Below are 264,541 nucleotides of genomic sequence, written 5' to 3'. Positions count from 1 at the left end.
ACGCGATTTGAGGCTTCAAAAAGCAGCAGTAATTGACATTCTGGAGCAATAATGGAGGAGACGGATAGCAGAGGTACGTCGAGATCACTTGACCTCCATGGACAAGTGGCAGAAAGTATGGCAGGCCGGAAGTATCACGATCTGGCGATCCGCGCGGTCTGCGTTTACCTCAAAGCCGACGGCAAGAGCTCTTCTGCGACTTCTGCGATCACTGGCATCCCGACGAAAACCGTGACAAACCTTTACCGCCGTGCCTGCGACCGCGGCTTCGATCTGACGGCGAGGCCGCTGGTGATGAAGGATGAGTTCGTCGCCGATGTACCGAAGGCTGGGAGGCCCAAAAAGCAGACTTCCGAACTTACCTAGCGTATTGTCGATAAAGTACGACTTGACCGTTACGGCCGAGAGAAGACAGTACGATTTATATCTGATGAACTCCGAGCAGAGGGCTTCAACGTAAGCCCGTAGACGGTTCTGCGGATTCTGCACAAGTCGAATTTTCGAAAAACGAAGCCGACGAGGAAGCCGGGGCTGTCGCCGGCGATGCGGAAGGCGCGGCTTGAGTTCTGCTAGCAGCACGCAGATTGGACTCTTGACGACTGGAAGAATGTGATATTTAGCGACGAAACGGCGGTAGTTCTAGGTTATCGACGAGGAGGCTATCGTATATGGAGGCAACCGTTAGAAAGAATGACTCGTTTATGTATCAGGGAACGCTGGAATGGCTACTTAGAGTTTATGTTCTGGGGGTGTTTTTCTTACGATAAGAAGGGGCCCTGCCACGTCTGGCAGGCAGAAACGAAGGCTCAGAAGAAGGCCGCCGAGGCGGAGATCGCGGCCTGGAATTAGCAGCTTGAGCCTCTCCTGAAGCAGGAGTGGGAGTTAACGACTGGGATGCGACGTTTAGGTGTTCGGAATCGTGCTGGGAAGAAGCTAGAATGGCAGTTCACTATCAAGAATGGTAAGCTGTCACGTCGCCAGGGTTCTGGGATCGACTGGTGGCGATACAATAAGGAGATTATACTACCGAAGTTGATCCCATTCGCGAAGGAATGTATGGCCGACAGACCTGGTACTTTGGTTCAAGAAGACGGCGCTCCAGCACATCGTTATTATGCGCAGGGAAGGACTTACAGTCTTTAAGGGATTGCCTAGTTGATGTGGCCAGGTAACTCGCCGGATCTTAATCCTATAGAGCCCTGTTGGTTCCATATGAAGCGCCAGACGACGAAGTCGGGCGCGCCGACGTCAAAGAGTGAAGCGACGAGGGCGTGGAATCAATGCTGGAAGGACTTACCGCAGGCTAAAATACAGGCTTGGATTGAACGAATCCCGTTCCATATTCAAGAGGTAATAAGGCTTGAAGGCGGTAACGAGTACCGCGAAGGACGACGGATTCGACCTGAGAGTAATGGTGATTTTTGGGATGTGGTTTTACAGCGGCAACGGCAACGACAGCGACCTTCACCCACGCCGCAGTTTGACCCTAAAGGCTGGGAAAACGTTAGTGACGATAGCTTCACTTCTAATAGTGCCCTCGCCGGCGACGAGATGCTGTACCTACTAACAGGGCGCCGTTAAGGTCGTTTTGAAGGTACTGGTAATAGTGGTTGAGAGCAATGTGAGGTGGGGGTGAGCTGCCAGCTGGCGACTACGACCTGCAGGGACCCCTGTACTAGTGCCTGGACCAAGACTTTTTAGACGCACCTCCGTACAGGATCACCACCAAGGGGAGATAACGGCGGAGCCAGTGAGCCAGCAAAAAAAACGCCTGGGGCCCTGCATCAGGGCCCACACGCTTGAACCCCTTGGCGGACAATTGCCGCAATCCTTGCCGGTAGCTCAATAGCACCGCGACGGTATACCATAGTAGGTCCCATCGTGGCCGCCATGACTCGTACGAGACCAGGCCAGTATCGTAAAAGAGTAAAAGATAGGCCGCTAATTTCCCTCGGGCCCCTCCCGGGTCCTGTCCGGGACGCCCTTTTCGCACAGACTCAGTGATATATAATAGTGCTGCGACGTTCAGTACCTAGCACGAAGCCTCAGCTCCTTGCCCAGGCAGACAGACACCCACAGTCGCTCACAACATGGCCTCAACCTCATCCAAGCCGACTATCGTGTTCGCGCCGGGCGCGTGGCACACCCCGGATTGCTTCGACATCGTCCGACATGCACTGCAGCAGCGTGGCTGGGCCACCGAGTCCGTGAACTACCCAACTGTGGGCGCCGAGCCCCCGACCAAGGGCCTTGCGGACGACGCCGCCGCTGTCCGCAGTGCTGTCGAAGCGCTGGCTGACCAGGGCAAGGAGGTCGTGCTCGTCGTGCACTCATATGGCGGCCTCGTCGGCGCAAATGCTGTAGAGGGTCTGGGTTATAGGCAGCGCGCGAAGCAGGGAAAGATGGGCGGCGTCATTATGTTTGTATACCTGGCCGCTTTCGTGACGCCAAATGGCAAGACGATCAAGGAGATGTTGGGTGGCCAGTTCCTCCCCTGGATGAGATTTGAAGTGAGCAGCGGAATTGTTCCCCCGACTATGACTCTTGCATCTGAACAAGACACTGACACGGACTTTTGTGTCTTTAGGGCAACTATGTCTACCCAGACACTCCTGAGGTCGTCTTCTATCATGATGTCGAGCCTGAGTTGCAGAAGCAGGCAATCGCCAAGCTCAAGCACCAATCGGCCCCTGTTTTCACGGATCCTGTCACATACGAGCCGTGGCACGAGATAGATTGCATGTACTTCTTCTGTGACGGCGACAAGGCCCTGCCGCTACCGGTACAGCAGCAGATGGCGACGTTGTTAGGCCCTGTTGCAGCCTCATTCCATACCAAGGGCTCTCACTCACCGTTCCTATCTGAGGTCCAGGAAGTTGTCGAGGGATTGGAGCATGCCGCAAGGGTCGGCCAAGAGAAGAGCAAGGCATAGAAGTCAAGAAACCTGGCCTAGGCTTCTAGGTTGATGGATTGTCGGCCTAGGTTCATGGATTGTCGGCCTAGGTTCATGGATTGTCGGTCACGAGATCCATCGGGTTGGTCTCGACGCTGGAAACAGTGGGCGTCGGACCAGGTCCTTTTGTGGGAATCCACCATCTCGCCGGAACAGACTCCCTTCCTCTGTACCGAACAATAGAGCGTAGCTAGAGACTTAGACAAGCCGAAAAACAGACAACAAGACCAAGATCCTCGAACCATGCATCCCTCGTCTGCAGCTCCATAATTGGTGACCGATTGGAAAATGTTGGGAGGTTGGTGGCGCAGCGGCGGTGCCGTGGCTCGCCCTGCAATGGATGGGGTTTGCGTCCCTAATGACCCGGGCTTGCTGTGGCTCACCTCCCGCAGGACCGGCAGGCTGCTTGCTCAGCGGGAGCCGAGGCATGAAGATGACCCGGAATTAGCTCTCGGAGAAAAGCACGGAGATGCTTGAAGCTATCTTCGTGGGGGATTTCTCCGATCTGAGGATCTCGACCTGTCTATGAGGTTTTGGGTACTCGAACGGCACTTTGGGCAGCCGAGGAGGGGTTGTGCCCAGCAACCCAGCCTCAGGCAATAACATGCACGTGCTGGTGGTTGCCTGGTGGGTGCTAGCGTTTGGTGGGTGCTGGAATTGGTGGGTCGGGCGCCGGAGCGGTAGCGGGGCATAGGGATGCGGGGGACAAGGGCGAGATTACGGGCACGCCATGTCCCAGAACACCGTTGTTAGAAAGCAGCATCCAGCAACATCGAACCAACACTATTATTTCAGAAATGTAGCAGACACCCTGTTCGTAGAAACAGGTCCTAGCCATCATTTCAGCAGACATCTATGGGACTGTATTAATACTATACAATATCCTTTAAACAGCTCGGTCTAACAAAAGAAAAGAAAACTATTCTGCAATGAATGCTCGTTCATATAAATTAATTATCAATAACCCTAGACTAACAACGAAGCTAGAGCAGATGGCTTTACCTCTCGCCCCCTTAGTCGAGGTACAACATGGCACTGTCCACCCCGCATTCCCGAGGACCGTACTACTGTTCTGGCTTCTCACGAATGAGCAGCTCGAGTCTCTGGCCGAATCGGGTGCAAGTCACATGTCTTTTCAGCAAGACATAAAAAGGCCCGGGCTCTGGAAGTCGGGAGCATTCAAATCATCCCATTTTATTCATTCAGGCTGCCCTTCTGATTCAGTTTCAGCTTGACCATGACACCCACGACCATTCTTATCATGCTCGTAGATCACACTGCTCGAAGCATCCTCGCCCTTGTTGGGATGGCTGTGCTTCTGGCTATCTTCATCAGAATACCTGGTGCCTCAGGCTACTTTGCCTGGTTCACACACAGATGCCTGCGATCCACAACCAACAAGGCTGGGCTGGAAGCCGTTCCTCATCTCTCACCTCATCCATCTTATCGTATCTCATCTCGCGAGCATCGTGCTGGTCGATCTGTCGCAATTACGATCGGTACCGCCCATGCATGGTACCATGAGGTGGGCATACCGCCGGCCAACCAGTCCCATCTGCGGCGACGAGAGCATCGCCGCCTGCAAAGCCATTGGGCGTCAAGAACGACTTCGAGTTCTATCCGTCGACGATGTACGGACCCGTTGGAACTGAGCCTTTGCCACGGCCGGATCCTCTATAACCGGAGCGTGGGCTTTGCTGAGGCGGACAAAACGGCGGGGCCGTGTGCAGGCGACCGTTAACACGCGGAGTGCACCCATCATCCCAGCATATACCCTCGGTTTACCCATCCACAACTTGGATCATGGCATTGGTAGCACGTCACCAGCCATGGGACAACGAGGGGTGCAGCACGAGCTGCCCAAGCCGGAGACGAGCACCTTGAACGGCCTCAACTTCAGCCCCCGGCCTGCGGACAGCGCTGCCGATGGCTGCCTTCAACGCCAAATTCCAGTTTGAGGGCCTCCCCTTCGGGCCGGGCTCGACGATAGACCCCAATGCCCTCCATTACAATGATTCGCCGCAATGCATGGCCTTGGAGTAGGCCTCGCCATTTGCCCTGTCCATGAATGGGATGCCCTCAAGCCAAACCTTCGACGATAGATTTGAATGGTTGACTGGTCTCGAGCATCAGATGTCCTTTCACACAAACGAAAACGTGGTGGAATCTAGTCCGTCCGCCATCGGCACGACGAACCCGAGCGGGATAAGCGATGTTCTGTTGCATGGTCCCGCCGGAACGAGTATCATCAGCAACCCTCGGTGATGGGCACTCCACAGGTGCCGAACCCGTTTGCGATGGATCGAGATGGATCGGTCATCCCGGATCCCTTGAATGGGATCTCTTTGTCCTCAGCCAACTTCTCAAAAGATCAATGATCACTTCTCTACACCTCCATCTTCGTTGAAGCCACGATCGAACCCTCCCTTTATGCTGTCCCTTGCCTCCCTCTAAGCCCACCCTCTCATATCGGTCAAGAAACGTCAGAACTATCGACGAGCGTAGCGAAAGTTTCTTTACTTTGTATTGCTTTCGAGAGGTGATGTTGACAGGAATTACAACAGATAGGCACAGATTCCACTGTCTAGTGCAGCCAAGCATCGACGCAGCCCCCTTCTTGGGCAGTTACTTTTAGAGCTGGCGGTACAAACCTAGCAGTACTATATGGTGATATGTCTCTACGAAAGGCAGGACGTGAAACGGGATGTTGCCAATTCTACAGGAAACGCTTTACGAAGGGGGATAGGCACATGCTCGCTCGGCTGAATTTCTGTGACTTCAGGGTAAGTCAGCCGGTACCGCTGCGATACATGGGGTTCCTGCACAAATTGCGGGCAATCAAAGACAGTGAAAGATAGTTATCTTTTCTTATTTCTTTCACGTACAACAGTTCCAGTTAAAGCTTCAGATATAGCTCCAGAACCTCCCAAGTAGCACTTACACAAGCAGCCGCATTTGCAAGAGAATGGTGTATCGGTTTGCGTGGCGACCATGTAGAACGCCTGGCTCATATCTGTATAGGCCAGGAATACGCAGTTTGCCAGTCTGGCTGGGTTAGGTTGATCAGAATATTGGGTAAAGTGAATTGCCAGAATCTCACCGAGCAGGACCTTATCCTCCCCTCCCCCATGACCAAAAAAGCCATCGCGAACGTCGGCTTCTTCGACGGCTTGTCCGTCAAACCCGGCAGCACAGTTGACTTCATCGCCAGCCCAGGCGACATCGTCGACATAGAAACGTCAGAGGCGGCGGACCCCGATTGCGACTCGACCATAGATGGGACAGGCTGCACGCTGAACCCCCCCCCCCAATCGACGCCAACATCGACGCCGGGACCCCCGGGTCGGCCTTTGACGCCTTTGCCAGGTTCGGTATCGGGACTGTAGTCGACTTTAGCAGCATGCCCGACGAGGTGCGAGCGATGCGCGCCGCTGCGGAATCGGAAATGAGCATGCCAGCATATTCCGCTTCCAGCACTGTGGCAGTCACTCCGCACAGCGAAAGCACGGCCCTCTTCCTGGCGCTGAGGAAGCGGCTTATCCTATCTGCTGAGGATGCCGAAGCGTTTGTCAACGAGCAGATAGGCGGACCCGATCAGGCAGACTACATTAAAGCCGTAGCAGAGTCTTCGGGGTCGCAGGACGGGCACCAGTGTGTCCAACAACCAAGTAAAGCAAAAATTGGACCCCTTACTTTGCTTGGTTGACAGTACCCCCTTGCTTGACTTGGTTTACTCGACAATAGTGCCTTACTTTACTTGGTTGGTTGACATTACTCGACTGATTACCGACTACATTCATTTTCCTCGTTCTACTCCTGGTGATAGATCTACGTTAACATGCCGCTTCGAAGCAAGTGCTTCTGGCATTCAATCGCTGCTACAGTGTCTGAACTGAGCCGGTTCCGTTCATCCGTAATCACCTTCTTCGTCTGTGAAAAGACACGCTCACACTCAGCGCTCATTGCTGGACAACTGAACAAGTCAAAGGCCATCCTGGACAGGACAGGGTAGTCAGATGCGTGACGAACCCACCATTCCAGAGGGTCCTCAACGTCCAAGTCTGCCTTATTTGTCCTGGCCATGAACTCATCCGGTCCAGACGTCAATCTTGCCCGCTTCTTTGTTCGTGCGGCTGACCCCACAGCGACAGCGAGCCTCTGACGCCGCTTACGAGCTTGCTGGAGTGGATCAAGTACCGTATTGCAGTTCACAAGCACCTCTTCATCCAACTCCTCCAGCTCCTTCTCCTGTCGTGCTCCGTCTATTGGATCAGCTTCCGCTGCTGCTGCCTCATACTGTGCGAAAACCTCCTGTACTACTCTCTTTGCCGCACTTATCCATTGCTTGTTGTGACTCCATTCAAGCTCAAAGTATGTAAACTTATTCGCTGGATGCAAGGCAACTGCACATCGGTACGCAGGAGTCGCATCTGTGAGGCCAAAATTGCTGAAATGAGGCAGTTGCGTAATGTACTCTACCTAGCATGACAGGCTCAAAAAGCATAAGTAGACCAGTTCCCCCCAACGTTTGAGGGTAAGGACAATTAATCAAGGCTTAACTCTTAACCATTTCAACAAAAATACTCTTCAAGCTTGATGCGAGCAGCATCAATAGCATGGGAATAGTATTTTGACACCACGTCAGGGTGATCATCTGCGAATCTCCCAGCCCCCTGAAGCTTCTTGAGTACATCCAGCGACTCGATGGTCTCGTGCAGTGAGCCATGTGATCCTTCCGAACCAGCCTTGTTCGCTCGGCCCTCCATACGTTTTGTTAGATCTTTGAAAGGCTTGAGGATATTGAGGAAGTGTTCCAGATCGATCCAATCCTGTGGAGTCAGGAGATCCTGCGAAATGTCATATCCTTCAGCACCGACGTGGCTATAGTTGAGAAAGAACAGATCAATGGCGTGGCGGAGTTTCAAAGCTCTTTCAATCATGGAATGTACAGAATTCCAGCGGATACCACCATCAACCAGGACCCTTGTGTAGAGGTGTTCATGCCGCCTTCCTCGTAAGCCTGCAGGATGTACTGTTTCAGCCGCTCCCGTCGCTGGTCGCTTCTGTTAATCCATACGCAGAAGTTATGGAGCTTGCCAATACAGCTGTGCTTCCTCCATATCTCAAACCGCTCGTCATCAGAGGCAACGCGCAGCTGTTGTTCCAGCTTGCTAACACCCTGCCCAAAGAGCAGAGCTTTGACGATGATGTTCAGCATATGACCCACGCAACGGAGGCGACTCTCACGTTTGATCGTCGGGTACTGTTTCGCCAGCTCCTGACCGTCATTGCGCGCGGAGCAAGAGGACGCGGTGTGCTGCTCCGGGCGGGGATTGGGTGCAGCGGGGGGGAATTGCGGGGCGGGACCGGGGGCGGTCTCTTGCTCCGCGAACCCCAACGGTCTCTTGCTCCCGCAGCGAAAAGGCCGTGGGTTAAGGACCGCGCGGACCCACTTATGGACCCCAACCCCAGGCTTAACCTACAGGGGTGTTATAGGAGAAAGTCAAAAGCGACGCCAAAGGAACGCGTAAGACGGGGGGGGGGGGGGGAGAGGAAAAGGGGTATAGAGAAGAGAGGCGTGGGAGATAGGTAGGTATAGCCAGTTTAGTAGTAAGGACAGTAGCAAGACAGCAGTACAGTACACGCGGAGAGAAAGGACGACGACAGCTATGCCAGGCAGAGCAGCAGACGGTACGAAGGACGAAGCCGATAAGGGCGCAGCGGCGATCTGGCTGTACGAGCCGGCGCGCGTTCTTATATGCGCCGACTGTAAGGCCGCGATCCGACCCGGGCCGAACATCGCTCAGCACTTTAGGAAGACGCACGAGATTAAAGGGGACGAGCTACAGGGGATTCTAGAGCTAGCTCGGGCTCTCGCGGAGACAGTAGCCGGCACTAGCGGGCTGCAAGACCCGTACGCAGCAGAGCTCCCGGCGGACGGCAGCGAGCCGATCCAGCAGCTCACGATCCAGGCCGGGCTACGCTGTACGGCGTGCCGCTATCTAACGACGAACGGGAAGCGGATGCTACAGCACTGGGGCGCAGAACGGGCCAGGCTAGACGAGGCACACGACAGCCGGAGCAGCTGGCTAGAGGTCGCACTACAGTCGTTCTCGTCGTCTAGAAAGCTAATACGGTACTGGGTCGTAGACGCGCCGGTTCCAGGGCAACCCGGCCGACAGAGGAGGCTCGAGCTTAGACCGGCAGCTCCGTCCCCGGCCCCAGCCCCGGATATGAACCCGAGCCCGGACTGGAAGGCCCACATAGAGACGTACGAAGCCAAGGTCGCAGCCGACGAGGCCGAGAGAGCACGGATTATCGACCACGAGGCCGGCGTCGACTTCGAGTCGCCGTGGGTCCGCCAGATGGGCTGGGCGGCGCATCTGGCCGGTAAGGATATGGCTGAGCTACGCCGCGCCGCCGAGCCAGGTCTATCGACGAAGGAGCTAGCTAAGCTAAGCTGGTCGGTCCGGAAGGAGAGGGAGGATTCGGAAGCGGCGCTCGTACGTCTAGGGCAGAGCTTCGATAGGGAAATCGAGCGGTGCAGCCGACGGATCAGCCAGGTACCCGTCGAGACGCTCTGCTGGCTGGCGAGCCGCGACCCGAATCGACCGTCGCCACGGCCGTTTAGTGTAAAGCAGGAGGCCCAGACGATGGAGAAGTACCGGAGCCACTGGCGGCGCTATCTCTACTACTGCGTTTCGGGTCTTCCGGCTCGGTCGTACGGAGGCGAGGAGGAAGCACCAGGTCCAGTTCACCAACGAGCAGTGGGCAGCTCTCGAGGCCGTCGCAGAAGCGCTCGACAGCACGAAGGACAGCAGCTCCCGGGTAGGCGGCGAGAACGAGAATAACGATAACGACGAGGGAAACGATTATCTAGACGAAGCCGTCTTCACGTTCTGCACTACGTCACTGACGCAGCAGGTGCTGGTCCGGCCGTACGTAAACCCGTAACTACACTTTACGACGGTACTTGCAATCGACCCCGTCCGAGCACGATTCCGGCCGCCAGCCGAATTCACAACACTACTAGCAGGCCTGGCGTGGTGCAGCCGTGTACTGCTACTAGAGTACTTCTTCGAGCACGTCCCGATCCAGGAAGAAGACGCCGGGGATATAGAGGGGGAGGACCAGGAGCCCAGGCAGCTACAGTCGAAGGATATCGACGTTTTTATGGACGGCTACCGGCAGTGGATCGCAGACGGCTCGTACAGCCCGTTTAGTACAATTACACGGTTTATGACGATCGGAAAGGGCTATCGTCAGAAGGAAGGGGGCGCTCCCCGGATTATCTGGGAGGATGGGAAGAAGGCGGTCCGGCTACACGGCTTCCGGATCGAGATCCAGGACTTCCGAGAGATGGCCCAGAAGCTCGTTTCGACGGCGGAATCGGTACTCGACGGGCTTTTGTACGGACAGTCGGTAGCGTTACTAGAACAGGTCAGGCTCGACAAGATCAGCGACAGCGTTATTTACGAGGGCGACGGGAGGTCGTTTATCTCGAACCCGCAGAACAGCTGGCTTCGAGCCGGGCCACACATCGTTGGAGAGCTCGTCTCGGAAAAGCTCTGGTCGTCCCAGCGCCAGCAGTACCACCGGGAGAGGTTACAGAGTGGCTGAACGGCATCGAGACGCTGAAACGCCAGCTGCTCATACTAACGCACGTCTGGGGAGGCCAGCCAGGCCGAGGGCCCGAGATCACGAGCGTGCGGTATCTAGATACGAAGCAGCTAAGCCGGAGCGTGTACGTCTACGACGGGCAGGTAATGCTCGTGACGGACCGGGACAAGGCCAAGTCGATCCGCGGCTACGGCCGAAAGGTGACGCGCTTTCTGCCGGAACGAATCGGACGGCTGCTCGTTATCTATCTCGTCTGGCTAGTCCCGTTCGAGGAGATGCTGCTCGATGCGGTCCGGGCCCGGAAGCCGTCCGACTCGCTGCGGCACAGGCTATGGAAGGACGGCCGTAATGGCCGCTGGGGGACGGACGTGCTTACGAAGGAGCTTAGGGCAGCTACGGCGGGCTATCTCGGTGTCGAGCTAGGTACTTCGGCGTACCGGCATCTGGCGATCGAGCTGGGCCGGACGATCCAGGGGCTCGTCGTACAGCAGAAGGAGCTGGAGGTCGGTGCCAGAGACGACGGCTTCGGGCTCGAGGACGAGGAATTCGACGAGGCTACGGGCGAGCAGCGCCCGAGAGACCGAACCGAGCTGATCTGGGATCTGCAGGCGACACACAGCAGTGCTATGGCGCGATCGCACTACGCGATTAACATCCAGTTCCCAGGGCAGCTACAGCCGCAGATGATTGCCAACTACCGGGAGATCAGCCGGCTCTGGCACCAGTATCTGAGCTGGGATGGCCGGGGCAGCAAGGGTCAGTCGCCGGACAAGGCCCAGGAGCGGACGAGGAAGCGGAAGCGAGAGGCTACGGACGTCGAATCGTCCGGCGACGAGGGCGCACTACCGCCGGGCAGCAAGGGGACGACGGAACCGAGCTCAGAACCGCCGAAGCAGAGGAAGCTACTCCCGGAAGCTGTTGGAGAGATAAGGCGCCGGATCCAGCAAGGGCTCGAGTCGATTATCGGGGCCGGTGCGCGCTGGAGGACGGCAGAGCAGGAGCAGGGCATGGTTCAGATCATGCAGATGCGAGGCGGCTCCGTACTAATCGTTATACTCCCGACAGGCGGTGGCAAGAGTCTGCTATTTATGGTCCCGGCGGTACGAGGGGTAAACGGCGGCGTTAGTATCGTCGTTGTTCCGTTCGTAGCGCTGATCGACGATCTCGTAGCGAGGGCACGTTCGTTCGGGATCGACTGCGTTCGCTGGAGGTCGGCTGAGGAAGAGGGCCGGGAAGCTAACTCGCTCGTGCGCGTGGCTAGTCTGGTTGTGGTCAGCGCCGACCAGGCAAGTAACTACGAGTTCTGCAACTACGTAGATACGCTACGGAGCCGGAGGTTACTACGGCGGATCTTTATCGACGAGTGCCACACGATCATTATGGACGTCAGCTCCCGGAAGCGACTCGCGGCGCTCAAGGGGCTATACCGGTACGACTGCCCAGTAATCTTACTTACAGCTACGCTCCCGGTAAAGCTGGAGGGCTGGTTCCGGCAGCAGATGATTGCGGAAGACGCCGAGATCATACGGGCACGAACGACGAAGAGGAACATCCGGTACGCAGTTACTACAGTCCCGGGTAAGGCCGGAGGAAGAGGTCGGAAGCAGGGAAACGCGGTCCAGGAGGAGGTTGTACGACTGGTCGAGGAGAGGAACCGCTCTGGGGCGCTCGACGGCGATAGGAAGGGGGTAGTGTACTGCCGGTCGAAGAAGGACAGCGAGAAGCTGGCGGAGCGGATCGGGTGCGGGCATTACCACAGCGGGATGGAGATCCAGGCGCGAGAGGAGGTACTGACCATCATTCACAAGCAGTTTGTGTCCAGTTGGCGCGTTTCTGCCATAGAACAGGGGGTGGACGCTCGGGCCATTGGACTCATTCTGAACCCCAAGTGCGCCATATTGAGATTGGCATGCATAGTGAGGTCATGGACTTCACGCCAATGCACCAGAACGACATTGTTGAGTTCTCTCCGTCCCTCGACTTGGCGCTGACGCTCCACGAGACACTCCCGGAGCTCTCATTCCTGCGCAATTCGGATCCAAACGCCCAGTCGGAGAATCGAGAATACCACTTCATCCACCTGACCTTCCAGGAATATTTTGCGGCACGGTATTTCGTCCAACGGTGGAAAGACGACAAACCACTCGAATATGTCTTCAGGTCTCGGAAGCACAACGCAGTGACCGACCCCGTCAGTTTCCTCCGAACACACAAGTACGAAGCTCGATACGATGTCATGTGGCGTTTTGTTGCCGGCCTGCTCGACGCCGAAAAGGAACATGAAATGCTCCGGTTTTTCACGAAACTAGAGGAACCACCACTCGACCTTTTGGGCCCTGTGCACCAACGACTCGTTATGCATTGCCTAGCTGAGGTGAGCGGCGGTTTGAAAATGAGAGGGGATTTGGAAGACCGACTGTCACAGTGGCTGTTGTTCGAATGCCGATTTACAACGCAATCAGAGCTGGCCACCGAGACGGAATTCCCTGAGGAGGCTTTAAGCATCGCGTTTCGTGAAGGAAAAGATGTGATGGCCACAATTCTGATGTCATTAGCAAGTCGAGTTCATGTTCCGCCGAGAATCCTGCTAGCTATTACTGCACGACTTGAGGACGAGGATGGGGATGTCCGCCGGGCAGCGATCGAAGCATTCCAAGGGCAGTCATCTCTACCGATAGAGATGGTCACGGCTATCGCAGCGCGGCTTGAGCACGAGGATGGGGATGTCCGCCTGGCAGCGATCGAAGCACTCGAAGGGCAGTCATCTCTACCGATAGAGACGACCACGGCAATCGCAGCGGGGCTTGAGCACGAGGATAGGGATGTCCGCGAGGCAGCGATTGAAGTGCTCCAAGGGCAGCCATCTCTACCGGCAGAGACGGTCACGGCTATCGCAGCGCGGCTTGAGGACGAGGATTGGCGTGTCCGCCAGACAGCCTATAGCGTGGTGCGGTTACATAAAACGCTCTACTCCCAGCTTCTTCATGGCCCTTCCGCACGCTCCTTATATCATATGGCCCTTAGCGAAAGCTTCCGAGAACATCAAAGTTGGTATATCAATGACCAACAGTTCTACATCAGCACGTCCGAGCAATTAACGCACATACCGATTCATCTAACGTACTCCACAAGCGACCCGCCCACACAAGCGACCCGCCCACTTTCTGGGTACTTACAAGACAATGTATAAGTGCACTCAACTACAACGCCTCAAATCAATTTAAACTATCAAGAATCCTCTTCTTCAGAGGTAGGCTCAACTTTCTGACACGTCCGCGCATTATGGCCCGGCTCCCCGCAGACGCCACAGCGTCGCGCGCGCGTCTCTGTCCTCCTCGTACGACCACCATGTTGACTCGTTTCTGCCTGTAACTGCTGCGTCGCATTGATTTGATCCTTCAAGTCCTTTGCCTGTTCAATCGTAAGGGACCCTCCTTTCTGTAACTGCTTTCTCTTCGTACGGCGACGGCGGCTAAGGCGGTCATTTGCATCTCGAAGTTCGGCGAGTTCGTGGCGTACAAGGGTCTGCTCGTGCACCATTATCGCGATTCCTTTATTTAGCTGCCGTAAGCTTGCAATTATTGATGTTGGAGAGCTGCCCTGGTGTCGTACAATGCGATTCTTAATGTATTCGGTCTGTGATTCCGCCTCGATCGGGTTGTTTGGCGTCCTCGAGACCCAGGGTGGCGGTAAGCCGGTAGAGGACCCAGGCGGTGTTGGCGTCCGAAGCTTTAAATCTAGCTGCGAAATAACGTATTCCGGCTCATACGGTACTAGGCCAGTTGCTCTAAAGCCTGCCTGGATGTTTGAAGAAGTCATTACAGCGTTGTGCGCCTTAAAAAAGGCTGGGAGGAAGTCTTCCTTCGCGATGTGGGTAATATGCGCCCGCATTAGACCCTCGATTTCTTTACCGTACGCCTGTTTGAGAGGTCCAAAGCACCCGACATCAAGAGGCTGGAGCTTATACGAAGAGTGAGCAGGCATACAGAGCGTTATAATACTCTGCTCCTTGCAGAATAGCTCGAAATCGGTTGAATGGTGGCTCTCGTGGCCGTCGAGGATCAGGAGCCGGAAAGCACCCTTCGTACGACTCTTTGTATGCAAATCGAAGTGTTTCGCCCATTCTAGACCTCGCTCGTTCGTCGTCCAGCCGTTTTCAGTAAGCGCAATCACCCAGTTCGGCGGTAGAGGGCTTTCGGAGGTCCAGGAGTCGAGGTGGACCTTGCCTGCAAAGATGATGTACGGCGGGATCGAATTGCCGGAGGCCCCGACGCCCTGAATTACTGTAACCCATTCTTGGTTACCTTGCTGTACTGCTCTTGGCTTGCCGCGTCGATCGGAGGTCGTAACGACGGTTTCGGCGGAGATCTTGCCCATCGCGAAGCCGGTCTCGTCGAAGTTGTAGATGTCGTCATCGTGGATCCCGTATTTCGCGATTGTATTTCGTACGAGGAAAAACCACGCGCGATACGCGTCTGGATCTTCGCAGAGGACTCTCTGATAGTCGATTCCTCGATTAAAACGCGTTCGGAGCTCAGGTCGTCGTCGTACGAAGTTCGCAGCCCAGTTCGTTCCAACGCATGGCGCGTCGCGTGCGCGGAGCAGTCGATCCGCCATTTCTCGAACACCACCTAGCCGCGGTGGAAATGATCGCGAATCTAGGTCGATTACGTATCGTACGATGCTATCTTCTTCGTACGGGGTCAATTTCTGGTTATGTGGTCGGGTATCACGTTTGCGCTCTACGCCACGTCGTCGGTCTCGGAGGGTTGTACGTGGGACATTATAGATTGATGCAGCCTTTCGAACACTTAATTTGGGATTTGATTGAAGCGCATTTAGCGCTAGGACAAGGTCGTCTTCTTTGGATTGCGTCATAAGAGGCAATGGTGGGAGAACGAAGGAAAAGATTGAGGAATTGTCTGAAGGGAAGAAAGTGGGCGGGTCGCTTGTGTGGGCGGGTCGCTTGTGGAGTACGTTAGCTCAAGCCAGTCCGATCAAACCGCCATCGTTTCACCAAATTGGACGCACTGCATGCTCTCGTCTGACAAAAGACAAAGTCCTTGATTTCGCGAACTTGGCGATTGCAGCCGAGCACCACAGTGAATTCGAGTAGCGCACGCAGTCTTCGAGATCTGTTTGAGCTTGTTGTAGAGTCGTAGGAACACTGTACAGTGTAGCCAGCGTGGGTCCAGTGGCTCGAAAAGACCCCGCAACCAACGTGCCAATGCTCAAAGCGTCATCTGTGACAGCTGCGATAGAGAATATGGTTCTGGTCAGGAAGTGAGCTCACACGCGTGTCAGACAGGATAGCAAGCCGAGTCCTCGCGCGGAAACTAGCGAGCCACACGGGAGACGCCTGACTAGAACAGTGCTATTGTGATAGCGCAAGAAGTTATGTCGAAGAAAAGCAAACAATACCATAGTCCTCAAACTGGAGTTCCCAAGGGCATTTGCATGTAGTTCAGCCGCACATGACGACGAACTACTTCGGAACTGAAAGGCGTGACGTTAAGTGAGACAGCAAAGTCACAGAGGACGCGTTACGTTTGATAGATTGCACTCTCAACGGATGCGGACACCCACGCCCCAGAGGAGAGAGTAGAGGTCGGTGTAGAGGGGAGCACCGTCACAGGTGAAAGGGATTCTGATTGGTGAATTTGTATTATCTTCACACCTGATGTGCGTGAGGTCAGAAGCAAGCCACTGTCGTCGAATCAAGAAACGGGCATACGCCGAATCGCCGGGAGTAGTTACACTAAAGGTGTGCTACTGCAAGCAAGGTGGGGTAGGCCCCAAACGCTGCGTCTGATTAGCCTACTTCAAGGGACAGGTACGTGACGTTACGCTCTACAAAATGCCTGGCAAGTGCTGTATGGAGGCGAGTGCGTACTCGCCGTGCAGGGGTGCGAGGCTTCGGGGCCCAGCCGTGGACGCTTCCTCTGATTCCGGTTGAGGGACCGAGATAGGATCTTCAGCTGGCTTTCTACCAGCCGTCTACAACCGGTGAACAGACCACTGGCACGGTTGTAATATATGACAAGGCGTCTCTTGGTTCAACTACGTCTGTCCCCGATTGCTACGCCTTGCGGCGTGCTCTACGCAGATTGGGTACATGGTTGAAGTTGCGTATGCTAGGGCTTGAAAAGATATGTTGCCTCGATAACGGAAGACCATGATAACACTAACAACAACCTGAGGCGTGTCGTGCTAAAAACTATATAATCTCCCAACATTGCAACGCTGAATCCAGTATCGCCTGCTCCACGTCGGCCGGTGATATATAGGCAGTTCCTCCCTTTCACATCCATCCTCACACATCGTCTGATGACATGCTTCGTTTCATCGATTCTGCGGGCTTTTTGGTTGTGGGAGGATGAAGTCTGTCTACCTCACCAAAACTACACTGAGTGATAATGCCATCCAAGACTTGACGACAAGACAAGACCCCAACGAGTGGACTTCATCAGCATGGCCTTCAAGTGCTCAATCACGGCTTCAGAGCCTGCAGATTGACCTTGCTTTGACCCAAATGTGCGGAAAAGCATGGCGTACTAAGGGTCATCGTGCTACAAGTACTGTTCGGGACGCAAGTGTATTGTGTAGACACGAGTCGTTACAACAAGAAGAGCTGGAGAGTGGGATTCTGTGCTAAGTGACTTTAACGGTCTACGTTGGCACCGCATCTGACTGACGTTGGACCAGGCAGCAGCTCTTGCAAAGTTTCAAAGCTGAGCTTTTGGCCAGGAGATCGCCATCAGCGGATTGACCGTGTCGAGATCCTTCATCGGGTCCCAACTTGGACTCCCAAGACTTCTTGTGCAGTCGAATTATGCTATTCCAAGCCGAACTTGACACGTATTTTCGCGAATCTTGACAAATGCCCCAGTGGTGTGGTGACGCTGGTTGGCGGAAGCAGAGCACAATCTATGGGCTAAAGTGAATAGCTAGATGTATTACAGAAAATCTGTTCCTGATAACAACTGTACCTAACTAGTATTCCTTCATGAGTAAACGAAATTCTAAGTACTCTCCTGAGCATTTGACGCCGAGATATCGCATGAAATCCCTGCCGTCAAGCTCAACTAAGTAGTCTTCCTCAGGCGAGACCCAGGTAAAGCGTATGAGAACGAGGAATGAGTCTTCATATCTCCTCTCAATGGCTAGTTCAGCCACCAGGGTCCAGAAAAGTGGCTGTATGCTTAAAGACTTCGCGAGATTCGAGAGATCCTGAGCAGGAACCCACTCATCTAGGGTTTCTTCTCTTGAAACAAAGAGAACCTTAAGTTCGGGCCTGTCAGACATAAGCTGCAGTAGTGGTAGCAGCTGATGAGTTTCTCCGAGCGAGTCGAAGTTCGTAATCTGAAGCTGTAGCTCGCTGGAGAATTCACAGCGCTGGTACGCGGGAACGGCGCTTATCTCGATCTGGTGGTTTGTGTGTCTGAATAAAGGAAGGAACTCCGCACGGTAGAATTTGGAAACCTTCAGTAAGGCAAAAATCCCTTTCCACTGATCTCTAATGCTCTCGCCAACCCATTTCAGACAAATGGCTGTTCCACTACTCTGTATTAAACAGTCGTAGATCATATATCGAACCTCTATGTATTTTTCAGTGAGTGAGAAATGTTACATAGATCTGGTTTCTTACCAGGAGGAAGAGCACGCAACAGAGTTCGTTGCTGAACCGTAGTTTCCCGATCGATTGTGGGTTTTGCCATCATGAGCGTAGAGGTTGAGACTATGAAACTCAAGAATAGCAAAAGACTCGGAAGGAAGATGCTGCAGTGCCGATAATTTGCAAGCATATGCTTTGTATCGCAGTGGAAGGGAAGGAATCTTTCTCTTTTTATACTTAGACAGAGACTGTGACAACTCAGTCAAGGGTGGTTATCATCTTCCTGCCTGCATTGTGTATGTTGGCTAGGACCTTCCTTGATTTGCATTTAGCACCTGTCTGGGAGACTTCGTGACCTGGGAGATCTCGGCAACACATGCCAGGTTATCAGATGCGACTGACCTGTCCGAACGGCACACCTCAGCCGACTGCCTGCTGCACATCACCGCCCACCGTGAAATGGAGGCGTGCCTCTTGGAAAGCGCCAGGCTAAGGAGGGTTACGACGCTGGTTCGAGATCCGATCCTCGACTCCGATTCGCTACTGGTATCTCCCGATGATGCCTTGCTCCAGGGAGGCACGAGTCGGTAGTGTGGGCCGTCTCTGCAGGGCAATGACAAAACTGCACAGGGACATCGACCATAGTACCCTTGTGACGGAGGCAAGCAGCACTGGCAGCCACATGACGTTGCACCTTATCGAAATCACCATGAGCATTGCAACCAGGGCAAGGCGAGCTCGCGCCGGGGTAGATGTGGCCTGCGGCAATCATTGATGTTCTGACAACCAGCGACAACTGGGTCTAGGCAAGTTGTGTAGTCTCTGCGAACACGTGTTTATTGCTTTCTAGATCTTATCACGCTGGTCGCACCCACTGGCGCCTTGCCTGCTGACAGCGAACCGCTCTGCCCTCTCTTCTGGGGCTGTTCCACATCCTCCGCATCGGAACTTGCCGTCTCCAGCTCGTACGCCGTGGGCTGATCTCCGAGGACCGTCTCTTAGTCTGATTCCTCAGCTTCCTCCTCCTCCTCATCCTCAGCTACTTGCTCCTGGGCACCATCCACAACCGAGTCTGGGGAGCTGGCGCGACACGGCGATGGCGGCTCGTCCGTGTCCGGAATCGAGAAAGGCGACGATTCACGAGACTGTGGCATGTACTCGAGCTGCCGACCTGGCGGACCAAGCTGCTGCGAGGCAGGCCGCTTCTTGGGCCTGGGCGGATAGTTCGCAAGCCACTCCCGGCATTGTGAAAAAGTCCACCGTTGGTCTGCCTGCTTCTCAGTCGCGCCCAGCAGCCCTTCTTGAAGAAGTGCGGGCGCTTGTTGGACTTGGTCCCGCAGAATGTCGAACCAGTAGTCGAAGTCGTCCGACGTTCGCAGTTTCTTTTTGTCGCTTTGGAGGATTGTGCCGCCATCCCAATAGGTCAACAGCTGAATCATAATGACCCCCAATGAAAAGACATCGACCCTCTCGGTGTACCTGCGATCCTTCACCCAAAACGCCGGCGCCATGTATAAGGGAGTGCCAAGGTATGTCGACATGTCCGTACTCTTAGACTTCGAAATGCCAAAATCAATAATAATTGCATGCAGAAACCTTCCGTCAGGCTTGTCCGACTCCATCTGCACAAGAATGTTTCTTGGACTCAAATCTCGATGAGCAAGGCCTGCCTTGTGGATGTATTCAAGACCACTGGCGACGTCTAGCAGTGCCCTTGGCCTGTCCTCGTCTGAAAGCCCAACTCTTGAGAGATCAAACTCGACATATGGCATAATGAGCCAAGCGGGCTCCTTCCCGTGGCCTGGGATGAGAGCTACGACTTCGATGACATTTGGCTGGGGTCTTATTAGCAATAGCCTGTGATGGTAGACCTGAGTGAGCTCACATGTTTCAGACTTTTTCATTTTTCGAAACTCCTCTGCAGCACTTTTGTATCGAGCCAGAACCTTGGAGTCGTTATCAGCTGCGTGGTAGTGGGTAATCTTGGCAGCGTAGATTGTCTTCGTGTTGACTTTGCGCACTTTGTACACAGAGCCAGATGCGCCACTGCAATGAGCTCGTCTTGCATGTACATATCCCCATTTGTGCGCATCGCATGTTGGGCGTCAGATTCCCAGTCTTTGGGTTTCGAGGCAAGGCCGCGAGGACACCCTTGTTGAAATCGTCTGTGTGCTTGCGGAATTTGTTTATGTCCTCCCTTGCTACCAATTTCGGCCTCCGAAAGGAGAAAGTGACTGGTCCAAAATCGAGTGTGCTCGAACCGGGCAGTAACTCGTGTTCTCCCTTCTCGAGCGTGATGTACCTCGTAACGCCTTCCTCGGTATGACCCGTGATGCGAATCGCGTTGCTGGAACGATTGGTGACCCTGGGCCGTAGCTCATCCGGATCGACGTCGATGAGGATGTGTTTACGGCTCACACCCGACGAATTATCAGCTATGATCTGAAAGTCGCTCTCAGTTGTGTCGTCTGAGGAGCCAAAGAACCAGCCATCCGGATTGTATATGTTCTGTTCAAAACGCAAGACGAAAGTTGGATCTGGCAAGGGATCTATACGATCCCCTACCAGGGCTTGTTGTTGAGCTTTGCTGAGCTGAGAGGGGTCGAGGATGAAGCTTGCGTTGGAGCTAAGTGCCTTTGGGTGAGCAGCATCCTGGGCAGCATCCTCATCAGCATCCTTGTCTTGCTGAATGTCGCCGAAGCACAGGAAGATGTCAGCGACAGACATCGTGTTGTTGTGCTGCCGTTTCAAGGTTGGCTGCAATGCTCTGTGCGGTTATGGATGAAGGTGGCTGTAGATAAAGAGATTGGTCGCCGTGCTTGATGTGATCGCGGATGAAGGTGGCTTCAAATAGAGAAATCAACCGACCAGCGTTGTCGGCCCTGGGAGCGCAGGCCTGATAACAGGCCGTCATGTTCGTGTTTGAGGCTTCTGACCATGTTTCACCCGCAGGCGGCTCGAGTGGCGCGTGCCTTGTGCGGGGTTGCGTATCCGCTCCAGACGGGCTTTCCGCTTCAGACGGGCTTCCCGCTTCAGATGGGCTTTCCGCTTCTGATGCTCTCTCTCGCATTTCTAGTAGCTTTGATCCTTGATTGTAGACCTTGCGTGTAGGGGCCGGCGCCTTGATCCGCAAGGTTCTTGAGCAGGTGTGCTACTTTGCGCGGATTCCAGCGGACGAGCCTCGAGAAACGCCATTCGGCTTCTGTGGCCCAGTATTGTGGGTCTTCGATGGTGCTGCGAAAGTCATCGATTTCCTCCTCACTGAGGCCATGGTAGAAGATTTGACACCGCCAGTCCACAGAGTCTGGCCGCGGACTTCGTGAAAGGGAAGGCGTGCGCTCTGCACGCTGGCGCACAACCTGTGCTAGTGCTTCGCTCAGCGCCTTTTCCTCAACGGGGTAGCTCTCGGGTGACATGCTGGCCGATTGTGAGTAGGAAGCGCCTGGTGCAGCTCTCGATTAAAAGGGGGTGGTGGAACTGGTCGACAGCTCGCGTGCTGATAGGGATCGCGACGACGGATCGATGGGTGATGTTTTGGCGACGCACCAGCCATGACAGCTTACCCGTCAGCCACAGCTCCTCCACGACTCGAGCCCCTATTCGTCATATCCCGGACCCCGTGCGCCACGTCAATGCAAAACGCGCAGCCAGCCAAGGGCCAATCGCATCACAGGCCCTGCACCATGGCACTACTTCAGGGGCTTGTGCTATTGGCTTCGCATCGAGTTGCGCCCACGAGGCGCCCGGATTGTGGGACAGTCTCAGCACTGTACACGATTGAGAGTATGCCAATAGAGTTTCTCTCACTCCACGTCATCAGTGCGCCGCAACGCGCTCATGTCCTGTCAAGGGGCGGCTTTCACGCGGCCCACCCGTATGCCTGTGCCGGTAGGGCCTTGTTTGCCGCGCGCGAGCAGGTTTTGGCGCCTGGGGTTGTGAATGCCCGGTCCGAGGGGTCACAACCGGTCCGGCGTTATCGGCACTTGCAATGGAGCACCAAGGGTCGAAGACCTCTTGTTTTGCGCATCGTCGCGAGCGTCCAAGGACCAAAGACTGACCCCCCATCAGCTCTCGTGTCGTAGGGGACTTTGTAGCGCGTGCGGGGTATCTTGTACCCGTCCTGAGAGCTCCGTTCGACCATCCGTGATGATCGACACAGGAGGCGTCCAGCACGCACGCAGGCCGTTGAACGTTTCTCATATTGTCGAGCTATCTACCATGAATTACTAAGCGATGCCATGCCCGAGTAGTACGTAGCATACTGGGCATTGCGCGATGCATATGGGGTTTGTGGCAGGAGTACCATCAGCCCTGCGCGCCGCGTAGACTAGCCGCGCTGCATCTGGCTCCAGTCCCGGTACATAGTTGCTAGCTTACAGGGTCTGGGATCAGCGCTACAGAATGAAACAAGTTGGACAGGCTTGGACAGAATTAGGCAAGATTGGACAAATTGGATAGGTTGGACAAGAATGGATAGACTGGACAGGCTGGACTTGAGGGCTCATCCCCATGCAGGACTTCGATCGCATGTAAGTGCCGTTGCGTGATCGTCTTTGCACCAGCGGGGCCCTGCTTTCTTGGCTACGATCCTGATCAGAGGCCACAAGTGCTTCACGCTCTCCCAGGACGATGATGCTGAGGCAGCCCTGCATCTCAAAAGGCGAATGGCACATGCCAGCTCGAAACTTGTATAAGAAGCCGTCGAGACCGGTCCTCACGTACAGGATTTCTTCCTCAAAAACACCTGAGGACCATGTCACAACGAATGATCCGTGGCTCCTCAACCAAGAAGCATCACTACGCCAGCTTACAATGAAGAGCAAGCCATTTTACCAAGTCCAGCAAGAAATCACGGGTTCTCGAGCCATACATTATCACGGAACTCAATATCAGTGTTTACGAAGACCTAAACACCACCGAAGAGCATGCAAAACATCTGTCAATGCCACAGCCAAGAGAAAGATTCGGTGTATCGCGTGCGGGGCGAAGCAAGTCAAGTTTAGGACAGAGTGCGGTCGGTACCCGGATCAATAACTTGATACAGGCTTAGCATTCATTTACTGATGATCCAAAGGCCACTACATTTGCCAGCCTTGCTTCTCGATTATGACTGACGAAGATGAGGATTGCCTCGCGTGTGGAGGAGAATGGGTATTCTACAGTAAAGGACCTCATTGGGGGTATGCGGATTTCGGAAGGCCTAACGCGGAGGAGCATGCGACAAGAATCTTCGATCGTTTCTAAACTACGACGAGAGGGTAGCTGCACGAGCTATCCAACCATGTCAACTCTTGCACGACGCCATTCTCGGCGCCAGCCTCGGTGCCAGCATCACGCAGTCCGTGGTAACAGCAGCTCGAAACTAGGTCTGTCGGAAGTTTTGTGGATCCAGGCATCACAGAGACGGTTCGGGACGAACCAATCTATCTAATAATCCTTCGTCGATGTAAAATGCCGTTTATGGGTTTAGATTCTTGTCACGGCCTTTGCACAGGGGGATCGCAGCAACCCTGGTGTCACAACACGATCAAATCCAAGAACCCCTGCTGGGACTGTGCATCGCCCCGCTATGGTAAAAGCCAACAAGATTTCAACGTTGCTACATTTGTATGATGACTGTGCCCCTACCTGTGCGGCAGAAAGTTTGGCCAGACCACCTCTTGAACTGTCCTATATGATCTGCATGCAGGCTCCATCCTTGACGGAATCCTCCTCGTCGGTGCATACCGTCACCGCCAAATCATCTTGGAGTTTTTGTAGTGCTGCAAGGATGGGACGCCTCCCACATTAGTGGAAGATTCCAATGTTGTTACGCCTTAAGCGGAGTTGACGCATGGTAAATTCTCCACTGCAGCCTGGACCACGACATCGACAACCCACACAATAGCATCGAAGACGATTCGGCGAACTTGGCAAGCTAGATTACCGGTTGTCAATCGAACACCACCGCTTGTGGTACTGCAGGCATTTTCACCACTACTGCCCGTGCAGCGGATGTCGACAATCAAGACATCGACGACGATGGCAGCACTAGACTTAGACTCACCGTCGCCGAGTATGATCACACCGGCGTAGATGACCAGCATGATCGTGGGTCTTATGAGAGCTAGGGGAGCTTCTAGAATGGTCCCGACTCTAGTCCGGAAGTTCCATCGGCGGTATCCCCGACGACACGCCATACCTCGGGAAACCCGCGAAATGGGCGCAGAAAGCTCTGCAGACGGCTCAGTAGTCGTAGACGTTCGACCGGACAAGTCGCCACAGGCTGTGTCGCCGAAGGAGAGTGTACACGGTCCAACAGGAAGCGGAAAGATATCGCACAAGAGTCTCTCGAACCACCCGCAGGCAGCAGCGCCGTGGATGGAAGCAGCCTGCAGAAGAAGGCCAAAACGACAACCTCAAGCCGCACTTAGCGAGGCAGTGCAAATATTGGGAGGGAACACTTCACTCGTTTAGCCAAGTGTCGTGTTCCCAATCACACGCAAACAACCATGGCCCAACAAGCCGCTCAGATCGACCAGATGTCAGCGCAAGCCCTTGCGAGGAAAACGAAAAAGATTCCCAATGATGTCAGTTCTACAAATCTTCAGGACCTCTGTGATTCTTCGCGAAACCAGCTCTACTCTGAGATGAGAAACATTTGGCAGAATGAAATTCAGTCATCGCGCTTCAAGAACTGGTCAAACCGTTCACTCGCGCTTTTAACTGTTATCACGAAGGATATCAAGGAGATGCAGATCGAGATAGAGAAGCGCGCTCGATGCTTATCCACTCTGGATCTCATCAAGTTCTACATCGTCGCCCTGTGTGGTGTGATACCCTCCCAAGGCAAAATGCAGGGCATACTGCTCCTCGAAATTTTCTCCGAGCAGATTCAGACCTTCGCGGCCGCCACAAAGACAGTAGTGCTCGTGGGTGCAGACTGCCCCCCTGGACTCTCAGAGCCGAGGTGCAAATACGAGTCAGCTGATGAGGCTGCAATGCGCCTGGGATCTATATGGACGCAACACAACAACCTTTCCAAGATGGAATTTGGGTGGAATATCGTGCAATCCCATGTCTGCAGTAATCTGGCACGCGAATGGTAAAGCACTAAAGACTCGCTTAAGAACTAACAAGCCTTTAAGAGGAGGGTACTAACACTGCTCCGACGTGGGATCGAACTCGAAACGACGTGCTCGCGAGGGGTTTCTCGGCCGACGCATGCCGGCCGATGCGCGTTGGCTCCGACTTCGAACGCGTAAGCATCGTGGACGAGATAATCTTGCCGTGCTATGAAGACCGGAGGACCGGTCAGTTTGCTTGTTGGATCGGCGCGAAAAGTTGACAACGGACGGTGGAAACCTATACTCACATTGAGAGACTAGGCGAGATTCTCCATGTATGAATCAGATGCGGTGCTTGCGCGACGTCGGCCACTTGTAGATGAGTGCAATTGTCACGGAGGATGAGAGGCGTAGGCACTCGCGTGGAATTGGGCATTCGTTGTTTCCTTCGCGTCTTGTCTACCTTACGCTGCGCTTGAGCTCATTGGGGCCCCTGCATCGTTTTGGCCAAAATAACGTGGTAGAATTTCCATATCCTACTCCATGGTGATCAGCCGACCTGCGAAGTTACAGCCACTGCCAGGCCAGGCTACACTGAAGCATTGGCTCAGAATCGTGCCCTGCTAGTCTTTTGCAGGAAAAGAAAACTTGCTGTGCGCAGGAAGGCTTCGATGCGTCTACCGTGTTTCTCGACGACCTGCGGGTTCCCTCACAGTCTCCAAGCTATGCAGCATTGTATTATGCTCAGCTATGCATAGCATCCCCGTAATGCATGCAAACGAGTCTCGCGGGTCATGCCATCGGATCAGCATGCACTCTCCACGGTACCTGTTGCGAGTACGCGTGTACCAACGAACTGTGCCGGCGAAAAGCACGTTCCAGGTCGCATCCTTTGCATGGTTCTTGAGTATTACAGGGATCGACGGTCCTGCGAGGTGGCTGTGAATGACAGGGGTGGAAAGGCTGCCGATGAGTAATACTGTCGAGCAGACGTGAACACTTGGCCGCTGGCCTCGAGTATTGATGCATCTTCTGTTGATGCCGGGAGATGAGGCACAACTGCTGCCAGAACAGCCCCTGGTTGGCAAAGGCCAGCATAGGAAGCTTCTCAGCACTTCAGTTCTCTCGCCAGTCGGGGCTTTGATATCGTGCTCGCGTCCGTTGACCTGGCCCGCCGTTGATCCAAGCGAGGGTAACTTATGTCACGTCCGCGGGAAATATTGCAACAATTCACTGTTCTCGTTTTCAAAAGCAACCTGTCTCGTGCGAGCCTCAAGTATAATATTTGATATAACATGCGACTCATACTGACTATGGCTTGATTCCAGCGCGCTTTGCTTCCGACAACCATACTTGACTCCCGTAATCTCTGGTGATCTGCTTTTTCGCGTTCCTTCGCGCCTTTTTATCGAGAAATGATAAAGGTTCCTCGCTATCAGCCCAAGACACCATCATCACCGGCTCATCATTTAATCATTCCCACCTGCAAGTGTGAGGCCATGAATTCTCCCATATCGTTCACATCGACCCACGTCCCGGTAACGGCAGTCCGCAGAAGCAGCTCGAGACAGTCTCTTGGCACATGGTTCTCGAGCTCCTGCCACGTCTTACTGATGAAAAAGGCCGATAGGGGGACCACAGACTCCTCCCAGGTGACCATGACCTTTATATGGCCAGTCGTATCGTCCAATTGACAGCGGAGCTCCTTGAGAGTATAGCTATGATCCCAGGGCACCATGACTGGGAACTTGAAAGCAATTCGCCGTGCTTTGCGTCGTCGGGCATCTGGAAGGTGTTCAGAGTCTTCCCGACGCCGCTTGTAGCGTTCCTTAGTGGTGCCGTGCAAACAAGTTGCCGAGGGGACCAAGGAAGGGATGCCCAACAAAGGACTCATGCTCGGATGTCCTGATGCTGGTTCGATTTTGGGAGTCTTGATCACTGCAAGTCCTGCGTCGACAGGCAAACTTCGGTCTCGCTTGATGTCGATAGATGTCTCTAACGGCCGCAGACTCGAAGGTGTTCGTGTCCGTTCTTTCGTTTGTCGCGGATCACCACTTTGCTGCCTGCCCTTCGTCATCAAAGATGAAGGAGCAAGGGTGCTCTGGGGGGGTTGATCCGTTCCGAGACCATCGCGCTGAAGTCTCGCACTTGGATGGTCCTGATTGAGCTGATCGGTTGCAAAACGAGATCGATGAATGTGGGCCGCCTGGACATGTGAGTCTGGGTTGCTGCATTGCTGCCCATTGTCATACACCATGTTTTCCGCCATGCTGATGTGGTTGTTGGAATTCCGAGTAAGAGTTCACAGGCACTTTCAAACTGTGCTGTGACCTTGCTATAGGATGCGAGGATCAGAGACTGCTTGGATGAAGGATTGTGCAATGGTATGGACCGATGGAAGTGGGAGACTGCAGAGGAGTGTAGCAATTGCCGAGAGTCTTCGGGGGGTTTTATAGACCAAGATTCCTTGTGAAATCCTTCCACGCCGGCATCCCTCTGCCGAACCTCGCAGGTGCAGTGCGGTGCTGGAATCACTGCTTCCTACCTAGGCGTTGCAAAATATGGGCTGAGTCACGTGCAACTGCCAGTACTTTGATGCTGGAGTTCAAGCTTGTTTGATCGGCACCGGGGCCCATGGAGGGCGAGCCAGTCCAATGGAAACCATTTCTCCTCATCTTGGAACGACGACGACAAAGGGACTCCACGCTGAAGTCATGGCCTGCTGAAGGACCTTGACTATTACATCTAAATTCTGCTCATATGCGCCGATGACGCGCTAGGAGACATCATGGATGGGTGTTGTAGAACAGTGTTAATTTTGCAAGGATACCTCCGGACTGACATTCAAAACACACCACCTCACATAGTGATGCTCCTTCTCCTCGCAAGAGTTCACTCGCCGCCGTGTAAAGCGAGACTACACTCACCTCCGGGTAATATGCTTTATCCAAGTTATTAACGAGCAGGCTTGTTTGCCATCGTAGTTGCAAGAATCACATTGAAGCGTCACATATGGGGGTGCATATGAAGTTATTGGTGATAGCAGAAGTGTTTCAAATGAAGGAACGCGCCGAAGGCGCCGGCGGTGCGGTGCTCAGATGTGGTTCACCGGCGCACCGACCACCTGGGCTATCTGCTTATCTTATCGTATGAGGTGGCCCTGTCATCCCTTTGGATGGCTAGATAACTACCCGTACTAATTAAGTCGAAGCAGCGATCACCTCATCGTACTTGGCGAAGAGACCCGCGTTGGCCGCAGAATGGCTCTCCTCGATAGCCTCCCGTCTGTCCTCAGATCGAACCTTCAGATCGACCGGGAAATCTTTGATGGACAAAACCAACCCTTCGACGTAGCCGGTCATTATGTCAGTGTCTATTCCAATGGGTTTGCCAGTCGCTGGATCGGTTGGAAGCGTCATGTCAAACGCCCACAGCATCTTTGATGCGGCGTGCATGAGGTTGCGTTCCGCAAGATGTATGCCAGGGCACAGTCGTCGACCATTCCCTACGGCTGGAGTCAATTATCAAGAAATATGTTTCCGGCGAACGAGCAAGCTTACCATAAGCATAATGATCGCGCTTCTCTGGGTCCGCAACATTGGCATACTCGGACGCGAAACCGGTGAAACCTTGAAATCGATCGGGGTCGAACTTCTCAGGGTTTGGATACCGCCTCTCGTCTCGACATAATGTCCAATTGTTGAGAAACACCGTTGATCCTTTTGGAAGCAGCTTGTTGTCAAGCCAGACATCTGTCGCTGTTAGTTTCCACAGCTGAAAAGACATCCGTGAAGATGCTCACCTTCAGACAGTTCATGCGGAGGGCCAAGGCCCAACAACGGCCGCCACCTCTGGACCTCCTTGATGATGGCCATCACATACGGCAAGCGACCGAAATCCGACAGATCAGGTATGCGATCAGACGGGACCTCACGATCAATCTCGGCCTGTGCTTTCTTTTGTATCTCGGGGTGCAAAACCATTGCGGTGACAAAGTTGGCCAGGGTGGTTGCCGAAGTATCGGATCCACCCTTAATCGTCACCCCAGCAAGGTTGGCAATCTGATGGCGCGTCAAAGTCTTCTCCCCAGATTGGTCCAGCATTCGATCGATGATGCTGCCGGTGGAACCAATGCGCTGTCTCCGACGAACGACTGTGTCGTGAAGTCCATCATACAAGTCGCGCATTTCATCATGCACAGCACGTGCTCGGGACTTCCAGTTGTTGAAGAATCGTTCTGGTACCCAATTCAGGGCCGGGATGATGTCGACGGGCGGAGTGGCTCCCGGTCTGTTGATCACCGTCCACTGACGCATTAGTTCTTCGAATCGCAGGATATACGGATCCTCAATACGTGGCTGCCGAATACCGTAAACTAAGAATATGTTAGTGGTAGTCAGGCGAGCATTCTGATAGGGAGAGACTTGCCGAGGCACATGATTAGGCTGTTCGTGAAGCGCTCGATATGTCTTCTCCATTCGGACTGGTCCTGCATCATATCGTACAGCATTTGCACAGATTCGGCATGCTGGAGTGGCGCATGCGTGCTATTGCACATGCTTTGCGTCAAATCGGTGTGGATCAGCTTGCGCAAGTCGCGCCATTGCGTTGTTGCATTCATCCACAGCAAGTGTTCTCCCCCTGTCAGAAGCTGTTGCCGAAGCATACTGACTGGCCGATTACTTGAGACAGCGCTCTGCTTGTCAAGAACTTGCTTCACAGCGTTTCGGCCGCTGAGAACGATGGTGTAGCTCGGCCCAACGGTCAACGCAAAGCAGTCCCCGTATTCTTTCGCCCATTGGTCCAGTCTGTAGGTGGGTCAGCTCAGGTTCGACAAGATGCACTCGCAGCATCATTCGTACTTAAGGAACAATTTGGACGTGGGCATCTGCAGCAGGTTGCCCAAGAACGGCGTTGTGGGAGGGCCTAATCACAGTCAGCCGTTTCGTGTTTCAATCATCGACAATTTGAATGTTCTGGAAATACCATTTGGCATATGTCGGCGCCGATGGCCGATGGTCGAGCAGGCATGGATGAACAACGCCAATGGCAGACAGAATGCAATGAAGTAGACCAACATGATTGTGACTTTACTCCAACGAGTATTGTTCGGATTGATAGATTGGAGTCGTGCACAAGATAATGGATGAACAGGAATGGTTCAACAGTCAGTGCAAGCAGCCACTTTATCTATTGCTGCCGTCATGGCTGTCGTTTTGGTTACCCCACGGGAAGAGGCAAAAGAGAACTCGTCCTCTGCACACCTGCGCTATGAGCTGGCAGCCTGTCAAGCCCCGATGGTCCGCCTACTCCACATTCCCCAGCTTCTCCTCAACGCCACGATCGACAGCCCCAGCGCCACCGGCAGCGAGACACGGCACCCCGTGGTCACCCATGCTCTTGGTCCTCTTCAACAACGCGAGATCCCTCGGCCTCCGATTGGATCACAAGAAGACTGAGGCCCTGTACGTTCCACGCGTAGTCCCGTTCTGGCTACTTCGTAATAGTGCGTTCATTTCCGGGCGAGCTGTGGGGCCGCCCCCTCGCCCGAGTCACCCAAGCAAGCGCTCGACTCCACTCTCTCGCGAACATCTAGACGCCGCTGGTTGTTCCCGGACCAAGGACCAGCCCCCAGACGACCCGGCCAAGTTTCGGTACTCCCGGACTTCGTCAAGCCACGAAATGAATGGTGGAACGAACACAAGCCCGAGCACCGCCCGTTGGCCTCCCTCCCCCGCGTCGACCTGGCGCGTGTGGTCGGACAAGTCCCCGGACACTGGGATTTCCAAGAATACCACCACCGGTTCGACCACCCAGTCGAAAGTTTCACGGACTGCCTCTGCGGCGATCCCAACGAACAAGGACACTACAAGTCGTGCCCCATCACCAAGGCACTCCTCGTCCAAAACAAGAACCGGGTGGCTCCCGGCGCCTGGGGCCCGATCAGGTATGCTGCACTCCACCACGAGTCCGGAAGTTCAGAGATATCATCTGTGCAGGGACATAACCCAAGCAAGAATCGAGCACTGCTGCCTTAGCCTCTTTATACTTCATCAGCTAGCAAATATGCACGTTGTCCCGCACAAAATCGTCATCTTTCGCAATGCTCTCGTGAATTGGGATCACGTCGTAATTTCAGCCCGATCTTCTCCGTGGGCACACCTCAGGGGCGCGCGTGTCGTGAGACCACCTATACTGACACGTAACGAAGTTCGAGTTTTTACTTGCGACCTCATTGCTTGATATGTAGATCACCAATCTCGCGCACTACTCGAGCTAGCGATTTTGCTATCTGTGCTCGAAGGAGGGACAATATCCTTTCGCCTCTCAAGATTGGTACTCGGACCTGCGAGGGTGAAGGCTCCGAATCACCAAACGCAGCCTTGACATACAAAACTAGTGTTGCGTAGTAGATCGCGTACGGTATGTGAGGTGCTTCGTGTTGGGCGTGTTGCGGGTCTCCAGGTGCCTCAATCTGTTGTTGTCTCGAGTCCACTTGTCTGGATGGCAGGAGATTCTCCGCGGCGGCCAATAACCTCTCCGCATGCCAGCAGGCAATCTGGTGTTCACGACTTTTCAGCCAAGTGTTGATGCTTTTCGGTGCAGCAGCAGCGGTCCGGCTATCGGCTTGAGCGGAGCTGCGGTTGATGTGTACCAAGGTCTGCAGAACGACGAGGCCCGTGTGGAGCATGATGCACATTGCGTGGTACAGAGAGAGGTCAGACAGGCTCTTGCAATGTTCCAAATGTTGCACTTGCGCACATTTGTCAAGAGCCAGCTCCACGAAATCCGGTCTGTCGAGACGACTCGCAAGCGTAGGCAGCACGCCGCGACCGTCAGAATCCCGGGATGGTCCAAGTCCTGACCATAAATGAGGTGCTAGTGAAGCTAATGTAGTCAGGGTCGAAGGGAGCCCATGGGCATGGACGTTTCCATCGACAATGCTGGCAGTAGCTAGAACAGTTTGCTTCAATTTGCTGTCTGGTGTTGCGCAGCGTGCTATGTCGTGCCACATCATCGAAGGCGGTCTCAGCATAATGACAACACGGTAGGAGTCCAGAACGTAGAGTGCTTCGAGTAGTCTGTGGTACAGCTGGTCAGCCAAGTCACTGGACTCATATCAGCACGAGTTCGTCATTACTTCGTTGCGGACGTGTCTTCCGATTCAGTAAGATCGCTGCTCAAGGTTTGAGCGTATTCTGTAACTGCCTGAGAGGGATGAGTTCGTCGGAGAGCCTCAAATCAGGCACAGCGGGTGACGCACGGTAGTGAGACTGCCTTGGAAGGCCTCGCCTATCTCGTAACTCCTTTCCTGCCCGCTGCACAACCCATACACTTCCAATAGGATGAACTACGAGTTGCGTTAACCTCGGATATCAATGTTATGAGAAGTCCTTTTAATACCGTTGCCGCGACCTCAAGGGCGGATGAATTGCTTCTGGGTGTGTACTCCAAAGAATGGTACTGCGCGACGTTAACAAATGATTTTCATGCCGGAAGCCGTACTCACCTCAGCCAGCAGCAGTCGACGAGCATCATTATACATGGCGTTGGCAACGTCGATCGATCCGGACACTACACTAAACAAGCCACCGACTGCTGCCAGTGCATATATGTATTTGATTGAGTGCTTTATCGTCTCGGGCGCGGCTTCACGGTACAGATCAAACACCTGCGGAGCGTGCCGTTTGAAAAGTTCCCGAAAGATCCGGACAGTATCGCTGTCATGGCTGCGAAGATCGGGCGGTGCAGAGTACCACATCTTTCGGCGTGTGCTGCCTGAAGGCGAGACTTGTTGCGAGCGCGAGTCGAAGTAGTCAGCCATATAGGTTGTCAGTCGCAATGTCGGACTCGCAAGTACGGGTTGCTGTTCGGTTTTCTCAAACAGTCCCGGACAATACAAGTCTATCTCTTCCAGCCAGTTGTACTCTATAGGCTGAGGATTTAGTTCGTGCATATCAAGGAGATCGTCCCAGCCTGTGGGAGTGGTGTTGTCTTGAAGAGGAAAGAAGTCCAGTCCTTGGCCGTTCACATCTGGAAGGCGGGATCCGTGGGAATGTTCAGGTCCTGAGATTGGCAGTCCAGAGTCTGCTGTTTGCTGTGGGAGCGCTTGATTCAACCCATTGCCCTCTCTCGCCAACGCGGGCGACGATGTGACTGGCACAGGCTCTGGACTGATGACGATCTGGTCCGCATAGCCTTCGTTACAGCATTGCTGAGACCTCGTCCGGCAAGGGTCACAGGGTTGCTGTCCGTCGCATGCAATTTTTCGTTCACGGCATCCTAGGCAAGCATGTCGCACACGTTTGCGACCACGTTGGTTCCCTTCTGCGGTAGATCCGAGATCCAGGGTCGCCGAGCAAGACTTTTCGTGCGCTGCTCGGACATCTGCCCTTTGGAAGGATTTGCGGCACACCTCACACCGATATGGCGCTTCTCCGGTATCTAAGGATTGGGTCAGCCCCCAAGTCACTGGGGTAGGACACAGAAGTACCCACGGGTTCGGCGATGCCTAGCAAGATGCTCTGCTCGAGCGAACACCCGGGAGCAGTATTCGCACTGCAGTGGACACTCCAGAGTCAGCGGCCGGCATCGATCGGCCTCGGGATGGTTGCTTACCTTCTTCTCCGCTCGGCCCATATTATTCACCCTCGACGACGGAGTAAGGAATGGGGTTGGGGAAGCAAATCTCCCTAGGTAGAAGTGATGAAGAAATGGATGGGGTTGTGCTGACCCCACCAGCCGAGGTGTTCCCTATAGAAGTAATAAAGGAATGGATGGCCGGGGGGTTGGGCTGACCCCATTAGCCGATGTGTTCCCCCGGCTTCTCCCCGTACGCCACCTACCCCAACCCCACCTTAATAAAGGAATGGATGGGGTTGTGCTGACCCCATCAGCCGAGGTGTTCCCCCGGCTCTCCCCGTACGCCACGTAGCCCAACCCAATCAGCCGAGGTGTTCCCCCTGCTTCTGCCCACACGCCACGTACCCCAGCCATCCGCGCCATCCGATCGTGGCGGGCGCATCTTCGGACTTCGATGACCTGCCGTCCGTCCGTCCAGATCTGGCGGTCATTGGGGTCGGACACATCATCTCCAATCTCCATTCAGCAAGGTCAAACGATGGAAACTCCAACAGCCAGTGTATGGCCCGCTAGGCGACACCCGACCCGCTGGGAGTCGGTCGACGCCCACCAGGGACCCCCAATCTCGGTCAAGGAACGTTTCCGTACCGTTCTGGTGCACGGCGAGGGTGACGCAGTCCGTCACAATGCTTCCTCCTTGGATCTCAGTTCTTGTCTTGCCACGCCTGCAGCTGAAGCTGAAACTCGGCCACACACGTACCCGTTGACACTTTTCCATGGCCTACAAGCTCTCCCGACCGATAATGAGCTTGCAGCCTTGCGTCGTGTATACGGCGACACCTTTGGAACACACGTCTACGTTAGCGAGTTCGGCGCCGAGGGAATCGCAGCTCAGTCCAACCCGCCATATCTGCAGCTGACGTTGGCTTTGGCTTGCCTTGCCTCGATTTTCTCCGAATCGCCAACAAAGACGCAGGATGCATCATACGCCGTGTCTGCGCATCTTTTTCAAGCTGGCTACCACATTTGGCTAGCGATGCTGGAAGTCGATGGTCGCGAAACCCGTAGCGCGAGGGCAGTAATTGCAGTAAGTTTGAACAGAGCCTGTTCAGATGCCGTTCATATCTCAGCGTTCAGTAGGCAGGCCTCTTTTCAACATACGGTATACTTGCATCAGGGAGCGTGATCAAGCGAAAGACAGCGGGGCTTCTTAGTAACGTGACGAATGTAGGTACGGACCAGTGTTGTTGCAAGATCCGGAGCTGATCTTGAGTAGGTCATCAGACGAATGCGAATGACCGATGATTCTGCGTCTGCACATACTGCATCGAGTGCGTCTGAAAGACATCTGGTCGGAAAGAGGCGAGTAGAACCAAAGAGATCTCGAGTCCGGTTTGAATTCAAACTGACTGGTTGCAATAGCGCACTGCTATGGTACATGTTGCTGATTGATATCATTCACGGCCTGAAAAGCAACACCGCGCCAATCTACTCAATCAGCGAGCTATCAATTCGCCTGCCACAAAAGGGCTACCCATTTCAGATGATCAATGACGCACTACTTCATGGTCAAGCTCTTCCAAATGATCTAGGCCATCGCGAAGACGCTCTGGCATTGTCCATTGCGCTTCTCTCGAACATCATACGAACTCACAAGACGTGCTTTGGGCCGTTGAGCGTACTCATTCGTCCAGATCCGTGGAATCCTTACCGGCCGCTCACCTGGAGATCAGAGCTCGCGAGTGCTGTCGCAGTGTTCAACACCGCGCTCGCTCGGTGGGAAAGTCACTTCCTTCAACACGCGGACCATGATGTACTCGCCTTACACTACTTTACAAAGCTCTATCTCATAGTTCCGAGCATCGCGGAACTTCCAAGCCTGGCTCGTAGCGGTTCGATCCGTCCAGTGCAGTTGGCCGAACAAATGACCATCCCTGATGAAGCATTGGAAATCGCGTGGGACGTCTTCGAGCACGTTGACTCTGCCATCACGGTGAAGAATCACAGAATGTCGATCTGGCTACCCGAAATTACCTTCTTGTCAGCTCTGACTGTCTGGCACAGCCATTCGAACAACGGCCATCGGGGGAGATATGGTGGTATTCGGTCACTCGCCATGTACCAGAAACTCTTGCTACAGCTACCATGGCCATGCTGTACGGAGATGGCGGCAGTCCTGGATAAGGCTGCACGGCAAGAGTGACTTGCTCTTGAACCAGAAGAGATTACGTTCATAGATATGCACTTCTTAATCTTAGCGACGAAGAGCAATCGCTGCTCTTAGACCCCCGATCCCGCTGCCGGCAACGAGCACCTTCAGCGGGTGGGCATTGCCATCTTGGCCACTGTGTTCTTGTTTATGCGAGTGCGACCATTTTTAGCGAATGTTAAGGCGCAGCTGTGGAATCTCGCAGCTATAGCAAACGCTGTGCCTAACCGGTGGTCTGAGATCCGTGAGAAGATTCCGAGCCCATGGACGACGTGATACATACAACAACCTACGCATCGCGTATCCGATCAGTGTTCAATGCCTGGTCATCGTGTGACAGCGTCACATGCTGCGCTTTCGGACTGCAACTCATTGCGCATACCTATGGCCACGGTGTAATTGTGCGCATATCCTTCTCGGATCGCAAAGAAAAATCTCTCGTCGTCGCAGCATCCGCGCTTTCCATCAAATCGCCGCGATACCGATCTGGAAGGTAAGGCCCGAACCTCCATCGGAAGCAGCGCTACCCTGACCACAGCAACGATATTGCCCGCCCGGAACCCTCGACTCGTGCCAGCTACAGTACCCCTTCTTCACATTATAATGTGGGTGGCTCGTGAACTCGGGATTGGTTCGCACAGACAAGAGCCCGCTCTTATCCTTAACGAATACCTTTACGCCTTCTCTTCGTGATCGATTTGGTCGAGCTTCTTCAACTTGCAGCACAGCAAGGAACGCGGTGAGTCACTGCTCATATAATACTGCGCCATGAGTTCAACCATGTTATGATACTGTACTGTTGGATTGATCGAGCATTCTTGTAGCATGCTCCTCGCCGTTAGGCCTTGGGACGTCCGCATAGACCCAATGAGGCTTTCGACCGTATAACAACCACTCTCTTCCACACAAGTGGCAAAGTCATCCTCCTCAGTCATAAGATTGAAGCAAGGTTGGCAAAAGTAGTGGTCTTTGGATCATCAGTAACTGAATGCGGAGCTTGAATAGAGTGGGTTCATTTGGGTACTGACCGCACTCTGTCCTACAGCTGGCTGGCTTCTCTTCGTACGCGGTACATAGAGTATCGCTCTCGCGGTTGGTCGAAGACTGCTGACCGTCGCCTTGAGAACCTGCGCTGCCCTGGCAGTCTTTCATGGCCTGATCTATATGCTGTCCCGTCGGTATGTTGGAGAAAGTCCGAGGCCCTGGCTGATGATCCCGAGTCGTTTTGTGATGAGCAGAATTCTTCGCTATAGATTTGTCAGATCTTTTGCAAGCTCTTGGGCGGTGTTTGGGTCTTCGTGAACATTGAGATCGAGTTCCGTGATATTGCGTAGCTCTAGATCCCGAAACTTCTTGCTAGATTTGGTGGAATGGCTTGCTCTTCATTGTAGGCTAGCGTAGTGATGCTTCTCTGGAGCTTTGCGAATTCTTGGATGAGAAACTTAGAATCTCTCGTTACGACATCGTGGTCCTCGTAGGTGATACTGAGGAAGCAATCCGGTACGCGAGGACTGGCCTTAGCGATTTTTCATATAGGTGTCGAGCTGGGATGCGCCGTTCGAATCTTGAGGTGTAGGGCTGCCTCCGTGCTGTTATCCTGGGAGAGCGCGAACCACTTAGGGCCAAGGGCCATGTTCAGAGCAATGGGACCTGATAGAGATGACGATTGCGACCCGGTCTACTTGCGATCAGGCGAGGTTGCCGAGTACAGAGTGGTGCTGCACACTGTGAATCGAAATAGCAATACCGACACACCCAACCACGTCCGGCTGCAGCGCACGTGCGTGTACAGCTTTATACTAGGTAGATGTGCTCGGTGTTTGTATAACTGGGCGACAGTCCAGGAGGAGCTCGGCGTCGGTAAAGGAGACGGGCCTGCGGGAACGGCGAGGGACTGTCGGACGACCTCGCGGCCGAGAAAGCCCGTCGCGCCGGAGACGATGAGCTTCATTACGTTTAGAGAGCTGGCTTTCGAGGTAGGTAGCGGGCTAATTGAAGAGGGAAGTGGGTAGGAGATCGGGAAGAGGTATTGAGAGGCCAAGATATACCGCGGTTGGTGGCGAGGACGATATTGCCCGTGGAATGTATTTCTGGAGATTGCTCCGGCCGGGAGGAAGCAGAATCCTGTTATACCAGGGGGTCTAGGCGATGAAGAGGCTCATGAGATGGTTGTCAAGGTGGTGTATTTACAGGCTTTCGAGACTTGGGGGCTCAGGAGCATCGGCATCAGATCCGCGAGGCAGTCGCTGAGGTACGTCTACTATCGGCACCTCAGGTTCCTTCTGGGCATTTGCAGAGCCCCGAAAAGTGAAAGACATGATTCAGCCACGGTCGCGGCCTGATTGTTCGTCCGCGGTCTCAGAGCTTGTCCTGTCCTCCGAGCGGAGCGGGCCCCACCAAGCGCCGGGCCGCATCCGGAAGTCCAGAGTCGGAGGGAGTTGGTCGCCAGAAACGGCGGGCGTGTGGTCTTGAGCGGGAATTGATCCATCGTATGTGTCATGTATCGCTGCTTGCCTTGTCCTTTCTGCGCCATAGGGTCAACTGGAGCTCTTCTGGTTGGTAGTGAAAGCATGGGTTGTGCGAGGTGCCGGTGTGGTGGTCGTCAGCGCCAGCGATCCTTAGCCGAGTCTGACACCTCAGGCAAGCCTGCACCAGACCAAGGTCCCTGAGATTGCGAGGCAGACAGCGGCTTTTCCAGCGTGCATGGTCGAGCGGAGCAGATTGGGCCCCGAAGTCGTGTAGCCATCCATACAGACCTGCAGGACGGCCACCCACCTTCTCCTTGTCGGCAAGGGTTATTGATCATTCATCTCGTAAGGGCGAGTAGCCCGCGAGGCTCTCAGGTCGCTACTGCGCCAGCCTGAAGTGAGGGGTATCATGCACACAAGGACGAATCACAGGGCGTTTCTGAGGTCGCAGCCCAGAGTCCCGGCACTCAGCCCCGGTCGCAGTCCGCGGGCGTGTGCGTGGCATACACGAGGCGCCTGCAGAGAAGCCAAGGCCCGGACGGGCTGTAGTTATGGCCAAAGCCTGCTGAGACAGCAACCCACACGCCGCCGTCTCGAGTCTTTATCGCTGACTCTGGACCAATGATCCTCTCTTCTCTCTTCCTTGCGCGGTGTCCGCCGGACAGAGCATCCTCGATCGATATCCTTCCCCTGACCTTACATTCGGTCCTTCGCGGCGGCCACTAGGTTCCGTTGACGACGATCAGCTGCGGGGAAGTCCTGTCAGCTCCACCTTTGTGTAACCTGGTGAGAGCCTGATCTGGTGCTCACCAGGGTCAGCGAGCATCCGGTCCTTTCCATGCTCCTCCCCGACTTTGCTTAGATCTTTTGCTACTTAGTGCATCTTCACTCTGGCATTCTCTATATTACGAGCGATTGCGTACCAGTGACACCCGCACCTTCCCCTCCGCTCGAGATCGAACGCCAGCCATGTCAGACCCCCAGAAATACACGGTCGGTTGGATCTGCGCCATCACCACCGAGTCCGTAGCAGCCCGGGCCTTCCTCGACGAAGAACACGACGGCCCTTGCTAAGTCTCACAGCACGACAACAATAACTATGTCCTGGGCAAGGTCGGCGGCCACAATGTAGTCATCGCCGTCCTGCCTGATGCAGAATATGGCATAGCGCCCGCGGCGGCAGTAGCCCGAGACATGCTCCACAGCTTTCCGAACGTGCGCATCGGATTGATGGTCGGCATTGGAGGCGGTGCGCCTAGCCGGAAGCGTGATGTCCGACTCGGTGATGTAGTAGTCAGCAGTCGCGATGGCGGCAAAGGCGGCGTGTTCCACTACGACTTTGGCAAGACTATCCAGAATCAGTCATTTCAAGAGACTGCATTCTTAGACCAACCACCCACGGTGCTGCGGACGACTGTGAGCACGCTCAGAGGCACATACGAGATGAATGGCCACCAGCTTGTGGACGATGTGGACAAGGCATTGACGAAGATCAAGAAGCGAAAAAAATACACACGGCCTCCTCCAGCAAGCGACAGACTATACAAACCCGACTTTATACATCCTTCACAATCGTCTGACGGCTGCGACGTCGCGTGCGGCAATGACGAAACCCACCTGGTGGTCCGGAAGGAACGAGACGAAGAAGAGGAAGACGATCCCGTGATTCACTACGGCTTGATTGCCAGCGGAAGCCAACTGATGAAGGATGCGCGTATCCGGGACAAGCTGGCGGATGAAAAGGGCGTCCTTTGTTTCGAGACGGAGGCGGCCGGCCTGATGAACCACTTCCCATGCCTAGTGATCCGCGGGATATGCGACTACTCCGACTCGCACAAGAACAAGGAGTGGCAGGGCTTGGCGGCAATGATGGCGGCGGCGTATGCGAACGATCTTCTGCGTCAGATCCCGCCCAACAAAGTCGAAGAGGAGAGGCGGATCAGTGAAGTACTCAGTTCGGGTTAGTAGCGCAGTTCTAGTCCATGGAATTTTAGCTAACTATAAGTAGTTCAAAAAGATCTAGAACGTTTACACCTGATGGCGAATGAGACCAAAACTGCAGTTGTGACTATGGAACAAAACGATCGCCTCGCTCAACTCGATCGATGGCTTCGCCCACCCGACACATCAACGAACTTCAATCATGCGAGAAAACAATGGCACGAGGGATCCGGGCTATGGTTCCTGAAGAGCGCTGCCTTCAACGAGTGGAAGCGTGGATCACATCGCCATCTGTGGCTTCACGGCTTAGCAGGATGTGGCAAAACCGTCCTCAGTGCGACAATAGTGGATCATCTCCGGAAGATGGACGATTGCGTCACCCTTGAATTCTATTTCGACTTCAACGACACCGCGAAACAGAAGATGGACGGGGTGTTACGCTCCCTCCTCTTTCAGCTCTACAAGTTAGGGTCTCGCTCTAAAGACCTCGACAGCTTATACCAATCCCACCTCGACGGCCAGCGGCAGCCAGACACACCGACTTTAACAAACTGTCTCCGCGCGATGATCAAGGGCTCGAAAACTACTTATGTTATTCTGGATGCCTTAGACGAGTGTCTGGAGAGAAAGGAACTGCTTGGGTGGATGAAGGAATTCTTCACAATACCCGACCTGAGCCACGTTCATCTGATTGCCACTGGCCGGCCAGAAGAAGAGTTTTTGAGCTTCATTCCCGGCTGGCTCGGCAACGAGCACTGTTTGCCACTGGACAAGAACGCTGTTAACGCCGACATACGCTCCTATGTCGCAGCGAGGCTTGAACAGAGTTCCGATTTCGTGGACAAGGGCCTATCTCAGGATCTCCTCGAACAGATACGCAATAAAGTCGGAGACCGGGCTGATGGCATGTGAGTTTCCCTCTATCATCTATAAACCCAAGCGAATATCTGACATCCAGTATAGGTTCAGATGGGCCGCATGTCAACTGGCCAGTCTTGCAACATGTATGAGTCCCAGAGCTATCGAAATAGCTCTTGAGACTTTGCCCCGGGATCTCGATGAGACGTACCGTCGCATGCTTCGAAGCATCCCGGCAGATATTGAGAAGGATGCCATGCGCCTCCTGCAGTTTCTCGTCCACACCAAGCGGCCGTTGACACTATTAGAGGCCGTAGAGGTAATAGCCACACAGACGGATGAGGAGCGACGAGGCTTCGACCCGAAGCGCAGACTGTTTCGTGAAGCCGATATTCTACGGCACTGTCCCAGCTTGGTGTCAGTCACGGACAATGGAAGGACTAGGAAGGAGCTCCATCTTGCCCACTTCTCTGTCAAAGAGTATCTTCTTAAACAAGACCAGTTTGACCTCAGCAGTGCTAGCATTGTCATCACAAGAACCTGTTTGAGTTACCTTACGGATATCGAGGGTAGCTCCTGGAAAATCAAGCAGGATTTTCCGATGGCAAGATATGCGGCGGAGTACTGGATGGGCTATGCAACTTCGGCAGAGACTTCTGAAGCCGTTGTTCGGACAGCAGTCAGGTTTTTACAGGACGAGTCAACTTTTCAGCGGTGGAGTCGGTTGTATCAGGCTGACCGGGAATGGGACAGCGATCCGGGCCCTCCTCGAGCATCCAGACTCTATTATACTTGCCTAGGTGGACTCGTAGCAGCTGCAATAGGCCTGCTGGGCGAGGGCGCCGACGTCAACGCGCAGGGCGGCGACTACGGCAACGCTCTCCAAGCTGCCTCAGACGGGGGCCACAGAGAAGTTGTGCAACTCCTACTAGACAAGGGCGCTGACGTCAATGCGCGGGGCGGCGTCTAGTACGTCCCTAGAGCCCGCCAGAGATATCACACCCATCTACGTTGCGACCTCTCGGTACATCCGGTCATCGTAGACCAAGAATATAGGACTATGTTAATAGCTATCTAATGACCCTAATTTCAAGTTACCTCTTAACATCGTTTGTGCTGATTGCCAAACAAGGCTTGACTGCGACCTAACAGCGCGCATACAGCAACCTCGCTCTCGTATTGTAATTCCCCGTCTGCACTGTTTAAGGCCGTTCCTCTGTTCCACGTGCCTTAGGTAAGCAAGCAAACCAGTACTATCCGGGACATTTGACTGTGGGAACAAGCACGGTGTAAGCGCCAAGTGGCCCCAAAAAGGGCATTAGAGATTAAACCAAAAGAGTGAACAGCGGAAGCCGATTTCGCTAGTGACTGTACCTCTCGTGGATCCAATCCGGCACTCCAGGAGGATGTGCCGCACCGTCTGCGGCCCGTAGTCGCATCGACACTGGTCGATATCGGCCTTGTCAATGGAGTGGAGGTAGGCACGGAGGCTAATCTTCCCCGTGCGCATCCGTGTGATCACCGAACTGATTGCTCTGTGTGCTCCGCGATGTGTACTTAATGTCGCTTTGCCCGGCCGCGTTGAGCCGGAAGAGGGCAATTTCCCAGGCTTTCTCCCATTCGCCTCGCAGCTTCTGGCGAACGGCGAGCTTCGTGGTTGCCATAAGGATCCCGGGATCGTTGTTGGAGGCGCCTCGGCATGGGGTCCTGCGGCCTGTTGGCGGCTTGGTCCGCCATTTCGTTGCCTGATACGCCGACATGGGCCGGGACCCAGCGGAACTGTACCTCCCAACCTCGGCTTTGGAGCTCATCGAGCGTTCAAGTGGCCTCAACCAGGAGGTACTGTCCCGACGGGCATTTGGGGTTCCGCATCGCTTGGAAACCGGCTCGGTTGTCGGTGAAATTGTCGCACTTGCCGGGGCGGTGAGCAGGCCTCCGGGGAAGGGAAACCCGGCCGAAGTGGGGCCTCTCGGTGCGGTCTAAATTGCGCCGCACGTCGGACCGACCTGTCGGCTCAAAACGGCACTCTTTAGATTCGCCACTAACATTGCTTTGACAACCGTCACTCCCCTTCCTCGCTCATCGGCCCACGCCGAGGCCGCTTGTCCTCTTATGCGACGTTCGCTTCGTGAAATGCGGGCTGAGCGCACCGTTCTTTCCGATAGGGTACGTGGCGAATATAGACTATCAATAGTATAGCTGCTATCCTCGTCCAGAAGATGTACCTTACCTCTAACATAAAGTTCAGCAAGCGTTATCCTTCCCTATCGTCACTATCCCCATCGTCACTATCCCCATCGTCACTATCCCCATCGTCACTATCCCCATCGTCACTGTCCCCATCGTCACTGTCCCCTTCATCACTGGATTTCCCCTCCACATCAGAGCAGTGCTTTTTATATGTGTCATCACCCGCGTCGTCCAACACGTCGTCCTCCACATCACAACCAGCAGACGGAAAAAGTCTGAGGTACACCGGTTCGTCGAGCTGTTGGCGAAGGAGCTTCTCATTGATCCCTACGTCGGAGAGCTTGCGACGTGATGAAATGAATTTCCGGCTCGGCACAACACTGATCATTCCATTCTTGCAGTCGACCTTCTCGATATCTCCTTTCTTCCAGCCCCTCTTGAATAATCGATGCTGCGGGTCCCGGAGTCCACGCCAATCGCTGTCGCACTTCCCTGTTGGGTGTTCCGGTGCCGGGATCAACTGGAGGTACGCCGCGCCGTCAACACTCCCGCGCAGAGCCAAGAGCTCATCCCTTAGATTCATGACGTCAGGACACGACGTAATACGTCCCTCCACAGGTACCATGTAGATGTTGCCGCTCCGGTCCACGGACATTCTCGTCATCTCTCGAAGACGCTTCATCCAAGTCTCGTTTCGAAACCGGAAGAGACTGATGAGATTTTTCCAAGACTTGTTTATATGGTGTCCTATAAGGTCCGGCAGGAACTCAACAAACCCCAGGAAAGGATGGAGTGGAACAGGCGGTGTTCCTGGCATTCCGCTAAGGTATACAAAAACTGAGCGGCATCGTAGTTGCAGCTCGACGAAGGGACTCGTCATATAAAACTCGAGTTCGTAGGCGCAAACCAGGTGCGCAGTCGCTGTCATATACTGCGGGCGAGCGCATGCTCATAGATAGCGAGACGTCTGCATCAAATCCCACAGTATGGACTCCTGCTCGTTGGTAGGGATGGGGAGAGGTTCATCGCAGTCACAATATTCCGCCCCGCTGGGGAGTGCTGTGTCGTCCTTAAGGAAGAGGGAAACCGGTCGAGTATCATCCCCAGCGATAAAGCTCAAGACCATCAGGAGGACTTCTTCATATAGCGTGAGTAGAGGCATGCTAATATAGTCAGGGAAGGAGGTTCTTACCAGCTGGCATACGGTGGAGGATCGAAGCTGGTCGATCGGGTTGAGAGAGGATGGAGGCCATTGAACCCCTACACTTGGATAGCAACAAATACGGAATGGTCTGCGGAGCAGTTCGAAGGCCGTGAGCTCGTTGTCAATGAGGGCTTGAAAGCGATCTAACCAGATTGAGGAGTGAGCAAATTGGACGCCCCGTCTATCACTCTCGACACGTAGAAACGCGCCTTAACACACGACAAACACGCGGATGTGGGGTAACCTTTACGGCCAATCATATAAGGAGATGGGACTGATTCAAGTTGAATCAGTCTCGGCAAAGTGGACTGTGTAATTATCGAGTATTAGCTAGTAGCGGGGCTACATAGCGCTGCACAGCCAATGGGAAGAAACCAAACCAACCAAACCCGTCTCGGAATATCACCGGGAGTAGCACTCCGGTGCCCACTGATCTCTATGCTGGGGCACGGGTAGTGGCTTGCAGTCGAACTGTGACGCGGGACTCCTTATCTAATCTATAGCGGGGCACCCCGGCTCCGAGGTATCACAGTTCCACGCCAACCTCGGGTTTCTGGTGACTCGACTCAACAGCTCCTACCAAGTCCAGTACCGGCTGCAGGTCTGCTGATTACTTCCACTACGCCGCGGTTGTCGCGCTGTCCCGTCCTTGTCGTAGATCTATCTTTGACCTCTTTACCGATATCCCTTACCTTTGGAGCTCGTCTCCGCGGCCCTTGGGTCAATGGTACCGAGGGATTGACTTTGCTCTGCATCTCCTTAAACCGCCTCTCAGTCCAGTCGAAGACGTGGTCATATTTGAGCCCCTTCGCTTGAAACAGGCAACAAAAAAGCTGGCGAAGGTACGAGTAGTCCGGCTCGTCATCGAATGCCAGGCCCCGGGTGTATTTGATGTACGTGGCGAATTCTCCGGGAAGAAAGCCATCGCAGAGCGCCTCGGCCGACAGGCTCTTCTTCATCTCCTTGATCCTTGCGTCCTTTTCCTTGTCCGTGGCGACCTTCGGACCCTGCCATGGCAACGAGCCCCGGGTAAGGTACACGATGACGTACCAAGGGACTCGAGATCATCCCCCAAAGACTGTTCTTCGTGCGCGTTAGCGAGCGGACGATCATATCGGGGTGGGGCACCTCCCACGGCCGTTGTGATTGTTGATGCTGGCGTACGACTTGTGCCGCCTAGCGCGAGACCTTAGACGTGCTTGTTGCGCTCGGCAATTTAGCTTCACGTGCGGAGGATGTTTCCGTCTCCTCGGGCTGCTAGCACTGCAAAGCACTAAACTCTCGCGATGCCCTTGTGGTAGTAGGCATCGGGCGTCGCGCGCTTGTTTCGGCGCCGACACGAGCCGGCTCCAAATTCACGTTCAAGGAGGTCTCGGTACATCCTCCGGAATAGCGCGGCTCGGGTTTTCGCTAACAGGTTGATCGTGCCGCCCCGCCCCAAAGCTAAGCACGGAAATCCGCGAAGCCGGACAACTGGTTGAGGACACGGTCACCACGTCAAGAAGAGCCACACGCGATGGCGCGAACGACCGTGCCGAGAGGCACACCAGTATCACAGATGTGAATGTAGCCAACCGGCAAGTCGAGGCGAGAAAAATGTTCCTGGAGGTCCTAAGTACATTGTCTGGCTTTGGCGCTGCCGCTAACTAGATCGCGGTCCGCGGCCCTCTCCTGCAGGGCTCTCTCCAGACCCCTGAGCGAGTCACGCAGTCGAATGCGAAACCGCAACGAAAGACTCCGCCCTCGCCATCTTCGACCTTTCCGCCCTGGTTCTGTCCATCCATTCCTGCACCTTCTCCACCGCCACACGGGCCGAGCCTCTGTGTTCCACCAGGAAGGATTGAATCTCGGCCGGGGAGAACTCCCCTTCCGGTATTTCCCTCGCGAATTCGCCCGCACATCGCTTCACCGTCTCGTCATCTTCAAAAGGTTGCTTGGGATCGAGGATGTCGCCTTCCGATTGCTTGAAGATCATGTAGAAGAGTCGGAACATCACGTCCTTGTCGGCATTCGGAAGCTCGATTTTCTTGTCTACACGGCTAGCCCGGATGAGTGCCTGATCTAGATGGTCCAAGTGATTCGTCGTCATTATGAGCAGCCGACGCTCATGTGACGATACGCCATCGAGAGCGTTGAGAAGCTCCGATAGCGACAGCTTCCCTTGAGATCGGGGCCGGTCCCGGGCGGCATCTTCCTTGGCTTGGCTGATGTCCGTTTCGCTTTGCCGAGGCTGCGCTATACCAACAGCGTCCACGTCTTCCAGCAGGAGGACACAACGAGGCGGGAGTTCCGCAAGCAGAGAGTTTAGGGAGTGGCTTCCGACGGCAGAGATGTTGAGGATGTAGACGTCCAAGTCAAAGCGCCCCGCCAAAGACAAGCACAAACTGGACTTCCCGGTCCCAGGCGGCCCGTAAAGCAAGTATCCCTTTCGGTAAGGGATGCCACGGCTGAGATGCCATGCGGGAGCTTCCTGATGCAAGAAGCCTTCGATGTCCTGTATGAGTGCCGCCTTCACCTCCTCATTCATGACAACAGTGGAGATTGGCCTGATGCTCTTCACGTGCGTCCAAGATGGACAAGGAGGGGTATGTATCAATCGAAGCGGTATGTGCATGTGGCATATTGAGTACGCCGCATCTTCACAAGATAGAGTTATCATAAGAAGGAAAACAGCTACAACAAGCCAATGAATAGTCCGCGTCCTGTCCAAAGCCCCCCGAGCCACAAAGCCGATGTGATCGTCTATCCCATATTGTCCCGGCTCCAGCAGCATCATGCCCGGGGTCCCATGATTGACCTCCGCGCGTGAGTGGCCCGCCGTACAACGAAGAGCATTCCTACCGAGCCCGGCCAAAAGGAAGACTCTGATTGTTGCACAAGTAAGCCATGTTCCCGAGTTTCAAGACGAGCCACCTGTTGAGATCGAGACGTGTTGGCGCTTGCCCACAGGTTGCATTGCCGCTCGGACCCTAGCGCCGTGTCGTGTAAGAAACCGTGCGAGTCTGAACGACGACTCTTCGGACCTCACATCTTGTCCTTGCAGGGGCCATATTGCAGACTGCAGCCCAGGCCGTGACTACAAGTGAAAGACTTTCGCACGCCAAAGTGCTTTAGTGACTGGGCTTTGTCGATCACGTAGATTGCAAAAGCGTCCGAGGAGAACTCTATATCACTAGAGAACATACAGTAAGTGTCGGGTCATCGTCACATCTGACAGATGTCTCGCCATATTTGTAACTAGGGTGAAGTATATTTGCTACAACTCCGGGCCTTGTCCTTAAGCAAATAAACTTATGCGGGCGGCGGCCCGGGGATCGCAATAGCCCCAATCTGAGCAAGCATGCCAAAGATATCCGGAAGCCCGCGCTCCTCGACAATCTTGCCGTCGGCAAACCTGTAGATGTTGAAGGCCTGCGAGCTGATTTGCTTGCCCGTCGCCGGGGTGCCGAGGAAGTTGCCCTGGTGCGTGCCCGAGATGGCGAACCGCGCAACGACCTTGTCGCCCTCGACAATGGCCTCCTGCAGGGACCACTGGATGTCCGGGTAGGCGCCGCGCATCATGCCGAGGATCTGCATGTAGGCGCCGAGGCCCTTGAGCGGGGGGCCGCCAAAGGGGACGTGGAACTCGGCCGACTCGGAGACGACCTCCTTGCCGATGGTCTCGTCGCCCGAGTTGATAAACTCGAGGAACCGGTCCATGCGAGCGCACAAGTGCTGGGACGTAGTCAGCATTGTAGATTCCAGACTTCGGACCGTGGAGAGGGAGAACGAACCTCGCGGTTGCTGCCGGCGGAATCGGAGCTAGTACAATGTTAGCAAGTGAGGCTGTAGTGGATTTGACGTCTGGGTGTGGTAGGGAACTCACTTGGACATGGTTGTGGCGGGTAGTGGAAGAACAGGTGTCAAGATGGGTGGTTTGTTTGGTGGTTTTCGACAGGCTGGGAAGACGAGGAAATTCAGAGTTGCAGACGGGGGAGCTGAGAGGAATCTTTATAGTTCATGTGGTCACAACTCGATCGCTCCAGCCCTCAAGTGTCTGCCAGACTTTAAGCCCGAGTCGCGGCGCAGACGCGGTTGTATCCTCGTTTTACACCCCGCCCATCCCACATCCCGCCACCAGGTGGGATGACGCCTCGCCAACTATGGACGCAGACGTGCATGAGCCCCAGTCACGACCCATGTGAAATCCCACCCTGCTCCGAGGGGTGGGCTGGTGGGATCGTGTCGGCTGTGGTCCACGGCCGCCTGTCACGAGTCATGTCATCCCACTCTCCTCCGAGTTGTGGGACGAAGGGCGGCTAGATCTGGACTAGGTTTCTGCAGTGTCACGGAGGAGCCTGCGAAGTGCGGAGCACTGACGTACGGGGCAGCACAACTGCCGGCCTGTCTTCGGCAACGTCCAGCATGACTGCCACGTAAAGCACATAAGTGGAATCTTTGAACAGATGGGCAAGGGCACGCAAGCACGCTGGGAACGCATCAAAGCCAACTAGGCCGCAGTAGACCTGTTCTTCAAACACATACTAGATTCGTAGTTTCTGGGAATACACTGCGAGCTCGTCCTGGGGCTCCTTACCTTAAGGTAGGCGCGTTCAAATCAGGGGGTCACATGCCGCCGGAGGGCTACAACTGTCAGATCATGTCTTGGCCGGAGCCCACCTGAGTCGGCAGGCACAAGATGTGCCATCGCAGTTTGGTGCTTGAGGCACCTGGTGATTCTGCAAGCAGAAGAAATTTGCTTCTGATGTTGGCTGCGTTGAGCTCAAGAGACCGACAGCGTCACAAGCCTTCGTGAGGACTACATGCAAGCGGTATTCGTCTAGGACAAGGGATTTCTAATGCCGTGAAAGAGATCAATAATAGTGTAGCCCGCTGCAGAGTATTACAGTGAGGAGACATATCATTTATAGCAAAGATCCACCCTGAGCAAAAGTCGGAATCCTCTTAAGCGAAAGGCCAGCTGTTTAAGAACTTTTACTTGGTGCTTATCTGGACTTTTACGCACACTGACTTGGTGTCGAAACAGTACATAAGCCCCTTCATCCTGTCGGTGGGTCAATGTGCAAGGAAGAGTAGGGGACCGAGGAGCTTCGCAAATCTGAATAGACAGGGATTTGCTTTTAGTCGTCGTCAATGTCGAGTAACAGGTTGGGAGATTCAGACGGCTTGGTCAAAAGTATACCTTCGTTTAGGGTGTGCTGCTTGCTGCAGTTCTGTGGACCTCTGATCCTCTGAACCTCTGGATGTCCTCCATGGCTCTTCCACATGGCTGTCGGATCAAGTAAGCGTTTGGACAAATTGTCCACTGCTTGCATGACATTGAAGATCTGATGGCTGAATGTAAGGTGAGCGGAGAGAGTAGCACGATGTCCTACTGTATTATTCCACGGGGGATTTAGTCTAAATCCCCGGGTTCCACACGCCCCACATGTCCGACAGCATCCCTGCATATCGTGAAGTCTCTCTCATTCTCTTCATAGACATGTCATGTCCTACGAAACGTCTGTGCGCATTAGAGGTACGCGTCATTCCAACCCCTTTTTCCGCGGATTTAGTCTTAGTTCGTTACCCCAGATTTCCCTTCTCTTCCCAGTAACCCACGATCCACCGACAATCCACAATACTAATAGCAGTAGAACAGCCTGTAGTATTACGATGCGATGCGGAACCACGTACCGACCAACTCAGCAACGACGCCGGAAGGCCACAAGGATCCCGACCCCGTTTTCACATACCTTCAGCTTTACGCCGATCCAACATACAATGTCCTGATCTGCCGCAGACCCGATTGTCGACACGCGATTTCCCCACATGGAGCCCAGGTCACCGCACACCTGTGGAATAAGCACAGTATCCCTCTAGCCGAGCGCTTAGGACTTCCAGAGCATATACGCGATCACTACTCTTCAGGCTTCCGCAATCCTACAGAGGCAGCTCTGCCGCCGTCTAGTTCCAGGCCCCATCCGCATCTCCAGACCTACGATGGCTTCAGCTGCCGCGAATGCGTCTTCTTGACAATAAGCTTCCATGAGCTTACGAGGCATATCTCGCAGAGCCACCTCGACGGGCAAACCGCGACCCGACCGCGGATTGGCCTACTCTACGACGATGTCTACCTACAGTCTTGGGGAGGCGGCCCGAATCGACGATATTGGACTGTAACCGATGCAGATGGGAAAACAGGTCGTCTAGCCCCTGGCCGCGTAGCAAAACAACCCCCCCCCCCCGAGACGCCCGAACGACCTGTTTTCTCGGAGTACGATTCGACAAGGAAAGACCTAAACGATAGACGGACTGCTATCTCTCAGAGCAAGCCATGGCTAGACCGGACGGGATGGCAGCAGATCTTCGAGGGCGCCAACTGTGCAGTGCTGAAGGCCCTCACAGCTATACCCTGCAATCCACCCACAAGACTCCTTCACCTTGGAAGAGGACTATATCCTACAACCACTCCCTACATTAGTATTCGAGCAGACGAGATAAAGATATCCGGGCTCGTTACTATGGTCGACTGGGTACTTTTTCGCTGTGAGCAGACAGCCCGCGAAACTTCTCGTGCAGTCCTCTGCTGGTTCCGAAGCCTCCACCCAGACAAGATCTATCCCAAGCCATTTACACTAGTATCGGCAAGATCGAGCCGACAGAAGTATCTCAAGACCTTCCAGCGTTTCATCGCCTTCATCTTCCGTACCTACCGCCTACCAAGCTTCCAACGACAAGACCTTCTCCCCGTCCGATTTAATTCGGAGCAGCAGCAGCTACTTGGTACTATCTGGCCCCACGAAGCTTGGAACGAGGAACAGCTCCTTCGGTGGATCCTAGCTGGAAAGCCCGCTCGTCAGCTGCGGCCGACAGCTAAGGAAGAACGGCCTACTCCAACACCGAGTAATAGGGAACAGAAACAGTCCGTCTCAAAACCCTTAGCCAAACGTCTGTCGAGAAAACGCTCGTTTAACTCCTATCGGCAAGACACCAAGTCGGACTCCCAACGAGATACCACTAAGATACGTAGGGACGACGAAGACGACGAGAACGACGAAGACGACGAGGACGATAATAAGAGCGGCCACTCCGACGAAGATGTCAGCGACTCGGAGCTCAGCGACGGACAAAGCGAGACAACAGACAAGGTCCAAGACGCAAGTACACTGCAGAATCAAGTGATCGTCCTCAGCCCAGCACTGAGCCAGCTTCTCGAATTGCTATTCAAGCTGTGTATTACATTCTGTACCGAAGACTTCGCCGACGGCTATCCCAGCTCAACCCATCTCGTGTACTTCAGTGGTATTCTTAGCATCAACCCAGACGGCAGAGGCTTTCGCACAGCAAAGCTTTATACACCATTCCTTTCAGCCTTGATCTACAACCAGCGACTTCTCTTCCTAGAATATGCCCTACCTCTTCGAGCATATGAGCATATTGGGATTCCCCGGCGACCGCGACATCGGCAATTCGAGCGGCTCGATACAGTACGGCATAGGTATATGCTTACTAAGTCGATGACGCCCCTGACCGAGATGCTAAGCCTTCGTGACTACGGAAGAGTGATCGCTAGGACAGACACCCCGTCATTCTTTCTCCACTGGAGCGACGATCTCCAAACGGTATCATACGGGGACTCATTTACCATCACTATGGACACCTTCCGACAGTTATCAGAGCACTTCATCGGGCACGCAGAGGAGCTCTGCGAGCAGCTCATGCTTGGTCTCCAGGTGGACGTTCATCTTGAGAGAGTCAAAGACGACCTCGTCAATGCGAAAGATGGGTTCAGTTTCATCAGCCACCCGCATAACAAACTGTCCCACGCCTATGCCCAGCTACTTAAACAGGCCTGCACTCCGTATTCCGGACTGTTCGACGAGAGCCACGGGACATGGAAAGCTACCGCAGTCGCCCGCTACCAGAAGACAGCAGAGAGGCTGCTCGAGTTCCTTGCAGGTTGTTTCCATACGACAAGCGGCCAGACTGGTCGGTCATCGGAGCTCTTCAGCCTTACATACCAGAACAGCGCTTTCGGCGAACGCGGACTATACATCCACAATGGCTCAGTCATGACGCTCACACGGCATCACAAAGCAAAGCGTTCAACCAATTGAGAATTCAACGTTGTACGCTTCCTTCCTCTCCGAGTCGGCCGGGTTATATTTCGATACCTTGTCTACATCCGTCCTTTCCTTACAACGCTTGGTAAAGAGCCGGTCTCCAGCCAGAGATCGTTATCAGGGCATATTGTCTCGCCGCCCCTACTCTTCAGCTCGGGAGTAGACAGATCAAAGCCTTGGGACGCGTCAAAGCTCGCGGCTATCTTTATGAAGGCGACATCCGTCTGCTGGGATACCTGTGTTAATCCTCAGATATACCGGCAAATCGCTATTGGTATTACCGAGAAGCACGTCATCGAGATTGCTACGCCATTCAACCGGTATGACGACCTTGGCCCGAATGCGAGCATCAATGCCGTCTTTGCCTGGCAGAGCAGCCATCGCCCTATTCAGCGCGCAACTACATACGGACTCGACGGAGCTTTCCCTTCGCAACTTCAGCCAGCCCTTATCCGCATCTATGAGTGGGCGTCCTTTCGCTGGCACGAGTTCTTACATCAACCGAGTCGACGAATGCCTCCAAACACCCGCTCGTCGTATGACGAGCTACGACCGCTTGTTAGTAAGCAGCAGGACTGCCCTCAGCTGGAGGGTTTGCAAGACCAAGACCTAGGAACAAACGAAGACAATATTGAGACTGAAGCGACAGTACGAGCGATGATCCGTCCACCAACCCGTCCACCAATTCAACCGGTTGATAAACTGGTTTATATCGACACGACCCGCAACGTTACTATCTGTCTCCTCTGCCGGCTGGGAATTAAACCAGGTAACGGTACTGTTGTACATTTCCGGGGCAGACACAGTATGAAGGGAGATGAGCTACAGGACATTCGCAGAATTTGTTTCCAACCTACGCTTGTCGATCCGTTTAGCATTCCGGTCCCGGACGACAATACTTCACCATTGGACTATTTACCGATCTTGAGAGGGTTTAGCTGTACAGGTTGCCGCTTCCTAACAATCTCTAATAAGAACATACGTAAGCACTGGAGAGCGACGCATTGGAAGGGGATACAGTTTGACGTGGTACCCGACGATATATATAGCACTGTACAGTTACAGAGCTTCGGGGTACACTCGCGTGCTCAGTACTGGATAGTTGAGAGCGATATTGAGGGAGAAGATACTATAGAGTAAGAGTAGTTTAGAAGGATAGTAGAGATAGTAGAATCAAAGTTTCATTACGCTATTTGTATAAGTTATCTCCTGCTCTATAGTAGTGTTACAGGCGACCTCTTTCTACCGTTGCGCCTACCAGGCGAATATAAGCCTTCCCAAGCTATTTATGGCTTAGCCGCTGCTTGGCCAGCCCTGTCATCTGAGTACAGTTCTACTGCCTCTGCCGTCTCTGCTGTCTCTGCCGAACCCTACGAAGCGCTTGTTTTTAGGTTATAATTCTGCAACTGATTAAATTACTATTTAAATTCAGCTCGCTCATATTATCTCTCCTACCTCCGTACATACTGTAACCTCTGCCTCCTGTGTTAGCTACTCTGGACAGCTTATCTTAAGTAAGTATTACACGACTCGGGCAATTACCCCTCGTTTCCAGCCCGCCTCCGTGGCGTCGGGTCAAATCTGCTTTTCCTACTTCATATCCCTGCCCATGCCTGTCTCGGTTATCGTCTGCTAGTGCTCTCGGCCCCTCCTGTCTTCTGTAACTTACCCGGCCCGCTTACATTCTACTGGCTGACTGTAGGTATATAACCCTGCCTATGCACCTCGTACAGCTTATACCATATCCGCTAAGTTGCATGTGGCTTCGCCGCAGCCTTGATAGTCCTGTCTCGAAGCCTCTTGCTTCTTCCTATGTATTCCCTAACCATTATTGCCGGGCGGGAAGCCCTGACCATCATTCCCGGCCGGGTTGGCCTCACTTTCGGCGATTCCTGGTGGGACAGGGGGCCGGGGGCACGGGCCATTGAGTCCATTCCGGTACCCCAACTAACCCCAGATTGAGTTCATTCCGGCCAGCGAAAAATGGGCTAACCCACAGCTAACCCAACCCCAAGCCCAACCCCAACTAGCAGGGGTCCGAACCTGTGGGGCCCAGTCGCGCCCTCATATGCGTACATGCACAGGCCGCACGACGACGAGGGAGGCGCGTCGACTGCCAGAGCAAGCAGGCAGGCAGAGGCGCGCGCAAAAGAGAGAGGCAGAGAGAGGAGGGCCAAAAAAATGCCACGCCTAGGAGTCGAACCTAGCTCTTCAACTGTGACTAGCTCGAGCGTCCGGGTCGGATGGCTCCACAAGCTCAGGTCAGGGACCCTTATTCCTGCGGCCGACGTGGGAATGGAGAGCTATATAGCAGTGACGTCATGACCGCTAGACCAGCGAGGCTCTCTGGCTGTTTGTTGAATAGTCAGTCGCTTATTTGGATATATAAGGCTCAGGCAGGCAGGCAGGTCGGCAGGCAGGTCGGCAGGCTGGTCGGCAGGCAGGCCGGCAGGCAGGTCAGCAGGTAGTTCGGCGGCAGCGGTAGCAGGTCGGCGGAGTAGTGGCAGTTCGTCGGAGCCGGTAGCAGGTCGGCAGGTAGTTAACATAGCGAAAATACCTCCGAAGCGGAGGAAGGGGTGCCGGCAAAAAGAGCTACCCACTTGAGAATCTCTACGAGACGAAGAGATTCTCAAGTAGGCGCAGTAATCCGGCCCGGAGTTGAACCAGGGATTCCGCTTAGCAATTGCTAGCGACGTCTTACCGCTTGACCACCGGGCCTGTTTGTTCTTAAGAGACTGGCTGCTTATTTGGATATATAGGGTCTGGCCGTGGCAGGCTGGCAGAGGTCGGCAGGTAGGTCGGCGGCGGCGGCGGTAGCAGTTCGGCGGCGGTAGTAGTTCGGCAGAGGTATAGTAGTTTAGCGGCGGTAGTAGTTCGGCGGCGGAGGTAGGTCATTCCCGGCCCGGAAGGGTACGGGCTATTAAGTTCATTCCGGTACCCTGAGTTCATTCCGGCCAGCGTAAATGTGCTAACCCCTGACCATCATTCCCGGCCGGGAAGCCCTCACTTTCGCGCATTCCTGGTGGGACAGGGGGGCGCGGGCACGGGCCATTGAGTGCATTCCGGTACCCCAAGTTGAGTTCATTCCGGCGCGCCAAAATGGGCTAACCCCCAGCTAACCTAACCCCAACTCCAAACGTAACCCAAACCCCAAGTGGCAGGGGTCGAACCTTAACCCCCAGCTTAGCCACGCGTGTGCGGCCAGGTGCTGCTACAAGAAAGGGAGAAGGTAAGTAATAGGTAATAAAATGAGATGAGCGCGTACGCGTAATAGGACTAGCCCGGGAGTCTAAAGGAGGGAACGCGCGTGAGAGGAGAGGCAGGACGAGGATGAAACGGACACGCGTACGCATTCCGATTGAACTGTGATGCTAGCTTAGGGTCTCTTCCCAATAATATACGCGAGAGTCAAAGATCAGAAGCAGCACCGAGAATCACATACACAGGTAGCAAACACGATGGACCGCAGCAGCCAGGGAGGCGACTACGAGAGCGATCACGGCAGCGCCGCGCAGCAGCAGCAGCAGGACGCGAGAGCTGCAGCAACGACCGAGCCAGCAGCGACACTAGAGCTCTATCTATACCGGGCGAGCCGCGTACTAATCTGCACGCTATGTAGGGCAGGAATCGCAGCGGCCATAGGCGGTATAGTTACCCACTACCGACAGAGGCACCAGCTCAAGGGCGGCCAGCTACGGGCAGTCAAATCGGCCGCGGCAGCGGCAGCAGTAGCAGTTAAAGGCCGTGGAGGGCTCGCAGAGCCACACGAAGCAGAGGTACCGGCAGACGGTAGTCCAGCCATCCCGCAGCTTCAGGTCCACTCCGGATTCTGCTGCAGGGCATGCCGATTCGTAACGAGGAGCCGGGACGAGGTCCAGAAGCACCAGGCGAGAGAAACAGCTGGCGGCGATGCTAGGCACGGCGAGGGTTCGCCAGGCACGGGCCACGCGCTAGCGGCAGGGCGGCAGGCGACCCCAGAGGCGACAGCGGGGCCGGACGGCGGCGGTGGAGGTGCAGTCTGGGAGGCCCACATAGCGGCGTACGAGGCTAAAGCGGCCGCCGAAGAGGCGGAGCGGGGCCGGATTATCGACTACGAGGCCGGCGTCGACTTCGAGTCGCCGTGGGTGGGCCAGATGGGCTGGGCGGCGCATCTAGCCGGCAAGGATATGGCGGAACTACGGCGCGCCGCCGAGCCAGGCCTATCGACGAAGGAGCTAGCTAAGCTAAGCCAGGCGGTACGGAAGGAGAGAGAGGCTTTAGAGGCGGCGCTCGTACGGCTAGGCCAGAGCTTCAACCGGGTAATCGAGCGGTGTAGCCGGCGGATCAGCCAGGTGCCCGTGGAGACGCTCTGCTGGCTAGCAAGCCGCGACCCGAACCGGCCGTCGCCGCAGCCGTTCCGCGTAAAACAGGAAGCGCACACGATGGAGAAGTACCGGAGCCACTGGCGGCGCTATCTCTGCTACTGCGTCCGGGTCTTCCGGCTCGGCCGTACGGAGGCGAGGAGGAAGTACCAGGTCCAGTTTACCGACAAGCAATGGGCCGCTCTCGAGGCCGTTACGGAGGCTCTCGATAATGCGGAGGAGGAGAGCTCCCGGGTAGGAGGCGGCGGCGAGGAGGAGGAGGAGAAGAGCGAGAACGACGGATATCTAGACGAAGCCGTCTTTACGTTTTGTATTCTGTCGCTTACGCAGCAGGTACTAGTACGACCGTAGGTAAACCCGCTACTCCACTTCACTACAGTACTCGCGATCGACCCCGTCCGAGCACGATTTCGGCCGCCAGCCGAGTTTACAACACTACTAGCAGGTCTAGCATGGTGTAGCCGCGTACTACTACTAGAGTACTTCTTCGAGCACGTCCCGATCCAGGAAGAGGACAGTACTGCGGACTCCGGCGAAGGGGAGGACGAAGGGCGTAGCCAGCTCCAGGCCAGGGATATTGACGTATTTATGGACGGTTACCGGCAGTGGATCGCAGACGGCTCGTACAGCCCGTTTAGTACGCTAACCCGATTCTTAACGATCGGAAAGGGCTACCGCCAGAAGGAAGGGGGGGGCAGCACGGATCATCTGGGAGGACGGGAGGCAGGCGCTCCGGCTACACGGCTTCCGGATCGAGGTCCAGAACTTCCGGCGGATGGCCCAGGGGCTCGTCTCAACAGCCGAATCGGCGCTCGACGGGCTTCTGTACGGCCAGTCGGCGGTACTACTAGAACGGATCGAGCTCGGTAAAATCAGCGATAGCGTAATGTACGAAGGGGGTGGGAAATCGTTTATCTCGAACCCGCAGAACAGCTGGCTTCAAGCCGGGCCCCGCGTCGTTGCCGAGCTCGTTTCGGAGAGGCTCTGGTCGTCCCAGCGGCAGCAGTACCACCGGGAGCGGTCGCAGAAGTGGCTAAACCAGATCGGAACGCTAAAGAGCCAGCTACTCGTACTAACGCACGTCTGGGGAGGCCAGCCAGGCCGAGGACCCGAGATCACGAGCGTGCGGTATCTAGATACGAAGCAGCTGAGCCGGAGCGTCTATATCTTCGACGGGGAGGTAATGCTCGTAACGGACCGAGATAAGGCCAAGTCGATCCGGGGCTACGGCCGAAAGGTCGCACGCTTTCTCCCCGAACGGGTCGGGCAGCTACTGACCATCATTCACAGGCAGTTTGTGTCCAGTTGGCGCGTCTCTGCCATAGAACAGGGGCCAAACGCTCGGGCCATTGCATTCATTCTGAACCCCAAGTGCGCCATACTAGAATTGGCACTTGGACACAAACTTACAGTGGGCAGGGACTCGATGCAAACTGGGGCAGAGCGACGTCGGGCTCGGGAACCGGAAGGAAGACGCCAGGCATGTGAAGAGGTTATGTGAAGTGTTCCTCCAACAGAGCCTATGGTCCAGGGAAGCCTCCCGCGACTGGCGCCTTGCGCTAAATCAGGGCCTGATTCAAGGGCGCTCGGGCCCCGCCGGGCGTGCATGGTTGGCAAGGGTTCGCGATCGTGATTCGAAAGACAATTGGTACAGTTGGCTAACTAGCCACAGCTTCGAACAGGCCCTCGCGCTCTTCGGACGCCCCAAGTCGGTGACCGGCTTCTTCCGGGCCCAGCGGCCCATCGAGAGCGAGGTCGAGCACTCGTTCACCATCAGCCTGCAGTATGACGGGGCCCTTCTGGGCCTGCTCGTCACGGTCAAGACGGCCGTCACGAGCCCTATGGCGCAGCAGCTCAAGCAGCTCGTGCGCGGGACCAAGGGCTCGTTTGTCAAGGTAAGGATTGAACCCTTGTAGAAAGCAGAAGGAACCGCGTGCTGACTTGCCAGTACTTCCAGCAGCGAAGCACCTGTCCCCAGGAGGAGGGAGCAGATCGGCGCTGGTGCTAAGCCCCTCGATGAAGGATTCGGGGTCGAGTCGGAGGCCCTGCACGGCATCTTGACGACGTACAAGGAGTTCGACCCAAGCGTGCAGAAGCATGACCCTGAGACGAAGAAGTACACCGGGGGGTACCCGACCGTCACGGGACGGTGGATGGGGCTGTAGGAGAACGTGGCGGATGCTATTAACGGCAAGGCCAAGCTGGAGGCGTGGAGGTAAGGAACTCATTTGTGCATCAAGCCGTTGGATCATGGTCTATAGATCATCATCGCGTCATTAGACTTCATGAGCCTGGATCTGCAGCGTCGCCCTGCGCCGTCTTTCCTTCCGCCTCCCACCAGCTCTTCATGCCCTCAACGTCGCACCAGTCAAACTGGCGCGGCTCCTCGTACCACCACCTCTCCCCCGGCCTCCTGGGCCTGTCGCTGACGTACTTCCTGAGGCTCCCGCCGTCCGCCAGGTGGTTCTTGACGCCGACGAGCAGGATCACGGCGCCAACCCGCGGAGCGAACTCGTCGGGGTCAAGGAACACGGTCAGCAGGACGCGCTTGCCGGTGGAGGGGTCCGCGACGCGCGCCGTGCGCATGGCGTAGGGGGGCACCGGGCACGGCTGGACGTTGTCGAGGGCGCTGACGACCACCAGTGTGTTGATGGACCAGTTCTGCTTGTAGGGCAGGTCGGGGATGGACCGGAGGCGGGTGAGCTTGAGCGGGATGGAGGGATGGGTCTAGTCGCGCGGCAGTGCGGCGGGGCCACGGTGCGCGTAGGCGACAGCTTCTTCCCTGCGTCGAGAGGTTTTGGAGGGCGAGACGACCATGTTCTCGACATCGTCCGCGTCGAGGCCGTCGTCGTCATCGTAGTCGTTGCTTTGTTGCTGGCGAGGCCGATGCTTCGTCGGTGTTGCTTGGCGCGATTGGCGTTCCGCCTGCGCCAGTGCTTCATTGATGCCCTTGAACTCGAGCTGGCTGCTGGGTATCAGGTCGACCTCGTCCTCGACCCCGGCCCGGTCGTCGTGTTGCCCTGCTTGTTCGCCGACTTGCCTGGCAGCCGGGCTCACTTGCGCAAGTTCTGAATGCCACCCGACGGTGACCAGGTCGCCAATGACGAGGTACACCATCTGCAACGGGGCCCCAGATTCGTCGTTGCCGAGTTCCCTGTGCCGGATGTGGAAGGTGTCGAGGCGCACGAAGCAGCCGACATGGACGGCGCCCACGTCGATGAAGCGGTGCATCTCAGGGCGCAGCAGGGCCTGGATGCACAGGTCGCCGTCGCCGAGGACGAGGCGGACGGCTCGCCATCGCGTCGACCGCGGGAGGGGGGCGATCGTGACGTCCTCGACGAGGAAGATAGAGCCGGGGATGCAGTAATTAGCTGGTGCGGAGGAGCTCGACGATGAGCAGTTTCGGGGTGAAGGGGTCGGACGGGTCGGCGAAGACTATCGGGAGTTCGGGCGGCGCGGGGCCAGGGTCCTTCTGGGCATCTTGGTCGTGGTCGTCGGGAGACACCGGGAGAGGCATGTGGAGGGATACTGTACATGCTTCGGTCAGTCGTCGGAGGGACGGCGGTGTTGAGTTGAGGCTACCCTGACGAATACAGTATACCTCGAGGCTTTACAATGCCTTCACCAGATATTCACACCGCCAACATAAGCCGCCGCAGAAGTCCAATTACCCCGAACGATGCCTCTGGCCGAGCACAATCACGACCTTCGTCGGGCCACTCAGACCAGTCGTCAGGCGATTCAACCGCCTGCCTCGAAATATGTCAATATGATACGGACGGAGTAGGCGACGTGCCTGCAGGATGGCTCCATCATAATTTTACCTCGCTTCCCGGACTTCACGATTCGATCGGCAAGGATGTTCCTGGTGTTCAGTGGCGAAAATCAGACATATACCTCCGAAACGATTACCACACCCCTCAGTATAGACCGAGTCAACCGGTCCAACACGTCGACACACTGATACCAGACCCGGCCGGGACCAGACGGAAAAGGCAGCACTATGGTCAACTAAGTCGGGACGAGTCTATAACGCGAGCCGTAACGAGGATGACGACCCTCCCAACTGCCTTGGGATTAGCTCGCCAGCTCAGAGAAACAGACCGTCACCTCGCCTCGGCGCTTGCCTTGGCCCATGAAAGGGATCTTGCCTGGGCCGAACAAAGGCGCCAAACGCAACGAGGCAGAGCCACGCTTTCGCCGCCGGCCGCAAGCCCTGCCCAGGTCTCATTGCTTCCGGATGTGCCCGCCCAGGGCGAGGAGCAGCGTGAGCAGCATGGCTTGTCCGATGCCAGCTCAAGATCCAACGCCGTTGGAATAATTCAAAGGCAATTGATAGGGGGGCATGACGAATTGATACGCGGGCATGACCCTTAGGGGGCATGACTTTTCGGGCCTCTGATTCGTCAATTTCTTTTTTGTTAGTGTTGGCAGAATTCTGCCGTAGCCTGTTAAGTACCTCAAGGCTATCTCCCCTAATCTCGGAGCTGACACGACGCGACGCGATCAGATCAAGCCCACCAACAGCAAGCAAATCCACCATGGTCAACCTTCGATAATTGGGAACTTCGTCATGTTCCAATCCGAGTCTCCTTCCAACTCGAGACGACGAACCCGTAGTTCTAGTCCCCACGCTCAAGATCAAGTACGGCCTCGAAAACGACAGCGGCAGAGCCGACAGGGCAAGTTCAGCCCGCCGATATTTGCGAATCGGCCATCCTCAGCGAGCAGCATAGCAACAAGTATCGGCCAATACTACGGAGTCGGCGACGAAGATGTACTCGGAAATCTCTTTGCATCTTACCCAGAAACCTTCACGACAGCTCCACAGCCGCACGGATGGCGTGGACTTCACGAGCCACCATGGGAGCTCCGTTTCGATCACGAGGTGCACCTCTCAAACGATTTCCCGTCCGGTGGAAGGCAGTCCTTACGAGTGAGGATTCCTGTCCCAGGACCAGAAACCGACCCACTGTCTTCCTTGCCACTTCAATCAGCACAACAGCAGCAATCGTCACCCACACGGGCCGAGTTTCAATCTGCCCTGAAGCTAGTACGAAAAGTGATTGGGACGGAGCGGAGGCTTACGCTCGAGCTCGCTCGGTCATACGAACGAGTACGTCAATGGCGCGAGAGATGGGGCTACTCACCACTCAGCTCAGATGCGATTGAATCGCCTCCTCCCTACTCACCGCCCCGAGAGCCGTCCGCCCAAGCTTCATCTCCTCAAGAGATGCGATCTTCTCCTCGGATGTCTTCGTCCCCCGACCCAGACCCGATCCCGAATCCGCCGATCCCAGGCGACCCAAAGCCGTCAGCCGAAGCTTTGTTCGACGTGGTGAACACCTTTGCGAAAGAGAATGGCTTTGGCATCGTCCGACGACATGCCTATTCCTACAATGGTCGGAGGATGAGGTACTCTTTCCAATGTGACCGATACGGAGAACCACGGCCGAGTAGAGGTACAGGGCTTCGGCTACGCAAGTCTCGGAAGTGTGGATGCAAGTGGATGGTCATTGCTGAAGCTCTAGAAGAGGGCAAGTGGCTCCTAAGACAACACCCAAACCCCGAACACAATCAACACAATCATGGACGTAGCATTAGGCCGTCTGCGCACCCTTCCCACCGACGACTCACTACACCCATCAGGGCTACCATCGAGTCGACGAGCCGTCGGGTCGGTATCCGGGCCCGTGACGTACGGGCTGTGGTCCAAGACCAACATCCCGAGTCAATCTTGACGCAGAGGGACATCTACAACGCCCGAGCTCTCATCAACCGAGACAAGCTGAATGGCTATACTCCCACCGCCGCGTTAATCAAGCTGTTTGACGAGATGGAGATTCCCTATCTCGTGAAGTGGGCGGACGATGAGCCAAACCGTCTCGTTGGCCTTGTCTGGACTTTTCCCTACTGCCTCCAGATGTGGAAGCGGTTTCCCGAGGTGATCAGCTTCGACAACACATACAACACCAATCGCTTCAAGCTTCCATTATTTCAGGCAACAGGACAGACCTGCCTTGGCTCTGTCTTCAATGCTGCTTTCGGCCTGATTGACAACGAGAGACGGGAGGGGTTTCAGTTCCTCTCCGAGAGTATTCGACAGCTCTCAGAGCAACACTCTATTCGCCAACCGGACGTTATCATTACCGACTTCGACGATCAGATGAAGGCAGCCCTGAATGATCAGTTCCCTGATGCACAGCAGCAGCTGTGCATCCACCATATCAATTCTAACGTCTTGCTCAAGTCAAAGCAGAAGTGGGCCAAGGGCCACAGCAGCAGCAGTTCCGACAGCAGCGACGGAGAAGACTCTGCTCCACAGGCACAGGCTGAGCTGAGCCCCAAAGACCGACAGTTGGTCCACGCCCCGACGGCGGCGGTCATCCCTCATAGCTATCGAGGGGTCCTCATGATGTGGAAGCTCGTCATGTTTGCGGAGACTGAGGAGGCTCATGAGAAGGCGTGGAGAAATCTCTGCAATGAGTTTGATGACCAGCGAGCTATCCTGCGGTATCTCCATGGAACTTATATGCCTGTACGGGCGCAGTGGGCGCGCTGTTTCATTCGCAAGTATCGCAACTTCGGCGTCCGCGTCACCTCTGGTACAGAAGCAAGCAACAACAACATCAAGAGCTATCTCCTGAATGGTATGAGCCATCTCTATCGGCTCATGGAGGCTATGCAGGACATGATGAGGGACCAGGAGCGAGATTTCAACGACGCTTGCGCAGCGGACGAGGTACTTACCGCGCGAGAGTACATTGGGCCTAGCGCGGAGTATCTCGGCGAACTCCGGACGGCGCTCTCTTCCAAGGGCCTTGGACTGATCAACAAACAATATCGGCTTGCAAGGAAAGCAATGCCGACCGGGAAGAATCCGTTCCCTGAATCCCTCGGGGATTGCGGCGAGGACTGCTCGTTGTCGATCGAGCTTGGAATTCCCTGCTGCCACAGGATCTACTCAAAGCTGAATAATGGCACGCCTTTCACGAAATGGGACGTCCATCCTCGGTGGCACCTACGAGAAGCATCCTCTCGAGATCCATACCGACGAATCCTCGACCCTAAGATCGCCACTGCTCTCCGTGGCAGACCTAAGAACGCCAAGCAGGCCGTTCCATCAGGGCTAGCCATCGAGACTAGTAGTCAGCCGATTGGTCAACCGGTCGACCAGGGGCCCCCGAGCCGTAGGCGAGGTCGTCCACAGGGCAGCTTGAACAAGTCGACTCAGGCCAGAATGGAACTTGGGACGAGCCGACAGGCCAGTGGCCAAGCTGATGTCTCGAATCAGCGCCAGTTACGCAGCCAGTCGACCCTTCTAGGGACGGGAAGAACCACAGGAGTTCGTGCCAGCGGGCGGAGAACGCAGCCCAGCATTCGGAGACGGAGGAATCAATGGGAGCTGGCTGATGGCGAAGAGGAGATTCTTCCTTCCATAGTAGTAAGGGGAGACGTAGACAGCTTTGGTTATGAAACAGCCCTTGAATACCCTGTACCTGTGAGGGGGGCCGCACCCACTCAATTAGGAAGCACTCGCTGAGTCAGCGAGCGCCCGTCTCTTACCTGTCGCTCGCCTGGCGCTCGCCAATCGAGCGACGGTAAAGCAATAGTCTTGTACGACAGCGACCTTTTGGAATACAGAGAACTTCCCATCGCGTGCCTATTCCGGATCAGTACCTTCTCCTTAACAGTACCGAAAGCAATACTTCTCTTTGACGCCTGTTCTAAAGGGTTAGTGTTGGTCGGGTGCATTTGCGGTCACGAAATCTGGGCTTGTTAAGAGGGCTGGCTTCACCGCCTTTGCTCGGAAGTATTTATGGATCTAGAAAATTTGGCCCAATCAAGTGTTACAAAAAGTCATGCCCCCCTAAGGGTCATGCCCGCGTATCAATTCGTCATGCCCCCCTATCAATTGCCATTTCAATTGCTACCGTCTTGTGGGTGAGGGGCCTTGAGGGTGAATAGCTGTGGCAAGGGCACCGCCACTAATTTGGCATGGTTGGCTGATGGCCGGATGCAGTTATGAAATAGCTCGGTTGGCAACCTTTCGCTGCTCTTCTTGTGCCTTCCTATTCTCCCACTGTTTCTTGATCTTTTCGTACTCTGTGTCTCTCTTTAGTCAGATTTCCTGCTAGCCAAATCAACTCCTTGTTGGACGTCATACCTGCGGATGTCTTCTTCTCCCCATGTTTTTTAATGGTCATGTGGGTGTTGAGATGGTGCAACGTCCCGTAAGACTTATCACAGCCATCCCAGACGCAGACGAACCTGCGCTCAACATCTTCTGGCCGACGACGCCGTCGTTTGTACAGCTTTTCACCAGAGTGTTGGGCAACCGGATAGATCTGCTCGGTATAATTCTTGAAATTACCCAAGTAATTAGCGATTGTAATGTCTCAAAAAGCGGATTGGCGAGCAACCACGTGAAGAGATGCCGTGGCTGCTTCCTATATAAGACAAGGTGACGATTGGACTGAAACAGAACCAAAACCCACCTGGCTGAGACGTTCATGGAGAGTTGATGGCGCTGTATAGGGGTGGAGGTGACCATATATCTCCCTCTCGGTGAGATCTCCAGGACGCACAAAGTTGGCCACTGGGTATTGAAGGTGAACAGGCTGGCCCACTGTCCCGTGGGTGAAAGATACACTGCCATGAGAGAACTGGCGGCTCTGATAAGAACCCTGCCCATCTTGCATCAGCTTCAATGGTTCCACTAGACTTCCGCTGTTACCGCTCGTATCACTCATTGTGGACAGGTCCTGTAGATAACCGAGTGTTGGGAGAGGACGAAGAGACATCGCAGGCTGAGTATATACGTCAATTGGCCGCAGGGACACTGGCTTGGCGTCATTGCTTGATTGCGTAGAGCAGGTTGTAGACGCGCCACTGCTGCGGCTGACTGGCAGAGGCCCTGTTTGCCAATATCGAAATTCCATCAGAGTATTCTTGGAATCGGTCGTTCGTTCGGCGATGGAGTGCGATCCACTGACGGAGCAGCAGCCAGATGGCGATTTTTGTGTGTGAAGAGAGCAACGACGTAAGATGGACAGACAACTGTAGTCGCTTGGCATTATACCTGAGACCAAATAGTTGATCAATAACGGTAGGCGGCGGAAGACTACTTAAGGGAGAAGACAAAGGGGGAGGGAGAGGAGCATACCTATGCAAGACTGGAAGTATTCAGGATCCTGGTTTTGGCAAAGCATAATCTGCCTTGGCTGAGCTGAACTGCAAGGCATAAATGAGAAGTGGCTAAGACAAGGTAAAACAGATTGCAGAAGTGGCGGAGGCGACTGGGGTCAGGAGTGCATTGCTACTGGTATACAAGGGCCGATGCCTAAAGGGGGATGTATGTAACCGATAGAGTTCTCCGAAGGAAATGAACCGGGAGATATTGGAATTAAGAAGATCGAAGCCACTCAGTGGCAAATGAAAGAACTCGCCAAAGATTCGTAGCCTTTCCTAGGGGGCTTATAACACAGGTTCCACGTATGAGTGGTATATATATACTACGAGAGGTGTTTATCAGTTATACCTGCTGAAAGCTAGATAGGATTAGCTGTAAAACGTACGGATCACGAGGATAGATTGAGACAGGCAATGTCGCGGATCGCCACTATCGTAGGCAATGTCGAAAGAAAATAGCCTCAAAACCAGCACGTACAGATACTCTGGTACGTCTGATAGCATTGGAAGCACCAGAATCAGGGATCCGCTCCTCTCATAGTATCTAGCTCGTCGAATCCTCCCTTGCTTCCTCGAAAGATGACGGCGCAGAGGTAATCCCGACTGCAGTCATTATGACGAGCCGCGTTCACCATCTGCTTACAACTGCCAGTAGTTTATTATTCTGGTGTACGAGATAATAAGTACAATGAATGCTCCTTGTGAGCTGTACTGCTTGCCTTTTCGCTGCTGGTCTGACAGCGTCGTTATGTCATTACGACAGATGTCGGTCGAGCAGCCCTTACAAGGTACAAATGCATCGACTTCTCCGACTCCATACTGCGAATTTATTGCCATATGGCGCCATCGAAATCTGAGCTCGGACAGCAGAGACGAATGTGGATCAGGCAAAAGACGTTCCGGCAGAGAAATATGACCCGGGGCCAAAAGTGGCTCGATTCAGTCCTTGAAGACAGCCGCTTCAAGCCGAAACGTCACTCGGTCATCCCGACAGCCCAAGAAGATGTGCTCGGTACTCTTATAGACGATATTTTCCACAGAGTGCCCTATGAGGTGCTTCCCTACAAATCAAGGAACAGCAAGCCTATCACAATAGTCACGGAAAAACTTTGCTACTTCGAATCCCTTTACCGGAAGACAAATCAGGAGGCTCACGCTTATTTTACAAACAGGTTGGATGAAGCTTCATTTACCAATTTCCAGAAACAGCACGGACCCCAGCTGGTGGAGATTCTCAGAAAGAACCATCTCAGAGGCAAAGACGGATGGCTTTGTGAGAGCGAGGTCTTCACGTGTCTGCAGCTTCTTCTCGAGACTGTTCCAAAGGAGTGCATCATGGCCCCAGATGAGGCCGTCATTCCAGCCATTGAAGGGGAGCCCTTACAGCTATTCGACCACAAATTTCTGGCGCAGGTCCAGCAGGAAAAGCCTAGGTGTATACTCCTCCCCTGGAACGCTGGACATCACTGGGTTCTTTTTCTGATTCACCTGAGCGGGAAGGGTCTTTTCATAATTGACACGGTTCCTCGAAGTAATAGCGAAAAGTTTGCGGTCGAGTGGGCTACGCACTTCATGCCTGTCTGGAACACGACTGGTTTAGGCGACATAAACTCATGGGCACTCTGCAAAATTGGGAAGCAAGATGACGACTGGAGCTGTGGCTACTGGATGCTGGAGGTTGTGCGCCGGATCTGTTTTCAAAAAGGCCTACTCGAGCAGAGCTGCGAGGCCCCTACGGCGCTAATCAGTGCTGGAGGCCCCAAGGGTGTCGATCCACTCCTCGATTTCATTCGTTCGGCTATCAATATCAACATCACGGAGGACCATCTCGACAAAAGCATTCTGCCTGAAGGCCATCGATCACAGAATACTGACAACATAGATTACAAGCACAGATGAGGGTCTGGACCTCTTACATCAGAGCGTGGTCTTGTGATTGATGATAACTTCAAAGGCCTCTGATGCACTCTACAAACGCGATAAGGGCAGAGATAATTGGAACAGGAGTAGGGATACCGCTAGCGATGTACAGCAATTTCGCACAGGTATGGATCTATGCTGTCGAACTCGACGTGCAGACACTTGCATCTTCTCTCTTCGCAATACACGCCTCATAGAACGAGGCTCATAACTCTAGGAGTGTGTGCGATAGGTTTGAACCGGCTTGGGCCGGAGGTCGCTGGCCTGAGGTCAACCGCGTTCCACTGTGGCGATAGTTCTCTGGTCAGCAATTCCCACTCTGTTATCGTTAGCTTTAAACACGAGCTAGGAAACTCGATTCCAGTATTGACAAGGCTCCGGTCATATGCTAGGGTGTATTCCTTGGTCGTGCATCTGTGCAGAAGCTTGGTAAACTTACAACATGCTTCAGATGCTCTTGTCCACGCAGAATGGTGCTCTTTCTGGTATGAGGTGGATATTCAAGAATAACGGTGCATTGCAACTTGTGTATACGGAGCCCAGAGCCCTCGGGGCACTATAATGCAGCTGGCATGCCTGGTCGAACTCACATATATCCCCACGGAGACCGGTGTGTTATCAGATCACATTTGCCCAGCCTAGCAGGCACGGGGCTCGAGGGTGGAATGCAAAGAATCTACCTCGTGCTGAGACGCAACACGAATAGCAGGGTTAATTTCATTTACTGAACGTTCTTCTAGAATACGAGCCTAAATAGTTGGTAAAACATGCGGGTAAGACAGTGCGACTCGACGCGCGGCTCAGAGCTCTTTTGCTTTGTCACACAGTCCCGCAGAAAACTAACTGTGTGATCATGCTGAGCTATTTACTAAGGTTGAAATACGTAAATAGACTTTGGTCAGTCTGTGAGGGTTGTGGTCTGATGTAGCTGAGCATGCCGACTATGGCCTCAAAGGCTCTCTTGAGTTGTGGAAACGTTGATTGTGATGTTTAATCAGGGGCAGGATATGCCGAGCTATGTATCTAATATGCGGCACCCCCTCCCGTAACTGTTGCATAATCCTTATCGTTACTTGGTACGAGGATCATCTTAAATGAGCTCTCGCGCTCATCAATCGTTTCAGCGAAATCTATGGACTTCGACGAGTATGCAGAAGACTACCTGCATTACTTACACGATCTCGAATCTGACCCAGAACTATCTATCGACCTCAGCGGCCTCGAAAGGCACTTTCAGGGAGTTTGGGCGGAAAGAAGTTTCCTAATCGACCAAATGCTTAATTCGCAAAAGAAACTAGATTCCGATTTGTCGTTTAGAACAGCAGCACTATCGGTCCGGATAATCGATCGATATCTGGGGAACCTGGAAAAGGTGCCGCAAGGTAACGCCCCCAAAATTGAAGATTATCAATTAGTATACACCTCAACTTTTATTGCTATCAAAATAATAGAAGGTTGGCCGGACTATCTCAGGTGTGCCAGCGCTATACAACACGGTGTACTAACGGATAACCACGCCGGTGCGGAAAGGAGAATACTCACAAGCCTCGGGTACCGTCTCGAGTATCCATGCATATCAGATTACAAACACCCCCCTGAGAACTCGAAGACTCGTTTCTGGAGAACGTTTGAATACTTGAGAGAAGTTCCTCTAATCAGCCATCGATTTATCTCGTATACAGCCGAAGAACTCGCGGGTGCTATATATAATGCTGCAAACGAGGTTTGTAATCTATTCGAGGAGTCATTAAAGATATGCTATACGGATATAGAAGGCCAGATCAGGGATCACCTAGTCAAGTTTCATCAGGAATTATCTTTTGTGGAACTTGACGGACTCCGAAGTCGATGGAAAACAGGTGAGCTATGAACGACCCTTACTGACGCTATAATAGAGGAGCTAACAAGCAGCGCATCAAGAACTGAACATCACTTATGTCTGGGCTTCGCTTTCAAATAATCGCCACGGTGTTGTAGACCGTCTTCGGGGAGTCATGCAGCGCATGCGAGCTCTTCAAATGCGCCTTGAAAAGGATCGTCCTCCACGTGCATGATGTCTATTAACCTGAGCTATCTAGCTAGAAGAGTCATGTTTCGTAATGCGCAACATGCCCTATTGTTCATTCGTGGTTTTCTAGCCCAAGTAGGGTCTACAGTAGTATCAAGTGCTCGAGCGGTCGTATCTCGAGTCCAACAGGACTTTTCAGCCAATTCCAGGACGCTCCCTTCTGTCCTGGAGCGAGAGGGATGGTCTGATCGTCAAAAACAAAGCCAAACCAGACAGACGTACAACCCAGTTTTCACGGGTTTTGCCAGGGGTATTACCTGAGCAGTGGGCTGCTGACGGGGATCTTGGGATGGCCGCCTCAAAGGGCGGCCTTCCAGATACTTACGTGATTTGCTTACTCGTGAATGAAATTAGTTATAAACCTCTTAGTCATAAAATAATGGTTAAGCTGTGTATATATTATATGGACATGTAGCCAACAATGGATCATCGGCTACCTAGTAGTCAGTGCGCCGAATGCCACGCACACGGAGCCATATTCCAGCGCAAACTGTGAAAGATGTTGATGCGATGTGGACTCAACTACTAACTAAAGATCAAGCTAGGGATGTGAAAAAGGAAATCGTAGAATCCCTGGAGAATGAAACTCATGCACAATCATTTATGAGTCTTGCTATCGATGACTTCCTCAGGGCATTCGATGCTATAAAAGAACGAAAAGAACATTGGCTTTCCGCGATTGCGGACATTATAGAGTTTTTTGTCGAATGCTTGTACGATCGCCCTCCATGTAAGGATTTCATTCCTGACGAAAAAGCAGCCTATCAATTCCACATAGAAGAAGCCAGGCAAGAGAGCAATTCCCTTTCCCGCGTGTGCCGTTCTTCGTCCGATCAAACTGTAGAACAAACAAATGCGGCCCAAAGCTTCGACGACATGAAGCCCGTGGGACTGATTTTGAGAGACATATCTCAAAAATGCGTCATGGATTATTGGTCAGCTCTGGCCGTGCTTTGGAGTCGACGCCGAATCGATAGCGTTGAATCAACTCGGCGAGCTAAGGATAAGCGGTTCAAGAAAGATGTCAAAGATAATCTGGCTTATCATCGTGCTACTTTCTTAAAGAAGGTCAACTGCTTACAGAAACGCGAGTTGCTGGCTCTATTAATTCAATGGGAAGATTTCTCGGAAGCAAAAAATTCTGAGATCGGTATGGTGGTACGTGCTAAAGCTGTAGATATTTGCATAGCGGTCTTAAAGCAGTGTCAAAAGAATGACCTGGCTAAGCTGGGGGTGTCCCTGCAGCAAAATGCAGAAATGGATGCGGAAAAAATTGTAAAAGACTACTGGCCAAAAGAGCTCATGTAATGTCATCATTTATTCCATCTTCAGGGGGTCATGTATCGTGGACCAAACTCTAGGCCGTATTTTCAGGAAAGCTACCATTTATTTATAATACGTCGTTACGCTTTATGTGCCGCTAGTCTAGTCGTTTCATTCATGAATTGAAAGTTACTTCAACAGAAACCACGGAAGCTTGAGGGAACACATCTTTTGACTGAAGTATGCCAAGATAGTTTCGATTTAGCTTTCAGACCACGCCATTATGTTGTGCAGCCCGCTTGGGATATATCACCATTCAGCATGGTAGTGGTAAGCCTACATAAAGCAGGACAATAGGACTCCCATGGCGGGTAAAGCAAGAGCGTCCCCGGGCCCTCTTTGTGTATTGCCCCGTCTCCAAACGCGAAGCGACGACGGAGCGAGCTTGCGACACGCCCACTGCATTCGCGAGAAAATGCCGCAATTCGCGTCCGCAAGTCTGGTCGCAGTGGCACATCCGATGCTGCACTGAGAGAGTGACTTCTCTCCGTGATTCCCTACCGCTACAGCAGAAGCTGCCCTGCCAGAGCCTTCCGACTTCACCACCGACTTCATCACTTCATCCCAAGGCCTTCGACCGCGGGCCCGCTGCGCCCGATCCGGTTACACAAGACCTTCTCCTTACACAAGACCTTCTCCTTGCCGACCGACTATCCACAGCAGTTCTGTCATGGCCTTGGCATACACTTGTGTTCTACCCGCGTTCACCCGGCAGACTCTTTCCTGCATACCCCGCCACTGGGCCCAGCTTGAGTTCGAGTCGTCCATCACCAAACGTATGAACGGAACGAATGGGCCTCAGAGCCTCCCTGTATAGAACAGCAGCATTAGCGGTGATATCGCCGCGATGGCGATATGAGGAGACGAGACCTTCGAACACGTTGTCATATCCTGTGAAGCGCTTCGTATTAGCCGAGAAGGAATCTGGCAGAAACTGGAGACACCTGCACCGAGAACCCGCGACGAATTAGCCGCGATGCCGTAAAGCAGTATCAAATCCCTGACCACGCATCTACTACCGCATCAAAGGCAGTGCGCACCCAGAAGGACAGAAACGAGGGCCCAGCAAATAAAGGAGGAGTTGACACAAGCACGAGCAGTCGCAAGAGCCCAGCAACAACGCAGCAGGAGAGGACAGGGCGCGGCGCGGCGACGGCGCCCCACTCTCTCTAGCCTCCCCCGCCGCGGTACGGCAACACCCGCACTGACAAAACCCGTGACAAACACCAAGAACCAAGACGAGAAACCCCGCCCTCTACTCCTTGCCCTTTTCATCCACGACCCGGCGCGCAAACAGAGGATGAACTTACAACACCACCAGCTAGGCTCTCAAGAGCCGCCATGTGACGCTCCCGAAGCGAGCGATCAAGAGACTCCGCGAACTCACTGCCGCCGGCGTGGCCTTCGGCACGACCCTTCCCGAGCCCGGAGGTGAAGCAGAGATATATGGATCCTCCGGGGAAGCCACGCGGTCGGTTACCTCAATGAGGCGGTTGGCGGATGCGCCTACCACAGGATTGAGCGACAACCACATACATGCGCACCATTAGCGATGCGAGACCGAAGCGTGTGGTAATGTACTTAGTCATGTGGGTGAACATTTCTGGCGCACGTAGCTAAGGGGGCCGTATCATTTCCTGATGTACACAATATATCAGCGACGTCCTAGTGCGGCGCGTTGACCCAGCGGTATCGTGGCTTACGGGCGTCTCGGGCGGAGCCGGGCCTGGGCTGGGAGGAAGGAGGGTTGCTTGCTGCTGCTGCTGTTGCTTTTCTCGCTTCCGACGCAGCTTGATGGCCTCGGGGGCTAGGATGGCGGCGGCGGATTTGCGGCCGGAATGGGAGCCCTTATACGAAGGTGTCAGTAAGGGCTCGGTAAAGCTGGAATCGGCGACTTACCTATGGTGATTGTTGCTGCTGCCGGGTGGAGGTTAGCCAGACGAAGCAAGCGCGGAGCGTCTATGCATCCATGACGACGACGGCGACGTCGTCATCGTCGTCAAAAGAGCACTTAGGAGGTTGATGGGCTTGGCAGAAGGAAGAAACAGAACGAACGAAACGTGCGGCAATGAGGCTGACCTATACCCAGGCACTGCACCGATGGCCATCTTGCCCCAGATACCGAAGTGAGGCATCACGCACATTGGGCATTCGGCGCAGCGCTAGAGGGGCTTTCGCGCACCGCCCGCCCTGCGCACACGGCCGGTCTGTGGACGGTCTCCCTGTGCAAACAGTGGTTACTAAGGCCCTCCATTTCAGTTTTCGGCAACGTTTGGGTGGCTTGCATGCGACGAGAACGTGGAGCGTACGCGTGGAGGAGACGCCAAGGAGATAGATCAAGCGTGCTGTCGTACCTCGATTGCACTTCGCTTTGCTATCCGCCCGACATAATTGAATCAGAGCAGTTAATCTTGTTGGCCAATTCGTAATACTTCCAGTCGCAACAAAACTTCATACTGACTGCATCGAGCCATCAATCTGCACACACACCATGGCGCTGCTGTCATCATTGTCCACAATTCCCACAGCCAAGACGTCTGAAGTAATTTGCTCGCAGGTGCAATAATACAACAACTCCATATGGTTCAAGACAGAGACACGCTCCACGTACGGCTATTCTTCAAAGACGAGAGTTATGATACTGCAGATAAACTACGTCTAATGGCCACTGAAGACGAATACCGCCACAATCCCTTTCATGGTTTATGCTGGCTTTAATCCGCTATCGCTAGGTCCGTTATACTGCTACTCAAGCAAGTTCTCTGCTCATTTCGTAGTTCCATGCCCCTTCTCTCCTCATGTCTTCGCGAACAGCGATATCTCGCTGCACTTCCTCCTCGGTTAGTCTGTCTGTGCCGCTCCAGTCGGCACTCGATGTTCTTCGTCGAAACATGTGGAAGCGATCCTTATTCTCCGGGAATACTTCCTCCATATTAAGAGGCCCGGGTTTTCCGAACACCAGGAATGGGTTCACATTCTCCTGGTGGATCAGTGCCTTCATCAGAGGCGATGCATGGGCCCATGAGGCAGTTTCGACCCTTTTGACGTCTTCGTAATCGCTGTCTTCAGTGTCCGTGTCAATTTCAGGCAATTCAATAATGTCTCCGTTGTCGGAGCGAGGAGGTAGTTCTGGGGATGGGTCGCCTGTACGCTGGGTGGCTGTAGATGCCGGACCACGGGAAGAAGAGTGAAGGGCTGGGCCTGAAGAATTGAGCCTCAAGACCGGGGGAATCGTACATTTTGACCCCGGAGTCGAGTCCCGTGGTTGGATGGCCTTGCTCTGTTTACGTGGAACGGCATCCAAGCTGCTTGATGCGAATGTCTCCTTGATTGTATTTCTTCGGGCCACAGGCGAGATCTCGTGCTTGTGCTCGTGGAAGTTGGTGACGGGAAATTCATTCATTGAACTTGGCGTCGCAGAGCTTGCTAGAGCCATCTCCGCCAGCCGTGAGCAGCTGCTTCCCGCTGACCTCGAAGGGAGCGAGGTCGTCTTCAGCGTAAGCCGTGTCAAGCTTCTGCTGGATGCCTTGAGAACCTACTTCAAGGCGGAGCAGAAGATCGTTTCCTACGATGCCAGAATCGGCGGTCGAGGCAACGGCGTTGCATGAGTTGTCGCACGGCAAGTATTTTGTTGAGCCAATGGGCTTTCCAAGTTTCTCCGCAACACCTGCCCTTTGTTGCGCAGCACAAGATTTGGGGTTCAAGTCTCCGTTGTTCGCGTACTGAAGCTCACAGCATCTGGAGGTTGGTCCGCACGGAGACAGATCGAGTAAGAGTGCGCGGGTATGTTTCATACTTCTCCTAAGAACAGCCGCGAGTTGCGGATTTTGGGACTTTAAAGCCCAAACATAACCTAGATTGAGTTCTGAAGTATAGCAGGGATCAGCCTCCGAGCCACTATCAATTGCGTATAGTCATCGGTCGCTTACCTCTCCGCCGGTTACTTTTCAAGCTGGGCATACTCTCGAATGGAAACAAATCTAGATGAAACTCTACAAAGCACCGCCTAATCTCACTTTCTTCAGGGAGGTATTGTGGCAATATAGATTCTTCGAACAAATCTTCAATCTCAAATGCGATTTTGTGTATTACGTTCGCAAGATCCTCGGATGTATACAAAATGAACTTGCGGCTGAAAAGGCTTGCTTCTCCCAAGTACCAAAATGTTTCCAGAACGTGCGTGTTCCAGTCATGGGAAGTATAGTCAGAAATGGAAGAGTACTCGAGTGGGTTGGATAACGCCTTGTAAATCTTTTTTTCTAGGATAGCGTGATCCCTCATAACCTTTCGTTTCGCGACGGCGGAATGGTCCTTCAAGGCGTCATCGCAAAACCCTTTAGATACCGTTTCGCCTTCTAGCTGTTTCGTAGCAAGAAACGTAGATGTAAACACTAATTTATCGTTCTCTATTCTGCATACGTTGCCTTTTTGCCCGAAGTTGAGGCTGCTAAGATAGCGATCTACTATTCGAACTGATAGTGCTATTGTTTTGAACGAAAACTTGTATATCTCTCGGTACGTGATAATTTTATCAACTAGCCTACTCCTTTCTAGCCACGCCCCTTCGAAAGAGGCCTCGAGACTCGTAAGGTAAATAGAAAGGGCTAGATCAGTTTCGAGTGTAGATAAGTCGTTAAGGTATTCCTTTCCATCTTCGTTGAATCTTTTCGCCATCAGGCATATAAGAAACAGGGTCTACGGGCTTTAAGATCTCCTCAACATGTAGAAGTGGTCCCATTCACGTAATTCATACAGCATGATGTACGTGTGCCTCTCTTGTCACAAGCTTGTTGCACTTGAATGAGCGTTGCCAGGCTGCTAGCCCAAAGTGTTGCGAAGGTCCAATCTCTGAGCTTAAACGGATGATAGGTATGAGTGAAGCTATTCAATGAAGTAAGCAAAGCTCGAGAAATATCGAAGCTGGTCGATTCTCGCTCCTCCCATGAGGTTGTTGTTCTTGGAGGGAGCTGTCAATCCTGCGCAAGCTGTAGATAGCTTGATCGCTGACGTAAATAGTAATGAATCTTTGTCTAGAAAATCCTGAAGACTATAGAGACCGTTACAATCGAATTCGAAATCGGTGTCCGCTTTCGCTCAACACAACTCTTTCTGCGCACGGTCCGCCTCGTCTTGGCGATACCAAGTGTGGAGCCATAAACAGAGCTTCTTGCAGGTGAGTGGGGCAGCGGTCACGACAGCAAGTCCTGGCTGCAGGTTTCCGCATCCTTCACTTATTGCATAAACAGGAGGATACTCCACAGTGTCAAATGGCTTCATAGAAGCCGGTGGACTGGAGTGTGCACTGCGGAGATGTGATCACCAGATCAAGACGGGCTCGCCGTTGATCAGCCTAGTAAATCCCGCTTCCGGGTGCTGCCGAAGCTCGACCATCTCTTTGCCAACCTCTAACCAACATTCTCAATGAAGTTGTAATTTCAAAGACAAGCTGTGGTGCAGAATGAGCACTGCACGGGTGCGGCAGACGGTCCACCGGAAACAGAAGGCCTCATTCCAGGGGTGAGACTACACATTCTGGGCTCGGGCTGCACGCGGACGAGCGATTAACCGATGCCAGCAACGAGCACCGTGTACTGACATTTATAAGTAGCGATCGTTCGCATTATAGTATGTAGGAAAACCTCGTTTGTAGTATGTCTAGTCAGTTCACTTTCTATGCACCGCTGATTGGGCACCACACAAACACTGTACTGCCCATTTATGTTCGTTACTCCTGCCTCGAAACGAACACCTCTTTTCTCGTCGCCTTGCTCCTTCTACTCATGCGTCCACGCTCGTGGCCTTTCGCCGACCCACGAGTGACAGTATCGCAGCCAAGCGCAACGATCGACCGCGAGCCATCCGCGTGATGCTAGTCGAAAGCTCGGGACGATGAATCTCCTTGCGGTCAACCCTGGTATCAACAATTGAACCAGACTCTACAACAACTACGTTTGACATGGGCCGGCAGCCCGAGCAGTACGAAGAGATATGTGGCAGCGGCGATGTCATTCTCCTTATTGGTCCTCACCAAGCGCCATTGAAGGTGCAGTCAAGATGTCTTCGAACCGCATCAAAGGTGTTCGACGCCATGTTTGGACCAAATTGGAACGAAGGCCAAAACCTGTCTGAAGACATGCCCAAGCCGGTCGAACTTGGCGATGACGATTTCGGCGCAATGCACACTGTCTGCTATGTGATCCATCATCGAAACGACCTATTGACGCAAACTCTCGATCCTGCAGATGTTCTCGGAGTCGCCATCGTGGTTGACAAGTACGATCTCAGTGTGGCTATGAAGTTTGCCCTCGCGCCATGGCTTAAGCTCCGAGACGACATGAATATGATACAGCTCGGCTACATGATGGCCGCTACACATCGACTTCGTGATGAAGAGCGCTTCGTGGAAACCACGTTAGCCCTGATCCTACGTTGTGACGCTTCATATTGGTGTCTCTCTGAGCATGAAATGATCAGCGAAGTGCTTTGCGCAAAGACGTCGGGAAAAGTAGCGTGTAAGTTTTGTCTGACAGTTTTCGAGATCAAATACTGATTTCACAGACTTGCTTGAGGAGAGACGGAACCATATGCGAGCAAGTATTCTGAGCATTCTTGGATCACGGGGTCCAGATTGTTCTTGTGGCTGGGGCAACGAGCATGCACAGGGTCGTGAAGAGCTCAAGGGTGCATATGGGCCGCTTGATTTACTGAAAACACCATTGAGTCAGATTATTAAAAGACTTGAAAGCATACCCCTTGGCAACTTGTCCAGGTTAAGGAAGTGTAAAGAATTGAGTCGAAAGCATCAGCCGCGAGAAAACGAGGCCCCAAAAGGGGAGATAGCCCTCATGAAGAGGTCTGCAGCGATATCTTTCGAAGATCTATAGAAGAGGACTTGGCAAGCTGATACTTCAAGCGCGAAGGGAATAAAGCATCGATCACCATCATTCTCCTCGCACATTGCTTACTTCGGAAAATAATGACTTATGTTAATGTAAACAGGTCAGCTGTGCGACCCATGGCCGTCCAGGATCAGCGCCCGCCATCGCTTCGGATCCTGGGGCCTGTACGCGGAACAAAGAGCTCTTGAAGCCATCTCAATGCAATGTCATTGCTGGTCTACCCATTAGGTGATGTAACAAATCTCCAGTCACGCCACTTGTCGAGGCTCGTGTCAGGAAACCACTGTTGTTGCACCGACTGGCCCTTGAAGATAACCAGCGGTGGAATTCCCTTTGATGGTGAACGCCATCAGTGCCTAAGCTGAAATGCTCGCGTGCAATAATAATAGATCTGCTCGCAGCTATGCGTCGACCCAGGGTTGAAGCGGCGCTGCGCCTACCCAATAGTATCTGTGAATTTTGGCAAATGTACAGGGAGTGGCAGGAAGAATCTCGTGCTGATAGGGGAGGCCTCATGGCTGCTGGCCAGCGGCGGCAGGCATGGCAGGACGTAAGACTCCGAGATCGTGATCCTCGCCGAAGCCGGGCCAGATGTACAGGTCGTAACAACTAGATCCCGCTGCTTAGTGGCTGAGAGATCTGGAAAGAGAAACGGTCCAGCGCGTAAGCCAGCGTGGGTGAAGACCTGACATGATATGCATGCTGGAATAACACGCGGTGGCGAGGGCAAAGAAAGTCAGTGCAGATCAGGATCCTTTAGCCGAAGGCAAACATGTCATCGAGATCGTGGGCGGTGCGGCCACTGACAGCACTGGGGCGCCGGGAGCTGTACTGCCGCCTGGCCAATGGCCAAGTGTACCCGTGGTGGGGTGGTGGGGTGGGGAAGCTCGCCACCGGAGCTCTTGCTCCTGGCTACCCGCTGCTTGCTGTGGCTGCGAGTTAACTTGCTCGTTCGCGCCTTTCCGCGGATTTTACTCTTAAAATCCGGCAAATGCCGACATTGACTAGTTGGGGGTCGGTCTGCTTCTAAAGCAGGGCACGGCTATCGTACAAAACTGCACCACAAGTCTACAAGCTGACTGTGAAGTGCACAAGACCGCAATTGCACCCGTAGTTTGTAGCACTCTGACAGTGGCCGCACTGGTGAACTGTTCAGACCTCTGTGTCCTGCAAACCACTTGACGTAGTAACAGACTGGACGAATGGCGTCGATGGCGCGGGCGTCAAGCGCTGGCTGTGCAGCGTAATCATGGTGGATGGGCAGCAATACTGTCTCCATATCTAAGGCCAGCTTCTGCGACGTGAGCCAACAATGGCTTTTGATGCGCGAGCTATGACATGTGCATCTGGTCGTCGCGGTGCACGGTGCATGCATCGGCACACGCGAGCATAGAATTCGTGCGAGAAGAGGAGCTTCTCGGATAGACGGCGTGTCATTCTGGGGAGTACTTGCCTCTAGCGGAAGCGCGGTATTGTCTCGAGGCGCTGAGTATCTTCTCGGGGAGCTCGCCCGCCGCTTTGACTCAGGGGCAGCAGACGCGACGGTCTGGCACAGCTGGGGCCCGTGGTTGTCGCGTGCAAGGGTGTACCTTTTGGGGGCTCACGCTCCCCGTCGCGGTCTCTGGTCAATACTCTAGCACGTCGACTTGGTCAGCCGTTCTGCGAGCATGTCTTTCAGTAGCTTTCCTGCAGCGACGAGCGCACAGCAAGAAAGGGTTGCCGTAGTCGGGAGATCAGATGCTCGTACGCCTCCTGTCGTACTATCCCAGACTCTGAAGCTTTACATTACCTCACCCAGACCTAACACCAGCCAAGGAGCTGATCGCGCACAGTACTGTGTGCTCAGCACCGGCACCACTTCTCGACCGTTGGTTGCATATCACAGTTCAGCGGATGGAGGGATGAGCCGTTCGGATTGAGAAACACGGGCCTTCACGAGAGTCTTCAACCACCAAATAGCGTGCGGTCTGCTCAGGTCGCGAACTGATTGTCCTTCTTGACCCATAGCCAGTAGCTCCAAAAGTGGATTGCACCGTCACGTGCAGCGGCTGGCACTAACGAAAGATTGTTTGTTCGTCGTGCGGCTTGTACTGAATCTGTAGTGGTGGCTCTGGCCGATTGTCGAGCAATCTTCGCCTTGCCTATCGCAGAACGACGGCAGAGTATGACGCTTTCGACATAATGCAAAGAACAAAGACCTCTTCGCATCTGGCTCACTGTACGTGGGACAACTTCAATGCGATCATATATTCTACATGCACATACACTACCGCTTTCATGTTGTGGCGCACGACCAAAACTTCGTATCATGGCCAGCCTCTCCTTATGCGGGGAAGCCAAACCTTTGCAATCAGGAGAAGCCGCATGTACGTTTGACGCACTGACTCTGAGCTCCTACGTTGTACAAGCGAGTAACGAGTCTGCCTTGCCATGTAAATGTCATATCGAAACCCTTCCTTACCCCGCACTTTCAGCCTTACGCAAGAGCTGAGGCCGCCCAACATCCTACTGTGATAATGTTGAGTTCTGCATCCCATTTGACTTTCACGCGTGATGTTCGGCGTCCGGGTCCTTCACCCTGAACAGGAACCCTTAATCCTATCGGTTAATACTCTACAATGCGGCTCCTGCAACGAGACAACGCCAGCAACTACACCGTCACCGCCGATCTGCGCGCTGACGGTATCCCCCCCTATGCAATTCTTTCCCATACCTGGGGCACCGACGAGGTCATCTACAACGATGTCAAAACGACTCCAAACGACTGGCACAAGAAAGACGGCTACGCGAAGATCAAGTTCTGCGCCGACCAGGCCCAGCGACATGGCCTGCAGCATTTCTGGGTAGGCTCTTGTTGTATCGACAAATCAGACGCCATCGAACGCCAAACTGCAATCAATAGCATGTTCAAGTGGTACCGTGGCGCGCAGCGATGCTACGTATTCCTCTCTGACGTGTCTTGTCTATCAACCTCCTGTTCTGCGACGTCCAGTCAGCAGCCAGGTGTGGCATTGTGGGATGCCGCTTTCCGAGGTAGTCGGTGGTTTACGCGCGGTTGGACACTTCAAGAGCTTATCGCCCCGCAGATTATCGAGTTCTACTCGAGGAAAGGGGTCTTCTTCGGCGATAAGAGGTCTTTAGAGGCAGTTATACGCGACGTGACGGGTATTCCTGCTAGGGCCCTACGGAATATACCATTATTCCACTTTACAACTTTAGAACGCGAGGCGTGGTGTGACGGCCCAGGGACTAACAGGGGATTGTTTGGGCTACGAGGCAGGACAAACAAGGCCGCGGTACCGGGCCATGGACAAGGGCAGGGCTGCGAAGGGTCACGGGGCGGTTACATAAGCAAAGGACCTTAGTCATCAAGAAAGGGAGCCGATCCTTGGCGGTCGGCCCCGCGACGAAGAATTGTCAACTAGCCGACAATGTCCCGTCGCGCGACCGACGGCTCGCCGTCGGCGCCATGACTGAACGATGAAGGATGAAGGGGTATATGATCCAGATAGTTTCCCTTGACCAGACAGTCCTTACCTTCATACTTCAGCGATCAATCTAAGTACCATTCTCACCCACACTTGAACTAGTCACTCAATTGCCGAGACTGGTATCTCTTCCAAGAGACACGACAACCCCAGAGAGAGAACGACATTCGACCAGTTGTGATATTGCTTGAGCTTTACCTACTTCGCAGAACAGCAACCCCGAAGCCCGACCGGACGGTTGACCCCGGAGGTCGGATCGTGACACGTAGCGCACTCGCTGGAGAGATTAGATGAGGTTAAGGTGTTGTGGGGAAAGATGGTAACGCCACGTTTAATGCCCGCGCCGTATTGCCGTTAACTGTTTAGACGATCTTGATCGAGGTCTTGTCGTCGAGCGATGACCATATGGCCTCATCATTCCTGACGACTCCAATCCTTTCATAAGTTGAACCTTCCTCCCCAATCCGTCTCAAAACAAGCCAATACTTGGTCTCCCTCGAATCCATGATCCTCGCACACCAAATTTCGTCCTCATCCTTCCAAATCCACTCGCCGCGCTCGTCACACAGTCGAACGTCCGGGACAAACATCGCCGGCTCGTGCTTGTGCACTTGGACTATGAATGACCCTCGCCCGAGCTTGCCCAAGGCAGCCTGAGGGCCCTTGATGCCCTTGGCCACTGCATTTCGGATGGACATCCACGGCTTATCGGGGAGGAGGTACGGATCATCCGAGAAGCACAGCGACGCTCTCACTAGCTCCGCCGAGAGTATCAAGAACGACTCGCTCCGCTTCACCTGTCCCCGCTTATCCGTCCCAGATGGAACACTCCGCACCTCCAAGACCTTGGCGTGGACAACAGGCTTGTCCCATTCCGGCGGCCCAGCCAAGGGAACCGGAAACGTCACCGGAGTATCGGGCGACGCCCAAGACCACGACGGTGCCGGACGGACGTCGTTGATGGCCAGCCTCGCCATGTCAGTGGCGTTGGTTCGCTCGAACAGTAGCGCTTGAGGTAGGGTCTCTTCCCACTGACCAGCGAGGTACCTCATCCCGAGCGCATCCACCATCTCGGCGGCGACCCCGGAAAAAGCTGGCAGGCGATCCGTCGAGAACGTCAAGGACCGGTTCGTGTACTCCTCCACCATCTCCTGCCAGCGCGCGAGCAACTTCTCCCTGCGCTTCGCCTGATTGATCGTACTCTTCGTGCTTGTGCCCACATGCAGCGCGGCGTAGTGCGACACCTTGGGAGGCAGCTGGCCGGTGGTGTCGCGGCTCGCGTACACGCCCATGTGCTGGGTCAGCGACGCGTCCTTGATGCCGCCGCAGTCGCAGTCCAAGATCTGCATGCACTCCCAGAACACCTCCTGCGGGCCGAAATGCAGCACACGCGGCGCGAGGAGGCGCTCCTGGTAGCCCCACGCGCGAGCTAGTAACGGGAAGGAGTCCTTTTGTTTGGCGGGTTCTGCGTACCGGCGGAAGTCGGGGTGGACGATGGCAAAGCGGAGGGAAAGGCGGAGGTTCTGGCGCAGCTTGGCGGCGTCCGGGAACAGGATGTCGAGCGTCTCGTCCTCGGGGTCGTCAGCGGCAATCCAGACGGCTTGGTTGCTGCGGACGATGCCGCTGCTTGGGGAGGACGACGCGGTCGCGTACACGGTCAGCCACGAGTTGCGGTAGATGCTCGCCATGCGGCTGGCTTCCAGCTCCCAGTCCGCCGTGCTGTCCTGGATGATGCACAGTGAGTCGATCCACAGATAGCGAATGCCCAGCCGGCGCGCGATGTGGCAGGCATCCCGGAAGGTGGCGGGCAGACTGCCAAGCGGTATCCCCGCCTTGTGCTGGTCGATAGTGGCTGTCGTGGTGGTCAGGGGTTGCTCGCCTCCCCAGCTGTGGGACAGCGAGATGTACCGCCCGGTCTGGCCGGAGGACTCTATCAGTCGGATTTCCAGCTCCTTGTCCCCCTCTCCGCCAGCGCCCTCACCAACATCGAGAATCCGTGTGGGGAGTGCAGTGGGCTCATCATTCCCGCAGAGCTTGTGGTTGGACAGACACTCTTGAATCCAGGTATTCGCCACGTCGAAGCTGCTTTCCGCCGCTGTGTCCCCACATGGCTCATACGGCTGTTGCTCGTCTATCATGTACCAGCTGTACTGCAGCTTGATCTTCTCATTTGGACGCGCATGCTTGAGTGAGCCGTTTGGGTCGGCATACACAGTCATCTCGCGGAGGTTTTCGAACCGGAATGCTGCATCCTCACCGAAGCGAGTCGCCACGTCGGGAATAAGGAAGAGGAGTCCCTCCAGCATGTTGGCGCAGTAAGGGCAGCCATCCTCTGCGTGCTCTCGGGTTACGTCCAGAGAGGACCATCGCTCCCGAATGTGTGCGGTACACAAGTTGCAGTTGGGGTCGCCCCAGAACCCGGATTGGCGGTATCGAACCATGTTGATATGTCGGTCAGAGAGTTGAGTAAAGGATTCGAGGTTCGGGGTTGGGCTCCCCACCCTTTTTAAACGCCACCTGGGTGTTGCAGGGTTCGGCGGATAGACACGCCGACTGACACGGACGATGTCGCTGTGCCTTGCAAACACCAAGACAGCCCCACTTTTCCCGTTGCGTAACACCCTTTCGTAATGCCACAAAAGTTGGACATGCTTGCTTGATCTGGTGATTTTGTTCATATCCGGGACTGACAACGCCTGCTACTTGCAGTTAACGGTGCACTCTTCGCCTTCTCACCTGCACAAGGCATTCATTTCAGCAGTGGAAATAAAGAGCGCCTCTTTACAGCTTCTCTGGTAGCCAACATGGCTTGCCGGGGATCGCATACCTGCACTCTGGTCCTTCCCCTCTCCAGCGAGAAGCCGTATTCGGGAAGGCTCTTGGAGTTCGCAGGCTGACACGTAATCCTCTAGGGGAGTGCCGTAGCTAAGACGAATCACGACTCCTCCTCGACGGCAAAACCAGCTAATGACTTGAGAAAGCAGGCGCACTTCGGCTTCTTTGATCAACCAACAAAGGCGCCGCGCATGATGAGCGCTTCCTAAATTTAGATTTGCTTATACTTGATCCGTGATTGCTCGGGACAACGGACGGGCTGTGTGGAACGGACGGGCTGTGTGGAGTTAATCACCAGGCTGTGGTGGATCCAATACCCGGGCTCTAGTGGGGTCAATCGCCGGGTTGTGTTAGAGCTGGAGGCCGGGTTGTGGTTGAACACGGCTCGGGAGCTCGAACCAGCTCCAGGCTCGCAGAGCCAATGACCAACACTCCTTGGTCCGCGTGGATGCATGATTGTCGCCGATGGCTTTGCCGACGACATCGAGGCTTTGAACCTCGTCAATGATTTTCAGCCGCGTTGCATGGCCGCTCGTCAACGTGATATTTGTCTATTTATTGTTACTCTGACTTTCCAGGTCACTCGTTCTGAATACTTGAAGGCCGATATCAATGCGCTGGCGCGGCCTTGTTATCATCCATTCCCAGGATGGAGGAGTTTGAGGACGACAGTCCGCTGTTTTGTCTCTCTTCAGTATGATTCGAGCTCATCCTGGGCGCTGGTGCAACTCACGACAAACCTCGTCACCCCTCGAAGAAAGTCAGCAGATTATTCCCAAGGGCGTACGAAGCAACTGACCTCCATTCGGCACAGGTGACGTTCGGCTGGCACTTCTTGTGCGTTCGTTCGTAGACATGGCACCATCGTTGGACAGGAAACCGGAAATGGCCACAGTGGTATTGGATCTGCTAACAATCAGCTTCTGACGATCTCGATGAGCTTGAATTCGCGGTTGGCACCTGTATGTAATTGCACATGTTGACTTGGAAGGACACACGGTCGAGAGGGCTGTTGCAGATGAAAGGCAGTGAAGGAACCCTGGGCGCGCACCCCGGACTCTTGTACTCCCATGGCATCGACAGACATGTGCCGGGTTCATGCGGGCTCGGGATTACTTGCGAACGCTCGTCGTGTACAAAGTCCGTGAGCAGCAGTCACATCACGGCTGATCCTGACGAACAAGCCGTGCCTGGTGCACTCATCAAACTTGCACCCCGCTTTCCCCCAGCTCCAAGGACAATTACCCAGTCAGGGGGGGTACCGAGCGCACGATGACCCCGGCAGCTGTCGTGTACCAACTTCGATAGCGCGTCCACCACCAAAATGGTATGCTCGTCTGCGCAGTGAAGTGGCCTTGTGAGCGCGTTGCGTTGAACACTGAGCCTAGTACGATCATGTCTTAGGTTAGCCCACCGGAATGTGATGCCACTGTGTGGCATCGGTCTAGCCTCATCTCCGGACGTCACGTACCGGGCCGTTCACACCTATGCTGACGACCAACATAACCAAGCTCGATCCGTCCAGGGACGAAGATGAGATCGGGCAGTTCCCTCAAGGAGGAAGGTTTGTACCAGGCGGAAGCGTCGAAGTATCACTCCCAGCTCGCAGTGGTATCGGCGCAGCGAGTCCTTGCTCTTTCCAGGGATCTGCGTGTCGGGGCTTCAACGCTGAGCATGTGCTAGCCGGAGAGTTCAGGGACAAACGATGGTCAGGCCACGAGTACCAAGGTTGATCCCAGGCGACCGGGGTGGGGGGGTTTCAGTGTTTGTGGGGCGTGCGGCTTGTCACACCTGACAGAGCTGCGTCGCGCTGGAACCAAGACCACAAGCTGAGATCCTCCCAGCCAGACACGGGCTGAGCGCATTATGACGGAGGCGGAGTCCCGCTGCCATGAGCACCATCGACCACCACGGCACGGGACATCGGGACAGCACTGCACCCTCTCCTACCACTTTGGCACGCATCCAGCTCATATCCCAGACTACAACAAGACGTCCGAGCTCGATCGGCAACCATGTCCATGATGGACGACCTGAACGCGAGCGGCTGCTTGCAGCAGCATTTGCAGATAAAGGTCTGCGTGGCGCTATGCGACCATGTCTCGGCATGTAGTTGTTGTCCTCTGGCGCTGCTTGGCAGGGAAATGCTGTACACCTGTAGAGATTGGACCAGCAACTGTCGAGCTCGGTTGGCAAATCGTCTCAGGCGGGATCGGCCTCTCGCGCGCAGTAGTTGCGCGTTAAGTGGCCTTTTAGGGGAGCCACTTCTCGAGAAGCACTCGAGGAGAGGGTCCGATGCAAGCACCGCCTCTGGCTGGAGCTCTATTGTCAAGAAAACTATATGAAGAGGTCGCCACAACGACGCAATTGACAGATTCATTGCTCACAGGATCGAGCTTCACTGAGTCCACTGCGCTCTGTGCCTTGGCGGCAGGTGACAATCCAGCGACCGAAACATGCGTTGCCACTGTGCCATGTTCCGTGTGCTCGCAGCGTCCAGAGTGTTCCTCCCGACTCCACTGTGGCCCGGTGAAGCTGCGCGTCAGCCCAGAAAGCCGGGGGTGATCCCAAGATAGCGAGGGGCGTCGACCAGGGGGTCGTGCTGTGTTCCGAGCGAATCGGAACGTCTGACTGCATGGTGTTTGACATGGCAACGACGCCAAGCCTCACCCATGGCTCTGGAAAGAGCATGCGCCGATGGTCACAAAGCGCTCCATCGCACCCCGTCGTGGCTGCGACGTTTATCATGGCTGGGCTCTGAGGCCTCTTCTTTTAATCCAGCTCTACTTGGAGAAAGCAAGACATGATCCGAGGCTCCGAGCACTCATGCCTCGAGCTCGTGTCAAACGCGGACATATCAACGCAACCGAGCGATCGCATGGAAGTCCGAACATGCTTTCCTGCCCTGCGAGTCGTGCTGGACGTGACAATCCTCGCTGTCGCTTCAGCACGCAGGGGCCGCCGGCGCCTGCCGCGGATCGACAGAGTGACAGAGCTGGGCACCGTCAACCAGTTTGCTGGATCAGGACCGGGCTGGGGTCCCTTGTCCGCCGCAGGGATCTCTGCACAGCTGTCTGGGAGGGCATGCTGTCCACAACGTGTGCTGCATGCAGCCTGCAGCGCCGCACCGCAAGCGGGCCTTCGAGGTCCAGCTCGTCAAATTAAACCCCTCATTGTCGTACAACACGGCCATCCCGATGACCCGGGTTTTGGTGCTTACATGGTGTGACGCACGCATACTGCAGCTGGAAAAAGTTCCTGGTGATACTCCTGGACTGCGGGCTTTGCTGCACCAGCTCGCGGGTGCCCATGACAAGAGCCTGTCGACGACAACGATTTTCGAGCCTTGATGCGGCCGACCAGATCGAAGAAGCTCAGGCCCATGGGACGCGAGTTTTTCCCCCTGCCCGGCTCTGGGTTGCGCTGCTCGACTCTTGTTCTGATGTGGTGTTGCCTTGTAAGTGGACCGACGTCCTGGTCTAGTAAACTTTCGTGTCGACAATAAGCACGAGCTAACTGGAGCTTCCCGCGTCGCGGGAAGATCGAAGCCTTCAGGGGATCTATGAACCGAGACCGAAACTTTCGTGCCTTGCGCTATTCTTGCACCGTCAATCCAATAGTCAGCTAGAATCACGACTTGACATCCTGGCTCTTTCCGATGTTGTAATTGCAGGAAGAAAGTTCGCTCAACTGGTCTGTGTTGCTTTCCGCGAGCAGAGCCTCTGAGGATGTCTGGAAAGTGGCGGCGATGACTTTGTGTCTGCACTGGATAGGAGAATGTCGTCTTAAATTCAGCCCAGACCATCGAAGTCAAGCTGAATCCATCAATCATGCCGGTCGGACGCACATCTCTCGCTCGTCTGACGAAGCACAGCGAGTTTGGCATAGCCGTTTTGACGACACCGTACAAGACCCAGAGTGGTGTCGCATACCGAACACAATTGCGAACAGTCCTTCCTTTTTGGACTGGAGTCGTGTACAGGACAGGGATCAAGAGGACTTTTTGGGGCCTCCTGACTCTCTTCCCAGCCTCCGCGATGATGGCATAGGCTTTGTGGTTATCAAAGGGATCTGGCCAGACCTTCCGCGTTGCCAGCAGGCCCCCTGGCGTCATCTGAAGATCTAGTTGTATGATGCATACCTTATTCCGGGTTCCTCGTGGGCGAGACTCCCCAACCAGGCCAGTGTAGGTTCGAAAGTGTGAGGGAGACGGGGCGAGACCGCTCGGTGCGAATGTTGTGTCTTCTTCCTGGTAGCTCCACACCAATATTGAGGCATCCTCGTTACATTTGAGGATCTCCTCTTGTAAACGTGCGAATGCACGGTCGCCCTCGCCATAAAGCATGGTCAAACTGATGTCAAAGATGCCGAGCAGGGAGTATGCTCGATCCTCCGTTCTTTCGGTCATTCTGTTGGAGGCCCAAAACATGCGTCTGCCGATTCTTTGTATAACGATATAGCAAGACGGACGTCCATTCACAACATTTGAGATCCGGCGTAGGTCAGGGGTATGCAGGCTGACTAAAGCTCCCAACCCTCGAATTGAGGGGAATAAGTAGCCATCGTGACCGCGCAGAGCAGCAGGTCAAAGTCTGCCCTCCTTTTGACACATCCCCGACCATTTCCTTCAGAACCTCTGCGCGTCTTGCTTGTGGGTGAAACCTCGCCTCAGCTATCGCAGAAACTCCCTCCAGCCATGGTGCGCACGAAACAGACAGCTCGCAAATCCACGGGTAGAAGAGTCCCCCAACAAGATAAGGTATGCACTTCGCGCTCTACAAGGTTGTGGTTAGCTGTTAACAAGTTTTGCTATGGTAGGACATCTTTCTGTCCGATGTCCAGCGCCTGCTCGAGCACGAACCGAAAGTGCTGGCCCTTATACTCATGAAGAACATTTCTGAAGACAAGGGAAATGGCCTGTGTAAGCTGCCAAACGGTCTCGCGTCTCTGCGTCCTTGAGCCCTCTTTGTTTACTGAAACTGACCAACTGCAACGTCCCCCTAGGCGGAGAAATGTTACGACGATACGGTCGACCAAAGGTCGGAGATTTACTCAAGCAAGGTATAGTCCATCATGCCGTACTCTATATTCATGCTGATGCGTGATCATAGTTTTGGAGGATCCTGAATCCGCAAAGAGTGCGACTCTCGGCAGCGCGACTCTGAAAGCTGCTAGCACAGAGAGGAGCGACGGTAACGACAAGTTTGACCAGAACAACGCGAGTAACAGGAGCGACAGTCACTCCGGAGACACGGGTGAAAGCAGCGATGAGGACGTGGTGTTTGTCAGTGCCAAGCGCGTTAGTGAAAGTAGAAGTGATGAAAGGCCATACAAAAGATCGCGTGGGAACAGCTAGATCTCGCGGCTCAGACTGGCTAGATTGATTACCTTTACTTTTCTGCAACATGGAAAAGTCGACTAAGAACCCCACAGCCCATGTTATGCCTCCTCTCTCCTTTTCTCGCAGCGGTTATTCACGAAGGTCAGCACAATTGATCAGACAGCGCCACCGTGGAGAATGAGGGTGCACCTCTAATTACTGAGCGGCGTAACCGACCGCGGATCACTCCATTGCGCAAGTCTTGGGGGCATTGACTGCTCCACGCCGAGCAGGCTAAAGGCGACCGCTAGCGAATACTGGGACGGCTTTGGGCCTAGACCTTCGTCAATGTGGTGAAGCACGTTCAATACTTCTATTCCCACAGAAGACAACGCGGGCATTCCTGATCGGCGTTAACGTGGGGTGAAATATGTTGGGCAGCGGTGTAAATTGTTGGGTGGTAGTCATGTCGCAGCACTCCATGGTGACTCTTGGTGTCGCGAATCCGAGTGGCGATCCGGACTCTGACCTGCGCAAAGTCGTCTCCTCTTGCAGGCATGCCAACCAGGGCAGCCAGCTATGTGAGCGACGAGATGTCATTTTCTTCATTGGAACACATCAGACGCCATTGGAAACCCATTTCAGATGTCTTTGAGCCGCGTCGAAGGTCTTTCACAGAATCTCTCGCCCGAAACGTGTTGAAGGTCAAGATCTCTTCGATGACAGGCCGAAGCTCGTAGAGCGTTGCGATGATGATTTCTGCATTATGTACATCGTCTCCTGTCGTGTACATCATCGAGATGACCTGTTGGCTGCGGCTCTCGCACCCTACACGGGTGCTTGACCACCCACATGGAAGTTAGGTCTGGTTCCCGTAACGCCTACACACGCGCGTGAATGAGCGCCTGGATTCTCGCCCTTGGCAGGCTGAATCTGTCAGGGGCAGGTGCCCATAGTGGGTCGTGAACGCTGAGAAATTGTTAGCGGGCACTTCGGCTAGACAGAGCGGGTCTCCACCCATTTCACAGAAAAGCCAGTCCTCTCCAGTCGAAGAGGTACGTACTGTAATCTGTAGTTGAAGTCGAATTTGATCGGGCCTTATGAGGTGTTTCTATCCTTAGTGTCTTTCCTCTCATTTTTGTCCCGGTTTCGGAGGAAGCCGTGATGATAAGACATCACATCACTTTCTCGCACGTGGCTCCTGCTTCCCGGAGGGTTCCTGAGCTCACTTCACAACTTCCAACGGCGCGTTCACAGTACTCTAACTGTGCAGTTCTCAACTCGCAATCTAATTTGTACGGAGTATTAAGCAGTACAGACATGTTCTCATTGATTACAGTTGGTTTGCAATACTCATGTCGTATAAGACGTGCGGTATTATTTGGGGCCACCACTAAGTGAAGCCTGTTCAATGTTCACTTCATGGTCAGAATGATAAATATAAGCAAGCCATCCTATATGTTCGCGGGTATCCAGCTACGATACACATCGGAAAGCAATTGAAGACCACCTCTAATCAAGGCAATTAGGGGGAAGGTAAGTCGAAAGGCGCCACTTATGATCCACGTGTCTCTAGATAGAGGTGAAACACAGGAGGAAAACACGGCCAGACGAGCATCCAATAACAAGTTTCGTGCCTGCATCCACGGCAGTCCAGTCAACAACTGGCGGTCGGAGCTCTGGGTGAAGCCGGAGGACCCGCTGTGAGTCTCTCAGAATACATGCACCATTCGAACTGATCCTAAAGCGTTGGCGACCGGCTATGACGGGGATGTTTGGATGCGGGTCCAAGATGTATCTCACGGCACTCTCGACACGGAATACTCGGACATCACTTGAACCAGTCACTCAATTGACGAGAGTGGTATCTCTTCCAAGAGACACGGCAACACCCAGAGAGAGAACGACATTCGACAGGAAGTGATATTGCGACGGCTCTACCTACCCGGAGGACAGCAACCACCCGAAGCCCGACCAGACGGTTGACCCCGGAGGTCGGATCGTGACAGTAATCCACAAGTGACCCGGCCATTTCTTATCGCCGCATATAAATGGATTATTAACCCTTTCTAACTCCCTTATTTCCAAATATATAAAGACGTAGAAAAGTGCAGTCGTAAACGGTAAGGATAAATACCACAGCGAGAATTTAAAATGACTGCTAAATTGCCTTTTTAGCAGTGAAAAAGGAAAAGTGGAGAATGAGCTACGCAAAGTTTCTGAATAGGAATGAAGGCGTTATTATGTAACTTGAAGAAGCACGTTAGACGTAGATTACGCTTATCGTTTACGAACTGTCCTCACTAATGTGAAGACCCAACCAGCAGGTCGCATTGTACTTGTGGCCGTCTGTTGTCGTCCTCGCTGCTGGTTTTGTGTATATCTGTGAGGAAGACGTAACAATGCTTGGTATTTCTGTACTAATAAAACACGGGGTTGATTGCTTCTCAAAGCTCCTTGCCGTTAGACTTGTCTATACAGCAGGTATCGATCCAGAAATGTTTCAGGCCATTCGACGCAGCCCGTCGGCCACAAAACGCGAGCTTCTAATATCCGTCCCTGTGGTGTCCTGTGTGTTGATGAACGTCTCAAAAGGTAGTCTCCTGGTCATCGGCTCCCCAGGTGTACGAGAGGATCGCATATGGCGGCACGTCCTCTAGGGGATGCTCTTGAAGGCTATGACTGCCATCCTATTTGATTTTAAAGAGGCGCATCCTGCAAGCGTATCTTGGGCCGATAGTCTCGGCCGATTGATGGTTTCAGCTTCCGGCGACGTGATGCGTCTTTGGACATGAGAGACCAAGTCTTGTCGAGCATCAGGATCCTGGTGGGGCACAAACTGTGGGTGTCTAACAGCAGCGGGGCAATTACGGAAATACGGGGTTGACTACATGGACACAGTCCCACTACAGTATCCCGCTGGGACCAGAAACGAGGCTGACGCTGCAACCCAAGCCCTATAAGCAGACCTGTTTTAGGGAGCCCAGATACGACCCAATTTGCGGAGGATAAGGCGTCAGCCTCACAAGGCATCTACGGTACAGTACATCCGGGCAACCATCTTTCCGGCCGTACTGGTACAGCACGGATGCATGAATAAGCACTGTATCTTCTCTCCTGGACACATCTGTGCAAGATGAAGTGGATACTCAAAGTTGGCGCTAACGTCCACCCTATCTTGTCCAAGGGTGAGCCAGTAGACAGGGTCACCCTCAGTAACCAAGCCACGGGAACGTGGGACCACCAAAGCATTCAGGGCTGTTAACAATTATTTCCTTTTCCCCGTCAATTTGCCTACAAAAGTGGAGATTCCTTCAACTTGATTCGTCAATAAGCAATGCGTTCGCCGTCTGCAGCCAAAACCTGACGATGTCGGTGCGGCACAAAGTAGAGGTCTGAATTGATCGTCTCCTGCCCGATTTCCCGCCATCCTACCTCGATTATGGGCTTCAGCTCAGTAGTCGTCAAATGTGGGTGTGTTCTTTACGTGCCACCTAACGCGACGGATGTGGCTTTCTATCCAATTTAGATCAGGGGACATTCCGCGACGTTGCTTTCGGCTGCGACGTCCTTGGAGTGGTGGGAGCTATCGCTCTCAAACTGTAGGCGGACATCGCGGTGCCCAGCGTGCTGCTCAACCTCGTTAAATAGCTCGTTAAGTAGCGGGACCAACACCTTTGACGTCATCTTGCCGTCCTAATTACTTGGGATCGTGTACCAATAGAGTCGCGAGCGGAAGTTAGAGCCAACTGCGTAGACGGCGTGGAGGAGGGTTTGCTCATTCTCGTCCTCCAATTCAAGAGCACCGGCCTGGTCTTCTTCTTCTTTTTTAGTTGTATCTTTGGCGGTTTGGAGCTTCTTTCTCTTCTCACGAGGGTTCTCTGCCTGTACAACCCAGTGCTCGTGCTTCTGCCTAGGCCTCCGGAGGACCCTCGTCGTCAACGCAGGTTGGAAGCCGAAGTGCACTTCGTCCATGGAAAAGCATTATTACGCCACCGTGGGTCCTCCCACCGACCGTCAGCTTGTTTTTGCTTTTACCCATTGCATCCGCTGCCTCTTTTGGGGTTCCATCGATCCCATCTTCACCGTCGACTTGCACCTGTGGAAGTGGAATCGTTGTGTCATCAGTTCGCGGGTGGTTCTCTCGCAAGGCAGCTCTTCGAGCCGGGCCTTTGCGGCGGCGGCGGGCCACGGAAGCCGATGGGCTTGATTTCGTCGCGCCACCGGAATCCAGCGTCGAGTCTTTGAGGGGGTTCGTCACGAGTATGTGGTAAGCGCGTGTCGCGGAGACGACAGAGAAGTCGAAAACCTCGCGCTTAGTTACCAATTTATCGTCAGAGTCGCTTGGGAATAGCTTCCTTTTGGTATTGTCGAAAAGCTCTCCGCGCGATGAGAGCCACTGTATGACCCCACGGACTTGGGCGCGGCGGGGAGTATCGTGCTCAACTCTTGGCATCGTCAAAATGGTCCTAGTATGAGATAAAGGCAATCAGTGGTATCATGAGATGCGTAAAGGCGCGTTCAATTGATATAGCTATCTGGCGCTCACAAAATATAACGTCGTCGTTGCTGACGGCGGAAATGAGGACATCAGCGCCGTCTCTGTTGGGGTTGTTAATTGGTCAAAAGCGGTGATTGGCGGCTTGGCGGTATTCCCGTGACTTCATTCCTAAGGTGACAGGGCTTGCCTGTCTCGGAGCCCGCCAACCACGGATCAGAGTATTGATGCACTTCCGATGCAGGGACAGGGTCTGTTTCTCGCACTCCCGACACCTCGCCATCATCCTTTTCGACTTGCAGATGAGACTTAATGGGGCCAAGCTCGGAAACAAAACTGCAGCTGCACACGCCTGCTGGACATGTTGATCAAAGCTCGCTTGGCTGCGCTAGCTCGGCACGGGCACACATTCGGTGCATATTTGCCCCGTGGCGAGCCTTCTGTCATATACTGGTACGAGATGGGCGATACCACCATCACTTGTAGAGCGAGCACTAGCAGTGAATCGGGCTCAACCATTCGGCTCGATACTGGCAAATTCACATGATGAGGAAGATGTCCTGAGTTGTGGCGACAGTAATACTAAGTAAGCAGTCATCGATTGCCGCGAACCGGATGAACCGATTAACGTCGTCTCGCACCGTGAAGAACAGCGACTTTGGAATCGCGACGCATAGGTGGGGCGTGGCACGGTTAGTGTTCGTTGGTCTTGGAAGTCGTGCTGGGCCGCAAGGGATGTCCGATTTAGAGTTCAGCTAGATCGCCTGGCATAGGAGATCCCTTATTCTGGGTACTGCTCAGCGGGGCCCCTCGCCCCTGTTGATGGTATTAATCTTTGAGAGCGAGCCGCGGACAATAGCCTGGGTGCCTTTGCCTTTTCTCTGCAGCCTGCATGCGTGCCATGTACATTCAGTACCACGCGGGCAGTCATGAACAGCCACAAGTCAAGAAGCTTTGACAGGGCCTGGTCTGGTCTTTGCGTTGCGGCGCCTCCGGAAAGATGGGCGTCGTCTCCCCAGAACCGTGCGGCTGATGTACTCGGTCCAGGCTTGAACAAGGCCCTCTTTAGCCTGCCGCCAGAGCGAGGGGATGGCATGCATCTTGACTTAGTGTATGTACGATTTAGGCTGTTCCTTCTGTGCCTCTGTGCCACCCCTTGCCTTACACATTTCCTTCCTTCTTATATGATGGTCGGTTGCTGCTGCCGGGCCTAGCAAACTGTGTTCTCCCCAGGTATGCTGCTGACGGGCCACGTTCTGAACCCTTCGCTGCGACGGGCCCTCACATCACATCCCCAGATCGGGACCCTTCCAGCGTCAAGCAAAACCACCACCGTTGAGCCTCGCGGGGCTCTTTCTCGCCATGGTCTCCCCCGGCGCCGTCATTGTGAGCGAGCCCGCCCGCACATCAGCGCTCCAGCACCTTGTTCTTGTGCTAATCAAACACATTGTTAGGCCTCGGAATGGACCGTCACAATCTTGGCCTTCATCTTCCTCGGACTTCGCCTCTACGTCAGAATAACCCAGCGGCAGATCAACCTCGTCTGGTCGGAAGTATGGCTGATGCTGGGGTTCTCGTGGCTCCTCGGCCTAGTCATATCCGACACCATAACTTTCCAAAAGGGTGCCATGTCGGAATTCTTTGATGAGCCCAACGTATCCATTAAGCAGGTGAGTCAGTCTTGAGGATGTTTGCCAGTCGGGTGGTGGGAAAGAAAGGCCGTGGGGTTCGAACTTTTCTGACACAGTGTTGTCTCCAGATTCGTTTCGCGTCCAACTACCTCTTCGACGCTGGTCTGTACTTTCCGAAGCTCAGCATGGTCACGATCTACTTTCAGCTGCTCCCACGACACAACCGCGTTCTACGATGGGCTCTTTACTTTACTGCGGCCTTCACCATCGTCGCCTTCTTGGTTGCCATCTTTGTGGATACGTTTTGGTGTGGTGTCAACGTGCCAATCAACTGGTACGCCCGACGCGGACTTCGTGCAGTATGCCTCGACAATATTGTGCAGGGTCGCTAATAGAGAAGCGGTTTATAGGTCCATCGAGCCTGGCGCTTGCGCATCTTACAGTTCAGCTGTGGTATTTAAGCTCAACTGGTCGTTGTGTTTCGTCTCGGAAGTGCTGCGTAAGTCTTCCTCCATGATCACACAATGCTTCTCATCTTCGCAGTCTATGTGCGGGAATCAGACACTGACCAATGGAACAACAGTCTTGCTTCTCCCATTCCCGCTGCTCCAGAACCTGCGCACCGCCAGTCGTCACGAGTTTGCTAGTTTAAATATTCTCTTCGCGCTCGGCATCATCACAATCGCGGTCTCCGCCGGCCGCTTCGCAACCATGTTGGTACTTATCAACGACATCAGCGTTTGTAAGTGTTTTGAAACACCCTCCCCACTGGATCAGCAATCTTCTCAAAGCTCGCGATGGCTGACAATATTCTCTGCTCCCTCTCACAGACGTCTGGGCCACCACCGAATTCGCCGTCAGCCAAATCATCGTCTCATCCATGGCCCTCCGCCCTCTACTCAAACGCATCTGGAGCTCCTTCTACTCGAGCAAGGGCAAGCCCACCACGCACTGCGAGTCACGCCGCATCTCGACCGCCAAAGTGTACACGCACCGCACGGCGGTGCGCATCAGCGAAGGGCTGGGCACGCAGACGGACGTCTGGGGTCCCAACGACAGCGAGGTCGAGCTCCAGGCGTACCAATCGCAGCAGAAGCCGGGCACCAGTATCCAGGTGTCGCACAGCCACAGCATCGTCATCCACAGCGCCGACAGCGCAAAGACACGCGCGGACTCGGACGGGTCGATTGAGTCTGCCTCGCCGACTACGTCAGGGGGGAGGGTCGGCAAGCCGTGGTGAGGATATGACCTGGCGGTAAAGGCGGGGCGGGTTTCTGTTTGGGGGCGTACGATTAGCATCAAAAGAAGCGTTGACATTGGGCGGTTTCCTGGTTAATGAACAATACATTTCTAGTCCTTGATATGACACGAGGTTCAACGTGTATGATTGTGACCGTTATATCAGGTCGTCCTAAGAACAGCGAGATGATATGGTTGTACAATTTGGCTTGTTGTCTGGTCCCTGTCAGAAACCAATGCAAGTCCTGGCTCTGCCGTCCAGTGACCGTCGTCGTCGTTCCAAGCCCACACACTACCACGATGAGCTACCGCTTCCCCACGGGCTGATCAGCGTCCGAGTAGCTAAGCCAAAACGTGTCTAAATATATCTCCTGGCCGGTGTGAGACCGCCAACTATAAATGATGGACACACACGAGCAATCACAGGCGTAGCAAGAGTCGGGACATAAAGAAACGCAGCCCAATATGCTTTGTCGCAGATTCAAGAAGCCTCTCCCAACTCCTTTGTGTTTAGCTCAGTCTTGTCGGCAAGATGTAATGTCCAAGCTCGACTCGCAATTAAGCCTTGCTCGTGATGGCTTCGTCGACCGCTACTCCTGTTTCATTGTGAAGTATTCACAGACAAATGCGCAGCTCAGCATCATGACAGCGTTCCGAGCTGCGTCCATCCTGGCGCTCGCGGCCTTGTTCGCTGTAGTCGAGAACAAATTTGTCATGCTCCCGCACTCACCCCCGCCTTTCGTGGGCTTCAACGCCAGCCCCGCCGCCACGGCTGTGGTCCCTGTGCCGGGCCAGAACTGGGTCAAGCCATATCCCGGCTATTAAAAAGACGGCGAGGACGAGTATGACAATTCGGGCGGCTGCGGCTGGACGAAGCGCCTCAACATGACGGCCAACGTGTCTTCGCACAGAGGCTACGATGGCGGACGCGCTACGAGTCAGACCCTCGAGTTGCTACCTCCTCCCGAGCCCGAAAATGGTGCAGTACTGGACCCCGAGATTGGGGACTGGACGGTCGGTACTAACACGACCGGTACCTGGCTTGTGGCTCGCAATGTTCGCCAAGTACTGGTTGCCATTAGGCGAAGGGAACAATGCAGACGGCTCGTGCGACGGAATACTGCCCAAGGAGTGTATCGAAAACATACGCGCCAACTACCGCTCAGCCATGTCTTTTGTCATCGGCGATGAGGGTCGGAAAGGAGGCCTGCAGGCCTCGGATGGCCCAATATAAGAATGGGCGGTGTCGTATATGTTTCTACACATTCTTTCCTGTCACTGTAACTGACGCGCATCATCGAGAAGACCCTCTCCCCCTGGACGCAAACTTCACGCGCAACGCAATACTCGTCTGGGACGAGCCAATCACAGTCGGACGTGATAGGTACGGGGGTTTACGGGCATATGACTTGTATGGAATCCGACCGATTGCTTGGGCCATTATGTGAGGCACAGCAACAGAACTGTTGTTGGCGAAGCCCCTGTGCGAGGGTCACGTCACAGTCGGGTGCATCAGAGCGGACAAAGCTGCTGATGAAATTAAATTGCCATCTGCCGGAGACAAGCTTGGGGGTTCCGTGAAGACCTTGATGTGGAGTGTTGCCGGCGCAGCCGTGGCGTTGCTGGTCTTGTTTGAGTGAATCTTCATTAGATAGCACTAGTCATCTTCACTGGAAATAAACGCGCGCCTTGACGAAATAAAGCTCAGGCAAGACTTGGAGGGTTTATGCTCCAGGCCTATGAGAGCCGTCCGTTCCAACGGGCTAGACCTCGTTTGTGCAAGAAAACCCAGACAACGCGGTTGACGAGTGAGTGAATTGCCACAATGAATGGGCTGCCAAATCAGAGGTTGTTTATAGTTCTAGGTCTTGCCATTATGAGATAATAAATAACCAGCGCAGAAAGACCACACATGCAATCCGCAGGGGCAACAGGCGACTCAATAAGTGATATTGTAGAGGCTTAAGGGAGTACGCACATGGATATACTGCGCCCCATAGCAGAGCACAGGTGGTCGACACATACCCCTGACGAGGCGCTGCAAGGACGGCATTCTGTAAGGTAAAACCAAGGGCCCACTGGGTTCGTCGCGCTATCGGCCAATGTGCCGTCGGTTCGGCAATGGCCAGATCGCGTGCGATTTAGTGAGAAGTCGCCGATCGAATGAGATGCTGTAGAGCTTCGGGCTGGGACAAAGTCACACCGGAGTCCCACTCTTGAACCATTATTGGGCCTCCTGTATTTCAGTTTCTTGAAATCCCGCCTAACAAGGTTAGCTTGTGGCCCCGGACGTACTCTCAGGGTCCAGCTGCAGCTGCAGAGATCTCCACATCGACCTGGCCGGTTTCGTGTGTTCCGGAATTTCTGCTCGTGTATTTCCGTATGTCTGTTTTGCACAAAACGCCACTGTAACTTTTAGGAAGCCATGGCCATAAGCACATTTGTCATCTCATCCAGTGTCCGTGCGACGCGTCCCGTAGCGGGCGGGATGGGACCTGCTCGTCTCCCAATAAATAGATCAAGATCTGCATGCCGTATCAGCAAGAAAAGCGTTCTGCATCCAGATTCGAGCGTTACTGAAAGTTTTAACGGTGGAATATTCTTCTGCCCTAACATTTAACATTTTGAATACTCTAACGACGCCACCACACGATGGACGACCCTCACATTAGCAAGCCTTTCAGGTTTCCCAATGGTGCTACCATCCGTAATCGCCTCGTCAAATCGGCCATGGCTGAGGGTTACATGATACCTGACCTCCTGCCCAACGACTCGTACATTAGGAATTACTCGCGGTGGGCGTAGGGTGGCTGGGGCATGCTCATCACAGGTCGGGCACAATCCAAGCCTTAAGGCAGTGCGCTTTATACAGGCCACGCACTAACACGTTGATGCATTTTAAACTGCACAGGTAACTACATGGTCGACCCGAACGGCCTCAGCCGCCCCGGCGTCTTCCTCGTTAACAACCCAGCTGTTTCGTACGAAGCCCAGCTCGAACGCCTCCGATCCTTTACGACCGCCAACGGCAGCAAAATCATCGGCCAGCTCTGCCACCTAGGCCGCGTAGTATTGATCTTGCCCGGCCCCGGCTGGTGTAGTAAGAAGAACATAGCCCCAAGCCCGCTCCGCATGCCCATTGGCGAGGGCTTGCCCAACAGGGGCCTGGCGGCGCTGCTCTTCGGTACGCCGCGCGAGATGACGCGCGCCGATATCGAAGACGTCGTGGACAAGTTTGCTCGCGCAGCTAAGACCATGGCCGATGCCGGATTCGATGGCGTCGAGCTGTACGGCGCACACGGGTTCCTGCTCTCACAGTTCCTGTCGGTCGAATCGAACTAGCGGACCGACGATTACGGCGGGTCCGCGATTAACCGGACTAGGTTCGTTACGCAGGTTATTAAGGCGGTGAAAACGGTTGTCCCGCCGGGCTTTATTGTCGGGGATTAAGCTCAACTCTACCGATTACCAGACTGATCAGAGTGCCCCGGCGGTGAAGGCGGGATATGCGATGGATGCTGAGAAGCAGCTGCAGGAGGTAAACCAGCAGTTTGCCGCGATTGCGGTAGTGGGGGTCGACTTTTTGGAAGTTAGCGGCGGGACATATGCTGACCCCCGGATGGTATGTGCATACAAGTTGTTTCTCGTTGCTGCTATCTCTGACCACTTTTGGCCTATTGTTTTACACACATGGTTCTACTGGAATGACGGACTGACACGACACCATCCCTACAGGCCCGTGGTCCACCGAAGGCAACCCGCACCCAGGCCCGCGAGGCCTTCTTCCTGAATTTCGCCAAGACCCTGCGCGCCTCGTTCCCCGACGTCCCGCTCATGGCGACGGGCGGCCTGTGTAGCCGCGGTGGCATGGAGGAAGTCGTGGCTGGCGGTGGTGCCGATCTCGTAGGTATTGGCCGCGCCTCGATCCTAAGCCCCTTACTGCCCGTTGACGTCGTGCTCAACCGGGACGTCAAGGACACCGACGCACGTGTGGCGATTCTCAAGTCGAAGGTGCCGTGGTATTTGAACTTTGGGCCTGCTATGGTTAGTGCGGGATACGAAAATGTGAGTGTTCCAAATTATGTCCGTTTGCTCTGTGAATCAATATTATCGCTAATGATTGCTGTTACCCATGGATAGTCCATGTATGGTGGACTTCTGCAGGCTCTAGGCACGGAGTAGGAGGGCAAGATGGTTTGAAACGAAGATATGTTCCGCTCGCCTGTGAAGATATGGCCGGCTCGTGCTTATCCCAGTCTCCTTTGTCTGATTTCTAGAATTTACTTGTATTGCCACCTTTGCTCTATGTTCCAATCCATGCTATGCTTAACTTCAATACAAGTATGAGATGAAACGTGTAGTAGTGTATGTATAGCACGCCGACCCCGGGATTTTGAGGTAATGTCGCGCTAACAGCGGGCCCGAGAACAGCCGGATCAAAGACTGGTGATGCATCTGTAACGACCCAAGCCAACAGGTCGATTGTTTAGGCTGCAGGCAGACAAGCAAGGTCGCAGGATCGGGCCAGGGACAAGGGCAGATCATATAGAAGGCCAGATGCAGGATTAGGTAAAGGACCCGATAACTCAGCAACCGTGGAGCGGTGCTAAGACTTAGAGAGCGGCACCGCACCACAAGAGCACGGAGCCGCACCACTATGGAGCGGCACCGCACACAGCTCAACAAGGCATCACGCGGATGCTCAGGAGCTAAAGGACGAAGGATATATAGGTGGAGGATTCCCATAGTCACAGTCATTACCTTCGTACTTCAGCGATCAATCTAAGTATCATTCTCACACATCACTTAAACCAGTCACTCAATTAACGAGAGTAGTATCTCTTCCAAGAGATACGGCAACCCCAGAGAGAGAACGACATTCGACAGGAAGTAATATTGCAACGGCTCTACCTACCCGCAGGACAGCAACCGCCGAAGCCCGACCAGACGGTTAACCCCGGAGGTCGGATCGTGACATATATCTACTAGGTACCTAGGTATATATTCTTTAAGTACCTAGGTAGGCAGCTTTACTATCTAACACCGGGATGCAGTCACGCCAACATAGCACCCCAGAACCTCCTAATGTTTGCCAAGTTCTCGCATTTCCCGGCAGAGGTCAGGTGTATGATTTGGTAAGAAGCTAGTCTTACTAAAGCCTAACCCGGAGTCTGTGTTTTCAAACAAAGCAAGTCGACCGACAATGGTTCGTATTCCGAGCGGCCGTTACTAGAAGTTAGCATAACTAGACTACCAGCCATACTCTCAGTATCCACCGAATCTAGAGTAATCGCCATACGAGTCCTTAGACTTCAGTACACTAGCGCCAGCAATCACATCAGAAGCATAGAGAAGTAAGCTTATAGCCCCTAGAAGCGCCTCTATAACCCCGAGAGGGCAGGAAAGGGTCGTATTATTGCAAGACTAATTCTTGAAGAACGAACGACTCTCTCGTTCGGCTTCACGCGATCTGGTGCCTAAATGGCACCGTATCGATAACGCAACAGTGCAGGCCCCAGTGGCTGCACTGGCGCAGCACCGTGGCGTTGCACGGCCTGGCAGGTTTGTCGAGACGGTGCCGAACTGGTACCGCACCGTCCTTCCGGCACGGCCTTACAGTAGGCTATCGTTTTATATTGATATCCGAGTATTAGTAAGAGATAACAGGCTACGGCAGGTACTCCTAGGCCCTGTTAGCGTAGTTCCTTCTATGCCAGCTTCTAGTAGCAAGGCGCACGAAGCGGTAAAGTCGCGTAATAGTAAATATTAGTATTCTAGCGGAGGGTTACCGCTGTGACGACCTGAGCCAACAGGGGATTGTTTGGGCTGCAGGAGCAAGACAAACAAGGCCGCATAATCGGGCCATGGACAAGGGCAGACATGCGAGGGGCTCGGCTCCCAATAGGCGCACGGGTACCCGTGCGTATAATATTACACGGGTACCCGTGCAGATTCTGCTTACAGCTTAGCGTGTCTTAATTTCCGCCGACATCGCAATCCTGGATCCATATCCGGGGTGCACCCATATCAGCAGAAAAGGTCTGTCTTGACCTTCGCTAGTGACCTCAGGTGCTGTTTGACCTCCGATCACAGTATGTGCGTTGCCTTACACGTATAACGTATTTGACTTAACCTTTAACTATAATACACTCATCATCATCCCGGTGAAGAACTTGCTGCTCCTCACAGTCCTGTGCCGCCCTCCTCCACACATCACCCATACCTCTTCGATTAGCTAGACCGCTTGTCGACTCCTGGGCAACCTGAGCATCGATTCGCTCCGTCTCAGACCGATCCCAGTCCAAATATGCCATCATTTCTTCCCTTGTCCAGGCCCGTTCACCCTCTCGCGTTAAGCAACGCCTCGTCATTTGCTTATGGTCTAAGCACCAATCGTACTGCGCTTTACTATACCGTAATGGTAAACCCATTGCCTGCCGGTACATCTGGTTGCTCGCATAGGTACCCGGGAGTAGGGACTTCTTCCAGATCTCTCGCGTAGCGACGTATCTTTGGTAAATCGCTTTTGGGTCACTGTATTTTAAAGGCTGCTCCGGAGCTTGCTGGTGTTCTTCGGCGTACTCTGAGACGGGTTCTTTAGCTCGTCGTAAGGGCTGGTCGTTTTCTGAGAGCCGAGCTTCGATCTCTTCTAAGATCTGTTCCGTAATCCCTTCTTGGGCCGACGAGTTATTAAGAAGTTCGGGAATTGGCGACTCATGTTGAGGTCTGCACGTCGATAATTCAATCGTAGCTTCAGGTATCGACGTGTCGGCCGGCGGCTCTGGTGTTATTCGTAGCTGTTGCGATGCCGCCTCTACTCGAAGTTGTAGCTCTGCGTACTTTAGGGGGCATAATCGAGACGTCCTTGAATGACCTAGACGGTGACATCTAGTACAGGTTGAAGGTCCCTTTCGCTTAGCCGCGACTTCAACAGCTTCAAAGCCGCTAGGCTCCCTTCGGTTACTTGATCGCGGTAAAGAAGTGTTGGTACTAGTCATATCAATACGTTGGCGAGGCTCTTGGAGAAAAGGTTTCGCGCCGCTCCGGATTAGGTGCCAATGCGAATGGAAGTCTCCTAGGTAAAGGGCTTTTCCTTCGGACAACAAAGCCTCAAGTTTGTGAACGCATGGTAGGCCTTGCGACCGAGAGAATATGCCTGTACAGCGTTGTAGCGGACTGCTCGTCTGGAGAAGCTTCCGCTGCTCTTCAACCTTTCGAAGAGCCTCGTGTGATACCCAACCCCGTACTACACCATAAAGTGGACCGGAAAGTTCGATCGGAGACCGAATCTGCTGTTTTGCCTGGTTGGACCTCAGCTCCCCAAGTTGGTTTATTAGCGCATGCTTAATAGCCCTCCAGGCCTCAAACAAATCGAGTGTCGACGTTTTCAGATGACTTTTAAGAAGCGCATGGACACCTTCGACGCGCGAAGTAACAACATTACCGAAATGAGGGTAGCTGTCAACCCAGGCCTTTACAAGCTTTTCCTTATACAGGTCAAGCCATGTTTCTTTAATGTAGGCCACGTCCCGTACATGCGTTGTAATATAGCGTTGTTCAAATGTCGACATACGGATGTCGAATATTGCCTCGGTGGGAGAACGAATAATTTGGTGCCAGTGCTGGTAAAAGTCATGCCACTCTTTCAGTCTCGCAGATTTGTCGGCTTCGGAGTCCTGGAGTTGTAGCTGGATAGCGAATGAAGGCTGACAGTATCGAAGGACGGCTTTGTTCGCATGCCAAAGGCATAGCAATGAAGCAGCAGAAGGAAAGCATACTGCGATTGCGTTGATACAAGCAAGACATCGATCGGTAAGAATAACTGAAGGTAGGCGGGATTTGCTAATTTCGTAGAGTGACCGGAGGCGCTCTAGAGCCCAAACGAAATCTTCCTCGCTTTCTCCACTAAGAAATGCGAATGCGATACAGAAGGATCGTTGAGAAGCGTCTACTCCGATTATATCTAGGAGCGGCATTCCGTATTTGTTCGTTTTGTAGGTACAGTCGAGGATTAAAACATCCGGATAAGCTTGAAGATAGCTTAGCGACTCTGGATGGGCGAAAAGCACAGCCTTTACGCGGTTCTCCGAATCAAGTTGTAAACGGCTCCAGAAACCTTCATGGTCAAGCCGGTTAGCTAGGGCATTGATCGTGCTCTGCCCTTCGTACATCTCGCGCCTACTGTCCGCGATTCGGTTGTAGATATCTTGCTGCGTTGCAATCGAACTCGTGTTTTGGTGTATGTACGTTCGAATCTCCTTAGGTGCGACGCCAGCATTTGCGAGGCTAGATAGACGAGTGATCGTTTCCGTATCGAGTGCGCGATGCTTAGGATGGGCGGATGGGTGTAAACTTGGCTCGTGGTTGTGTTGGGCAAACTGCGGGTCGGGTCGGTGTCGTATTGTCCATGTGCCGCTGTCTCGTGACTCTTTTGCTAGTACAGAGAACGGACAGTTGGTACTTCGCGTAGATGTTTTTCGCTGGCGCGGTCTTCCAGAGGCGTAGTCGCGACATGATCGATCACATGCATATACGACTGAGAGCCTGCCTGTCTTTTCCTTTGTTGACCTTTTCGTAACAAAGGCGTAGCCTCTTGTGTACGCCCACTCGTTGATAGCTTTAAATAAGGTATCTCGGGACTCGTAGGTGCCTTCCGGAGGGAGACTGTCATCGGGAAATGAATGGTGGGTACTACTAGTAAGTGCCATCGGGAGACAAATCTGAGGCTAGTAATGGTAATAAAAGAAATACACGAAAGCACCTCAGCGCGCTTTTTAGCGCGTAAAGTATTGTATGCTGACAGCACCTGAGATCACCAGCGAAGGTCAAGACAGACCTTTTCTGCTGATATGGGTGCACCCCGGATATGGATCCAGGATTGCGATGTCGGCGGAAATTAAGACACGCTAAGCTGTAAGCAGAATCTGCACGGGTACCCGTGTAATATTATACGCACGGGTACCCGTGCGCCTATTGGGAGCCGTGTGATGTAGCAGAATTATGTAAGCACGTGGCAGACAGATAAAGTGGGACATTGGCATCCTCACAGACGAGGGCAAGTCCCGGCCTCGAGTATCTCACAATAGAGCGGCGCAGCTCACTCTAGTACATTTGTAGAAAATTGCACCATCACTGGCGGCTTGGTCAGGGTCATGTGTAGAGCTATGTGGCGTTTTAGCGGATGCTACCACAGACTCCTGGCACAAAGAAGGAATATACAAGAATGCTCGTGGAAGCCGGAAGTCCCTCTTTTCGCCATCTTATTTTCTCCTAATGCGCGGAAAGTACACGGCATTACCTGACTCTCATGTCTTTCGCCAGCTGCAAAGAACAGACCGCCTTTCTGTGGCATCATTAGTTCCTATCTGCCGTGAGGAACTGCCCCGACAAAATGCACTGTTATTAGAGTGTAGAGTCCCGATGATGACTTGATCCCTAAGCTATCGTCAGGCCCCTGCTGGATCACACGCCAATGTAATCAAGGTCTCGAACACGGTGCAAATATGGATTGGCGTGAGAACAGTATCATGGTAACACTATCCTTTGGCCTCAGCTCTATCAGGTGCCTTCACTGACGATTACGCGCAGGCATCTCTATACCCCGTTTGGGATTTTGGAAACGACAGGAGCTTCGCGGCGGAGGAAGGGTTACTGGGACAATAACACACCAGACGACTTCGACTATATGTGTGGCAGTAAAGCCCTTGTGACGGGCAGAAGACACATCAATGCGAGAGTAGACAGACTCAGATCAATAATGACGCAATCTACACCTCATCTCTGCAGTAACATGACATACATTGCAACGATTGACGCAAATGAGCTGACTAACCGTACTCATAACAGGTATGCCGCTCGCAGTAATCTAATGATGTTTGGGCGGGTAAGTCCGCTCCCACGTTCGCCTTGGTACTAATGTCTACACCTTGGATCGCACGATATCAGGAACGTTGTAGTTCTGGTAGGCTTGTGTCTTGAAGGCTGTGATTTGGACTTGAGCACACTTTGTACGTAAGAAATCATTGACGAGAGCTCAGATTGAGAGAACTACCACCAATAATAAACTCCACTATCCGCAGCCGCCGTGCCATAAGTATCAATCAGCTCAATGTACCCATAAAGAATCGCGGGCAGTAACTACGGACACATACTATGCGCGCCTTCCGCCCATCTCAGTATCGGAAGACGCTAGGCGGTGGCCACGCAGACTCGGCTGCTTTGATAGCGCACGCTCGGTCCACCAGACAAGACAGATATTGACGCCTCTGGATCCTGCGCACTAATTTAGTCTTCGTTGTAATAGTTCCTGTCACATCGGATCGTCGTCCTGTTTCATCCTAGTCGTTGTCGGAGTCAGCGGCTGTACTTATTGGAGAGGTCGCTCATATCGTTCCGAGGATAATTCCATGCACATGGTAGGCCAGTGTGAGTGCAGTGCCTTCCCCTCTATCTGAATGCGCGGGGAGAGGTTGGCCCGCGAGCCTCTCTCGTTTTTGTAGAGCCATTCAAAGTAGACATGGGCTGGGAGATGGGTAGAATTGAAGTAGTCTTTCACAAAGTCACGCCAAAGAGTTATCTCGGCGTCCCTCTGCCATACTGATATCGACCTTAGACTGAGCCCGTCCACGCTGGCAAGTGCAGTAATGTGTCCAATAGTGACCCGGCAGCACTAGAGGTCCAGATATTTGATGGTTGAGGCATGGTGCCAGACCATGTCCCGAAGCTCTTCAGGGGTGAAGTCAAACTCCCGCAGTCGCAAATCTCTGAGCCTTGGCGCTTGAATTTGAGACCTGCGGAATTCATTGGCGATGATAGTGCCTAGCTCGTGCCGAGCGCATAGATCTACGAGGGGCAAATGGTACTCGCCCTCCACACCTTCCAGTAACAGTCGCTCAAGGTCAGGGCAAAATGACAGGACTGTACGTAAAATTAGAACGGTGTGGTCTATTGTGGTGAACTGGACCCTCATTTGGACACTTGTGACGTCGCCAAACAAACGACTAGGCACTGCGCCGTGAATGCTGGAGCCCCGGAGTGGAATGCCATCACTATTCACACATCTGAGGTCCGCGAGCTTTCCATGATAAACGTGCCCTGCTTGACTCGTCACAAGGTCGATTGTCGATCTGAGACCGCGGCGCGTAATGTCCAGCTCTTCGTGATATGTGAGATCCCAATGGTTGTTACCAATAACATTATGCTGAAGTTGGTTGTCAAGTATCGGCTTGCCAATTGGTCGCCACTCGTAGGAGGTGTGTATATGGACGCTTTGGAGACACGGTAGATTCTGGACTGCGGCATTCAGTATTAGTTGGAAATACACGAAAGCTGTCTGGAGAGGTGGCTCATCGTTGAAGCCAGCTGTGGGATTCGATCCAGTAGGAGTTCAGCATTTGCCCGGCTAGTGTCTTGATGACCCATCATCCTCGCGGATACGGACGACGTTCGCAGAGTTTGGTAGTCGCCGGCTGTACGTTAGCCACTCCCTTAGCCGCTCCGCCGTGCTTGGATACATGATCCAGTGTAACTCTCGTACGAGCTTGCGGAGAGAGTCATCCGAGGCGAGCGAGAGGAACGTGGATGGATCGTGATCGAGTAGTACGAGTCGCACATGCCGATAGAGTAGCCTGCGTACGGTTTCATCGACGCGGAGGCCACTCTCTCGAGCAGATTTGAGATGCTTCCCACCCAGACATTGCAAGATCAAGTCGAGGATCTCGGGGGAAGCATCTGTAGCGCCGGCATGGCTGGTTCCTCCCACAGAGTTTGGGGCAGCTAGGTCGTCTTCAGTGGTGAGCAACTCAATCCGTTAAAGAGGTGGATGCGCTCGTGGTAAGTGATTGATAATACCATGCGGCATCGAAATGTCTGGTGTCTGGCGGTGTAGGGCTAGGGTGTGGGAGACCGCTGGAGAGTACGGGTGGGTACACCTCAGCAGGTGCCGTGCCTTCGGGTCCATTTCGACAAGGTTTCTTCAAGCCTCGAGTGAGCCATTTCTGGCTTTCATTAAGTACCTCCACCAAGTAGAAGGTCGCTCAATGTACCTCCAAGACCTGGTTGGTGGATCATGGAGCAGAAATCCAGAACCGGATTAGCCACCCCATCTGACCTCATCCGGTACCAACTGGCAGAACGTCATACGCGCCAGAACTTCGGGTTCGTCCACCAAACAGCAGGCAGCGTGCACTTGTGTCAAACATCGGGGGACGTCGCTCCAGGATGTGTAGTCTAAGCCTTCGTCCGGCCCCTAGATCTCGGTGTAGATGGATGCGCGTTATAAAGAAGGAGCTTGGTCCAATTGTGATGCCTGGCCCTGGGCCGTGGGCTATGGAGGATACCTCCTGTGCCACAAGCCAGGGAGGGATAACCGTGAGGCGTCTTCATGGAGGGACCTGTAAGAGTCCCGCTTTTGGTCAAAGGGTCTCTTCGAGATACGAGTGACGTAGAGGCTAGTCAAATTACCTCACCAGCCCTACGCTAAACTGTCACCGGGAATCATCCACCTATGTCGGCCTAGGCTTCCCGGTCGACCAGGGGGCTTTGCAGCCTAGGTTGCGATGTCTCAGACGCATTGTGTTCACAGACAACGGTCCTTGGCCCCAGAGTGGCCTTGGATGGGTATCTGAGGAGGTGGAGCGTCCCTGGACGCAAGCAGTCCTGGGGACTTCGGGACACCTGGGATGTAGGGTCACCCAGGATATCGCGGGTCCCAAGAGACATGTCTCAAGAGCTTTTTCCTAGGGCACAGGTCGACCCCGGACGTATTTTGTCCGCTATGTCGCAAGGCGCAACACTCATCCGAAACCGCTCTCACACGATCATGCGGGAGGTTCACCATAAGGGTGTCGGAGTCGAAGACGACGAGGACGCGAACGGTACCGCTCGGCTACTCATACGCCAGTCCAACGAGAGTCCTCGGAGATTGACAGCTGAGGAGCGCCGCCTGAGCCAGATGATCCTCAGCACACAGATGCGCAGTATGCGCCTCATTGGTAACAGCAACCCGCGGTATCATTGGGACCGCTACTGGAAGACCCAGGAGCAGCTCAAGTCCATGCCAAAACCCGTCCGCCAGTACTATGAGCGGAGCAATGATCTTATTCGCATGTACTTGTACATCGACCAGCTCCTCGAATCCTCCGTTCCCCATGACCTCCTCAACGAATATTGCGAGTCCCTCAACGCCTCCGCCTTTCGCCCCATAGATGTTCCTCACACCATCTCCGAGGGGCCTCCCACTCCCCTGGACGCCTCTCCCAACAGCCCCAGCCAGCTCGCCAGCCTGGCGGCGCCAGAGAGTGAGCTGAACAGCACCAGCGCTGTCAGTTTTGCCAATGATACCTCCAAAAAGAAGCTGCCGAAGCGCAATCCCAGGGAAATCTTTCGGTCCACGGAGACGACTCCTCTTCTTTCTGCCGTGAATCGGGACCAGGTCATCCATGACGAAGAAGACAGCCTCTTAGACGGAGATTACCCCAAGCCTGAGATCCCTTGGCTTCAGGACTCTGACCTGGACAGCGACGACCACGTCGTGACGCTCGCCATTTGGGTCAACTTCATCACAAACGCTGTTCTCCTTCTTAGCAAGATCGTCGTCGTTCTTTCCGTCCCCTCCATCTCCGTTCTCGCCAGCGTTGTCGATGCTGCTCTCGACTTTCTCAGCACAGCGATTGTCTGGACAACCACGCGCTTGATCGCCGCGAGCCAGAATGACCGGCATCGCTATCCAGTCGGCCGGCGCTGTCTTGAGCCCGTTGGTGTGCTCGTGTTCTCTATTGTCATGGTCACATCTTTTTGCCAGGTCTTCCTCGAGGCGATTCAAAGGCTCGCCTCCCCAGACCACTTCATTGTCGAGCTGTAAGTCTTTCCATTCGCGCCACTTCATGGATGCTATTATGGTGTGGAGTCGCTCACACACCCTTGAACTGCAGTGGAATTCCCGCCCTCACCATCATGATCGGCACGGTTGTCATCAAGGGGGCCTGTTGGCTCTGGTGCCGCATCATTAAGAACTCCTCCGTCCGCGCTCTCGCCGACGACGCCGTGACCGACGTCATCTTCAACGCCGGCTCCATCTTCTTTCCAATCGTCGGCTTCTACGCTAAGATATGGTGGATGGACGCCCTAGGCGGCCTCCTTCTGTCTCTCATTGTCATGGCCAACTGGAGCCAGACCTCGATGCACTATGTCCGGACCTGACCGGCTTCTCAGCCACGTCTGACGAACGCAACCTCCGTGAGTTCAAACGATTTCTGAAGCACTAGTTTGACGTTTTGCCGCTCAAATCATGGCTTTTTTGCTCTTCCCTCATATGATGGCGCCGGAAGCTAACGCCTTTGCCTCCTCTGTCCACAGTCCTGTACCTCACCAGGCGCTTCTCAACCGCCATCAAGCAAATTCAAAACCTGCGCGCCTACCACGTAGGCGACAAACTCTTCGTCGAGCTCGACATTGTCCTCTCGGCCAACATGCCTCTCAAAGACAGCCACGACCTCGGCGAGGTCATCACGTACTTCCTCGAGGCCGTCCCGGTCGTCGACCGGGCGTTCGTCCACGTCGACTACGCCACCTACAATCTACAGACACATATCAACACCTAAAAGGCTGCTTTTCAAATCTGAGCGTTGTGAGACAGCGGTATGTATCACCATCATCTCCGAGCATCTTTGGATCATGCAAACTCATCTCTGACGTCGTCGCTGGTTCAGATTGACGTCGCAAGTCGCGATTTGGCAGGAGTTAGAAAGGATAGGCGTATGAGCTTCTTTACCTGTTAAATTTATGATCTACATGACAGCAAGCGACAATTTGGGTACGGCGTATCTATGTGGACATTTGGTCAAAGAGGGTATTATTAGTAGGCAAGCAACAAGCATAAGGCGAAGAAATGAAAGAAAGCTGGCCCGAACTGGCCTCTTCCAGGGGCGACTCGGTCAAGAATCGTCCCGCTGCAAACCAGACCATTCTATCCAAGCCTCCCTCCCCGTCCGCGATCACTCCTCTACTGACAGTCTTTCTAGCTGTTCTGTGTCTATGTACTAGTCAGGCCGCTGCTGGCCCTCCTCTGCTTCTGTCTGCTGATTATCGCTCGTCGACGCTATGTATATGTGAGTACTTTGGACGGGACCGCCCGGAATTGCCCGAGGAGCTCTGTCCTGAGGATCATCTTTGCTGCTCGTACTGCCATGGTCGAACTACAGAGTATGCGTTTGACGTCCACGCATGGTTGCTTGCCTGCCCACATCCGGTATCGTTCGTCTGCCCAGTCTCTGCATTCAAGGAGGATGTGCCGCACCGTTTGCGGTCCGCGGTCGCATTCGCACCGGTCGGTGTCGGTCTTGTTGATGGAATGGAGATAGGCACGTTGTGAATCGACTGAAGGCTCAATCGAATCGGGATCGCGGAAAACCTGATCGAGTTGCGATTGAATCGACTTCTCAATCGCCGATCTCAATCGCCGACTACCTCGACCAGTTGATCTGCGGACCACCCTGGTTGGGCATGCGTGTACAAGAGCACCATGCGGCAAGTTCACGGCAAATACATACAATGCAGAGTTACCATCATAGTCGAGTCTACCGAGATGCCTCGCGGGGTTGACAATTGACAAACAGAGACCCTGAATGCTCCAATCCGCGGCTTATCATGCCAGCTGGTTCTTAGTCTTCGACCAGGTTGATCTTCAAGCCACCCGGCGACTAATTCCCCGCAGCTGGCCAAGACACGGGGCCGCTACGAGGACGATCTCTGGGCTTGCTTCAGACGTAGGTACGTTGCTACGACTGCTACGGTGTGTTGGATGGTGGTGGTTGGTGCTCTGTGATGAGAGATCACCGAATCTGCAGAAACAATTCGTCAACCCACCGTGGTTTGGGTGGTCGAGACTAGCAGAGACTGTTGCATGCATGCAGCCTTTCTTTAGCCGGGACTTGGCGGAGCTGGACTCGACAGCTGCGAATGGGGGCCATTGGGCCTTCGCTGTTGCGATCTTTGTGCTCAGTGGCGACATGTGTTTGCTGGCTTTTGTGACGGGACCATGTAAGTGGTACGGATGTCCACTGGTTGCATTGTGTGTCTGAGACAGATCGCGTGCTGTCGGCAGCCACTGAATGTTGTGTAAGTACCTCCCTAGGTCACTATAGCAGTGGTTCTTCAGCGCATGCGGGCAACTACAGCAGTGGGTCCGATTGCGTCAGCGCTGCAGCTACAGGAGTCTGAGCCTGCATCACGGACGCCATGTCTGCGGGGGGGCCGGCGTGCCACATGCAAATTTGCGGACCCCCCTTGAGCCCAGGGAACCAACCATTCATGGTCTCGCGGGCGCAGATGCATCAAGGTTCGTCCATCTGCGCCCGCTTTTAGAGCTCGACCGAATACCTTCCCCTGCCATTGAGACCCTGATCTGCACATGTTAGTGTTCTGCATATCCCAAGGCCTATGGGCGCCATTCCTGCATTCTCTCTCATCCTCCCTTCCTATATCGCCCCTCCTCTACCGACCGATCGTGCTGGATGCTAATGCTTCAGCAAGCAGGCGCCTTGTAGATTTTATCCCCTTCTTGTAAATACACTTTTTTCCGTCATCTGCCCGTCACGGAACCAAACCGCCGCCGGCGCCGCCGTCGTCCGACCCCCCAGCAGCAGAATATCTCTCCGTCCATCCATCCATTCCGTGTCATGCCGGTAGACTCGAGCTCGACCTGACGTACCCGGCCCATTGGATGTCGCCATGTCCTCTCCGAACTTCGGCTTCTGTCCATGGCGGAGGAGGGCTTCGTCTCTGAACTCCCACCCGTCGTCTCGGACACAAGGCGGCGAGGAAGGCCAGCCTACCCCCATCAACGGCTCGGCTCGTCATTCTCTCCCGGGATTCAGTGATTCTTCCAGGATCTTGTCCTCCTCGACTGGCCAAAGGGAGCCCATCCGGTCCTTCATCCATGGACCCAACAGACACCATCTAGGTACGTAGAAACATGGATGCTGTCACCAATTGCTCTACAAAAGTTTGACCAGACCTCGCAGCTCCCGCTGACAGCGCGGAGTACGCTCGCAGCGTGCGCCAGGACACGGCCGAGCTCGCTTCCTACCTCTTGTCCGACAAGTCGAACCCCAAGAGCCCGGCATTCCTCTCTCGTCACCGGTCACAGCCACCGTTGCCACCGACAAGCGCATTACTTGACGACAACGAGGACGATGATGCCGAGAACGCAGTGCCAGGGTCCGTCACGATACAGGAAGTCTCTGAGCCACCATCTCCCGGCGACGAAGAGGTCGATATGCCGGACGAAGGCCCCTCCATTCTATCCAGCTTGTTGCGCAAGTCTCCACCCCAATCGAGACAAGAGTCGTCGCCGGAGCGTCATGCTTCTCTCGAGCCCAAGAGGTCACGGTCACAGGGACGGGGCAGTGAGGATGAAGACGAGGAGTCGCCAGAAGCTACCGAGAACACCCCTCTTCTCATAACGACGTCCCGTAGCATCCAGCGGACCAACGGCAGAAACTCGATCGGGGGAGATATCGAGGGCCAGAAGCCTCAGCCACGGAAAGACTGGCTGAAAGGAGCAAAGAAACTGGGCTACCAAGTCGAGCATAAGCTAGCCCATGCTGCAAAGGCAGCTACCAGCCCTGATGTCTGGAACAGAAAGAACCTGTGGCGGAATGTGGTTGTGGCTCCCCTGTCTTGTTTGCCTGCGGTCGTCGTGGGTCTGTTACTAAATGTTCTGGATGCCCTGTCATATGGTGAGTGGCCTGGAGAAGCGCCCCCGTGGAATCAAGCAACTGACCCGCTGCGAAGGCATGATCTTGTTCCCCTTGGGAAAGCCCATTTTTGCCGGACTCGGCTCGGCTGGCATCTCTATCTTCTACGTCAGCACCATCATCTCACAGCTCACTTTCTCCTCAGGCAGCAAGTTCAAGGGCGTTGTGGGGTCTGAACTTGTAGGTCTCCTCATGTAAGCCTCTCATATCTCATCCTCTCTAACCCCGGGATCCAGATTGAAGTAGTCCCTTTCTTCCATAGCATGGCCCAGACCATCACCGACGTCGTCGGTGAAGAGCTTCCTGATGCAGTAATCGCAACGACCATAACCTCCTTCGCCCTAAGCTCCATGATGACCGGGCTTGTCTTCTTCCTCATGGGCTACTTCAACTTTGGCTACATGGTTGGCTTCATTCCACGACATATCCTCATCGGATGCATTGGGGGTGTCGGCTGGTTCTTGGTTGCTACTGGCTTCGAAGTCTCAGCTAGAATGAGCGGCAGCCTGGAGTATGACCTGGAGACCCTCAGAAAGCTGTTCCAGTCGGACACCGTCCTGCTCTGGGTCTTCCCTCTGATCTTGGCCATCGTCTTATTTTATGGCCAGTCCAAAGTGGCGTCCAAATATTTCCTATCCATGTACATCATCTGCATCCCCATCTTCTTCTATTTCTTCGTCACTGTCATAGACTCACTTCACGTGGATCCGCTTCGCGAGAAGGGATGGATCTTCGACGGCCCGCCCGCCGATGAGCCTTGGTGGTACTTCTGGACATTGTACAGTAAGTCCACCCTTGTGGGTGAGAATGGAAAGAAGATTACTGACGACCGTGTGCAGAATTTAATCTTGTTCGGTGGGACGCAATCGTGGACACGGTTCCTGCGATGCTGGCCCTCACGTTCTTTGGCATTCTCCATGCGCCCATCAACGTGCCGGCTCTGGCGTTGCAGACCGGCGAGGACCACGCTGATCTAGATCGCGAGTTGAAGCTGCATGGCTACTCCAACTTCCTCTCTGGTCTGGCCGGAAGCATTCAGAATTACCTGGTGTACGCCAACACGGTATTCTTCATGCGGTCTGGCGGAGACAGCAGGCTTGCTGGTGTGATGCTGGCTGCATTGACGTTTTGCGTCATGATGATCGGACCTGTGATCATCGGATACATTCCGGTCATGATGGTCGGGTGCCTCATCTTTGACTTGGGCTTTGAGCTGCTGCTGGAGGCTGTCTGGCTGCCGCGGAAGAAGCTGAAGGTGGCCGAGTACCTTACGGTGAGTTGGTCTGAGCTGTTCCCTGTCGGCGGTTGTTAACATACTTATCTCCAGGTCGTCGCCATTGTGCTCATCATGGGCATCTATGACTTTGTTGTTGGCATTGGCGTTGGAATACTTCTAGCCTTCGTCTCGCTCATCATCCAGACGTCGAGGGTTTCGGCGGTCCGGGCGAGCTACAACGGCGACATCGTAGGGTCTACCGTGCGAAGAAACCCATCACAGCTCAGATACCTGCAACAAGTGCGCAAGCAGATTTACATTGTCAAGCTCAGCGGATTTCTCTTCTTCGGCACCATCGTCAGCGTTGAAGAGAAAATTCGGGCACTGATCGACGATGTGGCATTCTCAGAAAAGCCAATCAAGTTCTTGATCCTGGATCTGTATCATGTCAGCGGTCTGGACTATTCTGCGGGTGAAGCCTTCAACACCATCAGTCGACTGTTGAGCAACAAGGAGGTTGTGCTAGTCATCAGCGGCGTTGATTCCGAGAGCGCACTCAGCCGCACTCTACGCGCGGTGGGGTTGGGCAATGAGAGTATTGATGTGGCACTGTTGCCAGATCTCAACTCGGCGCTGGAGAGCTGCGAGAACGAGTTGCTCAAGACGCTTTATGCGAGCGAGGAGGAGTTTCACGGCCAAACACGGACTGCACCGACGGCCAACTTGGATATCCCAGGAAAACCTGCATTGGGATCCTCTATGGACAACGTGTTTAACTCGCCTCGCCGTCACCATCTGCACCAGGCGGCGCATGACGCTCTCACCAACACCGAGTCGGAACGTACGAGCCGCTGGCGCAGTTTCAAAGAGCCACTGCGCCTGATCCTGCAGATCTTCCAGAGCGTAAGCTCCAATAACGAGGACTTCTGGTTCAGGGCTGTGGGATATTTCAGACGACGCGAGTACGCTGCAGGGTCGAAACTGTACAAGCGCGGGGAGCCGGCGGACGGGTTCTACCTGGTTGAGAAGGGCATCTTGCGCGCCGAGTACGATCTGCCACAGGGCTGGCGGGCGGAGAGCATCGTGGCGGGAACGACGTGCGGTGAGCTACCGTTCTTCTCCGAGACGGACCGGACAGCGAACGTGCTGGTGGAGCAGGACTGCGTTGTGTGGTTGATGGACAAGGAGGGGTGGGAGAAGATGCAACGTGAGGAGCCGGACGTGGCCCAGGAGTTGTTGAGGATCTCGCTCAAGCTGACGAGCGAAAGACTAAGCTCGATTACTTCATATGTACTGACCATGGCGGGGTAAGGGGCTCAAAAGGAGTTGCGTGTACTTTTAGGCCGGGGCTAGGAATTTGTCAATAACGTCCCACACCTCTCTTTGGGCCACCCCCCTCTTTGAGCCACCCCAAAAAACCATCACCAGAAATCCGCCTCTATCTTCAACCCTACTTTTCAACCCTTCGTGCTGTAACTATAATACAGTCTTCTGCTTCACTAGGTAAATCAGAGGTACTGGATCCATCTGTACTATCGTCTTTATCGCCAGCTTCAATCTGGGCCCTGTAGATTGCTTCAATATGTAACGGGCTGGGCCCGATAAGGCCTGGGCAAGGCACTCGGCCAACTGTTGCTCAGCCAACTATCGCGACCATCGCGAAGACCACAGAACGGCCCAAGCGGGAAGACTTCTTTCATGAGGCTGGAACTCATCCAGCCTCCATTCTTGTCCGTTTTCTCTTTAGGATTAGTTTACTCGTAGTAGTCGCCATAGCCTGTTGTAATACACACGGATGGACGGTTACAAATATCGGCAAACTTGGAATTGGGGCTGATCTGCACCCTCTTCTTTTTCCTGGGCCTTACTGCTTCTAACTGTGCTTGCGGCGGTCCGGCTCACCATGAAGATGGCAGCGGCTCGCTTAAGCAAAGCATAGTCATATTGAAGTTGTCTCTAGCCCCACGATGCTCGGAGGACGACTAGTAGTTTACTGAAGACCTCCTTGACGAGGCTCGGAACTATGAGTAGCGCCGGCCTGGAATTGGGTCTATTCTGAAAGCTTAAACATGATACAATATACGGCCACGCAAAAGGCGTGAAAACATCGGTCTAGTTCCTAAGCTCACTTGTAGGTGTCCTGATCATCCTCCACAGGCGAGCCTGGAGATCCAGCTTGGCGAGGGGACGGCGGCTCTGTGGAGGGGACCGAACCACGTGACGAAAGCTGTTGCACAGGATCGATCACGGTCCTATGGGGCAGCTGCTGTGCCGCGGGCCGCTTCCTCGAGTTGAGCTGAATGTTGTTGGGCCCGGCTTTCGCTCACGTCTGCATCTCTTTGAGTTGAGTAGCTCCTCGGCGCTTGTAGTAGCTGCAGCGGCCGCCTTCTGTAAGTAATCATTTTCGTAGCCCTAGTATTCCTCGTCTTTGATGCCAGCCCGCACCTCGGACGGGTTGCCACCTAAGGCCGCGTGAAGCTTGCCGCAGCTATCTGCAAATAGGCGCGGATCTATACAGGTCTTGATTGCGTCCAGCGCGTGGAGATATGCGTCGGATTCCTTGAGCCAGTAGTCTCGGAATGGGATTTGGTCGCGACATTGCTGGATCTGGACCTCAGAAAGACCCGAGCGAAGGATTGCAGATCTCAAAGCTTGGGAATTCGGCTTAGGACTCAGCTCGACCGACGGGGTGCGACTGGCTTGACGCTGTTGAACTTCGTCGAGCCGTGCACATAGGTCGCGCACCTCAATAGGAAGGCTCTTATTAGACATACTCGTCATGCAACAGGGAGCTTGTGATTTTCCTGGGTAGAGTGCCGAGCCAGAGTGTCGAGTGGGTAATAATCGAGGATGCCCACGTCTGCACCCTGGCAGCGCGCCACCCCCTGTGTCATCGCGCGTCCGTGTCAGCAGAGGCTACCTCTAGCTACCCCGGGACTTGGTACACTACATTAGAGCAACTGCGTCGCGGCACGAACACCATCCTGCTTGCATTAATTGTACGCGCTTGCGTGGGTACTTGCCTTGGTTTAGCTACTTGCACGTGCTTCACAGGCTTCCTTTACCAGCACAGCGACCCCGCAGAACGGAAAGGTGGATGGTAGTGTGCTGGGAAAACTCTCGACGCCCTGGCGGCAGCACGCAAACCATGATCAAGCACCCCTTGCAGGCTCGTTGCGGTGCACAGCTTAGCTTCTACATGATGAACCTCAACAGGATAGAGTCATTGGCCACGTTGAAGATCACTACGTGAAGCATCAGTGGGAGGGAGAGATCATCATTCGTAAGACCCAATCCTGTACACGGCAAGCTCAGAGCGAGGAACTTATGATGTAAGACCGAGCAAGATTTGGTGTTCTGCAAGTACCTCAAATATATTGTCGAGGAAGTCCTTTCGCGCCAGCCCGTCGGCAGGGCGGATGTCACGAGTCTTTCGCGTACCCCTGGACTTCTTGCATGCCGAGCCGGATAGAATGATCCTGCGTTTGAAGACAACGGACTATAGAGGTCTTCGCGTGTCTCCAGTGCTCGTAATGCGTATTGAGTGGCCGAGCTGTAGCTCCGCGCCTTTCGTCGAGGAGGGTGGTATCCTGCCGCCGCCAGCCGACACTGCCTGTCGGCTACCAGCAGGGATGCTAGGACGGCTACCAGGGGCCTATTCCGCCAGTTATCATTGCGACGGTGGCCTGCTCGAGGCATGCGCCGTATGGTCGGTGATTATGACTGTAAGGCGAGTAACTCGTCCAGCAGCTGAAGGTGCGCAAACGGCTTTTAAGCGCCTTTTCTGGCAGTAAGTGAGGGTGGCCCAGCACCGAGACATTCCACACTGGACTGCAATCGATAACGGCTCTCATGACAACTTGCCCGCGTAGGAGCCATTTCCTGCTTGTGCCACTTTCGTCGTGGCCGAACCGCGGTGTGGGGCGACGTTAGTGCAACTTCCAGCCAACTCGCCTGCGTGATCATAGCTTGACCAAGATCTAGACACACCCGTCTGCTTCCCTGTACACGAGCGTGCATGTGAGACGTCATCCAGAGACCTGCCCCTCGCCCTCGCGGCCGTCATACAGTCTACGTGCGGAACCATGACGATATGCCCGACGTGATTCGCGAACAACTGTACGCTGAAGGGCAGCAGTCGTTGGAGCGGCAGAGGAAGCAACAGCATTCCGCCCTTGGCAGCTATCCGCCAATCAACATCACCAACATTCTGCCGGCGCAAACACCCCAGGCATCGGCAGATTCTCTGCCAGAAACGCCGGAATCCGCTGCAGTGACATGCAAACCAGCCCGTCTTAACATCCTAGGGTTACGAGACGTACCCGTCAAGCGATACTGCGAGTGGCAGTGCTCGTAGGTCGGCGACGAAGCTTTGAAGATGGAGGATCGCAAGGCGTGCGACCTCACACTGACCGACGGCCTTGACCTTGAGCAGTTGTATGGAGATCAAGATGCAGGGTTGTATGTCGACGGCGGAGTCAAGAGGGGTGTTGCACGGAGATTCATCAGCGGTATTGAGGTCTGGGCTGAGCAAGACGATGGAGTTTAGAGTCTAGGAAACACTACTATTCTATCTATGCGTGCTCCACAGTGATGCTGGCGTTCCGAAAGTGACCCTCGGCACTGGACGCCCTTGTGCCCACCGTGTCCACGCACCACTCCAGGAACGCCCCAAAGTCTTGCCGGGAAGGTCCTCACGAAGTTGCCAATGTCGCTTGATGAAAGCCTTCGGCTCCGCAAAGAACTCCTCGATCGGGTTCAAGTCTGGCGAGTATGGCGGCAGATAGAGCAGTTCGACGCCAGCATCGGCACAGAGCTCCTCGATTTGGTTCGAGCGATGGAACGAAGCATTATCCATGACGAGAACCGACCTCGGCTCCGGCCACCTACCGCAATGGGGAAGCAGCTGCTCCAGGAAATCTTCAAACACGACGCTATCGGTTGAGCCTTGAAAGACGCGTGAGAGAACAATGCCATCTTGTGCGTACGCGGGAAGAATCTGGTATCTTCTGTCGCGGTGGAACCGCGCAATCTGGACAGGCGTCACGCCATATGGAGACCATCCAGTGCGCCGGAACCCAGTCCGCTTGTCACAGCCAGATTCATCAATGTAGACCAAATGGTAGGAACAGAACTCGAGCAGACGGTGGAGGTAGAAGTCCTGCACATCGGCGCTTCGTTCTTGCGCAACACGACGTGCGACCTTCTTCGACCATCCCATCGCCCTCAACGTGAACGAGCAGGCCATTTTATACTTTTTGTTCGCCACCCCTCATAATACCGCCGCCAAGTCCGGTCCACGTGACAACAAACACAAGACATCTATGCCCCTTAATCAGGACCATGATTACCGCACTGTCTCCCCTGCACCGCGATCCCTGTGCAGAATGTCCCAGAAGTATCTGTTTTGTACGCCACAGTCTATTGATCGACATTGTTAAGTTGTCCATCCCCGACAGAAAGAAAGCCCATCGATGGTCAGCGTACGCAACAGCCGTCCCCTGATGAAGGCCGAAACTCACAGAGACCAACACCGTAGCTGCGAAAGTCGCTAGAATTGTATCACAATCCAGCCTTTGATGTCCGGGGAATCGTGACACGGTAACGATTCCACTTGGTAGTGCAACGACCGTGGTCAGCCGGCCATGCATCGTATGTTGGGATCGATGTGCTCTCAATATATTTCGAGCAATGTTGCCTTAAGCTGCAAATTTTCTTCCGGAAGTTCTACTGATCGAGAGCTCATAGCTTTGTGGGGTTATGAATGACACCTACAACTGATTGACAGGGCTAAAGTGCCGGTGCAGCCGCTTATGCAGGATTACGTGAGTTGCGAGAACCCCCTCTTTCTTCTTGGGGCTGAAAGCCTCGCCACTTCCCAATGTTTGCTTGCGAGGCAAGGGATGGATGAGCCGGGATCCCCAAGAGCATCAAACAAATGTCCACGCGGACAACAACTCGGGTGCCAACCACCACGGCACTGGTCGTCCCGCGCAAGATGGCACCGGCCGGCGACATCCGGACTGTCGCGATCGACTCCATCGAGACGGTGGCCGACATCAGCAGGACCGTCATCGTCAAGGACAAGAATGCAGCCCCTTTCTGTCGCACGCTGCGCGCTGTCTTGTGGACTGTGAAAGGGCATCTCGAAAAGCAGCGTGACAGCCTCGTTGAGGTTGGGAACGACAAGAAGAAGCTCAAAGGGCTCTTGAACAACCTCGAGAGACTCTGTGCTTGGCAATCATCCACCTGGGCCGGGCAGGCGAATACGTGGCCAACACTACAAGCGGCCAGATTCGCGGCAGGAAAAGCAGTCCAGCCGCGTGTATGCCAAACCGATCCTTTGTTCAGAGTGTTGAAGCTATGCCTCGCCGGGGCGAGACGAGTGGTGTGTTCTTCACCATGGCCAAGTAAGATGTCTCTGGGGGCCGAGGCGTTCCGGGAGCTCCAGAGAGCCCTGTGTGTGCACCATCACCACAGGCAGCAACGATGGTGATTTGAGCACCAGCGAAAATATCTTTGATGTAAGGAATCAGGGCTGCTTTCTCCTTGTCGTTCTTCTGGTCGATACAGATGCGATCTACCCAGAGCCACTCTATCCCCAACGCCTTGGCCAGCTGTGCAGCATCTCGTAGAGTGGGGGCATAGCTTCCTAGGCCCTGCTGAGCTGCGCTGCGGCGGTGCGAGCGTCCAGGGACCGTCCCCCAGACATATGGGAGGACAGCAAAATCTCTCCAGTTGCTCAGTGCTTCGAGTCTGCCGGTGGAGGTGTTGATTACCCTGAATAGGCTCTTGTTGCAGATACTAGCAAGACGTGCAGTTACGTCTTCCGACTCCTGTCGGTGCTGGTGAGTGCGGGTACAGCAATTGAACCATGATTGCAGCATGTTGAGGTCGGCATGAGGCTGGGTCAACAGGCGAAAGCTGTCAAATGCCTTGCCTAGTATATCAATCTTCCATGATCCCACAGCCGACTCAATGATGGCATTTGCTGCTTTGTTCTCTGCTTCTTTGTTCTCTGCTGCTTTGTTCTTCAACGTTTCGTCTTCTGCCGCTTCTTTCTTCGCTGCTTTGTTCTCTGCTGCTTTGTTCTCTGCTGCTTCTGGGCCTGATCCTGGGGTATCTCGAAGTTCTCTTCCACTTGATAGTGCTACGTCACCATCTCCAAGCGCATCAGGCAACTGGTCTCGCGCACTTTTGCTTACCCCGCGATCGGAAAGCCCGCTGCGCTTCTTCCCCCGTGTTTGCGATATCTTAGCTGCAGGGGTTACTGGCGGAGCGATCTTCTGGTTCCTCTTGAGCTCATGGAACCAAACGCAGAGCTGTCCGCTGTGCACGAGCCTGGGCGCGTCAGCCTGCCGAGCCGGGCTCGCCCATACGAGCTTTGGGCGGATGCAGCAGTGCTTGTCCTTTAGGGCGTCCTCGTCGCCAGTCATGCGGGCGCACGCGGCGACAAGCTGGCAGAGCTGGCAGCGCGTCGACCTGCGCTCGACAATCTTGAGCGAGAAGTCGTCGATGTAGACGGATCGCTCTACCTCGAAGTCTGTGGCAGGGCGCGCGGCGTGAGCCTGGCGGGCGTCCTCGCTTGTCAGCCATGGCGCAGTGACAAGAGACTCGAGGTCAAGCGCTGCACATGAGCCGCAGAGGTGGTCCGGAGGAGGCATAGGGAGCCGGGACATGACTTCCTTTGCCACATGTGCCGCGCTGCTGTAGTCGTATGTTTGCATGCTAAAGCAGGTCGCGCGAGAACACCTTGAACACGAAGTGGCTGCTGTGAGGGTGGCAGCACTAACTAGTCTAGATCTGCAGTATGCAGCACGTTTCCCCTCTTCTGCGGGTACTCCTCCCGTCTAGTGGTATCGACGGGAAGATCTTAAGACCGTACAGACGGCGTGCCAGTGACGCAGTTAGCGACGTTTATATCGCTGATACCGCTGAACACGGCAAACGCGACATGGTCAAAGTCTTGATCGGTCACTTACGGCTTGAAGACGTACTGGCTGGCTGATGGCCGCACAAATTGGACTTTCTTGCTGGACTTGCCGCGATAGACAGACCAGAGCAATTAGTCGCACATCGCGCACGGATAACGTGACCTTATTTTACTGGACAATATTCGGGTACGCTGTCGTCATTACGAAGTGGTAGCATTGTTGAGGCCATAACCATTCAGCGGGGGTAGGGTAACCAGTCTCAGTATAGATGCCATCATTCAAAACTGCCAAACTCTTAACTATGGTCTAGTCCAGCTTGCAAGCAGCTCTTGGGGAATTGCTTGGAGGCCCACGAGTAAAGTTCTTTGTTCCATAGAGTACCCAGATGCTATTCCAATCAAGCTCAAGTGGCCCGAGGCAGCCAGGTGGCTGTCCTTGTATCCTCGACCTTTGTTTTGTAGTCATCTAAACAACCATCCGAAACTTGAGCTTGTTCCCATTGACAATCTCGTCCTTCTTCGACTCGAGCTCTTTGACGTCCCAATTGACCACCACGAAGCGCGCCTGTAGCCACTCTCGTCGCTCCCTTGCAAGCCACGTCATCCAGTGCGCCGGCAATTCGACCTCGTCCACGAGCCACTGGTGCAACGGTTTGGGCAGCCGGGTGCCCAGTTCGGTCTTGATACCGCCAGGATGGGCCGCGATGCAGATGAGACCCTGGTCGGCATAATCGGCGGCGACATGCTCAGTCAAGCGGCACACGGCGAACTTTGCCGTCTGGTAGCCGCTGGCGCCCTCGCTGATAATCACAGCTCCGAAGCTCGTCACATTAAGGATTGTCTTGAGCGAGGCAGACTTGAGGACGAGAGGCAGGAAGGCGTGCGTGAAAAGATATATGCCGCGGACGTTGACCTCGAAGTTCATCCACCAGTCCGCCGGGTCCGTGTCGACAAGGGGCGTCCATTCGGACGAGTAGCCGGCGTTGTTGATGAGGAGATCTACGGCGCCGAATGCCTCGCCGACCTTCTTGGCGAAGCGCGACACGTCCTGTTCAGAAGTGACGTCGGCGGTGCCGCTAAAGATGACGGGCTCTTTGGGCCGGCCAGCATCACGAGCGGCCTTCAGCATAGCTGAGACCACGTCATCGAGACTGGAGCGCGCGGTGATGGCAATGTTGGACGCGCCGGCTTGCGCAAAGGCGATGGCGGCAGCGCGGCCTATACCTTTCGAGGCACCCGTGATGACGATGGTCTTGCCTGAGAGGTCGGCCTTGAGCGGGTCGATTTCTGCGTAAGTGTCGTTGTGCATCTTGCCAATAAAGCGGACGGCGGCTTCTGCGCCGGTGTCGCGAATAGCTGCCGACATACTGATTGTGTAAGGAATTCCGTTATGGTTGGTTTCGGCTTGGGTGTCAGTGGTCGAATGTCTGACTCTGGGAGCCCGTCTCTGCCGAGGTATATATATGGAAGCTCGTCAGGGCAATGGCTGTGCGGACTTAGTGACGCCGATATGTCCGTACCCGCTATCACCGTACAGCCCGTCATAGATCGAGGTCTAGCTAACCCCGATGTAGATAGATGGAACTCGTCGCCTTCGAGTACAATAATCACTATTTAAAAAGAGTAATACCGATATATCCATACCCGCTAACACCGCATAGTTCGTCATAAGTCCAGGTCGTGCAGATGGACGGAACTAGCCTCTTGGCGGCAGGCACCCAGTGGTCAAAAAGAGATAGGACCGGGGGAGGTTCCCAAATGCCAAGACCCTAATCGTTTGCTGCCCTATCATATATTCACCAATAACTCCATCAGGCAGTAAAGCCAGTATATCAGCAATTGATTGGGCAAGGTTTAGTCAGCGGGCTTAACCTTATACCGACGAGGACTAAGTTAGTTCTTCTAAATATGTGCTCAGAGCCACGCGGCTCCGGTACAAATATTATGGAGAATTCTCAGGGATTAGAGCCAATAGTATCAGACCCTATTGGAAGTACACTGAAAATCCGCCAGGAGCTCACTGTTGCTAAAGTACTGGTGATGTGCCGAGGCAAAGTGAGCTTCCTTCTGATCATGAGAAGAACAACCACCCAAGGGGAGTTCATCGCCTACCAGATTCGGTGGTATTGCCAGCGAGGCTCACTTAGGCGGGACTTAGTCTATTCCCAGACTTTTTGGGGCCGGGCAGTTTTGTTGGGGGAGCTAGCAACGATAGCACAAAAACAGTATCGCTATAACCATGAGGGAATGTCTAATTAGGGCATTCTCATTTGAATACACTGCTGCTCAAGATGTGAAAACATGAAATTAAAAATATGACGACGACTGCTTGGATAGGTATCCGCTTCTCTGTCTGTCTGCTCTGGACGACCATCGTGATGCAATCAATTTATGGAATGGTACTTTACTGCGCAGCACCCTGCTGACTAATCTACCCCACCCCAGCACGGTACCTAGCCGGAGCGAACGAGCCCGAGAGGTATCTATGTAGTAGAGTTAGCTATGCCAGAGGGTGCGAGGAAGGCCTGATCGGGTATAGCAGCGGCTAGTTACGTGCTCCTATCCTGTTCATATTCTGCATAATCCCTTCGTCTAACGTAAATGCATAGCGAGTGGGCCAGCATAGCGAGTGGGCCACCTCCATCACTTCACTAGAATTCCATCTTCTAACACATCTTACTCAACAACCAGCCATGGAGACCCCTTCTAAAGATAACCAATTGAATCTCGCTCTTCAAGCTATGGACCGTGATCCTTCCCTTTCTATACGCCGCGCAGCTGCAATCTACAACGTCTCTCGAACAACGCTTACCCGCCGCTATAAGGGGACGCCTTCTCGACGCGATAGCCTACCAAATTCGATGAAATTAACAGAGCTAGAGGAGCAGACGATTGTCGACTATATTCTCGACTTGGATGCGCGAGCATATCCTCCTCGGCTAAGTGAGGTTGGAGAAATGGCGAATCGACTGCTCGATAAGCGGGCTGCGCCACGCGTCGGTCCACGATGGGCGTCAAACTTCGTTAAGCGACAACCACAGCTCCAGACGCGTTTCTTTCGCAAGTACGACTACAAGAGAGCCCAATGCGAGGATCCCGACGCGATAAACGCGTGGTTTCGGCTTGTGCGGAACGTAGTCGCGAAAAACGGCGTAGCGGACTCCGATATCTACAACTTCGACGAGACAGGCTTTCAGATGGGCGTTATCGCGACCGGGATGGTCGTTACAAACGCGCGAAATACGGTCGAACGTTAAGATGAAGCAACCAGGTAATCGGGAATGGGTTACGGTAATCCAGGGCGTTAGCGCGACTGGATTCTACGTCCCGCCGTTCGTAGTATTTGCCGGCAAATATCACCTCTCGACCTGGTACCAAGATAACGCGATTCCTCGCGACTGGAGAATCGTAACATCCGCAAACGGCTGGACTACAAACGAAATTGGTCTAGATTGGATTCGACATTTCGATCAGCACACAAAGTCGCGAACAAAAGGCGGTTATCGCCTCCTCGTCCTCGACGGCCACGAAAGTCACCACTCGGTCGAATTCGAGCTCTACTGTAAGGACAACAACATTATTACGCTCTGTATGCCTCCTCACTCGTCTCATATACTCCAGCCTCTCGATGTTGGCTGTTTTGGTCCGCTGAAGAAAGCATACGGTCGGCAAATTGAGCTTAAGATAAAGGCGGGTACAACGCATATCGGCAAGGAGGACTTCCTCCCCTCGTTTTTAGCGGCATTCCAGCAGACAATGACGGAAAAAAACATCCAGGGAGGCTTCAGAGGGGCGGGACTTGTACCCTATGACCCTGAAGCCGTTTTATCCAAGCTCGATGTGAAGTTCAAGACGCCAACACCCTCGAGGACGCCTCGGACGTCACCGGAGCCATGGACTTCCCGAACGCCCACCACCGCTATGGAAGCCCGTTCACAGTCTAATTTCATCAAACGTCGGATCTCTCGTCACCAGGGAAGCTCTCCAACGTCAATTATTGAAGCAGTTGAGCGGTTCACGAAGGGAGCAAAGGGGATCATGCACCGGTTCGCCCTAATGGAGGCAAGGATGAAGATGCTTGAAGACGAGAATGCAGTACTTAGTAAGCGCCGGAGAGCTAAGAAAACACGTCTCCGGAAAGGCCAGAGCATGACTCTAGGCGAGGGACAGGACCTTATAGCCCAGAGAGAGGTGAACACTCAAATAACACAGGAAACGCAAGAAAATCGAGGTCATGCAGGCGGCACTACGCCAACGCAGCGCCGCTGTGGTACCTGCGGGATGACTAGCCATAATGCGAGAACTTGCCAAATAGTTACTCTAGGGTCTGAACTCGAAGATAGCGATTAGTTTATATCAATTCAAGACGTTTTGGTTTTGCTGACGAGGTTTTGATTCTCGAGATGTGGTGGGGGTGGCCCACTCGCTATGCTGGCCCACTCGCTATGCATTTACGTTAGTAATCAGGACCGATAACCGCTAAAAAAAACCCAGGTACCCAGGTGACTGATGGGTCAGATGCATGGCAACTGAGTATTAACCATAAAACAAGCAACCACGGGAGATCTCTATAGAATTCCGCTAAGAAGAAGAAGCCCTAGTATCTTTCTAATCGTGTACTTGACCAATTGCTTAGGGCACAGTCACTCAAATAAGCGTAATGATATCTCTTCCCAGAGGCACGACAATCCCAAAGGATTTTAGGTCTTGCCTTCCGATCAGAACTGAGCCCACAACCAGCCGGTCTGACGGTTAACCCCGGAGTCTGGATCGTGACACAAATGCAGGCTCGCATCGGCCCCTTCCGCGCAAGATATACGACGCATATTCAGGGAGGCAATAATCCAACCCTAGGAATGCTCGCTCAAACTATATGTCAATGTGGATATACTGCCAAAATGAGTAGATTCACACTTATTACTATGAAACTCCACTGTTGTCGTGCAAATCGTGTTGGTCGGGGGTGAGTAAGCCTGGCGCCAAATTCCAGATTCTAAGATACCGAAGTTTTCTCGGCGGACTCGAGCTTTCCGTGGAACACGGCGAGTTACCGCCTAGCGCACAAATGGTAAACTAAGCATCAGTCGAGCATAGCGTGCAGCAAGCAGCAAGCAGCCTGTCCCTGGTCAACCGGGCCAGGGCGAAGAGGCCGTTCGTCGACAACATATAGGAACGATGCTTACGACCGGGCGTCTCTACTCTGGATTCGCCGTCACAAGCAGGGTAGACGCGCAGTTCCAGCAGCACGTGGCAGTGATTGTGGCTATAAAAGTGCGAGGGAGGGAGATCTTATTAAATCCATCTTCATAAAGGGCGCCCTGGGCTTCAGCCCTGTTCGATTGCAGGACGTGAGAGTCCATTAGCCTCTCGAATCCAACCTGCCAGAGCTCTCCGATAATACACCCAAACATCCGACTTTCAGTGTATCCTACCGAGCAAGTCCTATGGACTATCGTAAGGTCGAAACCCGGCCGATCCACATAAAATTTGATAGAAGGCATTCATAGCCCCAACGTTCATGCTAGGCTGACTGAACTTCTATAGGAGCCTTCAGCGGCCTGTGCCTGGGTTACAATCACACCAATACCCCCAGCCCTTCCAGCACTTCTTTGCTTGGCTGGAGTTCGCGAATCTTCTCTTGTTGTTTCACCCTGCCGTCGATGGGGTCGAGGAACACGGCTTCGACAGATCTCGCCGCGCATACGTCGCTAAACACTGCATACGTTCCTCCCGATGCCTTCTATTGCAAGCCCAATGGACTCGTATGCTTCAAACAATCGTCTCGTAGATGAGTATCCTAAGGGTGCCTCCACCGAGTGGCACTCAGCATTGCTGCTAGATGGACCTAGGCCGCCACGCCGAATAGTTGTTTCCATCAGGATGTAAAGGTCTCTTTTCCGTTGCCCAGTCACGAAACGCCTTGTGCCGCTTTTCCGAAGGTTTCATATGCCGTGGTAAATATGCTGTAAGAGTCTACTGCGCATAATATGGTCGAGACTTAGAGTCGATCTGCCGACGGCAACCACGGCGTGCAACTCCTCAGGCGCGATATAGCAGGATTCACTAACCAGAATGACATTTTCGTCGATACAATGGGTATAATGCTTCGTTGATATCTACCTCAAAGTTCTGTCTACCTCGCTGGAGACAATACTTCACGATTTGTCGCGCTTGCCAGTGGCGATGAATCTGCGGCGTGGAGACTCTCCGAAATATGGATGCCCTTTTGCCTCCACTCCTGGATGTAAGAGGGGAAAGCTTATCGAGGTCTTCGCCTGAGGCGTAGCTAGCCACTCGAGCAACTGATGTGGTACAGCATGCTCCGACTCCGAGCTGGATGCGGAGCGCCACGGCTGCCTGACAGCGATAAACGGCGTCAACCTCTTTCGTCGTTTGCCTGGACTGTCATTCGACTGGTAGTAGCTCTCGAAGTAACTGATGATCGCCCTCGGCGTAATCTCAGTTGCAAGAGGGGGAAACTTGCCGCGAAGGACAAACCACTCCGCCACCCTGATATCTTCGCCACAGTCATACCAACAAACGTCCTCAGGACTTGTATCAGGCCTACAATCATCCGGTTTGTTGTCATAATCGGACAGCCTTAGAAACAGGACATCCTGCTTGCCCCACGTATAGTCATCCATCCATTGCAGCATCCCAGCCACCCCGGACAGGAGATCCCTTTCCACGGCGCCGCTAGGAGAGAACGCATTGATACAGGTCGTATTGATCTGCCGTAGGCTTTCAAGGCCCTTGTCGTTCTTGATCTCTGCTACTTTTGTCGACATGCTCAGATGCCTCAGCATCTGAGCGATATCGCAGCCAATGAACCCTAGTCGTCTTAGCGAGGGAAGTTGGTTCAGAAGCCCAGTCAGGTGGAAATCGCGTGGTATGGTCCAACCGCGACGATGCTCAAAGAGATGGCGCCATTGCCGGTTCCGAGGGGCGCTGTAGGGGTCGGCGTGGCTGCATTTGGACAGCAAGATAACCTCCTGTATCATCCTCACCTCCTCTTTTGGAAGTCCCGTCAAGCAACTTTCGAAGTTGCGGAGTTTAGTAGCATTATCCGGCTGAAACGAGACGTAAACGGTCTGCAGTAGATGTGGATTGAGGATATGTCGGAAAGTACGGCATGTCCAACGCAGTCGGAACAGATGGCTTTGTCGCTTGCAGAGCTGGCGAACTAGGGCCTGGCGGTGAAGGTTATGGAATACTGGAAGCTGATCATGAAAGTGGTCAATGATTAGAACGAGAATCTCTAACGGAAGCCCGTCCATGATGGCGAATCCATCACAAAACAGGTAGCATTTTACGAGTCTGGGACTGGGAAGTGTGGAGGCTGCGAGAGATCGCAAATGCGGACTTGAGAGAAAGTAGGACATTACTGCAAGCTTTTCTTCAGGGGCAGCACTTCCTTTGTGAAATGTTTGCTTTGGAGTATGTCCCAACAATAATCGAACAACGGGCGGATCCACAAACATGCATCAACTATCCTCTACAGTAGTGACCACAATCACTGTCCACAACAACTTTATTGAGATGATTTGCGCACGGGCCAGATTGACCCGGTTGTGGCTTAGGACTGTGTGAAAATTGTTTAGCACTATGTATCGTTAATAAAAAGCTCCACCACCCCTCCATTTCTGGCTTTCGCTGGCCGATTGCTCAGCGATCCATTATGCGAGGCGCCCCAATCAAAAAATGGTAGCTCACTCAGCTGCAGATGCCTTCTGAGATTGAGCCATTTCAATTTCGGACCGCCTCATAACTGCACAGTGGTCAGGTCGCAGTCCCAGTTCCATTTCGAACAGTACTTCATCTTATACGTTCAGTCTCTCCTATTTTACAATTACTGTGGGAATTCCGCCTGTAGCTAAGACCCTTTACTAAAGATTGCAGGTAAGTCCCCACATGCTGCTCACTAGAGACCGCGGAAAAGTAGTCAACGTGCCATGGAACCGTATGGAGCATTGTGGAACACTTCAGCTCCGCCCGATGCTTCGATCACGCGTCACAAATGAGCCTAAGCACAACACCGCCTAGGTCCCTTTTGCCACTTCCGACGATTCGCCAGATTATGTCGCTACAAAGTTGCAGTCTGGAGCGGCACTGTTTTTCTTGATTCTGTGAGCACGCAGACTCCTATTCATCTGGACCTGCTTGGGACTCGTTCGCGCACGTGCTCGGCACCACATTTGCTAAGAAGACTTCTGCAGCTTGAGTCAATGGCTTAGCCGGCTGGAAGACGACTGATTGTTAGGGGCATTTCCATGGACCAACGAGATTACTCATCAGATTGTCACAAGGTCCGTCTTACTTCATGTTGTCTGGATATACCCAACAGAATCGCTGCGTTCATCAATATAAGGCGGAGGCGGGCTTCAGCCCTCCAGCATTGACTGGGAGTAGCTGCCATGGTCTCACACATGTTTCGAGCAGAAAGGTTGACATACAATAGCAGCGGAGTCACCGTTGTCCACTCGCCTCTCAGGGCGTGGGCCCCGCTGGGACAGGTCAGGCTGCTTTCGTGGTGGCCTACTGCGAAGTGGCGGAAGAATGGACAACCACCTTCATGGTGATGGTTCTCTGCAATCTGGGATCTATGTCAGGCGGCAGTCTGGCCACCGGCGCTGTGTGACGTGAGATGCATGTCTCATGCGTCCACTAGTCTTGGCAGATTGTTCATGCTCTGTGGCTGCAAGCATGCCTGCAGTGTGCTGCAGGAATCCTACCATCGGCGGTCAGGCTCCCGCATGGGATGGTAAAGACAGAACAGGCGCTCGATGCCCAACGAGACTTCCTGCATGACTCAGCCTGACAGTTCTCATATATCTAGACTCTGCTGGAGCCATGCTTGTTTTCAGTGCTCTTGTCCTGGCTCTTCAAGCCAGTGTCTTAAAGGCTTGCCACTCTTTATCGCTACGAATGTTATTATCATAACGAAAGGCAGGTTCGACATGATCTGCATTCAGTGCGTGCAAGAAGAGGACTCCTGCTTGTGCTCGTTCTTCGACTTTCGGGCTGCTGCTGGAGGTATGTTTCGGCAGCTCATCCTGGGAGTGCCTCACTCTGCAAATAACACATGCTTACATCTACCAGAATACGAGGACGAGTCAACATCTTCGGGCGATCAACTTCTTTTGCAAGATGTCCTATTCTCGCCTGCAATAATTGAGACCATCGTCACCAAGTGTTATTCCAGTATGCTGACACCCGCGCCAGGCCATGCTCGAGATACTGTATCTCAAAGCTTTCTGATCCACGACGTGCAGAAAGATATGCTGGACATGGTCGAATCATCAGTCTCGACGGTTCAGCAAGAGGGCGTTCCGATTTAGAGCGCACAACCTCTTGGCGTTCCACAAGACGACACAATTCAACCACCCAGCACATCTACAGCGCCTGTGGAGATAACTTTGAGCTCAGATGAGACATCATCACCGACTACAAGATTTACAAGACATCCGCTGCCACCGCTTGATATCAGTCGCAGCCCTGACGGGAGATTTTATTGCCCGTGGAAGGATTGCACGAAGTCCTTCCGGATCAGCAGTGAGACGAAGTAGGTGCAAACACAACTCAGACACAAAGCTTCATTGACTAAAATGTGGCAGGAAATGTGTGGAGAAGCACTTCAAACCGTACGAATGCGGATACTGTACGGAGCGTAGTGCGACGAAGAGAGATGTGGAGAAACATATTGAGACGCATTCATCCACTCGAACAATGATCGGCTGTGAATCTTGCGGTTCCACATTCACATCAAAATACAACCTGCAGAAGCATGAGAAGAAGTTTCATTGATTTGGGCTGGAAAGCAACTAGATTGAGACTCGTCTCCAGTACCTGTTAGGCTGCTTCACCACAATAAAAGTCATTCGTTTCAAGGTCTGGCCATGTGAAGGGGCTTCGCGCAGGCCTCTCAATTTGCCAATCGTTCCCTTTCTATCTGTCAGGTGTACACGTAGATACCGGACTGACAAGCCAAGTCCGTACGCGTGTGGTCTACTCACGAGAAGATTTCATCTTTCCGAATCCCGTCAATGCCTTCCTCGTGCGCGGAGTCTGCGATTAGATATTACAGCACATAGTTTTCTGATTGCTGCTATCCAAGTCCAAAATTTCATCAGTCTATATCCCAACAATAGGTCACCTACGTCACAGAGTCTGGTTTGCACCTTTGGCGAATCCAGATTGCGCCAAGGACCGCTTGTGGTGGGAAGGCCTCGCAGTGAGGCAGGCTGGCATGCCACGTCATGTGCATTATCATGCAATGCATGCGCGCCTTGCAAACTATTCAGAACTTCCTTGCTTATATGTGCAGTTGCATCATCATCATCATGTAGGTCTACAACTACAACCAACAATGACGTGGAGTATGCCACCATGGACGGGTGAAAAAAGGCGTCGAACCACACGCCATTAATATATTCATTTCGATTGCCCGGTAAAACCCAGGTGTGGTTCGACTACAGCCTCACTGACAACAACCGAAGCTCCAAATTTAAATTCGAGACTGCTCGACAGCGTGTCCTTTAGAATCCACTGCCTCAAATATGGCGCAACAACACCCTCGATCTCATCGTTACCGTCGTCTTCTCAAGCGCTTGTATGAAGCCAGCTTTCTACTGCAGAGACTAGGCCCTCCCGCGAGACCTCACACAATAATTCACCATGACCCCCTGAATGGATTGGCCACCCAGCAAAGGTTTTTGAAAACCCTCGCCTTCATGATTGACTTCAAGAAGGGCGGCGATACCACTGCGGCCATCGCAGTCGAAGAGACAGTCCAAGACCTCAATTTTGTGGTTGCCGTCAATGATCAGAGTCAAAAGGAAACAGCAAGGATGGTGCTCGAGAACTACTTAGACCAGCTGGTCAAGATTTTTGCGCTTCCTCCGGAGCAATATCATGAGCATGGAGACACAATTCTGTTACGCCGCGTCGCTCCCTTTAGCAAGATCAGACTCAAAAAGGAGTTGAAACTCTTGCAATCGACTGCCGACAAGTGTATCAATTCTCTCCATGACTCGCAATCGAGCAGCGGTATGATACCATATCTCCCCGGGTTGGTCTTGTCGGCTCTAATCTTATGTGCACAACTCAAGGACTGATCAATTTCCTTCGCCTCCTCGGTGCCGACACCGCTAAGAACCTCGTCTTGAGCTGCCAAAGGGTTTATTCCGCGGAGAGGGACCCAGTGCTCAACGAAGCACGACATTTCGGTCGCGATCCTGAAGATGGGAGCAATCCTCCCGCTGGCGTGGTGACCTTCAAGAAGCTGGTCCACTATGTTCATCGCGTTGCAGCTCACCTGCGCTCAGTCAAACGCCTCATTGACGATGAAGCACGTCTGAAGCCTCTGTTAGAGCGCTACCGTGTGACAGCTGTGGGCTCTCGGACCCCGAGTCCACGTCCGGAAGTCGATTCTCTGATCACGATAGATGGAGTCCTCAGACGGATCTTGCCAGCCAACGATCCGAGGCATGAAGCCATGGCGACACAACTTGAGCTGATCGATGAACAGACAGGCCTCGAAGCGTGGATCCAGGACCGCTTCGCGCCAGAGGAGGCGGACAAGGGCAGCATTCACTGCGAGGTACAACTCCTCGAGCATTTCTACCAGAATAAGCTCAGGTTCGTAAGGGATGACCCGTACGTCGCTTGCAGCAAGCCTTCTTGCGTCTGCTGTGAGCTATACCTCCGGCACCATCCATTCCAGTGTGCTCAGCTCGATACTCACGGGCGAGTGTACCCCAACTGGGCTCCGCCGCTCCTCGCGGAAGGGATCAACGACGCCGCCTGGCCTGAGCAGCGGCATGTCCTAGGTGAGATTGCTCATGCCCCCGGGAATCTCGTCATCTCGCGCTTGGAACGGCTTGGTATTAGCGCGCGGAACGGAGCGCTCTTCGACTCTCTCGATGGGAACACAGTCTCGGGGGTTGGTTTTGTCGAGTTCGCTGACGAAACGGATCTGAGTGGAAGTGAGAGGGACCCAAGTGGTAGTGAGGACAGCGATTCTGATCATTCAGGCGGTGCTCTGCTGTAGTTGCTAGGTCGCAAGAATGTTGGAGATCAGGCAGTGTGCATTAGCTGTTTCCCAAACAGTCCTCGGTGCACACGACATAAATGGAAAAGCTGTAAACCGATGGTCATCCACATTCTGCTAGGCCTGTCGTGATTTTGGTTTCATAGAGGTTCCGTCCAAATTAATAAGCACTACGAGACGACCAATTTATCTGTGGTACTGTACCCCAGGGCGGGGTTTTTCTTGGCTACAGTATTTAAGGCAACCCCGCCTTCATCTGATTGATTACGTACCCACAACCGGCCCCCAGTCCAGTGCTCCCCCCTCCATTTGCTACGGCGTTCTGCCAATGTTGCGAACGTACTTTTCACAAAGGAGGCCGGAGTAACAAGTTGGTTTTCGTGTTCTGACCATGTTACTGCTTTCTACTCAATTACGGCAGCGCTATTCCCGTTGCCCATGACTCGATTGCGCCAAGGCAAGCATTTACGAGCAAGCTTTTGTTAGCTTCTTTGTCTGCAAATGCAGCCCTCGATTCCTATCCTCGCCAACTCCGCGAGCACACCCGTACTGCTCTCTTCTGCAAAACCTGAGCCTCGAATCACTCAGTGCCAGATAGAAGGGCCACAGTAAGACTGCCCGACGGTGACGGGTAACGGTCAGCTCATTGTTGTGGGGGCTACGGGCTTTGTGTAGAGCCATCGCCCCCCGCCCCCCCCTAACCAATTCCGCGCATTGCTAGATCAGGCCGAACATCTTAAGGATGACTGCAACAGTTCCTTCTTCGCCATCCACATCCCCAAGGTAGCCAATCCATCCATCTTCAAATCGAGCAAATGCAACTGGAGTGTCGAGAAGGTTGATTTCAGACCCTGGCGCGAGTGACTCCACGACGGAGCGATCTGAGATCGCATACCACGCCATACTGGGATCGACATCCTCAAGAAAGACTGCTTTTTGACTGTATGAGGAGAGAAGCCCGGTCGTGGTGCGAGGGAGCGCCTCCTCATTCAGATACAATGTCGTGCGATAATAGGAACCAGCTCTCCAAGGCAATGCCCACTTCGCTTGCATGTACCTTTCTAAGTCGTCCGGTCGTATATCGGCACTGAAAAAGCCACCATGTATTACGATGCCTCCCTTGCGAACATAGGCTACTAGCTTCGTGGACACCTCGTCGTATTTAGGGTGGACAATCGCCGGATTTGCTACTAAAATCCCCTGTGGCGGTGCTTCGTGGTCGAGATGCTCTAGAGCCTCATGAACGGTTGATGCCCAGCTGACATTGGAACTGGAGGCAAGCGAATGTAATAAAAATTCATGGCTTTGCTCAATGGAAGCCCGTTGCGATTGAACCAGCAAAGATAGAAGGAGGATTTCCGGAGTATTTGTCGTCATCGTGCTCGGAATCGGTGGGGAGGCAAGACAGTGGACGGAGAGGTGCTGGGGTCACGAGAAGTAAGTCCGCGCATCGAGGAGTCAGTTGGAAATACCTGTCTCTGAGCCTGACACTCCTTGAAGATGGTCTCCGAGGATGATGGGGTGAGTCTTGTAAATAAGGTTGCCGCGACAGCTAAGTCGAGGCACCCAGATTCCGACACCTCCACAGCACCAAAACCCACCCAAAATGAGTGCCGTTTTGAGGCAATTGCGAGTGCATTTGAGCAGTAAAACGAGGTCATATTAGAGTTCTATTTGCCACTGGAATATGCAGTCCTCAAAGGGTACTACTGCTGCCTCCTGGGCCTCTTTGAGGCGCTCCTGTAGGAGTGCTTGGCTGCGCTTGATGGCTTCGATGTTGATAAACCTATCATTGGGGTCTTGAGGCGCGACTGTCACTTGTTTCTTAGGCTTCAATCGTTTAACTGTAGCCTCTAGGTTTGTCACTCTTGTCTGCAGTAGGGCGACCTCATAGGTATTGTCGGTGATGCCTTTACTAAGCTTCCTGAATAGGAGCCTAGCGGTCGGGTTTCTTGTGAGGTCATACCCAGCCATATTGAAGGCATCTCGAACGTCACTTGTCTGCTGTGGTGTCTTTATTGTGGTAGGCCTTGAAGCCCTATAAACGTCATTGAAGTGGACTGCTTGCTTCTGCGCTGGAGGAGTAGTAAGCTTGACGACGAGGGAGCTCTTCAGAGGTCGCCACCTTGAGACTGGCCATAAGCCAGTCACCCTCCATGATGTCACAATATTGTGCCTTTTGAAGCCTTCGTAACGTGCTCTCGCATAGCAAATAAGGAACCCAGTTTTACCTATGGGGTTACTATCGTTCTGGATATGAAGCTGTCGTGCATAGCGTCTGTAGGCTGCCTTCAGCGGCGAGAATATCGTCAGGTCGAGAGGTTGAAGGACATGCGAGGTATGCGGCGGGAGGTACAGTAGGTGGATCTTATGCAGGAAACACTCATACATGAAGTCGTCGGTGATATGGCTACCGTGCCCGTCAATAACAAGGAGGCGCTGTTGGTTCTCGTCGTTAGGCTTCGTCGAAGGGATAAATACCTTCTTTAGCCCATGGATGGCTAGCTCGTTCGACGTCCAGCCGTTGCTTTGGGCAGTGAAGGTCCATCTCTCGATAAGTCGGAGTTCTGGCTCATTGTCAGGAAACCACTGTGCTTGAACGGTTTGGCCCTTGAAGATAATGGCGGGCTCAAGAACACGACCATCAGCAGAGACGCATTCGATAATGGACGTCCAGCATCGTGATGAGTCTCCTTTGACGTACGTTGCGCGCTTCTTTGAGCACCCTAGAACGAGGCCATTTGCACCATATCCTTCCATAATACCTGTCTCATCCATATTGGGCGGGGATCGACGAGAGGAGGGGGTTATCGACGCGGTCAAAGAATGTATTAATTGCTGTCGGATTGGCACCATTCGCCCTTGTAGAGTCAAGTCGTCTACCGAGGATGGTCGATATCTCGGGGTGCCGGCTTCGAAATGCTGTAATCCAGCGTTTACCGAGGGGTCGATGGTCGCCACCAAGCCGAAGGATTCTGGTGACGAAGTCGGCCACCTGGGCGTGCGACGGTGCGAGCCCTAGTGAGTCCAGCACCAGGATCCAGCGCGCTAGCTGTTCCTCTTGAACTGGTGATAACCTCTGCTGGCCAGAGGCGGCGAGGGAGGAGGGCTCTGCAACTCGAAGTCGGTCGATGAGGGTGACTCTTGGGACCCCCAGACCCTCGACACGTGCGCCTGGGTCATCCCCGCACGTACGTCGGCTATTGCGTTCTGGATGTCGTTTTCGGTGTATTTGGGCATTGTGCTGGCTCTGACGCGTTCAAACACCAATAAATCAATGAAACAGACGTGTTCTGCGCGTCCTGTCGCGTCAAAAAGAGGTGGTCAATGTGGGTAGTTTGGGTGGGTTTTGGTGGTGTGGAGGTGTCGGAATCCAGGGGGTGTCGGAATCTGGGTGCCTCGACTTACGGCATTACCCGAAAGCGGGGTATAGCCAGGAAGCAACCCCGCTTTCAGAATTGACCTACAGTTCCACTACCCAACAACGTCTTGTCGCCTTTACCGCTATGAACCCAGGCGCTGTCTCGAAGATATGTCTAGTAGATAGAAGGGCGTACGATATGATGTCGTACTACATGCGCTTGCCTAGCTTAGGACAGGGTTGCACTGAGTCATGACGCTGTATTCAGTTTGCAAATACAGTCACGGAGAAGCATGCCTCAAAGGCTTGCACTCCCGCGATATCCTGCAAGCCATTTCTGGCGAGTAATTACTTGTTGCGGAGCAGCTGGCACTGTACACGCCACAATGCGCCACAATAGTTGGTCTGTGCGGAAATCGCAACTAATATGGGCAAAGTGGACACTGATTGTGGTCACTCCTGTAGCATGCCATCAGCGCTTTCCAAAGGCGGCGGGAAAGTGTCGAGGGTCAAAGTTTGTTGGTGTTTCTCCAGCTTGTGATTGTGGGACGCCAGCAGAATGAGGTATGCATGAAGAGCTATATATAACCACGCCTGGCCACCATCTTCAGCGCAAGCCATCTAGTGCGACTTCTCTACAAACCAAGGCCGACTGGTAAAATCCTGTGACTTCCGCCCAAGATGATCTTCGAACTGTTGGGCCGCCTGGCGGCAATGTACATCAACTTCGTCGCCAGCATCGGCGTCTACCTCGCTGTTTTCGTGTTCTCCGTGTCAGACAACTCAACCATCACCAGGTCTATCCTGATCGTGGCCCAGCGTACCTTCGCTGCCCTGGTGCAGAGTCTGTCCGGCGTCGTCCTCATCGTCAAGAGCATCTTCACCAACGAGACCAGCCCGGAGCTCATCCGGTACATGGTGGACCACCTGTATGACATCATCACCTTCGTCTTCGACCTCATCCGGCCCTCTGGTGTCATCACCACCGGCAATCCCGACGAGGCTCCGGTCAACGACTACTGGGAGCTCGACTTCAAGCTGAAGGCGAACCGGCAGGCCATCGGCGCGCAGATCCAGCGTGTGCTGCTCACAATCCGCGACATCATCGCGTTCGGCACGGTGCCCAACCTCCCCACAAGTCTCGACCAGCTGCCCATGAACATCGAGCTGCCCAGCGACAAAGATGCGCAGGGCAAGCCCCCTTCCCCGACCTACATCGCCACGCCCAAGGGCGGCGCCGCATCGGCGGCCTGGGACGAGAAGTGGATCTACATCAACGGCATCGGCAACGAGCGCGTGTGGTTCGAGAGCGCGTGCCACAAGATCAGCGAGGCTTTCCAGCGGCAGGTCACGGGCGTGTACAACCGCAGCGACGGCATCCTGTGGGACATGATCCAGTGCTTCGGCGAGCACTCGGCCGTCAGCGAGGCCGACAACAGCCTGATTCAGCGCACCGCGTCGAGCATCGCCGCCGAGCAGCGCCTCGAGTACGAGATCCGCGGCGCACTCTGGCCCACGAGCCCGGGCGTCCCGCCGCCCAAGAAGCTCGTCCTCATCTGTCACTCCCAGGGGTGCCTGCTCACACGGCTCGCGCTGCAGGCGCTGGTGACGGAGAACCCGGAGGGATCCCAGCGGCGCAATGAGATGCGCGAGAAGCTCCGCGTGTTCCCGTTCGCGAACCCGAGCATGGACTGGCGCGTCAAGGACAACGACAAGACCACCCAGTTCCTGGGAAACTACGCCCACATCACCGAGCACTACGCCCACGAGGTCGACTTCGTCGCCATGCTCGGCGTCATCTCGCATATGAAGAACCCAAGGGACCCCAAGGCGGGCTTCATGCAGGGCGGGTCGAGCGTCTTCACCAGCGTCAAGGGTCCCGCGAACCCTGCCGTCGGGCACCTCTTTGGCGCCCACTACGCGCTGGACCCGGAGTGGTACCAGAACGCGGACGAAAATGGGGAGCCGTCGAGGCTGTTTGAGGCCCTGGGCGGTGTTCCCATTGCTTAGTCGGTAGCTGGTGCCGGATGGGGAGCAGCAGCCTCGAGTGTGGCCAGATCAGGGGTTCAGGGGCTCACTCGCTCCAGAGAATGACCTGAAGATTTTGTTTGATCTTTGACTGCGTGTAAACACCGATGACAGTTGAACAATGCGTAAAATGGTTGGAGCAGGTCCGAAGGGTTGACAGCGGACAGAGCGTGCGTATATGCCACGTCACAGAAGTCGACTTATAATCACACCTACTACCCAGTTTCAATACTACTATGGTATTTGTGTATCGTACGACTCTAGTAAGTCTTGAGTGGTACAATTCGCACTGCAGTGCCTGATATCCGTCTTTCACGCTCTCCATACTAAGAAATCGTGACCCTCACGCCCTTACTCGACGATTTGGTCAGCGGGATAAACATGTCACGGTCGTACTTGACGTCCTTCTCCGTAGCCTCGAACAACTCCATGTGGGGCAGAACACGCAGCGTCAGAGCAGAGACCAGCAGGTACAGCTCGCATTGAGCCAGGCTACTTCTTGTCAGCAAGATCACTTTCACACAACATTCGTAGCAATCTCTCGACTCACTTGATACGGGAACTGGTACAGTAGGGCCCAACTATTGACATATGGTCGCGTTACACAACAGTAGCGGTCAGGCTTGTGAAGTCACTTCAGGGCATCACGGTTTAGCAAGAAACGCAAATCTCAGTGTGTGCTGCTAAGCTCGTTTGCGACGAGCCCGCTCTCACCTTCTATCAAGGATACTCGCATCCCGGCCCGGCACAATTTATGTAGGGCAAGACGTAAAAAAAAATGGCGAGGTCATGTAGTGGCAAAGGGAACTTGGCGAGCGTAGCACTCACCTCAGCTACTAAGCCGAGCGTGGTTCATTAAATATTCGGATAGTTCCACACTCGGCCGACGTGAGAGCCAACTACCTGTCTGTTTCACTGTGAAAATCGTGCCTAGAACATTGAGCGCAATTGAGATGGAGTTGGGTCACCATAGCAACTTTATTCGTCCCTCGAAGCATCACCTCCCGATTCCGCTTTGCGGATACCCTGCAGCGTGGAGAAAGTGATCTCCCGACGTCACCACAACCCAGGATCGTGCTCCGGCCATCCGCGGAGGTCCCCCCTCGAGGATGTTCAGCCCAAAAAAAAAAATTGAGACATGCAAAATTTCTCGTACTCGGTGATCTGCAAAGTTTCGGGGCTTCCGTGATCTGCAAAGTTTCGGGGCTTCCGTGATCTGCAAGTTTCGGGGCTTCCGTGATCTGCAAAGTTTCGGGGGGCTCCCGCCGTCTGATCCCAATACCTTGAAAGCTGCTACAGGCTCTACAATGTTGGGAAAGAGCCGTAAATGCTTGAGATGACTGAGTTCGTATGTGGCTGATTGCACTCCTTTCCAAGAAACCATTAACTCTCCGATACCCCTCATTTGTTGTTATCGTGACAGTCTCATTTAGCAGCAGCTGATGGATTAGATGGCACAGATCACGAGAATGAGAAGCAGGTGGTAGGCTTATGTCAGGCATTCAATATGAGTTTCCCCGCTTCCCCACCAATCTACAACAACTCTATCTCAACGTCCCTCCGACGAAAAGGTGGCCAGGGGACGAGTGCACAGCTGCCCATGGGGAACCCGACAACCAACTCTATCTTGCTCAACCTCCAAGCCCTACAGGCAATTAGATCAGCCTGGCGTTGCCGGAACCGCCGGCAAGTCCTTGGTTGCAACCCGCCGCCTCTCTTCCGCGACGTGAGAGCCTCTCTTTTCCACTGTCAAGCCCCGCCATCGGCCTGGCATTCCAGATGGCCTGGGTGTCCAAGGTGCACTTGGCCACCTTGGCTGTGGTGCTGGCCTCCGTCATGCTGTCTCCCGTCGTTTTCGTTTTAAGGCTCTTTCGTCGTAATAGAGGGAGCCGTCCCGACGGACTCCAGGTCGTCTCTGACCCCAAGGATGCCAAATTCGAGTAAGACACGTTCCCGGCTTGTCATCCAACGTCCCGCTAAGGTTGCTAGAATCGTCGCAGTCCACGGCCTCGGCGCTCACCCAGAGTACACATGGACGTGCCAAGCTCCAGCCAATTCGACAGACGCAGTTAGCGTACAGCACGTTTACCTGCTCAAAGACCTTCTACTGCCCGACTTCCCGGCTGCTAGAATCCTAAGCTTCGCCCACAACTCAGACTGGTTCATCAATGCCCCCGTTAAAACGGCCCAGGAGATCGGCTACATGCTCCTGCAGCAGTTAAAATGCCACCGATCAAGGCATCCGGTACGATTTCGCGAATGCCTCTACATAGCATTGCTGACGCCTGTGCTAGCGCATTCCGATCATCTTTATCGGTTATAGCTTCGGTGGTATCATCATGAAAGAGGTATGCTAGCTCCCACTTAGCCTATTGCGCGCCTAGCTCTAATGACCTTTCTCAAGGCTTTGTGTCAGCCCGGCGACGACTTACAGGATATCGCTGACGATACATGTGGTATCGTTTTCCTCGGAACTCCTCATTAGGGCTCGCCAGTGTCTGTTTTCGGTGCCGCTGCGGCCTTCCTGGCCGGCTTCCTAGGGTCTAAGAATACCCTTCTCCTTTCTCTGAGGAATCATCGTCCACAGCTCGCTGACCTAGAAATCCGCTTCCGACGCCGTATGAATCCTATAGAAAGCAGACGACAAAAAACCGAGATAGTCTCCTTCTGTGAGAGCATGGATACCTACTTGCTCGGATGGCTCTGGATTGGTCCAGTAAGTGCGGGCGCAACGCATATCCGACGCTATCTAACCTTGCTCGAGATTGTTACCCACGATTCAGCACAAGGCTACGCGGCTCAGATCATTTCGATCGACACCGATCATTCTGGCCTCAACAAATGTAGCCGACGAGAAGATCAGCTGTACACTGAACTCAAGAAAGTGCTAGACAGACTTAAACCGTACGTAATTCCAGCTAATTTCCCTTGCAGTTCCAGTTAACATTGCAGAAGCACTAGCGAACCAACCTTGAACGCCAACCAGCGGTATGTTGTGGCGAATCTGAAGGTTGCAGAGGGCGCCACATTCGACTCGAAGACCGAGGAGCACGAGGCGAGATGCCTTGACGGCACCCGTACCGGAGTCCTCCAACAGATTTACAAATGGGCGAACGACAGGGAAGGAAAATGCATATACTGGCTGCAGGGCCAGGCTGGCACCGGCAAGTCCACGATTTCTCGCACGGTAGCGCACGAATTCGCCGCTCGCGAACGTCTTGGCGCCAGCTTCTTCTTCAAGAGAGGCGAAGGCGACCGCGGTGGAGCTTCCCGCTTCTTCACCACGGTGGCTGCGCAGCTCGCTTGTCGCATTCCTTCCATGGCGGAGCACATGCGAAACGCAATCGAGGCCGATCCCAGCATCAACGAAAAGTCGATAAGAGACCAGTTCAAGAAGCTCCTTCTGGAACCCTTGAGGGGGGCTCTAGATTCGCAGACTCCTTTGAGGACAATGGTCGTCTTGATAGACGCACTCGACGAGTGCGACCAAGAGAGACAGGGGACAGATGTTACAAATATCATTGGCCTCTTGCCAGAAGCAAAGCAGCTGCTCTCCGTCCGCCTGAGATTCTTCGTCACAAGCAGGCCTGAGCTGCCTATTCGGCTCGGATTTAAGGACATCAGTGGCAGTTACGAGGATCTGATTCTCCACCAGATCCCCCAGCCCGATATCGAGCACGACATCACCGCATTCCTGGAGCACGAATTCACCGAGATCCGGAAGTGTTATAAATCTGTCACGCCAAACCGGCAGCTACCTCCCAATTGGCCTGGCGCAGCAACCGTTCAGAAGTTGGTTGATATGGCTATCCCCTTATTCATCTTCGCCGCGACCGTTTGCCGCTTCATCCAAAATCGGAACATTGGTGGCCCGAAGGAACAGCTGGCAAAAATCCTGGAGTACCAGGCAAGCCGGAAATCTAATTTGGACACAATCTATCTCCCTGTACTGGAACAGTTGCTGGTGGGGCTCCCCGAATCGGAGAAGTGCCAAGTGACAGGAAGATTCAAACAGTTCATCGGCTCCATCGTCCTCCTGGTCAGCCCTCTTTCGACATCTTCTCTCGCACGCCTTCTAGCGGTTCCTCTTGACGCCATCGAAGATCAACTAGACCTACTCCACTCCGTTCTGAGCATCCCATCAGACTCGGGGATGCCGGTACGGCTACTCCACCTATCCTTCCGCGACTTCCTCGTCGATCCTGAGAAGGGTAAAGAACAAGACAAATACCCCTTCTGGGTCGACGGACGGCAAGCCCATGAGCGGCTGGCGACCCAGTGCCTACAGCTGCTATCGACAGGCGATACCCTCAAGAGAGACATCTGCGGTCTGCGCCTGCCAGGAACGCGCCGGTCTGAAGTCAAGCAGCGGATTATCGACGACGGCCTGCCGCCTGAGGTCCAGTACGCCTGTCGGTATTGGACCTACCACTGGAAGGAGAGCAAGTGTATGATTCGGGACGGCGACCTCGCCGACCGTTTTCTGACCGACCACCTCCTTCACTGGCTCGAAGCGTTAGGCCTTTTGGGGCGGGTCTCGGAGAGTATCCGTATGGTGGATGATTTGCTAGGTTTACTCGATGTGCGTTCTCCTGCTACCTTTCCGGTTTAGTTGCGTAACGTCCTGACTTTTATATAGCAGGGAAAAGAGCAGCAACATCTTCGCGTTTCTGATTGATACGCGGCGGGTAATTCTGAATCATTGCTCTGTTATCGATGCATCGCCTCTTCAAGTCTACTCTTCGGCTATCGTGTTCGCACCACAGCAAAGCGTCGTCCGGAAGAGGTTCCGAAACCAATTTCCGGCTTGGCTTTCTCTGCCGCCGCAAGTAGATTCGGATTGGGGCGCCTGCACGGCAACGCTCGAGGGCCATAGCGACTGGGTCTCGTCGGTCGTATTCTCGCACGACACAACGAAGCTGGCATCAGCATCTCACGACAACACCATCAAGCTCTGGGATGTGGCAACGGGCGCCTGCAAGGCGACAGCGACACTCGATGTCGGCACATATATTACTCACCTTGCCTTTGGCGCAACTGGCTCCTCCCTCTCCACAAGCATCGGCACTTTTACTTTGAGCAGTGCATCCCCGTTAGCGTCATCGCCATCGCCGTTGTTGATTTCGGCGACGCCGACGACAGTACCGTCCGTATCAACTCCTCTCCCACAATTTGTCGATCACCGGGGCGTCGGGCTCAGCAAGGACCGCACGTGGGTCACTTGGAACTCGCACCAGGTCCTATGGCTACCCCAAGCGTACCGACCGGGACGTTCTTCTGTAGTAGAATCGACGCTGGCCATAGGATGTCCGTCAGGACGAGTAATCTTCGTAGCGATCTCACCTGGCCAAGATCATTGTATATAGCACTTTCCCTGCAGCCATTTCGAACAATACAAAGCAGTGAAGTCATAAGTGGCGGCTAGCCTATCGTTCGATTAAGTATCTCTCTTTCTCGTCGACCAGTGGTACATAAATATACGCTACTTGCTCTCACTGGCGTCAGCAGTCACGTCAGAACCTGCTCAAAATGGATCTAAGTATCGCTCAGGGTCATGATCAAGATCGTATTCGAAGTCGCCACCAGCCAGCAGAGCCCAGATGGTACACGCCTCCGACCGGACGGTCAGTGGATCTCTCGACGAAGAGGATGTGGGGCCATCGTTGGGCTGGTAGCCTCTCTGCTCAGCTGTAACGGCCCAAACCAACAGGTCGATTGTTTGGGCTGCAGGCAGCACGAACAAGGTCGCAGGATCGGGCCAGGGACAAGGGCAGGTCATGCGACAGGCAGAACACCGGATTATGTAAGAACTCGGATGAGTCAGCAGAACCGAGGAGCGGTGCCAAGACCAACGGAGCGGCACAACGCAAAAAGAGAACGGCACCGCACTACAGGAGAGCGGACAGCTCCAGCAGCGAATGGTGCCACTCACGATGAAGGACAAAGGCGTATATAGCATGGAGGATTTCCTAGACAGACAGTCATTACCTTTGGACTTTAGCGATCAATCTAAGTACCATTCTCACCTACACTTGAACTAGTTACTTAATTGTCGAGACTGGTATCTCTTCCCAGAGACAAGACAACCCCAGAGAGAGAACGACATTCGACGATTGTGATCTTGCTTGAGCTTTACCTACTTTGCAGAACAGCAACCCCGAAGCCCGACCAGACGGTTGACCCCGGAGGTCGGATCGTGACATCAGCCTTTATCGGACTGGATATGCCAGCTAGCGAATCAGGTTGCGTGCTAATCATCTTGGATGAGGACTCTTGCTTCTTGAGGCCCTTAGCCTGATCGGTTGGTTAACCTGCTGTCTTCTCTATCTCTTATCTCTTACTTCGTTTCATAGCGTGCCACCAGAAGGGTGCGGGAGGCCACGCAATCTTATACTCGGTTTAACTGTTCTAGCGCCTTCCATTGTCTCTCGCCACCATGCCACTTAGGTAAGCCATGCTAACGAAAGGTAGAGTACTGCTTTCTGATAAAGTTCTGCACCCTCTCTTCTTCGTTCCCCCTGGGCGAGTCTCGGATTGCGGCCGCAAGTCGCTCGAGCCGATCAATAGCGCCGGTGATACCGTATAATGGACCATCTGCCTCGTCCAGGTTGTCCGCATGAGGAAAGTAGGCATTGCTCGTTGACTGATCCGTATCTTTGGTCCCCTCGGTGGTGATGGTATGAAGTCGAATGCCTGACTCGTTGCTTTAGCGAAAGAGACCATGTAAAGTACTCGGAAAAGAAGATGTTTGCCCCTAGTTGACCAGTACACATACCTCGCAATAAATTTCGCTTCAAAACATCCAGCATCGATGTGACGAGGCGCTTCACCTCTGGATAGGGCTGGAGGCGGCGATCCAGGCACGCTTCCTCATCGGCGAGCGCCCCAAGCAACCTCGTCCATCGCAAGAAATGAGCCTGGTATCGAGAGATCTGAGTATTGTACTCTCGTGGCGTCTTCAGATACTCGGCAAACAGCGCCTTGCAGTCTCGCGCCGATGGATAGATGTCCCGGTTGGGCTGCTAAACTCATCTCTTGGTATCCTGCCTTCGTTTGAGTTGCGATCCGGCTGCGAGTGGCTTGTCGCTACGGCAAAGAGGAAATGAACTGGATTCGTAAATAGCGGACCTTTGCTAACTGCAGTCGCAGATGGTATAATATCGAGTCCGGACCCGGGCGAAGTAAAGCTGTCGATTGCCCATCGCTGGTCGGGCACCATTTTGGTCCACTGTGGGGTCAGTACGCCGAGGCAGGCGCCGCGCTTGAGTTATCAGGAAACAAGTAACTTCCCACCAAACTGGCGGCAATTGGCCCCTTTGGCCTTTTATTGACCATCCCAAGTCTAAATCATGGCAATGGAGGAGAACAATTATCCCATTCTTGTTTAATTTGTTCCTCAGTACATCACCAGTTTCTCAGAATTTCTGGTTATTACCTCCAGCCACATGTACATCACTAGCTCAGACGGCAGAGAACAAGCCTCGGCCCCCATGTCGGAAAAAACCCCGCAGATGGGCCGCCGATGGGTGGCCTCGCCTGGTTCGCCCGTGAGCGAGACGCTCTTCAACGTGTCGATGTTAGACTATGATTTCTTGGATCGTGGTTGGTGTGTGTTGTGTACGGAGTAGCTCTCGCCTTCCCTGTTCTTCCTGGTGGGCTGGTGGGCAGGCGGGGTTGGGATGAGTGATTAGCTGTTGAGGTCGTTCGACTTACCGCGTTTCTCTGGCCTCGGAATACCCGGAAGACCCGGAGGGCCCGGAACACAGATGGGGCCAGGACGAGTCTCGTAAACTCAAAGTTCTGTAACAGGGAAATGCTCAGACGACATTGGCCCCCGAACTGGGGTTAGTTAGGGGTCCTGCAAGTGCGGCAGCTGCCGTTCTCCTAGCGTACCTTGGGGAAGTGGGGAGACCCGTCGGCATCGACGCAGTTCGTGATTTGCTCTTTTACATGCGCGCGCTGTGGTGGACAGTTCAGCCATCATCGCCAGGACACAGCACAGTTCTCGTCGGGAGCACATGGGAAGAGGTTACTCGTTATGTACGTACGCGTATGCACGCACAGCGCTTCGGCCTGGCCTTGAATCTCTGTTAATAGTTTGTAGTATCTACAGTAGGGGCAATGGTGTTATGCCGCTGGGAGCACCGGACGCTAACAGCACCACCAGTGGCAGCACTTCTCCCGGTCTGGCGCACGGTCTCTAGGCATGGGCTATATAGCTGGGACTCGGCCTGGTGCCTCAAGGCACGCGCTACATTCGCTGCTACTGAACCTCGATCTGGTGCCGGGCTCCAAAGCACCGTCACAATGTCGACAACAGAGGCAGAGATACTAGGAGTCGAGCAGACCGCCAAAGAAGCAATGGGTTACCGCCGACTGCTCGCCACCGTTGGAGAAGACGACCAGGCACTCCGCATCCGGACTCAACTACGTCATATTGACATACAGAACATGTAACTGAAGCAGGAGTACCGCGCTGGCGCCTTCACCATTGAGTACGTCGAGACAGCCAAAATGCCAGCTGACGGCCTCACAAAGAATCTCTCGCGGCAGAACTTCACCCCAAAAACATCATCGTCATAGAGTCATCCAGCAAAAAGGGAACCGACGTGCTACGCCCTTGGCTAACTCCCGCCTAGACACCCCGAAGGGCCAGGACAGTCGAGCCGCTCGATAGACGCTTTACAACCCTCGTCGTAAACCCTGTAGGGCCAGTCAACAGTCAACAGTCAATCAAAAGGATAAGTCAACCGCGCTCTATTACGCACGAGCCGCGCGAGCAGAATAGAGGGATGCCGCCCTATTTACGCTCTCCATCCGGTCCCCACCGGGCCAACTCCTCGGCTGACCAATCACCACTGCCAAAGACAGGGGAATGTGGCTCAAAGACAACCTAAGAACTCTGGGAGATATTGAGAAATCACTCGCGAATTAGGCATTATATGTCCTCAATACCTCGTGGCACGCAGAAGTCAGAGTCTGGCAAGCCAACGACCAATAGGAGGCCACGGAATCTATCCCCGAACCCATAACGTCATCGACGCGGGGACCCCAGATATTTAATGTACCTCTTGTGCTGTCCCAGGACCGATGACGGAGGCGTTTGTCGAAGACAACGCATAATTGCCTAATCGGGGTAATTGAGGTTCGAATCATGTTGTGGCAATGCATTTTTGGTTATTTGTAACTCTCTCAATGAGCCCTGACGTCATCACGGTCTGGTGGTTATTTTCCTTGTATTGTTCGACGTCAGGGTGTCACGTGACCCATTGTCAGGTGTGGTATCCAGCACCTGGTGGGTCACACCAGGTAATTGTTAAGGGGTACATCCGTCTCTTCATTAAACTCTGCACTTGCATGCATGCGCGCGTGGCATCGGGCCCTCCCTACCCCATATTCCCCCGCCTCTACCCACGGTACTTCGTGACTCTGACGCACGGCAGTCCTCCTCATACCGGCCCGAAACATCGGCAGTTATTATCAACGTGGCGGGGTCTACGTTCTACCTATATGAGAGATGATTCTACCCCGCATGTAAATGAATCCTGCGCCAGTTACCCTGAAATCAAGTCTCTTTTCTCATATCCTACCATAACGGCTGCAACGCCCTTCGAAAGCCAGCCATGCTCTTCTCTCTCCTCCTCTCTCTCCTCCTCTCTGCCCTCGGCTCCGCTAGCTCTAGTACCAGCCGGCCCGATGCGTATAGCCTCTGCGATGCTCAGTGCCTCGAGGCGTACCAGACATCTCACAATAGCGAAAGGAAGCTCTGGGCTACCCCGAACTTCTCGGATGACCGCTTCTACGATACGCCAGCTAACGCCACGCGGGCTAAGCCGGGCGATCTTCTACGCTGGGAGGACGTCTCGACGGAGCGTATGAGTACTAACTTTACGGGTATCCCCGGCGGCCTCTCGGTATCGCGGATGATCTATATGACAGAGGATATAGACCGCAAACCTATTACTGCGAGCGCCTATATCCTTCTTCCGTACTCGCTCGAGATATATGGCGACCTGGGCGCAACGAGATTCCGAACCCTCGCGTGGGCACACGGCACTGTCGGCCATAGCCGCCAGTGCGCCCCGAGTAATAACCAGAACCTCGCTTACGGCTGGAAGGCGCCCATCTTCTTCGCCAATAGCGGTTACGCCGTTATCGCGACCGACTACGCCGGTCTAGGCACACAGGTCCCCGGCGGCTTTCGGTACGAGGGGGGATTCTTACATGCCGCCGACGTCGCGTACTCGGTTATTGCTGCCCGCAAGGTGATCGGCCACCTACTCACCGACGAATGGGCTGTTGTCGGCCACAGCGAGGGCGGCTTGACGGCCTGGCGTACTAATGAGCGACTCGCCATGCCTAACCAGGACGAGTTACTCAAGGCCGGGACATTCCTCGGCGCTGTTTCGGTCGCCCCAGCCCTTCGTCCGAGCGAGCTTCTCCGCAAGGCATTTGCCGGCGACGGGCCCATTTACGCGCCTGTTTCGGTCTACGTCATGAAGAGCATCCAGGGGCTATACCCGGAGCTGCAGATCAAGGATTGGCTCACCCCCGAAGCTCGGGAGCTGATGCCGCTGCTCGAGCAGTCGTGCCTTAGCGCTGGCTTGGCGCTATATTCCAAGCTTACTGCTAAGCAGGTCTTTACCAACACGACGTGGATTGACAGCCCGGCCTTCCGCGACTGGGAGTCTCGTGTGAATGGCGCCGGCCCCCACGCGCTTGCGGCCCCGATGCTCGTTGTACAGGGGCTCGACGACCAGATTACGTATACCGAGGAGTTCACCCGCGACTTCAAGCGCACCTGCGACGCGTTTCCAGAGTCCAGCGCCGAGCTGCTCCTCGTCCCCGAGCTCGGCCACGACCCGGCCCTGTACGCCGCCCAGCCATACTACTTGGCCTACATCCAGCGCCTCTTTGCTGGCACGTGCCAGCAGCGTCGTTGCTCCATCAGGACCATTAAGCCCATCACCAAGCACTTCCAGCAGTACTTCGTTGGCTACTAGATGGGCCCGGAACAGTGTGACAGGGCAGTGTGGCAGGGCAGGGCAGACGGAGATCAGGGGTTTCCGCTAGTCCTTTTTGTATTTATTAGGCAAAGACGGCCTCACGATGATTTTCCATAGACACGTATGCCACTTACACACACCAAATTTTAACACCCATTCTGCCCGTTTTCCAAACTCGTTTTCCACTACATTTGACTGCCATAAGTTTTGTCTATTCTACTCATTATGCCCTGATCAGAAGAAACCCCCCCAAAGTGTTATACCGACAATTCGTTGTTGGTGTAGCTGGCTCCCCCATCCCAATCCCCAGGTGCGCGCACCTGGGAATCCCCTCACTCTGCAGAGTCTGTCGGCAACGGATGGCTCACTCTCTTATTGCCCATCCTGTTCGGTCACATCGGTGAGAAGACTCTCTACATATTCGCCGCCTGCAACGTCATCAGCATCCCCATGGTGTGGGCGCTGTATCCCGAGACGAACCAGCGAACGCTTGAAGAGATCGATCTCCTCTTCTCCTCGGATAAGATCTGGAACTGGGAGGCCGCGAAGACTTTCGCTAGATTGTCGCAGGAGCACGCTGAGCTTCATAATGACGGAGCATCGGATATGAAGGACGATGTCGAACGAGGGGACTCTGCCACGAAGGTTGGACTGGGATCAGCAAGCAGTGCTCATGTTCAGTAGGGGGTTCCTATAGTCCCAGCGGGGAGGGCCAAGATAGCGATGACTGCCCCAGGTTGCATCCAATCTCATCATGCAGGTTCTCATCATGCAGGTTGTGGCCATCTGCGGGATCTGATGCCCACATTGGCCGACATTTTGGGAACCAACTGCATGACGTCGGGTTTCATGTCCCTGCCTGTCTGCAAGTCACATCGGAGATCGCACCCCCATATCCTACGGATATCCTGGCGTATACAGGCTTAATCTTCGCCAGGTTACCATGTCATGGCCATTTTAATGGTAGGCCGCCCGCGTGGGCGGTTGCAATTTGTGCGCCGAGTCCTTTCACATTCTTCAGCGCCGGCACTTCTGTACATCTCGGGTCACTCGAAAACGGTCCCACGCTTCCGCAACCAACATACTAGAGAACATCACGCCCAACCGCGGCAATGGCTGGTTGTCCTGGCTCGGGGTCAGCCTCGCCTACCGCAGCAGCGATTGTCAGAGCCGACCAGGACATGCTCAACCTGACGCACATGATGCCTTTTTCCACGTGGGCCACGGACGTCCACTACCAGGCCTTCGTCAACCAGAAGGGAGATGGCGGACAATTCAGCTCGCTATACCCCCCTCTAATCAGTTCGCTTCTCCCCAAAACCCACTCCGACACCACTGCGACATGTCGCCTGGCGGCTTGCTGACAATCACCACGTCCGTCTGATTAAACGCGACACTCAAGTGGGATGCAGATGCGCCATTTGGCTTACCCTCGCCCAACGACGCGCCTCCGCTGCCGGCATGGCTACCGACAGATAGAGACTGCCCTCATACAGTGGCCGTCCACTTCATCTGGCTTGTGCCAAGTATCCTCCTGGGCAGCAGAGAAGCTGCAACCAACTGTATCGCCGGAGACTGGTACTACATACGAAGCGATGGTGGGGTTACGACGACATCGAGGCACTTAATCAGAGAGCATGCCCTAGCGGTGTAGTCTCGGGCGCCCGGGCATCACGGCAACAGCATTTACAAAAGGCCGATACTGTAATCAGGGGTCCAACCTGTCGGCCCCGGACAGCCCGTGTCAGCCCGAGAGGTGTGGGGTAGCGCCTAAGGTTTCCCCGGGTATCGGGTCATCGGGCGTGGACGGGCCCGCGGCCTGCTCTTACAGAACCCACTTTCTAAGTCGGTGATTAAGCTCGAAAAAGGGTTATCACGCAGAGGCAGGGATGCTGCATAAAGTGACTGATGTGATGGAATGGGTGATATATTGAAGGTGCTGCAGGGCACAGACCACGTAACAAGGACACTAGCACAAGCGCTTCCTCCTAAAGCCTAGCAATTTCCCCGAGGTTCCGAGCTACGCTCAGCACTTCCGGAGTGTTATCTACCGAATTTACATACCGCTACCTGGCTATTTTTGTTTGTGCGTACGTGGCCCGTCCTCTAGAGCGTACGGAATGATCGGGTTGTGCCCACGGCTTAAGTTTCGGCACTTTACACGTAGCATGTACGTCCGCTGTATTTCCTTGCCGCCATTACCGCCGCATATGCGTAGTATGTGCGCTAGCTGCCATGACAAATCAACAAATGGTTTTAAGGTTTTGCTTCCTACCCTTTTCAGTGTGCTGACAAACATGATACCCCTGGCAACTTTTTGAACCCCCCCTGTAACTGGAACCTCTGACGCAATTATAGTGACCCACTGTGCGGTGGATCATGGGAGCTCGACGCAGGATAAAAGCAGCAGAATCGCCTCAGAGTTCAACATGGAAGGTCTCCTTCATCACCAGCTCCCTTACAACAACTCGAGATAACAAAAGCCTCTTCCTCCCTACACAAAGCACCACCTACCACCATGACGTCCAGCACAATCAAGAACGTCGCTCTCACAGCGGCAACCGGCGACGTCGGCTCCGTAATCTTCAAGAAACTTACAGCCTCGGGCCTCTTCAACGTCCGCATCCTCTCCTACTCCGGCTCGACATCCAGTTTCCCTCCCGGCACAGACATCGTCAAGGTCGACTTCTCGTCTGTCGAGTCTCTTGCCGCCGCCCTAACCGGCCAAGACGCCGTCGTCTCGGCTGCGGGTAACGATGGCTTGGCTGGCCAGAAGCTCCTTGTCGACGCCGCTATCGCCGCCGGCGTTAAGCGCTTCCTACCCTCCGAGTACGGCGGCGACTTGGCTAATCCTAACGCCCGTACTATACCCCCCCTCCGCTTGAAGGTGGAGACGGAGGACTATCTCGAGGCCCGCTCCGCCGAGCCCGCCCTTCAGGGCAAATTCACCTATACCTACGTCTATACCAGCGCCTTCCTCGACTGGGGTCTCGACATAGGCCTCGTCATGAACATCAACGAGACCGTACCCCAGGTCTGGGGTTCGGGCGACTTACCCTTTAACGGGGTTATCCTAGACAATGTCGGCGACGCCGTAGTCGGCGTACTTAAGAACCCAGACCAGACGGCTAACCGCCCCGTATATATCAGCAACGGGGTCGTCACGCAGAACAAGCTCATCCAGCTAGTCAGCGAGCTTGGTCTCCCTGGTAAAGAGTCGTGGAAGCCGGAGCTTGCTCAACACCACGACATTGAGGAGTTTGCGACCAAGGCCTTTGCAAATCTGAAGGCCGGTGTGGGGTTTGACTCTATTGGCATGATGCCCTTCTTGGTGCGTTCGTGTTACTACCCATCCTACAACAATGGCAAGTATGGCCAGGACAATGAGCTTCTGGGGATCAAGAAGTTGAGTGATGAGGAGCTCAAGCAGTTCCTCAAGGAGAGTATATCCAAGTTGAGCACAAAGCCCACAGGGAAACATTGATGTGAAAGCAATAAAAACTCATATCGACCCAATAAAATAAGCCTGGACGTGGCGTGACACTTTGGTTTTGCTTTTCGCCAGCAGTGAGGCCCTCATGTCGTGGCTGAGGGATTGTGCTTCATCATTCAGGACGCTGCATGTCATCGCGACGTCACTGGTCAATTGACACCTCTACGTCTGTTCCGCAGCACAGTCTTGTTCGCAAAGGCACAGCCACTGTCGCGGACCCAGAAACGTCGCGCTTGGAGTGGTGGACATGAGACAAGCAGATGGTAGAGAAAGACCAGAAGCAATAGATCTTCGGCCTGCACTTCGACGCCTGGGGCCATGGGGGAGGGCACCGGAGGATACCCAACGCATTGCTGCACGACTTGCAACTCGTGCATTGGCAATCTGCTATTGCCGTAGCGAGTTCCAGGACGGAGGCTAAGGAAAGCAGAATCTCTCAATTGTCCACTCCTAGAAGATCGCTGTGGGTGCAATTGGCCAGTAGAGGCAAGAGGACGCGTTTTCCAAGGGAAAGTGGAGGACGGCGTCATCTGGCTTGGAATGGGTACTTTCGTGAGGGAGGCTCATGGACATCACGTCATTCTTTCATCTTATTCCGTACTGTGAAGCAAGGAGACAATCCAGGGCGATCTCAGCAAACAGCACTTCTTTGAACAAGTTCACGTAGTCGACGTCGCCTCGCATCAACGACAAGGAATGGCGGGTAATCCTAGGCTTAACACCATGTAGTGCATGGAATTGTGCCTCGTTCCCGAAGAAATGCCCGCCGAGTCACAACGGAGATCGCGAGCAGCCTCACACGGAGAGGTTGACGCACGAGACTGGAAATGATAAAGAGCGTCTTCATTTCAATGCGACCGCGACCCAGGAATCGCCCCTTGCATCTGCAGTCGCAGAGCTGCGGAGGCATCAAGGTTTCCTTCCGGGCAGGTACAAGTCCCTGGAGAATCAACGAGAGCCGCTGGGGGCATCGCTTGACCATCTGCACGGACACTTTGCGGAGCGTCTTGATCGTCGCCGGCCTAATGAGGCCATGGGCCTGCCAGCCTGCAGCGGTGTAGAACGCCCGTACGCTTGGGCCGAAGCCATTGGCGTTGACGTAGTTTATGCCTACTGAGCTGAGGCAAAACAACAACCTCGACCAAAAGGAGTTCACCGGTTTCCAGTGTCGGCGGCACTTCCGCAAAGAATCGTGCGGCGATATTGAGATATGTCAACATTGATTCCCTGATGTCACTTAGGCAGGGGAGATTTCGCGGTTTCTGCGTTCAGACAAATGTAACATCATGCAGTAAGTTGCGGGCGGAGATATGTGGTTCAACGAGTGACCTCTTTTCCACTCCTATCTGCGGCTGTGGCAAACTCTCTCGACTTTGTTTGTCGTGCCCCAGGTTGAGCTACCCAATCTCACCACCCCACGTCAGAGCCTAAGTGGCGCGATGATGGGGGTGTGCAACCAGCGCGTCGAGCTGCAGAGGGATTGGTTGACGGACTCACCCTGCATCGACTCATTGCAAACGGATAAAGGGGCCTTAAACTGTGCACGGCCGTTAGCGGGTTGCTTTCCGTAATTGAACCGTTAAGTCCACCGGCCACCTCGCGACCAGGCCGCATCGCGACCAGGGGTCACGACTCGACGCGTCGTAACACCCCACCATACATTTAGCTATATAAATCTGTTGATCCGTGTCACACCGCGACCTCACTGCCACCATTGTGACCACCCAAAGTGAGGCTATCGTCATGGTGCCAAAAGACTACCAATTGCGTGCCCGCCGCGCACTGGACGACGTTGAGGCGGGCGTACCTGTTGCGACCGCTGCCAAACGACACAATGTCGACAGATCCTACCTACGTCGTCGCCTCCAGGCGGTCCCAACCTTCAAGCAAAAATACCAAGTCCAACAAGCCCTCTCCGTCACCCAGGAGGATTATATGGTCTCCTGGGCCCTCGACCAAGCAGCTATGGGCTATGCAGCACCGTTGGCCCAATTTAGGCACCTCGCGACGCGACTGCTGTCGATAACCCCTCCGCACGGCTCGGTGGTCACTGGTACCGACGTTTCACCCGCCGAAACCCAGCCTTGACGACCTCGAGATCACGACTCATCGAGTACAAACGCTATAACGGCGCCTGCAAGGCCAATATCGACATCTTCTTCGACCGACTGACGTCATTGATGCGCAAACGAGTACGGCCCGACAACATATGGAACGTAGACGAGTGTGGAGTGGCGGAGGGCCTTGGTCATAATGGCCTCGTGGTCTCTGATGCCTTGCGCAACTTCACCTTGAAAAAGGACGGTGCCAGGAGGACCTGGATCACGATAATTGAGGCCATTTCTGCAGCTGGTCGTTCGATCCCTCCGCTCGTTATCTTCAAGGGCCAATCGGTGCAGCAGCAGTGGTTTCCTGACATTGAACTCGATAAGTGGAAGCACTGGTGTTTTGAGACATCACTAAATGGGTGGACCAGCAATGATATTGCGCTGAAATGGCTGAAGGAGATCTTTATCCCCAACACCATTCCAGCTGTTCGGGGACACTGGCGATGCCTTATTCTGGACGGCCACAAGTCGCATACAACAGCAGAGTTCATGGCGGAGTGCTTTATCCATAAAATCTGGCTGATTTACTTACCGGCCCATACCTCACATGTCCTTCAGCCACTCGATGTGGGTGTGTTCTCGGCGGTGAAATCATGCTACCGTCAGGCGGTCACGGAGGTGGCCTACAACACCATGAACGAGTCCCCAGGCAAGCGGGAGTTCCTTGAAGCATATCAACTTGCGCGGAAGAAGAAGATGAACAAGGAGAACATCTTGGCGGGCTTCAAGGGCACGGGTGTGTGGCCACACAATAGGTTGATGGCCTTGAGCTCCCGCTTCGTAGTACGGAGTTTGGAGGAATCACGGTCAGTACCTGCAACTACGCAAAATCAGGCCCAATTGACGTTCCCAGAGCCAGATTTCTTGACGCCGTTATGCGCAATTGACGTTAAAACACCAAAAACAGGTCGCGATGTCTATGAACTGCACCAATTGATGCTGCGGTGCGATTCTGCGCTGGCGACAGCGACCTGCAGGAAGCTGTTCAATAAGGTGGCGAAAGCAGTCGAGAACTCGAACCTCCGTTACACCGCCGCAGAACACCAAAAAGACCGCCTCAAAGCTGTATTAGAGGCTTCAAAGCCTACTAAACGTCGCAAAGTTGATCCGGATCCTAATAAAGACTTCGTTTCCGTCGTAAACGTGGAACGCGCAAAGAGGCAGGTTCGCCGTGAGATGGGGTCGGACGTTAGCAGCGACGACTACATAGACAGCAGCGACGACGAGGTAGAGCTAATTGAAAGCGACACCGACGAAGAGGACTGCATAGAGGTACAGCTCAATTGATTTGAAGACATTTTAACGACTGGTTGTGGTTTTATTGCAGAGTGACGGTGAGGTTGGTGATGGCTTCATGCGCAGGTGGGCGGTGATCGCGAGGCGGCCTGGTCGCGAGGTGGCAGGCAGACTTAGTGCTAATATCGCCGCTCGTGCACCGGAGTCGTCAATGGCAGACTGACAAGGCTCACGGCAAGGTCCGAGGCCTTGAGTAGCGATAGGCTGTATCTGTGCCCGAGCCGGATTATACGACCGACGGTATCGCTGCAACCGGTCCGCCATATTTGCTAGGGACGATGTTTGGAGATACTCAAGTAACTCGGATTGATGTGGTCGCTTTATCGTGCTGCAAGAACCAGAGTTATACGGATGAGCCAGTTCTTTATACTACACTTTTGAGGGAACAGAGGAGGGCAAAATTTTGCTGAACTATATAAATAACTCCTTGGGCCGACCGGGACACCGCCCGGAGGACCGGGGTACTTTGGCACACGGCGGCTCATGTGAACTATGATTCGCCAACTAGCCGGCTGAATCGGCCCCATCATGTCCGGGCCCGGACGTCGTATGACAATTACGCCGGCGAGAACGGATATGATATGATTGGCAGCGCGAAGATGATAACCCCTTTGGACTTTTGGCGCGGATCGGCTGACTCTCCGGCAACGACCCCGCGAGCTCTTTCGCTGTGCGTAGGCCACGCCTATGTATCTGCCCTGTTGCCGCTTGTCTTCCCATCCACTATGAACACCGGAAGAGCTGTGCGATTCTAAGTTGCCAAAAAAGGTCCAGGTTGCACCATCTTATGTGTCTCTGCCAACCATTCGGTCTAAACTGCTCAGCCATTATGTATCTAGCAATTGAAGACCGCTCTGAATCGAGACACTCTACCCTCAACTGCCTACTACGTAGTCCATGAGAGAGCCGGAGCGTGCTTCAAGCACGCGAGTCGAGCCTTGTCTGTCCTCTGAGACCTAGTCCCGAGCCATTGCCTTCTTCAATCTCCTCGAGGGCGCCCCAGGCTGCCGCTGCCGGTACGCGCATACCCCAACATGAGTCGTCGCACTTTTGTCCGATCCGCCTTTGTCCCTCGAGCGTCGCGCGACGAGACCGCAGCGAATAAAACCAGTAGCAAGCCTCACCTTCATACTGTAGGCATTGCGAAGAGGACCAGAGAGACTTTCCACAGCACGAAGCCGGCAAGAAAGCTGAAGAAGCAGCAGCATATATCACTCTCGGACTTCATGTGATCACGTCACGACGTTTGAACCTCATCATAACTTGATATCAAGTGCGAGCACACTAGCTCTGTTCATATACGGACTCATCCCTCCTCAAAATATCTACACTAAGAAAGAAGATCTGGCGGCATTATTCTGCTTTCGTCACAAACGTCCGCGCTCATAGAATACGAGCAGGCGGTCGTCGCGACCAAAACAGTCACCTTGTCGGCCACCACGAGAATAAGAGCTGGTACTCAAGCCAAAGTCCTTGCCGGTCTGCTGCCAAAAAGAACTCTGATGGAGATTGTCCTCGCCTATCAGTCCATGCCTGAAACCATTCAAGGACCCTGGACGGTGACGGTGGCAGAGCCACTGGAGAAGTAACCCTCGGTAGCGACGATCTGGTAGTTGTGCTGGGAGCCGAGGCGCATGCCGGCGGCGGACCAGGCGTTGAAGTGGCAGGCCATGGAGACGGTGCCGCCGCTGCGCTTGCTCTCGCGGACGGACCAGAACTGGTCGAAGCTCTGGGTGCCGTCGATGGAGGGGGCGTTGGTGCGGCGGCTGCGGTACAGGCCGTAGGTGCCACCGTCGCAGGTGACCTGGCCAGTGCGGGTGGCGCCGCTGGACGGGTTGAACGTGCCGAAGTTCTCGACGACGTAGTACTCGATCAGCGGGTTGCGGGTCCAGCCGTAGACGGCGAGGTAGCTGTTGCCGTTGGGGTGGTAGTCGGCCTGGTATTTGATGGTTCTGTTGGGGTGTTTGGTATGTTAGCGGAAGCTGTCCGTCTTGAAACTATCCAGCGCACTAAAGGTCATCTCACCTGGCACTGCCGGGGTTCCAGCCCTTGCCACCGACCCAGTTGCCGTTGCCGGACCAGTTGACGCTGTACTGGCCGCCGTTCCCGTTGCGGTAGCTGACCTGGCCCTGGCCATCGGTCCAGAACGAGTAGTAGAAACCGTTGTGGGTGCCGGTCGAGCTCTGGGCGACGGCGCCGATGACGGCGGTGGCCGCGGTGAAGAGCGAGGTGAAGGTGACCATTTTGTCTGCTGTCTGCTGAGTCGGGAAGGGAGGATCTGTGTTGGTGGAATGTGAGGCTGGAAGGCTGGATTCTTGACTGCCGTGGTGATCGACTATCAGGACTTTTTTCAGGGAAACAGATGATACTTTATATACTCATCCGACACGACCCTTGCCCTGGGTCTCAGCACTGCGAGTCTACGGCAGAGATCTACATCTCGACGTCAACAGCACTCCGTATGTTTGCGACGGAGACCTCCCATTGGCTGGATGTTTGTCGCGGTTATATTCAGTACGACGTACAACGAAGAGCGGGTCTTGTTTGTCTGTGACAATCAAGATTGGATCTGGACCGGACCTCAGGGTGACATGACAACGTCAACTTGCTGGGTGGATCGGTGGAGAAGACCGTTGCCAGATTGAGCAATTCTCGGATCGTCTGCTTCCATTCGCAATCAGACAGAGGCAAGCATGGACCGGGCGCAGTTCGCCCCGGGACTGACACGCGGTCGCAGTAATCGGGGCGCAAAGCAGATCTCTCGTCGAGACTATCAGATATATCTTCTCCGTCGAAAACATCTACAGATACACAAGCTCGATCAAACTCAAAGAATAGACTATGGACCTACGGATGCGACACTCCGCCTCGCTGTCATCTCTCGAAGCCCCTGGCAACGACGGTCGGAATAGTGCTGCCATCCCTGGTGACAGAGATGGCCTCTCGACGACGAAGGCCACAACGACGACAGACCTGGCGCTGCACATAGTCGACATCATCGCCTCCATCCCCGCGTCTTCGGGTATGCGGTGCCTGCAGCCGCTGCTCTGCGTCGGCGCCGGGACTGGCCTCGCGCTCGCTAGCAGCAAGAACGGTGATGCCTTGTCCCATTCAGGCGCCGGAGACCACCGCGAGCAGCGCGACAAGGTAGACCAGCTTGTGCCCGCGCCGCCGTGCCACATCAACTGGTGGGAGTGGTTCTTGCCGCCGGCAGGGCCTGCCGAAGGAGTTCAACATCATGACTCGGACGCCGGCGCGTCAGAGTACACGTCGGCCTCCTTTTGTGACAAAGCTACACCCTCCATGGCAAACGATGGCAGCAAGGTCCACAGCGCCCGCGTGTTTCTGCGCAGCCGTGTGCGCGAGCTGCAGCATCACCTCCCGCAGAAGCCTACTGGCGTGGTCGGCGAGCTGCTAGAGGAGGTCTGGTCGGCCATGGACCGTCAGAGTGGTGGTGGTGGCCGGTACGGTAGTCACGTAGGTGATGCCGCCACGGTGCCTGGTGATTGGGGAGCTGGCGCCGGGGTGCACTGGCTGGACATCATGAGCACGGGTCGGTTCCAGAGCGTCTTCGGGTAAAGGCAGGGTGGGAGGCTTGTGGAGAAACTTGTGGTGTTGTCGCCAGCGACGAAGAGCGCAGCGAAGTAGAGCCATGCTTGTCCCCGTCCTTGTCCGGATCCATCACGAAGGACCTCTCGCTTTGAGCTTGGGTTTAGCCTTGGAAGGTGGCAAGCTCCATCCAGGGATGCATGCACTCGTTCACATATAGTAGCTTGAAACATAATGTACTTGACTGCTCCTAGTGCTTTGTGGAGTTAGGCGCGATATACGGATCGAGAACTCCGGTAGCTCAAGCTCGATAAGACGCTGAAGTTACTGGCAACCACTGACATATCTGGTTACATGCATGCCTGCAATGCCAACGCGTTCCGCCATAGAAGAGGCTTGTACCATAGTTCATCGACAAGGTCACCAACGGAGGATTGCGCATGGGACGGGGTTGTGAGTCTAAAAATACCCGTGAAAGACAGGATTGTATTTTTTAGCTTCTTTCAAGTTATCTTGGATGTACCGTAAATCTCTCCCAGCCCAGCCAGAACCACTAAAAAGGACCTAGCCCCTCGAAATCGAGGGGTGCAAGGGGAAGAAGTGAACAAAAAAGGACCCAGCCCCTCGAAATCAAGGGGTGCAAGGGGAAGAAGTGAACAAAAAAGGGCGTAGTCGAGGCGCGTGGCAAGTCAAAACGCCACCACGTCACTCCCGCCCAATAAGCATAGGTTACATGTCGTGTGTGCTTGCAAAGCAACAATCAAACACGACTGGAGTATAGAAAGGGAAAGTACATCTAGTACTGGACCTCAATGACGGCCTTCTTGGCCTTCTTGTGCACGCGGGGGTGCTTGCCTCTGCGGTGACGGCGCGGTGCGCCAGGGCATCCCGGAGCAGGAGGTGCGCCCGGGGCGGGAGTCGGCGCCGGAAGAGGAGCGCCGGAGCTGGAGGAGTTGGGGGAGTCGCTGCCACCACTGGCAGGGGCACTGGGGAGAGCGGTGGGCAAGTCGCCATTGCCGGGCTGGACAGACGCAGTGGTTGAAGGAGAAACGGAGGCAGAAGTGGTGGCAGTTTGGAGAGTGGTTGGGGTCGGGACCGAAGGGGCACCACCGGCACCAGCAGCGGAAGTGGAAGTGGAAGTAGGGGCAGGGACGGGAGCTGCAGACGTATCATTGCCGCTACCACCCTGGATGCCCTTGTACATCGGTCCGCCGGGGAAGGGGTACGGCTTGTAGCCGTTGTAGATGCCGAAGTTGAACGACGGGTCGGTCCGCTTGTAGCCTCCGGGAAGCAGGATGCCGGGACCGAGGTCGCCAGTGTCGGAGCCGCCCGTGACCTTGATCTGCGCGCAGGCCGGGTAGAACTCTGCCTGCTCGTCGTGTGCGCCGTGGAGGCCGATGTGCTCGATGCGCAGCAGGTACTCGCCATTCAGCAGGCCCTTGGGCAGGTCAAAGGTCACTGTGTCCTTGCCCCAGGTGCACCAGGCGTCCGTCTTGAAGTCGGCAGCCGTGTTGCACACGCCCGTCTCCCAGATCTTGATCCAGGGGCCGTCTCCGCGGTACTCCTTGACGGAGCCGGGGGCTTTCGAGATGTACGCCAAGGCCGGGCCCGGGTGCCCCGCTGACGTGCCGACGGCGAGCTTGAAGCCCACGTTGGAGCCCGCGGCGACCTCCTTGACACCAGTGGACCCGGCGGAGCTGAAGGAACCCTGGTTGCATCGGATGTCGTCGAGGTCTGGGGTCGAGTTCTCGAGCGGGTTCTTCCACTTGATGGGGTTCCAGGGGAGGGGGCGGGTCGTCCGGCGGACAAACTCCATGTCGCCAGTCTCGGTGCCATTGACGATGAGCTTGTTCCAGAAGTAGTGTCCGTAGACCGAGGGCACGAGGGCGGCGACGAGGGCGGCAGAAAACTTCATCGTTGCGGCCGTGATGTGTTACGTTCTCTTGTCGGGGAAAGTGAGTGTGCAAGTCAAAAATACACCTAGTTAGGGTTGGATTGGGAAAGATTGGCAAAACCGTCCGTCGACGTTGTGCTGTGGCCACAAAAAGAATGTCTGGGAACCTCCTGGGTATGTTTGGACTGTTGGGAAAGCGAGAAGAGAACGTGGGCAGCTGGCTGTAAGGAGTGACTGCGAGCTAGCGAAAAGAATGAGAAAGGCTTGGTGACCTGGAGTGAAGAGGGAAAAGAAACCCGTCTGCTTTAGCGAGACTATTCCGAATACTTTATATCTCCGCGCAGCCATTGTCTGTCACCGTAGATTGAGGCTAAACCTTCTAAAGGCTCGGCACTTGTTCTGGGGTCAGCGCCGTGGAGGTACTGCCGGGAGTCGTGTACGCGGCACACGTTGGTGTGTCAGGCATTACAGACCAGCAACTGCCAGGGTGGACCCACGTATGATGTGCGGGATAGATTCGACCGCTCAGGAGTAGCACACTAATGTCTCCCTGGCACTGCATAGAGATCTACTTGACACAATCGCTAGGCTCTGTAGGGCGGGGGCGACGCTGCAATGTCCAGGGTGTGAGAAACAGCGGGGAACAACGAGGCGCGTAGAAAGGCGCCTAGAGAGCGTGGCGTCCCAAAACGGCTGGTCGATTACCCACAGATTGGAACGGGCTGAAATGAAGGATGACAACCCCGGTCCAGCTGTCAACTAGGCTGGACTGTTGAACTCAAATGATCTCCCACATCAGGGATGACTGGTTGTCGCCTTTTAGTGTCTTCCGAGTCAGAATGTTCATGCCTACAACGGGTCATGACGGAGAAGGAAGAACAAGCACGCGGGTGCCCCTGGCTTCGCGTAGCCGCACCAGGTCAGTGAAGGCCTCCCTAGACTTTGAGACGGCCCGGGCAGCAACACATCAGACGACGTCGCGCGCTCATCCCCTTGCGGCGTATTTGGCAACCAACCATCACCGCATTTCCGAGTCAAGATCCTCAGGGGAGCCGGGGAAGTTCCGTGCCCAGCACAACCCATCTCCGACAGCATGGTCGCAGAGGCGGTAGATCAGATGAGGCTGAACATAATCTGCGGGGTTCCAATCTATCACAAACCTGTGCAGCGGGTCTGTCTCGGCCGAAAAGACGAAAGACTCGCCTCCCCGTCCTATGCCGAGGTGACTGCATAATCCATCATCTGATAAGGGTGTACCCATCACAAGTGGACACACGGGCGGAGACTCACGCCAAGCAGAGTGGCAGAGGAGGAGCGCAGAGGAAGAACAAATGCTATTGTGTATACCTGGTGCTTTTGAAAGCACATATTGAACATGAACGTACCACGAGGATCTATCGACCGCCGCCTCCGTAGCTCAGGACAATACAGGGGAAGGGCAGTCCCTGGCAGCTTGCATATCGGTCGTAAACTTAAAATCAACCCGTGTCTATGTAGGCGAGGCGGTGGCCACAAAAAACGGGACAGCTCACCAACGACAATCAACTATAGCAGTCCCGTTTTTTGTGGCCACCGCCTCGGTAGGGAGGGTCAAACCTTGCTCCGCCACGCCATGAGAGCGTGCCCAGGCTAGATTTTTAGTCACAAAAATGCAGATTGCGTCCTGAGCACCTGCGGTGTGCTCCGGGGTCAAGCCCCTTCCATCTCCATATCTCAGCAAACTCGTAAAATCGTCAACAGGTCGCTTTGCGGGCTGCGGGAAACCTAACAAGGGAAGAAAGCTGCACAGCAATTAGCTCCGAACCCTTGAAAGTAGAAGGGGGCCCGTTAGCGAGTTTATGAGTTTACGAGTTTACGAGTTTGCCAAGAAAGCAGGAACTCCGGGATACGAGATACCCTGAACCCCCGAATAATGAGCGACTCCAACTTCCGCAACGACTAACCCAAGCAGTGCGGTCTCCATCGTACTGCGGAATACCTCCGGGAGATGTTTTCTAACGTAGAGTTCCCTTGGAAAACCAGACAGGCAGCACTGAGACGGAGGTTTGAGATGAATTCAGCCTGAGCCAAAGAGTCAAGGGCTAGCTGTGAGTTGCAACCGAAATACTGCACACTGCCGGGGTCAATGCAACAGGCTGCGCCGCAGGCAGCACTGTTGAAGGAACGACTCGGGCAAATCCTACGTAATGACATGGTGCATCTCAAGGGCTAGACTGCGGGACAGCTCGAGGGCCAAGCAACACGACTATTCGATGGATGAAAGACCGTCAAGCCAGAACTGAGCAGCACGAAATGTGGAATGAGCTTAGTGAAGCCAACTTCCGCTACTTTAATTAGTGCCATAGAATGTTTTGAATTCGCCTGCATCAAATAGGGATTATAGAAGCCGAAATCAAATATTTGAATTTATGAGTTTTAATTGAAAATATTATCAAACACGTCCGAGTAGGAAGACCCATAATCAAAACCAAAAACATTAAAATCTATGTTTTTCACTATAACGTAATCCACAAGTGGGTGAGCCACACAAGTGGATGAGCCACTTTCCCACCATTTTCAATACATGACCTTTATCTCCTTATTTCTCTACCTACAATCATGGGACGACAATCAAATGAAAGCGATTTGATTCTAGCATTAAGAGCGCTTCAATCGAACCCAGAATTAAGCGTACGAAAGGCTGCAGAGATCTATAAAGTATCCCGCGCGACCCTCCAACGACGACAACACGGCCGACCTCCGCAACGCGATATCCGACCACCCTGCCAGAAATTGACCTCGTACGAAGAGGACAGCATCGTACGGTATATAATCGACCTAGATTCGCGATCGTTTCCGCCGCGGATGAGTGGTGTTCGAGAAATGGCGGATCGACTCCTCCGCGAACGCGACGCGCCACGCGTTGGAACGAACTGGACCGCAAACTTCGTACGACGACGACCTGAGCTCCGTACGCGTTTTAATCGAAGAATCGACTATCAGAGAGTCCTCTGCGAAGATCCGGACGCGTATCGCGCGTGGTTTTCCCTTGTACGAAACGTAATCGCGAAATACGGAATCCACGATGACGATATCTACAACTTCGACGAGACCGGGTTCGCAATGGGCAAAATCTCTGCAGAAACAGTCGTTACAACCTCCGATCGACGCGGAAGGCCTAGAGCCGTATAACAAGGCAACCAGGAATGGGTTACAGCTATCCAGTGTATTGGGTCGTCCGGCAATTCGATCCCGCCGTACATCATCTTCGCAGGCAAGGTCCACCTCGACTCCTGGACGTCCGACAGCCCTCTACCGCCCGACTGGGTAATCGCACTCTCTGAAAATGGGTGGACGACGAACGAGCGAGGTCTAGAATGGGCGAAACACTTCGATTTCCATACAAAGAGTCGTACGAAGGGTGCTTTCCGGCTCCTGATCCTCGACGGCCACGAGAGCCACCACTCGGTCGATTTCGAGCTGTACTGCAAGGACCAGAACATAATTACGCTCTGTATGCCTGCTCATTCGTCGCATAAGCTCCAGCCTCTCGATGTTGGGTGCTTTGGACCTCTAAAACGGGCGTACGGAAAAGAAATCGAAGGTCTAATACGGGCGCATATACCTACGTATCGAAGGAAGACTTCCTCCCAGCCTTCCAGAAGGCGTACAGCGCTGCGATTACGGAAAAGAACATCCAGGCAGGCTTCAGAGCGACTGGCCTAGTACCCTACGATCCGGAATACGTCATTTCACAGCTAGATGCAAAGCCTCATACGCCAACTCCGCCAGGTTCTGCAGGCCTGCCGCCACCCTGGGTCTCGAAGACGCCGAATAACCCGATCGAGGCGGAATCACAGACTGAATACATTAAGAACCGCATCGTACGACATCAGGGTAGCTCTCCTTCTTCGATAATTGCAAGCTTGCGGCAGCTAAACAAAGGATTCTCGATGATGGTGCACGAGCAGACCCTTACGCGCCATGAACTCGTCGAACTTCGAGATGCAAATGACCGCCTCAGCCGCCGTCGCCGTACGAAGAGAAAGCAATTACAGAAAGGAGGGTCCCTTACGATTGAACAGGCAAAGGACTTGAAGGACCAAATAGATGCGACGCAGCAGTTACAGGCAGAAACGAGTCAAAATAGTAGTCGCGCGAGGAGGACAGAGACGCGCGCGCGACGCTGTGGCGTCTGCGGGGAGCCCGGTCATAATGCTCGTACATGTCAGAAAGTTGAGTCTACCTCTGGAGAAGAGGATTCTGAATAGTTTCAATTGATTTGAGGCGTTGTGGTTGAATTGACTTATACATTGTCGTACGAGTGCCTTTAAAGTTGGCGGGTCACTTGTATTGGCGGGTCACTTGTGGATTACGTTACCTGATACTTCTGCTGAAAAGTTGACTTAGATTTGAGGCAGCGACGTAGGTAACTACGGTCGATGTCGTGCTTTCTGGCGGCCGCTGCAACAGGTATACCGTCCTTAACGTCGTCCAACGCGCGTAGAGCGCGCAATTGCACGTCTTTTGGGACTATGACGATAGCCTCACTTCTGGGGGTTGTAATGGTCTAGGCTGGGGCGCGTCACGACAGAGATGATCAGGTTTATATGGGAAATTGTATGGTGGGGGGATGCGTCGCGTCGCGACGCGACCCCTGGTCACGATGGGAGGTGGTCACCAGGGGGTCGGCAGACTTACCTAGTCATCAAGATGAAGATGAAAATGAGCAGTGCCGCTGGCGTGCCGGCAGCACAATCAACTCCGCTCACCACCGCCGCCGGCAAGGCACAGACCTCCGGTGGCAGTGTTCAACAGGGCAATGCGCCCCCTGTTGTGGCCTTTCCTCCGATGCCCCGCTCGTGGCAGCACCCCGTTCGAACCGGGACGACGTTGACCTGCTCGAAGCTTTCAAGGGCAAGGTGTCGATTCGCAGCTTCATGCCTTTCGGCGCCAGTGCCGTACCTCCCACGAACTTCAAGGTGGAGACCAGGGTTCCCACAGGGCTTGTGTTGGTTCCTCCGCGCGTCAAGCTCCCCAAGCACGCCTCCAAGAGCATGGCCGAGCCGGGCCACTCGCACTCCTTCTCGCTCTATACGAAGCCGTCCAGCTTGTCCTGGATGTCGACCAATCAACGAGCTGAATTCATGCACGACATAAACAAGCGCCCGCCCGTGGTTGCGACGCTTGGTGAGGCTGAACCGCAGAGCATGCCCCCGGGTGCAGCCTACGTCATCAGCGCAACCTGCCAGGGAGTACCCGGTCGGATGTTGCCAACCTGATCGTCACGGATCCAGCGGTCATCATCCCTGCTCTGCAAACGACGCAGAATTATGCCCTGCTGTCCGAAGAGATGATTCTGCATATTGCCTCGAAATTTGTTCTGGCGACACGGTTTGATCTCGTCGGTGAGAAAACAACCTCGTTTGCCGCACTGCAGCTCGCTGTGAGAGACGTCATCGCGGGCAACGTGGAGGATCTGTGCTATCGCGATCGTCGCCGCAGTGGGCTCAAGTTCAAGAGACTCTGGGCTTAGCACCGAGTGGCGCAGCTTTCGAAAATTAGGACCGTGCCAGCTTTGGTGAGGGTCGGACCTGACGTTGCTTGTTGATCGAAGCTCCGATCGCCCCGATTCGAACTTGAATGCTGGGTGAGTCCCAGTGCTGAATGAGACGAAGAATCATGTCTTCGTTGTCAAAGAAGGTATCTGCCTTTGAGAAAAGGAAATCCTCGACCATTTTCGCCCCAACAAACTGTCGCTCGGCGTCATTGGAGCCGAAATTTGTCGCTACATTAAACTTCACTTTCCGGGGCGCGCCGCATTTAGTGCAATCCCCAGCCCCCGGCACGAGCGGACGATCCGCGTTGGAATCACCACTGAATCAGGCCGGTCATGCGCCAAACCCATCGATAGCAGGCAACCACAACGGGCATGTCGTTGCTTCCATGCAGTCCACACTACCCCAGACGATATTTCAGGAGTCGCGTCTGCCAGGTCTTTCATTCCTTGACAGGGACTACCACATCCCTATTGACGAGAACCCAAGTGACCAATATGACGACAACTGCTTAGTCAGTACGCTGCATCAGGCACATTTTTGCAGCCCAAGGCGGCTCCTGGTTCAACCAGAGCAAACGAGCGCGTACCATTAGCAGTCGCTCAGGGACATATGCTGTGAAATCCGTGTCAATCACACCCGAAGCCGCTATTGAAAATGCAAGTCTCACCCAAGCGACAAGTACCGTGGTCGCTTGACATATGTTGAAACGGCGGAGGACAGCCTGCCCCATACCCAGACACGTAGCAGTGCTACCCTGTTGCTATGTTGTGGGCGACCAGGTTCCTGGTATGTCTGACAGCGAATGGTTCATGAAGCACGTCACCTGGCCCGACCACATTTTCCTGGAAGCCAACGGCGTTAGACTGTCCGTACGCCGCAAGGCACACAACGCCAAGGATCTGCCGATTGATAGCGCGCGAAGCGCACTATCGGAGGAGAACCATCTGCATATATAGATGCCGGAGACTAACAGTCGTCCAGAAGATGTGCTAAAGGACAGCCAGCCGCTTCTGGCGGTCGAGCTCGTGGAAACGTTGAGTCATTCCGCCATACTTGATTGGGTGAAGATCCACGGCATCCAGCCATATGCAAGAACGGTTGAGTTGATCGAGGAAAGACCAGCGCGCACAAAAGACAGCGATGACGACGATATCGTTATGGTCACTCATGAGATAGCCATTGACCTAGCAGATCCGTCCACCTTAGGGGTTGTCCAAATTGCGGTCCATGAGTGCTTTGATCTTGAAACATGGCTGAACTCGCGACTTGGCAAAGAAAAGACGTGCGTGTGCGGTACGTGGTCGTCGTCCTGCACAACATGTCCCAGCGAGCCATCCTTCGGGGGTCACTGGAAGTGTCCACTGTGTTCACCTGGTGCTCGACCTTACAGCTTGCGCATTGACGAATGGCTTGCTGGAGTCCGTAGCAAGCTTGAAGCATACCAAAACCTCAAGGCCAAGTTCATCCTTGTATGTGCAGACGGTACGTGGAAGATCAAAGAACTGCATTTGAACTAGGAGGAGAACAGAAGCGGCGACGAAGACGGCAAGGCTGTGAATTTTGACACTGCCGCGGAGCGTACGTCCGGCAAGCCTCCTAACAGGGTACTAGCAGCAGTGATTAATGTATCAGCGTGACAGCACGCGCAGTATTAGCAGATCTAAGACTCAGAACAGTCCAAATCCTCGACTAGCGCCAAGACCTTCATTCTGTCACACTCATATATTCCTCCAGAGAGACGCTGCAAAAGATTCAGCCCAAGCACAGACCTTTCAGGGTCGCCTCTACGTATGTGGAATACTTCGACACAGAAGGTCGTCTCTCCTGATAGTATCCTGACGGAAGATATTGGCTGCGAAGGTATGTGTCGTTACAACAACGCTCCCAGACCTGCGCAGGACTCTCAATGCGCACAGCAGCCCCTTGAATATATCTGGTTAAGCATCTTCCAGTTATGTCTCTAGCCTAGCTTCTGCATCTTGTACAACTAACGCCTGCGAATGGCGGTCCTGCCATGCTACACGGAACTCAAGAAGGCTCGAGAGCAAAGGCCGAATGTCGCACTTAGGGTCTTTTTCATCAGCTAGAGCGGACAGTCAGTTCAGCGATTTAAAGGACTCAGTTCAAAGCATCACGTAAAGTCGTACCTTCTACTTTAGTGATGTCCTTGTGGATGGCACATTATTCCTCGAACTCCTCCAGCGTAAGGCGTGTCACAATGCATGCCTCCGGTATCCAACCCTGTACCAACCAGTGGGATGGAGTGGTATAGTGAACTCCATTGGGATTTTCCTTGCAATACGGTTTCTCACCGATTTGCTCCACAAGTTGAGTTGAACGTGCAAAGGAGATTTGGAGCTTGCGAAGATTTGCAGGAGCGATGACTACCACATGACCGCCGTGATAGACACGTTTCCGGTCTTTTCGTATGATGTTATGAATCCGCCACGGGCTGTCAGAAACGGATATGAACGGCGATCCGGCGCGCGTGTATTCGATGTGATTTATGACCTGCTTGCTGGTGTACACATCTTCTGTTTCGCGCATGGACTTCAAACCAGAGCAGAAAAGGCCGGCACCAGGCCTGAACTTAGTCTTCAACTGTCGTGTCTGATATCGGTAGAATGGTAAATATTCTTCGTACGTGTCGGTAGACGCTGAAAGGATGCGAAAGATATGTAGCTGCAGTGTATTCCTGAGTGAGAGGTTTTGGCGCTGTGTGATGTCGAGCATCGACCTCAAGAGTTGTCTTTCCTGATTGAGGTCTTCAATGCTATCCTGATTCCCATCGCGGCCTACGAACCGGGGAAGTTCTGGAGGACTTGCGGCTCTAATCGCCTCCCCTGCCGAGAGGTTTGAAAACCGACCGAGCTCTGAACTGAGAAAGTCTCCAAATCTTAACTCATCTCGGATTTCCTCAGTCAATCCGCACACTCTGCTAAACGCGACATTCCAGCGGTGCCGATCAGCGCGAGCCTCAATGGTCTGCTCGCCGTCCTCGGCAAAACACAAGCGCTCGATATGCGATGTGTCTTGTCGTAGACCATATCCATCGCGACGGACGTTGCCACCTTTCATCGAAGAACGTCTCATGAGCCTGGCGTTAGTGTTTAGAAGTCGAGGTCGATTGATGTGAAAGCTGCATCTAAGGACTTGGAGTCATATTCATGTGGTCGCGGTATGGGAAGCGAGGCGCCGGAAAAGAATCGCTAGCTATATGACTAGCATTCAATGGTTGTGCCAGGACAAGGTTACGCGGAATTCGATCTTGAGTTCACACTAACGAACTTTAAATGACACTACACTACATTCTAACGAATTACGTCATGGAACGTAGTAGCAATAATCTGATCAAAACTTGCGGTCGGGAGACGCAAACAGTGCTGATCTTCCCGCACCTCGAAGCATCCTTAAGAAGCTTTGTTTTGATCAACGTGCTTCCACAGGTCCCATAATGATGGTCACGCATGAGGTGCGGTTGACACACGATCTTTCAAGCCGTGGGCATACGTGTCAGATTAGTCTGCAAGCCAGCTCATGTGGTCTACAAACGTCAATTTCGTTCTTTATCGTCCCGGCCACGAACTCGACGTCCCTGTACTGCGTCCTCTTTGCCCCCATTGCCGTCGCAACCACACTCCCACATCCGTCCGGCACAGTTTCATTGCCTGATAGGAACACTACACGAACATGGCCGCCTCAACAGCGTCTGCTGTCATCCCCGCAATCCCCACGGCCGATACTCCAGCACAAACTGCCCCAGCGGGCGATGAAGAACCGAGGACAAAGGACTAGCCCGGTGCGAGCCAACCGGAGCTAGCCGAGCCTCCGCCCGCGTCTCCACCCGCCTGGGACTTCTTGAAGAAGATGGTCTTAGGATGTTCGTGTGAGTCTTGTAACAAGGCTATCCCGATGGCTACGGCATTTTCCGAGAGTGGGGATTCTTCTTGGCTATATCCCGTCTTAGAGTTGACTTACATTTGGGGTCTTTCGACCTAAGCGTTGTCTCGAGCATGTGTCTGCTAAATAGAAGAGCGAATGATATGATGTCGTCCTCAATGCGCTTTCCTAGCTTGGGACAGGATTGCGCTAAGTCGTGGCGCTATTTTCAACTTGCCAAAACAGCTAGGAAGCATGTCTGAACGGCTTACACTGCCACACAATTGTGCTGCAAGCTATTTCTGGCGGGTACTTGTTGTAGGAAAGCTGGCACACTTTCTGCACTTCTCTTGCCACGGCAAATCGGTTCGCCATCATGGACAGCGTTGGATATGAGCACTGTAAAGAATCGGCCAACTGCATGCACCGATGCGATGTCGCCTCCGCAGCGAGTCACTGGGGGGCAGAAAGCGGGGAGGCTCTCCTGCCCCCAGCCAATCAGAAACTGGCTAAGCCCGCGAGCCTCCTTGCAGACCATGCACGTGTGACCACCCGACCAACAGGTCGCAGGATCAGGGCCAAGGGCAAGGGCGGATCAGGCACACGGGAAGGACAACCCAGGGTTCTCATGTGATCATCTCTTTATGTCAGCAGGACAAAAGTCTGCGGGGCAGAGTTTGTGGGGCGCATACAAATACCGCAAACCCCCAATGGATCACTGGCTCACCGCGTGATGCTCACCATGGGCTCGCAGTGAGCCAACAACCGGATCACGGTGACCCAGCCCCTGCATCACGGTGATCCACGATACTGTCTTCATGCATGATCATGCGCCGGTTCATATAGCAAAAGTGGTGAAGGAATGGCACGACAATTCAGGTATTGTGCTGGGGCAAAGTGAGGTTCTCTCGGATCATGGGAACAACAACCACCCGACGACCAAAGGGAGTTCACCGCCTGCCAGGTTCGGTGGTATTGCCAGCGAGGCTCACTTAGGCGGGACGCCTAAGTGACGCCATTCCCAGATTCTGGAATGGTGGGGGTTTAATGCGGGGGCCGACGACGACAGCACAGGAGTGTGTCGTTGCAATTGTGAGGGATTGTCTAATCAGGGCATTGTCAATGGAATGCACCACTGCTCTGGACGGCAAAATGCAAACTTGAAGATGTCGCGAAAACTGCTTGGATTGGTGATGTGTTCTGCTGCTATCTTGACTTGCTGAAATACCACCTTCGTGGTCTGGGCTTCACTCTGACTAATCCTCCCCGCCCCAACACAGTATCCTAGTACTGGATTAGCCACCATATAGCCCAGATCTTAACCCTGTTGAAAATCTGTGGTGGTGCCTCAGAGACCGCATTGATAAGGCAGGCCCTCAAATGGCATATATGACGAAGTGCGAGGCTTCATTAGACCACCTTGAAGCAGTTGCAATGGACGTGTGGGAGCAAATCGAAGTCGAACTCGTCACCCGCGTGATCGATAGTATGCCCAAAAGGCTAATCGCGGTGATAGCTTCAAATGGCTGGTACTTCGCGTTTTCTTCTTTTGCGACCCTTTGTGACTACTAATGTGTCCACTTTTCGGACACTAGTTGATGTTTCCGCACAGATTAGCAATATGTGGGCATATTGTGGCGCTCACGGTGCAGATTGCCTCCCAATCCGTTCCCTCCTGGGGATGCGAACAGTAAATGTGGAATGGAAAGACGCTTGATTTTTTTTGCTTTTTTAAAAATATTTTTTTTTTTGCAAGACCCATGTCGGAACCTCTATTCATGTCACCAATGGCTTAGGCTGTACTTGACAGTACTGTTCGCACACAGTCAATGTATTGTGCTGTGGCTATCGAGGAAGATGGGCGTGCTGGGATAGTTAATTGTCAACAGACCACGAGCTTTTAACCCATTTACACGAGATCAGGCCCTCCCGTTTGTCGACGTGTTGCCAGCCGTCTTCGCACGCCTTTTTGGACCCCGGTTATTGAGGATTGCCCTGCTCGGCCCGCCCATAGTGGAACTCGTTGCGCCAACTCTATCTTATCGCACGGATTACGACACACTGCGTTGTGAGCGCTGTAGCTATTCCAACAAGCCATATGGCGGTGTCTCTATATATACTATTGGTTCTCCGGTTTTTCAAACTCAAGGAAGTCTCGGTGGTGCCCTTGCCCACCTTCGGCCGGCCTGAACGCTTCGCCTTAATGCCAAAGCCGTGCCGGACTGAGGTATATACGCGTGGTTTGAGCGAGCGAGACCGCCCGCAAACATGGGCTATCCTGCGAGCTGGCCCCGGAGGACGTCCTTGTGGCTCCCTTTTGCGTATGGACCGGACGTAAATTCGCGACTTCCGGAAATCCTCAAGAAGCTCCTGACATCCAGTCAGGTTCTCAGGAGGTTCCCATGTGTTTTCCATTTCATCGTACCCTTTCCATTGAATAAGGTACTTCGTGGTTCGTCCGTGTTGTCGCTTTGCTAGAATTTGTTCGACCTCATATTCTTGATCGGTTTCGACCTTGGTTTCTGGTTTTTGTTTGTCGCCCAGCAGTGCCGCCTCCAAAATCGAGGCTTGTGTGTCTTGGTGACTTCTCATTGTTGCAGTTAAGAAGCGTACACAGCGTGTTGACAACGAATAGTTCACATTTTTCAAGGTCGACTTCATTGCCTGAGAGTCCGGCTTATGACGTGAAGACTTTACGTCCATCCACAATTACTTTTGACCTTTAAAACCCTCGATGTCATCTTGCATTAAACGGTGAGAGTAGTACGTGCTAGGTAAGTATATTCACGTAGTAGTCAGGCCCACTGGTTCAGGTCATGCCGTGACGAAGTCCATAAAAACCGAGAAGGCTACAGTGACCGGAATTATGGGGGAAATCAGGGATGGAAAACTAATGAGAAGCCGGATTACTTACGCAACTTCTATGCCCACCTCTATGCCACTACATTAAAGGTATCTGTACTGTACTGCTTAGCGTTACGTCTCAACTGGAAGATCCACATTACAAATGTGATGCGCCAGAAGGAGGGTGGCAGCCACATATGGCTGCCTACGCCACTCATGTACGATAAGCTAACAGCACAGGAGTGGGGTTGCCATCAGGTAGTCTGCACTGCAGGTCGCTCTGCCACCTGCACCTGCGCGTACCCTCCACTCCACAGACCTTCTGAATGCATCACAACTTTACCTCCCATTATTTGACCCCATGTGACAGCGCATCCAAATGTATGGAGAGATACTTTCTTATGGTAACGGTAAGTCAATGCACTAGCTCCAAGGTCGTGTGGGTCATATAGGTCACTGTAGCCTTCTCGGTTTTTAGGACATTTTAGATATCCCGTTCTTGTCCGGTAGTGTGATTGTAATCTATTTACGACTTGTGCGGAAGCTTTGGACTTGTATGAGAGGTGACCGTCCACGTAGCCGCTAGTATCTGTTTATCGATCCTCCCATGAACTAATGGGAGACATCAACTAGCTGATTCAACCGTGACTCCATGTTCTGGCGCCTGTGGGCTTCCCGCTCACAATCGATGGAAACCTATAGGCTCAAAATCTGCCCAATTCATGAGAAGAAACTTTTGGGTAGTATCCCTAGGCGATCACGATGGCGACAGTAATTTGAGAGTTGGGAGTATGCTAGACAGTCCTGCGACTGAAGACATTCCTGAGACATAGCAGTTGTGTGCGTTCGGACATTCCACTAGTAATGCTACCGGCTCTGCCAGAAATCATTCCGGCTTGCAGGGATCGCTGGTGCCGCTGTTTATCTCACTGGCGGCGGTTCATTTTTCTTGAAGTGCAACATGCGCTGAGACCGAACAAGATTCGGCTTGCGGTGGGGGATTAAGAGGCGAAACTGGCATCCTGGGGATGATCCTGAGTGAAGTGCGCTTGATGTCGTCTTCTAGAGACGCAGACTTGCACAAGATGGGGAACCGACTGCCCTGATAATAGCGACTGTACGCCGCACTTCCGCTAGCTCGGTAGCTAGCCTTGCTTCGTAGCTTGCGAGGCGTTCGTTTAATATATGCTGCGAGGAAGTAGAAGTAGAGCCGGCGGCATCTAAGCTGGCCGTTCCGGCATGTCCTTGCTCGACTACCCAGTACCGGGCATAGCTCCTCGGCGACAGGGTCTGGAGCCGTACCTCATTCCAGCCGCTGTTACTGCCACGGCAGCTGGTCGTATGGTCGTGTCCCGCCTGCGAGCGGTGGACCCTGATTAGTTTCCGGCTCGTCGTTAGGAAACGGCAGTCTGAGCAGCTAAAGCCGTCGATGGCCAGCAGCTGCTCTATCTGGGGTGATCCGTCGGTTGGTAGTGGTACGGTGTGAGGATTCGCGATTGGCTCGGCGGCGTAGCTGTAGTCGACGATCTGGCGTAGTGCCTCGCCCTTGACACGGTGCGTCCGCCAGAAGTGTAGTCGTATGCCGTCGTCTGGCCGAATCCCGACTCTGCATGAGACGCAGAGGAGGACGCGATGCTCCTGGCTACTACTGGCGTCAGCCGCAGGCCAGCTCAGCAGTCCGACCTTGCCGCCGGTGCGACCACCGTCGGCCTCGTAGCGTATCGCCATCGCTAGGCAACGATGATCTACTTGCGGTGGGTAGATGTTCACGGTCCTCAATAACAAATGCAGTGTTAGATCGAAGAGTAAGATAGTATATGTGAGTAACCCTAGCTAGGATAAGGCCGGGAATGACGGTCAGTGGGAGGAGCTTAATCCTCCGAACCTAGCCTAGACACCCGTAGAAGTATAGGGGGGTAGGTACTACGATAATCTAGTCTACACCTACCTACGCCTCCCGTTCCAGCTGCAGTCCCGCAAATATCTCCGGAAGACTGTCTGGCCCCCACTTTGATATCTGGAAGCTCGATAATTTCCTTGTACTATGCAGATAGAGCATCAGATCCCCTTCTATACACTCCTCTATCACAACCTCTTCTACCATCAGTTCTGCGCCGAGTATTAACGCCAATAGTGGAGGCCAGCTTCCTGACCCGGCCGGTAGCTCGATCCGCGTCAAAACGAGTTCCCGGAGCGTAGACTTATGACGTTCTACCATATGCACAATGCTATCCGCCTCACACGCGATATAGCCTAGTCTGAGCTCGCGTAGTCGTGGGAAGTGCGCTCTCCGGCCGATGGTCGAGAAATGGAGATGCTCGTCTACTACATTGAAACCGAGGTCGAGAACCTCGAGTTGTGGAAAGAGATGAACAAACGACAGGAAGTCGTCTATCCATACTCTCCTATCGTTCTGGAGGAAGGGCGATACCGAGAGACAAAGCTCGGCTATCACTGAGTGCCGCGCTCGCATAAACCGCGCGATAAATTCAGAGGGAACTAGAAGGTCGGGCCGGATAGCCTCGTCTGCGAATCCGACAATGATCGACAGTGCTAGTGGCTGAGCCGAAGAGCTGTAGGTCGCCGTAAGCGTTTCCTGTACTGTAGCCTGTACGAGATCTAGGTCTACCATGTTGGTGAGCGTCGACACCATTCTCAACCCTGTTACTCGTCGGAAGGATCGTGCACCCCATGGGATGAAAGTGTCTGATATCTGGATGCTCTTAAGGTTCGGGAGCCGGGAGAATGCACTGGATAAGTAGCACGAAGCGATTCCCGACTTTATGAAGCGCGCCTGCTCTCGTGCATGGTCCTGAAGCCCCCGATTAGAATCGGCCGAGCCGGTGCCGATTTCTACCTCTCCAGCTGGACTGCCGTGGTCGGAATCATAATCGCCGATTGCGTCGCGTCCGGGGAGTTGGTCAAGTGGGACATACTCTCCAAGAGCATCCAGCCGAAGCTCGCTATACATAATCGCTGCCGTAGAGTCGGGAATGTGATCGAGACATATTATTACAGTCTCGACGCACGTCCGAAATTCCTCGCTACTAGCTATCTCGAGCAGATTCTCGAGGCTCGGCTCGTATAGCATCACGCCCCGAGAGCTGAAGTAGCGCCGGCGAAACAAAAGTCTTGTACCAGCCTCGACAGATCTGGAGGCATAGCGCAGTGTCAAGAAGGAAGGCGTATCAAGGAAGGACGAGATAAGGCTGATCAGCTCGACCGGTAGTTTCGTTAGCGCCATAGCGCCAGTGCAGGAGCGTCGTCACAGGCCGGCTTCGGTCGATGGCGGGGCTATTTGAAAGATGACACCTGAGCTTTATACACGTGTCAAAGAGGGGTCAATCCGGCGATAAGGAACAGGGATCTAGATAACAAGCCGCTTAGTCTATATACGACAACTGGCTTGCAATACTCTCGCACCGCTCCAGCCAGATCTCATCCTCGTCACCAAACACCATGGCGAGGGAGTCCACTAATGGCTTGCGCGCGGCCAGCAGCTCCTTCCGCAGCTGCATAAGCCTCTCCGGATCTTGTAGACTACACTTCGTGTTCCGTGGGTTCTCCCGCGAGCCCTTGGCCACGATCCAGCCAAGGGAGACTAGCATGCGGTTGTTACACCCCTTACGCTCTATAGCGGCACACGTCAGTACTGTGCGCTGTCTTCCAGGACGGGTCAGGCTACTTACCAATTTTTTTTCGTCATCTCTGCCACGCTGTACGCCCTGTGCCGCCTCGCCCAGTAGCAGAAGCGCGGCCGTAGGAACCACAGCATCCTCGTCACCATTACGAGTGCTAGCTGCCCTGAGTCCTTCCTCCTCGCTACTGCTGATAGCTTTCTCACTAAGGATATGTAAGTGTAGGATTTGGGTCGCCAGTGGCGACGAGGTCGAACAACTCGCTCGTCCAGCTGACCAGGTCCGCGGTGGGGACCGTCCTGGCCTGCTCGTTGCCGAGGCTGTAGAAGGCGATGAGGGTCCTATATCCCCTTCGAAGGTAACCCAGACCTCCCTAGAGGCCTATATATAGTCGATAGTTAAGTCTCGGTAGTCGTAGTGTTATCTTATAATCTTACCGTAGGGCGTAGTAAGCTTAAGGCGCTAGCGCTACGTAAACTCTAGTAGTTCGGTGCTATGTATGGAGGACCGATGTGACGACCGCACCAACAGGGGACGATTGTTCGGGCAGGAAAGAGCACAAACAACTAGGCCACAGGAGCAGGCCAGGGACAAGGGCGGATCATGTGGCAGTGCCGTCACAGGTTTCTTATGTAATCACGGACAAGGATCACGATAAGGATAAGGATCGGGTACCGTACCACTGGTCATGCATATCTGCATGACCATTACTCCGCCAAGCATGACGGTCACCATCAAAAGCATGACCGTCGTGCAGAAAAGAATGACCACGCAAGACACACGATGAAGGACAAAGGATGTATAGATGGAGGATCTCTTAGCCCAGACAGTCATTACCTTTGTACTTCAGCGATCAATCTAAGTATCAGTTTCACCACACACTTGAACTAGTCACTCAATTGCCGAGACTGGTATCTCTTCCCAGAGACACGACAACCCATCGAGAGAGAACGACAGCAGGAGTTAAATGAGAATTGCGAAGGCTTTACCTATCTTCCACAGCAGCAACCCCAGCGCCCTGTCAGACGGTTGACCCCGGAGGCAGGATCGTGACACAGGCCCGCCCGCCCAAGACTGTAGGTAGACGTCGTCGTAGAGTAGGCCAATTCGCGGCCGGGTCGCGGTTTCCCCGTTGAGGTGCTTATGAGAGAGGTGCCTTGTAAGCTCGTGGAAGCTAGTCGTAAAGAAGACGCACTTGCGGTAGCTGAAGTCATCGTAGGTCTGGAGTTCTGGATGGGGTTTGGAACCGCAGGGCGGTAGAGCTGCATCCGTAGGTTTGCGGAGGCCTTGAGAGTAGTTATCGCGTATATGCTCCGCAAGTCCTAATCGGCCGGCCAGTGGAACGCTATGCTTGTTCCAGAGATGTGCGGTAACCTGGGCTCCATATGGGGAGATGGCGTGTCGGCACTCGGGTCTACGGCAGATCAGAACATGATATTCCAGATCGGCGTAGAGTTGCAGGTACGCGAAGACCTGGTCGGGACTACTATCGCCTTCCGGCCTCGTAGCTGATCGAATTGGCGATTGGTTCCGCATCGTCGTACTGTAAGTCTAGACCCCCCATTGCGACCAGTGCGCATGGCGACCACCCCCCAACCTGCGCATGAGGGCATCACCGACCACATGGTCACTCTGCAATAACTGAACAAGCATTCGTTAAAAAGGCTTCAAATCAATTGATCCGCACCTCAATGCAGCTCTCCTCGTCACTGTCGTCTTCAATGATCTCTACCTCGTCGTCGCTGCTGTCGGTGTCGTCATCCGTGCTGAAGTCCGCCCCCATCTCGAGCTGCAATTGCCTCTTTGCGCGCTCCACGTTTACGACCTGAACAAACTGTTTATTGGGATCCGGATCGACTCTGCGGCGTTTAGCAGGCTTTGAAGCATCTAATGCAGCTTGGAGACGGTCTTTTTGGTGTTCTGCGGTGGTGCGCGCGATGTTCGAAGTGTCGATTGCCTTCCCGACCTTGTTGAAGAGCTTCCTGCAGGTCGCCGCCCCTAAAGGTACACCACACTTTACCAACTCCCTATGCATTTTATAGACATCGCGAGATGTTTTTGGTGTTTTGACGTCAATTGCGCACAAGGGCGTCAAAAAATCTGGCTCTAAAACCGTCGTTTGGGCCCGATTTTGGGGATTCTGCTGGGCCTCCCGTACCTCCTCATAGTCCCGCATCACGAAGCGGGAACCCAGCGCCTTCAACCGATTGTGAGGCCACACCCCTGTGCCTTTGAAGCCTCCTAAGATGTTCTCCTTATTGAGCTTTCTTTTGCGCGCAATTTGGTATGCTTCAAGGAACTCCCGCTTGCCTGGGGACTCGTTCATAGTGTTATATGCAACCTCCGCGACCGCTTGACGATAGTGGTCCTTCACCGCCGAGAACACGCCCACATCGAGTGGCTGAAGAACATGTGAGGTATGAGCCGGGAGGTAAATCAGCCAGATTTTATTGATGAAGCACTCCGTCATAAATTCCTCTGTTGCGTGCGACTTGTGGCCGTCGAGAAGAAGGCATCGCCACTCTCTAGAATCCGTAGGCTTGGTGTTGGGAATAAATACCTCCTTGAGCCATTTCAGAGCAATATCATTGCTGGTCCACCCGTTTGGTGATGTGTCAAAACACCAATGCTTCCACCTGTCAAGTTCGACGTCGGGAAACCACTGCTGCTGCACGGATTGGCCCTTAAAAATAACAAGGGGAGGGATGAAGCCACCGCCAGCAGAAATGGCCTCAATTATCGTGATCCAGGTGCTCCTGGCGCCGTCCTTTTTCAAGGTAAAGTCGCGCAAGGCATCACTGACCACGAAGCCATTGTGACCTAGGCCCTCCGCGAAGCCACACTCGTCAACGTTCCATATGTTCTCGGGCCGTACTCGTTTGCCCTTCAATAACGTCAGGCGGTCGAAGAAGATGTCGATATTGGCCTTGGAGGCACCGTCGTATCGTTTGTATTCAATAAGTCGTGATCTCGAGGTCTTCAAGGTCGGGTTGCGGCGGATGAAGCGTCGGTACCAGTGCTTGCCGAGGTGTGCGGAGGGGTTGTCGAGAGCCAGCAGGCGCATCGAGAAGTGCTTGAATTGCTTCAATGGAGCTGCATAGCCCATTGCTGCTTGGTCGAGGGCCCAAGAGACCAGATAATCCTCCTGGGTCACGGAGAGGGTTTGTCGGACTTGGTACCTTTGCTTGAAGGTTGGGCACGCGTCAAGGCGACGACGTAGGTAGGATCTGTCGACATCGTGTCGTCTAGCAGCCGTCGCGACAGGTACGCCAGCCTCAACTTCATCCAGTGCGCGCAGGGCGCGCAATTGGTAGTCTTTTGCGACCATGACGATAGCTTCCTTTTTGACGGTCACAATGCAGGTGGTCGGGTCGCGGTGCGACGCGGTTGAGCAGGTTTATATGGGAAAATGTATGGTGGGGTGCTCAACCGCGTCGCGACGCGACCCCTGGTCGCGATGCGCACTGGTCGCAATGGGGGGTCTAGACTTAGTTCGTCTTCGTAGTACCGGCATTCTGGACTGTCGGTGGGTCGATCTGGGGAAGAATCTGGGCAAACTTGGGATAAAGAGTGGACTCAAGTCCACTTGGAAAAGGGGCTGGAATGAGACGGATCTGCTACGTGCACAGACCTTTCGTAGGACGTGACATGTCCTACGTGGGAATGAGAGGGACGTCGAGGTGTGCACAGTCGACACTGCATATGTGGGGCATGTTGAACCCTTGAAGTTGACTCAATTACGGGGTGGAATAAGACAGTAGGCGTCGTTCCAGCCGCCTCCCATACGAGGAATCATATCAGGCTGAGCATCGGGTGCATGAAGAGCTTCGCCGAGGTCTGGCCACGCGGACAACGAAATTTGAGAGAGGTGCAGAGCATCGTGCGGCATGTCCTCGGCGTGAAGGGGGCTGCACCTGTCAGCACTACAGAGAGCGGTGCGGCGAGCATGAATCGCCCTCGATCATCATCCCCCACACATCTTGTTGAATGAACCAAGCCAGTCATGACCACAGCAAATTCATACAGAGAACGAAACACCACGGGTCAGCCAGCTTGTAGCTTCCTGGCAGATTCTCGAGATATGCCGCTCGTGGCCTGGGCAACAACAAATGCATACTGGACTGTCAACCTTGACTGGCCAAGAATTCTCCAGGCAAAGGACACAGACTATTTATGAGCACTGACCTAGCTGCCGCCATGACCGGTAAACCATCCCTCACGGCCTCCATCTGCCGCCGCTCGCGTCCAGAATGGCAAGTTCGCCCTACACAGCATGCTATTATCATTCAGGCCAGCACTCTTCGCCTGAGGCTGTAGTAGTATCAGATCTAGGGCTATTATCTGTACAGTATAGTACCAACTCCAGAGAAAGGACCTGCTCTGTGATGTTCCACGTTCAGATGCAAGCAAACTTTAGTAGCGTGAAAGGCCTACACTGACACAAACAAACAAGGGATTGTTTATGACTTAGGGAGCACTACAAAGAAGGCTGCGTGGTCAAGCGGCGGACCGCCAAAGGCTGGAGGTAAGCAGAGCATTAGGTGATCACCGATCTTAGTAGTGTAGCAAGCGACGGCCTGCCGACAGGAAGCCGTCTTTGAACCGACAGACACCACAACACGCGACCGTCACGGGAGGCACAACTCACGATAAAGGGCAAAGGACATATAGATGGGGGTTCTCCGAGATAGACAGCCACTGCCTCTGTAGTTCAGCGAACAATCTAGGTATCGTTCCAATCGTCCACTTCACATCGTCACTTATGTGCACTGGGGTGATATCTCTTCCCAGAGACACGACGCGACAACCCCAAAAGAAATATGACAGTACGGAGTTAGTATTGCTTAGGCTTCACCTACCTATTACAACATAAACCCGTAGTTTTCATGTCGGGCGACTAAACTCCGGAGCCCAGATCGTGACAAGCAGCATGGAGGCCAAAGCGATTACAGCGGTGGCCACCGGGGTATCGAGTGACCAAACCAGGCAGGCAGCACGCTCTGAATACAGGTATCAGTGCTCAACTACGTGACAGCTGTCGTCTGATATGGTTCCTCAGTCACTGAGATAAATAACATGCACGAGTTAAAAATAGGTTCCAACTCTTCATAATATGTGAGGGGAGAGTGCTTCCTCATAGGCGTCCCGTTCATATCATAGCCGGGATGATGTAATAACCATAGTTCTTGCAATATTAGTAGTATTTAAGTGCTCAGGTACTCCAGACACTATCATAGCGCGATATTATGTCCCTCGGCGCAGGTGAATACTTGATTGTTCACACATATTCATAGATCACCGCGTTACTACCCTCTATACCTCAATATGAGCCCTCTTTTTAGCACTTACGACCTCCTTGAAAGGCTTCTTGAGGACGACTGGTCTGATGTCCCGAGCCTTTCCCGACTTGGAGACGCTAAAGCGAAACTCCAAGAAGAATTGGAACGAGTTTCTACTGAGGAATGTTATGACAGGCTAGAAATAATGCTCGGACGATGGATGGATTGAAAGGGCCAAAGGAAGAACGACGCCACACAGATTATCCATAGCGGGCCTATGGGACTTTTGAGTCTTATTGGGGACGAAATTGCGGAGCACTACCAAAGCCTCGAAGTGGGCTGGAGGTTACGCACTTATTATATCTACGCTAGGTTAATAGATATATGGATGTTCGGCGCAGAATATTCGTATTATCTATCACCTCCGATGGATAGATGGAGCTGGATCAAGGGTAAGGAGCTGTGGAATATTTCACAAAACCTACTTTTGGAACATTTTCTCCCGATATGCCAGGGACAATTCGAAATACCGGAGCGAGATATTCCGCAATTCTTGAGGGCCTTGGTCCTTCACCGTATACACGAATTACAACATATCCATTACCTTGATCTGCGGCTCTTCGATAGTAAGCGTCAAGACGCAATACGGGTTACAATGAGCATTCCTCCTCAGGAACAAGAAAAGGCAATCAGACGATACACCGGGGAATGGGCAGAACGTGGTACAATCATTACATATCCCAGTCAACTTGACCAGGCAAGCTACCAGAACCTGTGCTACTACATTAGGAAACATATTTCTATGGCAGTAATCGGCAAAGTTGACGATCAAGTATGGGAAACATATCATATCCTAGCCCAGGTAGCCGAGTGGTTGTCGTATCAACATCCACTCATCGAGCATACAACCCGATTGCTGCTGGAGCAGAGGACACCTACACAACATTCTCCAGAAGAGCTGCTTGCGATGCAATGGAAATGGGACATATTGCAAGAACCGTCGCACCTAGCTTATGTGCTTCATACTGGAGGCCCCCGAGTCGTCAATCCGAATCTAGTCATGTTTGAAGAGGACACAGAACTAGTAGTATCGGACACAGGCAACTGCAATTCCCTTATAAAGAAGCAGATGTCGAAAAAGAAGACCATTCGGCAGGTCCTGCAAGCGATTCGGGTTCTGGTCCATCGTTATTATGCCGAAGGTCATTCTTCAGTGCGACTACAAGGCTTTTCTCGTAAGGGCCCTAGGGTGGAGGTCAAGATTGCTTCAGTGGTTTCCTCGAGCTCCTAGAAGGCGGGTCACATAGATGCTTTTGATACTCAAGCCTAGGTATCTCACTACCTCAGGGAAGAATTCGACTCGAATCAATGTGTGCCTTAATAATAAGCAGAACCATGGAGCTTACGTTGCCTTATGATGGTAGAGTAGAATTCTGTAAAACCTTGAACCTGCTGTGTATATAATTGTAGCCGCATGTACGATAGCTCAACGGGGACTTCCCAACTTTCCAACCTAGGGCCTTCTCTTAAGTTCGTCCCGCTTCATACACTGTCAGAGCAATGATTCTGGGATAAAGATGCCGCCAATAAGAAGCTCCATCGCCAGGAATGTAGTGAATTCTAGGGGCCCTCTCCAGCCAAACGTGAGATCGGTCAGAAAGGATCGCCAGTGGCCAAACCAAGCTGAGATTGAGTACCCAGACACCATGAAGAATCCGTGGAGTCCCGTTAGTAAGACTCGTCCTTGTACCATCGATACTTCGGCTAGGCGAACTGGGCTGTGGGTGATTAGACGGCTAAGGCCAGTGCTTCGAAGGACTCGCACAACGGTGAGCATTCCGATGTGAGCGCTACCGGCTGTCAAGACGCCAGCAATGAAAGTCAGTGCGTATGCCCCTCTTAAGGCATGCCTGCGGCGGAAACTGTCGACAGCCAGGTTGTCGGCCAGTGCGGCGATTATACCGCCAAGGAAGAAGAGCACATTGATCACACCAAGTACGCTGTCGAAGTATCGGGCATTCGTCCCTACGAAGGAGAGCTTGAAGTAGGTTTGGACCCCAAGGTTGGCCCAGGTTGGCAGCGAGTTAGGCAGCACTTGGAAATACGCACTGGCGTCGCCTCCTACTGTTGTGGTGTGGATGCTGCTGCGAGCACATACTAAAGCCATCTGCGAAGCTGTCGAGTGTTGCGATGAATGGTACAATTATGGTGTCTGTGTACTTTAATCGAGCTGGAATTAAGTATCTGCTTCAAATTTTGGTCGAGTAAAGTGTCGTGTTCAAGGTGAAGTTACGAGCCGTTCTTGAGCCCACCAAAGATATCTGCTCCCCGCGCTCCCGCCCCGAAGCAGCAACATCCTTTCACCATTAGCGACCACGCTGATGTTCATCTTCCTGGTAATACTGTACGCATAATGCGCAACAAATGACCTCCACCTCTTTGTTTCAAACTTGTGGCATGTTTTTTGGCCAACAACAGCAAGATCAATCCATGCAGCATAGTACAATGTAGCACAATGTTTAGGATGAGGTAAGACCAGATTGATATACAGCATACAAACAAACAGCGTTGAAGCTTGGCCCCAAACAGGCGTGATTGTGGTGGTTTACTATCCTATAACCATATCGTCTCTACCTTATCAACCACAATCAGGAAAGCGAATGCCTGCAAGTCTTGTGCCTACATCTTGACCTCGATATGTCAATTGGCTGTAGAAGACGTTGACCTCACACCGGCTGCTATTGCTGCTCGTCTTGACGGCGGACCAAAGAGTTGACCTTGATACGCAGCCTCTGAGACCGTCCATTGGCACGCAATCGGACATTAAAGTAAAACCTCCACCGAAATGGTGTCGGAAAATTATGCCCAGGAGACCCTGGGCTCCCCATCGACTCAACCGAGCTCATGGGACGCCTGCCGCTTTGCGACGGCAGACTTTACCGTGACCTCGACAGCGTGGCCGTATGGTAGGGAGAAAATCCTCCTTGGGCCTTACAATTACCTACTTTCACATCCAGGCAAGGAAATCCGGAGCCTCATACTGGATGCCTTCAACGAGTGGCTCAAAGTGCCACAGGAGAGCCTCGACATTATAATCAAAGTAGTCAGTACACTGCATACGGCATCACTGCTCTTGGACGATATCGAGGATAACTCGCTGCTTCGCAGAGGGCAACCTGTAGCACACAGTATTTTTGGCACACCGCAGACAATCAATTCTGCTAATTACGCCTATTTTCTGGCCCTGCGCGAGCTGAAGCGACTTGATAATCCCAAGGCTCACGACATCTTTGTCGAAGAGGTGATCAATCTCCACCGAGGTCAGGGGATGGACCTCTTTTGGCGCGACACTCTCCACTGCCCCGAGGAAGCGGAATATCTCGAAATGGTCGGCAACAAGACCGGTGGGCTTTTTCGTCTTGCCATAAAGCTCATGCAAGCCGAGTCCACGGCCTTACTGGATTGCGTGCCGCTCGCTCATCTCATGGGTCTCATTTTCCAGATCGCTGATGACTACAAGAACCTTTTCGACATCACGTATACGCAGGGCAAGGGGATATGTGAGGATTTGACAGAGGGGAAGTTCTCCTTTCCTATAATCCACAGCATTCGCTCCGACGAATCAAATCCGCTGCTGTTGAACATCCTGAAGCAGAAAACGGCGGACGTCGAGGTGAAGCGGCGCGCAGTCAAGTACATGCAAGGTACCGGCAGCTTTGACTACACCAAGAAGGTGTTGGATGTCTTGATTGATCGCTCGCAGAAACTGGCCGACCAGTTGGACAATGGCCGCGGTCAACATGCCAAGATACTCGACACCTTGAACAGCAGGATGATTTCGTAATCTGGTTTAGAGAGCCGTCGAGGACATATTGTGTTTATGTGCGAAACTACCCCGCATCCATTCGGCTAGCTCATAGTGTACGCACAAAATTTACACAATAAATTGTTTTTCCGACTTATCCATGGACCACGTGAAGAATCTGGAGAAGCTATGGATGTATTGCCCCTTCCACATTGAGCGGGAGTGCCAATTCCCACTTATCACGCCGGGTCACCGCAGGTTGGACGCGGACACTCCATAAATAGGACCCATTTTGACTCATCTATTACGGGACGATATCATGATCAAGGTGACCCATGAGGGACACGTGGAAAATGGTGCCACAAGCCTTACCTTTGCGGTCGTCGTGAAGCAGTGAAGGACTGAACCAGTGACGTTCGTACTTTTTCAGTCAAGAAGCATATCAACGTACTTTGCGCCGCCTAGAGCCAGCGACAAGACCTGGCAAGTCCGCCCTTGGCGGCTGTTAATATCTTCCAAGGCTGCCTCTTGTAGCCATGCGTAAGGAAGTGAAGGTCTCACGACAGCCAAGCACACGAGCAATTACATAACGTCTGGGAGGAAGCAGGTTGAGGAAATCTACCCATTACTTACCCAGCTTCTGTGAGGTAAACAGTAGAGCGTGGGCGGTGCGGGCCTTGCCCATGTGAGCAAATAAGCAAGTATTAGACCCGGGTTCTTGCAAAATTCGACCATGTCGCTGTGTGCACATAAAGCGGCAATACTTAAAAACCAGCATCTGTTGAATAGGTGATTCCAGTGTCGTGTCGAGAGGTTTTTACGGCAGGGGGTCTGCACGACGTTGCACAGAAGCCTGCAAGTGCGCGATCGCGTTTGGACGCAAGCATCATGCGGCGCGTTTTGCTCAGCTGGAATCAGGTTGGACGGGGATCGGAGATGCCGGACATTGAGTCGAATGCCGGCAATGGCCGGTAAGATGATCCTCGCAACAGCACGACATGGGCACTCATGATCCCGGGGAGTAAGAAGCACCTACCGCTATTCAAATTCCTGGTAGACCAGATACCGCTCAATCGCGATCTCGTTCTGATTCGCCTCGGCAGGGCACAAATCGCCGGCACCATGTCGCAAACTCAGTATAGGCCTCGAGCGCGGAGCGGTCCAAACAGGTAATTCAGCGCACATTTACGAAAGATGAATGCTGAGCTGATTTTCACACACATATACACAGATGCTATACATCTGACCTGCCATAATTATGGGTTAGGTGCTGCAGACCTGCTGTAAGCGCGGGATTGTTTCTTTGTGTAATCAGTTTCCTAGGACACTTTATCCAACCACCACAAATATGTGTCCGTGCGTGATTCGGAGCGTGAACAGTTTGTTCGCAACAATAGTGAGACTTGCTAACGTTAAACGAGGTAAGAAGACACGGTGGGTCGGGCCCCACTCTGTGTGTTCCCTACCAAGTACAGAGGTGGGGGTCTCTCCCACAGCCACATAGAGGCCTCCCGAAGTTTGTTTCCGCTGGATGACCCACAAGCAAATCATGTGTTACAGGGGCGAGGGGGTGCTTAGCGCCTTGGGATCTGGGCTTCAACGTCCGTGGTATCCTTTGCACCAACTTATGGCAGAATAGGCTAGTTTGCGGGGGGCTGTCTTAGCAGTAAAAGATACGAGAACCCAGTGGATTGCTTTATCTTAGTGCCTAACTGTTACGAGAAATATCTCATCCAAAAGTGCGATGAGATAGGTGAATGATGATACGCACGGCCATTACCGATGAATAGTTGGAAATGACCTTGCCGCTATCCATGGTGTGATACTGCGGTAGAATTGAGGTACATAGCAGCCGCGAAATTATGGTATCATCTTCATTTCTTCTTTCTGCAAACAGTGGCTTGTTCTTGTGGATGAGTTCCCCTAGAAACTATCAGGCTGACTATCATTCAGGAGCTTCCAGTTTTTGATATGGGACAGTCTGCTAACATTCGTCGCTCGTTAGAAGGAAAAAAAACAGAATCTTCCGATATCTTTTGTACCGATCCATGGTATGGAAGATCCAGCCAGACAGTACCGCAGGCGAATTAACTGGCCGTAAGCCATAATGCTACAGTATCGGAAAGCCCGTAAACACACAAATATGACGGCCAGCCGAACAGGCCATGGTTCCAGCTGATGACAAAAACAGACCATGCATGGACATCAGCCAGAGCCCTACCAGAAGGATTGCATCGTGGCCCCACTGGGAGACAAGGGGGTCCATTATCCCCATCGACGGGACTTGGGGAATCATAGTAATCTTGGAGCACGAAGATAGCAAGCGCCATGTGATCTCTATAAAATTCTGGCCGGGAGGAGAGGTGCATACAGCCTTGAAGAAACCCTTGCCAGAAAGTCAGTGCCTTTCATCCTCACCTGCCATTGGAAGTAGCATTGCAGCACTCATCGATCTAGCATATGAAGGGCGGAAGGAACGATCTCTTCTCCAAACAACACGACGACCCCAGAGAGAGATACAAGCTGCTTGCCTCGGCTTTGTACGAGCTCCGCCGATAGACTAGACCAAAAACCCATAAAGCTTGGTCTAGGGTCAGGATGATCCCTAATCCGCTGTCACCAAGAACGTACATGTCCTCGTCCGGCACTTGTAGTTACGTCAGGCTCGAACACAAGTCCAATGGCTTCAAAAGCAATGTGCGTCCTAGGAGATGCAGACGCCGGAAAGAAGACTCTGACCTGGCACCTGGTCTTCACGGTAAATCACGAGAAAGATGACTGGCCCTGGTTCCATCCCAGCTGAAACATTCAATTCTAGTGCGGGGCTTCCCTTCCTGAGATTGCACCCATCGAGAAGAGTCGGGTTTGCGATTATCGTGACATCAACCCTTTACCGACAGCAAGGCAGGCCCGTTTCATTCCACGGCCCCTCGGCCCAATACACGATCACAGGTAACCATGACTATCCTCGACATCTGGAAAAGACTAATCATTCCACCGAAGACATTCCCGGAAATGCTGATGTTGCCCTCTGGGCTGTAGATGCGTCTGCTGATGACTACGGAGCGTGTTCGAGCCAAAGGCTTGCGTCCCTCCTGTCTTCCGGGAAGCTCCGTGTCGAGGAGCAGCTGATTATAATTGCTACTAAAATGTAAGTGACTGCCATGGTTAATGTCTATCTACGACTAACGCGACTCAGGGACCTGACCAACTGGTCGGAGACTGTCTTCGCGCAGGTCGCACACTCATTCGCTAAGATCAAGCTGGCGCAATCCAAGTAAGACTGGTGCGATTATAATGCGGCCCCCGCAGCAAGGCCACCGAGACTGACCATGTCACACGCGTCTGATAGAATCAGCATTGTGCCAGTTTCTGGCCTGCACGGGGACAACCTTATTGAGAAGTCAGACAAGGCGGCACACCTCCAGCCTGCGGGCAAGGCAGAGGAGGGAGGGCTTACAGTCTTGGGTGCGCAGCCCCTGATGTCGCTGCTGTGAAAAGAGATGGCCGCGTTGGTGCTATTAAGGCCCAACAGCCACGCTGTGCGTCCCGCGGTGTGTGCAGGTGCAGTCGCAGTTGCTGCAGAGAGCGCCAATCAACTGGGCTGTCATGACAAATAGTAGCTTCTTCTAGACTTTCCGCGTACTTGCTGACCATTGCATGTCTTTACGTCTGAGCAACCCATTTTTTATTCCCTTCGTGTTTCATTGCCTTGCCATCGTTTCGTATCCAAACAGCTCCACTCGGAAGCTCTCCGGACGATATGCTTAGTCGCCTTAAAACCAAAGCACGCTGCGCTTGTTCTGGCAGTGTGCAGCCTCTTATCCAACGATTCTGTAGGACGGTAGTCCATAGGCGCAAAAGAGGGAAAGGGCCCAGATGTCGTGTGTACACTGCTCGTCCTGTGGAATGGGGCCGTTGTAAGCGGAGCCTGAGCAAGACTGGATAGGACTGCAACTCCAGATGGCCTCCATTTCAGCCGCCTGTCACATCCGGATTATAGTGTGATTCAGATTCCTCTGGACTTCCTAATTAATCGAAGACAGAATAGAACAGATAAAGATGAGCTACTACAAATGAAAATCTATACTATGGGACATGGCTGGTATGTGGTCGAGGGTAGAGAAGCAGGCTTGTCGGTGCTTAGTCTTCCTCTAGCGGAATGTCGGACTACAGATGACCTCGTCGATCTCACTAAGCCCTCCAGCAACTGTCCACCTCCCGTTGCCCCCGTCGCCAAAGGTTTGCTTGTTCAGGTTGATGCCTCGGTTGAGCAGCACGACTTGCCCGCGGTTCAATGCCTTGCAACGGAGCGCTTGATTGTCCACTCCAGGGCCTACGAAGAGCTCTACATGAGTGAAAGTGCCACCAACCGATTGCATCTGGTCGTTTCGACCCTCCGAGTCCGAGAAATCAAGCTGGCGCGCAAACTCCTCCGAACTTTTTGACAGAGTTACGCGGATTTCAACACGCTGATCGGGATCTGTCTTTCTCAGTGCTGGATCGCACGTGACGCGCAAGTGAGAAGCCTCGACAGGCCCGCCAGGCTGAAGTGTCCAAGCTTTACCAACTCCGAAGGTGAAGTCGATGCTCTTGTCTCGCGTGACGATGATTCGGTTGTTGTTCTGGCCAGCATTACGAAGCTCGCATCGGAAGTCGGCCTGTAGGTCTGACGAGGCGGCTTGCCCTGCAGCTTCAGTGAATGGGCCGGACTTTTCCAATGTAACCCAAGTCAGCACTAGGCCGCAAAGTCACAGATTGGTTGGCAGAAAAGCCTTGAAGATAGAATATATCGCCTTTAGTATTGATCAGCTCCACGGTGACTCCGCTGGGGGTCCTTAGTAGTTTATGATGATGTCTTGCATAGACATTGCTTGGCATAAAGGCCATGGCGGCGATGAAGGATGTTATAAGATGCATTTTAGTTGCTGTCAAAGGTTTTTGGATAAGGTAAAGGCGCAGTAAAGATAATGAGTAGCGGCAGGTGCTGAAGCAATTGTATTCACAGTCGCACAGTTGCAATCGTGATTTTCGATGACGACGAAAGAGGTGTGCTCAACTCTAGACTTTATAGGGTTCAAGACAAAGGAAAACTAGCGGATGCAGAGGTGGAGCTCCTATAAATAGAAACCCCCTGGGCGCGCAAATTGTGACAAAGATCTCGGCATTATGTAACAAATGGATTGTGATGCGGGTTGCCAAAATAGAACGGACGATATATCAGGGCTATATGGAATGGTACGACGACCCGATTCTGAGTAGGGGCATTGACGGGTCCAACGTAGCCGACTCATTCAAGTGGCTAGAGACACAGAAGATGGCAATTACTACACGGGCATGAAGAATTGCTACCCGGGCATGACTCTTACACGGGCATGACTTCTATCGCCTCTGATTCGCTCATTTTTTTCCTTCGACCCACAGGTACATCAGTGCAAAGGCGGTGAAGCAAGCTCTCTTAACAAGGCCGTGCTTTCGGTATAGTCAGAACCAACCAGGTCAACCAGGCCTCTAGAACAGGTCTTAGGCGTATATCAAAACAAGGTCTGGTTTTCAATACAGAACACGGCCAATTCCAGCACGCCCTAGAGGGCAGCTATCTATATCTCTATCCTCTAACTACTATAGATGGAAGAACCTCCTCGTCGCTGTCAAGCAGCTCCCACTGACTCCTTCGCCTGCGAATGCTAGATTGCGTCTTCCGTCCGTTGGCACGTACTCCTGTAGTTCTTCCAGCTCCAAGAACAGCTGACCGGCTGCGCGTCTGGCGCTGGGATGAGGCACTGGCCTGGCTACGAGCCTGGCTGCTGGCCTGTTGGCTCGCTTGCAGAGCAAGCCTAGCTAGCGTTGACTTGTTGTGACTTCCTGGTGGTCGACCTCGTCTGCGCCCTGTCGCTTGGCTTGCTGGATTGCTGGCTCGTTGGCTACTCGGCTGGCTGCTTGCCTCAATGGCTAGCCGCGCTGGAACAGCCTGTGTGGTGTTCTTAGGTCTGCCACGGAGAGCAGTGGCGATCTTAGGGTCGAGGATTCGTCGGTATGGATCTCGAGAGGATGGCTCTCGTAGGCGCCACCGAGGATGGACCTCCCATTTGGTGAGAGGCGTGCCACTCACCAGCTTTGAGTAGATTGTGTGGCAGCAGGGGATTCCAAGCTCGGTCGAAACCGAGCAGTCCTCACTGCAATCGCCAATGGGGTCAGGGAACGGATTCTTCCCCGTCGGCATTGCTTTCCTTGCTAGCCGATATTGTTTGTTGATCAGCCCGAGACCCTTCGAAGAGAGTGCTGTCCGGAGTTCGCCTAGATACTCCGAGCTGGACCCTATGTACTCTCGCGCGGTAAGTACCTCGTCCGCTGCGCAGGCGTCGTTGAAATCTCGCTCCTGGTCCTTCATCATGTCCTGCATAGCCTCGATAAGCCGATAGAGATTGCTCATACCATTCAGGAGATAGCTCTTGATGTTGTTGTTGCTTGCTTCTGTCCCAGATGTGACGCGGATGCCGAAGTTGCGATAGTTGCGAATGAAACATCGTGCCCACTGCGCCCTGACAGGCATGTAGGTTCCATGGAGATACCGCAGGATGGCCCGCTGATCGTCAAATTCCCTACAGAGGCTTCCCCACGCCTTCTCGTGAGCTTCCTCTGTCTCCGCAAACAAGACGACCTTCCACATCATGAGAACCCCTCGATGGCTATGAGGGACGACTTCAGCTGTCTGCGCGTTGACCAACTGTCCGTCTTTCGGGCCGAGCTCAGCCTGTGCCTGTGGAGCGTAGTCCTCCCCGTTGCTGCTGTCGGGACTACTACTGCTACATTGGCCCTTGACCCACTTCTGCTTTGACTTGAGCAAGACGTTAGAATTGATGTGGTGGATGCACAGCTGCTGCTGTGCATCAGGGAACTGATCATTCAGGGCGGCCTTCATCTGACCGTCGAAGTCAGTAATGATAACGTCCGGTTGGCGAATAGAGTGCTGCTCTGAGATCTGTCGAATGGTCTCAGAGAGGAACTGGAACCCCTCCCGTCTCTCGTTGTCGATCAGACCGAACGCCGCATTGTAGACAGAACCAAGGTAGGTCTGTCCTGTTGCTTGGAATAATGGAAGCTTGAAGCGGTTGGTGTTGTATGTGTTGTCGAAGCTGATGACCTCAGGAAACCGCTTCCACATCTGGAGGCAGTACGGAAAGGTCCAGACAAGACCGACGAGGCGGTTTGGCTCATCATCCGCCCACTTAACAAGATAGGGAATCTCCATCTCGTCGAACAGCTTGATCAGTGCTGCAGTAGGAGTGTGGCCGCTCAACTTGTCTCGACTGATACGAGACCTGGCGTTATAGATATCCTTTCGTGTAAAAGATGACTCGGGATGCTGCTCCAGGACGATCGCGCGTACGTCACGGGCCCGAATTCCGACCCGACGGCTTGTCGATTCGACTGTTGCCCTGATAGGTGTAGTGAGTCGTCTGTGGGAGGGATGGGCGGATGGTTTGATACTGGCCCGGTGGTTATGCTGGCTATGCTCGGAATTATCGTGGTGTCGTAGAAGCCATCTACCCTCCTCCAGTGCTTCGGCAATGACCATCCATTTACAACCACACTTTCGAGACTTCCGTTGCCGAATACCGGTACTCTCTGAGGGGCGTGGTTCTCCGAATCGATCGCATTGGAAAGAGTACCGGATCTTCCGACCCTTATATGAGTAGGCATTTCGTCGAACAATACCGAAGCCATTAGCCTTCGCGAAAGTATTCACCCACTCGAACAGGACTTCGGCTGACGGCGCTGGGTCGCCTGGGATAGGTGGGTTCGGGATCGGGTCAGGGACAGGCGACAAGGGGTGGTCGGGCGAGGGCGGCGAGGCGATAGGCGGAGAGTGCCTTTCTCGGGGAGGCGAGTATGGCGGAGATGATTCGAATGGAGTTGAACTGAGCGGCGAGTAGCCCCATATCTCGCGCCATTGGCGGACTCGTTCGTATGACCGGACGAGCTCGATGGTAAGTCTTCGATCTGTCCCAATCACCTCGCGCACTAGCCTAAGGGCGGACTGAAACTGGGGTCTTGTTGGAGAGAATTGTTCTTGTGCTGATTGTTGTGGAGAGCAGGCAGGTGGCTGGTCGATTTCCGGGCCTGGTATAGGCATTCTTACTCGTTGCGACCGTCTTCCTCGGGTTGGGAAATCATTCGATAGGTGAATCTCATAATCGAATCGCAGCTCCTATGGTGGCTCGTTCAGCCCACGCGATCCATGGGGGCGTGGAGCGGTCGTGAAGGTCTCTGGGTACGAGGCGAAAGCATTACAGAGTGCCTCGTCGTCTCCCACGCCATAGTGTGGGCCAATGCTCGTCCCTGTGCTATTAGACGAAGGTGGTCTTGAACTCTCAGATTGGTTCTGCCGCTGTCGTTTTCGAGGACGTAATTGATAGCTTCGAAGTCGTTGGTTGCTTGCTGAGCTAGATCGAGAGCCGGGCTGGGACATAATGACGGCCTTGATCGCGACAGGAAGAGTGTCGCACGCACGGATGAGAGCATGGTTAAAGGGGCAGTTGATTTGACTATGAAAGAAGGAAAGAGGGGACCAATTTCAGCACAAAGGAATGACCTGCTTTGTGATGCAGATGCCTTGGAAGATGAGGCTATTGGATATTCCTGATACAGCGTGTGTTTGAGTGTTGGTCTCAGCAGGGGGCCTAACACACCACGCCTGGAGCCCTGGGACCTTGACAAATATGGTATCTTTCACGAACAATCATTATCAGTAGGCTTGACATGCGACAAGAGGTAATTGGTGTAGTAGCTAGCTAGTGAATAGCTTCCATATGTCTCGTCGATCGTCGTGGTGGAGAGCTAATCCCGAGGTACAAGGGAAGCGTTGGCAGAATCTAGATGCACTAACAAAAAGGGATGGACCAATCAGAGGCTGCAAAAGGTCATGCCCGTGTAAGAGTCATGCCCGGGTAGCAATTCTTCATGCCCGTGTAGTAATTGCACAGAAGATACAGCAGCTATAACAACAATCCTGGATTATGGCCAACCGTCTGTCTCTTTTTTCACGCGCTCCGGAGAAAACATGTCGAATTGCGTGCCTAGAAAAGTATGTGCTAATCGCCGACCTATATAGTAAATCAAACAATATCTGTCGGTTGTGTGAGTGGATCTGCTATCACTCGCGGATTTTTGATCTGTTGTTCTGCTCCTACAATGCCTCCCACGCCTGGATGTACAGCTTCAAGGCCCTCCAGCGCGGGGACTTCTGTGCTTGGGCTGCTGCACTGCCCTGTGGTTTATCAATCTGTCAGTGCGACTCGCCTGCCTTGACATGTATGTCCCGTGGAATGAAACCCACCTTGGAAGGTGGCCTTGCTAGGCTGCTTGCTATGCAGTCGTCTCTACGTAGCTGCTGCACAGATATGTCGCTGATACTGCTGAGCTCTTCGTGGAAGCTCCATGCTACTGCTGGGTTTCCCAGGTCGAGATAGTTGTACACCTGAGTTACGAGCGACTCTTGTCGCTCAGCTGGAGCTTGGTTTTCCTGGCCGAGTTGAGCGATATTGATGCTGCTATTCGACCCAATCTGTGTAGCTTTGAATGAGGGGTTGTTCTCCTCTCTAGGCCAAGCTGCGCACACGAGTGGCAAGGGCGAGCCGCGTCTATTGGTCTGGATGCTCACGATGCGTGAGCAATCACTATTTAGGGCGGGCTTAAGGACAAAATCCTGGTTTAGTTGCGTATTCGGCTGTATTAACTCAGGACTGGAGCAGCGAGGAAAGTCTATTTCCGCTCCCAGCGCTGTCGATAACGCATCTTGATCACCCCCTAATGCCGATAGAAGGAAGGTAGACATATTGACGCATGTCCTACGGGTGTGGTAGTCTTGAACTGTTTCTCATTCTCCTCTGCCGCACCAGTCTTTTTTATATGCCCCGTTGTGGAAAATTGCAACCATAATCTGTTTGGATTGAAAGCTAAACTGTTATAAACGATACGCTGCATACCCTTGATGGCTTGAACCAGCTCTACCCCGAAGGAAGACCCGACGAAACTAGACCGCGCCGGGCATTCCAAAGGATACTAAAGACAGAAATTCAGGTAGACCTACGTCTAACTCATATTTCTAGAGGTGCTGAACCATACTGATGTTGAGTCTAGCAATAATGTACCACGAATACTGTAGATCCTCCTCCGCTCCTGGTACCGGATGTCTGGGACGCGCCCCTAACTTGTGGCCTGCCTGCTAAGGCTTTCAACTCCTTATCACCGACCGACTATGTGGGGCAAGCTTGCTTATCTTGCGACCGAGTGAGCTCGAAAGCCGGAGAATTCGACTCACGTTATTTTGCCGTCCAAGCCAAGCGCATTCTGACTCCATACGTACTTTTTCAACAGTGTCGCTCATCATGGAAAGCGCTCACAGTTCGTCGTTGTTATAGATCTATTACTCGCCCCACGAAAGACACTGCTGAGCAATGCCCGACGAGAAGTATCGGGATCTCCAAGATCCTGACAAGAGCCTGGCCAGGGTGGCTGATGAGGGAACTCGCTTCATCGCCGCGATCGACCAAGGTCGAATTGGCTAGTGCCCAACTCTGACGGCAAGTGCGTTGGTCCGCTGGATCCAGGCTTCGAAGAAGATCAGGAGCTGGTCAACATCTAGAACGGTCGCATTCAATGAGAAATTACAACTTCTATACGACAGGCCGGCTGATATTCCATATCTTTCGCCTTCCGACACTGGATGCCATCCAGTCTCAGCAACCGCACGCAGCGACGGGATCATCACCTGCAAGTCAGGAGGCTTTCAGGCGGATCCATGGACCTAAGCTTCTCGCCATCTTAGCCAAACGACTGCAACAGCATCCTCTTGATCCTCAAGACGTTGAGTATGGGACATTCTTGGCGACACGTATGGTTCTGCCGTCATTCCGTATGCTAGAGAGCTAAAGACTTGACATTGAGACCCTGGGAAAGACTGTTCCAGATGAAACGGACCAGACCACGGGAGCGTTGGTGATCCCTTGGCTTGACGGCGACGACTGGATCCTGTTTCACGTGGATAAAGACACCGGCGCCGCATACATGTTCGATCGTACTCCACGGCGAGAGCCATCACGAGTTGTCGCCTTCTTCCGACAAGCATACACAGACGCGGGCTATGGTTCGATCACTGCCATGTGGCGTGTTCCCGCTGGAACGCGAACCGACAAGTGGTCCAGCGGTTGGTGGGTGGTCGAAAAGGTCCTCATGTTGGTCACAAGCAAGACATCAAGTCTATTGGCTTCGCCGCAGTGATGTCTGAGGACGTCCCGTACGAAACAGACTTTGCGAAGACGACGGACATGATAGCGGACTTTCTGTAAATGCGCTACGTCCAGGAGCCTGATCAAAGCGGGGACAGAGTTGTTTCCGTGGTAGAACAAAGGCAATCGACTGAATAGGCCTGTGTGACGATATGTAGCAAGTATGGCCAGATCGCATGGCTTATGGACCTCAAGTACCCCATGTAAGATTCGCAGGACTTTTACGTAAAAGTCCAGAAATAACTCCACGAACTCATGCGAGAGCACCCTAGCGAAAACCGCCACATGGGTTGCGTAAGAAGCAGCAGGTTCATATGTCATTGGGTTATGTGTTGATTATTGTGATATTTCTTATAATGCGTTCAAGTTTGGCCTTCCTTTAATCTGGTTGTCCGGGAGCAGTGCTCGATCAGACACCTACGCCATTCATCATGACAGACCCGAACTCGTCAAGCGAAGTTATTAGAAGTATCATCTCGATTGTTCTTGTCTTTGGACGCTGTGGCAATTTCTAAGCGGTGCCGAGGTAGACTATGAACAGGTGTCAGAAGTCGCAAACTCGACCCATTCGCAATGAACTGGAAGCATCTACTTTCGCCTCCGAAGCGCTTCACCGAAAGTAGAGTCCAGCAAGGCAACCACGTGTGAGGCTATCTAGCACTAATGATCCTTTTTAAGAGACTCGAGAAGACATAACAGACCCTGGGGGCGCTATCACTATGGTACTTACAGACTCCTGGAATAATACAGACTCCTGGAATAATACAGACTCCTGGAATGATACAGACTCCTGGAATGATACCTAGAAAGAATGCCTTGAGGTGAAGAGCTGAGGAGCGAGGATGAAGGGTACCTAGACTGCAAGCTCTGCATGTTTATCTAGAATGGAATCGACCCTATCATCGACAGGAGTCGCATATTGGTGTACAGTTTAGTTGCACCTCAGGACGATATACCGCTACACTATCATTATGCATAACGTGCTACACATTTGCGTTCTTGGCTCGGCAGCGTACTTAGACTGCAATGAGGCATCGTAGAACTACTACTCATTCCCAGGGAGACAATCACTTAAGAATGGGACACATATCAAGAATCAAAGCTATAAACGAAATTCTCTCATTGGCTTCAGCAAAAGTCTAGTAGAACGAGTACTCTAGTTAGTTGGTACTCCATATTAGCGAATTTGACTCGTTCAGGTGAGCTGGTGAATTGTCCTGGAAAACAGCCATCATGACGTTTCTTGTATGTCACCGAATCCCCTCCTTCCGGGTAATATAGGACTGACTGCGGCTGTTCTTTATGCAGCCGTGTGACTGAGCTCTTCCAGTCACCCGAAACCTTCTGTCCATCCTCCTGCGGTCTCGAATGGTTCCACCGTCCAGGCGGGTTCCCCAAGCTCGGAATCTGTCCTGAGTTGACGCTGTTCACGTATCGGCGGTAAGAATGAGGTCGCGATTGGTTTTTTGGGGGATGGCAAAGGAGGGACGCTTGGAAGTCTGTGGCAATGCACGCCGGCCCGTGAAGCAATGATCGCCCTCCCTGGCAGCTTTGTGGGTCAGTAGCATAGCTGAGATGGCATGCGCTGGTGATGTTACTGTCGCCATCTGTACGAAGTGACTGTCTGAAGTCGGCACAAGGTGCTCGATGGTGGGCGTCGTTGTCCTCTGGACTCGACGATGGGCGCATTGGCAACGATGTAGTCGGCGCATTGAGTGACAGGGCAAGACCGGACCGCCGTACGAGCTGACGCCTCATGTCTCTTTGGCGCGTAATGGCTTTCGTGTCTGTACGCCTCGGCACGCAACCGTCTTTCTGGCTGGGTCCTCTTTCTGCTGATTGTCGCCGCTCTCCTCTCTTCAAGCGAGTTATGTGTGGGTGACATAATGGTCTTTTTTTCTGAGCTGATGCTCCGCTGCAGTCATCTGGCCGGAGATGGTCGGTCGCTGGTGAGCCTGTGTTTACATGGATGACGTCCTTGACTTCTTCGACTTCTTCAACGGTCGTGTCTGCCATCGGTTCAGGGGAGAGGAGGGGGGAGGGGGAAGGGGGGGGGGGGGGGCTTTTTTCGAGAAGCGCGTATCGCACAAGCAAGGTATCGCCGCGGACAATAAGAAACGTGGGATGGATGGGCTGTTTGCGTATGATTGTAACAAAGAACTATTCTTGTATGTTTTCTTCGATGCTGGCAAGTGACCACTTATTGTAACACCTCGCTTCTCTGCTCTGTTATCGTGGGCCATCAGAATCTGCCTATCAAGTTCACTGCAGTGCGACTTCAACCGGGGCTAGCAGGCGACCTGAGACGAGCGCGGGGCTGTCTGGGTTTGTTTGTGTTTGTTCGTGTTTGTTTGAGTTTGTTCGTGATCCCAACCCACACACCACCCCACACACCGACCCACACACCGACCCACAAACCGCATAACTTAACTATAGAGGAGGAAAAATAAAGATGAGCGTCCTACATAATTACGAGGTTGATTTCCTGGGGCCAAAGTAGAGTGAAGTAACCTAGAGGTGAATGTCGGACTAAAAACCTAGCAGTTATCAATGCTCCTCCTCGGCGTGACTGCAAGGGCCACTACGGTCCTGTGAGCAAGCAGGCCTCTCAGGGACGAAATGGGTGCCCGGTATTTTTGGTGGCCTCACGGTTGGCACTGGTGAGAGATGTAAGCTGCTCACGCGGAATGCGGCTGAGGTAAGATTCGACTTTTCACAGGTTATGGAATCCAAGGTAGTGAAGAACGGTGCGAGATGATGTTGACAACGAGCGAAAAAGAGAAGAACCTAGCCAATGGAGATCCGGGCCAAGGAAATCTCGCAATTGTATGTTATTACGATCATAATCCACGCCTAAAAAAAAACCTCCGACCATAGCCAAAGGCCAAACTCAATAGAATCCTACGCGAAAGTACAAGCAACATGTCCACAACTACAAGCTCGTGTGTGCAAACAGGACTCGATCTACCGCCACTCGAAAATGGTGCTCTCCGTATCCGCTGTAACCACAGTCCTCGCGTCCTGATCCCGCCTGTACGAAGGGCCACCCATCATAGGCGCGCCGATAACAAGCTCGCGCTGCGATCCACGCTGCGATCCAGGCCGCGGGTTCGAAGGCAGTCCGACTCGGGAGTTTGACCAGCTTAGTGTGGGCTGGGCGATGCCGCCGCCATAAGCCCGGGGGGTGGTGACTGTCTCCACGACTGCGAGGCTGGCTCATAGGGGACGCCGTCATCGTCCTGAGGCTGCGCACGCATCACGAAGCCTGCGCCTGACTGGCGGCTCTCAGATCGTTGGATGAATGCCGGATCCATCGGCGGCCCCGGACTCGCCGTCGGCGGACGAGTCGCTCGAGTCTAGAGACTCTTCATCGCCCACTGAGGAGTCTTCAGACTCTGGCGGGGCGACACCGCCGGGGGCGGGTGCTGTGCCGTTGTTGTCATCGCGCCGAGACAGGACGGCTCGGCTTTGGCGTTGCAGGAAGTTGTTGAGTGCATCATCGGGCAGCCAGACGTCGCCGGCTGTGGCGACAGTGCCCTGAATCCAGGCGGCTGTGCTGATGAAGGTTGATATCCGTGCTGCGCTGATCGTGCTGGGAAAGTTGTAGGCCATGTTGGCGTTGTGGTTCTGTCTCCGTAGACCGGTTGGATCTCGTGGCAGTCGTATCCCTGGTCCTTGGTACCTGGCGACGTGTCTATTTCTGTCAAGATGATGCCGTCTGGCCGCCGTGTATGTTTGAAAGTGGCGGTATTGCTAAAAGAATGACTTTGTGTGCTCGACAAGCAAGCACGGTTGCGAACGATCGGAAGGAGAATTACGAATGCGGTCCGGGAAACGATGCCACCAGGGCCTTGGTCAAGAAAAGAATGTCGTCGTCACCGGGATCAACGAAGAGGAGAAATGAAGAGAAGAGGCCGGCGTGAAACAAAAGGCAAAGGCCAGAAAGCGAGCAGGTGTTGACCTAAGAGGCTGGCCAAGGGAGGAGAGACGCGCCCAGCTGAGATGGAAACAAAAATCCCAGCCGGGCTGCGCAAGGACCGAGGGCGGAGCACCGCAGCAGCTGGGACGAGGGGAGGGTGATGGTTGGCCATGCTCGTGGAGCAGCGTTGCTGCCAAGGCGTCGCAGAGTCGGGGCGGGAGTCGCAGACGAGGTTGTGACCCGGAGCCGACGATCTTGTTTCAAGGCTGTGCGGATGGATGGCAGCAGGGTACTTTATGGATGGAAGGCCCGCACACACGGTCGCACCTGTCGCCTGCCCGCCGCATAACCTCACACTGCAGCGCCAGGTGCGACGGCGAAGTGATTGAGACTCTCGCATTCACTCGTGCTCTCATTCACAAGCCGGGAAACATCTCGTTGCTCGTATCAAGGTTACCTGCACAAGCCCAAGTCAATCGGACGGCACCGGCAGCTCTAATACCAGATCAGACAAGCTTATTTGGTGGTGTCCCACTGCCCAGCCAGGACCCCTGCCACCACCACAGTTGTACAGCCAACAGGAACACACAGCCAAGACTTGCGGCCCACGAACACTCGACGCTTCTCGTTTCAACTCTGTGGCACTTGGCATGGCCAACACCAGCACCGGCGACTCAGAAATAGCAGCGTTGCACTCGCCGCTGGGATTGCTCAGCTCACAGCCGCGCACTTCCTCGCACTAAAGCTCCGATCCGCACGCTTCAATTAGCCCCCAGGTGGAGATATCCACAAAGCCAGGATGTCATCCCAGATCCCAGACACTGCCTTGCTATTGTTGCTGCTGGCTCTTGGCAGAACGAGGCACGCGACACATTTCCCCATCGAGGCATCCTCTTATATGAACGTGTACGTACAACGAGTGCTTAGATTCAATGGCTGACTGGCTACCGCGCCCCCCTCCGGGGTCAAGGTTCATTCTGCTCTTCATCACATCCGTCTCTTTATTCATGTGATCCTGGCCAGCAGCGCTCTCGTGAGTGGGCAAGCCTGGTAAGCCAACGACCATCTCTCCGTGCCCAGAATGCGTCATCTCAACCGCTCTTTGCCCCCTCCACAGCCGCCTTCTCGTCATTTCAGACCCGCCAGTTCTTTGCCAACCCTCGTTTGTCCCTCCACGCAGTCACGTCATCAGTCACAATCTTTACCAGGCCGTCTCTCCATCCTCCTTGTACATCCTGCTGCCAGCCCATGGAGCCGCCAAACTTCCAGCTGAGGAGATGCTCGGCACGGGCACCGCCGTGGACGTCACTGCCATCAGTAGTGTTCTTGCCCACTGGCGGCGCACGGAGAAGACCAAGAGCAACATCAACCTGGTTAGCTAGATCGTCAACCGCATAAAACACCACGGCCGAGCAGCCTCCACAGAAGTAGCGCTGCACATCTGGAGAGCTCTCGTACATCCTAAGCGCGCCGAGCCCAGGATCTCTCTCCTCTTCGTTCTGCAGCACCGCCTTCTTCAGCGCCGCGGTCGACTCGGGGAATACCGGTCGCGACGAGCTGGCGGCGTCCTGCGGAAAGCGGATGTGCTTCAGCCAGAAGAAGGTCCAGTGGAAGATGTCCAAGCCCGAGACTGTCCGGCACGAGTCGCACACGTCGAACGACGCGATGGACTTGTTGTTGTCCGGATCGACGAAGCGTGGTAGCTGGTCCCGCGGCATCTGCGAAAACTCTTTCCTCGCCACCGAGGCGAGCAGCTCCACGTGGACGCCGCCGCACCTGCATTTGACTGGAATTGTAATGTCGCCCAGTTCCTGTGAATCGCTCGCATGAGTTTGTGCTGCTGCACCGCCAGTCATGACGGAAAGGTCTTTGAGAGACGGCCAGTCGTCTCCTTCAAGGATCTCATCGCTCTTGAACCTCCGTCCGTGCCAGCGGCGAGCAGCTTTGTAACACCCGTTTTCCACGTCGTAATCGGTATTCCTTAGCCACGGCGAAGCTCCACCGTCCTTCGTGTCATCCAGAAACATGTGGTGTTCGATCGTCACAAGCGGACCACCGCCGGGGAGCTCTACATTCGGCAGCGCCCCCGTGCAGACGGCATACGACGTCTCCACCTTTCCAGGCTCCTTCTGCTCAAAGAACATGGTCGACCCGCACCGTCCGCAGAACAAGACGTTGATGTTGTCCGAAAAGTAGTACACGCTGAGCCCCGACTCGCGCACCGCGGCCGGGTCGCCGGGCCAGTCAGCGTCGGCACTGTACAGAGCGCCAGTGTTGTACCGGCACGAGTCGCAGTGGCAGGCCGTGGCCTTGAGTGGGAGGGAGGCCAAGGGCACCGTGGCGGTGAACGAGTGTTTCTTGCAGAGGCATTGGGCCTTGATATCAATGCTGCTGTCCTTGCCGGACCCATTGGTGGTGGTGCTTGGTGCCATGGTTCACAGAGAATGTGAGAAAACGTTGGTGAGTGTTGTGTGAACTACGAGAGGTGTTTATTCCTCCGGTGTTGTAAGAAAGTTGTGTAAGGCACCATGCCATCTGCCTAGCAGGAAACTTTCAGCCGCCCAGCGACCCTTTGTACTTTGACGGCGTGCACTCGAAAGTGGTCGTGACGGGACCGGCAACGATGCGGCCCCACTTTCCCCGGACCGCAATTCCACCGGCTCACGCCTTTTGCCCGACCAGCAGCAAAAGTACCGTACCGTCCCCGCGTGCCGTGGGTTCGCCCAGGACGAAAGTACCAATGCCCCCAGCCCAGCGGGGCTCGCCACTAGAGATGTCAAGATTAAGGCGCGCGGTTCTGTTCTAGTCTCGGCTCACTGGCTAGCTAGGTGCTATGCAGGGATTCGCTCAATGCCAAGCGATGTTGAGGGCTGGTCATTCACGGTCTCTCACAGATGGTGAATGGGGAATCGTGAATTGGGAGAGGGGGTGAGTGATTCGGGTGACGTCATTTTCCTGTGAGGCGGGCAAAGCCGTGTTTCACTTTCACTACATGTGGCTGTTGTTGTAAGTCCACCCTCCGCCTCGCGACCAGGGCGCATCACGACCAGGGGTCGCGACGCGACGCGTTCAAACACCCCACCATACAATCTGCCATATAAACCAGTTTCCTCGCGTCTCTCTGCGACATAATTACGACCATTACAAACCCCAAAAATGAGGCTATCGTCATGGTGCCAAAAGACTACCAATTGCGCGCCCGCCGCGCACTGGACGACATCGAGGCTGGCGTACCTATTGCGACAGCTGCCAAACTACACGAAGTCGACAGATCCTACCTACGTCGTCGCCTCAAGGCCGTTCCAACCTTCAAGCAAAAATACCAAGTCCGACAAGCCCTTTCCGTCACCCAGGAAGACTATATGGTCTCCTGGGCCCTCGACCAAGCCAAGCTGGGCTATGCAGCACCATTGAAGCAATTCAAGCACTTCGCGATGCGGCTGCTGTCGATCGACGACCCCGCCGCACATCTTGGGCAGCACTGGTACCGTCGTTTCATCCACCGAAACCCAACCTTGACAACCTCGAGATCACGACTTATCGAATACAAACGGTACAACGGTGCCTGCAAGGCCAACATTGATATCTTCTTCGGCCGGTTGACGTCATTGCAGCGCAGAAAGGTGCAGCCCGAGAATATCTGGAACGTGGACGAGTGCGGAGTGGCAGAAGGCCTAGGTCACAATGGCTTCGTGGTCAGTGATGCTCTGCGCAAGTTCACGTTGAAAAAGGACGGCGCCAGGAGGACCTGGATCACGATAATTGAGGCCATTTCTGCCGGCGGTCGTTCCATCCCTCCATTGGTTATCTTCAAGGGCCAGTCCGTTCAACAGCAATGGTTTCCTGATGTCAAAATCGATCGATGGAAGCATTGGTGTTTTGAGACTTCACCAAACGGGTGGACCAGCAATGATATTGCGCTGAAATGGCTCAAGGAGTTGTTCATCCCCAACACGGTTCCTGCTATTCCTGGTCAGTGGCGATGCCTTCTCCTAGACGGCCATAAGTCGCACGCAACAGAGGAATTCATGGGGGAATGCTTCATCAACAAGATCTGGCTGATTTACCTCCCGGCTCATACCTCACATGTTCTTCAGCCACTTGACGTAGGCGTGTTCTCGGCGGTGAAGTCGGCCTACCGTACAGCGGTTACAGAGGTTGCTTACGACACCATGAACGAGACCCCAGGCAAGCGGGAGTTTCTTGAGGCATATGAAACTGCGCGCAAAAGCAAGATGAACAAGGAGAACATAATGGCCGGCTTCAGAGGCACGGGGGTGTGGCCACACAATAGGTCAAAAGCGTTGAGCTCCCGGTTCGTGACGTTGACCCCTGAGGAGTCCCAGTCGACATCTCAAGATGGCCCAAATCAGGCCCAAATGACGGCTACAGAGCCGGACTTTTTGACGCCCTTATGCGCAATTGACGTCAAAACGCCAAAAACAGGTCGCGATATCTATGCATTGCATCAGGTACTGATAAAATGCGATTCTGCGCTGGCGACAGCGACGTGTAGGAAGCTGTTCTAGAAGGTGGCGAAGGCAATTGAGACTTCGAACCTCCGATACACCACTGCAGAACACCAAAAAGACCGCCTATAAGCTGCATTGGAGGCTTTAAAGCCTAACAAACGTCGCAAAGTCGACCCGGATCCCAACAAAGACTTCGTTACCGTTATAAACGTCGAACGCGCGAAGAGACAGGTGCGGCGGGAGATGGGGTTGGACATCAGCACAGATAACAACACCGACAGTAGCGACAACGAGGTGGAGCTAATTGAAAGTGATAGTGATGAGGAGAGTTGCATAGAGGTGCAGGTCAATTAATTTAAAGCCTTTTTATTTGGTGGCTGACGAGCTATTGCAGAGTGACGGCGAGGTTGACGATGCCTTCATGCGCAGGTGGGGGGTGGTCGCGAGGGGGTCTGGTCGCGAGGCGGAGGGTGAACTTAGAGGCATTCGCGGAATCGTACCGGATGCCTTGATCGGTGGCATTTTAACTGCTGCAGGAGCATGTAGCCGATCTCCTGGGCCGTTTTAACGGGGGCATTGATGAGCCAGTCTGAGTTGTGGGCAAAGCTTAGGATTCTGGCAGCCGGGAAGTCGGGCAGCAGAAGGTCTTTGAGCAGGTGAACGCGCTGTACGCTGGCTGCGTCTGTCGAATTCGCTGGAGCTTGGCACGTCCATGTGTACTCTGGGTGAGCGCCGAGGCCGTGGACTGCGACGATTCTGGCAACCTTAGCGGGACGTTGGATGACAAGCCGGGAGCGTGTCTTACTCGAATTTGGCAGCCTTGGGGTCAGAGACGACCTGGAGTCCGTCGGGACGGCTCTCTCTATTACGACGAAAGAGCCTTAAAACGACGGGAGACAGCATGACGGAGGCCAGCACCACAGCCAAGATGGCCAAGTGCATCGTGGACACCCAGGCCATCTGGAATGCCAGGCCGATGGCGGGGCTTGACAGTGGAAAAGAGAGGCTCTCAGGTCGCGGAAGCGAGGCGGCGGGTTACAACCAAAGACTTGCCGGCGGTTCCGGCAACGCCAGGCTGATCTAATTGCCTGTAGGGCTGTTGACAAGAGAAGAGTTGGTCGTCGGGTTCCCCATCGGCAGCTGTGCACTCGTCCCCTGGCCACCTTTTCGTCGGAGGGACGTTGAGATAAAGTTATTGCAGATTGGTGGGGAAGCGGGGAAACTCATATTGAATGCCTGGCATAAGCCTACCACCTGCTTCTAATTTTCGTGATCTGTGCCATCGAATCCATCAGCTGCTGCTAAATGAGACCGTCACGATAACAACAAATGAGGGGTATCGGAGAGTTAATGGTTTCTTGGAAAGGAGTGCAGTCAGCCACATACGAACTCAGTCATCTCAAGCATTTACGGCTCTTTCCCAACATTGTAGAGCCTGTAGCAGCTTTCAAGGTATTGGGATCAGACGGCGGGAGCTACCCGGAACTTTGCAGATCACGGAACCCCGAAACTTTGCAGATCATGGAAGCCCCGAAACCTTGCAGATCACTGAGTACGAGAAATTTTGCATGTATCAAATTTTTCTGGGGGCTGAACATCCTCGAGGGGGGACCTCCGCGGATGGCCGGAAGCACGATCCTGGGTTGTGGTGACGTCGGGACATTACTTTCTCCACGCTGCAAGGTATCCGCAAAGCGGAATCGGGAGGCGATGCTTCGAGGGACGAATAAGGTTGCTATGGTGACCCAACTCCATCTCAATTGCGCTCAATGTTCTAGGCACGATTTTCACAGTGAAACAGACAGGTAGTTGGCTCTCACGTCGGCCGAGTGTGGAACCATCCGAACATTTAATGCGCCACGCTCGCCAAGTTCCCTTTGCCACTACATGACCTTGCTATTGCTACAGAACAGTCGTGGCGGAGATCTGGTGGGACGAGTTTTTCCAGTCTTCTGAACACCGCCAGCGCCTGAGACTGCGTCTTGGTTGCATGGCGGTGCCCAAGAGCGTGCTATGGTGGCGGGCAGGCTGCGATGCGGTTAGACAAAGAGGAGGGCGTCTCAACGTGAGTTCCCTGGTGCGAACCTTCAATACCAAGCAGGCTGCCAGTCCCACATAGCGCTCCTTAGTGCCCAGTCATCGTATTGTTTGGGCCGCAGTTGGCGACACGAGGAGCAACGCCGTGGTGATTGATTCCTGTTGGCCTGCAGGATCCAAAAAGAGCACGTGTACGCCCAGTACATCAGAAGTCAGCCGCCCGTCCCCGATGGCTGGCCTGAAGATGCACATATGATTCTCACTCGCAGTCGTGCCTCCGACCTGCCATCGAGCAACACGATTATCAAACGTCTCCGTCAACGATCGCAGTACAAACAAGCCAAGTGGGCCACCTTTTCGCTTCCGTCCAGAGACCCGTGGTTGCTGACCAGCCTCTAACAGTCGGCCCCCTTCACCCACCGAGCCTTGGAGCACGACACTGCGGCGGGGAAGGTCGCGGCGGGGCGCGTCGAGACCAGTCTCGTAGACCTGCTGCCCGCTTCGAGCCGGACCCCGGCGGACGACCTGACGACCCCTGCCCATTCCCCCGTGGTCGCCTGCGTCGACGCGGAGCTCGATCTGCGGCGACTTGCCGATGTCCACGACTGGTTGTGGATCGCCGGACGGCCCATGCCGCCGCGCCCGCTCCACCAACAGCGCCTCCTCAACCGCGAGATCCTGATCACCGAGAGGCTGGACCAGCACTTGGTGTGGGGGACTGGCCGCATGTTTTTCAAGCCGCTGCCGCGCTTCCTCCTCGAGCCGCGCTTCTGGGAGGAACACCTGCGTTGCCCACAGCCGCCCAGCCGCATCGCAGGCGAGCAACGGTGTGCCTGTGGGGGTCGTCGGGAGCGAGCCCTCGGCTTGCTCTTCTCGTACGCGGGCCTCATAGCCCACGAGAGCGACTTCCATATCGCCAAGGAGAACCACCTCCTGCCCCAAGAGGTGCAGTGGCAGTCGTGGAGGACGGTCGTCAAGGAAGTGCTGGGAACGCAGCACATCTATTCCTCGATCGATCCGCGTTTCCACTACGGAGAGCTCCGCCTCAGCCGGCTCAACAAAATATACTTCCTCTGGAAGACCCCGCTTCGCCGCTACATGTCTCGCTGGACCCAGTACGGCTCCTTCTTTGGCGACAACTTTGCCTGGCTGGCCAGCTCGACCGTCTACATCGCCATCGTCCTGACGGTGATGCAGGTCGGCCTGGCGACGGAGCTCCAGAACAACGAGGCTTTCCAGTCGGCCTCGTACGGCTTCACAGTCTTCTCCATCCTGGGGCCTCTCGTCGCCGCAGGCCTCATCTTGGTTGTATTCTTCTATATGTTCGTCGATAACTGGGTCGCTACGAGACGCTACCAGCGGAAGAGAATGCAGATCATCAAGACCCAGGGGTAGCTGATCTGATTGGCCTTGGCAGGCTGCGCGGCAAGCTTGTCAGAACGACGCCAAGAGTCGGGTGACTTCCCAGGAAGTCACTCTTCACTCCAAGATGCTCGCCTCACTTAACACCACCTTCCCGGCTCGCCCGGTCGTATGTCCCAGCAGTTGCAACAGTCCCGCAGTACTATGATTAGATATCTGATCGTCTTTATACTCAATTGGAACATAGAATTGAACCTTTCGCGACGGGAAGTCACTACCCCTTCCGTTCTTCGCACATCCGACCTCCCTGCTCCGTTACCTATAATCGAAGCCATCGCAGCCTCGCAAGCGCTCATGCCTTGTCTCCTACTTTGTTCCGATATCCTGCCTTTCCCACGGAGGTACTCTCTCAAGTACCCACCTTTCATCGAGCCGAGCCTGGCCCAGTACCTAACTCTGCCGCTGTGGTGCTGTCAAGCTCTGGAACTCTATCTTAACAGATGCTCTAATCAGCTGGATGAGTGCGGATGAGTTCGAGTAAGTCGGACGAGCTCGGCCGAGCCATTCCACCCAAGTCAACTGTATCAAAGACGGCACCTATATACAGAGGACCAGAACCTCTTCTCTTGTATTACAGTCGAGCAGGCATTTCAATTCAATCTACGATAGTTCTTGATATCTCCGTTGTGTCTCTAGATTGACAGGTGCCCTGTTATCTATGAGGCATGCATAGTTGGCCGGCTGAGTCTCCACGAAGAAGAACAACAACGTCATTGTTTCCTGCCACCTTACCCTGGCCGTCCGTCCAGAGACCTGCGACTCGTCATCGTCAGAGCTAGAAACCGCTAGAACGCTCCAAGAAATGGGCCCTCCCTACGCCGAAGACCTATTTTATCAGTGTGTCTTCCCACACCTCTATTGCGCCGCGCCATGAAGAATATAATGGGGATTGAGAACACATACATAAACTAACCCAACTGCTGCGCTCCTGCCGCTGCCTGCTACAAGAATTGGAGATGTCCCGAACAATCGAAATGATGCAACCCACCACCAGCGTCTGCAGCTTCTGGAATTGCTAGTACCGCCTGCGGCATGCTGCGCTGGAGACTCAGCCTCCAGTCCATAAAGATACTTCCGCTGGAGACATCAACGAGGTCTCCGTTCTAGAGGTGCTCCGGTGTGACCGTCTCTGCGGTCCTTCTTGAGTTTGATCCATGGGAACCTCTCGTATGCTTGCACGATGGAGGGCTCGTCCATGGTTAATCGGTCGTATGCCTGGTTCCAAAACCGCCCTTGAAGGCTTGCCGCGGGAGTTTTGGGAGCGACGGCTGCCTGCAGAGGGTTTCCAATGGAGGGGTGTGACGAGAGATGTCAGTCGTTTGTGGCCAGTTTGGACTTGATTTTCTGCAGCCATCCAGATCCCATTGCGGGAGATGAGCATTACAGGTACCATGTTGTCGGAGAGACGTCTGCGGCTGGACATGGGTTCGGCGCCATTTTGTGCTGGGACGGGGGAACGCAGTTGGAAATGCCCAGGCTGTCGGTCAGGCTGCGAGACGACATCGTGCTTAACCGGTGGCGGTGACGAAAGGCTCGGAGGCCCCAGCCGGGGCGAACGTCCGCATTTCACCTCCATGTAGGAGGCGAGCTGAGCGAGCCAACCAACAAAAAGTAGAGCCTGGATGATAGCACGTACCACTAAATTATCCTAGGAATGCCTGATTTCTGTCGCTTGCGTTGGATTTTCGTCCAGAGTTTGGATAACTCCTCAAAATCAACGACGTGCACTCGGTCTTCAGTTTCTATCGTGGATCTTTGGCCCTGCATATGCCAGGATAAATTCCGGTGACAGGATGCGGTAAACAATGCATTAAAGGCATAGGTGATTGTGCCAGAAGATAAGAAGGTGCGGTGGATGGTTTCATGGCAAAGTATCATCATGACGATAGTGTTGTAATCCTGTTGCCTATTTTTGCAGAGGGTTCTGCAAATGGCCGTGGCTGCTGGTAGGCTGATACATGGCTGGCCCTGCAGGGCTATCGCCGCGGCCCGTCTGACGCCCGAATCTTTGTCGCCGAGGTACCTGATGATGGCATCGATGGCCGCCTCCTTGAGGCCGGTCTGGCCCTTCAGGGCTATCGCCGCGGCCCATCTGACGTCCCAAGCTTCGTCGCCGAGGCACCTGATGATGGCATCGATGGCCGCTTTGGGCAGGCTTGGTTGGGTTTGCAAAGCCTCCAAAGTTCTTGTTCTAGTATTTGCGGATGCATGATTTGATTGCTCTCCAAAAACCCATCGACTTATTGATTGCGGGGCCCTGGAGCGACCCTTTGATTTGATGCCGCCAACTTCTCGGTTCAAGATGTTGATGAGAATCTGGATGGGAAATTCTTGGTCCGACCCAAGGGTGGGTATGTATGCCTGCTGGAAAGTAAACCACTCCGACAGACGGGATTCTACTTGGCGTCGAAGCTTGATCAAATCCGCCTCATCGGACTGCGGCAACTCGCAGAGGCAACGCATGGCGAGTCGCTGATGTGCTGGACCGAGTAGGTCTAGTGGTTCCTTATCGATCTCGTCGAAGAATTGTACTGCTTTCCCCTTAGAGCTCAGCAGCCCAGCAACAAAGCGCCAAGCCATGTCATAGCGAGTAGAGTACTTGTGTCTCTGGAAGAATTCCCTCGCAGTAAGCGGTTCTGTCCTGTTGCTGGACGTCTGTGGGCAAGCGAAGGGCTGTCCTTCCAACAACAGATCTACCACGTAACGTGCTGCGAAATAGTCTTGGACGTTCAGGTGCAAGAACTCCAAAGAGCTCTTGTCATATTCCACGTCAGATGTGTCCAGCGCTTTCAGGAATGGTGACCTCGATAGCAAGTCGAAACGCTCCTGCAGACCATAGCCACAGCCTGCGAGTGCCTCTTTCACGAAGTCGGTGGTGAAGACCTGCTTGTTCTTGACAAGTCCAGCAAAGGCAAGTCTCTGGACTAGATTTGTCTTGTTTGTCTCGGCGCTCCTCTCCGATAGGCCATCTTCAAGCGCGGTGTAAAGGCCTGTGGTTGTTTCGGGCTTGTAGTCACGCCCATCTTGCATTGCGAAGCAAAGAGCGTCCAAATGAATTGGAGTCCGTATGAGGGCCTGACTGAGCGAATGATCACTAAGGAAATCCTGGATCTTTGGTGCATTTCCCGGTTCCATGGCCTGGATGTAGGTCGCCACGTCTTGAGAGTCAAAGCCGAGTATTTCTAGTTTCATGTCGAAGGGTTTGAGGGAGTCGGGCAGCGAGACGGATGGCCGAGACATGACAATGACATTGGGCATGTCTAGAAGATGCCTAACGAAAGAGAATCTGACTTTGTCGGCGGTCAATCCATGCCAGATCTCGTCCAAACCATCCAGGACGAACAGCGTCCGGCTCCCTTCACATTGTTCGGACGCTCTCCACATGGCTGAGACCAGTTTGTCTTTCCGATTGTTTTGGGAGAAAAACTCGTCGTGAAACAACTTCGTGAGATCGTAGCGATCCTCTCGGTCCTTTAAATTGCGCAGAGGAATCCACAGAAGGCGGTCGAACAGGAATTTCCAAGCTCCGTTCTCGACAAACTCGTGCACTGCCTTTTTGCAAAGAGTTGTCTTCCCTGCGCCGGGCAGGCCCTGAACAGATATTCTGCGCGGTCGAGAGACTTCCCCTTTCCGGTTTTTGCGGTCGTTGAAGATGTCTCGCAGATGAACCCCAACACTCTCAAGCTCGTCAGCTCTCTGCTGTTCTGGGCTTGACGGGTGATGAGTCGCCCCTGTCGTGTCTGTCTCGTCACCCCGATTCTCGGCGGCGCGCTTGACGATAGCCAAGTTGATGTAGCATTGTTCCACTGGCAGCGACTTCCCTGAGAGCCGCCGGACCCGAAGCCGGCCGTCTTGGTACAGTTTTCTAACAATTTCATCTGCCTCTCGCAGGTCAGACGATGATGAGAGGCGGATGCCTTCAAGGAGCTCCTCGATCTTCTGACGGACAAAGACGTAGCCCCCGTCATCTGGACCCGAGAACTTGTTCATGAGAATATGAGGTCTCTCTAAGCCTTGCGCATCTTTGACGATATCGAGACGGCCAGAGCTCTCAGTGACCAACTACGTAGCGATTAGCATCTATCTTACCACTCAATAGGGTCCCCGCGACTGACTGGCTCGGTATTGAGGAATTCAGGGGATAAGCCGACGTGTCTGAAGAGGTTGGTGTTGCCCTTCTCATAGAAGGTGCCAATGTGTTTCGGATTATTGCGATAAATTCCGCTGAAGGCAGATATGGGTATTCCGCCTTCGGACGGGGGCTGTTTCAGAAGTTCGAGGACCGGAGTGATGGCTCTGTTGGAAAACAATAGTTTCAAGCCCATAAGAGGCTGGGCCCAGCTCGCCACTTTCTCGAACGCCGTGCCTCGAAACGGGGTCGCCAGGAAAACAACGCGGGGATCCGCCCTCATGAGGGGGGACTCGGAGCCCATATCAGAATGTGCCAAGACCATGGCCTTCATCAGTAGCACACCTCCGAAACATGATGCAATGAACAGGATCGGGCGGTAGCTCTGTTCCCGTACATGGGCCTCCAGGCAAGCGAGGACATCGCGGGCGAGTTCTTCGGCTGTCTTCGGCTCCTGCCCAGCAGGCAGAATCAGATCAGCTTGCCAATCGCAGGTCCAGATGGATGCGTTGCCGACGCGGCTTGGGAGCATCTTCTTATCCGAAAGCCAGTTGACGTGTGATGAGTTGTCACGGGGTTTCCACACCCATGTCTCTGCCGAGGTTGTGTCCAGGCCGTGAATGGCGATGATGTCAATGTCTGTTTTCCCATTGGGCTCGTAGACTTTCTTCAGTCGGACGCCGCGGGGCGCCAGGGTTTCTTGGAGAGACGCCATGGTTTTTTGGCAGAACGAGGGGCGAAGGTTGGGAGGTGAAGGAGGAATGCTATCTAGCGCTGTGGCTGGCGAGAGGAGAATTAATGATGACTGGCCACACTTCAGCTGCTGCTTGCCAAAATTACCAGTAGGGTACCGCTGTGGCGCTTCGCGCGCTGTGGGTGTTGTAACGCTGACTCAGGGAGCTGGCTAGTGCTCGAGGATACTTTGATTGTTGCGCAAAAGCATAGCACTTCCATACTTGTGATCGTCACCGTTACTCGTCACTTCAGCTTGAACAGGCATTCTCTAAGCACCTCGATCAGCACCAAGATGGCGGGAAAGCCTTAATATCGGAGCCTTATGGGCTCAAAAAGGATAGTCAACGGCAATAGGGTTCATCATTATTGGCTTCTGCTATGGCTCCTTCATCATGTCATTGCGGCCTCTGCTGCCGCTCCGAGCTTGCTGGGTACATCAATCCGGGCCAAGGCATATCGTTTCCGGTAACAGGCACGCCAGGACCCATGTTCATCTCCCTCTCAGGTCCTACCGGCATGCCACTGTCCGGGCGCGTCTCTTGTCGCGGGCCCGGACCCATCCCCACGAGAGAATGCGACCCATAACGGTGCTCTTGGCTGCCAGGGATGGGCGTGTTCCAGTCGCTCCATGTTGCGCCTGCATGAGGCCCGCTTCCGCTCGGGTTCGCCATGCCTGCCTCGATATCGTGCGTATTGGTTGTCGATATTGGTGGGCGCCACATCATGGGCTGCGAGGTTTGTGGCATTGGTGGTGCCCCGCCCGGCGCATAAGGGTCCATTGAGGCGCCGGTCCGTGGAGTCGGCCCTGAGCTGTGCTCGTGGCCATGTGGTGGTTCCATTCTAATCTGTCCTTCGTAAGTGAATGGGTGACCAGGATTATAGGGCGCCCCGGGATTCGGAGGTTGAAGTTGTGTGCCTGGATAGCCCGTGGACTGGCTGTACACCCCGGGGTCGGATACAGAAGGATCTGGATAGAAGCCAGTCCTCGAGGGCAAATCATATGACACATTGCCCCTGCTCGAAGAATCTGCCAGGCGCTGATTGGGTACCATCGAGGACATATGTGGTATCTGCCCTGATTCTTGAGCTGTGCGCTTGGCGGCCATATCGCGTGGTGTGTGTAAGGACCGGGCATCGTTTGCCAGCCGGTGATAATCATGTTCGATCCACGTTAGCACGCGTTGGATTATGTCGTTGATCGCAGCAGATAGTCTCTGTCCATTGTCTGCAAGTACGGGTACAATTGTCAGTCTCAAATATTGACAACCTTGTTGCGTCATGCTATTCCTCACCAAGAAGTTGGCTGGTCTCATTGATAATCATGAACCAGGACATCATGTCTCGCCGCAGGTCAAGCATATCATGCTCGTTCAGAATATTCCTTCTATGCCAATAGGACGTCAGATGCAGAAAGGCACCACTTGTATACGTCCCCAACGCAAGCCATGTGGCTTCAAGCCATCCAATTTTGTGCAGGGCCAGGAGACACCTGAGCAGGCGTTTCGAGTTCTCTTCGTTGGCTTGTAGAGTGCTGTCTAGGAGCGCGGGATCTTCGGACGGCAGCGCCATGGGATGGCGCAAGTACAGCTGAAGATTTAGGCTGGTGTAGTGGATATAGAGTGCGTGGAAGTCGCTGACTGCAGCGTCTGCGAGATCAGCCTCGGTAAGCTGAAGACTATCAGGGAGACTATCCTGCCAGTTCTTGAGCTGTTGTTCCAGTGCCTGTAGCGAGATGAGATATGCGGATGATTTGGATCGAATGCTGTATATGCTTGAGTACATATGCAGATACATCCTCGTGGCTTTCATAATCCAAAGACCAACGAGGAAAGGGCAGGCCGGAACTCCGATAGTGTTGCCGCTCTGCTCTTCGAGAGCTTCGTCGGATAATGCGTCCGGGTAATCGATGTCCATATCATGTAGGCCTATCGGCATCGGCCGTCCCGTGCGACCATGGATCGTGATTGTCAGCCACAAGATTGCCCACCATAATCTCTTGCGCATCTCTTCTTCCAGCCTGCCTGTGCGGACGTGCGAGGGGCGTGCTCGATTCAAACCCAGTTCCATTGCAAGGGATAGGGCCTGATTTGCGACATAGGCACTGACCCTAGGCTTGGAGAATCTCGTCGCGTGGAAAAGAATGAGTGCGATTGCTCGGACATCCTGGAGATTCCGCGACACGACAACCTCTGAAAATCTCCCAAGAGCATAGTGGTAGTGCTTCTCAGACCATGCGGCTAGATGCGGTCGCTTCGAGTGATCGAGCGAGGTAAAGCTGATTTGACGCAATGTCGTCGCGAACACCACATGGATGCCAACAATGTCCGCGGGCGCTAATGAAGGCGATACAGGGTCTTCGTAAAGCAGTTTGAGATTCGACAAAAAGGTTGGCCGGTGCAGAATCGGCAGGAACGGATAGATATTTGCGAACCACCATTCCGCATACCGGAGTGCCTCACTCCATGGTGGAAGCTCGACATTTGTGGGACGCTGTAGGTTGAGCATCATATGCAAAATCATCTTCTCGCTTGGTGAATAGTGTAGGGGTACATCGGGAACGCGGAGCGAGGGATCTGGGAGATCAGTCTCTCCGAACGCGCCGAGATCGATGTCGTTTCCAAGAATGGATAGCGTCAAACTTTTGAAGGCAACAAGCTGTGGTCGATTTGGATTGGCGTCTTGAGAAACACTCAAAGAAGTGCTCTCACTGTTGGTAAAGGGACAAGGAGGACCCATAGGTGTTGTCAGGTGTGAAGTCTGTTGAGAAACGTCCTGGTGGCTTATATCGAGTTGTGAGCGCGATGACGAGCGCCCCGGAGAATCCAAGGACTGAGGCCACTGAAACCGCGCCGCATGTATTCCGTTCGCTTCGAGCCTCTTTTCGAGCGTCCGGATCTGTGCCAACATGGCTGCCTTCTCTCTCTCAAGCTCCTGTGTGTAGCCACGGCGCTCCGTGCGACCGGTGACGCGATCCGTGACATAGCATTCCAAGTTCTGACTAATGCAATGCGAACACCCTTCGGGAAACGCATCGCAACGTATTTTGCGGACCTGATCAAGTTTTGCCATGTTAGATTGCTCTTTGGAACGTCGAGAGTCGTGGTTTCTAAGCCGGGACTTGTGCTGCAGCGCGACTGGGAGGGTTGAGCCATGTCATCTTCGATCAAAAACACGATCTGAGGGTTGACAGCGCCAAGACCCAGTGCAAGATTCAGCCGTGCGTGGCCAGATTCGTCATACTACTCCAACAGGCAAGGCCGCTCCGAAAATCGAAGTGAACCGACCGGCGTGCTGGTACGATGATTAAAGAGCGTATTTCGATTTTGCTCACCTTGCAACGATCGCATGCTTGACCTGTACGCGTGTACGACTGAAGCTTGCTCTTGACCACGCTTGAGAAGTCGCTCTGCGTCGATCCCCGTTGTGTCCGCTGCGACTTGACTTTGATGCTGTGTTCGTCCGATGAGTTGCCGTCTGCTGACTCGCCAGTCCTTTTCGAAGGCCGGCCGGGCGGCATGGCGCTGTCGAGATCTGCAGCTCAGTCTAATTCCATCAAGGTGCCAAATAATCTCCTCTAAACGTCACGATTCTCGCAAAGCCCGCGCGCCGTAGTAGACACCCATACTGGTGATGGAGTGGGGGCTAGTGTGATGTCTCGGTAGCGTCCCTAGCAAGCTTCTCGAATGAAACTTGCCCAGGCGAGGGACTGTTGCCTATTGCTCCGAGCCGTCGTTCCGTGAAATGGCGTTTTCCACCACACCACCGCTTGCGAAACGTTGTGAGTTATGATAAAATGGGATGGCTGCCGATACAGTCAGATTCGAAATCGGTGTCCGTGTAGGTCATGCACAAACAGTTCTGCGCACAGGCCGTCTGGTCTTGGCACGCCACATTAATCAGTGAAGAAGTGGATACCCTGCAGAAAGGTGGGGTAGGGAGCCATTTTATGCTCCATAGTCGTCAAAGGCTTGATCAAGACTCCTCGCTTATTGCATAGATGAAGGCATCACATTATGAGAAAAACACACCATGCTGCAACAAATAAGGGGTCTTCCAACCAAACATTTCTACACTTATTCTTTACCGTCGATCGGCCGAAGTTGAAAGCCATTGCTTGCACAGCGAGCTTCTGCATTCTCCCAAGAACCTATAGCCATATCAATCTTGATGTCGACCGGCCGTCTTTTGTGGCGATGACGTGGCTTCACAGAAAGCCACACTCTGTTCGGGGTCCAGAGCAGACGAATTGATGGCTTGGAGCCTGATGTTCCAGTAGACTTTACCAGCTCCTCTGCAATGAAGTAGCCCCGCTCGAGCACCAAATTATGACGCACTATGGACCTGCGTGCATACATCATCGGCCACGAAAGGCTCTTTAGCCGACAAGGCAGCAGCGATTCCATCAACGGGTTTCTTTCATAACATTAAACTGAAATAATGAAGAAATGTGCTAAACATTAGATTGACATACTGCTGACTTATGTTCCCTACATGAGACCTACAATCCGCTCAAAATATCACGTCGCCTCGTCTTCGACACCCCCGGTTCTGTTGGATCTACCAAACGTTGGTCATCGCTCGAAGACGTCCCAGCTTCAAGCGCGCGATGTGTATGCTTGAGACTGTGTCGCGCTGAGTCGACAACCGGATGCGATGGCCCGAGAAGCTAATCAAGGCCACCGTAAGCACGTTGACAATATTGTCTCGCTTGGCTGAAACGGCCCTGTTCCAAGCGCAGAGATCCTAGGTTCGTAAGGGTGTTGATCGATGGCCGGTACGTGCTGGCTTGATCAAGTCCCTGAGCTCTATTATATTCGCAGAGCGTACATGTTCTCGGCCTCGTCCAGCTTCCCCTGATCTTTGTAAAGGTTGCCAAGGTTGTTGACTGTGCGAAGTGTTGATGTGTGACCCGGCCCGAGCGCCTTCTCGTACCCATCGAGCGCCCGCAAGTACATCTTCTCGGCCTCGCCCAGCTTCCCCTGGTCAGCGTAAAGACTACCTAGAGAATGAAAAGCCCGATCTGTAGGACAATTGCTCTCTTGTACTGTTGAACAAGACCGGATCGCATGTGATATTAGTCTCTTCTGAAGAAGCCAATACTCGGCTTCCTCTCGTGAAGGAACCTGTGATGCCACACTTTCCACTGCAAGCTTGTTCAAGCAGCTGTCCCACTCCTCATTCAATATATGAATAGCCCAGGAATGTAGACAACTGTGTATGCTGTACCCTTGTGGCTCCTGGAACGTGGTTGTAGGTTCCACTAGGCCGTAGTCATGGAGTACGCCCATTGCATCGTTGAAGTTGAGCTCTTCTGAAAGCTCCTCCATCCACCCCGGGCCGATTCGGCTTCTCGCCTGGACAAGATCATACCATATGTCTTCATTATTGAAGTAGGCCCACCACCGAAGTAGATTAGCCGCAAGTGGGTTCTGTGCCTGAACATGGTCATACGACAGCTGCCATGTTGAACTCAATGTACGATCTGCATAGGATCCGAGATGCAGATTGCCGGTGATTCTGGCCCAAGATTCCTGGTAGTAGCGAAGGTACTTGCGTATGCTGATCGGGACGCGTTTCAGATATGCTCCAGCCGTAGCTAGAGCAAGGGGAAGGCCGTCCAATTCTCGTACAAGGTCTTTTGCATCGCCATCTAAAACACCATTAGTGGTCGGAAATGAATTGCCTCGAGATTCTTACCATCTTGTAAGCCATTCCGGCCAGATGCCTTTGTCAATATTTGCAGACTCTCGTGTTCCGATTTGAGTTTCTCAAGTCGAATGTGATGTCCCATGTCGATTTGCGATAGCCGTGTTGTGATTACTACCGAGCCCTGATGTGCCATCGGAAGAAATTGGTGTATGTCAACCGCTGCATCGGTTCTCCGCCCGGGAAGCTTAGGATTATCGTAGTTATCGTACACAATGAGCCATCTGGTGTTACCTGGCAAGCTGAGCCACGCCTTCACGGCCTGGACAATCTTGGTATGATCTTGCTGTAAGTTCAATCCCTTCATGCTGCCGGCATCGGGATTATGTTCGAGGATCTGCGTCGCGATCCTAGTGAAGCTCTGCTGAATGGACGCTTCGTCCTTGATATTGAGCCAGAAGATTGCCGAGTACTCGTCCCGATATCCATTGATGTAGGTCGCGCTTCATCTTTTCGCCCTTCCAACCGCCAGGTTTCTTGGAGACGCGGAAAGCCTCGGCAGCGCCAGCCACCAAGGAGGCTTTGGCAGCTTTCTGCATTCGATTGGCGGGAGTGTCTTCAGAGCGAGATCGACGAGAGCTCCTCGACTCGACACTTCCGCGGCGGCTTCTCCCTTCAGAACGTCGGTGATCAGAACCTCCGCCCGTCAGGGCTTTGATGGCGCCTCCAAGTCCGGCAGCAGAGAGAGCATTCTCCAGGAAGGACTTGTTGCCCTTGCGGCCTCTGGGGTCCTCGTCGTCGTCAGAGTAATACTCGGAAACACGGCCATCGCGGCCCTTGTGCACAATATAGGTGGACTTCTTGTCCTCCTTGTCGTTGTGTTTGTTGTAGTACTCGGCGCCGGAGTAGCCAGCAAAGGCACCTCCCGCCGCAAGAGCAGCCGAGGCGAGCGGGTTGCGCTCGATCCTGCCTGAGCCTTCGTCTTTGGCCTCCTTGCGATCCCATGCCTCCTAGCACCGGCGGCAATGACACCTCCAACCACAGCAGCCAGCATCTTCTGCTGCTTGGTCAGGACGCGCTTGCGAGTGCGCACTTCCTCTTCGTAGTAGACGCTGCCTGGCTTCTGACGGGTGCGCAAATCGCGCCCAGGTGCGTAGTAGTCGTCGTAGCCAGGCTCTGCTGAGCGAGCCCAGCGGATGTCGCGGTAGCCCGGTGGCGGAAAGTCGCGACGGATCTCCTCGACTGAGGTGTCGCTATCTTCACGGGGGCGAGGCACAAGCTCGTGTCGGGAGGAGGGTTTCTGGCGATAGTAGGCATCTTGTGGCTCATAGCGGGGATCCGGGCGCAGGCGTGCCTCCTCACGGTAGGATCGCCGCTGAGGGGCCTCGTAGTCGTAAGCCAACATGGCTGGTGGCGCTGATGCCGTAGTTGTCGAGGTAGTCTTGTCATCTGATGACAAGCAGTGTTCGTGGACAGTAAGTTTGCTTGCGTGCCGCGATCAGTGTGGTTGTAGCGATCGAGATGAACTGGGGAAAGCTGCGCTGATGATATAGCGAGATGTCAGCAGGACCCCGAGGGACAGGGCCAGAGGGCGGGAGGGGGGCGGGCACGTCAATAATAGTACGTGGGCGAGGGACGGACCGGCCATCTGGGGCAGACGGCTGTGGCAGTCAGCAGACAGCGTCCTGAGGGACAAGCTTGGAATGAAACCAAGCCAAGTGCACCCGCGCATGAGCACGGCAGTTGCCCCGCCCCGCCGTTGCGAGCCCGCCTGCCTCACCTGCTCGTCTGACGTCAACCTCTCACCACTAGACTGGGAACAGGCTGGCTCGCTGGGCACCAACCAATCCACCCCGAGACCGACCAACCCCTTCGCCATGACGAGCAGACAACTGGCAGCACACCCCGGTTCAAAAGAATTGATTGTCTGCCTCCGAAAGCAGGCCGGCCCCATCAATCAGGCCCCCGGTGGCCGGTTTGGCGGCGCCTTAATTTGCTGCGGCGCTCCGGAGAGGCCACCCCGGCTGGCGCCCGGAGTGGTTGTGTGGGCTCGAGGCCGGGGCCAGTCATCCCTGAGATCTCGATCCCACATTCGCTTGCCACAAGGCATGGCATTTCAACATCTGATTCTTACAGCCGTCCCCAAGTGCCCACCATTAGCGCATTCCCCGCGGCTTCGCGAGCGGCGAATTTTGGATCATCCCCAGAAACCCGCTTTTCGCGATTTCCTGGGCCATAGTTGAAAGGCTGAGAGCTGAGCGGGCCCGCCGTAGCTGGATCTCACCAAGTCCAGCCACTTGCACCTGCCGTTTGACCCAGGCCGACGCGCACGGAACTTGCCGTGCCTGCATCCTCAGGCAGACAGCTCCTGTGCTGCCCCCACTCGCGTTGTCGTCATAAGCAGGTAATGGCCGGCGTTGCTGTCGAGCGGCGCGTTCGTTGCTACAACAGGGAGCCGGCGCCACTTCTGGGGAGCGATCCAGAAAGACCCACGCACTCACAAGCCGTACCTTATCATCTCACCTCGACCCCCATTTCTTCCGCGGCCACAACAAGAAGAACAACGATCAAGGACGACAGAGGTAGTACAAATTTCTCGCACAAGCTAGCAAGACTCAGGCGACCACACATAACTGCCACCATGGCTGCTGCCTTCACAGACCACACGCAACACCAACATTCCACGCATACAGTACATGACTGGCCCGGGGGTACCTTTGGCCTCAAGTCTGGCGACATGTCCTGGATGGTCCTGGATGGCAACTCCACTCATATGGACGCCTCTCTATCTGCTACAGACGGCGGCTCCACCATGGACCTTGGTCCCGAGATGTACAATATGCCCTTGCAGCCACACGACGCAACCCCCTTCGGCACCATCATCCCCTCACAAATTTCGAACACGGCTCTTGACGACGTCGCGTCGGGCATACACTCGTGGCTAATGTCCGTAGCCAGCCATTCTGCTAGCGCGTCGATACACACTAGCCCTGGGGAAATTATGCCGGAGCCTTCGACGTCAGCACTTAGGCGCCATAGCCACCACCACCTTCAGCAGCAACACAGCTCGGAGATACCGCAGCTCGACGGCACGAAACGCAGGGATAGCGAGATACACGTGCACAGCACAGGGTCGCCAGATGCAACGGCAAGTTTCGCGTCACAGTCTACGCCGTCGGACACGACGGCTCTTCCGAGCAGCAAGAAGAAGAAGAAGACGACACGCGAGAAGAACCGAATGGCTGCGACAAAGTATCGCGACAAGACGAAATGTGAAATTACAGAGCTCGTGAAGACAGAGCAATGGCTCTCCGAGAAGAACAGTGCCTTAAAGGCCCACGTCAAGTATTTATGCGATGAGATCCTCGCCCTCAAGACGGAGATCCTGCGACATGGCACTTGCGAGAGCCAGATCATCCAGGACTACATCATGGAGAGGGCTAGTAAGTTGCTTCTGGATTAGGAAAGAACCATTTCACATGACTCTTTCATACCAAAAAAAACAACCAGAAACGAAAACCCTTAAAGCATGAACTCTCTTGTTCCTCCCACTACTTGATCAGGCTGGTTCTACGTCTCCCATGTGGACTGAAATGTCAGTCGAGCTTTCGATGACAGCCAGGCACGAGCTCCACTGACCCCCGAGGATAATAGTCACACTCAAATGTAGAGACCGTAGAGTGGAATGCGATTACGCTATTCCGATAAGATAAGCTTTAGAAACATGTACTCCACGGAATCGAAGGGGTTTCAGATTAAGAAGCATAACATCTTGCCCGTATGGTATCGGTAATGACCTTGGGGATATACTAAGATTAAGACTCACTAGAGAAGGGAAGTTCTTGTGAAAGTTCCATCCGTTATTAGCTGAACAACAAAGCGCTTCGACACCTCACGGGCGATCTGGATGTCAACTTCCTGATCTGTATCCCGAAGAAATATGCGATAACGACAATAGGCCTCTTCCCTATCTTCGTCATCGAATCGTCGCATGGGCATATATTAATCACCAAGCATCAGCGTGCTGCGATTCCACTCTTCGCGTGAGTACGAGGGCCATTTCCCATTATATATGGCGAGCCGCCGCGTGTATTATGTCGGTTTGGAGTTGAGGAACTTCAAGAAGCTCTTGAGACAGCGCAGCGTGCCAAGAATGCAGAACTGGCGCGCTAGTATATGAAAAAAAATATGATAAGCATGAAACCCACATGTCAAGCGAAATGTGCGCAGATCCCTTGTGGGCAATAGCTCTGCGACCATGCAACGAATCTCTGACGGCATCCGATCCATGTGCACTGAGTACAATGTGCTCAAGGTGTGTGACAGGAAAGTAGCGAACAATGCTGAATAGAAAGGTCTATTTATAGTGTCCCCGGTGGTCCGACATGTCTGATGAGTGTGGTGTTTGGGGATTGCAGAAACAATGTAGAGAGTGCTCACCGAGTCCAGCCACTTGCACCCCGCTCCTGCCGTTTGACCCCAGATCAACGCGCACGGATTTTGCCGTGGCTGCATTTTCAAGCAGGCAGTTCCTGTGCTTCCCTCTCGCGCTGTCGTCATAAGCACGTAACGGCACCTTGGCTGGCCTGGGCTGGGGTTTGTTTCCCTGCCCGTCCCGTCCTGTGTGGTGCTCTTCTGCTGTGCTCTGCTCTGCTGCATGCACGCAAGCACGCACGCACGCACGACCGACCCGTGGCCCTCCGCCGCCTCTTCTGCCTCTTCTCCTCGCCTCGCCCACTCTGCTGAAACCCGTCGCCCTCTCTGTCGACCACAGCACCATCCGTCGCTCCTTGCACAAAACCACATCGTCAACCTCGCCGTCGACTCGATCGCTGTCTGTGTCGACGCCTGGAGCGTCCGTCACCCTCAAGAGGCTTCGGTCCGTTCGAAACATCCCCGGCCGGAAGCCGCCCGACTGCCGCTCATCCGCATCACGCCAATGTCGAACCACTCCTGCATCTGAACATCGAACCACCCTCCAAGATGACAGCCCAGCAGGATCCCACTGCTCTCTTGGGCCTCGGAGACCGCGACGGCGTTTACTACGATGGCCTCACCTCCGCCGACGAGACGCCCGTCTCCATCGCCCAGGAACAGCACCTTTTCACCAACCATCACTCGTGGACCTTTCCAGACACCTTTAGTACCCCTGACCTCTACCAGAACCAGTGGGATCTCGCCCAATCCCAAAACCAGCAACAGCGGCAACAGCATCAACAACAACAACAACAACAACAACAACCACCACAACAACGGCCGCAGCAGCAGCAAACATACGACGCGCGAGTGTCTATGCAGCCGCCGCAGTTGCAGCAGCAGCAGGCAGGCAATAGCACTCCGCCGTATGCAATCAGCGCCGTCGCCAACCACTCTGTTCCGACTACGGTTGCGCCTGCATCCACCCATCTGCCATCGGCGACTGTCGCGCCTTCCAATATCAGCCTCGTGACCAGCGTAGCGGCTCAAGGCACCAGCAGCAACAACAACACCAACACCATGCTTACCCATGCTCAACGTCAGAAGCTGCAGAATATTGCCATGCCATCGCATGCCCCCTACCACTCGCCGCCAAAGAGCGAGCCCAGTCCCGATTCCGCTGGTGGTATGGCCAAGCCGCTTTCGGCTTCGCTTTCCCCAGACGGCCACAGCGGCAAAGGTGCGAATCGCAAGCGCAAGTGTTCTACCGACGACGAGGACGAAGACGAAGAAGACGAGTTTGGCAACCACCAGCCGGTCAAGAAGACGGCGCACAACATGATTGAGAAACGGTACCGGACAAACCTGAACGACAAGATTGCAGCTCTGCGAGACAGCGTCCCCAGTCTGCGAATCATGTCGAAGAGTGCCAGAGGCGAGGACACCACGGAAGACCGGGAGGAATTGCAAGGCTTGACACCAGCGCACAAGCTCAACAAGGCAACTGTAAGTGAAGTCAAGGTCAGAGGCGCTGCACTCTTCTCACTGACGATGCCTGGCAATAGGTTTTGAGCAAGGCAACCGAGTACATTCGCCACCTGGAGAAGCGCAATGCCAGGCTTCTGGAAGAAAATATGGCCATGCAGCAACGCATATCTGCATTCGAAAAGCTCTTCATGGCAGGCGCCATGAACGGCAATATCAGCCCGATGCAACACCAGCAGCCACCATTGACTCCAGTGCAGTATCCACAGGAAACCAATGGTTTTGTCGTGTCCCCGTCCAGGACGCCCGCCCCCAGCCACCAAGACACACAAGGCATGATACCCGTGCCCGATGATATGAAGCGGATCATTGCAGCTCAGATGGCGGCTGGACACCCATACCCGGTGCCGCAACAGCAATATCGGCCCAACCCAACCGTCATGCGCCAACAGCAGATTCAGCAACAGCAACATCAGCAAATGCAGATGGGTGGCTGGCAGAACGCTGGCCCTTACTTTGGAAAGCTCATGGTTGGTTCCTTGGCTGGCCTCATGCTGATGGAAGCGGTACGGGAGAACGAGCAAAGCAACGAGACACCGGAAGGTCGTGGCTTGTTTGCCTTGCCCATTCATCTCTTGCACTTCTTGACATCCTCCCTCAATATCGATTTCATGGGCTACCACGTGGCGGGATCCTCGATTCTGCACGCTATCAAGGTTGCTCTTCTTCTCTGCTGCGTATGGTGGGCAGTCATGCCCTCTATTCTTGCACCGAAATCGGCCAAAGCGTCCTCCAGCAAGCAGCGGCAGACGTCGCTGGAGGCTGTCAAACTTGCTTCCCCGATCCATGTCCGCCGACAAGCCTGGCTCACAGCCATACAGACTGTCTGGGTGCCCCGACACAACTTCTTCTTAGAAGCCGCCGCTCTCAGGCTCAAGACTGTCAAATTGAGTCTTCAGAATCTTGTTGGTATCCACGGCTACAAAATGTTGACTGGACTGACACAAGACCAAGAAGTTGCCCGAGTTCAGGCTTGGTCTATTGCGCTGGATGCTCAACTCGCCGGCGGTGACGACGAGATCAGCAAAGGCCGGCTGACACTGACTTTACTCGCATCAGGCACGCTTCCCTCTACGCCCTTACGTCTCATGTTGAAAGCTCTGCATATCAGAGTCTTGCTTTGGGAGATTGGTCTGTCTGGCGTTCACATCGGGTTCGTTGACACAATCGCAATCAAGCTGGCCCGGGCGCAATGGAACAAGGCGAAGCAACTCCACCGCATGATCGTCCAAATGCGTCGCAATGGGCAAGAGTCCCCCGAGGAAGAGCTGCCCGACCATCTTGCCGCACTTCTCGAGCAGGATTGCGACGATGTGCTGAACCCAACCATTATCCAGCGCGCGCACAACTTGGCCTGGAACCGGCCGACCGAGCACGAAGCCATTGGAGTGACGAACGGCATGGACACAATTGTCGAGGACATTGCTGTGCGCTCGCCCATGGAGGCCATTGCCGCTTGGTGGTCCACAATGACGCTCCACGGCGCTCTGGCGGACGTCCTGCTTGAGACTGGAGAAGGTGCCTCGGAGAAGACGATTGTGGTGGAGGACGCCATTTCGCTGGCCATCCGCACTGCGCCCATTGGATCTGTCGCTGCCAACCGTGCGCTTGTCGCCCGTGCCCTCCTTTTCAAAGAGAAGCGGAGTGCCAACATCGTGGCCGCACTCCAGGCCATCGGCCCCGTCACTCCATCGCTGCTCAACTCTGGTGTTGTCGAGCCTACCAAGGACTCTGATGCTCTTGATAAGGAACTCTCTGCCCTGAGCGTCATGTCAGCGGAGCTCCGGGTCTCGCTGTCATGTGCCATGGCAATTGCTCACCTCGAGAAGTTCACACCGCCAAACGAGCCAACCAGGTTCATGTACGACCTCATTCGACAAATTCGCATGAATACAGAGCACATGGGGATGCTGGGCTGCATTGCTGCCTATGAGCTTATGGAGCGGCTGTCTGGTCACGAGACCGCTGCTGAGGCATGCGCCAGCACATTGGAGAGCTTAGCGGGCACTCTGAGAATCTGGGCCGGCAAAGCCACGTCGCTCGAAACCGATGTCAAGCATCAAATTGTTGAGCGGTGCCTGATTGTGAGCCGTAGACTGGTGGGGATCGAAAGCGACACCGACACTGGCTACGGGTCCATGAGCGAGGGCGATGAAGTTGATGCCGTGACATCACATGGAGAGCTCAGCAATATGTCTCAAGTGGCCGAAATTTCGTCATGACGCAGGTCGACACAGCATTGAATGTCAAGTTGGTTGCTGTGCTGGTCTGATGTCCAAGCTGTGAGAGCCCATGGCGTGTTCGCCGTCACCCCACTTGCATCCGAGCTACCTTCATGAAGTACATCATGTGCGCCTGTCCTATAACGTAATCCACAAGCAAGCGGGTCACACAAGCGACCGGGTCACCCTCCCAGTACTCGTACGACAATATATAAGTCAATTCAACCACAACGCCTCAAATCAATTCAAACTACTCAGAATCCTCTTCTTCAGAGGTAGACTCAACTTTCTGACAGGTACGCGCATTATGGCCGGGCTCCCCGCAGACGCCACAGCGTCGCGCGCGCGTTTCGGGCCTCCTCGTACGACCACTATTCTGACTTGTTTCCGCTATTAACTGCTGCGTCGCATCGATTTGAGCCTTCAAATCCTTTGCCTGATCAATCGTGAGGGACCCTCCTTTCTGTAGCTGCTTTCTTTTCGTACGACGACGGCGGCTGAGGCGGTCGTTTGCATCTCAAAGTTCGGCGAGCTCTTGGCGCATAAGGTCCTGCTCGTGTACCATCATTATGACTCCTTTTCTCAGCTGCTGTACGCTCTCAACAATGGACGACGGTGAGCTATTCTGGTGTCGTACGATGCGATTTTCAATGTACTTCGTCTGCGATTCGGTCTCAATTGGGTTGTTCGGCGTCTTTGAAACCCATGGGGGTGGTAGTCCAGCAGAGGAACCTGGCGGTGTCGGCGTATGAAACTTCACATCTAGCTGCGAAATCACATAATTCGGGTCGTACGGTACTAGGCCTGTCGCTCTAAAGCCTGCCTGGATGTTTGATTTGGTCATTGCAGCGTCGTACGCCTTATAAAAGGCTGGGAGGAAGTCCTCCTTTAAAACGTGGGTTATGTGCGCCCGTATTAGACCTTCGATTTCTTTACCGTACGCCCGTTTCAGAGGTCCAAAGCACCCAACATCGAGAGGCTGGAGCTTATGCGACGAGTGAGCAGGCATACAGAGCGTTACGATATTCTGTTCCTTGCAGTAGAGCTCGAAATCGACTGAATGGTGGCTCTCGTGGCCGTCGAGGATAAGGAGGCGGTGGGTACCCTTCGTACGACTCTTTGTATGGAAATCAAAGTGTTTTACCCATTCTAGGCCTCTCTCGTTCGTCGTCCAACCGTTTTCTGAAAGCGCGATTACCCAGTTGGCCGGTAGAGGGCTATTCGCGGTCCAGGAGTCGAGGTGGACCTTCCCGGCGAAGATGATATACGGCGGGATTAAATAGCCGTACGACGCGATGCCCTGGATTACTGTAACCCATTCCTGATTCCCTTGTTGTACGGCTCTTGGCCTCCCGCGTCGATCGGAGGTCGTAACGACGGTTTCGGCGGAGATTTTACCCATCGCGAAGCCCGTTTCGTCGAAGTTATAGATATCGTCATCGTGGATCCCGTATTTCGCGATTATGTTTTGTACGAGCTCAAACCACGCGCGATACGCGTCCGGATCCTCGCAGAGGACCCTCTGGTAGTCGATTCTTCGATTTAAACGCGTACGGAGCTCAGGTCGTCGTCGTACGAAGTTTGCGGCCCAGTTCGTTCCGACGCGTGGCGCGTCGCGTACGCGGAGGAGTCGATCCGCCATTTCTCGAACACCACTAAGCCGCGGCGGAAACGATCGCGAATCTAGGTCGATTACGTATTGTACGATACTGTCCTCTTCGTACGAGGTCAATTTCTGGTTACGTGGTCGGGTATCGCCTTTCGCAGAGCGGCCGTGGTATCGTTGTTGTAGTGTTGTACGTGATACCTTATATATCGATGCAGCCTTTCGTACGCTTAATTTAGGGTCTGATTGAAGCGCATTTAGCGCGAGAATGATCTCTGATTCAATTGATTGTCGTGGCATACTTATTCGTGGAGAAATTAAGGAAAGAAGAGGAGTAATTGAGAATTGCAGGAATATGACCCGGTCGCTTGTGTGACCCGCTTGCTTGTGGATTACGTTACCCTTTCACAATCACACGGCGTTATAATTTCATTTTGTCACAACAGGTGGTCTCGACAATGGGCTTCACCAGGCGTTAGGTTGTTTGCCTGATATGGCCGTGGTCTATCTTGTACACTCACATTCCCGGTCATCTCTTCTCTGTATTTTGGTCCCATGGGACCCGCACAAAACGTCCTCGACAATCTTGGAACTTCTATGGTCTTCATATCTCAGTCTCGCCGAGACAGGCGATACATCCTTTGCACCACTGTTCGCCTTTCCTTCCTGTCTTGTCTTTACCATATACTATAATGCTTTTACTAGTGGAGGTTGATGAAATGAAATCACATGGGGGACGGACTTCTGCCAATATTTAGACGCGGAGCGAGCGAGCCGGGCGGTACTCATCTGAGGCAGGCGAATTAAGGGGCTGTTTTAGATTATTATTATTTTGGAAACTGTACACACAAAAACGGAATGAAGCAATGGAAAAAGATTTTGAAACATTACACTGCCTCCACCAGACGCAAGATTGCCCAACGTTCTGTTCCTGTCCGGCGGCGAGCTTGTGTGACCAATCAATTGAAGCCTTCGTCTCGCTTGTTGCTGGGTGCTCTTGTCCTTCTACACTCCTTCAGCCTTTGTCAACCAAGTGACTCTCGCTCTCATTTGCTGGTCTTTTTGGGCTGCAGCAAGTCGGCCAAGAATCTTGGTTAACGGCATGTGTGTGTGTCTACGCGTAAAGGAAGCCCGGGCGGGGATTCTGCTCTGGAACGTCTCGGTGGTGGACCACTGCGGTGCAGCAGCATGTTGTTGATCCATTTAGTTTCCCGGGGGGGGGGGGGGGGGGGGGGGGGGGCCGGAGGCTCAGCATAACTGGAATGTCAGGTGCGATGTGTGCGTGCGTGTGTGTGTGCACATCACGTATTATTGTACCTTGTTCTCCACGATGGCCGCCGCATGGGATGTTCTCAAGGTTGGCTCGGATTCACAAAGGCACCCACCCATCCGATTCAAGGACCTAATTAGCTTCACAAAGGTCCTCGAGCTGCCCTGCTGCTAATTGACGCGCGCAGACTTTCCCGCGAATTATACTAGTTACTCGTACAGGACGACAAGGACATTGCCGGGCGAGTATTACTCGGCATGTTGTCATTTCATTGTGCGCAGCCGAAAATGTGCTGTCTTTTTGCAGCGTGAAAGCCAAAATGAAGTTACGTTAAACGTGGTAGTTGGCTCACAACAATCCCCGAAACCAACCTCGAGCCCATCCCAGCCAGGTGACGTCTTGGCCCGCTTGTGCTTGTGAGGCCAGGGTGCTGGATCTTGAGCCCCTCGGAGCAGAGGCTTTGCTCTCTGGGTTGGATGGCGTGGCGGCAATGTAGGCCACTTCAAGGTCAAACTTGCCTTGCTGGTCGCCGAAAAAGCTAAGCATACACACGGGGTTAGCATGGTTTGATGTATGCGCGCGCGCGAGGGAGCATATTTGAGAGCCTCAGCAGCCTCCGGGGGAGAGTCCGATAATCGCCACGCCTTCTTCACCAGGCAAGCGTCGCCCAACATTCGGTTTGTCGGGAGGAGAGAGAGAGAGAGACAGAGACGCACCTTCTCATCCATGATGCTCAACCGCTTGATACCAGTCAAGTCCAGAGGATCGGCGTCGGGCATTGCCTTGCCGCAGTACGTTGGCTTGAAGTCGGCCCATGAAATACGCAGCTCACTCTGCTCGCCGACGAAGTCGTACTCCCAGCTGACGGTGCTCTGCTCCCTGCCATCCGGTCTCTTGGGGAGGATCTCGTCCTTGAGAATCAGCGTGTACTTCTTGCCATCTCCGTTGACGATCTTGATGGACAGGCCAGAGTACGGCGAAAGGTCCCAGGACTTGGAGTCGGCCGTGCGCTGGGATGCGAAGCCTGCGCCGCCGAGGGCAGTGATGTCTAGGTTGCCAAAGAAGCGGGCGTTCTGGTGCGTGGCGTCACTCCCTGACGGCGACGCGGCTTCGAGATGGCTCTGGCTCTTGCCGCCGCGGACGCGGTCGTCAGAGGCATGCCATGAGTCGAAATCCCACGAGCTGCAGGGAAGGGCAAAGTGATGAGGTCATCAAAGGTCAGCGCTGGGCAGCTACAATTGGCATGTGCGGAACGGCCAGGGCAGGAAAGAACTGACCAGGTGCCGCCGAACAGATAATGGAGGGACTCGCTGCCTTGCATCGACATGGCGCAGGGAGCAACTGGGCCCAAAGGGACGTGGTTGATGGGAATGGCTGCCGAGGGCTTTGCTGTCGTGTGAATCTGGCTGGCGCCATCGTTGTAGATGTGGGGCAGAGCGCTGAGGTTTGTTACCACTTGAGGCGAGCTAGGCTAGGCGTGGGATAATTAGCCGGAATGCTGCTGCATCTTGACATGTCGTCGTCCTCTGCTGCTGGCGTCATGGCCTCGGCCAGCCCGCGTGCTTGTGTCGTTTCGCTTGTCGATAATGGACGCAGGCAGCTCTCGTGCTGCATGTCGCGTCTTTCATCTCGCGAAAAAGCAGACGGAACCAACAGGATCAGTAACGGCTATTCAAGGTGCTGACGCTAGCACGTGGGCGCCGTTGACAGCAGCCGCCAACACGCCACGGAACGGACGGCCCAGGGCCAAATAGCCATCTGACTGCAGCAGCGAGGCCTGGCCCAGCCCTCACACAGCAAAAGATGGGCAGCCAAGGGCCAGGGTCGAGACCGGGGCCAAGACCAGGCAGGACCTGGACCAGGAGAGCCCGTGCCAATCTCTCTCGCTCGGGTACGGCTACCGCCAATTGTCACCCCTCACTGCTGCCTGGCGGTTGCCTGCCTGAGGCACAAGTGTGTCGCCCACTCGGGGACCTACCTCGTTACCCTCGACCAATCACAGCACCCGAGCCGTATTCCGACGTAATTGATCGACTCTAGCGCAAGCACCGTTCTGCACATACAGTACACACTGCACAATCCCCAGAGGCTTCATCTGCCCGGCTTCCTCGGCCCCGAGTAGGTACGCACGTACGTCACTGGCGGCCGCGGATGATGGGTGCAGCACCACGCAGACCGGCCTGGCCAAGGAACGCCCTCGGAGCTCCCGGGCCATCATTAACACCGGCGGCTTTTGGCTTTTGTGGGCGGCGTTTAGATGACCCCGGCCAAGTACTGCATACTGTACCTGCGAGAGGCTGCTTTGCTCGCTGACAAAGTCGCACATCAACATCATGACCAACGAGATGACCATAGCTGAAATGTGTAGTCGCGCGACGAGGGGACGCTTGTTTAGTGCGCGGCTAAGTAATGTTTGCCTTCACTCATACTAATTTTGAGCACAACCGTTATATGACCGAGGAGGACCGAGCACATCTATCTAGCTTTTCTTCCAGTGCTTTCACCGCTTCGGCCAAGACTGCCGGCATACTCAAAAACGGGCAGTGTCCGGCTTTCAGGGTAGTGGTATGGAGGTTTGAACCCAGTAGGGACGCCATATGCTTCTGATGTCCAATTGGCAGCGCGTTGTCGTCCTCACAGTAAATATATGCACAGGGAGTCAAGCCGGTGGCCCATGGCTCATAGTTGCTGGCCTGAGTGAAGAGTGATAGTGCCGTATGAGTCATCTTCCCCGCTCATTTCGTCTGTCCTTCTCTGTCCAGGTCATTGAAAGCAACCGAGGCCACCAGGCTTGGCTTTCCAAAGACCTTCTCGCCCTGTCAAGCATCGGCCATTAAGGACTACCCCAAGAAATAATTGAAAAAGGTCGGGGTACTCTATGATACTCACCTGCACGTCCATCCAAGGGAGAGGCTGGCCTCCAAGCAAGTCCATGAGGCTTTCACCCTTCCGCACTAAGAAGGCAGCTAGGTATATCAAGCCCACGACGTTGTCCTGTCCGGCAACTGCATTGCTGCTTATGAGACCGCCCGACGAGTGCGCAACCACAAGAGCTTTCCTTCCCTCATTCGCCAGCGACCTCAAAGCCTGCTGTACGGCTGCAATGTCATCATGTAGATCTGGAGGCGGATCTCTGGCGCTACCGACCGTTGGCAACGACACGCAGAAAGCTCCGAATCCCAGGGTGTTAAGTTCATGAACGAAAGCATCGTGGCAGACAGGCTTCAGCCACGCGCCAGGTACGATGACAATGACGGGTTTTGGCATGGTGTCCACTTTCTGGTCAGAAGCTGTGGCACGTCCGCGAACATGAGTACCGGCCTACTCGTAGTGGCAGGCACTGAAGCTTGCACTGATAGCGTGTACAGTACAGTACTGTAATATATGGTGAAATGCATAAAGACTCTCCTTGGGCACTCCATCAGCGCTGCGACTGCAACTTTGTTTGTGCTTAAAGACTCAATTTGTTTAGTGCCATATTGCGGCTGTCACAAACCCCCTCCCCTTGTGGAATACGATGGTTTCGGAGAAGTCGGCCCAAAAGTCTTGGCACTGCATCATTCTCGCTCGATTGTAGCGTGCCTCGAATCAAGCCCTATTCATCGATTTCGTTCGGAAAGGGCATCTAACCGACGTTGTCAGCACACATTATTATTGTCTATCGTTCCCGTAAGTCTGTTGCTTTGCATTCAGCCGTCGCTGATCGCACCCGCGCATGAATTGGGGAGGGTCACATGGCGTACCATATGCCATCTCTACGAATCACTATCCTTAAGGGGGCGAAAGAATGACGGGCCAACACGAGTTTTGCCTAGTAATGAGCTAGAATGAGCGACCGGAATGAGATATGGAGCAATGGATGACAATCCCGATGTGGGTAGTCTAGCAACGTTTGCGCAATCCGCGCCCGTCCTCGCTCGATAGAGGTGATGCAAAAAATGGGTGGAGGTGTGCCTACGTGGCTAAAGCGCCACAGCGTTGACCCTCGGAGCCGTGGTCCCCTGAGTCATGCAATAAAGACTGTGACATGATTTTCCATCCATTGGCATTGAGCCGAAGCACAGCTCCAAGACTCACAGTGTTCAAATATCTGTCCTTTTCTCCCAAATGAGCACGCGACATTTCAAGTCCTTGCGGCTTCGCATTTACCTTCTTCAAAGGGCAACGATGGAGCAGCTCAGCAATCTGCACGAAAAGGCTCCTGGGACGATTCCCTTACAACGCGGGCACTGCTTCAATGCGGCCGGTACTCGGTTGTACTACTGCTGGGCTAAGATACAGAAGGTCTTTTAGATGTCCGGGCCAAGTATTGTCACTCCGAACCACGGCTCGCGAATTTGTGTTGCAACTGATGCAAGACATGGTTGACCTATTGATAGTCCGCCACTGTGCAGAAGAGCGCCCCACCCGCCACCGGCATTATCAGAACTTCACATCTCGAGAACGAGGATAATAGGGAGCACAGGTCTGGGAAGATATTCAAAGCCACGGGATCGGCGGTTAATATGCCTCGCAGACCATCGCGACGAAGAAGAGGCCGATAACCTGCGCACCTGGACCTTTGGTCTCAGTGGGCAGTAAATCTCCCCCAGCAGGTATCCCGACCATGCATGATCTCTTGCATTCGCTTGTCTCTTAGCATTCTGGGGTGTGTGGAAAGAGATCACACCGTAAAGCGGGCTTGGCCAATTGTTGCAATTATGACTGCAGGTATGTACGAAATTACTCACCAGCGATTTTACTGGGACAGTAGCGAGTGGGAATAGCTCTAAACTCCTGGTGAAATGCTCTGATTATGCCACGCAGGAACCAATTATCTCCTTTCATTCTGCAGCTTTTCTTTATGGATAGACTACCCGTGGTAAAGTCATATATTTCGAAATCCGCGATGTCTGTGGGGGCTGGGGGAGTGGTTGTCATGTTCCCCGGGCAGAAAGTCAAGCGAAAAGGAGAGGATATAAAAATAGAAAATGGTTGCCATAATCCATTCCAAAATGGCACCGAGGTCATAGTCGGATCGGTCCTGTGCCGCAATAAACATGGTGCCGAGTATCGCTTCAACGGTGAAGAGGAATGCTTTCGTGCAAAAGGAAAGACGCAGGATCCCATTTCGGCATTGATCTATCCAGGACTATTAGTCAAGTTCATAAACTCGCAGTCCTGTCTTACCTAGTCGGTAATATTCCCAGGAGACGAAAATGCCTGAAGAGAGGTATCCGAAGATAAAAAGTACTAGAAACGCAGTGTGCAGTCTTGGGAAGTGGGAAATATCAAATCCCGCGAGGCAACATAGCGCGACGCTGCCTGCCGAGACAAGTAGCACGGCCAATGACGTAGGAACCTTTTGACGCAGCACAGTCTCGAATGGACCACACGTTCTCCATCTGTCAGAAATGAAGGCGATGTTGAAAAGAGTTGAGGAGCTTATCGAGCCGGCGATGAAAAGTGGCTTCAGCCTATGGGCCGCTACATCCGAAATGTACGCTATACTCTGGTTCGGCTGCATGGTGTCGTACCGCATCCGGCCACTGTGAATATCCCATTCGAGGAACAATAACAGAAGTGTTGTGAAGCCGATACATGCCGAAGATAGTGGAAGTAACTGTTTTTACGTAAGTCTCCATGGCAAAACACGCTGGCAGGGATGACGAACCCAAAATTTCATAGTGTCTTTTGAATTTGCGACTTCAAATCTGGTGAAACGTGTTGAAGGCGGGACGAGACTGGCAGTCTTGCGGTGATGGATATGCACACGACCTTCACGAAGATGAGCGCATTCTGGACGAGTGCGTACCCGCTTTACCATGTAGATTAGCCCGGTCTTGTTTGTCTTGAGGGGCCATGTTCCTGCTTATGTTACACAAATCAGCCCACATTGGCTCATAGATGCATTTGTAGCACCCATCGGTAGATGGGATTGTCCCGGCTCTCCTTTGCAACACCCCTGCTTTAGTATGCCTGTAAGTGTCTAATGCTATGTACTGCTTGCACCTTTCAACTCATTCAAAATGGTCTCCAGTCGCCTCGACAAGGCACATGACATTGAGGCGAAGCCCTTTCTCCCCACTCAAGTAGTGCTGATCGGAGCGAGCATTGGATCAGGTCATACCTCTGCTGGCCTAGAGCTTCAGCGGCGGCTTGAAAATGATGGCATCAGCACCGAATACCACGATATCGTCGACGCCTTACCCCTTTTGATCAGAGTCATGCTTAGAGACTTATATGCGCCTCTGGCCACCTTCGCCCCTTCACTCTTCAGCTGACTTATGTTGGCTTGGGGGGTGGAGTCCTCGTGGATGATACGCATGCTACTGTGGACCGCTTCGGATCGCCGAGTCCTGGGGTGGATGCGGGATAAGCAAGCCATTATTACGACACACGCCATTGCCACCCAGATTGCTGGCAGGCTCGGAATTCGAGTCAAGCATAACGTGCCAATTGCGTCGTATCATTGTGATGCAGGAATACATCCGCTAATGCTGTACCGTCTCACCAGCCTGAATCTCGTACCGGCATATGTCGCAGCACTGGCGTGTAGGAGGTATGGGCATGATGCCACAGTCATAGGCCCTCTGGTCGGGCCACGGCTTAGAATGCCCGTCTCGGACACCGAGTGCTTCAAACTAAAGAAAAGCCTGGGGCTCTGCTCCGCATCCCCCGTCACCCTGTTAGTAGCTGGATCGCTGGGGATTGGCAAAATCGTCGAAACTGTAGAAGACATCCTAGAGGAATTGGCTACAGCCCGGCTTCTGGTTCTTAGCGGGAGGAATGCGGGTTTACGGAAGCGCCTACGTCCATACTCGCAGCTGGTCGATCTGGGCTGGCGGGAAGATATCGCCGAGCTAATCGCCATCTCCCATGTCATAGTGCACAATGCTGGCAGGATAGCAATCTGGGAGGCAATGATGTCTGGCCTGCCCACCGTCACGTATATTCCGCTACCGGGCCATGGCAGGGCGAATGCTCTAGCCCTCGAGGAGGGTGGTATCTCGCCCTGGCCCTGCGATCGTTCTGATCTCGGCCTGACGCTAAAGCGCCTCTTAGCAAGTGGAAGAGGAGGAATCCGATCAGACTGCGACACGATCGTGAGCAGATATATTTCTCGAATGACTAGCTTCGCATCCTATGAAGGACGGTGACCATAGCGCGGGCAGCGGACTTTGCTTTAGAGCGTATGTTAATGGCTACTTCAGACGTTCGCTCACTCGATCCATCCCGAGTGCACATGAACTTGATGGTTACGATAAAGCAAATTTGTTCGTCAGGCTGGCCAAGGGGGAGGAACCTCAAGAATCAAATTGGCATAAGTCCAAATTGGTGACATGGCAGTCACGCAAGCGATGACATTGACGCAATTCCAAGAGCAAGTGGGCATCGCAAATGGATAATGAAAACCGTTCTCCCGCACTCTTCCCAGCAAATCCATCTCAGGCACTGGCCGTAGTATTTGGCGAGCTAGTGATGCGCTAGGTCCCCCCCAGGCCCAGCTATATGTCGTCCCATCAGCTCATCAGTGCTCTAGTCCGCAATGAGGGACGAAGGGAAGTGATTGTCCGTGTCTGCCTTGAGCGTGGCGGAGTTGTGGCGTCCTGCACTCGATCCAACACCACAAGGGTGAGTTGTGGATTTTTGCTCTGGCAAGGCTGCCTTGTAGTTGGGCAAAAAAAAGGGTCCTACCTCTCTTCATGTTACTTGATTGCTCGCCCGTCTTGGAAGCGTCATCAGACCTTGAGCATCATCGAGACCGCTGCATTTTCTACGACACTCATGATGTACACTGAAATAGGGCTCCGAGAAGCTCAGGCATCTTTGTCAGCAGTTCTATTTTACAGGAGCCTTTTCAGCATCTTCACCCTTATACTAGACTCGATGGGCTCGGCCATCCCTGAAAACCAACGGAGAATGCCCGGCCATGCTATACTTGGGTCGAGGACTAGCGAACTGGTAGCGAACTGGATGTTTTAGAAGTGGCTTACGGACTGGCCCTGTTTTTCGAATGGCTTCACTTTATATTCAGCTACTATTTCGCGGCTAGGTTCGTTATCATCGACGTCTTAAACGCCATCGCAATGACGACCATCGCTGCCACCATCTGGGGGTCGAGACGACAACTCCTGGCGTTTCACCACCCCTTCACCTTCGTGTTGATGATTTTCTACCAGAGTCTCACACTTATCCGGCTTCTCTTAGAAGACCAAGATATCCCCATTGGGTTCATGGCCCTGCTTGTCTTCACGACCACAGAAGCCTGGATCCTTCTCTTGATCATAACGGGCGATTGGATATCGCTCCGGCGTCGTTTTATGGAAGAGAGATCGAAAAGGCATAGCCGTCGTGGTGTGCGAAATAGAGATGGCTTCTGTTGAGATCGACAGGAGATATTTACTGCATCTTGAAACTCGACGGGGCTAATTCGCGCATGTCCACCCGTTCGGGCCCGATGTTTTCTCAAAGAGATACAGCCTGGAAGGAAGGGCACAAAACATCCATCACTAAATACTGAAACTATCTACGATTTGCTCCTCATTGTCATGCTATGGATGGACTCATGAGCAGGCTTCAATGCCACAAGCGTGGACCGGGCCCACTCCATGCTATTGGAAGCCCGTAGGATCAGATCGCCGCCGACAGCCGCCGGCACACGAATGAATGAACCGTGCGGTCCGTTGCTGGCACATGCTCTGCCCCCGGCAAGGCATGGACGGGGCAGCCCTGGCGCAGGCGATGCCGATGCAGTTCTCGCGCCGATGGATGTTGCAGAAGTGGAAGGCACCGGGTCGGGCCACCATCATCATCGAGTCGAGAAACCGCGACACAGTCGATACATTGATCAGAGTGTTCTGGTGTTCCCTCCCTCTCATCGTGCCTCCATCGCCGCTCTTGGTTGTTTCGGCACTTGCAAGCGCAGCACCCGCCCCTGCTCCGCAGGCCGACAGCATCGACCAGGCTACCGCCGCAGCCGTGTCGGCGGCCATCGCGGCCGTCACTAATGCCCCGGCACGGTCAGCCACCGCAGTCGGCACAGGTACTTCTGACACCACCGTGTCCGTCGCCGGCGTAGTCAGTGTCTCCGGTGACTTAGGACTCGACGATATTTTGGCACAAGCCCTCGGTGTCTCCAATCGGCCAAAGAACCGGCAATGCTGGTCCCTAGGTTTGGATATCAATTCTGACTACGAGAAAAGGACGCCGGACGGCAGAGTCCGGAAGGTAATCCGTGTCACTAACTGTTGTTGCTGCTGCCGTCAAGAAGCTAATGCCGACTCCGTTTCCAAACAGTTGCCGTGGACCATTGAGCAGACTTAAGACTGGAAGGGCCCTGATGGCGTGGTGAAGCCCCCCGTTGTGCTCGTCAAAGGCCAGTTTCCCGGGCCCATGCTCCGGGACAGTTGAGGCGATACCTTGCGGGGAAATGTCACCAACAAGCTTTCCAGCCAGGGCCGGGCATCCACTGGCACAGCATACGCATGCTGAATGACAACATTAACGATGGTGCACCCGGCATTGCCGAGTGCCCGACTAAGCCCGGCGCCGTCTAAGACCTGTACCTCCCGGGATGCGACAATGGCGCCAGCGAACGGGTGGCTGGTGCTGGCGGGCTTCACCGACAACCCAAGCGCGTGGCTCATGCACTGCCATATCGCGTGGCACGCTGAGGGCGGGATTGGGCGTCGACTTCCTGGAGCGGGCAGACGCACAAAAGGGCCTGATCAACAGCCAACGCCCTGGGCCAATACAGGCAACAGTGCCAGTAGTGGGTCGCGCATGCTTAGGCAACCGGATTGCAGCAGCCACGTTTAGGGGAGTGAAAGATTTGGTTGTTTGATGGGCAGTAACAGGAGGGCTTGCCGGCGTGGGCTCGGCGTCACTGGCAGGGAGGACCGTGAAGTGTGAACAATGACCGTGAATGATGACTCTGTTGTCGCGGGTGCTCCCGAGGGCCGCTGGAATCTTACGTTAGCTGAGGCCGATTTCTGGTAGGGCCGTCGGGAATAGAATGAGCTCCCACCAACGTTGTTGGTCGCGAATCTTGGGTCTTGCTGGGCAAACTTGTTGAAGAGCGTCGTCGTCGTCGTCGTTGTTGATTGGCTCTTATTTGGCGTTTGCCCCGTTTGTGCCCAGTTCTCGCGCCTTCCGGGGTCCGTCTTGAAGCAGCAGCGACTGTCCGCCCACTACCGCAGTGTGCAAATGTTGCTGTCCACTATATCATAATTGATATAAAGCGAGGCAGCCGATAAGCAGCAGCCCAGCACTCACATGTAGATTCCTCGTGCTCTTAATAGTCGAGAGTGCTCTGCGCCAAATGCACAGTAGTTAATCCTGGTCACGAGCATGGACCGTCAAGGTTGATTGCTCCCCAGCGGGGGATTGCATCCTGCCCTGTGGTCCAGGCGGTAACGCGCCTGATCCGTTTCAATGTGAAGAGAACGAAGAGGAAGAAACTGTGGGCCGACCGGACTAGATATCGTTTTTTCCGTGTCTCGGACTACATTGTTTTACACGACGAGTCTTGCCTTCAGATCTCTCCCCGCTGTAGCAGCCGCCACGAGAACACCGGCGCGTACAGTGTGACGTAGACGCGACTTTGTGTCCACACACTGTGGGCAGAGATGCCCGGACCAACGCTCCCAAAGGCAGCCGTCATTGCCAGTCCAGCTAGAGGGGCCCTCTGCTCGCTTCCTCTCGCGTGGCCCAGTTGTGTTGCGCCGATTCACCTCGGCTGCGCATCGAGTCGCATCTGCTTCCGCGCCCACTGCACCTCCAGTCAGTCCTCCGCCGCCTCTTTCGCGGATTCGAATTCCGCGTCAGCATTGGCACACGCACAAACACCCCTCCTGCCTCCCGCGTCCCAATTGCGCAAGACCGCGCCTCCGTCCACTTTGTCGCACCACCGCCCACCGCTGAGCTACTCCATCCTCAGTCCGGCATCCATCTCTCAAGCGCTCGGCCGACTATGTCGTCCTTATTTTCAAGCCTGGGTACCACGATATCCAAGGCACTCTCCCCTAAGAAACCCAAGCCAGAAGAGCCCTCTGACAAGATGGTTCCCAGCTCAGATTCTGAACGGCGCGGCCAGAAACGCAAGTCAGACATTTATGATGTCACAGACGACATAGAAGGTGTGCCTCCCTCTTTTGCTTAGGAGCGACCGGTAATGCGGGTGCAGTGACTGACAGCGAGATGCCTCCCCTGGCAGACGAGCGCGCAGCCAGCACTCCCAAGAGCGGCAGGGCGCCCCGATCAATTCGTCCAGGATCCGTGACAGCCAGCGGTAGCAAGATTAGTAGGTTGCAAAACCCTTGCGCCGCGCGCGCGCGCGGGCGGCGACCCGTGTTACTGACCTCGTATCCCAGAGCGTCGCTACCGCCTAAGCGCAGCCCAGAATGACATTTCACGAGACGTCGATCCTCGCGTAGATGCGCCCGCAAACCTCGAGCGCGCGTTCGCTCCTGATGCCGTGCGCCTGCAACAACCAGACCTGCACGATCATGGCTCGGTCATTGCTGCTGTCCCGGTAGCCGACATGGGCGGAACCGCCGGTGAGTAGACTCTTGAGCTGCCCCGTGACTTTCCTATCAGACGGTCGTCTGACCCGCCGCTGCGCGACACTGCAGATCTCTTTAGCCCGCCGATAAACGAAAAGACCGAAGTGCCCAGCTCGAGCCCCGTGAACTCACATCTCCCACCGAAAGAGGCAGGACCTAAGTCACCAGCAGCTCCCGAGGCGGCGCAAGAAAGTGTCAAGGCGGAAGCCGGAGGAGAGGCGGAAATTACAGAGGTGCAGGCGCTCCTTGACCACAAGATGCTAGAAGATGACAGCGTAGACTTGCTGGTTCACTGGGCGGGCGAGCGCGCAGAGGAGTCCACCTGGGAGCCAGAGCAGGAGATCCAGGACGGTGCGAGTGAGCTGCTTTACAGCTACTGGAAGAAGGCTGGAGGCCGGACGGAGACCCTCTTCCAGACCATGACCGAGGTATATCACGTCTTCCGCATTCTCAACCGCGAAAAGAAGCCCCGCGGCGGCTTCGTGCTCGAGGTCCAGTGGGTCGGCTATCCCGCCACAAAGGGCAACACGAGCTGGGAGGGCGAAGCCAAGCTCGAGCAGATCGCGCCCGACTTGTTGAAGGAGTACTGGGATAGTGTTGGTGGCCGCCAAAAGTTCCTCGCTAAACGGGGGCGAACCAAGAAGAATTGATGAGGGAAATTTATGACAACAAACCAGCGACGTATGGTAGATACGATGTGGTGAACAAGAGGACGACGCAGACTTGGCCCCAGCAACATCTCGGGTCACCTGCTCGGAACGTTCAGCGGGGTCAGGCAGTCAGAAGAACCTATGCAGGTCCAGTCTTGAAGTGCGCACCCTGCAAGAGGGCGAATCTGAGCCGACGTCCCTAGGTCCTTCGCAACTAACAGTGCACCGAAGGCGAGAGGCAGACTAGAGGTGATCGGCGCTGCCAGCCAAAGATTACTTAGTCTTCCCACCCCCAGACAATAGGCACTTCGCTAGCCATCAAAGAAACATCTTTTCCCTGAATCCTCAATTCTGTCCCCGTTCACAAACGAGTTTTCTTTGATCTTTTGGCCGCACGCTCATGCCTCCGGTCATCATACCTCTACAGGGGGTCCTCGATAGTGCGGATTATATGAGACCGGGCCAGAATCCGCTATATCGAGGAATCCGCACAAGCGAAATGGGGTTCAATATGAGGGTATTCCCGGTCGTATTATCTAAGCAAAGAAGCTACGGATGTCGCCCTGTACTAGTTGAGGCTGCGCAGTAAGTCTGATTTGCCGTTCGTGCTTATCTAGGCGGAGGAGGAGGTCGCTGTCGCTGCCGCTCTGCATCTCATATAGGCGGACTACCTGAAGTGCCTCGATAACCTCACTTAGAGTAACCTTTGGTATATCCACGACACCTTTATCGTCATTATCATTACTTTCCTCCTTAACGAATAGGTGGAGGATCTACTCCTTAATATGCGTTAATATATCCTGAACGAGCTCTTTAGCTGGATTGAGGAAGTTCGCGATATCTATGGCGTTGTGGATAAAAGCGGCGGAGCGTAGGTACTAGATGTCTCTTACGATATCCGCCTTTGGGTTATCGATAACCTCACTTATGGAAGGTTAACCCTAGGAGGTGTCTGCTAGTTCAGCTGCTTTCAAGGCTTTCTTAAAGCATTTAGTAATAGTTTCTTGCTTCATATTAATCTGCTATGCTTAAACACCCTAGCGAAGAGCAGTTAGAACGTTTATTATATCGTAGGGATGTCTGCCGGCGTCGTACTCCTTTACTATATAGCGCACCTATTGTCCTGGGGCGGATGAGGGTTCTCCTGATCGGGGACAAACAACCACCACGACCGAAGGGAGTTCACCGCTTGCCAGTTTCGGCGGTGTTTCCGGCGAGGTTCACTCTGGCCCTGGGCCAGAGTGAGGGCATTCCCAGATAAGGGGCCAAAGCAGATTTTCGACGGGGGAGCCAGCCACATCAACAACGCCCTGTTGATGCGACACTTGTGAGGGAATCTCTGATCATGGCATTGTCAGTCAATTGCGTACAAGAACGGGTGCAGAAGCGTAGGAATTCAATGGGGTGGAAAAATCAAGTCGGATTGGTGAAGCTGAGTGATGAAAAAAATGTCTGGCTCCGTGCTATGAAAAACGTCACGATGGCTTCAAGCCTTAAGTAGTACTGTACAAATATGCCCCTGATCAGTCTATCCCGCACTGCCCTGACACACTATTCCCTCCGCTAGAGTGCCTTCTAGCTACTAATGATGCCCTAGTCTAAGGGCTGGAATTTTGCGGTGGAATTGGTAGCCAGCTATATAATGACGGTATTCTGGAGGGGGAACATACTGCCTGCTATCTGTCTAATAGTAGATTCATATATAGAAAAGTTATCCAGTAGTAGAGCGACCTTCCGGCCGGCTATTCTACTGTTAAACTAGCGAAGCCACTCCTTAAAGAGATAGCTAGTCATCCAGGCCTTCTTATTTAAGCGCTAAGTAAGGCCCAGTACTGCTATATTAACATATGTAGCAGCGAAGGCACGGGGCCTTTTTGTAGTACCGATAAACCACAGCGGGAGACGGTCCGTTCCAGACGTATTATAGCAGAAATAGGCTGTGATTCTAGCCTTCTCTTTCTTCCTTCTAGGGAGCGCCCTTATAGACTAGGAACGGTTAGGAATCCGCTTCTAATAGAGCCTTGTTTCGTCGTAATTGTAAATGTTATTGTTGTGAAACTTGTCGAGTATACTACGGATTGCCCCTATCTCGGCCTCCGCGTTTAGGGGTATACTGCCTACTTCGCTATGTTAGGTTCGGTCTACAATACCCCTCCTCTACTAGAACCGCCATAGCCAGCTATTACTAAATTAAGGCTGTGGGAGGTCCTTATATTAAGGTATCGCGTACCAGAATCTCTCAGCCTAAAAACGTAGGGTATCGAAGTTAATGGTGACCTCTAACTCGGCGCGCTATACCTAAAGGAACAGGGCCTCCTCAAGTTCCGGCCACTTCTTAAGACAACGACGTTTCGAGGTTTCAGTGCGAAGGGAGGTGACAAGCTTCTCAAGATAGGTAAAGCAACAACTAAGGATATCGGAAACGGAGGAGGTCGAGATAGGGCGCTTAAATTAACGCTCAAACCAGGCTTTCAGCTCGAGGTTGGAGAGGTTGGGGTGGGCGACGCGGTACTCTCGGAGAGCCACTTTTTGGGCGAGGGTAATAGCCTAGCGAGGCATCTTGGGAGGCTAAACTACGTTAAGTCTATTTCGTTATAGCGGATTTTGTATGGGGACGGCTTCAGAATCGGTGCGGATTAGCGAGTAACGAGGAATTGCGGATTTTGGGTGGTGTTTTGATTTCAGACGCGTCCCCGATCCGCAATATCGAGGAATCCGCACTAGCGAGATCCGCAATATCGAGGACCCCCTGTATTCGTCAAGCCCACGTCAGCAGCCATGAAACCCACGGCCCCCGATACCGCCCCAGCCTTTGACGGTAGCAACTGGGAAGACCTGACGAGGCTTGAGGCACTCGCGAAAGTGCGACGACTTGTTGAAAAGTCAGCAGGCACGAATACGAGGAATGCTGGAGGAAACTCACACACCCCATCGCAAACACTGTCACCACCCTGGCCCACTGGGATGAGTCACGCGACGCCGATCTCTACACCGATGGCAGCAAGACCGACAAAATAATATCCATTTCTGCCCCAGGACGCCAACCTTGCCTCGCCTTTCAACGCCTCGTCAACTAGAAGGAGCAGGGCGGCCGATGCGTCTGAGACGTGCGCCTTGCTCATGACGTTTAGACCGTTGTTCACGGTGAACGGCCGCCCGTGTGACATCACAGCGCGGAGATACTGCTCGAACACTTTGCTATGAGGCGTATTAATCCCTCGACCCTCGCCGTACATGACAAGGTAGGGAAACGAGGGCACATTTGGACCGCAGCTCCTCAGCCCGATGCACGATCTTCTGCTCGATCCTGGCATGCAGTCGTTCGGGGTGGAAGTCGAGGATCTCGCCTGTCTGGTCGACATCGCTGTACGTCCGGGGGTCCACCTGACCAAGAGGCGCAGACGGGTTGATGAGAGTCGCGGTGCCAGTTACGTGCAAGTACGTTGACCCTGTGTGTTTGGCAACACCCTCCAGGAGAGCCAATGACATGACCTCGTCGTCCGAATTTGCGATCTGGACCACTACATCTGCGGCTTCACCTTCAGCGGCAAGGAGTTCTTGAAGCTCTGAAGACGCCACTACGTAGTGGACGCCAGGGAACTGGGATTTCAGCGTGCGAGCTTGTTCAGGAGAGCGGACGAGAGCCCGGACTAGATAGTCTGGTCGTTCGTGCTGGAGCAGGGCGAGGAAGTCTCCTCCAACCCAGCCCGCGACATCGGTGATAAAGATGCGGGGGGCCATGCTGTCTACTTGTTTTAAAACTTGCGGGAGTGCGATAAGCGCAAACAAATTGATCTGATGGTGGCGGGGATCGAACTTATGTGCCTTGTGGGGATAGCTAGACGCGGCCAAACTTCTGCCCGGATTATCTTCACATGCACCAATCATGTCATTCAGAGCGATACGATAAATACGAGATGCATGAACTGGAGGAGAAGGGTATGTTTACATATATTCCCATGATTGCCAACGCCCGGGATCATTTGGATCAAATGCAGCAAGTTCGTTACCCACTTTAGTCTAACGTACTCCAGGCCTTTACCACAAACAATGTCTCATCAACGGGCCATCCAGATAAAGGCGGCCGGCAAGGCAGAACTCGTCACGGACGCACCGCTCCCCGAGCTTCGCGATGACCATATCCTCGTCAAGACCGCCGCAGTGGCGCTGAACCCGACCGACTGGAAGCACATTGATTTTCTCGCGAGCCCCGGGGCTATCGTGGGCTGCGATTACAGCGGAACGGTGCAAGCGGTTGGGGCTGCGGTCCGGAATGGATTCAAACCAGGTGATCGAGTAATGGGCATGATCCACGGGAGTGAGCTTGAACTCTTTGTAGGGGGCGGTCTCGTAAGCTAACTACGGACCAACCACGGTCTCAAGGTAATCACTCCAACCACCAAGACGGCGGATTTGCGGAATACGTCACCGCCAAGGGAGACACGCAGATGAGGATCCCAGTCGGCATGTCATTCGAGGCGGCTGCGACGCTCGGCGCAGGCATCATCACGTTGGGTCAGGCATTGTACCAGTCTCTCGGACTGCCGCTTCCCGACGAGCCTGCAAAGGCGGCATTCCCTGTCCTGATCTACGGCGGGAGCACCGCAACCGGGAGTCTAGCGATCCAATTCGCAAAGCTGTAAGTTCTTGAACTAGAGTCAGTGTCCACTGCTTCGATTTGCGTTTGTTGATCGATAGAAATAATTAGGTCCGGCTTAGAAGTCGTCACGACCTGCTCGCCTCGACACAACGACTTTGTTCGCGGCGTAGGCGCAGACCACGTGTTCGACTACAACTCGCCGCAGTGTGCTGCAGACATCCAGAAAGCAACCGATAACCAGCTCCAGTTCGCATTTGATACTGTCGCGACCGAGGATACGGCCAAGATCTGCGTGGATGCGTTTGGGACTGGCGGCGGCAAGTATACCTCGCTAAGCCCCATTCCAAAGCTGCAGCGCGACGACGTTGTCAACCTCAACACCATGGCCTTTACTGCTGTCGGAGAAGCGTTCCATATCGGAGACCTGAGCGTTCCGGCAGTGCCGGAGGAGTACGCATTCGCCGTCAAGTTTGTTAGGCTTGCCCAGGAGCTTTTGACGCAGGGAAGGATAAAGGCCCATCCGTTTGAAGTGCGAGACGGTGGTCTGGAGGGAGCGTTGAGCGGGTTGCAGGAGATGCGCGAGGGGAAGATATCTGGAAAGAAGCTTGTGTATAAGTTGAACTAGTACTCCGTGAGGCTATCATATATCGTGGCGGCCAAAGCCCTCCTCTCCCTAGTCAGGCGTCACGGCACTGACAATCCCCGTGAGCAAAATTCACAGCCCAAACCCACCACCAACCCCTGGTTTCGGAACCATCCCAGGCGTCTACTGTTCAGGACCCTGCTGGCCAGATGACGCGGATATGCTGTGCATGTTTTGATTTAACTATGCAGGATTATTGGGCTGACGCTGCTGTTCCTGCGGGCTGGTGCGGTCCCGGGGGATTTGGCTCTGAGATCGGCCTAGGAATTGGGCGCCAGCTGTTCGCTGGCCAGAACCAGCGTGGAACGATTGCTTTTGCATGGCTACCCGAGCAGATTCATCGTAGGGCAGCTGAGAAGACTGCTGTGGCTGCATATCCGGAACATTGGTACCGTTGTGATCCCGCAGGCAATGATATTATGGGGCGATTACGGTAAGGCCATAAGCAGTGGTTAGGGTGTGGGAGGCTTGGGGCTTCCCAAGCAGTACAGGGTGATGGCGGCCATTACGGCTAACATAGTGAATGGCGGCCACTACATGACTAGTCCCTAAGTTCGTCCCCGCTTAAGGTGTCTCCTTGGCACCTGGGCGTGTTGAGACGCGACGGGCATGCAGGCCTTGAGTCGATGCAACGCCGCTGGCAGTCTTTCACCACAGTTATGCCCGTAGATGACGTTCAGAAGCATGGCCTGTACTAGCCAAACCGGTGTATGCCCTGAAGAATCTGGGCCTTGGGCACCCGGCTCGGTGATGGGAGTCCTCCCGAAGTCGGCTTTACGGACGTCGACCTTTCGGCGTTCCTCGAGATATAGTTTTGGGTGCTAGGCAGATTCTTGCAATGTTCAGGGAGCTTGTCGGAATTGGCCTGATATTGAGGGTGAAAGCGGCGAGCCTGCACTGGAAAAGGAATACTTTCGACCTCCAAAACTGGAGCACTGCGAAAGGGCTGACAAGATAGCAGCTCTTGTAGTATCGGTGATGGTGCTTGCGGGAGACGGCGCATGGTGTACTCCATTCATAGATATAGGGGTCTCTGGCTCGGTCCAGAGTATAATGCCTGTTTGAGATTTTGTGCGCCGAGTCCAGGCATGACCGAAGGACTGAGGGAACTCATTGACGGCGGAGGCGTTGAAAAGTAGACATCATACATCATCTTCTGGGATGGAGGTTGAGGTGAAACGGGGGCACCATTGAGGAGATCGGGGAAGGCATTGGCATTTATATCCACGCTGAACGGGTTGTTCATCTGCGGCGGTCCCATAACCGCCGGGTCCCACATGGAGCTGGTGGCAGCGGCGGTCACCGCGGGTTGGTTTGAACCATCGAGCATCACGTCACTCATACCGCTTTGGCTGGTCGTGCTCATGGCAGACGGAGAGGAACCATCCACGGCATTTTCATTTGCATTGTTGAATGACATGCCCTGCTCAAGCCCAGTTAACCCGAGCTTGGGGGCTACCAATGCACCACAACCTGTACCATGGTTTTGGGGGTACGTCGAATATCATGGGCCAGCGCGGTTCAAACCACGGGCTGCCAAAGTTGGAGACTCACGGGGCCAATAGCATGGACTTCGGGGCTGCCTTGCGCACCGCTCCCCCATTAGCCTTCGGACAACCCGATTTCGACTTTGAGGGCCTGCTCTTTGGCCACTCTGCCAATACGATCAACTCTAACGCATTGCACTACAGTGAATCGCCTCACTCTATGGCTATGGACTCCGCGTCTCCCCTTGGCAACGGCATGGCCGACATGAGTGCTACCCAACCTTTGGATGAGAACTTTGACTGTGACGGACGACTGAGGCGTTGGCTGCCGCGATCATCTGCATAGCAGTACCGTCTACATGGCTGATGGTGTTTGCCCTCGGCCGCATAGAAGTGTTGGTGGCAGCAGAGGCGTTGGCATTGGCAACGCTGTTCTTGCGAGCACGGCTCTGGCCGGCAGCAGCACTGCTGGTGCTCTCCCTACGGTTTCTAGGCCGGGAGGAGGGCGTGGTAGTCTGGTGGAGCTTCTGCTGGTGCAGCAGAAGCAGATCCCGTCGGGCAAAGCATCTTGTGCACTCGGGACACTCGAAGGGCTTCTCCTTGGTATGGGATCTCTCGTGGCGTTTCAGATGCTCGAGGCGGGCAAAGGAACGCTGACAAGTCGCGCACACATGGGGACGAGGCTTGTCGGTCTTCGGCGGCGGGAAGTTGGCGGGAGCCTTGGTGGTATTGACCGTAATCGTGGAAGCTAAAAAAGAGGAAATACAGTCAGTTTCAGCAGTGAGCACGACGTCGACGGTGTCTTTGGTCGATCGAGAGTTCGTAGGAGGGAGTGATGGAGGGTCAGGGCCTCATACCAGATTCGTCGCTGCCAGCAGTACTCCCGGTCGCTGCGGCGGGCGGCGTGGAATTCGACATGACGACCTAGATTTGTAGAGCTACACTGAAGTCCTGCTCGATGGCACGATCGCGACGAAGGCAGCGGTCAAACAGCAAGACGACAAATGGAGCGAGAGTTGGTCGTCGAGATGCAGCCCGCGAATATGGGACGGTGGGCAGTGGGCTTTGGTGGGGAGGAATGCAGCCCAGCCAGCAACGAGAGAGAGAAGAGGAAAGGCGCTGAGAGTCCACCGTCTGTGCCGCCTGTCGCATGCTACTGACGACTCTGAACAAGAAAACAAATTCTCGTACAACGGAGTCTAGAGCAAAACTGGCGGTCCTTTTCCAACAGAAAACCTCTCTGTCGAAGCAATTGCTTGCCGGAACAGCAGAAGGTTCAGCAACTGAATTGGCTTGGGGATTGGTGGTGCGCAACCATTGCAGGAGCAACGAAGGCTAAACGACTGCAGCGCACTTACTCACTACGCAGCGTAGTGACCCAAAGGTTTGCCAGAGGGCGCCTGCGAGCGCTGTGTCGACACCAAAGCTCCCAGCTCTGGGGTCTCCAGCCAGTGGAACGGTCCCGCAACCTCGTACGGACCAGCACCGTACATTGCGGCCACTTGATTGAGCCACGGGCGACCTGCAGCATGGGTACCCTCTACTTAGCTCCCCTTTGTCCGACGGGTTTCTTGCCTAAAGCAGGGACACGACTATGGGGTCTTGGGTAAAGCCCGGGGCAATCATGGTGCAGAGGTTCGTGGCTGGTCCGCCTCTGATTGGGTACATCCGACAGGGACCCCATAATTGCAGTCACGAGATCAGGCCATTCCCAGCATGTACTGTGGGCCGCGGCGGCGCGTACCCTCTTAGAAGCCTAGGGGATCTACGGAGTACTTGCGTAACTGTTCCCTATCCCACGGCAGGGTTCATTTCGCTTTCTTGCATCACTCTCTGCCCTTCGCCTCCTCTAGCCGGGGGCTCGTTCTGCTGCCTTACTTGTCTGACCTTCCAGAAGCCTGTGAGATCTCGGTCTGTTCGGTACTGCTGAACCAGTGCTGAGTTATACTTGGGTTTTTGGGTCAAATTCCGAGCAAGCTGGTTGGCTGTGGGGACTCGAGCCGTTTCTGCCCTCAGATGACGAGTTTGAGACTTGAGACGCGCTCACGTTAATTTACACACGTAGAGATGGAGGAGATGGAAACTATCAAACCGTTCACGCTGGCACCGTGGGAGAAGAAGGAGTACAAACAATTACCGGCACAGAAATAACAAGACAACCAGACACAAACAGGGCAGCATACATAGCAGTAAGCAGCTCAGCACGAAACGGCATGGTTGGATTTGGAACTGCAATCAAGACACGCAAACACGTTGGAGATGCCCCCACTGTCGAGACTCTGTCCTACACTCTAGGCCCAAGGACAGAACAGAACCCTTACGTGGGTGAACTAGCAGCAATGGCACATGCCTTGGAGCAGCTACCGCGGCGCAAGTACCACAGCATCACGCTTCTGACGAGGAACAAAGCAGCTGTGCTTACGCTTAGAAATCCACGACAACAGTCTGGCCAGGAACATATTTGCAGCATCTACGAATCCATTGCAAAGCTCAAGAGAAAATGCAACCAAATTACGGTGGTATGGCTGCCATCAGGTGAAGATGATGAACTCTGGGCTTGTGCCAAAGAGAAAGCCAAAGAAGCTACACAACAGGGCAAAGAGCCACAGACACTAGTTCCCAGAGTGAGATCGACGACACTCAGAATAGCACGCGCCAAACGAGGTACTACCAGGAGCTTGCCGAGGAAAGTTGGAAAACTCTCCAAGAGAGTAGATACAGCACTGCCAGGCAAACACACTCGAGAACTGTACGACCAGTGTGTGTGGAAAGAAGCTACAGTGCTTGCCCAGTTGAGGACGGGAATAGCAAGACTAAACGCGTACCTGTTCCTTATCAGAGCTGCACCATCTGATCAATGCGACTGCGGGGAGGCAAGAGAGACAGTTGAACACTTTCTGTTTCGATGCAGAAGATGGACAGAACACCGAACCGAGATGCTCCAATGCACAGAAACCCACAGAAGCAATATCTCATTCTACCTGGGAGGAAAATCATCGTCTGATGGAAAGAACTGGACCCCCAACATGAAAGCCGCCCGAGCAACGTGTGACGACCCGACCAACAGGTCGCAGGATCAGGCCAAGGACAAGGGCAGATCATGCACGCGGGGCAGGCACACCCCGAGGTTCTTATGTAATCACGATCCTTATGTCAGCAGGACGGCCGGGTAGGATATGTGGATCGCAACGTATCCAGCGATCCCGACACAGGACACAATGAAGAACAAAGGATATATAGATGGAGGATCTCCTAGACCAGACAGTCATTACCTTTGTACTTCAGCGATCAATCTAAGTATCAGTTTCACCACACACTTGAACTAGTCACTCAATTGCCGAGACTGGTATCTCTTCCAAGAGACACGACAACCCCAAGAGAGAACGACAGCAGAGAGTTAGTTGTTATCGCACAGGCTTTACCTATCTTGCAGAACAGCAATCCCAGCGCCCTGCCAGACGGCTGACCCCGGAGGCAGGATCGTGACACAACGATACGATTCGCCATAGCCACAGGCCGGCTTGACGCAGACCCCTGGCATGGAAACAGCCAATAATCACGACTATCAACAACCACCTATCGACCGCCTTTCACTAACCACCTCGTGCCAGAAACAGTAGGCGCCGCTTCAGTTGCCGAGGATAGGATGCTTGTTAAGTACTGGCCCTAGGTCTGAACAGATACTAGGCGTATTAGATTTACTACGAGCTTGGGAAATAAAAGCAGGTAGTTCGCACTCTCCGTGAGCGCGTTACGGTTTTGTTACCCCCCCCCTGTCTCCCCCTTTTTGACCCACCCAGGCTCGGGCCAGAGCCCGAGCCCGTAACATACCCTCCTCCTCCCCCCTCCTAAGGTGGTCGGTGTCGGGACCGCCGCCCCGGACTATCGTTCCTCCGGACTATAGCTCGAATTGCTTACCGGTATTTGGTAGCGTATCGCGTAGCCTCGCCTCTCGCGATATAGTTCACGCGTAGAAACCGCTTGGCTCCCGCGTAGGGGTCGCTTGACTACCGCGTTACGTTGGTCGAGCGTAGCGTGAGGGTCCGGGTACGCTCGTATCTGACGTATGTCCAGACACGACGGCTGCCCGAGAGTATCCCTTTGCGGTCCGGGGCCGAGTCTCCCTTCCCCTCTTGCTGGGGTTCTAACTCTCCTGGTTCTCTCCGTCTCTGTGATCCGGTGTGGGCGGTACGCTTCCGACGACTGCCTAAGGGTGGCCTCCCGCGGATTGGCGTCGGGCTCCCGTCTCTTCCTCCGTGGAGTTCCGTCCTCCTCGCTTTCCCTCCTTCTCGCAGTTCGGGCCCGGGTGCGTCGCGCGCGCTGCGATCCCTCTGCTAGCGCGCTTCATCTATAGGCGTAGGACCCGCCGTGCCTCGTGTGCTGGTTCCTGCGCGGTGAAAAGAAGGCCCGGCGCGCCTCGTGTGATGGCGCCGCCGCGGCGAAAAGTGGGGCGCGAGCCGGCCGGGCGACGTGCGCTGGCCGGCGCACCGGACCCACGTGGTGCGCTCGCCGGCAGGCCGCCCCTCCTCCTCGACATATATATAAAGCCCTCTCCCACCTCCCACCCCTAAGTTTTTTCCCTCTTTCCTCCTCCTCAAGTCGCTCTCGCAGCTGCCCCGCGTTGGCAGTTTTCTTGTGTTTTTCTCTTCCCCGGTTTCCGCGCCGCTTCCGCGCCGTTTCCGCCTCGCGCCCCGCCACCATGTCTGCCGCCGTCGACTTCACTCCGGGCAGCACTGCCACCGGCTCCGGTGGTGATCCGCCTCGCCGCCCCAGCGGTAACGGCAAGAAGCCCCCCCCCTCCCGCAACGACAACAAGAAGCGCAAGCGCCGCGCCATCCACGGCATCGAGCTGGAGGGCGACTCTTCCGACGAGGAGTTCGCACCGCCCCAGGACGCAGGCTTGCCCTGTGTTATCTGCATGACACGCGCCTGCAAGACGGGCGAGTACGACTGCCAGCCCGGTCGTGGCAAGTTCTGCGCCGCTTGCGTCAAGGCCCACAAGAGTTGCGACTAGGGTTCCGACATCTTGCCCCACGACGCCAAGGCACGCGCTGCTTGGAAAGCAGTCGCACGTGCCATTAAGGCAGGCGGACATATCACCACCCCGAAGAAGGTGAAGACCGGCACCACCAAGGGCAACAAAGCCGTCTTGTCGCCCGCGTTTCGCGCCATTGCCGACCGCATGTTGAACATCCTCGAGGACTTCCCTCGCCGCCGCTTCGCCAGCGAGACGGGTGCCGACAAGAAGTCCGGTGGCTCCGCCTCGAAGGAGCTCGTTCTCGCCCCCACTCCGTCGGGTGCCCGTGGCGGCAGCGCCAACAACCATCTTGTGCGCATTGCGCAGTTTCTCAACAACCGTTTCGACCACATCGACCGCCGCTTTGATCAGCAGGAAGAGTTCAACAAGCAGGTCGCTAGCAACCTCAGCGACACCGCTCAGCTTACTGCTCACTTGATGCAGTCCATCGGCATAATTCCGCAGCGTGGTCTCCCCGCGCCCACCCCCTTTGGTGGCCGTGCTCAAATTGAGTACGACCCTCCCTCCAGCAGCACCCCGTCGACTCCGTCTCGCACCCCCCGCGCCACCCAGCAGCGCCCTCGTACCAACCGTTCCGGAGGACGTTCGGGTCGCTGTGAGCGTCAGGCGGAACTCCAGCCAACCCTCCCTCCTGTCGTTGCGGAGCCTGAGCCCACCAACCCTTTTGTCGTTGAGCAGGCTGCCCCTGCCCAGGGCGATGTCGACTCGGATCTCGGTGGCGGTGACGACGAGTCCGAGGTGTCCGAAGCTGAGTAAGCAGTCGGAATGCTTGGAGTACCATGACGTGTACTAGATGAAGGTTGAGGGTTCGCGAGTTGGGTAGGGAATGGGGGAGGATTGGGAGTTGGCCGAGTTGGGAGACGTTCGTGTACCGTAGCCGCCGTAGCCGCCCCCCGCCCGTTGAGGGCCCGAATACCAACCGCATCAGCAACACCGGTGCCCCCGTTCCGTTTCCGTAATGAGCTTGGTCCGTCGTTGTGTCGGATGTCCCCCCATTCTTTCTCGAATTCATCTAGGGCCTGCGTGTCCTCCACCGCCGAGATCGGTTCCCACGTCGGCTGGTCCCATCCCGTCCACTTGACGAGGGCCAGCCGGGGCCGGCCGCGGCCCCTTCCGGTCTTAGCAGCCAAGATGCTGTCCACTCCATACTCTTCCGGTCCGGGGCCTTCCGGATCCGAGCCTACCTCGACCGGTCCCGGGTTGGAGACCCCTCGGTCGTGGCTCGGGAGGGGATCGTCGGCGGCTCGTTCGACAAGGTCGACGTGAAAGGTTTTATGGACATCCCCCGGGACATCAAGTTGTACTGTGAGCGGGGTCGGGACGCCGGTAACTCGGTAGCGACCTCTAACCCAGTCGAGCTTTTTACTGGGGCGTTGTGTCTAAGTTTCGCAGGCTAAGCCAGACCCAGTCCCCAACTTGGAAGCGTTCCGCAGGACGGCGGACGCGGTCTGTGGCATCCTGTAGTTGCTGCTGAGCGAAGGCGATTGCGGCTTGGGCTAGTTCAGTCCCATCCCGGAGTCTCTGCATAAACGCTGTAGCTCGCCCGGCGGGGCTGTTCGCGCTCATCGGGCATGCCTTGACCGACTGTATCGGTTCGACGTCAAAGCCATGGAGGAGCCTGAAAGGGCTCACCTTTGTTACGGACGAGTCCCGGTTATTGAGGGCTAGCTGGCAGGCCGGTAGGTGCATGGGCCAGTCTAGTTGCGAGAAGGCTACGACTGTCCTTAGAGTCGCCTGTACTTCTTGGTTCGCCCGCTCCGTCCCACCGTCGGTCTGGGGGTGGTAAGCTGTCGATAAAAGCTGTTCTACCCCCGCGAGTTGGCATAGTGTCCGCCAGAAGAACCCAACCCAGTCAGAGCCCCTATCACTTATTATTTGGGAGGGGAACCCGTGGAAACGCCACCAGACTTGTTTAAACCGTTCCGCGCAGGCGTCTGCCCTCATTGAGGTCATCGCTTCAAGCTGTACGTACTTGGATAAACGGTCAGTAATTACCATTAGGTATCTAGGGTCTTCATTAGACCTAGCTGGTAGGTCCGTCATAAAGTCGATAGATATCTGTTTCCAGAATTGGTCGGGTGGGGGAAGGGGTTGCAGGAGTCCCTGTCTTCTTTGCCGCGAAGCTCGGGCTGCTTGGCAGGTACAGTTTCGGACTATCCGGGCCGCGGTCTGGGACATTCCGTCCCAATGGAAGCTTCTTCGCAGGATGTTGAAGGTCGAGTTCCGTCCTGGATGTCCTGATAGTGGCGAGTCGTGGGCTTGCTGGGCGAGACGAGTAGTTAAGGGTTCTGCGGTAGGGACCCAGATCCTCCCCCTAAACAAGAGAGCCCCGTGTGCGCTCAGTGTACAATCCGCAATCTGGGCGATAGTCTCTGCCTCTTTGGAGAATTTCCTTTTCCCCTGCTGGACGTCGGTGAGGCGGGCCCTATAGGCCCCGTCCTTCATTACTGCCTCGTCCCAGAGCAGCTGGATATCGTTCTCAGTAAAGAGGTCCCGTCCCCGGGGAAGATGTAGGGCGCCCGTAGGAGGGGGTTCCAGTGTGCCCTCTTCCTCCCCCAGAAGAGCAACGGAGATTGGTTGGAGGAGCTGTCCTAGCCGCGGCTCACTATCGGCTGCATCCTGATCTCGCCGTGATAAGGCATCGGGACGGAGCCCTTGTGCCCCCGGTCTGTAGCGGAGATTATAGTGGAACAAGGATAGAACCTCTCCCCATCTCGCCTGCCTCTCGCTTAGAAGCCGTGGCGTGATGAAGTACTCGAGGTTCTTATGATCTGTGAGAATCGTGAACGGGGAGGCCACACTTCGCAATTCAGGGGCCCACGCTTTGAGGCAGGAAATCACGGCGAGCATCTCCTTATCGTGTATTGGATAGTTCCTCTCCGCGGGCGTTAGGGCCGCTGAGTGGTAGGCTACCGGGTGCAGAATGCCGTCGACATACTGGGAGAGACATCCGCCTAGCGCCTGCCCTGAGCTGTCAGCTTCGACAACGGTTTCACGATCAGGGTCCCACTGCGTGAGGACCGGGTACGAGATAAATACACTCTTCATATCTTGGAAAGCCTTCTCCTGGTCGGGCCCCCAGCGGAATGGGACGTCCTTGCGCGTGAGCTGGGTGAGAGGTGTAACCATGTCGGAGTAGTGGCTTACGAAGTCCCGGTAGAAGTTGGCAAACCCTAGGAAGCTCCGTACCGCGCGGACATTACGGGGGGTTTCCCATTCGGAGATGGCCCTAATCTTCTCAGGGTCGGGTCGGACTTCCTTTCCAGCCTTGACGATGAAGCCGAGGTACTTTACTTCCTGCACCGCGAATTCGCATTTCGCCCGATCCAGGAACAGTCCGGCGTCTAATAACCGTCCTAGAACCTTGCGGACCCGGTCCATATGTTCTTCGCGGCCCCCGGAGGTGTAGATCAGTATATCGTCTAGGTAGGCTGTAGCCGAGTCCATCAAGTCGTTACCGATAGCCCGATTAATATACCTCTGGAAGGTAGCCGGTGCTCCGGCTAGGCCGAATGGTGTAACGAGCCACTCAAATAATCCGAACCTTGTACGGAAGGCTGTTAGGTGCTCTTGGCCAGCCGCGACGCGGACTCGATGGAATGCAGCCCGGACGTCCAGCTTTGTTAGCCATTTCGCGCCGGAGAGGTTCCGTAGCGTTTCCTTGATAAGGGGAAGCGGGTATCGGTCCTGGACTGTAATCTTATTGAGGGCGCGGTAATCTACGCAAAACCGCCAGCCCCCCCGGGTTTCTTTACAAGAAGAACTGGGGCCGCGGTCGCAGAGGAACTTGCCCGGATCCAGCCCTTATCCTGTAAGTCGGTAATCTGTCGTCGGAGCTCTAAGAGATGGTCCCTTGGCATATTATAGAGCGGCCCCACCGGTAACTCGTGATCCTTTCCCTCCTCATCCTTCTTGAGGCGGATATGATGGTCCATAGAGCCACGATGAGGGGGTAGCTGCATTGCGGTATCCTTGTTGAACAACTGCGTGAAGTCTCTGAGTTCCGGGGGAAGCGGTTTCTCCTCGGGCTCGACCGGGTTCCTCGCCCGGATCGCCGTATTAATATCGTGGATACTGACCGCCATTACGTTCGTTCCCTCTTGGCCCCCTTTCCGTAGGAGGCGTCTCATTACCGAGCCCGAAATTCTAGTCAGGCGCGAGCGTCCACCCCTCTGTTCGGAGGTCCTTACTTCGAGGTCCCAAGCCGCGCCGATATTCAATGTTCTCCTCTGGGCATCCATCCGTACTCCCCAGCGTTTAATCCACGGAAGGCCTAAGATCAGGTCTCGGGAGAGCCCCGGGATAACGTAGAGGGCGGCTGGGCATGTCCATCCATCCACGTCGAGGTACGTGCGGACGAACGTTTTGATTGCCGGGGCGCGGGGAAGGTTCCGTGCTACCTTCAACTCCCGCGGCGAGTGGAGCCTGATTCTTTTCAGACCGAGGCCTCGTGCCGCCTCCTCGCTGATTGCTCCGTAACAGTCACAGCCGCTGTCGATTTGCACGTCGAAGGTTTTCAGGGAATGGACTAATATCGGCACTAGGAATGGTAGTTCGTTCATTTGCGCTTCTATTTTCCGAAATTCCTCCGCCCCTTGGGGACCCTGTACTTCGACTGATTGCGGGTGTGACCCTGGTCGCCTTGGCCGGAGACTTAGGCCAAGGTCTCCTCGTTTTTTGGGTCTTCGCGGTCCGACTCCGGGTCGGAGTATCCCTCATCCACGGTCAGCGTCCGTACTGCCGTCGAGGGGCGTATCGCGGGGGCGAGGTTGCAGTCCTGAGCGAAGTGTCCTTTGGCTCCGCAACGTAGGCAAGCCCCTTGCTTCCTTCTTTCGTCGAGGATCTCCTTCGAGACCCAGTTAGCCCTCCGTTTGAGCTGCCCGTTTCCGCTCCGTGGTTGGGAGCGGCCCTGGCTTTTCTTGTTGGTGCCGTATTGAGTTAACGCGTTAACTCCTGTCATCCGAGTGTCACCCTCGTTGTCTACGAAGCGAGTCCGCCTCGGGGTTAGCGTATGGCTTGGGTGATTGCGAAACCGTTCTTCCATTCGATACGTTTCGATATCCGTCGCGATCGATCGGTATTGGTTGACCGCCAATTCGTAGTTATCCCTGGAAACCCCGGCTCCTACGCTCTTTTCGCGGATCTCCGAGGAGAGGGCTCTTCGGAGACGGGATAGGCGTATTCCGGCCGACCATTCGTGCCCCCCCGCTAGGGCCATTTTTTGTTCGAAGCGCACGAAGAATGTTGCGAAGGACTCATTCTTTCCTTGCCGAAGGTTGTCGAGTTCCGCTTCAGCAACCTGCTGTCGGTGGGGGTTCCCGAAGACGGTCTCGAGATACGATAGGAATGCGTCCGTGTTATAGCCTGTCCCCTCCCCTGCTGCTTCGTAGTAGGCCGCGACTTGCGCCTGGACCTTAGGGGAGAGATTCTGCCATAGGTACACCCATTGGTCCTCTGCGGACCCGATGAAGTGCTGGTCGGCTGTAAGCTTATGTCGGATAGTAATCTTCCAGGCCGCGAAGGTTTGCTTATCGCCATTATAAGGCTCTCCTTTCGGGAGCGGTTTCCGTAGGGTGAGCGGCGGTGTCGGATTAGGGTATGGGCGAGTCGAGTTGGCGGGATATCCG

General features: G+C 54.1%; 79 protein-coding genes and 1 non-coding gene across 80 annotated transcripts; 43 read left to right on the top strand and 37 right to left on the bottom strand.

Moving 5' to 3' along the window:
- Positions 1–117: 117 nt before the first annotated feature.
- B0I36DRAFT_370297 (uncharacterized protein) lies at positions 118–563 on the top strand (the record flags this gene model as incomplete). The annotated part of the gene is made up of 2 exons (XM_046159892.1): positions 118–305; positions 446–563. 2 exons carry the CDS (start codon positions 118–120, stop codon positions 561–563), a joined length of 306 nt encoding a protein of 101 aa, XP_046004235.1.
- Positions 564–1,212: 649 nt separating this feature from the next.
- Positions 1,213–1,581, top strand: B0I36DRAFT_257395 (uncharacterized protein; the record flags this gene model as incomplete). Its single annotated transcript, XM_046151012.1, has 1 exon — positions 1,213–1,581. One exon carries the CDS (start codon positions 1,213–1,215, stop codon positions 1,579–1,581), a length of 369 nt encoding a protein of 122 aa, XP_046004234.1.
- A 332-nt stretch (positions 1,582–1,913) lies between these two features.
- On the top strand, positions 1,914–3,271 carry B0I36DRAFT_342038 (Alpha/beta hydrolase fold-1). The gene is made up of 2 exons (XM_046156053.1): positions 1,914–2,510; positions 2,588–3,271. The coding sequence occupies exons 1-2, from the start codon at positions 2,091–2,093 to the stop codon at positions 2,930–2,932; spliced, it is 765 nt and encodes a 254-aa protein (XP_046004233.1). The 5' UTR covers positions 1,914–2,090; the 3' UTR covers positions 2,933–3,271.
- A 943-nt stretch (positions 3,272–4,214) lies between these two features.
- On the top strand, positions 4,215–4,911 carry B0I36DRAFT_356600 (uncharacterized protein; the record flags this gene model as incomplete). The annotated part of the gene is made up of 2 exons (XM_046157651.1): positions 4,215–4,478; positions 4,684–4,911. 2 exons carry the CDS (start codon positions 4,215–4,217, stop codon positions 4,909–4,911), a joined length of 492 nt encoding a protein of 163 aa, XP_046004232.1.
- Positions 4,912–12,482: 7,571 nt separating this feature from the next.
- B0I36DRAFT_356598 (uncharacterized protein) lies at positions 12,483–13,636 on the top strand (the record flags this gene model as incomplete). The annotated part of the gene is made up of 2 exons (XM_046157650.1): positions 12,483–13,520; positions 13,598–13,636. The coding sequence occupies 2 exons, from the start codon at positions 12,483–12,485 to the stop codon at positions 13,634–13,636; spliced, it is 1,077 nt and encodes a 358-aa protein (XP_046004231.1).
- A 5,550-nt stretch (positions 13,637–19,186) lies between these two features.
- On the bottom strand, positions 19,187–20,915 carry B0I36DRAFT_370293 (kinase-like domain-containing protein; the record flags this gene model as incomplete). Its single annotated transcript, XM_046159891.1, has 3 exons — positions 19,187–20,023; positions 20,135–20,199; positions 20,261–20,915. The coding sequence occupies 3 exons, from the start codon at positions 20,913–20,915 to the stop codon at positions 19,187–19,189; spliced, it is 1,557 nt and encodes a 518-aa protein (XP_046004230.1).
- Positions 20,916–21,220: 305 nt separating this feature from the next.
- Positions 21,221–21,604, bottom strand: B0I36DRAFT_370292 (uncharacterized protein; the record flags this gene model as incomplete). Its single annotated transcript, XM_046159890.1, has 1 exon — positions 21,221–21,604. The coding sequence occupies one exon, from the start codon at positions 21,602–21,604 to the stop codon at positions 21,221–21,223; it is 384 nt and encodes a 127-aa protein (XP_046004229.1).
- Positions 21,605–24,679: 3,075 nt separating this feature from the next.
- On the top strand, positions 24,680–25,276 carry B0I36DRAFT_356596 (uncharacterized protein; the record flags this gene model as incomplete). Its single annotated transcript, XM_046157649.1, has 1 exon — positions 24,680–25,276. One exon carries the CDS (start codon positions 24,680–24,682, stop codon positions 25,274–25,276), a length of 597 nt encoding a protein of 198 aa, XP_046004228.1.
- Positions 25,277–26,574: 1,298 nt separating this feature from the next.
- On the bottom strand, positions 26,575–27,565 carry B0I36DRAFT_401580 (uncharacterized protein). Its single transcript, XM_046161705.1, has one exon. The coding sequence runs from the start codon at positions 27,501–27,503 to the stop codon at positions 26,700–26,702; it is 804 nt and encodes a 267-aa protein (XP_046004227.1). The 5' UTR covers positions 27,504–27,565; the 3' UTR covers positions 26,575–26,699.
- Positions 27,566–28,434: 869 nt separating this feature from the next.
- Positions 28,435–30,314, bottom strand: B0I36DRAFT_378568 (putative cytochrome P450; the record flags this gene model as incomplete). The annotated part of the gene is made up of 6 exons (XM_046160703.1): positions 28,435–28,739; positions 28,795–28,986; positions 29,037–29,609; positions 29,663–30,042; positions 30,115–30,160; positions 30,221–30,314. The coding sequence occupies 6 exons, from the start codon at positions 30,312–30,314 to the stop codon at positions 28,435–28,437; spliced, it is 1,590 nt and encodes a 529-aa protein (XP_046004226.1).
- Positions 30,315–30,437: 123 nt separating this feature from the next.
- B0I36DRAFT_58458 (uncharacterized protein) lies at positions 30,438–31,773 on the top strand. The gene has a single exon (XM_046163057.1). It carries the CDS (start codon positions 30,506–30,508, stop codon positions 31,475–31,477), a length of 972 nt encoding a protein of 323 aa, XP_046004225.1. The 5' UTR covers positions 30,438–30,505; the 3' UTR covers positions 31,478–31,773.
- Positions 31,774–32,377: 604 nt separating this feature from the next.
- On the bottom strand, positions 32,378–34,038 carry B0I36DRAFT_58426 (uncharacterized protein). The gene is made up of 4 exons (XM_046163056.1): positions 33,854–34,038; positions 33,733–33,793; positions 32,639–33,679; positions 32,378–32,585 (listed from the first exon to the last, which is right to left on the bottom strand). The coding sequence occupies exons 1-3, from the start codon at positions 33,872–33,874 to the stop codon at positions 32,709–32,711; spliced, it is 1,053 nt and encodes a 350-aa protein (XP_046004224.1). The 5' UTR covers positions 33,875–34,038; the 3' UTR covers positions 32,378–32,585; positions 32,639–32,708.
- A 202-nt stretch (positions 34,039–34,240) lies between these two features.
- B0I36DRAFT_342001 (uncharacterized protein) lies at positions 34,241–35,179 on the top strand (the record flags this gene model as incomplete). The annotated part of the gene is made up of 2 exons (XM_046156052.1): positions 34,241–34,904; positions 35,049–35,179. Coding segments are annotated over exons 1-2 (674 nt in total), but the record flags the coding sequence as incomplete, so codon positions are not given.
- B0I36DRAFT_58387 (uncharacterized protein) lies at positions 34,851–36,216 on the top strand. Its single transcript, XM_046163055.1, has one exon. The coding sequence runs from the start codon at positions 35,106–35,108 to the stop codon at positions 36,018–36,020; it is 915 nt and encodes a 304-aa protein (XP_046004222.1). The 5' UTR covers positions 34,851–35,105; the 3' UTR covers positions 36,021–36,216.
- Positions 36,217–39,463: 3,247 nt separating this feature from the next.
- B0I36DRAFT_378566 (uncharacterized protein) lies at positions 39,464–42,263 on the top strand (the record flags this gene model as incomplete). Its single annotated transcript, XM_046160702.1, has 4 exons — positions 39,464–39,520; positions 39,578–40,454; positions 40,512–41,343; positions 41,399–42,263. The coding sequence occupies 4 exons, from the start codon at positions 39,464–39,466 to the stop codon at positions 42,261–42,263; spliced, it is 2,631 nt and encodes an 876-aa protein (XP_046004221.1).
- A 1,284-nt stretch (positions 42,264–43,547) lies between these two features.
- Positions 43,548–44,753, bottom strand: B0I36DRAFT_389871 (uncharacterized protein; the record flags this gene model as incomplete). The annotated part of the gene is made up of 2 exons (XM_046161368.1): positions 44,676–44,753; positions 43,548–44,620 (listed from the first exon to the last, which is right to left on the bottom strand). Exon 2 carries the CDS (start codon positions 44,409–44,411, stop codon positions 43,548–43,550), a length of 864 nt encoding a protein of 287 aa, XP_046004220.1. The 5' UTR covers positions 44,412–44,620; positions 44,676–44,753.
- A 544-nt stretch (positions 44,754–45,297) lies between these two features.
- B0I36DRAFT_389870 (P-loop containing nucleoside triphosphate hydrolase protein) lies at positions 45,298–47,728 on the bottom strand (the record flags this gene model as incomplete). The annotated part of the gene is made up of 3 exons (XM_046161367.1): positions 46,480–47,728; positions 45,380–45,694; positions 45,298–45,306 (listed from the first exon to the last, which is right to left on the bottom strand). Exons 1-3 carry the CDS (start codon positions 47,461–47,463, stop codon positions 45,298–45,300), a joined length of 1,308 nt encoding a protein of 435 aa, XP_046004219.1. The 5' UTR covers positions 47,464–47,728.
- Positions 47,729–47,978: 250 nt separating this feature from the next.
- B0I36DRAFT_370287 (uncharacterized protein) lies at positions 47,979–49,093 on the bottom strand (the record flags this gene model as incomplete). Its single annotated transcript, XM_046159889.1, has 3 exons — positions 47,979–48,401; positions 48,461–48,488; positions 49,047–49,093. The coding sequence occupies 3 exons, from the start codon at positions 49,091–49,093 to the stop codon at positions 47,979–47,981; spliced, it is 498 nt and encodes a 165-aa protein (XP_046004218.1).
- An 859-nt stretch (positions 49,094–49,952) lies between these two features.
- B0I36DRAFT_401542 (uncharacterized protein) lies at positions 49,953–52,892 on the top strand (the record flags this gene model as incomplete). Its single annotated transcript, XM_046161704.1, has 3 exons — positions 49,953–49,968; positions 50,204–50,205; positions 51,692–52,892. The coding sequence occupies 3 exons, from the start codon at positions 49,953–49,955 to the stop codon at positions 52,784–52,786; spliced, it is 1,113 nt and encodes a 370-aa protein (XP_046004217.1). The 3' UTR covers positions 52,787–52,892.
- On the top strand, positions 52,793–53,984 carry B0I36DRAFT_341984 (uncharacterized protein; the record flags this gene model as incomplete). Its single annotated transcript, XM_046156050.1, has 1 exon — positions 52,793–53,984. A coding segment is annotated over one exon (883 nt), but the record flags the coding sequence as incomplete, so codon positions are not given.
- Positions 53,985–55,435: 1,451 nt separating this feature from the next.
- Positions 55,436–55,510, bottom strand: B0I36DRAFT_t215. Its single transcript has one exon. It is a non-coding gene; the product is annotated as a tRNA-OTHER (tRNA).
- Positions 55,511–67,086: 11,576 nt separating this feature from the next.
- On the top strand, positions 67,087–68,244 carry B0I36DRAFT_401483 (uncharacterized protein; the record flags this gene model as incomplete). The annotated part of the gene is made up of 1 exon (XM_046161703.1): positions 67,087–68,244. A coding segment is annotated over one exon (1,158 nt), but the record flags the coding sequence as incomplete, so codon positions are not given.
- A 6,242-nt stretch (positions 68,245–74,486) lies between these two features.
- On the bottom strand, positions 74,487–74,753 carry B0I36DRAFT_210274 (uncharacterized protein; the record flags this gene model as incomplete). Its single annotated transcript, XM_046148899.1, has 1 exon — positions 74,487–74,753. A coding segment is annotated over one exon (267 nt), but the record flags the coding sequence as incomplete, so codon positions are not given.
- Positions 74,754–77,619: 2,866 nt separating this feature from the next.
- On the top strand, positions 77,620–78,783 carry B0I36DRAFT_341970 (uncharacterized protein; the record flags this gene model as incomplete). Its single annotated transcript, XM_046156049.1, has 3 exons — positions 77,620–78,168; positions 78,215–78,319; positions 78,656–78,783. The coding sequence occupies exons 1-3, from the start codon at positions 77,745–77,747 to the stop codon at positions 78,781–78,783; spliced, it is 657 nt and encodes a 218-aa protein (XP_046004213.1). The 5' UTR covers positions 77,620–77,744.
- A 2,390-nt stretch (positions 78,784–81,173) lies between these two features.
- On the top strand, positions 81,174–82,224 carry B0I36DRAFT_378559 (HET domain-containing protein; the record flags this gene model as incomplete). The annotated part of the gene is made up of 2 exons (XM_046160700.1): positions 81,174–81,817; positions 82,146–82,224. 2 exons carry the CDS (start codon positions 81,174–81,176, stop codon positions 82,222–82,224), a joined length of 723 nt encoding a protein of 240 aa, XP_046004212.1.
- On the bottom strand, positions 82,100–84,531 carry B0I36DRAFT_300374 (heterokaryon incompatibility protein-domain-containing protein). The gene has a single exon (XM_046152021.1). It carries the CDS (start codon positions 84,482–84,484, stop codon positions 82,406–82,408), a length of 2,079 nt encoding a protein of 692 aa, XP_046004211.1. The 5' UTR covers positions 84,485–84,531; the 3' UTR covers positions 82,100–82,405.
- A 3,918-nt stretch (positions 84,532–88,449) lies between these two features.
- Positions 88,450–89,322, bottom strand: B0I36DRAFT_214887 (uncharacterized protein; the record flags this gene model as incomplete). Its single annotated transcript, XM_046148952.1, has 1 exon — positions 88,450–89,322. A coding segment is annotated over one exon (873 nt), but the record flags the coding sequence as incomplete, so codon positions are not given.
- A 252-nt stretch (positions 89,323–89,574) lies between these two features.
- Positions 89,575–90,234, top strand: B0I36DRAFT_356580 (uncharacterized protein; the record flags this gene model as incomplete). The annotated part of the gene is made up of 4 exons (XM_046157648.1): positions 89,575–89,637; positions 89,697–89,799; positions 89,883–89,939; positions 89,990–90,234. The coding sequence occupies 4 exons, from the start codon at positions 89,575–89,577 to the stop codon at positions 90,232–90,234; spliced, it is 468 nt and encodes a 155-aa protein (XP_046004209.1).
- A 5,916-nt stretch (positions 90,235–96,150) lies between these two features.
- B0I36DRAFT_219560 (uncharacterized protein) lies at positions 96,151–97,258 on the top strand (the record flags this gene model as incomplete). The annotated part of the gene is made up of 5 exons (XM_046149015.1): positions 96,151–96,366; positions 96,456–96,661; positions 96,738–96,826; positions 96,911–97,069; positions 97,158–97,258. Coding segments are annotated over 5 exons (771 nt in total), but the record flags the coding sequence as incomplete, so codon positions are not given.
- An 845-nt stretch (positions 97,259–98,103) lies between these two features.
- On the top strand, positions 98,104–98,800 carry B0I36DRAFT_370275 (uncharacterized protein; the record flags this gene model as incomplete). The annotated part of the gene is made up of 3 exons (XM_046159888.1): positions 98,104–98,343; positions 98,404–98,584; positions 98,649–98,800. The coding sequence occupies 3 exons, from the start codon at positions 98,104–98,106 to the stop codon at positions 98,798–98,800; spliced, it is 573 nt and encodes a 190-aa protein (XP_046004207.1).
- Positions 98,801–100,218: 1,418 nt separating this feature from the next.
- Positions 100,219–102,135, top strand: B0I36DRAFT_378557 (uncharacterized protein; the record flags this gene model as incomplete). Its single annotated transcript, XM_046160699.1, is given in 7 exon segments — positions 100,219–100,367; positions 100,509–100,893; positions 100,909–100,974; positions 101,018–101,059; positions 101,096–101,188; positions 101,302–101,610; positions 102,064–102,135. 7 exon segments carry the CDS (start codon positions 100,219–100,221, stop codon positions 102,133–102,135), a joined length of 1,116 nt encoding a protein of 371 aa, XP_046004206.1.
- Positions 102,136–110,341: 8,206 nt separating this feature from the next.
- B0I36DRAFT_378562 (cation efflux family protein) lies at positions 110,342–112,166 on the top strand (the record flags this gene model as incomplete). The annotated part of the gene is made up of 3 exons (XM_046160701.1): positions 110,342–111,423; positions 111,498–111,753; positions 111,960–112,166. The coding sequence occupies 3 exons, from the start codon at positions 110,342–110,344 to the stop codon at positions 112,164–112,166; spliced, it is 1,545 nt and encodes a 514-aa protein (XP_046004205.1).
- Positions 112,167–114,164: 1,998 nt separating this feature from the next.
- On the top strand, positions 114,165–117,927 carry B0I36DRAFT_300370 (sulfate transporter family protein). The gene is made up of 6 exons (XM_046152020.1): positions 114,165–114,526; positions 114,588–115,304; positions 115,360–115,502; positions 115,559–116,105; positions 116,162–116,595; positions 116,650–117,927. The coding sequence occupies exons 1-6, from the start codon at positions 114,295–114,297 to the stop codon at positions 117,847–117,849; spliced, it is 3,273 nt and encodes a 1,090-aa protein (XP_046004204.1). The 5' UTR covers positions 114,165–114,294; the 3' UTR covers positions 117,850–117,927.
- Positions 117,928–122,885: 4,958 nt separating this feature from the next.
- B0I36DRAFT_370269 (heterokaryon incompatibility protein-domain-containing protein) lies at positions 122,886–124,217 on the bottom strand (the record flags this gene model as incomplete). Its single annotated transcript, XM_046159887.1, has 1 exon — positions 122,886–124,217. One exon carries the CDS (start codon positions 124,215–124,217, stop codon positions 122,886–122,888), a length of 1,332 nt encoding a protein of 443 aa, XP_046004203.1.
- A 451-nt stretch (positions 124,218–124,668) lies between these two features.
- On the bottom strand, positions 124,669–125,890 carry B0I36DRAFT_341946 (putative oxidoreductase). Its single transcript, XM_046156047.1, has one exon. The coding sequence runs from the start codon at positions 125,835–125,837 to the stop codon at positions 124,938–124,940; it is 900 nt and encodes a 299-aa protein (XP_046004202.1). The 5' UTR covers positions 125,838–125,890; the 3' UTR covers positions 124,669–124,937.
- Positions 125,891–129,795: 3,905 nt separating this feature from the next.
- B0I36DRAFT_341940 (uncharacterized protein) lies at positions 129,796–130,180 on the bottom strand. The gene has a single exon (XM_046156046.1). It carries the CDS (start codon positions 130,171–130,173, stop codon positions 129,988–129,990), a length of 186 nt encoding a protein of 61 aa, XP_046004201.1. The 5' UTR covers positions 130,174–130,180; the 3' UTR covers positions 129,796–129,987.
- A 125-nt stretch (positions 130,181–130,305) lies between these two features.
- B0I36DRAFT_58197 (uncharacterized protein) lies at positions 130,306–131,909 on the bottom strand. Its single transcript, XM_046163053.1, has 2 exons — positions 130,592–131,909; positions 130,306–130,434 (listed from the first exon to the last, which is right to left on the bottom strand). The coding sequence occupies exon 1, from the start codon at positions 131,851–131,853 to the stop codon at positions 130,627–130,629; it is 1,227 nt and encodes a 408-aa protein (XP_046004200.1). The 5' UTR covers positions 131,854–131,909; the 3' UTR covers positions 130,306–130,434; positions 130,592–130,626.
- A 1,053-nt stretch (positions 131,910–132,962) lies between these two features.
- Positions 132,963–133,859, top strand: B0I36DRAFT_58174 (uncharacterized protein). Its single transcript, XM_046163052.1, has 2 exons — positions 132,963–133,504; positions 133,571–133,859. Exons 1-2 carry the CDS (start codon positions 133,255–133,257, stop codon positions 133,807–133,809), a joined length of 489 nt encoding a protein of 162 aa, XP_046004199.1. The 5' UTR covers positions 132,963–133,254; the 3' UTR covers positions 133,810–133,859.
- Positions 133,860–135,042: 1,183 nt separating this feature from the next.
- On the top strand, positions 135,043–136,343 carry B0I36DRAFT_210257 (uncharacterized protein; the record flags this gene model as incomplete). Its single annotated transcript, XM_046148898.1, has 2 exons — positions 135,043–135,517; positions 135,580–136,343. Coding segments are annotated over 2 exons (1,239 nt in total), but the record flags the coding sequence as incomplete, so codon positions are not given.
- Positions 136,344–137,237: 894 nt separating this feature from the next.
- B0I36DRAFT_257578 (uncharacterized protein) lies at positions 137,238–137,906 on the bottom strand (the record flags this gene model as incomplete). The annotated part of the gene is made up of 1 exon (XM_046151025.1): positions 137,238–137,906. A coding segment is annotated over one exon (669 nt), but the record flags the coding sequence as incomplete, so codon positions are not given.
- Positions 137,907–140,595: 2,689 nt separating this feature from the next.
- B0I36DRAFT_257464 (uncharacterized protein) lies at positions 140,596–141,891 on the top strand (the record flags this gene model as incomplete). The annotated part of the gene is made up of 1 exon (XM_046151017.1): positions 140,596–141,891. One exon carries the CDS (start codon positions 140,596–140,598, stop codon positions 141,889–141,891), a length of 1,296 nt encoding a protein of 431 aa, XP_046004196.1.
- Positions 141,892–142,235: 344 nt separating this feature from the next.
- On the bottom strand, positions 142,236–142,500 carry B0I36DRAFT_370264 (uncharacterized protein; the record flags this gene model as incomplete). Its single annotated transcript, XM_046159886.1, has 2 exons — positions 142,236–142,401; positions 142,460–142,500. 2 exons carry the CDS (start codon positions 142,498–142,500, stop codon positions 142,236–142,238), a joined length of 207 nt encoding a protein of 68 aa, XP_046004195.1.
- A 970-nt stretch (positions 142,501–143,470) lies between these two features.
- On the top strand, positions 143,471–147,325 carry B0I36DRAFT_426105 (uncharacterized protein). Its single transcript, XM_046162375.1, has 9 exons — positions 143,471–143,849; positions 143,899–144,154; positions 144,204–144,257; positions 144,314–144,370; positions 144,395–144,625; positions 144,674–144,813; positions 144,871–146,491; positions 146,559–146,792; positions 147,214–147,325. The coding sequence occupies exons 1-9, from the start codon at positions 143,689–143,691 to the stop codon at positions 147,232–147,234; spliced, it is 2,775 nt and encodes a 924-aa protein (XP_046004194.1). The 5' UTR covers positions 143,471–143,688; the 3' UTR covers positions 147,235–147,325.
- Positions 147,326–147,630, top strand: B0I36DRAFT_341917 (uncharacterized protein). Its single transcript, XM_046156045.1, has one exon. It carries the CDS (start codon positions 147,439–147,441, stop codon positions 147,601–147,603), a length of 165 nt encoding a protein of 54 aa, XP_046004193.1. The 5' UTR covers positions 147,326–147,438; the 3' UTR covers positions 147,604–147,630.
- A 2,586-nt stretch (positions 147,631–150,216) lies between these two features.
- B0I36DRAFT_370262 (uncharacterized protein) lies at positions 150,217–150,492 on the top strand (the record flags this gene model as incomplete). Its single annotated transcript, XM_046159885.1, has 2 exons — positions 150,217–150,297; positions 150,376–150,492. 2 exons carry the CDS (start codon positions 150,217–150,219, stop codon positions 150,490–150,492), a joined length of 198 nt encoding a protein of 65 aa, XP_046004192.1.
- An 816-nt stretch (positions 150,493–151,308) lies between these two features.
- On the top strand, positions 151,309–153,081 carry B0I36DRAFT_300353 (secretory lipase). Its single transcript, XM_046152019.1, has one exon. The coding sequence runs from the start codon at positions 151,533–151,535 to the stop codon at positions 152,910–152,912; it is 1,380 nt and encodes a 459-aa protein (XP_046004191.1). The 5' UTR covers positions 151,309–151,532; the 3' UTR covers positions 152,913–153,081.
- A 179-nt stretch (positions 153,082–153,260) lies between these two features.
- On the top strand, positions 153,261–153,479 carry B0I36DRAFT_203087 (uncharacterized protein; the record flags this gene model as incomplete). Its single annotated transcript, XM_046148794.1, has 1 exon — positions 153,261–153,479. A coding segment is annotated over one exon (219 nt), but the record flags the coding sequence as incomplete, so codon positions are not given.
- Positions 153,480–155,370: 1,891 nt separating this feature from the next.
- Positions 155,371–156,450, top strand: B0I36DRAFT_341910 (uncharacterized protein). Its single transcript, XM_046156044.1, has one exon. It carries the CDS (start codon positions 155,434–155,436, stop codon positions 156,397–156,399), a length of 966 nt encoding a protein of 321 aa, XP_046004189.1. The 5' UTR covers positions 155,371–155,433; the 3' UTR covers positions 156,400–156,450.
- A 4,917-nt stretch (positions 156,451–161,367) lies between these two features.
- B0I36DRAFT_203338 (glycoside hydrolase) lies at positions 161,368–162,055 on the bottom strand (the record flags this gene model as incomplete). Its single annotated transcript, XM_046148797.1, has 2 exons — positions 161,368–161,764; positions 161,838–162,055. Coding segments are annotated over 2 exons (615 nt in total), but the record flags the coding sequence as incomplete, so codon positions are not given.
- A 598-nt stretch (positions 162,056–162,653) lies between these two features.
- On the top strand, positions 162,654–163,391 carry B0I36DRAFT_370257 (uncharacterized protein; the record flags this gene model as incomplete). Its single annotated transcript, XM_046159884.1, has 1 exon — positions 162,654–163,391. One exon carries the CDS (start codon positions 162,654–162,656, stop codon positions 163,389–163,391), a length of 738 nt encoding a protein of 245 aa, XP_046004187.1.
- A 1,081-nt stretch (positions 163,392–164,472) lies between these two features.
- Positions 164,473–165,276, bottom strand: B0I36DRAFT_205927 (glycosyl hydrolase family 61-domain-containing protein; the record flags this gene model as incomplete). Its single annotated transcript, XM_046148838.1, has 1 exon — positions 164,473–165,276. A coding segment is annotated over one exon (804 nt), but the record flags the coding sequence as incomplete, so codon positions are not given.
- Positions 165,277–169,947: 4,671 nt separating this feature from the next.
- On the top strand, positions 169,948–170,770 carry B0I36DRAFT_370255 (uncharacterized protein; the record flags this gene model as incomplete). The annotated part of the gene is made up of 3 exons (XM_046159883.1): positions 169,948–170,070; positions 170,151–170,489; positions 170,564–170,770. 3 exons carry the CDS (start codon positions 169,948–169,950, stop codon positions 170,768–170,770), a joined length of 669 nt encoding a protein of 222 aa, XP_046004185.1.
- Positions 170,771–172,693: 1,923 nt separating this feature from the next.
- B0I36DRAFT_58046 (uncharacterized protein) lies at positions 172,694–173,962 on the bottom strand. Its single transcript, XM_046163051.1, has 2 exons — positions 172,943–173,962; positions 172,694–172,878 (listed from the first exon to the last, which is right to left on the bottom strand). Exon 1 carries the CDS (start codon positions 173,886–173,888, stop codon positions 172,977–172,979), a length of 912 nt encoding a protein of 303 aa, XP_046004184.1. The 5' UTR covers positions 173,889–173,962; the 3' UTR covers positions 172,694–172,878; positions 172,943–172,976.
- A 1,446-nt stretch (positions 173,963–175,408) lies between these two features.
- On the top strand, positions 175,409–175,855 carry B0I36DRAFT_341888 (uncharacterized protein; the record flags this gene model as incomplete). The annotated part of the gene is made up of 1 exon (XM_046156043.1): positions 175,409–175,855. A coding segment is annotated over exon 1 (191 nt), but the record flags the coding sequence as incomplete, so codon positions are not given.
- A 2,725-nt stretch (positions 175,856–178,580) lies between these two features.
- B0I36DRAFT_257344 (uncharacterized protein) lies at positions 178,581–179,246 on the bottom strand (the record flags this gene model as incomplete). The annotated part of the gene is made up of 1 exon (XM_046151010.1): positions 178,581–179,246. The coding sequence occupies one exon, from the start codon at positions 179,244–179,246 to the stop codon at positions 178,581–178,583; it is 666 nt and encodes a 221-aa protein (XP_046004182.1).
- Positions 179,247–179,316: 70 nt separating this feature from the next.
- Positions 179,317–180,790, bottom strand: B0I36DRAFT_279324 (uncharacterized protein). Its single transcript, XM_046151454.1, has one exon. The coding sequence runs from the start codon at positions 180,760–180,762 to the stop codon at positions 179,467–179,469; it is 1,296 nt and encodes a 431-aa protein (XP_046004181.1). The 5' UTR covers positions 180,763–180,790; the 3' UTR covers positions 179,317–179,466.
- Positions 180,791–180,868: 78 nt separating this feature from the next.
- Positions 180,869–181,900, bottom strand: B0I36DRAFT_341883 (uncharacterized protein; the record flags this gene model as incomplete). The annotated part of the gene is made up of 2 exons (XM_046156042.1): positions 180,869–181,149; positions 181,837–181,900. The coding sequence occupies 2 exons, from the start codon at positions 181,898–181,900 to the stop codon at positions 180,902–180,904; spliced, it is 312 nt and encodes a 103-aa protein (XP_046004180.1). The 3' UTR covers positions 180,869–180,901.
- Positions 181,901–182,302: 402 nt separating this feature from the next.
- B0I36DRAFT_231896 (uncharacterized protein) lies at positions 182,303–182,641 on the bottom strand (the record flags this gene model as incomplete). The annotated part of the gene is made up of 1 exon (XM_046149141.1): positions 182,303–182,641. A coding segment is annotated over one exon (339 nt), but the record flags the coding sequence as incomplete, so codon positions are not given.
- Positions 182,642–189,280: 6,639 nt separating this feature from the next.
- B0I36DRAFT_257597 (geranylgeranyl diphosphate synthase) lies at positions 189,281–190,279 on the top strand (the record flags this gene model as incomplete). Its single annotated transcript, XM_046151028.1, has 1 exon — positions 189,281–190,279. The coding sequence occupies one exon, from the start codon at positions 189,281–189,283 to the stop codon at positions 190,277–190,279; it is 999 nt and encodes a 332-aa protein (XP_046004178.1).
- A 2,258-nt stretch (positions 190,280–192,537) lies between these two features.
- B0I36DRAFT_436936 (uncharacterized protein) lies at positions 192,538–193,737 on the top strand (the record flags this gene model as incomplete). The annotated part of the gene is made up of 4 exons (XM_046162870.1): positions 192,538–192,998; positions 193,141–193,391; positions 193,440–193,517; positions 193,593–193,737. The coding sequence occupies exons 1-4, from the start codon at positions 192,921–192,923 to the stop codon at positions 193,735–193,737; spliced, it is 552 nt and encodes a 183-aa protein (XP_046004177.1). The 5' UTR covers positions 192,538–192,920.
- Positions 193,738–194,394: 657 nt separating this feature from the next.
- Positions 194,395–195,246, bottom strand: B0I36DRAFT_436935 (uncharacterized protein; the record flags this gene model as incomplete). The annotated part of the gene is made up of 2 exons (XM_046162869.1): positions 194,968–195,246; positions 194,395–194,927 (listed from the first exon to the last, which is right to left on the bottom strand). Exons 1-2 carry the CDS (start codon positions 195,158–195,160, stop codon positions 194,395–194,397), a joined length of 726 nt encoding a protein of 241 aa, XP_046004176.1. The 5' UTR covers positions 195,161–195,246.
- A 4,058-nt stretch (positions 195,247–199,304) lies between these two features.
- B0I36DRAFT_356555 (uncharacterized protein) lies at positions 199,305–201,523 on the top strand (the record flags this gene model as incomplete). The annotated part of the gene is made up of 4 exons (XM_046157647.1): positions 199,305–199,328; positions 199,632–199,812; positions 200,409–200,533; positions 201,203–201,523. 4 exons carry the CDS (start codon positions 199,305–199,307, stop codon positions 201,521–201,523), a joined length of 651 nt encoding a protein of 216 aa, XP_046004175.1.
- A 3,244-nt stretch (positions 201,524–204,767) lies between these two features.
- On the bottom strand, positions 204,768–205,143 carry B0I36DRAFT_436934 (uncharacterized protein; the record flags this gene model as incomplete). Its single annotated transcript, XM_046162868.1, has 1 exon — positions 204,768–205,143. One exon carries the CDS (start codon positions 205,141–205,143, stop codon positions 204,817–204,819), a length of 327 nt encoding a protein of 108 aa, XP_046004174.1. The 3' UTR covers positions 204,768–204,816.
- A 1,206-nt stretch (positions 205,144–206,349) lies between these two features.
- Positions 206,350–207,967, bottom strand: B0I36DRAFT_341866 (uncharacterized protein). Its single transcript, XM_046156041.1, has one exon. It carries the CDS (start codon positions 207,880–207,882, stop codon positions 206,584–206,586), a length of 1,299 nt encoding a protein of 432 aa, XP_046004173.1. The 5' UTR covers positions 207,883–207,967; the 3' UTR covers positions 206,350–206,583.
- A 2,221-nt stretch (positions 207,968–210,188) lies between these two features.
- B0I36DRAFT_57999 (uncharacterized protein) lies at positions 210,189–211,104 on the bottom strand. The gene is made up of 2 exons (XM_046163050.1): positions 210,728–211,104; positions 210,189–210,678 (listed from the first exon to the last, which is right to left on the bottom strand). Exons 1-2 carry the CDS (start codon positions 210,880–210,882, stop codon positions 210,399–210,401), a joined length of 435 nt encoding a protein of 144 aa, XP_046004172.1. The 5' UTR covers positions 210,883–211,104; the 3' UTR covers positions 210,189–210,398.
- Positions 211,105–211,912: 808 nt separating this feature from the next.
- B0I36DRAFT_401378 (uncharacterized protein) lies at positions 211,913–213,408 on the top strand (the record flags this gene model as incomplete). The annotated part of the gene is made up of 2 exons (XM_046161702.1): positions 211,913–211,930; positions 212,362–213,408. The coding sequence occupies 2 exons, from the start codon at positions 211,913–211,915 to the stop codon at positions 213,352–213,354; spliced, it is 1,011 nt and encodes a 336-aa protein (XP_046004171.1). The 3' UTR covers positions 213,355–213,408.
- A 2,271-nt stretch (positions 213,409–215,679) lies between these two features.
- Positions 215,680–218,225, bottom strand: B0I36DRAFT_257613 (uncharacterized protein; the record flags this gene model as incomplete). The annotated part of the gene is made up of 2 exons (XM_046151029.1): positions 215,680–217,431; positions 217,497–218,225. Coding segments are annotated over 2 exons (2,481 nt in total), but the record flags the coding sequence as incomplete, so codon positions are not given.
- Positions 218,226–218,588: 363 nt separating this feature from the next.
- Positions 218,589–221,998, bottom strand: B0I36DRAFT_341857 (fungal-specific transcription factor domain-containing protein). Its single transcript, XM_046156040.1, has 3 exons — positions 221,577–221,998; positions 219,538–221,296; positions 218,589–219,470 (listed from the first exon to the last, which is right to left on the bottom strand). The coding sequence occupies exons 1-3, from the start codon at positions 221,760–221,762 to the stop codon at positions 218,641–218,643; spliced, it is 2,775 nt and encodes a 924-aa protein (XP_046004169.1). The 5' UTR covers positions 221,763–221,998; the 3' UTR covers positions 218,589–218,640.
- A 1,055-nt stretch (positions 221,999–223,053) lies between these two features.
- On the bottom strand, positions 223,054–224,396 carry B0I36DRAFT_257436 (uncharacterized protein; the record flags this gene model as incomplete). The annotated part of the gene is made up of 2 exons (XM_046151015.1): positions 223,054–223,895; positions 223,943–224,396. Coding segments are annotated over 2 exons (1,296 nt in total), but the record flags the coding sequence as incomplete, so codon positions are not given.
- Positions 224,397–226,589: 2,193 nt separating this feature from the next.
- On the top strand, positions 226,590–226,909 carry B0I36DRAFT_341846 (uncharacterized protein). The gene has a single exon (XM_046156039.1). It carries the CDS (start codon positions 226,648–226,650, stop codon positions 226,834–226,836), a length of 189 nt encoding a protein of 62 aa, XP_046004167.1. The 5' UTR covers positions 226,590–226,647; the 3' UTR covers positions 226,837–226,909.
- A 2,520-nt stretch (positions 226,910–229,429) lies between these two features.
- B0I36DRAFT_257380 (helix-loop-helix DNA-binding domain-containing protein) lies at positions 229,430–232,074 on the top strand (the record flags this gene model as incomplete). Its single annotated transcript, XM_046151011.1, has 2 exons — positions 229,430–229,813; positions 229,873–232,074. 2 exons carry the CDS (start codon positions 229,430–229,432, stop codon positions 232,072–232,074), a joined length of 2,586 nt encoding a protein of 861 aa, XP_046004166.1.
- A 2,944-nt stretch (positions 232,075–235,018) lies between these two features.
- B0I36DRAFT_341814 (complex I intermediate-associated protein 30-domain-containing protein) lies at positions 235,019–236,708 on the bottom strand (the record flags this gene model as incomplete). Its single annotated transcript, XM_046156038.1, has 4 exons — positions 235,019–235,488; positions 235,667–236,132; positions 236,228–236,421; positions 236,688–236,708. The coding sequence occupies 4 exons, from the start codon at positions 236,706–236,708 to the stop codon at positions 235,459–235,461; spliced, it is 711 nt and encodes a 236-aa protein (XP_046004165.1). The 3' UTR covers positions 235,019–235,458.
- A 611-nt stretch (positions 236,709–237,319) lies between these two features.
- Positions 237,320–238,221, bottom strand: B0I36DRAFT_401348 (Alpha/beta hydrolase fold-1). Its single transcript, XM_046161701.1, has 3 exons — positions 237,840–238,221; positions 237,728–237,766; positions 237,320–237,676 (listed from the first exon to the last, which is right to left on the bottom strand). The coding sequence occupies exons 1-3, from the start codon at positions 238,215–238,217 to the stop codon at positions 237,398–237,400; spliced, it is 696 nt and encodes a 231-aa protein (XP_046004164.1). The 5' UTR covers positions 238,218–238,221; the 3' UTR covers positions 237,320–237,397.
- Positions 238,222–239,817: 1,596 nt separating this feature from the next.
- B0I36DRAFT_257525 (Frag1/DRAM/Sfk1) lies at positions 239,818–240,552 on the bottom strand (the record flags this gene model as incomplete). Its single annotated transcript, XM_046151023.1, has 2 exons — positions 239,818–240,071; positions 240,120–240,552. Coding segments are annotated over 2 exons (687 nt in total), but the record flags the coding sequence as incomplete, so codon positions are not given.
- Positions 240,553–243,541: 2,989 nt separating this feature from the next.
- B0I36DRAFT_341813 (uncharacterized protein) lies at positions 243,542–243,986 on the top strand (the record flags this gene model as incomplete). The annotated part of the gene is made up of 1 exon (XM_046156037.1): positions 243,542–243,986. The coding sequence occupies one exon, from the start codon at positions 243,542–243,544 to the stop codon at positions 243,938–243,940; it is 399 nt and encodes a 132-aa protein (XP_046004162.1). The 3' UTR covers positions 243,941–243,986.
- On the top strand, positions 243,965–245,056 carry B0I36DRAFT_341812 (uncharacterized protein). The gene is given in 3 exon segments (XM_046156036.1): positions 243,965–244,461; positions 244,475–244,751; positions 244,755–245,056. The coding sequence occupies 2 exon segments, from the start codon at positions 244,418–244,420 to the stop codon at positions 244,749–244,751; spliced, it is 321 nt and encodes a 106-aa protein (XP_046004161.1). The 5' UTR covers positions 243,965–244,417; the 3' UTR covers positions 244,755–245,056.
- Positions 245,057–245,633: 577 nt separating this feature from the next.
- B0I36DRAFT_57840 (uncharacterized protein) lies at positions 245,634–247,346 on the top strand. The gene is made up of 4 exons (XM_046163049.1): positions 245,634–246,070; positions 246,148–246,234; positions 246,305–246,490; positions 246,566–247,346. Exons 1-4 carry the CDS (start codon positions 245,905–245,907, stop codon positions 247,144–247,146), a joined length of 1,020 nt encoding a protein of 339 aa, XP_046004160.1. The 5' UTR covers positions 245,634–245,904; the 3' UTR covers positions 247,147–247,346.
- A 2,849-nt stretch (positions 247,347–250,195) lies between these two features.
- On the bottom strand, positions 250,196–250,958 carry B0I36DRAFT_341805 (uncharacterized protein). Its single transcript, XM_046156035.1, has one exon. The coding sequence runs from the start codon at positions 250,885–250,887 to the stop codon at positions 250,357–250,359; it is 531 nt and encodes a 176-aa protein (XP_046004159.1). The 5' UTR covers positions 250,888–250,958; the 3' UTR covers positions 250,196–250,356.
- Positions 250,959–251,196: 238 nt separating this feature from the next.
- On the top strand, positions 251,197–252,371 carry B0I36DRAFT_356542 (chaperonin 10-like protein; the record flags this gene model as incomplete). Its single annotated transcript, XM_046157646.1, has 3 exons — positions 251,197–251,464; positions 251,530–251,785; positions 251,855–252,371. The coding sequence occupies 3 exons, from the start codon at positions 251,197–251,199 to the stop codon at positions 252,369–252,371; spliced, it is 1,041 nt and encodes a 346-aa protein (XP_046004158.1).
- A 1,680-nt stretch (positions 252,372–254,051) lies between these two features.
- On the bottom strand, positions 254,052–254,910 carry B0I36DRAFT_57817 (uncharacterized protein). Its single transcript, XM_046163048.1, has 2 exons — positions 254,734–254,910; positions 254,052–254,624 (listed from the first exon to the last, which is right to left on the bottom strand). The coding sequence occupies exons 1-2, from the start codon at positions 254,792–254,794 to the stop codon at positions 254,149–254,151; spliced, it is 537 nt and encodes a 178-aa protein (XP_046004157.1). The 5' UTR covers positions 254,795–254,910; the 3' UTR covers positions 254,052–254,148.
- Between the last annotated feature and the right edge of the window lie 9,631 nt (positions 254,911–264,541).

Source organism: Microdochium trichocladiopsis, assembly GCF_020744255.1.
Source record: "Microdochium trichocladiopsis strain MPI-CAGE-CH-0230 chromosome Unknown B0I36scaffold_17, whole genome shotgun sequence".
Classification (NCBI taxonomy): domain Eukaryota; kingdom Fungi; phylum Ascomycota; class Sordariomycetes; order Xylariales; family Microdochiaceae; genus Microdochium; species Microdochium trichocladiopsis.
This window is presented reverse-complemented; position numbering and strand designations above follow the sequence as displayed.

Bases quoted from the DNA above. Each gene is read 5' to 3' on its own strand.
- B0I36DRAFT_342038 (XM_046156053.1), top strand. From the start codon at position 2,091: ATGGCCTCAACCTCATCCAAGCCGACTATCGTGTTCGCGCCGGGCGCG. The intron at 2,511-2,587 runs GTGAGCAGCGGA...TTGTGTCTTTAG, and splicing joins TCCCCTGGATGAGATTTGAA to GGCAACTATGTCTACCCAGA.
- B0I36DRAFT_401580 (XM_046161705.1), bottom strand. From the start codon at position 27,503: ATGGCGGAAAACATGGTGTATGACAATGGGCAGCAATGCAGCAACCCA.
- B0I36DRAFT_58458 (XM_046163057.1), top strand. From the start codon at position 30,506: ATGAGCTGGCAGCCTGTCAAGCCCCGATGGTCCGCCTACTCCACATTC.
- B0I36DRAFT_58426 (XM_046163056.1), bottom strand. From the start codon at position 33,874: ATGGGCCGAGCGGAGAAGAAG. The intron at 33,794-33,853 runs GTAAGCAACCAT...TGTCCACTGCAG, and splicing joins TGGGCCGAGCGGAGAAGAAG to TGCGAATACTGCTCCCGGGT. The intron at 33,680-33,732 runs GTGGGTACTTCT...CCCAATCCTTAG, and splicing joins TGCTAGGCATCGCCGAACCC to ATACCGGAGAAGCGCCATAT.
- B0I36DRAFT_58387 (XM_046163055.1), top strand. From the start codon at position 35,106: ATGCGAATGACCGATGATTCTGCGTCTGCACATACTGCATCGAGTGCG.
- B0I36DRAFT_300374 (XM_046152021.1), bottom strand. From the start codon at position 84,484: ATGGTTCGATACCGCCAATCCGGGTTCTGGGGCGACCCCAACTGCAAC.
- B0I36DRAFT_300370 (XM_046152020.1), top strand. From the start codon at position 114,295: ATGTCCTCTCCGAACTTCGGCTTCTGTCCATGGCGGAGGAGGGCTTCG. The intron at 115,503-115,558 runs GTAGGTCTCCTC...CCCGGGATCCAG, and splicing joins GCGTTGTGGGGTCTGAACTT to ATTGAAGTAGTCCCTTTCTT. The intron at 116,106-116,161 runs GTAAGTCCACCC...GACCGTGTGCAG, and splicing joins GTACTTCTGGACATTGTACA to AATTTAATCTTGTTCGGTGG.
- B0I36DRAFT_341946 (XM_046156047.1), bottom strand. From the start codon at position 125,837: ATGTCGGCAGCTATTCGCGACACCGGCGCAGAAGCCGCCGTCCGCTTT.
- B0I36DRAFT_341940 (XM_046156046.1), bottom strand. From the start codon at position 130,173: ATGCGCGGCGAGATCTGTCGAAGCCGTGTTCCTCGACCCCATCGACGG.
- B0I36DRAFT_58197 (XM_046163053.1), bottom strand. From the start codon at position 131,853: ATGTCCTACTTTCTCTCAAGTCCGCATTTGCGATCTCTCGCAGCCTCC.
- B0I36DRAFT_58174 (XM_046163052.1), top strand. From the start codon at position 133,255: ATGCCCAACGAGACTTCCTGCATGACTCAGCCTGACAGTTCTCATATA. The intron at 133,505-133,570 runs GTATGTTTCGGC...TACATCTACCAG, and splicing joins CTTTCGGGCTGCTGCTGGAG to AATACGAGGACGAGTCAACA.
- B0I36DRAFT_426105 (XM_046162375.1), top strand. From the start codon at position 143,689: ATGGCCTGGGTGTCCAAGGTGCACTTGGCCACCTTGGCTGTGGTGCTG. The intron at 144,258-144,313 runs GTATGCTAGCTC...ACCTTTCTCAAG, and splicing joins GTGGTATCATCATGAAAGAG to GCTTTGTGTCAGCCCGGCGA. The intron at 144,371-144,394 runs GTTTTCCTCGGA...ACTCCTCATTAG, and splicing joins CTGACGATACATGTGGTATC to GGCTCGCCAGTGTCTGTTTT.
- B0I36DRAFT_341917 (XM_046156045.1), top strand. From the start codon at position 147,439: ATGGATCTAAGTATCGCTCAGGGTCATGATCAAGATCGTATTCGAAGT.
- B0I36DRAFT_300353 (XM_046152019.1), top strand. From the start codon at position 151,533: ATGCTCTTCTCTCTCCTCCTCTCTCTCCTCCTCTCTGCCCTCGGCTCC.
- B0I36DRAFT_341910 (XM_046156044.1), top strand. From the start codon at position 155,434: ATGACGTCCAGCACAATCAAGAACGTCGCTCTCACAGCGGCAACCGGC.
- B0I36DRAFT_58046 (XM_046163051.1), bottom strand. From the start codon at position 173,888: ATGAGACGTTCTTCGATGAAAGGTGGCAACGTCCGTCGCGATGGATAT.
- B0I36DRAFT_279324 (XM_046151454.1), bottom strand. From the start codon at position 180,762: ATGGCGCTAACGAAACTACCGGTCGAGCTGATCAGCCTTATCTCGTCC.
- B0I36DRAFT_341866 (XM_046156041.1), bottom strand. From the start codon at position 207,882: ATGGCACCAAGCACCACCACCAATGGGTCCGGCAAGGACAGCAGCATT.
- B0I36DRAFT_57999 (XM_046163050.1), bottom strand. From the start codon at position 210,882: ATGGCCTGGGTGTCCACGATGCACTTGGCCATCTTGGCTGTGGTGCTG. The intron at 210,679-210,727 runs GTAAGACACGCT...TAAGGTTGCCAG, and splicing joins CCCAAGGCTGCCAAATTCGA to AATCGTCGCAGTCCACGGCC.
- B0I36DRAFT_341857 (XM_046156040.1), bottom strand. From the start codon at position 221,762: ATGCCGCCCGGCCGGCCTTCGAAAAGGACTGGCGAGTCAGCAGACGGC. The intron at 221,297-221,576 runs GTGAGCAAAATC...AAACTTGATCAG, and splicing joins AAGCATGCGATCGTTGCAAG to GTCCGCAAAATACGTTGCGA. The intron at 219,471-219,537 runs GTGAGGAATAGC...CCGTACTTGCAG, and splicing joins TGAGACCAGCCAACTTCTTG to ACAATGGACAGAGACTATCT.
- B0I36DRAFT_341846 (XM_046156039.1), top strand. From the start codon at position 226,648: ATGGCAACTCCACTCATATGGACGCCTCTCTATCTGCTACAGACGGCG.
- B0I36DRAFT_401348 (XM_046161701.1), bottom strand. From the start codon at position 238,217: ATGCCAAAACCCGTCATTGTCATCGTACCTGGCGCGTGGCTGAAGCCT. The intron at 237,767-237,839 runs GTGAGTATCATA...GATGCTTGACAG, and splicing joins TCCCTTGGATGGACGTGCAG to GGCGAGAAGGTCTTTGGAAA. The intron at 237,677-237,727 runs GTTGCTTTCAAT...TGAGCGGGGAAG, and splicing joins AGCCAAGCCTGGTGGCCTCG to ATGACTCATACGGCACTATC.
- B0I36DRAFT_341812 (XM_046156036.1), top strand. From the start codon at position 244,418: ATGCTGAATGACAACATTAACGATGGTGCACCCGGCATTGCCGA.
- B0I36DRAFT_57840 (XM_046163049.1), top strand. From the start codon at position 245,905: ATGTCGTCCTTATTTTCAAGCCTGGGTACCACGATATCCAAGGCACTC. The intron at 246,071-246,147 runs GTGTGCCTCCCT...CTCCCCTGGCAG, and splicing joins TGTCACAGACGACATAGAAG to ACGAGCGCGCAGCCAGCACT. The intron at 246,491-246,565 runs GTGAGTAGACTC...GCGACACTGCAG, and splicing joins CGACATGGGCGGAACCGCCG to ATCTCTTTAGCCCGCCGATA.
- B0I36DRAFT_341805 (XM_046156035.1), bottom strand. From the start codon at position 250,887: ATGGCCCCCCGCATCTTTATCACCGATGTCGCGGGCTGGGTTGGAGGA.
- B0I36DRAFT_57817 (XM_046163048.1), bottom strand. From the start codon at position 254,794: ATGTCGAATTCCACGCCGCCCGCCGCAGCGACCGGGAGTACTGCTGGC. The intron at 254,625-254,733 runs GTATGAGGCCCT...CCTCTTTTTTAG, and splicing joins TGCTGGCAGCGACGAATCTG to CTTCCACGATTACGGTCAAT.